Below are 288,358 nucleotides of genomic sequence, written 5' to 3'. Positions count from 1 at the left end.
CTGCACTGTCTTGCTCCTGGGCTTACCCTGACATCAGCTCAGCAGTCTTCGGCTGAAGCTGAAAGTCTTCATTGCCAGTGTGGACTCAAACAACAGCCTGAGAGACACAGTTCTTACACATCGTGTTGGGTCTGTCACCGCTCACAATCTCTTCGCTGCTCTCCTTTGCTTTTGGCTGCAAAAGCAAAGGAGAGCAGCGAATGGCACAGGCAGACTTAAACTGCCCAAGATTTCATCTGGAGCTGTACTTGAAGGCATCATAAGCTTTCATGGTAGCAACGCTTGTACCCATGAATGACTAAGAGGTGCTTAATTGAATTAGCACCAGCACCAGCTAACTCTTATGTGGTGGAAGTTTACAAGCACTCATCCTTCCTGCATCTACTGCAGTGATAGAAGTTTCTGCTGAGTCTGAAGATTTGTGCTGAACTGCACTGTACTGATAGTAGTTGGCAAAATTATTTAATGTACTCTGTTTTTTGATGTTTCTATTTTAGTTAGATAAATAAGTAAATAACGGATAAGATACTATATCAAATTCATATCATTGCTATTATGCATTCATTCTTCTTGTGCATATGCATTAGGATGAAATGATTACTTCTTTTTTTTCTTCTTGGTGAAGTCCTTGCCTTTTTTAACTGAAGACATAGAATTCAGATTGCAAAGTTGATGACTAGCAATTTAAGTTGATTTTAGCTTCATTATTCTGCAGGAGTGTCTATGGTTTGCTGCACATTAATCTAAACTTGATTTGGGACAGACTTACTGTTTAGTCAAGGATTTTTCTGTTGTGCTCATTGGAGCACTTCACAAACAACAAAGATTTTCACATATTCCAGACAGAAGGCAATTATTTTGAAGACATGGTGGTATAAAAAAATTTTAAATTATTTGACGTTAATGATTATTTGCCATTAAATTGCAACTGCTGTACATTACCAATGATATTCTGCTGCTGATAGTGGAGCTGTAGAAATATCCATTAAAATAGAATTTAATTTCTGAAAAGACAACAAAACAGAACAAATTCTTAAAAAAGAGGGAAAAATTCAAAATACTTTGGGGTTCGTGTTAGTAGTCTATGTTAGTACTGATTTTAAAAGGCAAAATGTGAAATACTTGGCGCTGCAGGACTATTTTTCCTTGTTTTAAGGTATGGCATTATACATGCCGGTGGCATGGGAAAGTTCCTCAGTGACTGGATCCTTGAGGGGGAACCTCCATTTGACCTGATAGAAGTAGATCCAAACCGCTATGGAAAGTGGACCACCACAGAATACACAGCAGCCAAAGCAAGAGAATCTTATGGCTTTAATAACATTGGTAAGAAGATATTTTTTAAAATACATTTATGTCCTGAAGATGGATTCCAGCAAAGCCTCCATCTAGATTTCTTGGCTTATAGATGTATTTTCTATCTTGGATCATGATCTTAGTATGCTATAGTTTTTGATGACTTTTGGTTTGTTGGTTTTCTTCCTCCCTCTAGTTGGTTACCCTAAAGAAGAAAGATTTGCTGGGAGACCAACACAGAGAACCAGTGGGCTTTATGATTTGTTAAAGTCAAAATGTTCAATGGGATTCCATGCAGGATGGGAGCAACCTCATTGGTTCTACAAACCTGGAGATGAGACTGGATACAAGTAAATGAAATATTAATTTTTTTTCTTCCCCTAAAATTTGTCATGATAGCAAGAGACAATCAATTTAAATTTAATGAGAAGCATGCATTTATCATTCATTTCAGCAACAGGTATCTATTAGATTGCTTTTGCCATTCTTGCTTTTTCCATAGTTTAGAATACATTTTATTCTGATAATGAAAGTATTTCAAAAAGCACATCAAGGTATCTTGTATCTGTTCTAGGTTTGAGATACCAGAAAGCAACCTAGCTCAAGCAAGAGCTTGGAAAACAACTTGTTCATTATCAATGTGTGTTTTTCTCAATCTCTTAGTATTTGATCAGCAGCACAGTATAATATTTTCATGAAAAATCTCATTCCTCTCTGTGTAAGTGTCTGGAGAGGGGAAGCCCAATCTTCTTTGCTTTTTCCCTCCCCTTCTCTATTCCTGCTTACATAGTTACCTGCCTGCATCAGGTAGTCTCCAGCAAATAAATATTTTATGTGGGATATTGGACTCTATCTAAATGAGACTCATAAAGGAGTAAAGAGAAACACTTTGCTGTTCAGAAGTAAACACCTTTGACACCTCAAACTTAAATAAATGATTCATCAACAAAGTATGCTGTAAATTTACTCATGACAGACTACTACTTATTCTAACATTTGAACAGTTCACAGTTTATTATACAGAGTGGTTGATATAATATCAACCCATATCTTTCTGTGTTGTTAAAGGATTTTAATTATTAAACTGTGTTAGACTAAGGAAAATATTGGGTAAGCTACCTACAACTAGGAAAGCTACCTACAACTATCTTTTTTGGATGATTATTAAACTGAAAAAACTGAAGACTACATTTTGCTGCAAAGAGCACAAAATTTCTAAATTGTGTTTTATTGTTTAACTGCTCTGTTTCAGACCCAGTTTTCGGCGCACAAATTGGTTTGACCCTGTGGGTCGTGAGTACAAACAGGTTATGGAAAAAGTTGGTGTGATTGACCTGTCACCATTTGGCAAGTTTAAAGTAAAAGGCACAGATTCTGTTAAACTGCTTGATCATCTATTTGCAAATGTTGTTCCGAAGGTAAATGGGACAGTGATAACTGTTGTAATGTACAACTTAGTCAAGCTCTGTTTCAGATATGGAAAATGAACTATAATATTATAATAATATTTCTTGGATACCAAATACACAGATCCTTTGGAGAAGTTTCTGTGTCAGATGTATTGCTCTCAGATAAAAGCACACAAATGAAGTTTATACTAGATTAGCCCCACGCAGAAGTACCTTTTGGCAGAGATCATTGAGTCAGAATGGATGAGGTTGGAAGGGACCTCTGGATATCATCGTGTCCATCCTCCTGTTGGACAAGAATCACCTGAAGCTCGTTGCCTAGGAGTATGTTCAGATGGCTTTTGAGTTAACTGGGCAACTAGCTCCTATGCTTAGCTACTTTATAGTAAAAAAATATTTCCTTATGTCCTCAGACAGCCTCCTGTGTTTCAAATCTTTTTCTAAAAAATGCAAGTGAATCCTACCTGGAATTTTTTTACAGTAGAACAGCTTGGCAGCTGCCTGCCTAAATTTGTGCTTTAAGGTGGTAGCTTGAGCAGCAGACCAGAACAGTGGAAGGGGCTCTTGCCTGACCACAGCTGAATGAGTTCCCAAGGGAGAAGCTTTGTCTTTTTTTTCCAAATGAAACCCATTGTGTTCTTCTATTTATACTGACTCTGCTTCACACCTGGCTGCCTGGTGTAGGCAGGGTTGCAAATACTCAGGAGATTCCACTTCACCTCACATGTATCATTTCTTCTCAAATATGGCTGTTCATAGATCCTCAGAGTATGATCCTGTGCTCAAAAATGGCATACTGTGACAAACTACCCCAGATTTCTTATTCTTGGTCTTCAGGTTTTGATCTTGAGTCCTTTTTATTTCCTACTTTGTCAAACACTCTCATGTAGTGTCTAACTTTAGAGATACACCTCCAGCAAGCAGATTGCTGCTTTCTGAATTGACCCTGCAATTGCAGGATGACTTGGGTTGGTCATTTCAGCACAGAATTTCACTAAGTATTTGCAGTAGGTGTCAGTTTTTGTTACTTCAGACACCAAAGGGAGAAAACACAGGGAAACAGCACGTGTGCTGAGACTATAGTTTTGAAGATAGATAAGCTCTTCTGAGAGGGTAAAGTCAACTCAGTGGGAAGGCACAAGGTTTAAATACTAGGAGAAAAAAGAACTTGAATTTCCATCTAGTCATATTTTTTACTGTATTAACTTTGTGATAACAATTTGAATTGAATCTTTGTCTTCGGTCTAGTTTGGGGCAGAGGCAGAGTAACTGAGTTATCACTGGGCATGGGTAATACTTGCTGAATATGTGAATATGTGGTAAAGGGAAATGAAGATTAAACAGGAAATTGTGAGAACAAACCAAGTGCTTTTTACAGAGTTTAATCAGCAATGCTAAGGGAAAGTAGGTGGCAAAGCAGAAGGTACAGTTTATGAGTCCACTTCAAAATCCAGCATTCACAGCTGTTGTTATTTAAGCTGCCTGATTTTTAGCCCCATTCATGCTTGTCTCCATCATAAAATAATTCAGTGGAGTTACCAGAGATATATTTGTATTGCAATCAGGTCCTGAAAATTCAACTGTATGCCTGTAATATGCCAAAAACTATAACTTAACTATAACTATGGCAGAATTAATTGATGTAATAAAGCCTGAAAAATAATCTTAATATCTGAAATATATTTTTCTTTGCTTGGTTTATTGTGTGGAGTCTGGCTGCTGACTGGGTTATTGACAAGTTTCAGTGAAAGCAGAATGATTAAAGCAGAGAGATTAAATTCTGCCTCTGGAACCAGGCCAGACAACAGCTATGGCACATTCACATTTCTGTTTCTAAGGATGATATATGTATAAACATGCATGTGTTTTATGGTCACTGCTAAGTAACTGTTACTTGAAATTCTGTCTCTAGAGATTGAGTTTCTATACAAAATCTGATTCAAAAGTGCAGACATATAGATTCATAGTCAGCAACTACAAAAAATAGAAAAGCATTCATAAATCACGGCCACAAAAGCATAAGCCAGCTCAGTATTTCTGTCTTTATAGTAAGGGGAAAAGCATATGTTAGTCTCTTGGGATCTAAAACCTTATTCACAGGACTGGAAAAGAATATTCATGTTAATTACATGGAGAATTTTTTATTTAGATGAAAAAAAATGTAGCTTAAGAATGCATTGTGTAATGCATAATTAGAAAATATTTATAAAAGTCTTGATTTAACTTATTTTAAAAATTTCCATTTTTGCTACAAAGGAAAAAGTGAAGTTTCTACTCTAAATCTTGAAATTGGCCAGCTGTATATCTCTACATTCCTGTTAAGGCATAGCAGAGCAAACATTAAAAAATTGTTATTTCAAATGAAGACAAATAACCATATGTATAATGATGTTTAAGAATTCAAAGGTTTTATTTTGCATTCTTAATAATCACAAGTTTTACTCTGTAGGTGGGTTCCACAAATATAAGCCATATGTTAACACCAAGAGGAAAAGTTTATGCTGAGCTAACTGTCTCTCAACTGTATCCTGGAGAATTCATGCTTGTAACTGGGTCAGGGTCAGAACTCCATGATCTGAGGTTAGTGCATTTTTTTATGCAGTAAGTACATAGTGCTATACAGTCACATTAGTACAAAAATTTTTTTACTAAGTTCCAAATTCTCAATTATTACTCAACAAATTTTTAACAAAATTCACGAGAATTCTACTTATTGATTGATTTTAGTTTCTTAGAAACTTGGTTGACTTGAATTCTGAAGTATAAGCAGTTGGGTATTGGATTATTGCTGATGTAAAAAGATGGAGAACTTGCTAACAGTTATGTAATATACTTTATTGGAGGTAGTTCTTGTTTTGTTGTTGAACCTGTTTGTCTGTGGCATTGCATGATGTAACGCAGCATGGCTGTTCCTTTCTAGTGTGTTCTCTTACGCAAAAAAGAAAATTGGCTCTTAACAGGGATGACCCCAGAGGCACTGACCTGGCCCAGGCAGATAGGCAGTGCACTCTTCTTGATGCTGTGGCAGTGTCTTCTGCTTTGGGCTCTTTTCACAAAGTGAAAAGAAAGAGGAGAGGGAGAGGGAGAGGGAGAGGAGAGGAGAGCAGTTGCAGGATGACTTTACTAAATTACTTCTCATAGAAAAGCATTGGAATTCACATTTCTAGTGCTCTTCTTACTGGAGGTTGCTGGCAAGTCAGTTAACCAAAATGAATCAACACATTAAAGATTGAAATTCACGACCCTGACAGGCAAAGAATAATGTACTGTTCCATTAAGAGCCCCTAAGGAATGGGTAGGAGCACTGGCTCATTCAAAAACCAAATGGCAGAGCCAGATCTAATGTATTTAAATCTACAGATTTTCTGCAGTCCTGTTTGGTACTTACCCAGGCCTCAGATCTTACCATACTGCTTAAAAATATAGTACTCTATAAGATTTTTAAATGTACCCATTTCATTTATTGTCTGAGCTTCCTGAAAGATAATTTGCAGCTGTTGTTTTTTATTAAATCCTAACTGAATTTCCTGCCAATACTTTGAAGGCTCTATGCAGGAAGCAACAAACCTGCTTGTACATTTCTGTTGCCACAGAAATTTATTTAGAGAATTCTTATGTTCATAGTGTTTATTCCTTACTCTTCCTGTATGTTAACATTTTATTAACACATTCTGGATCCAACCCCAAATCTGTTGTCATTGTAGGAGATCACTTCTTTCTCTTATCTTAAAATACTGTTCTACTCATGTAAAGGCTGTTCTTTCCTGGCTGTATCTCAGATCGCTGTGTTCCTATATCAGTGTCTCACCAGAAAACTGGATTTGTCTATCTAATGTAGCACATAGTTTGGTTGGTTTTGAGACTGGGGACTGGGAGGTGCTGGGGAAATGAAGACTATCAAAAAATAACACCTAGTAAAATCTTATAAAATTCAAGGTTTTTCATAGGGAGTGTAACATCAGTGTTATGTTTTACATGCAGATGGATAGAAGACAAAATAACAAGAGGCGGATACAAGGCAGAAATAGCAAACATGACAGATGAGATGGGAGTACTTAGTGTAGCAGGTCCATATGCACGACAGGTCCTCCAGAAGTTGACAAATGAAGACCTAAGTGATGCTTCATTTAAATTTCTCCAGTGTAAACATCTGAAGCTTTCCAATATTGCTGTTACTGCCATCAGGATATCTTACACAGGTACGCAGTGGAAAAAACACACACTTAAGGAAAGAGGCAATGAATAAAATAATACATGTCACTAAAATGATGTTGAAAACTAAGTCTTCTCATGTATTCATGAGAAGTAGGTTTGCTGCATCTTACACGTAAGTGGGAGGCATCATGGTACATTGATTTTCAAATGTGATATGGTCAGGGTCTGTGCTGAGTTTTCCAAGACCTTTTTCTCTAGAAATACCCTATAGTGTAAATATTTATTTTGCAGAACAAAAGGCCAGTTCTGATAACCTCTTTGGTATTTGCTGCAAAACCAACGTCAAGAATTGGTTTTGGATTACCGTATATTAGTGTTTGTAATGTGCCTTGAAAATGTAATGCTGTAGTGCTTCGTATTTGGTTTTCTGAGTTACTTTTTTTTTTCATTTTTCATCAATTTTGAGTATAATAGACTGAATTGAGAGCATTCTGAAGCAGCTGAAGTCCTAGCAATTCATATTTTCTTTCTGTTGTTCTAAATATGCTAAATACACTCATTCTTATTTACACTCAGTTACATTTGCTGTTCACTTGCCAAGTCATCATCTGCTCATAATATCCTTAATTTATCCTTGTGACTTTGTTACATGACCTTTCCTTATCAGTTATTTTGATTGTTTTTTTACCCACAGTTTTCAGTTAACAGTTCAAATTTGAATAATAGTACCACTGCTTAAGATGTAGGGCACAAATCCTGGTAGTTCTTGCTGGGAGTTAGACTTGCTAGAACTGACCCTAGAGTGTGAATTAACACCAACTGCATTAATCCTTACTTTTGACCAAGTTCAGGAGTGTATTTATTAGGATCATTTAACTGAGCTGATTAAAATATTAATCTTTGTGTAACAGGTGAATTGGGCTGGGAGCTCTACCACAGAAAAGAAGATTCTGTACCTCTTTACAGTGCAATCATGGAAGCTGGCCAAAAAGAGGGGATTGATGACTTTGGAACATATGCTCTAAATGCTTTGAGGCTGGAAAAGGGTTTCCGAGCCTGGGGAGCAGAGGTCAGTAAATATTACTTCTTTATTATTCTTTCTGGAAGTTTGGGTTTGTTTGGTGTTTGGTTTTTTTTCTGTTTTTGGTTTGTTTTTTTGGTTTTGGTTTTTGGTTTTTTGGGGGGGTTTTTGGGTTTTTGTTGTTGGTTTGGTTTTTTGGGGGGTTTTTTGGGTTGTTTTTTTTTGGGGTGAGAGGTGTTGTGTTGGTGGGTTTTTTTAATTTTATTTTTTATTTTGTCATGACTATGCAGTTATTAGTCATTGTTAGCCCAGCTGTTATTTGTACAATTTTCTCCATTTAGCATAAAAAGAAATTTTTCCTCAAGCAGGAAAAGCTGCTTTCTTACTGGTAATTTTCTAAATTAAACTAACTGGTACACTCCATTGCACTGCTGGCAAAGAAACATTTATTTTGATTCACAGATGCTTTTCCTCTTGTGTATGACAAAATTATGAGGGTTTGTCTGAGCTCTAGTGTTTTAAAATCTAAGGTTTGGCTGACGAGTACCCAAAATGTTTTATTTACCTAACTATGTCATGAGAAGCAAATTTTTTTTTGCTTCATAATGTATTTAGAACTTATTTGTCTCCCATTACCTTGTTCCTGCAGAATTTGCTCAATCATAAGAAAGAACTACTCAAAGGGCCTAGAGAATTTGGGGTAAATCAGTATAATTTCATTTCCCCTTACGTTTTTCCTTTGGAAATGAAAGAACTCAAGAGGTTGAAATTGTGGGAATTTAGGGGTCCTTTTGGTTTGCCCTGTGCTAGTTATTTTCATTCTTTCTTCAAGTGCTTCCTAAGAAATTATTTCTGCTATACCTAGTGGGAAGGTGGTGACTGAAATCGGTTCTGTGTTGTATTTCCTTCTATGGCTAAGCCACTCTGCTGTGCTGCAAATGGTGTGCATACCTCAGTTACTCAGATTTCTGAGGTTCCATTCTGTTTTGATGGAAAACCCTGTTTCTTACTGAAAAGTGTTTACTTTGCACCTGGAAACTTAGATGAGTGGTTTACACATCAATATATCATATTGGGTGTGTTAATTGATACCTTACCTGAATCCCATGTTGGAAGCTTGCAGTATATTCAGGCAGAAGCTGTGCATGCACAGTGTGGAAGAGTTTGGCACAGGAGTGAATGGAAGGATGTATAGAATCCAAAAGCTATGATGGTCCGTAACGTATGGATGGTGAATTTATATCTTTTAACAGATGAACTGTGACACTAATCCCTTGGAAGCTGGACTGGAGTATTTTGTAAAGCTAAACAAGGTATGTCTTACTATTTTCAAAATGTTCTATTATGTCCAAGATTATTCCTGAAGTGCTTGAACATGAAAAATGCCATTAGATGGAAAATAAAATAGATTTAGTAAATCAATGACTATCATTATAATTACTTTACAAGTAGCAACTTGTTAAAAAAAATCTTCCCCATGTTCCTTGCTACCAAAATTATACATTAGATCAGAAATTTGCAAATGCTAAATGTTGTCTGCATGAAAAATTACTCCTTGTGATTTATTTTCAGAGAGAAATTTTTGTCATGTACTTTTGTAACTATATGGTGTGTGTATATACACACACACACATATGTGTATATACATACACACACAGAAGTTGAACAAACCTGTTCATATTGTGATAATATTCTATCTTTTCATTTTTGTTGAAGCAGGTATCTCTAGAATTTTTTTCCCTGGCTACCACTCTGCTACAACAATTACTGAAAAAAAGTGTATTTTTTAGAACTGCTAGGGACAACTGACAAAAATAAGTTAAATATAAGTAAAATTAGTACACTGGTTAAAAGAATAATTAGTTGCTCATGGAATTTCTGAAGAGGTCCTCTGCTCATAACTTGTTTTCACCTGATTTGAAGGTTAAAGAATGAAGCTAGTTGAATTTAACTGTGCAGTAAAAAAGAAAATATGTTGTCCAATCTCCTCTGATTAGCAACCTCACTTTTTTTGTATTAATATTTTAGCAATTCAAATTCTGTTTTAGTCTAATAGATACAAAGAAAAAGCTTGTAATTCTCTTTCTTGGTCCAAATGAATCACAAACCAAATGTCTAAACTCTGTCAAATAGAGGACCTTTACACAAAATCTGGTGAAATCATGTCCTGTGCAGATCTAAAGCTGTCTGCTGCTATCAGTTACTCCATCAACTCATGCAGTAGTTGCCTGCACAATGGATCTGAAGTTTCTAACATGAAAAATCTGGTCCTAGAGATTGCAAGTAAAGTGTCCTAAATGACTGGCTATTTCTGACTTAATCTTTTTTTGCTTCAATTATTAATTTGTAAATTAAAGCATATAAATTTACAGTATATAAATATAAATACAGTATATAATATAAAGTATATATATTTTTCTTCTTTCAAGAAGAAAATATGTTTGCAAAACATTTAATCTTGACAATGATGCAATGTGTTATAGCAACAAGCTGTTATTATTTATGCTCCTTTTATACCTGAAATTGTAATAAACAGATAATAAATGGTCCTTGATATTTTTGCCCTGTTATATGGAGGCACTGTAGAACTGAAAGGAAGAATCCCAAACTTTAGGTTACATCTCTAAATAAAAAACAAATCTTAAACTCTGCACGGGAAAGAATTACAGAAGCATGTTAAACATAAAAGGATGCTTTTATATTTATGAGACAATTTCACTGAACGTAACAGAACAAGCCCAGGAAGGCGTTTTTCCGCTCACTTTTGAACCTTCTATAGAAGGAAAAGTTCTTCAACCTATGCAGGATTGAGGCAGGGTGCTCCCAAGGATGTAAATGGCAGTTCCTACATGTAGTGGAGTTACAGCTCTCTACGCTGGGTAATATAATTTTGCCTTAATCTGAGGAATTGACACATGCAAGGGAAATACAGAATTGTATGGATTAGGATTAAGTTGCATTTACAAAAAAATCAAGGCCTTTCCATCTTGAAGAGAGATTAGTAGAATTGCAGGGAAGGCAATAAAAAATGTTACTATTACTTGTTTTTCTTTCCACTTCCTTTTGACACATCTGTTTGTTTTCTTTTCTTTTTTTTTTTTTTTTCCTTTCCTTTAGTTTAAGTAGGAAAGCAGCCATAAGCAGGGAAAACTGTTGGAAGCAGCTTTCCAAGATGCCTATGCAGATCATAGGAAGGCATTAAAACACTTGATCATTTAGTTGCTCTGCACACTCTGCATGGTGGAAATGCAGGGTTGGAGTAGTTCCCCAGAGTAGGTCCTCACATTGTAGACAAATGGGCATGAATGAATGTCCTACAGAAATGCAGTGTGTCAGCCTGAAACATCTGCCAGTTTTGCTGAACTAATGTGAAAGAGGAAATAATCAATGTTTTTTTATTGACTTAAATGAGGGCAGTTGTGACTATATGTTGACACTTCAGAGGTACCTGAGCTAATTCACCTATTGGAAGCACTCTGAACAGTGTAGCATGAAATGCAGTCTGAGATTATTTACTCTGCCTCTTGGCAGTTTGAGTCGCAGTTCCATGCCTCTGGTTTTGTTGCAGCTTTGGCATAGTAGAGCCCTCAACATTCTTTACAGGCAGCTGTGAGTCAACACAAGCCAAACACTATTTTGTTACCTGTTTCTATTGTTGCACAAACATTCCTCTCAAAAAAGGGTAAATGAGATAAAAATTACAAGCTACAGATACTTAAATACTTCTTTTTGACATTTTGGACTGTCCAGCTCCTCACAAAGATTATTTCTTCAAGCATGCGCCCCCAGCTGGGGAAAGTGCTGATTTCTGTGTAAATTAGAACCAAAAGGCACTGTTCAGTTAATTACTAGAGTTCTTACTGGGCAACAAGCAGCTGAAGCACTCACAAAACTGTTGTGAAAAGACTTCAGCATAAGTGAATCTTGAATGGTATGTCATGGAAAATGAAGACAGTTTCTAAACAGATTAAAATGAATGAAGAGCCAGATGCCAGTGAAGGTAATATGATCAAAAAGAATTTTAATTTGTACAAAAGGACATTCATATATCTGGGGAATATATATGAAGAGATGTAAAGTCCTCATAAATTCCTGATGCTTTCTGTGTTTAGAAAGTTTAATATGCATCATCTTCATGTGCAGACAGACTAGTAATTTTTTTTGTCATTAATAATAGGAAAAACTCTCTTTAATACCTCACAGGGTATTAAATTATAACATGGCAATAAGTAAACCCATTTCCACAGGGTTTATGTGGCACTTTCCTTTTGTCAGTAACTCTGAGGCTTTGTTCTAGGTGGTTTCCTCTAGAGTCTGCTTGATAATCCCTGTTTCACTAATGTTAGTGTTAGTTGCTTCCTTGCACAAATGAGCAGGATGGGCTGCAATTTAACTAAAGTGGAGGGACACTAACAGGATCAATTTATAATATAAAGTATAAAATGCTTTCACAATTTTGAAACACAATTCTGTCCAGGTTAGGAATGGCTTGGGTTGTTTTTAATACCTGTTGTCTTTCTTTTGGCTGTTCAATTATATTTAGTAAGTTAGATAGTTGTTAGATAGCCTCATCTCATTAATAAGCACTCTGCTACAAAATATTCAGTAGAGTCATAATGTTAGTCACTGTGCCAGGAAATACACAGAATATCTTTCAGAAAGAAAATCTGCAACTCTTTTTGGTCCACATCCAAGAATACTGTTCCATACATTTGCACTTGCTCAGATTTTTGAGTACTCGAAGATATGGCCTTTGAAGGCTTAAAATAGCCTTATTTTTCTCCTGACTGTAATAGACCAGAAATCCCTATGAAACTTGATGTTAGAGTGAAAAACCTTCATACCAGCTCACGGAAATTAATTCTTTCAGAAGGATTTTTCTGAGTTCCAAGTCCGCAGTTGGCTGTTGGTGGGTTTGTGCTTGTGTTGCTGTATCCAAGACTGCCATCTCCTGGTCGCGCTCGCTGCAGAACAGCACTATGGCTTGGGAAGGGAGTTCAATAGATGAAGGAAATCCTTTGGAACTCTGCTCTGCTCTTATAAGTCAGGATCCGAGTGCATAACTCATATTTTGTCTGTTTCCAATAGGAGAAACTACAATTTTTGGAGGCAGCGTTTCTTGGCCTCGGCCCTCTTTATTTACTGGGGCAGGTTTTTTGTTCTTAATTCCAATCTTCTTTCCAGATCTTTCAATATCCAGAATAGCTTATTTTTTCTTATCAATTCTACCAGGGTTCCCCCTCCCCCCCCCTTTTTTTCCCCTTTGTATTACCAACGTACAACCTTCTCCTTTGATTCTTGCTTTTTTCCTTGTCTGCTTATCACTAATTGCATTTCATTTCCTCCATCCCTGCTCAGTGGCTGCCTGAATGTCATTGTAAAAGCACATCTCTCATGCTACAAATGCTACCTCTTTTTCTCACTTAGACATTTGGTGGTTTTTACTATTACATTTGCTAGACACATGAGTATTTAATTGCTTTGGAATGCATTATGAAAAGAAGTTTTGTCACACCCTTCAGCTTCCTATAGGTAAGTGAATGACAAGATCCAGTCCTGGAGTATTGACCTATCCTCCAACATAACAATATGTAAGATGTTATCTCTCAGGAAGCAAGGATGAGCTGTTCTAAGGATGTGCCTCCACCCTTTTATTCCTTTGATAGCAGGCTTAGATTTACAGTTTTATTCCCTCCTCTTTCTAGTAATTTGTTTCTGACCTGGCCACTTACCAAAACTGCCCCTCAGTTGTTTCTGTCCAACTTGTGTTCCCATGGTCTTGGTGTGGAACAGCCTGAGCTCCAAGAATTCCTGCAGCACCCCCTGATTGCCATTGTCTGCCCTTGCTTCACTTTTCCAGCTTGCATCCCTTTTGTTCTGAAAGGAATGACTACAATAGTGGTCACTGACTTCACTCCATAACCTGGAATAAGATTGCGTTCCATGCCAGCTTTACTCCACACAAGAAAGGGAAGAGGAGGAAGAAAAAAGAGGCTTTACTGAAGAGGGGCTAAGGAGCCTGGGGACAAGAAAAAAGATGGAGTGATGGATAGGAAATTTGAGATGGGGCATGGTACTTCTTCCCCTCCCCCTCCTTTCAATCTCCATTTATTATGCATATAACCTGTTGAGTGTACTTTTCCACCTAAATCCTGTCCCCATTCAAATTGAAGTTCAGGAGTGAGTAGAAGTGTATTCTATCATTACATAATTTGGTGTCCAGAGGGTCACAAAACAGAGGACTTATTTCATAAATTTATACAGGTTAGGAAACATGTTAGAAACAATCTGCAAAGATTTTGTAATCTGTATAAAATGCACATCTAGGTGTCTCCCTGTGTGTTTGTTTGGCCATGTAAAGGAATAAGCACCCACTTAGATAGGGATTTTTATCCAAAATAATTCAGTAATTCATCAGTTGTTTCTATCATATCAACTTTGTAGAGCTGACTGCATACAAGAAGAACTTAGGTGGAGTGAGTGAAAAATGCTTTGGTGCAGGTGCCATGCATACAGGGTGGCCACCTCCCTTAAAAATTTTTTATGTGGTGTAAGTTGTAGCTTTGATTTGCTACAGAAAAAGAAACTTGTCAAATATTTGCTCTCTGAGAAAAAAAATTGTCTTCCTTTATCAGGCTGGTGAGGCAGATATCATTTGGAGTGTTAACCCTGAAATAATTAAAGAGCATCTAGCTATGAAAAATTTCATAATTTCTAGACTGTATAGAGGCTGCCTCCAGAGTGTTGTAACATTATGGTTATAGTAGATGGCAGCAGCTGTTGGTGCTGCCTTACTCTGTTTGGTCACTTTGTGTTCATAATTTGGCTCTATGCCCACAGTCCTAAATGGTATTCTGAATAAATTACAGCCTAAATGGAATTCTGAATAAATTACAGCAGTTCCTTGTTGAGAGAGTTGTATATCTTTGCTGTAAGTAACTGTTGAACAGATACGGTATATTTCTTTTTAGACACTTCAACTTAATTCTGATAAACTGCACAGGCTCAGAAACATGGAAAAAAAAAGTTTTTGAAAGGCTTATAGATCATTTCTATTCCTTTGCTTCCCTTAAACTAGAAGAGGTTCTTACAGAGGATTAGAATTAGGATTGCTGTGCCATTGAAAGCCAGGTACATTTGAAACACAGTAAATTAAACTCCTCAAGGTATCTCACTGAGCATAAAAAAATCACCTTGGTTATTGTCTTGTAAACTCTTTCTAAAAGACAGTGGGTTTATCTTGTGCTATCAAACACATGGCAACTAACACAAAGTAAAAGCCTGATAAGGAGGATAAGTCAGGAACATATATACAGTATGTCAATAGATGAACTAATCAGTGGTATCCCTTATGTGCTATTTTAAAAATTTGTCTGATTTGTCTTTGTGATATGATTTTTCATTTCAATTTTATCTAAACTTATCTAACACACAAGTAAAAAGGAACAGCCCATCTTTTTATCTGGTGAACTGCACTCAAATTAAATGAAGCTAAATAGTAGATATGGTTTTTATCTTTGGTGTCTAAGAAGTGTTTTTATTTTATGTTAAAACCATTATGTCTGCCAAAGCTTAATGCTTTGGGAATTTGTGCCAAAGATTACTTTGAAAGTCTTCTCTATTTTAAGCTCAGCTTTTCAGGACTGTCTTCCCTTCAATTATTACAAAGATTTTGCATTGTTCCTACTTGTCACATAATTTTTTAAAAAAATCTTAACAGCAAAGAGCAGCTTTAAATTTGATATTTGTTCAATGCTGGAATTGTTCAGTGTTTTCATTTGTTTACTTTTCTTCTGTTTTGTTGGTTTTGGGGGATTTTATATTCATTTATTGGATTATACTGGTTTAAATATGATTTTTTTTGCATTATATTTTTTATGACAAGATAAAGCAAATAGAAGCAGTATGAAAACTATTTTTCTTCTAGAAAGAGGAAGCATTTTTTGCCAAAAATAGCCAGACTGAGGTTGAATGCATCAGCTTCCAAATTCTGTTTTGATTGGAATGAACAATCCTATGCACATACACTTAAAAAGCAAAAATGAATAATGGTGGGAATACATTAGTGTGAAATTGCCATGAGTACCCAAGAACTGTAAAAGAAGTAGACTGAACTAGTTGAACTCCTATAGTTGGAATTTAAGGAGGTGCTTTAAGTATTTAAAGGTGCATATAGACTGGCAGTTGTACATTACATATACACATGTATTTTCACATATACATTTTTATGCATGTTCATGTAGTATTCAAGTATGTATGCATGCATGCATGTGTTTATGTATTTATACATGTAGATACACACATTTTTGTAGTGTGTGTATGTATATATATGAGAGGCATGTATTTTGTAGAGTTTGAATTCTAGGTTACATCCTGGTTATTTTTCCAAGGTATCATTCTAAAAAGACTGGAATATTCTTAACCTTCAATGAACAGAAAATAGCAAAGAACAAGACCTTTACATTAAATTCTCCATGTGCATCTTCAGTTAGCATAATAGCTATGTAGTGGTTTATTCCAGGTGGCCAAAATCTTGGCCCAGTTAAAATGAATTGGGAAAGGATTTAATTTTGTATCTGCAAGAAACAGGCATAAAATGATCCATGCTTAGGTAGATTCTAAAGCCTGCTAGCTGCTTGTTCTAGTGGTTTCCATACCTAGGGCATATAACATTGCATTTGAATACTTGCCTTTAGTTCCACAGTTACATTCCATGTGACTAAATACCTGATATTACAATAGCATGAATAGGAAGGAATTGATTCAGTGCTAAGTATCCCTGTAGAATGTTTACTTCTTGGTATTTCTCTTTGTTATGCAAAGCATTTTAGTCTGTGAGCCATGCTATGGTATACAGTCTTATTTGGATTTCTAGCTGTAGGTGTTTCCTACAGTTGCACCCACCTTGTAGCAGAAAAGTGAGAGGGAACCACCAGTAGCTTGTTATTCTCTGGTGTTAGTTCTTTGGTTTATATTTTGCAGTTGCATCTTGACATTATATTCCAAAATGAATCCTCACAGCCTTTTTTTTTCTGGTCTGAGTTGTATTTCTTGTTTTTTTTCCCACAAAGGGTGTCAGCTCTGATCTTTATGTGCAGTATCTGCTTTCTCCCCAGTTGAATCACCTTGATTTTCCGACTAACTGCTCCCTAACTGGTTCATAAGCTTTTTTTTTGCTTGCAGATCCTAACCTTTCATAGTGCAAAAACTCTTCATCACTTAAATAATTTATTTTGAGCCTACACATGGATTTATATGGACCTCAAGAAATACAAGAACACGTGGACTAACTGTATAATATCTGTTCCACATACATGTTGCTTGTAATTCTGACAGTGCAATAATTTTCTAATGAAATTAAATAACGTTACCAGAAATAGTATTTTTGAAGGCTTCAACAATATTTCATTTATTTTCCTTTAAACACTCATCAAATTAATATAATTCCTTCTTCAGACCTAAGATCAACTGCCTTAAAATGGCTTTCACTGCTAGTGAAGCAAAGGCTCGAAAGCTAGAGGACTTTGTAACTGCTGTTATATTTCTGCCCATGGGGAGGCTTCTGTGTATTTGGCAATTTAGTTTGAATACAATTCTTTTGCTCTGTCTGATCTATGCCATAGGAGAAAAAAATGGACATCATTAAGAATTTCTTCATGGAAAGGATTGTTACGCATTGGAAAGGCATGTGGCAGAGTCACCATCCGTGGAGATGGTGAAGAAGAAACCACTGGACATGACACTTCCTGCTATGCTGTAGTTAACAAGGCAGTGATTGGTGAAAGATTGCACTCAGTGAGCTTAGAGGCCCCTTCCTACCTAAATGTTCCTGTGAGAGAATCAGCTCAATGTGATCAAATACAGTAAATAATGTCCTACATATCCTTGAGGGTTCTGAAACTTGCCAGTGACTACACCCATACTAGTCACTCATTTGTGCAGTCTTCTTCTGGAAATGTGAGAATCTGCTTGTACCTTTCTAAGCAGGATGAAAAAGGGAACTCCAGACAATAGCAGTATTCTTTACAAAACATGCTGTGTTATCCATAAAATGGTAGATATGGGAACAAAATGTACCTACCTTAAAACAAGGATATGGAGTAAACTGCCAGCTGTGCAGCCTGGCAGAGACATCAGAGTGGAATACTGACAGGTTACAGTCATAAATTGATGATGGCTTTAAAAGGAAGCATGTTGACAGAGCAAGGCCCAGACTTTGCGATCTGGGTATTGGAATTCACTTCTTCTCATAGACACTGAAATGATGTACAGTCTTCTGGCTTACAGCCTTGCCTGGGCAGGTAGTCTTTACCCCAGTTCATTATGTATGTGTTTCTACTACATTGGAATTATGTATATTAAAGGCTGAGATCTAGGAAAATGAATATACAGAATAAATATATAACATAACATAATGTACTAGTATGTATGTATATAATATAATGTTCCAGTATAAAAATACCAAGATACAAGATTTACTGTCCGCTAAAGATTTGATTTCATCTATATTTCATACAAAATACTTGTGATGGGCAAACACATTAAGATACATTTAAATATTTAGATCTCTAAATATATTGGAGAACCCAAATAAATTTATATCATCATCTTCTATTTTTTCAGGCAGCAGACTTTACAGGCAAACAAGCACTGAAGGAGTTTAAAGAAAAGGGGCTCAAACGACAACTGGTATATCTCACACTGGAAACAGATAATGTTGATCCAGAGGGAAATGAAAGTGTGTGGCACAATGGCAAGGCAAGGATATAGTTCATGTTGCAAAAAATCAGTCTTAATTCCCCATGAACTGAATCTTTGTGTTTCAAGTGTGAATGCATTATTTCTATTTTACTGGCACAGAGCAATTTGAAGCTGTGATAAACACACTAATCTTCAAGCAGGAAGTAAAGATTAAATACCTACAGAGAAGATGTGAAATGCTGTCAAGTCGCTGAAACTAGGGTTGGAAGAGACTAATGTATTGTCATCCATTATCTTCTTCTGCAAGTTCACTGCTGTTCTAAGAAAACACTTTTGCTACTCAAAAGAAATTAAACAGCAAAGTTTGGGGGTCAACACTTCAGCACATATTGTGTTGAAATACTCACTAGCAGTTAAATTGTTATGGATAACAAACACATGCATGTGTATTGTATATGTTCCAGTGAAAAACTTAATTTAACATAATAAGAGCAGGGTATTTTTTTAAGAAGCAAAACCTTCCCAGTCTTACTCTCTGTTGAGAATATTATGAACTGCATGACACACTTGAAACTTGCATGATATCTGAAGTGTATAAACCAAAATGTGAGATGTCTAGTTGTTTGGGTTGTTGGCTGGGATTTGGTGGTTTTTTGTTTGGTTGGTTGTTTTTTTGTTGGGGTTTTTTTTTGGTTGGGGTTTATTTCATTGTTTTTGTTGTTGTTTTGTTTTTGTTTCTTTTTTCCATAAAATCCACTGCATCTTGAAAATAAATACAATTGGTTTTGGTTCTTTTCAGGTTATTGGCAATACCACATCTGGATGTTTCAGCTACGGAGCTCAGCAGAGTCTAGCTTTCGCATATGTTCCCATGGAACTCAGCAAAGTTGGACAGAAATTGGAAGTTGAACTTTTAGGTAAAAATTATCCAGCAACCATTATACAGGAGCCACTGGTGCTGACTGAACCAACAAGAACGCGCCTTCAGAAAAAGGGTGAAAGTCCCAAAACATAAACATAGATGAGGATGCAGCAAATTGTGCAGTAGGAAATAGTGCCATTAATATGCATAAAATTAAGAGAATTAACCTACTGATATTTTCTAATTACTAAACTCAAGATCTTCATTGCCATACATGACTGAGAAATTCAACAGCATTACTTCCTAATTCCCTGTATGCGCTGTTTACATTAGAGAACTGAGCAGAGCCGATGAGCTGCCGTGTGTTCTGCTTCTCAGTAGCAATTGAGAGCAGAAAGTGGCAGGAATGAGCACATCATTGATTCAGCTTGCTCCCACATTGGCTGGCAGATCTGTGTTAATCCATATGAAAAATGTGCTCTTGATTCTGTCCAATAGCAAATTCCTCCCCCTCCCTCACACTCACACTTCCTCCTTTGCCTGCCCTTGAGGTAAAGTAGCTTATCCAGTCTTTACACATGAATAGCAAGCTTCCCATAAAATCATGTCACTAGTTCTACACAGAATGCTTCATAAGGAATTGAAAGACATCCCATTAACCATTAAAATAATAAAGGCATTACTAAAGGTAAACCTAACTCTGGGCATTTTTTCTCTGTGTGCCAGCCTGGCAGAAATTCTCATAGAAGACCAAAATCTACTTCTTCTCAGTGAAATAGTTTTAGGAAGCCCATTCTATATTCTTCCATATAGGAAGCACAATTTTACATAAATAATCTGGCATATTACATGTAATATGCTACAACAAACAGTATATTATTGCTCAATTTCTGGACAAAACTTAAGTTACAGATTTACTGTATTAAATCTGAACCAGTAGACAGGCACCAAAGGTGGTCGGTTTTTTCTGTTAATTATAGATTGAAGCAAATATAGATGAGCCATATATTATTACATAGAAATATTAACAATGAAAAAATATAATTGAATTCACAGCAAAGGAGCTTTATTGAGTGTTAAATATTCAATAAACCAAGTGAGCAGCATTGGGATAGTGTGTATGATGGGAAAACACTAAATTAATAAAACACTCATTCAGAATTCAATAATATTCTCAATAATTCTTTTGAATAACAATGTTAAAATTTCCAACTTAGTAATGCTGTCCTTTAGGCTATAGATAAATGTTTTCAAAGTATGTATGAATCTTGTCCAAAATGCACTTTCTTCAAGAGAGTTGGTGCCTCTAAATCTTCTACAAAGAAGCAAATGTATAAATAATATATACCAGGAGAAACACAATTTGAGTAATGAACAGTCACTCTTGATAAAGTAAGCTGAATTAAATTGTGCTGTTTTGAATATCTTTTATAGAGCAGGTCAAAATTAAATATATGAGCTCTGCCAGGTTGGCATGTCATACTGTCTTGAATGAAAAAATCCATTCAGAAATTATTCTCTGCTATTCTCCTATGAATCACTTTCATAAGCGATTCAGTTCTATTTTGCTGAACCATCAAAATGTTACTTTTTCTAAAGATAACATTATTATTTGTAATGAGGCACTTAACCACTGTGACTCTGTGAGCATTTAAGAAATCTGAAGTACAAGCTGATATTATATGGTTTTATTTATACTGTGGAGAAAAAGAACAATGCTTAGAAACATTGTTTTAAATTTTAGTATTTCCCAAATGCAAATTCACTAGACCTCATATCCTGGACTGTAGTGGAACAGTTACTCTGAGACAGATTCATCTATACTTTCCTAATTAGCTTTACCATGCCAAAGTGTTCCAACAATGCTTCCATATCCCAGCCTGACAGTTAGAATCAGGTTTGTAACTCCTTTTCTGACTCAGAAGAAAGATTAATATATCAACTGGATCAATCTGACTGCAGAAGGCAAAGGCCTTCTGCAGCTTGAGCAAAGAATGATGAATAGCAGATACAATTCCTACAGTCTAGTGAACTCAGAACCGGTACCCTCTGGCAGCTTGTACTGCATTTCCAGCTGTAACCTCCCAACCCCTAATTTCTATGTGTAGCTGACGCAGACTTCTCTCACTTTACAGTGTAGTATTAAACAAGCCCAGACACTGATTTCTTTAGGGATTTCTCACTGACAGCTCTTGTGACCCAAGTCACACCAAGATCAAGCCTCAGCCAATTAGTAGAAGCTGTATGAGGAGTGGCTGAAGTCACAACTTCATTGTGAGGGACAGACACTGATCTCCTCTCTGTGGTGACTGACAGAATGGCCTGAAGACTACTTGGGGGAGGTTTATGTTGGATATTATGAAAAGCCTCTTCACACACAGAGTTTTTAGGCACTGGAGCGTGTTCCGCAGGGAGATGGTCATGGCACTAAATTTGTCAGAGTTCAAGGAGTGTTTGGACAATGCTTTCAGACACAAAGGTGATTCTTGGAGCTGTCCTGTGCAAGGCCAGGAGCTGGACTTAATGAGCCTTGTGGGTCCTTTCCAATTTAACATATTCCATGGTTCTAAGTTTCATTTAACTTCAAGATTTAGGTAAGCTAACAATGTTTCTGGGTCAAGGCAATATAGTTTCTTGCAGCCAATTTACAAGACTAAAACAACTTTCGATTCATCACTGACCACATGTAAGACAAATTAAATATCTTGTTGCTCTCTGTTACTTCTTAAGAATGCCTTACTCTTTAACAATGAATTCAGAAGCAGAAACATCAGAAGTAGCTTAAGCAAGGATTGCTGAGAATTAGAGGGGCTGTAGCTGTGATAGCAATGCTTGAAAGTGTTTCCTAGTAGACCTGGCTTTTTTACTGCTCTGATATCCAAGGCAGCTTATTGAATATTCATCAGAACAGCTCAATATTGCATTCTGCACAGCATGGATAAATGAAAGTATCAGGACAAAGCTTTACAAATCATGCCAACATACAGGTTCACATACATAAATCAATCCTTTAAAGTTATTAAAAAAAAAGTACATAAACATGAAGAAATGTGGTGGGAGAAGCGTTCAGCAGCTATTGTAGTTTCCTGTCACTTCTTTTCGTTACAGATTGAGATATGGTGTTGCCTAAACTTGTGCCAAGACACAGCAACAGGAAGTGAATAGGAGCAAGAATGTTTAAGTATTGAGTTTTAAGAGGGCTTCTAACCAATCAAACAGAAATACCAGTGTAGAAAGATTGGTAGGGACTTCTTTAGAGTCTTTCTCAACCTCATCAGTGAACAGAGGAGACGTGTCTGCAATGAGGTGAAAAAATGGCGGTCATCTAGGAAATTTTCTGAAATACTCAAATCAGGATATGTAAAAAGCAGTTTTCTCAGAAAGATTTGTTCCCCATTTTCCTATTTTTTTCCATCTCCAGTGTTTTTGCACACCAGAGTAGATGTTACTATTACCATTTGAATTTTTGTTCCAAGTTTCCATGTGCTACTGCAAAAAGAGTCCACATCATGCTTTTTATGGCATAATAAATCCACACTGATACTGTAACCTTGTGTGTCAAGCTAATGACTTCTTTAATCACTGATCCCAAAGCAACATCCAAATTATTCAAACCCAAATTCAGAAAAGATAAACTGAAATGTAAGAGACTAAACATAGACCATTTTCTGGATTTATTCTTTTAATTCACGAGAATACTGTCTGAGAGAAATAGTTTTTTCTAACTGGGGTTCCAGTTCCCTCAACTAGTAAAAAAATAAATAAAACCCCCAAAATCCTAAAAAATATGGCAGGCAGCAACATTCAGACTGACTGTGCAGTATCTGCAGTATCTATTTAAGACTGTTCAATGTAATCACGACTAACTGTGGTCAGGCAACAAGCTTACCCAGTTCTAGTGGAATAGGATAACCAGTACATAACTCTTGGTGCTTCTCTGCAAGGAAGTATGAATTCAGCTACATTTAAACACCAAGATAACTTTGAAAATATGAAAGGGGAATAGAAATTATGAATTTTGTTTCAAAATTTCTGGTTTCACCAGAACTGTGCAGATTTTCAAAGTACTTATTTTGAGAGAGCAAAAAGGGTTTCTGTGGAAATGTGCTAACACTTGAATGAAACTTTACCTGTAATACTGACACGGAAGAAGTTAGAAAAAGAAACAGTTCAGTGAGACATTTGAGGCTGGTCATGGGATCTGAACGAGAAAAAAGAGAAAATGGAACCTTGCAGCTTTTGAACAGTATGAATCACATTTCAAGAAAGAAAATACTACTCATAGTCACACACCAGTGTGTCAGTAATCCTGGAATTTACTTTGGAGAAAACTGACTTTAGGACAGTACAGTTGCTTCTCATTCCAGTACTGGCTGTAGATTGTAGGACATTCTCATTGCAGAAAAAAAGCTGACATCACTCATCATAGCTGCTGTTTTCAAACCAGCAGGGAAACCTGTGGGATTTTAAAAAACCCAACTTTGTAGCTTCATAGGCTTATCCACTAGACTTCATTAAAACAAGCAGGAACTTTCTTCCTACAGAGACTCATCAGGAAACAGTCAGGAATCCAGTATACTCGATATTTAGCTTTCCAACCAAGAAAAACAAATTTTAATGTGGACTGTTCTTTTGCCTGTTACCAAATGGCTATATTGGGAATACACATATTAACCATTCCAACTAAATTGAATATGGGAAATATATGGCTGATGTTCCACTGGACACTGAAATTTATATATACTCCATGGATGAACAAAATTGATCAGAGCTGACAGCTATTTCTGTCCTTTCACTCTCTTAAATTTTACATCAAGCTTATAACTAAGGTAGATTGCAATACTGCTTTAGACAATTGCCGCGGTGCCAACGACAACGGGGGCGTGACAGATCCCCCTCACAAGCTCCTATGCAAATCCCAGCTACCAGCAGTGGTTCGGCGCAGGAACAAAAGGCAGCAGCACGGGTCTTGGGGTCAAACAGGGATGGTTCTATTTACCCATGACGAAGACAGAAGATCTTAAGGCCCTAAGACCCAAGACAAGCACTTGGGGGCAAACAAGGGCTTTTATAACCTCACTCAGAAGGAGGGGTTTAGGGTAATGAGCCAATAGGGGTATGGTTGGGGAGGGGTTGAAGGCAGGACATTTTACACATAAACCAATAAGGGAGCAATAGGGAGGAACCTAACTTGACAAGATAGACAGGGAGTTTTGCGGCAGGGAGGGCAGGTTCAAGGGAGGATTGACGCTCTGGGGGAGGAAGGGACAAGAGGGATTGACAACTGGGGAGACTGGGGATTAACACTTGATAGGGAGTGTCTGGGTGGCAAACAAAGAGATTAACATCTAACTGAACTGAATGACAGTAAGGGAGCAGGTCTAATTTTAGAAACACAAGATACAAAATGAGGAGCCTGTGCCTCTCCGAAGGCAGGGGGAGGACAATACAGGGGGATAACAAAACCCACAGATCAAACAGTGAACAAAACCACAAATTAAGAAGCGAACTTGTCAAACAAAGAAAACACACTACAACAGACAATTACATGGTTTGAAGAAACACATTGCTGCTATTTCGGCCTCTGTGTTACTTAATTTCCTTCCTTCTGTAACAGTCACAAGCACCATTTTACAGCCAGACCTCGATCTAGGCTTCCCATCTGAATGGACAAAATGGAGAGAGAAAAGCACGGGTTGCTTATGATTTTGCGGGGGGTTGGGGGTTGAAGGGAGAGGGAAGACGCACGGGTCTCTCTCTTGTGTGAGTGCGTGGGTTTGTGGGTGTGTGTGCGCACTAGCAGCTGATGCTGACAGGAGAGTTTCTCCAACAGGAATAATTGTCGCCTCGCTCACCTCAGCTGCATCTTCAGTGATGGCTGCAGCTTGTCTTTCCCTGTCTTGCACATTGGCCAGCAGTAAGGCCGTGTGTGTGTTCCAGCTGCCTTACTGTGCTTACACACAGAATAAGCTCTGTAGGCAGTGTGAAAGACAGATAAGCTGCTATGAAGGCAAAAGTAACAGTCCAGATAATTTTACGAGAATGCACTCTGTCCTGTCCTCATAATGTTGTACTGACTTCATTAAAACCACAGATGACTTGAGACACAAACCTGCACATAATTCCCTGGTTCCCCTGGGAAAGGCTCCGAGGTTTGAACCGGGTGTTTAATATAGGAGTTCAAGCAAGACAAAATTGGAAGGGACCGCCAGCATCAGCAGGTTGCATACCTTGCCAACAACGGCAAAACCTTTACAATTTCTTTTTTAAGCTAACACCAAAACCCATCGGCGTAACGCCGCACGGCTCCACCCTCGAGGCCCGCAGCCCCACGGCCCGCCCCAGGCCGCAGCGGCGCCCGAGCCCCGCCCGCTCTCCCGGCACCGCCCAGTGGGCCGTGCCGCTCGCCCGGCGGGCGGAGCCCCGGCTCGCCGCGCTCCCCTCGACACAGTTCCGGCTGCCGGGGATGGCGCGGCGGGCGGGCGTGCCGTGCCCGCGCTTCAGCCGGCTGCTGAGCCTGTGCTTCAGCCGGCTGCTGCCCCTGTGCCTGCCCCTGTGCCTGCCGCTGCCGGCGGCGGCGCGCCCGCCCGCCCCGCACCTCGTGCTGGTGCTGGCCGACGACCTGGGCTGGGGCGACGTGGGCTGGCACGGCTCTGCCATCCGCACGCCGCGGCTGGACGCGCTGGGGGCGGGCGGCGTGCGGCTGGAGCGCTACTACACGCAGCCGCTGTGCACGCCGTCCCGCAGCCAGCTCCTGTCGGGCCGCTACCAGGTAGGGCGGGCGCTCCCACCCCTGCCGCGCTGCCCGGGGCGCGCTGCGGCTGCTCCCTGCCCGCTTCTGGCAGCCCCCGTGCCGCAGCTGGGGTTTGCTGGGTCTCTGTGCCGCTGCGCTGCGGAAACCAGCTGCTCTGAAGCTGCAAACTTCGCCTTGCGAGCTCGGGAGTAAACTAGACATGGAATCAGTGCAAATTGCTCTCTTCTAGAAAAGCCGAGGTGTTCTCTGTGCTTCGGTTGGATTAACAGGCACGGCAGGTTGTCCTGGAAAATATCCTTGCCCTAGTCGCCTGACTCTTGGATATTTTCCACTGGACAACCCGGTCGAGACGCAGACAGAAGCAGATGACCATTACTTGTTCCGTGTTTGCTACTTATTTCCAGTGCAGCGCCCAAACGCGCCACAAGCTATACATTCACCTCTACCTGGTGCAGGAGGTGAAGATGTTCGGCGCTCCTCGGTGGAGTGCGCACAGAGTGGGCATTAGTCTGGGTGTCTAAATAGTTCATTGTGATTATCCTGATTTTCCCACTTTTTTTTTTTTTTCCCCCAATTATACAGATACAAGATTTGGGCTTTATAGTACTGGTATCATTCTATCCTTTCCCATCCTTTTTGCAGTTTTGGCAAAAACATGGGGAGTGGGGGGGTGGGAAGGAAAGTACGGACACACAGCATAGACAGAAGGAAGAAGCTCTCAAAGGGTTAAGTGTGTTTCAGGAACTTCCCCTCTGTCTCAAGAAGTCCTGTCCATCCATGTTAACCGCAGTGATTGCCAAATAAACTGCTCTGAGTGAAAGAAAATAAATGTCATCCTGTATTAGTGGATGCTATCTCTTCTTGCAGGAATGTTGTTCTAGGTGATACTCTTTCCAAGCAGCATTTGTCTGGTTCCTGATACGTCGAAGAATGAATAATGATGAATAGGAAAAAGCAATTTACATTATCTTTACCAACCCTTGAGTTTGTTCTATTAAATAACCTAAAATATTTTTTTCATAGTGAATATTTTTAAAATATTGTTCATAATCTGAATGTGCTTTCTAAGAAAGCGGCCACTGCTGCATCACATCTTAAAAGTGGACTTTGAAAATACCTATGGTTCAGTCTGGATTTAAATTCTTCCCACATATCTGGCTTGATAATTTTATAATCTTTGTGTCAACCATGTTGCAATTAAGTAAAATAATCTTAGAAAATTGAAGTAATTTTTTTTCTTTGTTTTTTGGTCTTGTTTTTTTTTTAATAGAGGAAGCATTCAGTGCAGCAGTAATTATGCAGCAAATATGTGGGATCTTTTTAAAAATTGTTTTACCCATGGATATGATTAACTGTTGCATAGAAACTTGAGAAAGTAACCTAAATGTGGAGTTGAAATTTTTCTTGTCACCTTGCAGGCTGTCTGAAAGAAAAGTAATGGTATTGGTCTAAGATAGCTATAGATATTTTTTTATTATTGCCTCCTTTTCCTTTTTCTCATTTTCCAGATACAGTGCAAGAAATTACAATGCTTTGCTAGTTTGTGCGTTTGGTTTACTAATGCTTTCTGTAATAAAGCATTTTAAAATATTTTAATGTTTTTTATGTATAATAGAAAATATATACTATAATTTAATTTTTGGAACCTCCTTGATCAAAGAAGATGAGGAAGTAGTAGGCCCTTTAGAAAAGGGCCTTACCCACTTGCCTAAGATCACGGCTTATTTGTTTTAAAAGTCAGTTCAGAGAGTTGCTAAATTTCAAAGCAATGCTTTGAAAGTTTATCATGCAGCTTGCTACATTGGTGTGCTTAGTGAAGTCATAAAATCTGGTCATCTGCTCCAGGGAATCTTGGAGACTTTGTGCTTTGACACACACAGATTGCTAGAAACATTTAATACAAGACATATATACTTGTGTACATATGTTGGCATGCCTAGGGTTAGGGAAGTGCCTTTTTGATTGTGGAGAAGACAGAGAAGTTGACAAAAGTCAGCTTATAGTATCAGTAACTGAGGAGGTTCCTTATATCAGGCGTGATATACTACTTGAAGTATTGTTATCAGTGATGGTTTTGTAAACTAATACAAAATTCACCACTTAGTAAGACTGGAAACTTTAGTAGGACTATTGAATGAATATCAGATCTAGTCAATGTGAAGCTTGTGTCATCCCCATATCCAAATGCTTTCTAAAGTGCTTGTACTAATTTAAAGCATGCAAATAAATATACAAGTATGTATATATAATGTCCATTTAAAAGAGTAATAGAAAAACAGCTTTCTTTTATAGACCTTTCCTCCAGTGGCTGTTCTATGATACAGGCAAAAGCTTGCTGGATTCACCCACCATGTGCATTTTTGCCCATTTCAATCCCATTTAAAATCTCATTCCATCTTGAGATGTCCCTAGCCTTCAAAAGGACCATAATGATAATTCTTACCTGTTAGATTTCTAGCTAAAAGCATAAAAGGCTTTGTGTGTGTGTGTGTGTGTGTGTTTGTTTGTTTGTTTTGGAGTTTTTTTCATTGTGCTTGATTTATGCCTGGGAAGATGTTAACTCTTGCAGTGCTATTTTCTTGTTTTCTTCCATGCAGCCCCTGCCCTTCACCTGCAGCTTCCTCATCATCTTCAGTGCTACACTGGTAAAATGAAGAGCCCCTAAAAATAATGCTAATCTCTAATGCTGCTGTGCTTCTGTTTTCACCTGCTTATAAATTAACCTGTGGGCTGCATTGTAAGGGATCTCTCACACTTCTTTTCTCTGCTAGATCCACACAGGTTTACAACACCAGATAATTTGGCCATGCCAGCCCAGCTGTCTGCCACTGGATGAGAAACTCCTCCCAGAGCTACTTCAAGAGGCGGGATATGTTACTCACATGGTGGGGAAGTGGCATTTGGGGATGTACAGAAAAGAATGCCTTCCAACCCGCAGAGGATTTGACACTTACTTTGGTAATGGTTTGATTTAATATGGGAAATAGATGCAGCGTTGAAAAGGATCAGAAACTGCCCCATTCTTGTAACAGCAGTAGATTTACTGTTGAATTATAAGTAAAGCCATACCTGGCTATGCATATTTCCAAAGTATCACTCCTTAAAAGATGATAATACCTTAAATGTATGCTCAAGCTTTACAACTTACTGAGGAAAGTATCAGAATTACTGTGTGGCTTCAAGTAAAGTATTTCTCTCTTACCATTTTCCCTCACTCCTCCCGCCTTCTCAGACGTAACTTTTTACTCTGAATTCTCTGTCTCCTACCTACAGCAGCACAGGGGAATAGGGAAGGGGGATTACAGCCAATTTGTGAAGCTTTGGTTTTCCAGAGCTGGTGGTGAGATGGTGTGAAAGCCTCTGTAAAGTAGTATTCAAAAACTCACAAGTTAGGAAGTGAAGCTCTCAGACTAAACAGTAGATTGCCTAAGTGTGAGTGCATTACTTGCAGAGCAGCTTGAGCTATGCCTTGTTTATTGTTCTGAGTGTGGTTTGGGCTCCTGTCCCAGTATCAATTCCACATTAATTAGTTTTGCACAAGTGTCACGTATGTTATGTGATTTGAGCTGTCTGATGTACATCTCATTCTGCACAGCACTGAGCTCAAAGAGGTCCATCTCCACTTGGTTGTTTTTTGAGACACTTTCCTTGAATGATGAATTTCAAAATAGTTCATTTCAATGCAGAAGTGTGCATTGCTCTTGTCTAACCTGCAGCTTAAATGAAGAGTGTGACTGTACTATGTGTGTGCCTTTTATAAATTACGATCATCCAAACATGGGGTGGGAAAAACTGTTCCCTTAGATAGTTTCCTTTTTTTCACTCTTCAGGGAGCTCGGGGCTGTGGTTTCACAACTGAATTAAGCTAATGTATGTGGATTGGAATATAATGGCTCTCATTGCTTAAGCATTTGTGCTTTCTCCTATCCCTTCACAGGAGCTTGGGATCTCTGTGATGGCATGGGTGTAGATAGGCTGCTGTTCCTTGTGAAATCTCACCCTGGGACTGAGCAGGCTTTAAATGCAGGAGTCTGAGCACAGGCTGGCTCTGGGTATGGTTTTTGGGTGCTCAATGTGACATGATTTTTCAGAGGATGTAGTACTTTTTTATCCTGCAATGTTCATGTGATTCCAGTAGGCATCCATTATGATTAGGGGTGTTTGATTCCATGGCACACTTGATGCAGTCTCGCCCAGAGGGCATTCAAAATGGAAAAAATGTGACATGTGCCTCTGAGTACATTGATGTAAGCAATCTGCCTATAAAGTCTGTTCATCTTTTGAAAAATTAACCATTTTATTCTCCTAAAAATATAGTAGACATTTATATTTTATTTAAGACAACTTTATGTTTTCTGTACATTTGTTTTTGCAGAAATAACTGGCTGCAGCTGCTGAAAAAAAAGTTCAAGTAAATTTCTTGCATTTTGGTTTTTTGTCACAAGTTCTTTATTTTGCAGAACACAGGACTGTATTTTTTTCAGATTCATCCATTTTTTCAGGGTACTGGGGGAGAAATCTAAAATCCAATTTCAAATGTAATTTTTGAGATTCAAGTGATTTTGAAAAGTTTTATTTGTGCCTGCTAAAACACAAGGGCTCTCCATGCCTGATGGGCTAGCCCTAGGTAGGAGCAAATCCATACATGCAGGTTTTTTACTTAATTTCTTTTGGATATCTCTAAATGATGGTGTCTCTTCTTCACCAGCTGGTGTCAGCAGTGGATCAGAAACTGCATTACAACAGCTATAAAAGATGATTCATACTTGGGTGTTTTTGAATAAATGGATTTAAAAATTCCAAACTTTCCAATAGAGGTGGAGGCCTTGCATCAAAATACAAACGTAGAAATCATACCACCAAGAATCAGACTAGTTCGTGGCTAGATCACTGCCTTGGCTGTAAGTGCATTAGTATAGTGCTCATGGACATCCAAGTACAAATAAGAGGTCATTAAACTGCTTTCAAAATGTTTAATTTCTTTTGAAATTAATGCTGGCATTAGCAATGAAAAGCCTATGAGGTATTAAATGTGGAGCTACTTAGACGTGTCAGGGGTCTCACAGTAGGTGGTCCAGGGCTGAATTTGTGTTTTAGCTCAAAACCACTAATGTTTTGACATTTGTGTTTGACTTTTTTTCTCCTCCTGATGTATGTGTTTATGTGACACGATGTTGGCCTGCTCATTTGACATCTTTTCCTGTTGTAGGCTATCTCCTGGGCAGTGAGGATTATTATACTCATGATCGCTGTGTCCTCATCAAAGCAAAGAATGTGACGCGCTGTGCTCTGGACTTTCGAGATGGGGAAGAAGTTGCAACTGGATTTAAAAATGTGTACTCAACAAATTTATTCACAGAAAGAGCTATAGATCTTATAGCCAATCACAAAACTGAGAAGGTACAGGCAACAGCTGTTACTCTGATAACTTCAGCATTAAAGAATGCTTCTAAAAACATTGATGAAATATTAATAGAGAGAGCTGTGTTTGAGCTGCAGTTCAGGGCTATTCAATGGGTGCATCGAGCTAAATGTGAGAAGTAGCAGTGGTAAAACTCACCTGCTACCAAAATCTGCTTTGGACCTGGCCTGCTACCCTTCTCCATTTCTTCTATTTTAATGCAATTAATACATTTTTAGAAATAGTTGAGCAAGTAGTTTGCACTTCTAAACAGAGAAAGGAAGCTTAAGGTGAGAAGTTTAATAGAAAGAAATTGTTAACAATTATGTTATGTAGAAAAAATAGACCTGATGTTTTTCCAGAGCTTTTCAAAAGTAATTTTTCAAAGCTTTCTTAGTTTATGTGCAGGGAATAGAAGATGTAGAAGTTGTAGAAGAAATCAAAGGCACTACCTGCACTGTTGATAAAAGAGGTCTGCTTTCGCTGCAGTAACTTTTGCTCTTAGTACTTTACATTTAACTAATTTCCATTCTAACCCTTGCACCCCAGCCCCTCTTTCTCTATCTAGCATTTCAGTCTGTGCATGAACCTCTCGAGGTCCCTGAGGAATACGTGAAACCATACTCTTTCATAGAAGATGTGAAGAGGCGCCATTATGCAGGAATGGTGACTCTTATGGACGAAGCTGTAGGAAATCTTACTGATGCTCTGAAAACATATGGTCTTTGGGACAACACAGTTTTTGTTTTCTCTACTGGTAAGTTCCTTCAAGTATTATTTTAGTAATAACTTTGCTAACAAGCTGACTACAGAGAGATCTGGCCGCTCTGTCTTTCCTCTGGATATCTTCTAATGACATAAGAGTGATGAAAGTTGAGCAGGAGTTTACGTGAAGCAGCAGTTTCTCTCCCTTCTCTAAGGGCTTTCTCAAGCTTGACAAAAACAACTCTGAAGTAGTGTCTGTGCACATGGGGGATGCTCCTGGTAGTGTAAAAATACCTTTATAAAATCTGAGGAGTGCAGTAGAGTTAGAAGCGTCCTACTTGACGCTGCAGTTGCTGAGGATCCGTCAGAATTGAATCCTTACTGAGAGCTGTCTACAAATTTATTTCTTCTGAAGCAGTCTGTCCTGTCTGTGAATTGCCATGTGTTTCAGGAAGGACAAACAGCCAGACAGCAAGCAGTTTGAAGCCAAAACTGTTTCTTTCCCTCACTTTAAGATGTCGTGTAGTTTTTGTTGTTTTTGAAGTATTTCACTGACATCTTAGTCCCATGAAACAAAGGTCTGTTAGTAAAACAGCTGAAAATATGATTAGCAGTCTAGTCAGCCAAATTACAATCTAAGTTTTTATATGTACAGGCACATGATCCGGTTTCTAGGTTATTAGAGTAATGTAAATAATACATTGCAAAGCAGTCTCCTTTGTTTCCAAATTAAGAATGAAATAGAACTTTTTTGAAATACAGCTGCTTGGCTGGGTTTCAGGAACATACTTACTCTTGTTTGGAAATGGGAAGTAGCCTTTCAATGCATACATTTGTTCTTTTATCCACACTTTACATATTAGGGCTGTCAAAATGGCAAATTAATTTTCTGTGAACACTTCAAATACAACAAAAACAACTGAAACAAACAGGCAAGCAAAACAAAAAAAAAATCAGCCAAAGTTTGATGAAAATGCACTTATGTGTTTTGAGTTTAGCAGCTGCTTCCTATAGCACTCAGAATCTTGGAGTTTAATTTTGAATCCAAACCTGTTTGCCTTATGATGTTATATTTGTGTCCAGGTTTTGGCTCTAGCAGGATTTGATAACTTGTCTATGCCTATTTATGTTTGCAATGTTTTTATATTTAGAACTGAAAGTAAGCAAAGACATATGGAAAACTATACCAGTATTTATTCCATATGGAAAAACCCAGTCTTTGCTGAGTCTGGGGCTTGGTAGCGTTATTTGAGTATTGTTTATTTAGAACATTGTGGAATAAAACTAAATACATCTGAGCTAGAATTACAAGGTATGAGTGAATTAAAAAGACAAATTTGTTTTTTTCATTTATGAAGCATTTGTTTTTCCATACCCTGTTTTTTAACAGCGATTATTTTGCAATCAGTATATTTCAACAAGAGTCAAACAATCAGGAGAATAAGTGCCTGCCCTATCTAATGGGACTTATTTTGAGTTAATTGACAGTTTAAACTTCCAAGAGTTAAATTTAAGATGATCAAAATGCATGGAAATTTCACTTAAATCAGGCAGGACAGGGGCCAGTGATTTGGGTCTTTTCAGTGTTCTCTCTTCATGCAGTTATTCTTTACAGGCATAAAACATTGCATACAATAAGGACCCAGTTTCAAAAACTAAGTGTTATAACCATAAAACATTTTTAAAAGACTAGAAAAGGGAAAAATCGTGTCAAATTATTTGGGTTTTCTATATTTTGTTTAGTACTTTTGCAGGTGGTGTGTTTCAGAATGGACATTAGAACATGGTTGAAAAGAAACATGCGAGGGTCTGCAGTTGAGCATCCCTTGCAGAGAGCTGTGCTGTGTCAGATCTCCCTGCACAGCCTCCAGGTCCTTTGGAACTGGGAGTCCTGCTGTGCACTGGTAGCTATAATATGAGCCTATGATTATGGTATGATTTACCTTCAGGTCTTTAGGACATGTCTGCTTGGAGAATTGCCTCTTCCTGCCCCAAGTGCTGTTCTGGTATTGGGAGACCCTTTTTTAACTTACTGGGATACAGCAGGGGACTCACACTTTTCTTTATGATCAAGAGCTCTCTCCAAGAAAGTTGTTCCCATTTTGTGGGATTAAAACTCAATTAAAGGATTTCTATGAAGACTGCAAGGGAGAATCTAGGGAATGATAAAGTTTATCCATAAGTTTAACGAGCAATGTTAAAGACACAGAATCATCATACTTGCTCAGAGGAATTTGAGGGTGCTGTTGGGTGGGTGAGAGGCTGGACATGACCCAGCCATGGGCACTCACAGCCCAGAGAGCCACACGTGTCCTGGGCTGCATCCAGAGCAGTGTGGGCAGCAGGGCAGGGAGGGGATTCTGTCCCTCTGCTGAGACCCCAGCTGGAGTGCTGCATCAGCTCTGGGGTCACAGCACAGGAAGGACATGGGCCTGCTGGAGGGAGTCCAGAGGAGGGTCACAGAAATTATCAGAGAGCTGCTGCACCTTCACTATTAGGACAGAGAGTTGGGGCTGTTCAGCCAGGAGAAGAGAAGGCTCTGAAGACACCTTACTGTGGGCCTTAAGTACTTAAAGTAGGCTTATAAAAAATATGAGGAGCAGAGTTTTTAACAAGATCTGTTGTGACAGGACAAAGGGTGATGGTTTTAAACTGAAGTAGAACAGATTTGGACTAGATATAAGGAAGACATTTTTCATAATGAGGTTGGTGAAACACTGGAGCAGGTTGCAGAGATAGATTTAGGATGTCCCATCCCTGGAACAGCTAGGTTGGACGAGGCACTAAATAAGCTGATCTAGTTGAAGAAGTCTGCTCATTGTAGGGGGCTTGGACTAGATGACTTTTAAAGGTCCTTTCAAACCCAGACCATTCTAAGAGAAAAGTGCTCTCTATTTTGTTAGCAGTGTCATTTGATAAAGGTGGTGTTGAAAGTCTATAGAGGAAAAAGAAGGCCCTACTTTTATGGTACATTTTACCAGATTCATTACTATTTCCTTTTTAGTTGAGGCCAAAATTCACACTTCCGTGTTTGTGTCTCTACATGCTTTAAAGAATAATTTTCAGGTGGTCATTTTGTATTTTGTATTATAGCAAGTAGCATTGCAACAAACATAGTCATCTGATTAGTTCTCTGTGAAGAGTTTTCCTCAAGCTGTAGATTTCTTTTTAGTGGGTACATATTTAAAAAAAACATAGAATATGATGTAATATTTCATTTTGTGGTAGGGCTTTTTTTATTATTATATTCTTTCATGTTTCTTCCTATTTGTTATGGCTCAAGAGGGATTGCCTTGAAAACATGCCAGCTGACAAATGGAAATACTGCACATTTCGAAAGAGTCTTGTGAACTGTGTAGAAGAACTTAAGTTCCTCTTTAAAGTGGCCTGATGGAGATACTAGGATAAAAACGTAACTTCATTATGTTTGGTTATTAGCAAAGTCTGACTTTATGTCCTGTAAATCAACCCTCTTTTTGAGGTGTCTTTTTGAAAAGATAGACAGGCTATTTCTACAAGTAAATAAGAAAAAGGTGAGCAGGTTCAATGGCATGTGGTGGTATATTTGTGTATCAAGTAATAGCTTGATACAAAAATATATGGTTTGGTATGAAGTAGAATTTACTTTATGGAGCATTTTTTACACTGCAGATGCAAGCAACTGTGCTAACGAGATCATTGATGAAAATAAAATAATTGCTTGTTTAAATAAAACAGATGAAAATGAATGCAGCAGTGTTAGGTACCCTTGGCCTTTTGTTCACTTGAAATCAAAGAGAATGAGAGATAGGACTTATTTTTCCTTTCAGCAATCATAGGAGACTGTAAGTACTGTCCCTGAAGAGAGGCTCGATTTAAAATAAAGGTCATAAAAAGTATTAAAATGGTACAAAGTTGGCTCAGAACTATTAACACGAGCTCTGAGTCCAAATTTTGCTTCAAATACAGAACTGTGATGTGAGGTAAGAAGTGGGGATTTGCTGTGAATCCAATGTGATTATAGTTTTTGCAAGATATTACAAGAAATTTTGGGGTGAACTTGCCAACAATAAAGCAAAGGATTATGACCCATAATTTCAGTTCTGGATTAAAGATACTATCCTTTGCTTTATTTGACTTTCAGTTCTTTGTTATACTGAAACACTGTGGAGCAACACTCCTTTCTTCCAGTATTTCTTGCCGGTTTTAAATGTGGATTAGCACTGTAATGCCCGGTAGTTGCCATCAGAGGGCTTTGAAAAGCAAAACACGTGAAACCTTTCAGGCCCTGGTTTACATTGCTAAGAGGAAACCACATAAATCCTTTCCATAATGGAGCATGTGACAGTGATGACTGTTTTCACTCCAAAAGACGGTCTTTTTATCATTGTAGAATTAGGATTAATAAGAGCACAGATTGTTTTGGACATACTTACTGATGTTTATACAGTCTCTATCATAGCCCTCAGGTTTTCCCCCCCCCCAAAATTTCATATTACCCTTTTTTTTTTTCTTTCCTTTTTTTTTTCTCTTTCATTCCAGCCCACATATTGTGGCCTTTGGCTAATGAAATACTGGGATTTTCATTTTCCAGTGCCTTCTTTGAGACTACGAATCTGACTTTCACTGATTCCTTAAGGGAATTTTTTTATCTTCTTGATATCTCTGTTCAAAAATGAACTCCTGCTCCTTCACTTTTGCTTATAAGGGGTTTCAGAGAACCCTCTAATTGCAGATTGGCCAAGCCAACTGACTAGAGCAGTTATTCTCTATCTGTGATGTCTGAGGTCCTAATTTTGAAGCTTGTGCTCCCAGATTTTTGTATTGCAGACCTGAAGGTTTGTTTTAATTGGTCTTTCAGAGGTTTCTGAGAGTTTGGTGTGTTTTCAGTGAGGAAGATGCTTGGGCATCTATTGCCTGAACATCTGCTGCTTCCTAAGTGGAAAAAAGCACAGGCGCCTTAGCTGCAAGCACCTTCAATCACACTAGTTATTTGAGTTAATCTATTCCTTTTTAAAATTTTTTTGTTTTGTTTCTTGTTTATTTAGTCTTATTTTTATACAGGCAAGTGTTCTGACAGTTCCCTGTATTTGCATCAGTTAGAATTGTTACGTGTCAGTGACAGTGAAGGGTGCATGTGGTTGGTGATTTGTACTCCGGTGCTGGCTTCTATTTTTTTGTTTTCAGTCTTTTTCCATGTTAAAGTATGAGTGATAATTTAGAAATTAAAAAACACATTCTCTGTCGTATGATGCAGATTATTATAATGAGACAACATTTTTGAGAATGTGTCATCAAAGGTGGAAATATTATGGTGGGAATGGATTTAAAATCAATACTGAAAGATGTTGATAGACAATATATTGACTCCCTCCTCCCCTTCCCTTTAAAAATCCACTGAAAACCCAGAATGTTTTGTAGGAAATGTTTGTTTATCTTCCGTCCCATCTAGCATTAATCCCTCCCCACCCTCACAGATTTTTCCATGCAAAATGTAACGCTCCAAAGCCAAGTTCCTGAACAGAGAGTAACCTCATACCAGAGATATTAGCTTCTTTTTTGTCTTCATGGTCAAAAATTCCATCATAACTTGAATCTTGAATTTTTCTTCCTGTTTTTGGCAGATGCCAGTGCTTGAAGTGAAGTTCATTTGTAAATTAACTTGGAAGTGAATTTTGCCCAGAATATTGCAAATGGGCCATTTTGTATAAAGCTTTGACTTAAACATGTTAAATATCTGTGCTAGTAATTTTTTCCTCAGAATGAGATGAATGCTGAAACCAGCTTATTTTGTGTATTAACAATAATGTTTAATAATTTCCCACAGCTCCCAAAAGGTGCCCTAAATGATCAGTATTAAACTAAACTGTACTAGTTTTGTTCTCCGCAATAGTGTTTGAGAAGCCTTTATTCTTTGTGTCAGAATTTTCTACACCCAAAAAGTGGTCACTTCTCCTGACAGTGGGACAAATCCACAGTTTTCCTGACAGTGTCTTGTCTGACTTGCTCATCGTAGACATATGAAGTTTGTTAGGTTATTCCTGTTGGTTTTGGGTTAAAATTTCCTTCTCTGTTTCTGTCATGTCTAGTGATGGTGCCTGCTGGTGTAGACCTTGACACAGCAGGGTCTGTAACTACTGAGACCTGTTTAATTACTGAGACTGCTCACAGTGAAAGCATTGGACTGAAGCTGTCTGTGCTAAGATTGCTGCTATCGTGAAAACTGTACTAAGAAGCAAAAAATAAAAAAAAAAATTCAGTGGGATGGAAAAGATTGTCCTTTTGTAGGGCTAAATCTGTGAGTAGTGGAAGCTTGTGTACATCAATTTCTTTTCCCATGGGATCATTTTTTTCTTTTCCCCCAGTTTTGGAAAAGTCAGGAGAATAAGGAGGCAGTTTTGGTGAGTTGCAAAAAACCACAGAGGTTGATTTTTACGAGCACAGCTTGATAAAAGTTACTCTGTAAATGCTCAGTTAAGTTGTTCAGTAAATGGTGCTCTGGAAAATAAAACCCCTATGGTTGTATTTAAAGTACAATAAGAATTACAGTAACAGAATTTTATATTAGAAGGTGTAGTTTTTTATTGTCTCTCTAATTGAATAGCTTTCAGTAGTGCTTCCGTCATGCATACACAAATAAATCTGTATCAAGCATTGCAATAATGTATCAGCACTGAAGAGAAAAAGTGGCATTGCTGCCATTGAAAATTGAATGTTCAAGGTTATTCCTCCCACTGTGAGTAAGCAACATCAGATTGAAGTACACAACAGATGTTTCTTTATCAGCTGGTCTTGCCAAATGATTTTGGTTCATTTTGTTGGAAATATGTGTTTCATATAAGTCATCAGAGGGAGTGTGAATGTTCTTCATTCATAGTTGCAGCATGACTGGAAAATGCAGCTACAGACTGGAAAATGCAGCTACACATGGATCTTTCAGATGCAATGTGGGGAACAAGGGAAGAGCATGAGTTCAAATTAAGGGCAAAGTTATTCTCCAATTCGTGCTGCGAGTCTCCTATCCACAGTGTAGATCTCTGCTGTGTATTCTGTACTCTTTTTTTTTTTAAATGAAGCCTCAATGGGAGTTCTGCACTTGGAACTTGTACAGAGTAAGCATTATTTTGCTGTGAAGATCAGAGGGGAGAAATTTTCCCCAAATGTGATCCTTTACCAGTATTATTGACAGGGCTCTCTGTTTAACTGTGACTCACAACCATGAGCTTAAACCACACAGACAAAGGGCTCTGAAGTCCTGTTCTGTGACCCAGACTTTCAGCAAGAATGTTGGAGGTCAAAAGTGAGATGCATATACAGAGCTGTGCATTGATGCTGTGTTAAATGTTTGCTCATATTGTGTCTGGCACTAGTAAGTGCTGTTTAATTCCATTTCACCTATGCTAAATTCACACAAAAAGCTATAAAAAAAAGCCCAACCAAACCAAGCACTAGCTGCCTGCTTGTTTTGTTGATACTGGCAACTGATTGTGGTTTTCATTCAAAATTGTGTATGACTATTAAGCATTACTTATTAGTAGACAAGTAGACTTGTCTCCTGCTTATATACATTACTTCATTTTTAACTAACATAGTACACATTAAATGATACATAGTGGTATCATGTGTGCTAAATACCTGTGAGTGTTTAAATTGTTGAATCACTCTTACTTGTGGTTGTCATTCTTTCCTCTTAACTAATGTGAACTATTACTGCCTCTGTAATTTCAATAGTGTTTAAAACAAAATCATACAAAGTCCAGATTTACATTATAGAAAAGAGATGTCAACACTTAATGCAAATGAAACTACGAGGGTTTGGCTCTTCTGTAGTCTCCCCATCAGAAATAGGCAACAGGAGGAAAGGTATAGAAATAGGGGTTTTGTCCTGCTTTCTGTCTTTTTCACTTGTCTGAGTTTGTTTGCATGTTACACCTTTTGTTTCTTTTTAGTTGCAAACTTCAGAAATCCGATTTGTAGAAATATTGAAGTACCTGAGTAATTTCATTGACATGCTGTTTTCAAGAATACCAAGACACTAACATTGTTAAAATGGCTTTTTAAACTCTGTAGGTTACATATGAAATAATTTCGTAGTTAGCTTTTAATACTTTCCAGTTCTGCTTCAGTTGGATGGGCCATCACACTGACCTCCATGTGGTTCTGATTAAGTTTAAGACCATAATTGCTCCTAAAGCCCCAGCTCTTCAAAGGAGCATAAGATTCATAAAATGTAGGAAATGATTGCTACTCTGGATGCAGCCCAGGACATGTGTGGCTCTCTGGGCTGTGAGTGCCCATGGCTGGGTCATGTCCAGCCTCTCAGCCACCAGCACCTCCAAGCCCTTCTGGGCAGGGCTGCTGTGATCTGTGCATCCCCAGCCTGTGCTGGTACCAGGGCTTCTCTGAGCCAGGTGCAGCACCTTGCACTTGGTCTTGTTGAACTTTTGAAGATTCCAGTGGGCTCTCTCCCAGGGCTTCTCCAGGTCCTTCTGGATGAGATCCTGTCTCTCAGGCATGTTAGCTGCACCACTCAGCTGGGTGTTGTCTGTAAATTTGCCAAGGGTGCACTTGGTCCCACTGTGTCATTGGTGAAGGTATTAATCAGTGCTGGTCCCCATACAGACCCTGAGGGACACCACTCACCACTGATCTACATCCAGACATTGAGGGATTGACTGGTTCTCTGAATGTGACCATACAGCGAATTCATTAAGCTGTGAGCAGCCTCTCCGTTTTCCAGTTTGGAGAGAAGGATATTTTAGGAGACTGTGTCAAAGACTTTACAGAAGTCCAGATAAAGGACATCTGTATCCTTTCCCTTGTCCGCTGATGCAGTCACTTTGCTTTGGAAGGCCATTGTGCTGCTCAGACGGGACTTGCCCTTCCTGCAGCCGTGCAGGCTTTCCGTGGTCTGCCTGTCCTCCATGTGCCTTAGCACTGACTCTAGGAGGGTCTGTTTCATCATCTTCCCAGGCACAGAGGTGAGGCTGACAGGTCAGTAGTTTCCAGGGTCATCCTTTGTACCCTTCTTAAAGACGGGTATCATGTTTCATTTTTCCAATCACCTGCAACTTGCCCTCACTGCCATGACTTTTGAAATATCATGGAGGGCAGATTGGCAACACCATCGGTTTCAGGACTCTGGGATGCATTTTGTCACGTCCTGTAGATTTATATAAATTCCTCAGGTGGTCATGAACCTAATCTTCTCTTACAGTTGCTCCCTTTCTTGTGGTCCATCCACTCAAGAGGTGTGAGAAAAGAGACTGTCAGAAGAAGACTGAGGCAAAAAGTTGTTGAATACTTCAGTCTTTTCCTCATTCTTTCTTACCAGTTTGTCAGTCACCTCTGCTGTGGGAGAACTCCATTCCCCTGACCATTCTATCTTGGCTGTAAAGCCCTTGTTACTGTCTGTGTCCCTTACCAAGGGAGCTGTTGCTCAGCTCCAGCCATACCTGATACATGCCTTGGACTGCATCCCTATGTTCTTCCCAGAATACCTGTTTGCACTTCCACATTGTGAAATGGACTGCCTGTGCATTTTCTTCTTGCCCCTTAGTTTTACCAGTAGGTTGACTCTGCCATTGCCTTTCTTCCCTGATTTCTTATGCCTGGAGTTCGGGAGCTTTTTTTTGCCCTCAATGTCCTTAAAGAGCTGTCAGCTCTGTTCTGCTCCCCTGTCCTCAAGGGCATTTTCTCAGGGGGGGTTCTGTTGACTAGCTTCTTGAAGAGCTGTAAGTTTGCTTCCCTAAAATTCAGGATCCTGTCTTCACTCTTTACCTGGCCCGTATCTCTCAGGACTGAAAACTCTACCAGTACATTATATTATAGAAGGCCATTAAAAATTATAAAAATGTAATTTCTTAGGTTTTTTTACGATTTTTTATTTCAGTATTTTTTCAATAATTGCTTAATAGTACTAAAGCAAGGTTTGATATTTTATATACATACATTTTTAGGTTTCCTTTGTAACTGATAAATACTGTTTGAAACAACCCAGAACCATCTGACACAAAGCCTTAGTATTTATTTAGAAATATTGCTTCTCCAAGGGATTTACTTTGTCAGTCATTGACAGCCCTATAGAAACACAGGGAAAATCAATCATTTATTCACTTGGGAAAGAAGCATGCAATATTGTCTGGTCTGGGTTAAGAATTTGGAAGAAGTTGCAGGTGTTGTGCGATGGCATTAGTTGAATGAGTAGTATCTGAAAAAGGTTATTTGAATCCCTGCTGAGATGTTTTGGATCTGTTTTCCTTCCCTGCTTTTTCTTTTTTTTTCCATATGTGTCCATATAAACTATGAGTTGGTTAGTACATCTGTTTCGTATATTTATGAATATTCCAGAACTAAAGTATGCTGCTAGGCTAAACTCTACAGAAGAATGTAAGAACTTCCAAATAAAAGCTCTGCACAACTGTTCTTTCTTTCACCTTCCATTATTTCATGTTATTCTTATACATAGAATATAGTGGATCAATATTGGTGGGCAATATTAGTGTAGTGTCCATTAAAAGAGTAAGATTTTCACTCTCTGCCTTAATTAATGGGAGAGTAAAACCAGCAGAATTTATTTAGATGGTCAGAATATAGATGTGCTGAATGCAAAGGAATGCATATGTTTTACAGATTGTTGAGTTAAAAATACCAGAAGGAACACTGAAATCCATGAGCATGCTAGTTATTAGGCAGTGGGTGCTAAGATTTGGCCACAGGTAAGTGTATCAGATTATGTAAATGTCTGATGTGAAAATGTCTTGGAGAGCTCTTACTGCAGTGTTCACTGCAGGTTTTTTCCCTCTCTTCATCCTAACACTGAAATTAATGAGCTGATTTCCTCTACTTTTGGAAGGTTCCTTGTTTTTTTTTTTTTTTTCACTTCCTTACAGCTTGGTCTTAATCATTCCTCTGCTTTCTTTAAAACTCTGTATGCCTTTTTGAAATCTCTGTTTCTAGACATGCCTCTTAAGTCTGGAGTATCTGTCTCTTACAATACAGCATCTATCTTAGCATTTCTCTTTAAGCAGGAAGAGACACCCGCTCTTTTATCCGCACTTTGAGCACTGCTGCTCTGTGGAATGCTGCCTGTGCTTGCTCTTACATTTGACCTCCAATTGTGTTTTCTCAAGTTAAAATACAGCCAGAGCTTTGTGTACATTGAAGTGAGCTGACCCTGAATTCTGTATTAAGATTCCAGAGTAGCTTGAACTGGTTGGGAAGAATCAGAAGTCTGCAGCAGTAATTTCACTTATATTTTAGTGTAAATGGCTTTAACCTACAACACATAAAACCAAATAATGCAGCAAATGTAGTGCAGGTTTTTCATTACTGAATTCTTGTATTGTAGATGATCTCCATGTTTAGGCTGTGCAAAAGATTGTTACTGATCACTGCAGAGGACTGCATGTATTGAAGCATTGTACTGCTTCTGATGACTTGGAAGAATATACTTTATCAAATCAACAATGAGATAGCATATGCTGACATCTGGTTTGCAGAACCTAACGAGAGTTCTAATAGCTGCATCTCTTTAAGTCTGCTTTAGGTCTACTTTCTATTTGTGCAGAAGAATTGTAACACATTTTACAATCAAATAAGCATTTGTAGCAAGTGAATGTAAAGAAAGACATCCCTTGCATGTTTTTTTGTTTAAGTCCAAATTTTTTCAGCATTATTCTTCTGTTACTCATGGGGGTTAAAAAACAAAAGGTGCATTCCCTTACTTTTCTCTGTAACGTTGTACATAACTGCAGTTCTGATTGCAGAGGATATTAATTGGTATCTGCCTACTTGAATGTATCACACTTTCTATTGCCATCAAGCTGTGTTCCAGCGATTTCACAGGATTGAAAAAGCAAAGCCTTTGTTTAAAACAATTTAATAGTTAGATTTTACTGGCCACAAATGCTTTGCATTGACTAGGAGAGAGAAACTATTGCTGCCCATCTATTACAGTTCATTAGAAAATCAAAGGTTCTAGAAAAAACGCAAGGACAAAAAACCCCAACAACAACAACAACAACAACAAAGGAAAAACCAACCAAAAAAAAACCCTAAAAGGAAAAAATGCATGCCTCAGGTGGAAGAATAGCTGTGTAGACAGTGATGCTGATGTATGGGGCTAAGGTTAGGGGCTTTTTCTGCCCACAGGTGCCTCCTTTCACAGGCAATTGCCCCTGAGGTCTCTCAGCTGCTCAGGGCCTGCATGTGGCTTCCTGTGATTATCTCCAAGTGACCTTGGGTAGCTTGAACATTTTAAACAGCTACAGTGATTTCAGTTTATTAATCGAGATAATTTTGACATAACTGTGTGAAGAGTAAGCATACTTACAATTATATCAGCCTTTTTTCGAGATTGTTTACCCTTTGTGTGATCTGAGAGGTTTTAATTACCTCTGTTGTTTAAATTAGTTCAGTCAGAGCCTTCCTGCAGCCTAAGGCAAATGAGGAGATAGGCTTTGGGAAAACATGGACCTGAAGACATTGCCTAATTTAATGGGTCACATATTCTGTAATCCCAAGAGAAATCTGAAGTAGGATTTAGTAAAACTCCCCTGCTAAAGTGGGAGTAGAGAGAATGTATGACTTCTGGACTCACTAATATATGAGTCAGGTAGTGGTTACTCATGAGGGCTGAAGTCCTTTTCAAGAAAGATAAAACTGCAGCTGTAAATATGGAGATTAGGGGAACTCACCACTTGAGATGCCACCATCACCTCTAGCCACCCCTCGTATGCAGTGGCCTACCCTATGACTTAATATTTAAGGCAGGGTTGGACTAAGCAGGCTGAGGAAGGATCATGTGTGTGGTTTGATCAGTGATATAAATGAGATGATAAATTCTGACTGCTGGTGGCATCAGGGATGTCAAGCAATAGTGAAAAAATTAATTTGGCAAGCACAGGTTGAATCACAAAGCATTATGGCTTTAATATCACTGCATTAGATAAGAAATTTGTCGAGAAAAGAAGGCAAGATGTCTTCTGAAAATGATAGGATTCACCTGTTTCTGAAGTATGGGTGTACTGTAGTTTAGGCCATCCAGGCCTAAAGCTTTGTGTATATTGAAATACTGTCTTTGAGCAGAGGAATTTGTTAGTGCATTTTGGATTTTTCTGCTTCTTTCCCAGTTTTGGGAATGGAAAAAGAAAAAAAAATTACCCTGTAAAGGATAGAGTTTCCAGGGTAAATGTTCTGGGGAATGATCATTAGGCACAAAACCCTTAAAACTATAATGCCCACAAAGAGCAAAATATGCAATGTGACTATTCTGTTGAAGTGTACAATCATTTCTGTTGTGCATATGAACAACTCCCCTTAAAAATGTCTGAGAGTTATGGTGTGTATTTGAGGACTGAGTGTGGTCTGTGCAGCTAGATGTTGCCAAGAGGAGAGATTTCACAACTTCAGGATTCAGGAAATATGATCTGAAGTGGCAGAAAGTTCAAGGATGATGATATTAGAGAAAGGTTGGATCTTGCCAAGAGGAAATTGCTGGTGACCTTACTGAACTAGCCTGGTGCAGGCAGATTGCAGAGATTCAAACATGGGAGTAATTAAAGAGGGCATGTTTTGGCATGTAGCTGGGAAAAAAATAACAACGCTGGAATAAAATAATCATTAATAAGTAAAAAAATTTTGAATTTAAGTGTTCCTTCTTGTCACTCACTTAAATGCAGCATTGATGTGACAGAGTGAAGGAGAGGAGAGTATAAGGCACAACTGTAAATGCTAGTTTTTTTCTGGTTTTTGGAGAACATAGGTTCAGTTTTGTTCAGCTTAACATCCCTTTTTTAGATTCAGCAGTATATTATTCAACCATTGTTACTTGTAACCGAGCAAAGATGTTAAAGAAAGGAATAACAGGCAAAGTGTAGTCTAAATCACTTATTCAACAAATAGCTTCCTTGCCATTTCCCTGCCTGGAAAACATAATCCATTGCTGAAGAAGGGATATATGGAAACTGGTTAAAAACCCTGCTATAACCTATAAAATAACCCTTTCCTCCCCTGCAATCTTGATTGCATTTAGCAAAAGCTGAGGTGGCCATTGGAAGAGCCTTAGACAATGCTGGATGTGCCTAAACGAGATAAGAAAAGCTGCATTTCCACCTTGTTCAATAAAATTACCTATTTCTTTTCATCATGATCTCTTAGAGAGTGACACTGCCTACAGCAAGCAAAACAGTTACAGTTACAACTGATCACAAAACAATTAGCCTTTCTCGTCCCCTCTGTAAGACTAGTGTTATAAAAAATGTTATTTTCTTCACTCTTTGGAGTAAAGAGTTTCAGTTTTTGTGGTTTATGTGCTCGGTGTGAGAATTAGTGTGTGGACACATACTTCTTCCTAAGGTGCATGCTGCACTTTTTAGAAATGTCCCCTGTGGTAAGTAATAACTAAAGACTTTTGTTTCATTTTTATATTATTTTGACAGCAGGTATGTGTTTCTTTCTGGTAATGAACTCAGTCAATATATTCTGGGTATAACTAGGGCCCCAAGAGATTAAGAACTCAAAAAAAAGTGATGTAAAAAACAGATGTAAGTCTGTCCAATGGCCGGAATCAAGTCATCCTTTGCACAGTGTAAAATCAATGCATGTGTCTAAACTTAAGAAGAAAAAAAGACATCTGGCTTATAGAGGGTGAAATATTAAAGTGGTAGACACAGAGGAGGGATTGGGTTACTACTGGATGGCCAAGGATCAGCTGTAATACTCCTTACATGAAGGAGTGGCCCTCCCACTCCTGCTTTTAGGAGTGGATTTCTAAATTCCTTGCACCGAGGTTTCTGCTGTTCCTGGGCTGATTGGAGAGTTTCATCATGGGGCTGTTTTCCCTGTCTGCAGGCGGTGGTGTTGGAGGGTGCCCATCTGCACCACCTTCCTGTCTGCAGGCTGGGTTGGACTGTGTGCAGCCCTGTTCTTTCTCCCCAGCTTTTCTCCCAAAACCTTTCCCAGCTGTATCCTGATGTGCTAAACTGCTTAAATTAACTCCAGATTGCTGTGTTTATTGTGTGCCAGAGGAGTGACAGAAGGCAATCAGAGCAGCTTCCTCTCAAATAAACGCCAAGAAAGAGGGGGTACAGGATATTAGGATGGAAAATACGGGTTCTGGGAGGAAGCCTGGGGCTTTAATGCTGTATATTAGATTAGGTCTCTGCTGTTTGCGTTTTAATTCTAAGTTTTGGCAGCTTCGTATCCCTGGAAGTGGGTTTTTGGGTTGTTTTTCTTTTTTGTTTTATTTTTTCTTTTTAAAAGAAAACAAAAATCTTGTATGGTCAAAGTAGTAATTTCTTCTCTCCCCCTCAAATGACCCTCGAGAAAAGTGAAATAATGCTCCCCTAAGGTTATCAGTCTCCTTGTGGGCCACGTGCACCTCGGTGCTTCTGCTTCATGTCAAGTCAGTGACCTCTTTTCTTGTGTATGGCTCTGATCAGCAATAAATGTGAAACTAGTTTTCCGCCAGCTCCTGTCCTCACCTTTGGGATAGCATCCTCTTTTCTTACCTTACAACTTGCAGCCTAAAGTACAAATGTAGCAGGTCTGAGGTCAGATCTTTCCATACCTCTGAAGGTGTGGTTTTGGCTGGTTGCTGCTTATAAAGAGTATCAGTAAGCACAGTAAAAGCATCCCTACTTCCTGCTTTTTTTCTTCCAAAAGCTGCTATAAATATGCCTCCTGATTAGATCCATAATATTATTTTGATAATAGCGCTAGGCTTGTTCTAAGAGAGTCACGCTGCTTCCAGAAGTAGAGGAAGAAACCCAAATGTATGCGGAATAAACTTGTGAATGCTTTTACTGAATAAAACCACCTAGGTGCTGCCAGCTGTTGGACAGTCTCTGCCCTTAGAAAATTTAATGCCTGAAATTCAGTGCTTCCCAGCATACTTTTGGTCATATGTCAGCCTTATCCTGTCCTCCTCTTATTATTGTCTGTTTACCATATGGACATATCTCTTCTGTTTGGTAGGGAGGGATGGGGGATGCACTTGGAAGCTGAACATCCTTCTGAGTTACAGCAGGTTTTTTTTTTAATGCAATGAGGGAGCATATAGGAGAGATTCTGATCCATTTAGCAAAGAGAAACCACCTTAGTTTCACTGTTATCTTCACAAAACCATTAATATATTAATCAGAAGCAAGAAACTGGAACGAGAGACATTATTGATCATGTTTCCCCTTCAAACTTTTTATGCACATATTTCGTGTTAAGTTACATATAGTTTGATGGTTTTAGGATGGTAGCAGCCTTTAGTTTCAGAAGTAGCAGAGGCTTAAAAGGTTTTTTCTCCTGATTTTGAAGATATTTTAATTTGATAACATGTCGAAGTATCCTGCATTATAAAATAAATTGAAGTTGTTTTTTTCTTCTGGTCTGTACTCACTTCAAAAATATTGTGTGGCTTTAGACAAGGCTTTCAAACAGAGCTTGGCACAGTTTGCATATCAGACAGATGTGTGCTAGATCAGCTTACTGCAGGGGGCCCTTGAGGAGAAGTCAAAGAGCATGGGAGTTCTATTGCAGCTTTAGAGAAATTAGTTCAAAAAAAGACTAGGAGCTAAAGTACAGGTGGAAAACAGAAAAAAAATCTGGGGCATGCCAATATTGGATTTGAGAAGTACTATAGGTACATAAGGATTATTTGGCAAGTGTTTTGTAATTGTTTTCAAATGGGTTTTCACCTGGGTGTTGGTAGCCACGAACCAGAAATGTTATACTAGACATTTAAAGACACTAATGGTTGGTTAAAGTTATCATGAGTACATGATATACAAATACTGAATTGATTCACAATACCTAATTGTGTTTATGTAATCGTAGATATTTAAAATTTTTTCTTTTGTTGCCCTTGCAGAGTTATTATTTCAAATTATTTATTTGGGCTGTGTTCTGAATAGGATAGTAAAATCTTTTCCCAGTCAAAGATTTTCTTGGCACACAGCTCTTCATTGCACCTGATTTCACTCACCCTTTTCTTTTTTTAAAAAAAAATGAATATAAGTATCAAAGAAGTATTTAAATTTGCAAACCTCAGTAACATAAAACATTGAATGTGTTTAATTTTGTGTGTATCTGTGTGATATCAAGCACTTTTGGTCTTCTGTAACGTACTGCTAAAATTTATTTATGCAGAATTTATTGTGCAGTGAGGTGTACAGAGAAAAACAGTTCGTAAATACTTACCATATTGGATTGTGCTGGAAGAGAACTTTTTTCCTTAAGATTGTTATTCTTCTGGTAGGAATTAAATAATTACTATTGTATTTTCTAAAATTATTGTCATAAACATTTTCTGTATTACTCCTTGTTCTACAAATGCCAAAAACTGTTGTTAAACTTACCTTGGGAATTAAGATTATTAGGACATATATTTAAAATTACAGTTCTGAAACTGTAATTAAGCTTGGATAATATGTATCACAAACTTAAAAACACTTATGTCATTATATCAGCAGAATGTAAGGTGCAGAGCAAGTTCAAGACAGTTTATGTAAATTATGAGTGTGTTTGTGAAGTATTCCTACTCTCTGATTCAAGTAGTCAGCAAGAGTGGTTTTTTTTTTCCTTTGTAAGGGGACTTATAGGTAGCTCTTTATTATTTGAATTAAGAAAATGCATACTGAAGAGAAGTGCTGGAGTAAAAACTGCTTAATAACAGCACCAAATACAGTCCTGGATGAATCTTTGGAGGAATTCCAGGAAGCCCTCTCAGAAGAGCTTGTCTAGAACGATTTGCCAGGCATGTCAGCGGGACTGTGGGGTGTAGCTCAGTTGTGGTTGAAAGAAGAATGCAGCAACCTGAGTGGTCACAAGGGAGACAAAAAACATATGCTCTGTTAGGAAGAAAAATAAATTCACTTTTCTGTAATTGAAACAAGGCCTGGTCTGTTCGAACAAAATAGGTAGCTGTACAAGATGACACATTGTTTCTTCTGGGGAAAAAAAAGGCAAAAAGTTTTAGTGTACTATTTATCGCTTTTAATCTACACACTTAAGCCCTATCTGAGACTTGACAAAAAAACCAGCAAGGAATATCTCTAAATGAAGACTAATTTCTGGCCTATTTGCAGAGAAAATAGTACCTCTGTTCTAAGCCATTAATGTGAGGCAGGCAGATCAGGCAGATCAAAAGCTGCTGAGATAGCATGTGTGGGCAGTAGCAGTCACAGGAGGAAGTCACTTGGTCCACATGTCCACATGGTGGAGAAGCTAGGGTGTTGCCTATACTGTGTTTAAGTGGTCTTTGGAAACTCTTATTATTGAGTTTTGCCCACTATCGAAAAAATAAAATATAAAGGGCTCATTATAGCTTTTTAAAATAAGTTTTTCATTCCACTGCATAGACAAGAATGGATTTTTTTTTTAATGTGAACAACTTGGGGAAATTAAGCTTGCTTTATTAGAGAGCTGGCCTTACACAGTGTTACAGTACTTGTTTCCATTTAGCTTCTTTTCCTAAAAATAACATTCAAGCCCATTGATCAGTCTAAACTGAATTTCTCAGAGAAGTGATCTCTGGTGCTTAAACAAATCTATTAATGCTATTAATATTGCCCCTGAGTTCAGTAACTACTGTGAATTTGCTTGGCAATGAATGCATGTAGGCAAGAGATAGTTATGATCCTGGGAAGGGCATTTGTCAGAGTTTGTTCTTAAATCAACACTTTTACCTTTTTTTTGGTTTTCTACTGTCTAGTGAAGTACAGATCCCACATAAAGCTTTCCCCATAGTTGTGAGCATCTATTTCCAGTGGTATCTTTAGAGCGCAAAGCAGACTGTTGCTTCAGTTCCAGGGTAATTTTGTAAGAAAGTGAGTCCATCCAAAGACTTGAGTCCATGCTTTTTTAGTTATTGCTCTCAGAATTGATGTTTTTTATTGTCCATCTCTTCTTTAAGGAAATCTTAGTCATTAAACTCTTGCTAGTTACATACATCCCACATCACTGTGTGTATACACTGTGCTAGTCAAAATGTTTGGCAGCTGGCAACTCTTCAGAGAAGTATTTGAGAGAAACAGAAGGGCCTCGCTGTATAGTTTTGTTTATTGATTCCCTTAAAAACTCCTGCGAACCATCTCTTACAGTTTAGAAATTACAGATCTAGCAAATTAAAATCTTTCTCATGTATGTGACAGTGAATATTAATTACAAAAGCAGATGTTTGTGAGAAGAACATTTGCCTCCATTTTTAAAGTTGTATTTGTAAAGCTGTATTGTGCAAGACACACAAGCTTTACTTTGCATCTGTTTTTCTTATGTTGAAAGGTTTTTATTAAGTATGTTTTTTAAAGTAACCCTTCTTCTTCTTTATTTTTAATAAGAGAAACACAGTAGTTTGAAAGGCAATCACCTACATTTTAAGAATAGGTTATATTCTCTGTTTTTCTGTGTCGAAAATACGTCCTGTTTTCACCTAATTTGTTCTGGGATGGAGGTACTTTGTGACATATTTTTGTTGTTTCTACTTGTTCCATTGAAGCTGGTGTTGATTCAGCTTTGATGGAAACTACCTTTTAAAGTAGCCAGGATGCTTCCATTGCTCTCCTTTATTCTCTTGTTTTGTCATTTACCCAGCATATGTGTGCTGAGCATTTTTTCATTGTTAGTAGTGGTGCCTGCTAAAAATTCTGTTTCAGCCCATTTTTGTATTAGTGAGACTGGCTCTTCCCCATATTCTCATTTGTTGCCACAAATTTCAACCTGTAGAAGAAAATTCAGTGAGAATGGACATAAAGCATCTAGGTACCCCCCTCATTAAAATCATACATAAGAGTGATTAATGCTGTGAGAAACAATGGTAGCTAAACATCTCTCAAAGCAAGCCAAGCCAAGCGAGGAATAAAGCTCTTTAAAAATGTGTGATTTTTCTGTTAAAGAAAGAAAACAAAGCTGCATAAATTGACTAGATAATACTTATGCCAAGTGGCCTAGTTTCTAGATACAGCCTATTCACTCCCCTTTCATCCTTTCTTCAGGGACAAGAGCTGGTTAGTTTTACAATTTTTTAATACCCCTAATGTGTTGTGGGTACTACTGTAGTCAAAGTCATGTAGATGTAATTGCAAAAATTGTTCTTACAGATAAGAAACATACACTCACTACATTTTCCACACTATTTCAGAATTTTTATTGAAAATCATATTTGATGTTTGTCTCCAACAAAGAAATAATGAAGTATCATGCCCGGGGGAGACTTGTGTTTTCAGCTGAAGTAGCAAGGCTGAAACTTTAATTCTAAGCAATCTTACAAATTGGGTCCACAAGGTATAGGTAGCTTGATTCCAAAAGCTTTGCTCTGGAGATTGTCTTCTGACATAGGATAAGTCATGGAGAGAAAAAGTTACAAAAATGTGTGATAAATAGTTCAGAAAATATTGTTTTGAAATGGATTTAGAATTTCATATGATGCCAGTGTAGAACATGGAGGAGCAATGATTTCATTTGTCTCACACCTAGGTGGATTTTAAGTGTGTGTTTTAAACTAATGTGAGTTTCCAGTTGGACTTGGAATTAGTTCTATGTTTGAGATACTTGGGTAAAATAGCATAAGGAGTTAGTAAGGAATAACTTACTTGGGAGAAAATGAGAGTGGCTATGCTTCCACAGATGAAGGATCTGTCTAGCCAGGTACCCCCTCACTATGGCAATTCTTTTTGGCACGTGTCTAGGAAACTTTAGTGAAAACTTGCAAATCTTCAGCATTTGTGGCTGAAGAAACTCCTGCAACTGAGGTGATGTATTTTTATATAGGAACTATATACTTTTTTCGACTTTAACTTCTTCACTGGCTTTCTGAACCCGTGCAAGCTTTTAACATCAATACATACATCCACAGCACACACACACATACGCACACACAGCTGGTGCCCATCCTGTCTCTTGCTGTCCAGATGTACTCCTGGAGGTAAAACCAGGACCAGAACAGCACTTACAGTCCTGAGTGGACTTTCTGTCAGGTCTGTACTCAATGCAATCAGTGGCTTCCTGTTTATTCCCTCTCCATTTATTATTTTGTAGTTAGCTTAATATTTTATTAATACTGATCCCATTAGGGTCTTTCATTGTTATGTAACCAACTCCTCTTTAACAAATTGTAGGTATTTGAAGCCCTCGATAACATTTCAGACTGTGTGGAAGGTGTTACTTACATGCAAGCTGCTAGTGACACATCATTTGCATTCTGCCTACCTAGAAAAGAAACAGACCTTAATAGTCAAAACAGAAACCATCCTTTTCCCTCCTTCAACACTTTCTTGATAACTCAGTCAAGAAGTAACACAGGAAGGAGGACTTGAACATAAGTTCCCAAGGAAGGAAAAAGTAATGTTTTAGCAAAGTGAGACTGAGCAGTCAAATGAAGGGGATGAGCCTTGTTTCATAGGTTCATTGTTTTTTCATTTGCGTATCAGATCAACTATCAAAACAAAAAATTTCTCCCTTTTCTTTTAAACTTGATACTATTAATAAAAGACAAGTTTTTTCAGGATGTGTGTTAGATAGACTCCTTTTATCAGGGAAGTTAATCTGTAGAGAAACTGGCAGAATGTGAATGTTTTTACAGAAAGCAGGGAAAAAGAAAGTAACATAAAGATTTGACTGTAACCTGAGAAGTGCAAAAGAGTTAAATGTCCTGTGACCCAACTAGCTTCCAGTTGAGTGGCCATGTTTCTGCATTTTTGATTTAGAAGAAATTAATGAAGACTGCTACCATTATTTCTTGCACAACAATGTTGAGCTCTGAGATCTGAGAACTTAAAGCAGTTGCTGGTTACAACAAAAATGACAAAAAAACCTATGTCAAACCACGACAATCAGTTTCAACAATTCCTTCTTCTCATAATGTAAACAGGAATTCCTGTCAGAGGTACTCATGGGACAGAGTTTTCAGTAGCTTTTAACCTTTGGTGGCCTTAGAATAAAAGGCATCTTATCCACACTGTATCAGAGCACAGTTTGGACATACAGATGAATCAGAACTTAAATATTTCAGATACCTCCTCTGTATCACAGACTGCTCACTGTCTGTGTCTGTTCAATAGCAGTACAGCAGGGTTTTTATTTTATTCTGGTTACAGTAAAATTCTTCTGTAAGGAATTGGGGAACTTCTTGTTTCTTCCCTCAAATTCATGTTTTTTAATTAGAAAATGCAATACAAACCTGTCAAATTGCACTGAATGTCAGTTCAGCAATTACTATTTGAAATAATTTTAACCTCATTAAAATAGAGGAAAATTATACTTAACAGAATTGCCAGCAATGACTCTTCTGGAAACATGACAGTAGGTTTAAAGAAGAACAACTGTGTAACAGCAATGAAGTAAATTCAAAGAATCATTACTGTTAACTTCAAGGATCTGGGTTTTATCCTGAACGTGGAATCTTGGTCAGAGAGAGTTAAAAGCACACCATGAGCCATCTCTAATTCACATAGATTTTTCTGTAGTTGTGGTGATTCTGCTTTTTCTCTAACTATCTTATATGTTATTTTCACCAAACAATAAATTCAATTTCTGAATCACTTCAGTTATGTTAGTTTAAATTCATTTTATTAGGGCTTTATCATTCTGCCTCATGAGAAGGAAACCCTGTTTTGTCTAACCTTATGTGTGGCTGCCTAAAAATATGGAAAAACCCTGCTTTTAAACTAGGGATGTGAGTATTGTCCTGAGACTGGAATAACAGGTTTCCATTTTAAGCATATTGTACTGCTTTGGAAACCAGTGTATTCTGAGTACTAATGATGGCCTTGATAGCAACTCTTCTTGTGGTCGTTAAATTAGTTGAAACTAAATTTTTGGAGTCTTTGTTTCTGAAAGCTTTGGATACCTAACGGTGTTTTGAATCACGGTCAGAAGTCATTCTTAGCACAATCTTTCTAAATTACTGTCTTCTAGTATGGGATAATTTCTGCCCAGTGATAGCTTTTCATTAATGCAATTTGTAGGTGTTTAAATGTAACATGTTTGTTGCTTGGCCCTGAATGTTTGACATTATATGGACACCTAACAGCAGTATGCAAATAATCACATGACACACCTGTATTGTGAAAATATTTTTTTAAATGGAGGAAGAGGTGTTGTGGGGAGGATTGTTCTGTTTCTTTCTTACCAAGAATTCTTTTTGTTTATTTGTTTTTCAGATAATGGAGGACAAACTTTAGCAGGGGGTAATAACTGGCCACTGAGAGGGAGAAAATGGACCCTCTGGGAAGGAGGAGTGAGAGGTGTAGGCTTTGTTGCAAGTCCTTTGCTGAAACAAAAAGGTGTAGAAAGTCATGAACTCATCCATATCTCTGACTGGCTGCCAACGCTGGTGCACCTTGCTGGAGGACAGACCAATGGCACTAAGCCTTTGGATGGCTTTGATGTTTGGAACACTATCAGGTAACTTTCATGTCAAATCACCAAGTCATCATTCTGTCATGAGAAGGATTTAATCAGCCCAGGAAACAGAACTGGAACGGAGAGGGAAATATTACCTGTTCTTTTCCTGTAAAAAAGGGAAGGTATAAATGCAGTCAGTTGTGCTGTCTATGAGAGAACTACCCAGGGTGCAAATTAATTCTGGTTCCAGATGGAAAGCCTTCATACAGCTTTAACTTGGTATTTTGAATATTTCAGTGTGAACACAACAGCTCACAAGCATGGTGTACTTCTTCAAGAACATTCTGTAGTAGGTTAACTGATTTTGCACAGCATAGAGTACAAGTTAGTAAATTTTATGGACCAAGCCCTGCTCTCTACAGAGCTCAGTTAGGTGCCTCTGCAGTATGCATCTGGAATTGGACAAATGGGAAATCTGAGCAGACATTAAACTCACTGAACATGGATCCAACTTTGATGGTTTGTTAGCTCAGTACAGGACTTAAGCTCAGTCAGGCTGGCTCACAGTGTAACCATTTGCACAGACCTGTATCATGCTGTCCAGTGTCTTGAAAAGCCTTGGAGATTGAGTACAAAAGTACACCTGACCTGGTTCCTGAAGGTCATGATGATGTGACTGATTCAAGCAAGCTGAAATACTCAATAGCACAGTGCAGCCATGCTTAAATGACTGGAAAAAGAGGCAACGTAGCTCCAGCTGGGTTATTTCAATGTTCTTTTATTCCACTAAAAAGGATTAAACAGTCCTTAAAACCTAAGTTTCTGCAGAACTTGAAAGTTCTGTGACCAGCGTTCAGTTTTGCAAAAATTGTGTTGGTTTAAATTCCTTTGTTTCCTCATTTTCTGTGCTGCATGTAATGTATTCATAGATGGGGCTAAATCCTGTTGTCTTTGTAGAAGTTATATTTATTTTAGTAGGTCTTTCAATATAGTTTTAACTCACATAAGAATAATCTAGGATGAAAGGTTCAATACTGCTAAAGCAGAATAAAAGGACTAACAATCCCATTTCCTACACGCTATTCAGTTGAGGATTAGTGTTCTGTTTCTTTTGGTAGCCTTTGTTCTGCTTTTATAGCAGGTAGAGTATACCATATTATGTGTATTATCACCTTTTGTTGCCTTTTTTTTGTATGTGTCTTAGTATCCTAGACTGAATTGCAAGGGTTAAAAGTAATTCCTAAACAAGCATGAGCAGGAATGCTGTCTGGGCTAGGGACTGAGATGAGAAATTGAGAGTTAGCATAGACAGGCTTGAACCCATGTACCTATCCATGGATCAATCTGTATGGATTTGGAGTGAAAAATAAAAAGCAAAACCAAACCCCACCCCTTGCACCTCCCCAGAACTAGGCCCAGTATCCTGAGTTCAGAATTGGTTTGTCTATGTAACTTTACCTGTTTGAAGCTGGTAATCTTGATATCATTCTTAGTGTTGCCTGTGTTTCTGAAGAGCTAAGGAGTGGTTTTCTGCAGTAGCTGGAGTTTACAGGAAGCTCATGGCCTTGTGCCCAGGTGTACTGTCTGGCCCTCTTCCAAGTGGAAGAAGATAACGATATGTATAATTGAGGCCAAGGATCGTTAACTGCCAGGAAGGAATGGAGACTCCCATCCAGCCAGAAGAAGTAAAATGTTTTACTTGTCGGTGTTCCTGTGGGGAAATGCACCATCGGCAAGATCCGGGGTACACCTAAACCATAGACTTTTCTTCCAGCTACCATTAGAATTCCTGCCTACTTCAGGTTCAGTTTCAACCATGTATTTTTGCAATGGATTAATCTTCTCAGATCAGGTGACTTCAGCAGGAGAGTTGTTGGGAAGGACAGGTACAACTGTTCCAGCGCACTGCTGACATTTGCATTTCTCTCTCTGTAAAAGGAATGAATGCAATCTTTACTGGCACTGCCAGGGAACAGGTGACTACCAGTGTTTTTGGGTGTGTCAAAGAGAGGGCCTCTGTCTGGACAGGTAATAAGTCAGGTTTTCTAACTGTTGGGCTATTCCTTGGTTGACCTTGCAGCCAAAATGTCAAATTTCACATGATTTTCCCATGTAATCAGGATAAATGAGTATATTAAGTTTCATGACCATAATTCAAAAGGTCACTTGAATATTGGATAGCAAACAATGAAGGCACAGTGCCCTTTTGGTGATGTCTGACGAAAAGTTCAAGTATGTTGTTTTTCTGGGACCAAATGGCTCACAGTGAGTGAAATTATAACTTACTAAGATTCTAACTCATTTGAAAAAGGAAAATTAATCACTGTGTTGCATCTATTTTTTTTTCAGTTCAGTCTGATATAAATAAATGCATAAGCTTCTTGTGATTTTTTTTGAGGGGGAGGGCACTTTAATCCTGAACCTGCTGGTTCATATGCGGATAATCAAAAGAAAAATGATCATAAATTTGGAACCTTGATTTAGATAGTCAAAAGAATATATGGGATGGTGAAGATATTTTCAGAAGTCAAAAAATATTTAATCTATTTCACTGATATCTGTCTATTAATGATCAGTATTTAAAAAATGGGTTCCTAATATGATGTTCATGCAATACTAAAATATAATAATATAATGCCATAATTTATAATAAATCTTACACGACTAAAATAACTGTGTAAATGTAATATACTATGGAAATATGAGTATATATTCAATGCAGAGAAATTCAACATACATTTTTAAAAGCTGAGTATAAATTCTGAAATTCTAGGCCAAGATGAACTTTCTGTCGTGACTTTAAATGACTGGTAGTCCAAGTTAGGAATCACACTAACATGACACAAATTAATGTTAAGTACTTGTAGTGCAAAGAAGTGCTGAGAGTCACATGAGAGCCAAGTGTTCCTTTTATACCTTGTCTGCTTAATTCTGGCCTGAAGAACCAGAAGACAAATAACAGTTAGGAGGAAATAGCAGGAAAAGATGATGTTTAGGAGCACACATCTTGTAGACAAAAATACCTTCTTTTGCATTCTTTTTGGTTACCTATACTATTAAGTTTCTGGCCTACAGTGCATGAAACTGAGGAAGTAGAGTGTTTGGGTTCCCACTGTTTGAACTCTTAGGTAAAAGAGTTGCACAGTACAGAAAAACTCTTTGACAGGGATTTTACCTCAAAAGCTTGTCCTCTCTTTCCAAATCCATCTGCTAACCCTTTACTGTTTCAGCACTATACCAATGAAAGACTTAATAAAAGAGGAATGAGATTTTATTTGAAATATAAACTGAAATAGGGCAGGTTTTGCTCACACTCTCACAGCCAGACAGTCTTACTCACCAAGAGGTGTGTGTGTCTGGGAAGTCTGCCCAGGCAGACACAGGGGCAGAGGATTTCAAGCCATCCACCTGACATCCCCACACCATGATGTTTGTAAACACATGGGCCCAGCATCTGTTGCTGTGGTGCAAAGGTCCAGGGATGCCAGGTGTGAAGTCCTTCAAGATTCTTCGGTGCTCTTTGTAGGCTGGTAACTGTGCATAGGTTCCAGTTATGCCTGTTTGTGTCCTTTTGATGCTGTATCTGTGTCCTGCACTACCTCTGTGAGTCCCTGAGGGCCATCACTGCTCTGCTTCCAGTTCCACTGGTCTTGATGTGCTGGGGCCATGCTGACACGCTAGTCTGGATTGTCATTAACATGGGTCATTACAAAAGCCCTTTCCCTGCCCTTGTGTTCATCGTGTTGTCTCTACATGCAGATTTTACCACTCTTTCTCCATCCATACCTATCTTGGACTATTTTTCTCTGCAAAATTTTGTTGCAGCATATAATTAAACCAGTACTATGTAATTTTTATTTTTCTCCAAGTACCTTTGAAATGCAATGTAACTTCCTCTTTGATGTCTTTCACTTCTTTTTGCAAGTAACTTAGCATGGTATCATTGTGTCAACTCATTTTTAGATAGCTATCAGATCTTTCCAGTCTCAGGTATCAAAATTTTATAAAGGTTCATAAATAAATAATAAATCGTAGTAGATTTCCCTTTTCTCTTGCCTTAGATTATCAAGACTACAATATAGGTCTAAAGCCACGTACGTATTACAAATAATTTCTGAAAATACAGTGATAATATAGCTGATAGATTTTGCAAAAATAGCAGTTGAGAATAGCAAGAACAATACTAAAATGCAACCAGTCAAGGAGTCTAAATTGTACTGCACATTTCCAAGCAAGTATCACAAAAGGCAGTTGCATTTTTAAGAAACATCTGTTCTCCAGATGCTTACTCTATTGAAATAAAGACACTTGGCAAAGTAGTTTCTCTTTGGTTGATAGATTTTTTTCATACATCTTGATTTTCAGCACTGAATGTCTAGTGTGTCCATGCTCTGAAAAAGTATTTTATTTTGCATTAACAGAAAAATGGAATTGTAGACCACATGAAGCCGTGTGATAGGCACTGAGAGGTTCAGGAAAAAATACAGTACAAGTAACTATTATTTTGTCAAAGCTTATTTCTCTTTAAGCAGAGAGTTTCAAGTCTTACTTATATATTTTGTAGGGCAGGTTTCATTTTTATATGTTTATAATGTTGAACTATCATAACTGATTGGGTGGAGTAAATGAAGTAAGATCAGCTTGAATTCTTCTGTACTGAATGGGTATATATATTTTAGAAATCAAGCACCTGTTTTAAAAAGAAATCATTGTTATGATATAAATTAATGCAGTAGAAAGAGCAGTGTAAAGCTGAGAGTATGTTTATTTCCCACGTATGTGAAATATTATCATTTTAGGAAAATGTTAAAAATAAGACCCAAAGAAATATGACAACGTTATAAAGACTCAGATTTTGCTTAGTGACAGTGAGAATGTTTTTGTGCAAGACAAACACACTCTGAAAAACCTTGGATTCCTTGCCAAGGACACCTTCTGGCTGTTTAACAACAACAAAAGTGAAAGATTGCATGTAGATCTTTGTTTGTGCTCACTAAGGAATAATAGGGCTTTTGGTATGTTTTAAGAACTTTGCAAATCAGAAGAATGAACTAGCTGATTCTCATGCCATCACTGAAGTTAGGCCACATGCTTTCATCAGGCTGGTCTTACATAGAGGACTCTTTTGAAAAACAGCAGCCTTTAACAGTTTAATTAAATAATAAGGACATATCTTAATTGTTCTACCATCTGACAGGGTAGAATAACAACCAGACAATATAAAAAGTTCCTTATGTTTAGGGGGAGGGATGACGTATTAGGATATTGAAGTCTTAAAATAAATATTCTAAAATTAGAGCGTTGTAAGATATGGTTACCCAGGCAGTTACTAAAATACAAAGGCAGGATTCCCTAGAGAATATTATTGCTTTGTTATTGTAGCTCTCCTGGCTAGACTATATTCCTGATGCAAAATACCCTTGCAGACCATCTGCCAAGGTGAATCTGCAGTTGCGTCTGTGTCTCTGTGGAGTTTTGTAGATGGAAAAGAGGGCAGAGTTAAGGCACTTCCAGGGAAACGGATCTCTGTTACAGGCATGAATTTCCTATCTGTTGTCCGTAGAAGGATGTTTCTGTTTTCCTGATGTTTTTTGCTGTGAGGCAGGTGGTTTTTTCAACATGCAATGCCAAATTCTTCGGGTATTGTTTTGTGATATATGCTGGTTATGAATATCCATGCTCTGTACAACAAGAATTACTGGAGTAGCACTCAAACTGAAAAGCAGTTCTGTACCATGTAATAGCTCCACGGAGTTTAATGCAGTGATGCCATAAGCTTCAGGGAGTAAATCTCATGATTACATGCAAATCACATCCAAGGTACTAAGAACAGTATTCTATCCCAGCACAAAAATGGATTCAATAATAATGGCAACTGCTGCATGAAAAACTTACATTAATACAAGTATAATCTTTATTTTTTGTATTCTATCAGCTGTAATGTAAATAGCCATGTTTAGTATATAATATCCACTGTCCATGTTAAAATTTATAAAGAAGTTACCTTCAGTCTGTTTGAACACTGTGAATATGCTTGGTATTATCATAGACTCATATGGAGTCACAGAATAGGCTGGTTGAAAGGTCATTTAGGCCAGCCCTCGTGCCTTAGACAGGGATATCTTCAACTAGATATGGGGTAGGGTTGCCCTAAGTCCTGTTCACCTGCCCTTGAATGTTTCCGGGGTGGATCATCTAGTACTTCTCTGGGCAACCTGTACCATTGTTTCACCACCCTCATCATAGAAAATTTCTTTCTTATATCCAATCTAAATGAACTGTCCATGAGTGCAAAACCATCACCATTTGTCCTGTCACAACAGGCCTTACTAAAAAGTCTGTCCCTGTCTTTCTTGTAAGCCCCCATTAAATACTGAAAGGCTGCTGTGAGGGCTGCCCAGAGCCCTTCTCTTCTCCAGGCTTTACAAACCCGACTTTCAGCCTGTCCAAAAAGGAAGGTGCTCCATCCCTCTGATCTTCTTTGTGGCCTCCTCTGGACTCTCTCCAGCAGGTCCATGTCCTTCCTGTGCTGGGACCCCAGAGCTGATGCAGCACTGCAGCTGAGGTCTCAGCAGAGGGGCAGAATCCCCTCCCTGCCCTGCTGGTCACTCAGCACTGTGTGAGTACTGAGCAGCGCCGTATGAATATTGAATCTATAAAGATGAGAAGTAAGTAGGAGTAAGTTACTTAATTGTGCTGTATTTGATTCTGGTGGAAGATACTCAATTACTTAGTGTAACTCTGGTGGTTTTTTTCTTTTGAAATATTCTGGAAAATGTAGATACAGCTCAGAAACTGAAAGAAAACCTTCCCATTTTTTTCAGTTATTGCAGAGTCAATCACAGGCTATAAATTTGAACCTAGTTTAACTTTTGCTAACTGGTTCTTGTTACTGTTACCTATGAACAGATGGTGAAAGGCACACTTGAACGCAGCTGTCAATGGAGCACATAGAGTTTATTAAATCTAAGATAAAATTTGTTTAAATAAGGCCAAGCATTCTTAGATTAAGAGTGTGACTACTATATACGCTGTGGGGGGAGGGACACACAGTTAGCCTTTCACCCACATTTTGGGAGAAAACATTTTTGTGGCAGTTTCTATACATTAAATTACTAACTGTAGCTTAATTAATGTAATTCCTCTCTATTAATTACAATACTATATTACCTGAACACATTTAATATTTTAGTTCTTCTTGATGGTTCTGTACTCACTCAAAATGTATCATCCAGAAATATTTTTAGAAATGTAACAGAAAAATATTATTTTGTTTGCTACTGCAAATTTTAAATTACAGGTAAATATTGTTTAATGGTATATTATATATATTAAAATAACCATAATTTTTTATGTCTCTGATGAGTTTTATATTACCTGAGTTTTTATTCTTAATGTCAAGAAGCTTAGGGGCCCTGGTTGAATTTTTTGTGTCTTAAGTGAGCTCCCTAATGAAAGAAAAAGCAATTTAAATTATCTGGAAATTTCTGAAAGTACGTATTTAGGTTCATTGTCAAATAATAAATTATTATTGTGTCTTTGTGTAAACATGTTTCTTTCTAATTATGTCTTCCTACTCATGTTGCCCTTTATAAGGAGCGAATTTCATTTACTCAGGTTTTTAGGTCTGGTATTTACTTAGCTAAGAAAATTTATGGGTAAGTTTTAGAGGCTTATTTCCCACCATCTCTATGTACTGAATGGCTAGAAAAAGAAGGGTTATTTTCTTCTTTAACACAACAAGATTCTAAATAATCCTTGTGACCTCAATTAGAAATCAAAGGTGGTGTTTTTGTGGGACTGCAATGCTTGTTGTGTTTTTTGAGGCACCCAGCCATAATGCTTCCAGCACTTGTTCAGGTAAGTAGAGAGCATGGCAAGTGCTCTGCCATCTTTTGCTGGCTCTTAAAATTGGTCGTTGTAAAACCCTGCTTAGGTAGGGCCAATTCTCTACTCAGTAAACTTATGAAAAATCTAAATAAACACCACGGAAGTTAGGGAAAGCTTGTAGAGGCAAAGGTTGTTGCTGCTCAGCCGGGAAGGAGTATTCAGATTAAACTTGATAGTAATCAATTTAAAGTTATGAGCTCACTCTCTATTAAGAAGACAAAAAGCCTTAAAATAAAGGATGCAGAATCCTATTGAGCTATAGGAGGTAATTAACATTTCATTTTGAAATCTCTTTTAGTGAAGGAAGACCTTCTCCCAGAGTGGAACTTCTGCATAACATAGACCCCATGTTTGTGGATGATTCCCCATGTGAGTATGCTGAAGATTTATTAAACATACCTTTCTTTTACCTTTAGTTTGCTTTCTGAGCACTTCTTGTCTTCTATAAGTGAAGTATTTTTTTCCAGGTGAAACAAAATACAGTCGGATGCCTTTTGTTTTTAAATAAATAGCATTAAAATACAGAAACATCATCCCCTGGATGGTGTAAGTTCTTCAACGTGATCGACATGGGCTTCCTGTTTCAGAGAGCTCTGAAACACTGCTGAGTAATGAATAAAGAACTCTGTAACATGGAAATGTTGAGGAGCAGCTGTGTGGCTGAGGTGCACAGTGAGGCACACTGCCAACAGCCCTTTCCAAACCCTCTCTGCAGGGCTCCAAATGAACTGCTCGCCCTAATACATCTTGATACAACTCTGTAATACGACCTTGCAAATGGAAAGCTTGAGTTTGGAAGGAGCTGAGAAGTTCCAAGCTGTGTGATTGCTTTTGTTCCATAATCATGTGGGTTGGATCCTTAATGCCACAATCACATGAATTGGAGCTGAACTTTGCTAATTCTATAGCTCTTTTTAAGCACCATCTGTTTTATGATTCAACATTACTAGTTTGCTAAGGACTACAAGCTTTTCAGGCAGACTTTTTTTTCATATAGACCATTGGAACAGGTCCCTTCCAGAGCTTTTATAGCATTTATATACTTCATTATATAGAGAAGTAAATCCAGGCAGAGAAAAAGAAATGCAATGGAGACAGTGATCTGTTGCCTGCAAGACAAATGCACATTGTGCTGCAATGACTGGATGGAAATGGGTAAGATGGCCTTTTGCAATGCACATCTGGTTCTGTGACTGTTTTCTGAGAAGGAACAACATTGTGCCTATCTAATGCTGACTGGGCAGCACTGCCTGCAGATAAGTTCCTACATACTGATTGAATTAAGGTGTAGCTACTCCAATTTCCCTTCAAAATATGCTTAGTGAGTCATAGGATTCCTGTACAATGTTATGCCCCGGTGAAGTATTCTCAGGCCTACTTCAGAGACTGTATTTTACTTGTGGGAATGGCCTGTGATTGAGCTGTTTGAATAGACAGATTCCTGGAGTAAGCAGAAGGGGGACAAGCAAAGGAGGTTTTCAGGAACCTGAGCTCTTAGCAAATGTGACCCCAAACTGCTTCTGTGATACTGTGCTCTGATGATCATTCACTGTTTGCTACCTGTATCGTGTCCTTAGTTGTGTGCATTGCCTGAAATGTGGGCAAGAAGTGGTGCTGGGGGTCAGAAGCTGTACCAGGTGCAACTCTTACGCTGCAGAAGGTGTGGTTTTTAGGAATCACGAACAGAGGAAGTTATATGCATGCCTGTAAATTTACAATGTTTTTATGTGCCTTTCAAAAGTGCAGTAATTAAAAACAAAAGCTGAACTCTTCACCAACACATTCTTATGCACCACATAGAGTTTCTCTGTCTCTTCTCAGCAAAGGCCTATTCTTTCAGCAAATTACTTTGTGCCTCCTAGTGAAATGCTTCGTCATATAAGGATTAAAATTTCTATTTAGCAGCCTGAATTATTAGTAATTGGATATGTATGTAAGTCAGCTGATTTTTACTTACTGTCTGTTTTTCATTTATTGAAACTGAATAATAAGTTTAGAGTTAATATCTAGAAAAATTATGCTAGTGTCTCTATTATGGATAGATAAGCGAGACACAAAACTTGGAATATACAAGCACTTTCAGATTTTCAGCATGTTCTCTTCATGTTTTGTTGGTTTCCTTTTTTTTTTTCTTTTTTTAAAGCATCTTAAATTGTCCATGCACTCTTCTTGTAACCAAGATGATTAATGATTAACTGTGTCACTCTGGAGTCTTGCTCTTTCCTTGACTGTTTATTGTTTCTGTGTCCTAACTGTTTTGACATTGGAGTACTCATTTGCCCATGGTGCTAAAACACACTTGCAGGTTTTACTGGGTTCTTTCTAAACTCCTGTATAACCTTTTGCCCTCTTTATGCATATTTTGCTCTTGTCCTTGCCTGCTTTGAAAAATCACATCACCTGAATCATCTGATGTCAGATGAAGTATTCCTATTATTCTAATACTTTCTTTTTTATAGAAATTTGAATTAGGAAGATTTGGCTACTGGAAGATTAGCCAAATCTTTGGGTTTGCAGAGTACTGTAAAACAGCAAATAGGCAACTAAATATCAAGATTCTGTTAAATGTAACCAAAAAAGGAGTTTTCAGGTTGCTGTGGTTAATCAGGCGAGAAGACAGTACTGCTGTAGTTGGGCACACGTAGAGCATGGAGTTACTATTTTACCTGCACTCAGGGCAAATTCAGTGTTCCTGAACTCTTGAGTGGTTTTGTCTGTAATGTATACATTCTTTCAGCATAATGTATTTTTATTTAATAGATGCATTTATCTTCGTCTCAATCAGAAAAAACTGATTTTATTTATATTTTATATATATGTATATAAACATGAATGATGGGATGCCTTATGTAATTAATAGGGTTTTTTAACTGAAACAGGAAAATTGAGGTTTGTTCTGTTCAGATTTTTTTACACCAAAATAAGCAATCCTTCAGGGAAGAATTTGTGCAAAAGACGTTAATAGTGACAAGTCAACTGTTACAGGCAAGTATTCAACAGAAAGTTAAGTTAAAGTAGTAAGACTTGGTGTCTTGATTGCAGAGCTAGCGGTGTCTCTGCGACTGTGGTCTGTTAGCACTGACCTTGGGCTGTGTGTTTATTTACCACTTATGGGGTAACAGCGTATAACTTTTCAGTTTCTCAGACTTAGCGCTGGTTTCTGATCTCTGAACATCAGCCGGCATTACTCCAGCTGATGAATCTGCTGATCAGCATCTGCTTACCTTTTCTCAGGACCTGATGTCCAGTGGCAGACACTGTAGCCCTGCAGTAGTCTTGTATCAAGTACTGCACATCTTCCTATTGTTAATAGTAAAGAGCACAGGAGGAAAAACACTGTAAAATAGTTTGCCTGCAGTTCCATTTTACAAAAAATGCTTAGGTCGTATTTCACTGACTCCTTCAAGTAGATCATCTTTCTCAGAAGGCAGACTTTCTTCATTCAAGTATAAACCTTTCCTGTGGTCTGACACACACAGGCAGTGTTTTAAACTTCATTTTTTTCATCTTTAGTGCTAAAAAAGGCATTCCTCTCCCTGGCCACAAACCTTGCCTGTAGCCTCCCTCTGACTTGTGGCAGCCCAGTGGAGTGGTTGGAGTTAAAAGCAAGATTTTCTCTTAACAAACTGATCTGGTTTGTGGTGCAGACCTGCAACTATTGTAAGAGCATACAGTGGAATGAAAAACTAGGGTGGGATCTCCAAAACTAGGATGACGAGAGGGGTGGGTTATGGTCTTTGGGGGTTGCAAAGCTAGTCTGGTGGTGAGCTATTGCCAAGATGGCCAGCCTGTCCTCTACCTTTCCTCTGTCCTTCCTCCTTCACTTGTGTTAGATGTAGAAATCACATGGTAACAAGATTTTTTTTCTCCTAGATCAGCTTTCAGATTGCTTTGGGTAGCCAGTCAAAAGAGGAGGAAAGGTTTCTACCACATCAGTGAGCTGAATCAACCTGCCCTGTAGCCGTGTGATGGAGAGCAGGGGATCAGTGTGTGGTTGGTAGCAGATGGAGGGTCTGGCCACAGGACTCACTAGCTAGACTCACTAGCTAGATCAGTTCTGACCACATTGGAACCTCAGGCAGAGGCAGTAGTTTCATGGAGTTAAGCTAGTAGGCTGCTGCTGCTGCCACAGAGGGTATTCTGCCTCCCACAGTGCCTCCCCACTGCTCCCCTTTCTCATGGGTCACCAAAACTAGTCACAGAGCTGGGCTATGAACCAGGTCAGGATACTGGCTCAGATTTTAATAATCGTTTTTTCCCCCCCTCTGGATTTGTGCTGCATAGCCAAATGCTCATTTTGGCACAAAACTGGGACTAGAAGGAGTTTAGAGGGACAGGTGAGACTGATTCCTTTGGCTCTGAAATTAAACCCTGAGGTTTCTGTTTCATGATGCATGATTAAGTGATCCAACAGGTTTCTGCTGGGGATGAGCTTTACCTTCTCCCCTCCCCTTTCCCAGCCGCATGCTCTTGGTGCTTATTTCACATTCGTTTTGGCACTTCTTGGATACCTCTGTGAACTGATCCAACTTGCTAGCTTGGTTTTCCTCTGTCTTGTGGGTTGAATCTGCACATTGGAGGGGCTGATGGATGCCAGTGGCAACCCAAGGCAGGGGCAAGGAGGGTGTGTGGCTGGAAGAGGGGAGGCAGAGGGGGAGGCAACCGTCCTAGCACTGTCTGGCTGCTTCTGGAACAAGAACCCCACAGGGAAGGAGGGGAAACCACATCTTCTGGCTGAGCCTTGCTGTGCTAAACCAGTCTGGTGAGCTCTGCAGATGGAGCTGGACCCACACACCTCAGAGTGATTGCTCCTCTCCCTCCCCACTGAAAGCCATTGCTTTCGTCTTTCTGATTGTTTCTTCATCACACTGTTGATTGTTTTCAGAAGTGGTGAACATACATCTCAATTGCTTGGTCTCAATGTAGACTTGTAGTTTATTAGACAGTTTACAGTTATATAAATTTGCTATGAAAAATCTACTGTCTATCAGATTTGGGTCTGGAACATCCACATTTTCTGTTACCTTTAAGGATTCAGTAGTAAAATAAGAAAATTAAAAACAGAAAGCTGAAATTATGTTGAGAGTATAATTTTCTCTGTAATGTATAGGTTAAAAAAGCACAAATAAAATGTATAAAGTAACTTTAAAATTGCATAAGTAAAAAAAACGGATTTACATACATTTGAAGAGAAAGAAACAAAATTGTTTTGTCCCATTTTTGTGAATTTTTTCTTAAAAATAAAAAGATAGCCAAGTTGTGTATGGTTTGGCAGCTGTGCGGATGACATCAGCTCCTCCATTGTGAAACATCTCCTGTCTTTTAAAGAGCCTTATGGCATTTCATCAAGTTTTGGTGATTCAGCTAAATTAAAACCCAACTGGTTTTCAGTCTCAATTCCCCTAACTGCTAACTTTTTTCTGACCACAGTCATTGCTAGATGGCCTGTCTTGAAGCAGCATTGAAACTTTATATCCCACAGAAGGCAATTTTATTTTGAGAATCAAAACTAAATGACATGCTGAAAGGAAATGTACCCCTTAATTCAGAGTTGTTAATCAGAATCTGTCAGTACACACTGTATTAGCTTTAATCTGACTTGCTAAATTTATTCATAAATTTGGTGACTTTCACAAAATCTTGTAGACTGCATGTGTAGCATCACTTTCTCTTCAAAAAGAACTTGAATTTATTTAAATTAGAAAGATGTATTCAAAATAATTATGTTTTGGGTGGCACTGGATTAGGCTGAAAAAACTTTTACATTAATTTAAAATTCCAGACTTAACCATAAACTAAAACTTCAAAGGCATAATAACAGTGTGGATTACTAATTGTAGTCAATTTATTTAGAAGATATATCTATTCAGAGGGAGACATCCAAGACAGAGAACTTGTAAAAACATTTTGTGATTTTCGTCCAAACCTTTATTTGCCTAGAGCAAAATTAATCAGTTTTTACATTGCTCTCCTTGACATTTGAAAGAAGGCATTACCTCATATGTTGCACTATTAATTGCCAAAATAAATGAGTGCTTATAAAGGGCTAGATCTGCTATATGCAGAATGAACATATAATATATTACAACAGAGAGATCTTTTCTCTTCTGGGACCGATGTGTCATTTGTGGACATTAAAATTGCATTATAATGCCTGTAGCATTATATATTATATCCATACATATACCAAAATGATTCATCTTAATTAAAGAGTAGACACTCCAGGGTCCTCTGTGTCCCATTTATTACTTATTTTGCCTAGGTAAAAGGTGATTCCTGAAAGTTTGTAGGACAGAAATTACTTCTTCTCCAGTTCTATTACTGATGTTCTAGCTTGTTTGGAATTATTTAACACAAAGGGGAAAAAAAGAAAAAGAAAGTGGGGAAAACAATTGTCATAATGGAGTTAATCAGTAGCAGCAGAAAATGCATGAATGAGTGTGCTGGGTGGGTTTTGAATGGGATAAATACACTCCATGTCTGTGACAGGCTTAAGACCCAGAATCTACTTTTGAGTCAAAATTCTGCAGAAAATTGACCTGCATAGTTAGCTGGCTGAGCTTACATAGTGACAGCTGGGAGAATGGTCAAGAATGGACAAAATCACAGATGTGTTCTTTGCTTGTCCAAATTACCATTTTTCTGCAAAATTATACATGTGCATGCTGACCATCTGGACTCTGTCATCTTCCCATTTCAAGAAAATCATAAATTGCAATGACCCCCTGGAAGTTTGTAAGGCAGGAGTTGCCAGCATAGGACCCTGGATCCCTCAGCCACTTCACGCAGTGCCTGTTATAACTGACCTGACAATTTTGGGCAGAACTCAGCTCCTCTCCTTGATGGGGGCTGCTGTTCCAGCTACCTCTGCTGCCATTCACATCAGAGAAGTGGTGTTTTTCTTTTAACTCTCAGCTATGTGAGCTTCTGGGGTGTAGCTCTTGCTGTCAGGAAGTTTGGGCTGTGGTTCTGCATTGCCTTGGCTCTTAGCCCATCTGCATCTCAGCATGAACCTTCCATCCCTGCAGTATTTAATACTAGAGGATTGCATGTTTGGTGAGCCTCACAAATACTAATCCTCATGTTTCCTCTGGGATGTAGATAATTTCTTTTTAGAATTTAGAAATGTTAGGTTACTTGATTAGGTGTGTAATGCAAGCATCAGGACAGAAATCCAGAAATCCCTCTATACTGCTTTTTTATGCTTCATTGTATTCTGTAATTATTTGAACATAATGCTAGCATTTTATGGTTTTATGCAAGTCTTGACATAAATGGTAGATTATATTTTTCAAATTAAATATCTTGGGACAAAAACCTAAAAAATTTTAACAGAGCACAGGTTGTTAGATTTGCTGTTCAGCTCTCTTTACCTTCAACACAGCATCCTTACAGTGATGGAGATGGGGTTTGGGTGTTTCACATATAAGGCCATCACAATAGGACATATCTTCAGTAATTTGTAAGTTCTGTACAATCAGTAAAAATTTGTTTCCTAGAAAAAGTAAGATTTTGATTTTTGTTTCCCTTATTTTCCCATTGGAAATGAAAGTTTAACATTTCATTTTTCTGTTTCTCTTTTTATGATGTTTGGCATTGTAGGCTGTAATATTAAGTTTGTTCTTATTTAGAAGAACTTTAATTTTTTTTTAATTCTGTGGTTGTCTAAGAATGTAGTAACTGAGTAAGTGATTCACCTAGCTGATGTGCACTGGGATTTTTTGCTGCCCTTGATGATTCTGGATTTAACTCAATTGTTTGTGTGGTGTGCTATTTTTGTAAAGAAATAATATATTCTAAAAGAGAAGGTGAATGCTTTGAATGTCTACTCTTGAAATTAAGTAGAATATGTATTTTGAAAAGGAAGAGACTGAATATGGTATTCTAGTATAAATCTTTCCTTTGGAATCAAATGTTGCTATGATAAAACTGACATTAGAAGTAATAATACTAGATTTAGATCTTCATAGCATTTAACTGAGTGAATTAAGATAGGTGAGCTTCACTGTGTAAGTTTGTGTGCAGCACAGATCTACACCTTGTCAACGTGATGCCAGGATGTTACAGTGTCTCAAGGTTCATCCTCTTCTTAAGATTAGTGTTCTTTTTGTTCTCCCAAGGTTAAGGTCAAGGCTATTCCTCAAATGTTTTTATTTTATAAAAATAAGAGAAAGACTCAGAGTTCTGTAGAAAACTCATTATTTCCATAAAGCAGCAAAAGGTCACAAAATGTCTTTCCTCGGTGAAGTGGCAAAGCCCTTTATTTCTTTGCTAATTCATTGTCACAGTGTAGGTTGGAAGAGCCCTTGACATTTCCAGAGTTTCCTTGTTGAGCTGAAATAATTGCTCTACACGTCATGGTTCAAAAAAAGGGGAATCAGTACAAAGTACATATATGCAAAGGTCTTGTAAGCTCACAGAGCCATATGCACTTCAAAGTGGCTGTACCAAGATTTTTGTTCTTCCTTCTGGCACATTTTCATGAACTTTCACATAAATTAAGGCATCAGAGCTACAAATACTTGTGTAGCTTCAGAAATGCACCTTATAAATGGGATAAGCCAATATAAAAGTTCTATTTCTATAACTGAAACAGAAAAATCACTTTCTATGAGCTATCTTTCAGACAACACTGTAGAATAAGTATTTTATTCACTACTAACATGAAGGAAAAATTGTCAGCTTTAGAAGAATGAGCAGAAAAGCAAAAATGAATTGACTTTATCTGGGTGAAGACATAAAAATGTAGATGGAAGAAGGTGCCTCGTGTGACTTCAAGCCTTTTCAAAATATGTGCAAGATATTCTTTCTGGTAAGGAGAATTTTCTGTAGTGTAGACAATCACCTAAACCAGCAATCCACTGACTGCAGCAGATCTAGAAATAGCTGTGAAGAACTTGTTCCACTCTCACATTGATAGTGTTTGTTTTTTATAGTGAAGAGGGAAAATGTTACTTAATTTAACAGTGCTATTCAAAGCTACCTTGTAATTTTGAGCTTTGATTTCCATGAGATTTTTTGTCTTTGTGCTTCATAAGAAGGCAAAAGTCTAAGAAGCACTAATGAATATAAGGATTAAAGGTTTGTTAATGTACAACAAGCAGTGTCTAAACAAAAACAGTCTGTTCCCAAACAGGATACTCTTATATATACTTTCTTTAAAACACTCTAAATGACCTGCTGGGGCTTTGATATTTAACTTTTCCACTATGAAGAGTCTAAATTTATGGAGAGTCTAAATTATATGTATTTTTTAAAAATATGGTAAGTTCTAAATTCAGTAAGTTCTAAAATTTGGCTTTATTGAATGTTAAGATAAATATCCATAATATTTTTTTTCTGCCCGTTTCTCCATCTCTTCCCAAGATTTTACTTGTGTAAGTAAGAGTTAATTCAGAGACAATACAATGAAGTTCAAATCATTTATCCTATGAAAGAATATATCTTAAGAAATAACAGTCTATACATTTGTAACATTACCCATTATAATCACGAAATTAAAAACAATTGCTGCTTTTTTGTGAAAAGTTACTCTAATTTCATTTTTGAGTTCATTGACTGAGATTTGCTGAAGTTCAGCAGTTATCAATAGAGGCCTTATGATAATTTGCAGAGTATCAAACGGATCATAATGAGACTGGCATTTTTAACCAGAGCTGATTATACTTCAGTTGACTGAGCTGTCTGCTGGAGGGGATCCAAATTCACAAGCTCAATCAGTTGCTGCAGGAATATGAATTGTTTTCATGCTAAGATAACAGTAGGCTCTTTGCCAAAGCCATAGGGAGAAATTCTTAAAACTCCTTCTGGAGTTTGCTTTGTCTTGTGCATTTCTTGATGAAAACTAACTGACAGGCTGCTCCACAGAATCAAGTCTAGCAAAAGGTAATTCTTGTCATGAAGTTTCCCTTGCATAAAATGCTAAAACTAAACTTGCAGTATAGCACCAACAAATTTATAGTTCATCCACGTGAAACACAGTGCAAAGTTTTCTGTTATGGTCAAGGAAAAATTTTGCTTGGGAAATTCTTTTCTACTTGTATTGAAGACTTTTTCTGCTTCTGTAGCTATAGGGGAGAGAAAGTTATACATGGAGACTTATACATTTTTGGAGAACAGACGTGTGTTTTCATGCTGTTATCAAACAAATGTGGCATCTCAAAAAACCTTATGTTTATAAATAAAAGATATATGAAGTCCAAGTTTATCTTCTAACTGTAAAAAAAAATATTAAGTGTAACATTTGTCCTTTAGCTTTTTTACTTCTCAATAAAATTTTCTTTGAAAATATAATCTTATCTTGCAGGTGAGAAGTTGATTCATCTGAGTGGTTTAGGATTTTAGGGAATTTTGTAATAAATTTTATTACTACATTAGAGACAGTCCAGATTTTCAGGGTATGTAAGAGACTTGATTTAATATTCATAAGTGGAAATGAAAAATGTAGTACTTGCACTTCTCTTGATATTGTAACCACTGTGGTCTAGGGTATATAATAAAAAACTTCAATCATGTTCACTATATTATTTCCTGAAATTTAGAAGGGAAAAAAAAATATCTTGTGTTCATGTATAACATGTTGGTGCTTAATCGAAAACATAGAGCAAAGAAATTAAAACAGAATGAAAATTTCTGACACAGTCTGTAGATCCAGACTATTTTTATTCTGTGTGCAGTTGAACAATGTAGATAGTACCATTTTTTAATTGCTGAAGTGGCCTTCACTAGAAATGGTGTATTCTGAAAGGTATTTCTCTGTTCTTTGTTCCCTCATTAAAGTTTCCTGGAACCTTTTCTCTTTTCCCCAGATCCAGGTACTTAAAAACTGGGAAATACCAAAGGAAATCTGGTTTTGTTTTTTTTTTTTTTTTTTGGTTTTTTTTTTTTTTTTTTTTTTTTTTTTTTTGTGTGTGTGTGTGTGTGTACCATCCTGGTTTTTATGGTGTAATGTAGAGACCTGGGATTTATTATATTTTTAGACTGTCTGCAAGTGAAACTGTAGGTCAGATCACTTGCAAATGAAAACCACACTGTGCCTACAGAATATTTTGCTTCTCGAATGCTTCAATAACATGTATATCATTGAAGTGAGATTTACAAGATAGTAGAATGTTGAGAATGTATTACAAATGGTGTACCCACTAACTTTCCTTACTTTCTTAGATAAATTGAAAGTTTTATGTACAAATTTGGTGTTAATGGAAATCAAAATAACCCAAGCACATCTGGACATGCCATCACTTATTTTCTGTGTTGTCATTGATACTCTTTGTATTTATTAAATGATGTGAAATGTAAGTACAGACTTCCACAGAGCTGGGGAGAAATCTCTCCTGGAAGATGGGAGGTCACTGTTCAAAACTGTTTGTAACAAAGAGAATAACTCAGTTGGTTAGTGCTTTTGGTGTGGCCTGGGAATTTCCTCAGGGAGGAAACTATTGGACAGTTGGAAAAATGTGGTTGGAGGAAAGTTCAAAAGATGTGGTTGTGGAAAGCAGTGCTAACCACAAAGAAGAGTTACTGGGTGGCTTCCTGAGTTTTACTGCAGTGAAGTTATAGTTCATTTCTTGATTTTTTGTTCCTGTGTGTGGCTCCATGTTCATATAAAGGACCAAGTGTTTGGTTACCTGTTACCTGTAGTCTGCCTTCATTCAGCTGTTTCAGTGCTGCAGGGAATTATGTTTAAGTAAACACTGTTTTGATTTTCTAGAACTTCAGAGCATGGTGACATGGGTTTTGGAGCAGGGAAAATTACTCTGGAATTCATTTTCATCTGCTGATCCATAAGGCTCAGTTTTTGGTATAATTTATGGCATTGTGTGTTCTTATTTTCTTAAACTCTTTCTTTTAAGAATTGGTAAATCATGTATTGGCACTTTTGATTCCAGAATCACTTTTATTTGAGGAGTTGATTAAAGCTTATGCGTTGTTGCCAGAAGTGATTGTTGTAAATGCAAATTTGCAACAACAAAAATTTACAGCAAAAAGCCTTTCAAATGACTGCTTTGTGGAAAACACTTTGTGTCTACTGAACTGTATGGATAAAGGGGAATTTAGCTTCATTTATTTGATTAAGAGGAGTTGGTAGGGTGTAAATTCCTTGTTTGTTACTGCTGATGCTTAACCAGTCTGAACCAGAGCCCAGTGGAATTAATGGAAAGGTTCCCATTTGTTTCGGGTAGATTTTTTGAAGCTCTGACTTCCCACTGTTCCACAGCAGAGCATTTGTAAAGCACGGGAAGCCTGCCAATCATGCAGGATCTGAGTGTATGCATGTGGTGAGATTTCTAGGAGGCTGAAGACTGCTGTCATGAGGGTAATTTTTATGTGGAATTTGATAATATTTAAGAAAGTTCTTGATTATTTTTTTTTAACTTCAGTTCTGCTATTGTAGCACAGAAATGGGGCAAGATGATTATAAGGATTTTGCATTGTCTATTGTTAGGAAAGTAATCATGTGTGATATTTTTTACTGCTTGGGTTTTCTTTTTTCTCTTTACTGGGCAACATGTAAATAAAAATTTTAAATCTTGATAGTAGCATCAGATTAACTTAGCTAAGAACAGAAGCTTTTATTTTAATGGAAGCAGTAGGAGAATGATTCAGTTACCATTTTTCTGGCAATACATACAAGATGGTGGATGCAATAGGAATTTACTGGATTATTAAATAGTGTGTTGATTTTAAAGATGATAATGAAAATACTAGAAAATAGTCTCTTTCTGTTTGGGTTTCATATATGAGTGGGTTTTGGTTTGCCTGTCCCAGACTTCTGTCTGGGGATCTCCTCTGTGGTTTTTATAGCCTACTAATCAGATCACAAGAGGCAGGGAGGCATATACATTACCTTACTGTGGAAATAATACTCGTCAGTGCTTGTTGGTTTTAAGTCCTAGTGGAAGTAGTCTGCATGGTTTGGTTCAACTATTAAGCAGAATTCTATTCTGCAACATATGTAGAGTTGGTCACTTTCTCTAATAAAAACATTTTTACAAAATAAGAAAACTTTTTAAAAATGTCTTAGAATGTAATCTCAGCAGAATTTGAACATCTAATTTCTTGCCTTGAGACTTACCATTGCCAGGTGAAAGCCTTACCTTTTGAAAGCCTGTCTGTTAAGAGTGAGAGTCTTCAGTGAGTTGATAGCCAGTATGCACAAGATTGAATTATTTTAAATTATTTACAATATCTTTTTTTAACATAAGTGCCGCTTCATTCCCGAAAGCTGCCTCTCAGCAAGCACTGGTTTCTGTAGTTCAGTAGTTTCTTGTTGTCTGCTGTGTGGGGCAGTCTTGTAATGGCTGTGTCCCTTGCTCTGGGACCGTGTCTGACAGAAACCCGTGATGGGAGCTTCTTGTCACACCTGTAGCACTGTGTGTGTTCCTTCAGCCTCTGTTAGCAGAGGTTAGTCTGAAAACATGAGCGCTTGCAGTGATCCCCCCAAGAGTTTCTGAATACAAGCAGGACTTGGTTGCATTGCTGTCTGAGTGACAATTGTGCTTACTGATAAAATGCAATCTCTTTTGTCACCTTTATAACCTGGGTAAAGGATGTCAAGGGACTGGCAGCTCAGAGAGTTGTCCTAGCTGTTCTGGTAGCTGAGATGTGATTAAAAGATTTTAAGAAGTGATAGAATAACACGGAGATTATCTGTGAAACATCTCCAGTGTGGTTCAAAAAATAAAACACCAATCCATTTTGTTCAGAAAACGTATGTCGTCCCATTGGAACATGGCCATTTCTAGCCAAAGCAGACAGTGAATTTCCTAAGTAAAGAATTTATGTGTCACTCAGAGTTTCAGCATATTTGAGTTTTCCTCTCTGTGGCTACACGGTGTGCAATAGTGCTGCTCTGCCTTGCAGGTGATATCTAGATAGGCCAGGTAGAGGCTGAAGTTATCCTGAAAAAAACCAAAAAACTACCTAGGTCATGGGATTTCACTCAGGATACTTCATGAGGTAACTTACTACTTACTGTGCAGTAAGTTTAAAGTGCTCAAAGTATTTGGCCTGCATATTTAAATGATATATTCCCTGTCATTTAAAACAATAAAGTTTTGATTATATGATTACATTTGGCCGATGTTACACAGGATGGGAGGGAGCAGAAACAATCTGGTCCTTGGAATTCCATAGAAAATGCAAATTTAATTAAGTAGTATGTACACCTAGCAGAGGTGTTTTATTTACAAGGGATTGCATACCACCTAACCTTGCAACTGGTTTCTGAACTTTCTCAATCTTGTTTTTGAGATGGGAAGACCAAAGCTACAGTTTTCCAGTTGCAGGGGGCTTTTTGCTTTGATAACAAGTCCTTTTCTAATAATTCCTTTCACTCAGTTCTCTTTTTGTACAACGCTGACATAATTCTAAAAAAGCGTCAGCTCAATCTGTTTTGATTCCAGGGTTTCACCCTTGGAGAGTCACAAAGTCCATCATTTTATATGTTTATATGAATTTCAGATTATTTTTTCACATGTGCATAATTTTTCTTGCATCTTTATTAAATATCACTGACTATATTAATGCCTACTACCCAGCCTCATACAGACCTTCTGTCATCCTTCGCAGCCAGTTCAGATAACTTATCATCATTCACAGACTCTCTTGTCTCACTGTGCATTCGCTTTTCCAGGTCATTTGGAATATGTTCAATGGTACACGTCCCAGCACATATTCCTTTAGGAAGCCAGTGGTAGTCTCTCCAGTGTGAAATTGAAATTGCTTTTGTTTCTTTATTTTTTTTGGTGCTTTTCTATCCACGTGAGAATCTTTCTCTCTTTTCCTGTCGTTGCTTAGTTTCTTGACCTACATGGTCATGTGGTATGAGAAGTAAACTTTTGCTCTATGTGTATCCTGTTATTTGTTATTTAAGTACTGGAGTGGAGTAAGCAAAAACGTTCTAAGGGATGTTGCACAGCGAGACAAAATTTATACTGAAATACACGTCTTGAGAACTACAGAGAAAAATTTTAGTAATAAGAAAATATCTAGGGAATCTCTTTTTGCAGTATACCCTACAAACTGCAAGGTTCTAAACTATTGAGACATCCAGTGTAATATGTACATATACTTGTTTCACAGGAAATGATGGTGATATTCCTACTTGAGCTGAATGCACTTTATGTGCTTTACACCTGCAAAGCAGTAGCACCTGTTTAGTATTTGTTCAGATGTGTTTTTTCTTTGGAATGCAAAGAGTGTGAGCCACCTAAAATCTTAATTCACCCTGTGTTTGGTGGCTTTTCTTAATACAGGCTTTTCAGTCTTTTCTGTCAAGCAGGTTGCAATTAAGCTTGGAGCTTTTTGTGGTTATATTTTCCTTGTCATACTGCTCCTACATTATGTTATCAGAAATAGAAGTTTAACTACAGAGAATGCTGATATTTTTCATTTCTGCTTTGGAGAATATACTGAGAAAGGTATATAACTTCTAACATCCTTGTTTTGCAGATAAAGAAATAATGGTATTAACAGTAGAAGCTTCATTTGCTTCTGTTTTCCTTAAAGGGCACTGATTATATGCAGCTACTTATAAAAGAATGTTTTTGTTACTGTGTAGGATATTGAAAAATTGTAGGCATGGCCTCTCTGATATTCACTTAGCTGTTCAGATTACTCTTTGGTCAAGGCTCTGGCTCACAAATAAATAATAAATTAACGTTCCTTTGTCTTTCTCCAGAATTGTTCCTCAGTATCCAACATTGCCTCCCCACATGCTTGTGTTGTAGACCACAGTGTACAGAAATACAGCATGCTTCAAGCATTTTGGGCACTTAAAGTTTTGTGGTCAGGACCTTGCTAAGTGGCACGTTAGAGAGAACTGTGTACTCTTTGATCTCATACCAGCCAAGAAAACTTGTTCTCCACGACAGTCATTTTCATAATCTTAATCATACACTGAAGGGAGTGTATTTTATTTTTAGATGTACTGTCTATTTATGTTGCCATACTTTTAAGTTTCTACCAATTGCTTGAGCTGGTCTCAGTGGATGAAAGAAGGAAAGCTAGAGGAATGAGAAGAGTAATTGATCTATTTTTATTAGATCTGCAAAATACCATGAATATTGATATAGAACATGTATAGTCCTTTTAAATCACAGCTGAAGATTTACACTTTATTTAGTTTATCTTCTTCCTGCTGACAGTAAAAAATTAGATATTAATGTTTAAATGAGTATACTCTTATGAAACTAATTATATTTAATAAAATGTTTCCAAAAATTTTTCTTTTAGATTAACTTAAAGAGCAAGCCTTTAAAGAGCAAGCCTTTCTTTAAAAAGCAGGTCAGATTGTACCTTTCATTTTCTTTAACTTGTGAATTTGCACAATGTGGATGTGGACTCTCATAACCATTTTACAAATAACAGTTACGTGGTACTTGGGCTATTTGCTTTGCAAAGTAAAAAGCAAAGGATTGAAGTGAATCATAGGAAATATTTGCAAAGAAGCTTACAGATCTGAATTTTCCAGCTTTCCTACCAAGTGTGGCATTGGCTTTTTGCTGTTGTCTGTGCTATTTTTGATTTTGGTTGCATTAGGGAAACTTTTTTCTATTATTTGCTTTTGATTGACTATTCAATATTTTAGAGATTATCAGTGAAACTGTTGAAAACATCACAAGACTTAAATAGATAAACAAAGTGGATTTATAGCCTCCACACAGGAAGATGAGAGCTTCTGATAGGCATCTAAAGCTGTAAAATGCAGTATAACTGGATCAACCCTTCTTTTCTTCTCTTACCATGTAGCATTGCAGGCATGAAAGGATCATGAAGTTGTTTTGGTTTGCAGCAGTAGAAGAAGAATTTAAAAGGTTTTGAGCTGTACAGAAAATAAATGGATTTTCAGACATTTTTGTGGTTTTCATGGTAGTCAGATAAACTAGTGTTTTTTAATTTTAGTTAAGTTTCTGGTAGGTAACTAGGATTGTATGAGCCAAGAAACAGATGATTGATTCTCAAGAGTACATTGATCAGAAGGGTAGAAATGTGAAAAATTTTACTTCCTATTTCCCACCTCCAGAAATCATTGCCCAGTTGAATAGATGAACTAATGAATTAAGCAGAAGGCTGCTGTAAGTGTATGCAAAAATATGTAGGAAGACAGTTTTTTTTCTGGAAGACCTACCCTCCTAACATAAATGACGTTTTAAATCAGGAGTACACATGGGATACTGAATGAGGTCAGAGAGCTTTTATGAAAGGTGCAGAGGAATAAAACAGGGCTAAGCACATTGCAGCATTTTTTATGGTCTTCCCTATGCTTGTGAAGTAAAGTGAAAGGACAGATTGCTGGGCCAAGTAAGAAGTTTTGGTTAATCTTTTCTGTTTTATGTTGAATCTTCTGTTAGTAACCACGTCTTGGGACACATTTCGGTATGGCAAAACCTGTCATCTTGTAACATTTCTGTAAATTGTAGGGGCTTTTCTAAAGTTTAAAATGGTATGAATAAAGCAGGAAATAATCTAGATGTCAGATTCTGATTTCAATGAGAATCCATTATTTCAATAATTGCCCTCTTGATTTATGTTCTGGTGTAAGTGAAAAAACAGCCCTAAGGAAATAACTGACCTGTCTGCACACACTGATCTGTGCATTGGAAGTCATGGCTAGTAGAAATTAATATTACCATTGCTTTATTCTACTGTTCCTTTAAGGAATAGCACTCTAAGTAAACTAGAGGATGTGCTAGAAATTAGTTAGTTATGGTGTTCATGGATTTGTGAAATCATAGTTAAACCTGAATCTGAATCATGTATACATAGGGAGGAGGGCAACCAGTGTGGTGGCAGACTTCAAGGGCGAGACTTGGGATGAGTGGCTGAGGTCACTTGGTTTGCTCAGCTGGGAGAAGGCTGAGGGGTGACCTCAGGGCAGCCTACAACTTCCTCAAGGGGGAAAGCAGAGGGGCTGGTGCTGATCCACTCTCTCTGTGGCTGCTGACAGGGCATGAGCAGGTGGAATGAAACTGCATCAGGAGAAGCTCCCACTGGGCATTACGGAAAGGCTCTTCACTGGAACAGGCTCCCCAGGGAGTGTCACAGCTCCGTGCCTGTCAGAGCTCATGGAGCATCTGCACAGCTCTCTTGGTTATATGGTTTAGTTTGGGGTAGTCCTGTGAGGAGAAGAGAGTTGGAGTCTATGATCCCCATGAATTCCTTACTACTGGAGATATGCTATGGTGCTATGATTCTCTACTTAGTTTTTGTTTCTTTCAGTTCAGTGCAGGGATTAATATAATACAGGGATTAATATAATAAAAGTTGTATAAATGTACTTCGATATAGCACTTCCTTTTGTTTATTTTTGATCTGAATCTCCAGAACTGAAAGTAATTTGGTAACACATCTTGTGTAAGACCAGACCAAAAATCTGTCCAGTTTATTGTTCTGAGAGTAGCAGTTGTGTAGCACATGCGGGCAAGCACATAAGTACATCTCTCTTGTGGCCCCCACAGCCTGCTCTTAATCTTTAGGCTGTGATTTTGGATATAATAATTCTTGAGGGATTTTTCTTCCACTTTGTGAATCCTTTTATTACTCAACGTGCATTAACTTTTGGCACCCACAGCATTCCATGTAAAGGAATTCCACACCTGAGTTTGGTTTGTAAATAGGAAATATATACATAATTTATTTTCAATACATGATATCTTAATTTATTCAATGCCCTTATTGGGAAAGACTTGTTGTTCCTTACTCAGATTCCCCTGGCCACACGATTTCTTAGACCTCTGCACTTTCTTGTGTCAGTTGTCCATTTTTGAGGATAAAGAGTCCTATTTATTTAGTCATTCTTCACATGGAAGTTGTTCCATAGCTTTAGTCTTCCTTGTCTCAGGTCTTTGTATCTTGCATGGCTTTTCTGTGTCTGTTTCATAACATAGAACCAAAACTGCACAGTACACCATGTGAGGCACAAGAAGGATCTCAGTGGTGGCATCGTGTCCTGTTTTAGTATTGGGATTGCTTTTCTGGACAGCCTCTGGACCATACTCATTCATTAAAACTTTGCAAACACTTCCCTAAATAGCAGTAGCTAGTTCAAAGCGCCTGCTGTTTTGTGTCTGGAGGGTTGGCTTTTCCCCACCATGTTCACTTCTTTCCCTTTTGTTGTTCTTAAATTTGTGCCTTAGCAAGACTTAGTGCACTGAAAGATTATTCCCTTTTCCTAAAAAGTCCAGGATATTCTCTGGCCAACAGTCAGGATATTACTTATGTACTTATCCAGTAGTAAATTTTCCAACATTCTGCCTGAAGACTATGCTACGGAATATTCAAATTATCAAAATGCCAGTTATTTTTGCAAATGTATCCCACATTTTGATTGATGCTTTCCGAGCATCTTGTGTAGATTTCTCAGAGTTAATGACGTTGGCCTTTGAAAAAATCAAGTTTCTTGAAGTCGCAGATTAACTATTGAAAATTACATAGGATTTTTCATCCTAATTTGAAATATATATGTGTATAGAAAAATGTATGATAACCAAAGTAAAAGAACTAAGCTGAAGTTTCTGTAAGGGGCAAAGGGCCAGTCTTCTAAAGTATTTACTTTTGTGGGTAGTGAGAGTTGGCCCCCTCAACTCCTTTAAAAATCTGATCCTGAAACCATTTTTAAGACTGTCAATACAAAGGATTTCTGGAACTATACTATAAACTCCAAAATCATCTGCCAAGGGCAATGTCTGCTGAGAGACCCAGCTTTTTCCTACAGAGATATAAAAGCAATTTGAATACTAATTGGTACCTAAAACTTCAACCAAAACTCTAAAATACTAGAAAAATCCATTTTAGCATTAAATATTTGAAAATAAATATCTGAATGAAAGGTCACTGCTTTCCTAACTAACGCAAGTTTTATCATTTCCCAAGAGACTACTTAAAAAAGAAATGAAGCTACTGGTGAGCGTCTAAAGTTGAGCTTCAGGAAACAGTGGCTTCTGTTTGACAATAATAAAATTAATGGGAAAGGCTGTGGGACTTTCTTTCAAGGTAATAACAAGGGCTTATTTCATTCGCCACTGATACACTGATCCAATGGTAAAAAAGTAAAATGTTTAGCCTTTACACAAGCAAAAGCATCACATTTTTTAATATATAAATCTATAAGGAGAGTACACAGACCTATGGAGGCTGGCTTGATTAAAGGGCTTAATAAAAGGCATCTTTCCTTTGACTGCTGAATAGTCCACAGGGCTGTTGCTGCTGTCAACTATGATGGAAAAAAATAAATAAAAACTCCCCCACAATATAGAACAAATGCAGAAAAAAACCTGCTTAGATGCTATGGGAATGAACATTTTGGCTTGAAAAGGAAACAAAATCAGTATGACTTTTTCAGTCTGCAAAATCAGAAAATGGATCGCTGTAAAAGAAGAGAAGGAGGAAGATGGGTAAATGCAGCAGGAGGAATACCTGAGTCTAAGCTGCAAGTCATAGCATGGGAAGAAAAGAATTCATATGAAGCAAAATTTTTATTTATAATTCTTCTATATCTGGTGCTTATGTAATGTAATAAACTGACAATCCTGTAAGTATCCTTGTAGAGAGTCTGTGTTCCATGACCAACATGTCTGATGAAAGTTGACTTGTACTGTCTGGAAAGCAATGCACTTCCCTGAATAATAGACAGTATATTTCTTTGACACAAAACAAGTGCTTGCAGTGGGTGAATTAACATGACTGACAGAGTTCTGTTTATAACAGCTCAACATGAGGGACTTTATCCATTTTCTTAAAGAAATTTTGCTGAAAGAAAGTATATTTCACCAAGTAACTTCAACTTCATTCTCTGGTAAAAGCTTTTTTTTTTCATTTAGGAGTATAGTTTTGTTACCTGGACCAAATCAGAGTGTTTGAAAACTGTCTTATCTCTTTGAATCTTATTTTGAGTCCCATATATGGCATTCTAAGGCTATTTTGCAAAGTATATCTAAAAATGCAATCTTTCATACCATTTATTTGAAGTGTTTTAAATAGTTTATCTTGTGTAATGTTGTAGTTCCACATATATTGTGTGTAGCTCAGCAAGCGGAAGCATATTCTTCATGCTAAACTTTAAAATCAGAAATGCATGTTCCCATAATTTTACCTTTAGACCAAGCAATTAATCTTTAAACTGTTTCATATTTTTTATGGTCATCACATGGCTGTGTGAGGATTTATCTTCCAGAAGAGATGCTGCTGGGGTTACTTATGAGGCTTTCGTTGTTTTTTTAGGGGTTTGAGGTTTATTTTCTCTTTTAGATCAGCTTCAGTGCTTCTTGATGTAAGATGAGCTGAGTCCTCCCCAGTCTGTGTATGCAAAAAAGTAGGCCCTTGAATATCCTTATTCCTTTCCTATATCCTTATTCCTTATCCTATATCCTTATAATCTGGGAACATTATACAAGTCTGATGTAGACAGGGAACTTGGGTATGCACAAATCTGTTTATTAAAGAAAATAAAGTGTTAAGTCCAGTAAGAAAATAGAAACTCTGCAAGTCCTTCATAAAAAATGGAGAAATTGTATCTAGCATTTCCTTTCCCAAATTTCTGTTCTTCTTTCCATTAGATGTGTATTTGCCCCACTGTGTTCTGCAGAATTTTCTCTTTTTAGAGATACCTAGTTCCTATTGGCTCTTACATGATCATTGTACATCTCATGGATTCTCATCCAAAAATCTGTCAGCTGTGTCCCTCAGATTCCCTAAACTGATTGAAAACCATCTCTTTTGGAAAGAAGCTACAAAAACAACATTGATTTCTCTCCATGTCCTAATGTGTCTTCTAGTCTGATTAAAGTTGCCTTCTGGTAGTCATTGGTAAACTGTTATCAGCTGACACAGTTAATATAAAACTTCTAGATGTTATGTCTTGAATGCCTATTTTATTTATGAAGGCTGACACAGAAGTTGGTTTGGATGCTCCTGGGCTGTCCATCTGACTTGCTTCCTCCCTGTTGGTTTCAAGAGCAAAGGGGTCTCCTAATCATCCCTTGTCCATGCATTTTAATTATTTTTCCTGAGCTCCCTTCTGTAAGGAGCTTCAGGTTTCCTTTTGAGAGGAAATGTGTGCATCGTTGACATTTCAGTTTTCAATAGTAGATGGGGCCACATCGTACACAGCTCCTCCAAAGACAGTATGAAGATATGCCAAAGAAGAAGCTTGCTGACCAAATGTGGATTTTTGTGAACATAGCCAGCTCAGTCCAAAGGGACAGCTCTCTGTTGTGGTCAGAACCTGGGACTTGTTCCTTGAAGTGACCTAAGAGAATTAACATTGACTTCAGGAGAGCTTTCAATCCTATATTCCTACCTGGAAAACGATACAGGCAATTGTATGACCAAATTTAGCAATTCCAATTATGAGTGTTCTTAATACAAGTATATGAGATACACATAGAATATCTGTATACAAAATAAATCCAGTTATCTGGACTCAGCTGTGACATTTTACTTACCATTCCAATGGTAAGTTTTAAAATGCAGTTCAAGTTCAGAGTTAAATACATCCATTGAGTCATAGCACAGATCTTTGCATATATATACACCAAATTCTTTATCCAATAAGGAAAAATAAATGGGTGATACTGCTTTGTTTTCCATCCGAGTTCTAAAAATTACCCATGAATATGCAATGTACCTAACTTAGTTTATTGTTTGATTAAGGTCTTGGCATTGATGAGAGGACATCTTTACTGAAGAGCAATTCTTCTCCGTGGGATGATACACTTTTCAATACATCCATACATGCAGCAATAAGACATGGAAAATGGAAGTTACTAACTGGATATCCAGGTAACAAAATAACTCCTTTTTGTACAGTGTATCCTATCTCCCCCCACCACAAATATGGTTTAATTTTGTTTTGTATGTTTTAATTTTTTTTAGTAATTTTTTTTAGTAATTCTCCTAACCTCTTATGTTTTTGACCACATGCAAAGATCTAAAATGAGCACTTCTAAAATCCAAACTATGTATTTTTTTCATTTTCCAAATATTTTGTCTGCAACTTACTGAAACTGTAGGGAAAAAACTTTTATAGAATATCTCAAGTTGGAAGGGATCCATAAGGATCATAGAATCTAAGAAGAGGGGCTATTGAATTAATTAGCTGATGTGAAATAAAGTTATATGGAATTTTGAATCTCAGTGGTTTTTTTGCATAAATGAGACTCCTATTTAGGTAGCCACGCACTTGAGAGGCTCTGGTGCAGGGCTAGAGTTAAGGTCTGCCAGCAACTGTTGCTGTGCAGGGGCTTGTCAAGAGACCTAGTGAATTCATCAATTGTGTCTCCACACTGCTGCTCTGTATCTCAGAACTGACCCTTGCTCTGTTCCTGTTCCCGTAGGCTGCAGTCATTGGTTCCCTCCACCATCTTTGTACAATGAGTCACAGATTCAGTCGTCTGATCCATCAACAAAGAGACTTTGGCTGTTTGATATTGTTCATGACCCTGAAGAGAAAAATGATGTGTCTGAAAAACACCCTCATGTAGTGAAAAAACTGCTCTCACGGCTTCAGTATTATCACAAACATTCAGTGCCTGTGTTCTACCCTGATGAGGATCCCACCTGTGATCCAGCAGCAACTGGGGTTTGGGGTCCTTGGGCGTAGTGCACACAGCTTTGCACCCTGCAAAAAACCTCTGTAGCAGAGTCTGGTTTATGGACTCAGAGTCCTAGTGATGTATTTTGTACTCTCTTTAATGAGCTGTTGCTAACTGTGAGCTTATTCTTTGAATAATTCACTATTTCTTATTCTTGATCTGTTGGGAATCCTATTTCAGTCTTTTCCCACTCTCTCATTCCCAGCAATTATACATGAAATGTTAGTAATTTTTTTTTTTTTAATATTCTTTGTCTGGAATATACTTCTAGTGCAGAAGATAAACATTGCCTCTTTCCTTGAAAGAAATTGAAAGGAATTGAATTCCTTCTAAGGAATCATGGCAGCAGGGACATCCAAAATTAATCAGTCTTGTGGAGTATATTGAATTCTCTTTTCATGTTTGTCCAAAATACAAATTTACTGAGAGCTGTTATAAATCTGTATTGGCATAAAATTTTTTACCTTTAACGTGTACTTCCATCCAGAAAAGAGAAGAATAAAAAAAGAAAACCTCATAAATACAACAAAATCTCTATTTCTTGTTCTCTCTTAATGTATCAAACCAGAGTAGAGAGTGATGATCAGCTGGAGTGTCAGGTAGAACAATCTTGACAGGCTGAAAAAATGGGTGACTAAAGATTTCATGGATTTCAACAATTGCAGAGTCCTCCAGTTGGGGTGGAACAGCTGCATTCAGGAGTACATGCTTGGCCATGACCAGATGGAAAGCATTTACATGGGAAAAACATCTAGGCATCCTTCTGGACAATAATTAGGACAAGAGTTGCCATTTTCTCTCTAGGTGAAGAAAACCGACCCATCGTTGTTCCATATATGTGAGAATGTAGCCAGCAGCTAGGGGATGTCTTAATTATCTTCTATCAGTGCTAGAGTATTGCATCACATTTTGGGCTTCCCTATATAGGAAAAGTATTGGTCAGTTGGAGTTACTTCAGTGGAGAGCTCTGAATATGATCATGGGGAGGGATAAAGAAATGGGTTAGTTTATGATGGTGAGAAAAAGGGAAGTTGCTATCTTCAGCTACCTAATGGGAGAGCATAGAGAAGAGGAAGCAGGACTCTACTCAGGGATGCACAAAGGTGAAAAGCACACAGGGAACATGTGGAGTTCCAATGCAATATAAGGAAAGGAAAAAAAATCACACTCTGGGTTTAATTAAATATGGGAAATGTGGCAACCCTAATCCTGGGCATCTTTAGTCTTTGGTTGGAGAAGATTCTGAACAATTCTGTCTCTGAAGTTGGATCAAATTTGAAGTTGAGTAGAGGTGGTGAGGAGCAATTTGAAGTTTGGTAGAGGTGGTGAGGAGCAACCAGTGACCTCCACAGGCCCCTTTCTGCAAGAATTGCTCAACAATCCTGTGATGAACAAAACCTTACTTTTATTGTCTGCCTGGTAAGTACCCTGTCTTTATTACCGCAGTGGAGTCTGTTTTCATCCTGAAGTGGGCTCTGAGCCATGAAGAAACCAAGCCAAGCAACATTTCTCAGTTAGTCATCAAATTGATGCAAGATAACCTGCCAGCTCTCTATTAGTGTCTCAGACCCTGAGTTCTGGTAATGTTTCCCAGTGTCCTTGGCTAAGTTCTCAGGATGCAGAGCTCAATCTGTCATCATCTCCAAAAAGCAGGAATCTAATTGCCTTTTTCCTGGCTCCAGGACCAACTCATATAAATTGCACTAAAATTTTACAAAACTTCCCAGTTTTCTCTTGGGAGACTTATGCTAATTGTTAGCAAACAGATTAATGAAGAGAAAGGCTCGACAAAATCTGTGCATTAAAAAAAAAAAAAGAAAAGATAAAATCTGAAATAAAGATGAAACAAGAAACTGAAAATGCATATGCTTTCTAATACAGCTGATTCACTACTACACAGTCTTAAATCTAATCTTGAATGCTCGTCTTTTCTACCTTTGATGTTTTTTCTATGAGTGGAAGCAAATCTCTCTCCAGAAATCTCTTCAGCTTTTTATCTTTCTCCCAAAGAGCTTTATGTTTCTCTCACTCCTTTGTCACTTCTGCTCCTTTATATCAGTATTTTTTTCTGATTCTGTTTCATTCACTATCTTCAGCCTTGAAGACAAGGAAAAAAGAAACATAGATTCAGAAAAAGTAATTCTCATATAACAGACAATATATTTTCTCTATTGTTTAATTAGATATATTCCTGTGGAATCCTGTTTCAGACCAAGTTTCAATTTCCTTCTCCATTCATCCATCAGTGGCTGAAAGCAAATGGTTACAGCAGGATATGACTAGGCAAACTCTTCAGATTGTTCCTCACCTCCTAAACAGTCGCTCAGTGCCTCAAAGACTAGTTTCTCTTCCATTAGTTTGCACCAACCTTTCCACTGGGGCCCTTGGGCATAGTGCCCAGCCTTACAAATACTTTCTAAGCTGTTGGTATTAACACAGACATGCATTTCCACAGCTTATCTAGACACTGGGAGAATCCTCTGATTGTTACCTATCTCCAGGTAATTAATATTTTCATTGGTAAAACTTACCTAATGTGACAGAAGCTCCTACTATACTACAGCTAGCAACTTTCATATGAACTAATATATTTAAAATAATAAATTAAAAACATTATACGTTCCATAGAAGCAGTCTCCAAACTGGTACCTGGTGATATCTCCTTCCATTTCATTAAACACGTTTAGGCTTTTCTTTCTGTCATGTGGCTGTTCACTCAGTTCCTGCTCAGGTTTTAGCTAACACACAGCTCGTACAAAGACCTGATGTTGTTGGGACCAGTGCTGTGAGATCCAAGAGAGAGCAACACGTAGGAAGCCTACAGGAGGGGCTCAGGTCATTACGAAGACATTACTTGTCTGCTACAGACATAATCCTTCCTACTGATTGTCAGTTCCTTCAGAATCCACTGACTTATGGGAATCATCTAGACCAAACTTCAAAGCTGGAAGTCGTAAACATGACAGCTTGCCCTAAAACACCTCTAAAGCATATCCAGCATCAGCCAATCTGCTGAGGTTTTCATGCTTCCTGATGGGATACATGCGTGGCCTGCACTGTGACACAGGAGAAAGGATGAGCACTCTCATCAGCAGCTCTGGGAATATTTTGCTTATATCTTGTAAGTTATGGCTTAGACAACTTGTGAGTTAAAAACCTCATGAATTAAGGACTTAATTAGTGAATTCTCATGTTAGTCTTGTTTGTCTGAAGGAGATTGAGCCTTTTTTTGATGTGTGTGTTTCTTTCCTTTCCTAATGAGCTCATAAAATAATTTACAGACCATGTTGTCCTGTAAATTAGAGAGATTCAATCGGACCATAACAATCTTGGCTTCAGAGTACAGCAGCATTTCACTTTTGAGCTTTTGAAGATTCTTTATGATAACTGAGGCTTAGGCTCTGTTATTTGCTGACCACATCAAGGGAGGGAAAATGTAAGCAACAAAACCTTTTTATAAGCTATTGCATCATGTTGACAAAGCTTGCATCTTCCTTCAGTAGCTCCAAAAAACCTTTATTACAGTTCCCTTTTCTAACTGTTGCAGTCAGTTTATTTTATACTGATAAAATGATTTATGTTAGTTTATAACTCACCTGTTTAGTGCAACTGTAAGTTCCATATTCTAATTGTAGCATACAGTTAGTAACGTGGTTTCAAGTATGGGATTCTGAAAGAGTGAAGTGTTGAATTACCTTTTGTGACCTTTAGATTTACTATTTTTGTATGTGTCATCATGATACATATTGTCCTTCAAATATCTTTTTGAGATAAATCATCTAAAGAGCAGAAGTTCCATTAGTTCTTATTCATCCAGAATGTTTTGGTACAGTTTATTTGTGCAATCAAATGCAAATGGAGACGTTGACTGCCATTCAAATGTAAGTAAGGCAAGTAGATCCAAAGTATTTATGTTATCCTCACTCTTTTTTTGTAGTACGTATTTATTTAGTGTCCTATGTACAAATGCAGACATGTAAGATTAGAAAGCTAACTGTTCTCAGTCAGTATCACATATAGCATTTCAATTTACAGTAGGCATTACAAAATGTGGTTGTCACAATAACAAGGGACTGGACTTGGTGATGGGGGAAATTTTTGGCCAACATTCCTGTCTGTCCTTCAGGATTCAGCACTTGTATTACATGACGAAAAATGTTGTCTTACCCACAGAAGTGGAAATTTCTGTTAACGATATTTTTAACTGGATTTTTTATGCTGATAGCTAGTTTCATGGAAAAGAAAAAAAAAATCACCTAAATTGTAAAAGCTCAATAATTAATGTCCTTGACTCCCATCAATTTCAGCTTCTTGGCTGAAGTTAGAAAATATTTAAAAAATTCTAATGTTAATTTCAGAGGTAAGGAGAGCTTTTATGTGTTCTTTTTTCTCTATGTCCTGCAATCTGCATTTTAATATCTTGCTGATATTCTAATTTCTATATTTCATGTATTAGGAAGTGACTGTGACATATCATTGTCTCACACAGGTATTCAACTCACCCTCTGTTTCCTCTTGTTATGTTTTAAAATGCAAAGATTCATTGTTTTCTCAGCTACAGTAGACCTAATTTTTATTTTTTTAAATTGTCTAATTATTTTCCATGGGTGGTCCTTCATAAAACATTTGAATTGAACTGTGTTAGGGAAAAAAAACATCTGGCTGACACATTTAGAGTGGCATCTGCGAAGAGTTGTATACTGTTAAGTTGTTTCGAGTTGGAAAATAGAGAATTCTTTATATGTTTTGTGGTTATTTGAGTAACATTCAAAAATGCAATTATTTTGAACTCTAAATAAAACTTCATTTCATCCCTTTCCAATTTAAAATTCTTTTTTAATCTAGCAAACATCTGAGCATTATGAATTCAAAACTCTTAATCTTTATGCTTTAGAAATTATTTAAGCTTCAGAAAAGTAACCAAGTTTAGGAAGAATGTTGACACTGGCTACTCATTTTGCATTGCTTACTTGTAAAAAAGATGTACACAGTCAAGGAGTGGATGATCTTATAAACAAAACAGAAGATCAGGATCTTTCCTTGAGTCAAAGGCCATATATTCAACCTGAAAATAATCTGCCCAACTTTCCTAAGGTTGATAAATGGGTCTCGGATAAAGATCTGAGTTTAATCCTCTTTGGAATGTCTGAACTGAAGAACCCAGAGTTTAAACGCTTGAGGTCGATGTGGATTTGAAACTCCACTACCAGTCCTTGTTGGCTTCTCATAGTACTTTCTGACAAAGTGGTTTAATGGTAGAAAGACTACTGGGAATATACCCAAAACTGTTCCATGCTTTCCTTTACAAGCAGTTAATGAGTATGAAGTTACACAGAGAATCCTGTTTAACTTGTGCCACCCTATTGCAGACAGGTCTGGATGGAAGGGCTGATGGTGATAGAGCCACTGATAGGGCTCCTATCCACGTGTGCTGGAGTTTGGCACACAAGGACATGCAGTCCATATGTGTAGCCATGTTTGTTCCCCTGGGGCCAGAGACACCCAAATGACAAAGAGGCAAAGGAATCACAAAACACTTGAAGTCAAAATGAAAGATTACTTGACAAAGGAAAAACATAAAATGTCAAGCAGTACCAGGGGATCCAGAATCTAACCACAGGTTAGGGCTGTCCTAAATGTAGGAACACCAAACCATTTCCAAGATGCAGCAGTTATTAAGGGAGAATTTCCTGCCTACCTGCTCCTTTGGCAGCCCACCACAGGCCCTGCTCCAGCTAGACCCCAAGGCTGTGTCTCTCTCATAACATTAACCTTAGCATGATGGAGAGGTCAGAGGATCATTTCTCCAACCCTTGGCAGTCTCTTTGAAGCCCCACCCCAAGTAGACCCATAGGTTTCATGTCTCTCAACTATAAATAAGCTGAGGTTTGTAATGGGGAAGTAGTGCTTTTGGTAAAAGAAGGGGAAAAAAAACCTGCCAATTCTAAGTTTGAGGAGGTTAAGCAATATTTTTGCCAGCGGGTTTCCTGCTGAATGTTTTAACTCTTTCAGCTTACTGTCTTTGTCAGCTGCATGCAGGCAGTGGACTCAATTTTGTTTCAAGCTGGGTTATTATGTGGGAAAATCCTGGTTGAACATATGGTATAAAGAACTCCCTGGGGTCCCAAGCTGCTGCTTCTGAATCCAGTGCTCTCCCATCTCCTTCCAGTGCATTGTAATTCTTGTATGAGCTCATCTAGATCGGGCAGAATGGCTGCAAGGAACAGTAAAAACTTTTTTTTGCACAGAGCATTCGGAATCAGTCAGACATCCAACCATGGACGGGATCAGTGGCGGCCCTTGTGATAATTGCATACCATGCTTAGCAGAGGCAAGGAGGATGCTGCAGTACTTCTTGTTGTGCTAGTGTTCCCTCCTGAGAGTGTTGGTTTTGTGGGGTGGGGTGCAGAGATACTGGAAAGGTTGGTGATGTATCTGCTGCCAAGTTTCAAAGAAGTGACTACCGGCTGCCATCACCAAAGCAGTTACTGGATGTCAATCCCCTAATCCTGGCTAAACTCAATAGCAATAAAGGCAGTTATATTTTGTCTGCAGGACTATAGTTAGAAAAAAAAGTATAGTCCAAATAGCTAGATTTGGATCTAAGGAATGCAGTGTTTATTTGGACAAATCTTCAAAAGCCACAACAAGGTACTGCACCAAAGCCACAGTTCTGAGCTGCCAGATTTTGACATTCAGGACAGTGATAAAAATAAAAAATCCCTGTCTTTCTTTTCAGCTATGCATTCTTGCTATTTCTTCAAGCAAACAAGGAGTCAGAACACAGTGAATACACGTACAAACAAAGTAAGCTGTGTTTGGTATTCAGCAATGCTTATTGAGAAATTTTGGGCAGAGAGCCCATGGTAATGAATGGAAAACTTTGATCAGGACATCTGTAGCCTGCCCAAATAATTTCATGGGTCCTGCAAATCTGCCAGAGACATCACTCGATGGCCCTATTAACCAGGGATGTTGAAGTCTTTCTTGATTGTGTACATTGTCCAAGCACACTCATGAACTAGGAGTCATTGATTTTTATTGGATAGAAAACTCAGAAATGGCTTATTCAAGGACATCTGAGCCCTTAAGTTTACCCTTCACATTTATTCTGCTTCGCTGGGAAAAAACTTTAATGAGTCTGTCTGGACGATGAAAAGATGAATGCTGAGAGCATTGAGTCAGAGTGTGGACTTAACTTCTAGCAAACATACTCTCAGTTCCAGCTTAACTGTACTTAACTTACAGTAAAAAATAGTTTGGGGGTTTTTTAGCTATAGATTATAGTCTGGGCAATTCTGTGATTCCAAATTGTTTTCTTCATGTTGCTCATCAGTGTGCAGTTATCCAGGAAAATAGTCAATTCCTGGAGGATCATAATTTTTTCCCCTTTTCCCTTGTGTATGTGGTAAAAGGAGCCTTTTTTAAAAGGCTGTGAACATTGTAACTGCCAACACAAGAGCCATGAAAGCACTGCTGCCCTGTAGGTGGCCTCTATAGATGTACTGAATTTTCACTTTAATTCTTGTCCTTTTTGCTTTGTTTTCAAATATGTTGTTTTACAAGTCATACTTGATGGAAAAAGCACTGTCTGAAATAATCCCAAAGTGGCTATTAGTCTGGTCTAGTCATACCCCACAGCCCCAGCAGTGACATGTTGTAGAAACAAAGTCATTCTCCTGCCTTTTCAGTTCTGTTTTGACTTTACTCTATAATGAAGAGAGCATAGTCATGGTATATTAAACAATTGGATAAGAGCAACATATACATTACCATCACTCTGCTTCTAACTAAAGCTCCAAAACTAATATAGTGGAGAAGCCTAGGCTAGGAATTTACTGACAGTTTTCTTTTGCCATAAATTCAGCATTAGAAAAAGAAAATCCAGAACAGCTGAAATGGCATAGCCTTTGAGTAAAAAATAGACATATTTATAATATCAAAGGAGACTTATGAAAATATCCCAGCTGGATTTTGAAAAATGTAGGAGGGAATAGAGTAGAACAATTGCGTTTCTGTTTATGTTTGCCCTAGAAAGTAGCCCACTGTGAAGAAACATTTAGGAATGTGAATGATTGAGAGATTGTCTCTTAGAGGCAGCAGGTATAAGATGTCTGAAATTCCTTTGAGTTATAATTTCTTGTTAACAACAGGATTTTTTTGTAATTATTTCTGCCCATAGTACACAAGAATCTAATGTACATTGCTTTACGTTAGGAACTTTTTAGAATTTACCTTTTTCTGTATTTACTTTTTGATAAAGAAAAGGCCATGGTGTATGAAAAGAAATTTTAAAAAGAATTTCTAAAAATAATTGTTTACAAATTAAGAGTTTCTATGCAAATGTTTATTCTATTTATAGCATTAAATGCAATTGGAAGAATGCATCTTCCTGGTGATAAAGACTGAGTGTGGTATTAAGAGGCAAGCATAATTATTAACCCACAAATATCATTAAGAATTTTTGTATTATGCAGTGAATCATGCATTTCAGATTTAACTTGTGACAAAATATGCATTAAATTTGTGGACCTAATCCAAACCCCAAATCCGAACAAAGCAAGCTCTTACATTGTCTAAGTTTGTTGTATTTCTGAATTTTATATTTTGAGTCTGTGGTTCTAAATACCAATATTAAATTACTTAGTATCTGTTTTTTTCAGAAGCGGTGGGGATGCTCAGACCTTGCTATCACAACACTTTTTAACAAGAATTCATTTCAGAGCCTATAGCAGTGTAAGCATCACAACGTGCAAGCAAAAGCAGACTTTTTAACAACAGCCACTAGCCATCCTTTTACTTAATATTATTTGATGACATGTTCAAATAAAATAATGGCCTCTTTCTAAATGCAAATGCTGGTTTTATCTATAGTTTATTTTCATTGTCCTTGTCATAAATGTACTGCTGATGCATGACAATACAACAAAGGAATTAGGAACTCCTGGTTTATCCTAAATATTAACCAGGTAATAAGTGACTATAAGACACTGATAATCATCAAAATTTTAGATATAGCAGAGATCTGGCATTGCTTAGGTCCATAACTGTCAGCCCCAAATGTGCACGCAACTGCAGTGCTCCTGTAACACCATTTTCTTCCACTCCTGTCTTAGGAGCTGATTGCTGCACAGATCTCTCTGTATTATCAAAGGGAAAGTCAGAATAATTCCACTCAAGGCCATAGCTTCAAGGGAATGCAGTGCTCATGAAAAGTGTTTGCCCATGAGCTGTTGTCAGAAGATTCGGAATTAATTAGTGATTAAGTTGCATCCATGTGTCTTAGTTGCCCATGTGAAAAGGTGGAGAGGACAGGGTATTGTGAGAAATACAGATAGGGCTCTGCTTGGAAAAGCTTTGCTTGGGGCGTTGGTCACTCAGCCCGAGTGCAGTCATGGTTCCAGTTTGTTTTATAAACTGGCCCAGTCAAGCTGTAGAGCAGAATTAAATAGTCCTGTTTATAATATAAACTGGAATTATTGTTTTAGTTCAGGAAAAACTCTTTGATTATTGTTCACTGATTAAGTTATATTTGTAGTGGAATCACGACCTATTTTGAACATTAATCTGAAAATATGAGAGATGACAACTGTTATTCTATAACACTGCTGGAAGAGGAGAAAGTTACTCTCTCAGCTAATAACTAATTCAGCTGAGTTACTCTCTCAGCTAATAACTAGTTTTTAAATATATGCATATCGTAAACATTCTATTCTTTCTTAATGTTGTTTTGGTTTTTTTCATTGTTTTCATTGTAACATTAAAAAAAATGTTATCTAGATATGACTCCAGAGGAGGTTAGCAAACATACATTTATTTATTGAACTTCAGCCTGTAAACAGACCTGCAGGACAGACCTTAGGAGCTGTCATTAATTAAATTTACTGCATTGAAAAAGTTATGATCTCCATTTTCTCATCCTTCTACTCAAAAACCTGGAATAAAAATTTTTAAAGAAAGAATAAATTACAGCTATAAACCCCATAAAGAAATGTGCTTAGGACAGAATTTGCTTTTGGTAGACCCATAGTAAAGCCCACAGAGACAGAGAGCCCAGTAAATCTGGGAGATTTCTGTATTTTTAAAATGGGCCCATATTTAGGTTTACATTACTGCTTAGGAATTGACTTCCAAAAAGCCATAACAGTGGCTACTGTTCTTTCCCTTAGGGTTCGAACAAGGAAATCCAATGTTTTCTGGTCAGCAGTAGGAATTCCACTTTGTAATCTGACACTCTTCATTCCTCTCCTCTCAAAGGCAGTAAACCAAAAACTTAAAGGCAGAACAGATTTTCAGATCATGTAGCATTTGTAAATCCTCAAGCACATTTAATGATTTGTTGGCATGTACAAACTGAAAACTTCATGACCTGGTCTTTCTCTTGTCAGTTCCTGCTCTCATCACATTGTCTAGTTATGCACGTTTCACTAAGAATTCATGTTTTTGCATTTCTCTGATTTCAGCCCTATTGTTCCAAACTCATGAGGAATAAAAAGTCGTAGAAGAGCCAAAATCTTCATATTGGGAGGCTGATACAGCTTGACTGTACCCAACAGAGATATGCTAGTTCATACCAATAAGAATGCAGTGATTAGAAAGATATTAGTCCCTTTTTTCTATTTTTCAATATCTGGTCTCTAGCAAGCATGTGGTGGTGGCATGCTTCTGCATATGTATGCAGTGGTAACAATTGGATCTTTTCATGCTCAGAGTGAGTAACTCAATTCTAGTCAGTCTGTAATTTCTTTCTGACAGGCTCGTTATTTCTCTGCCGATGGTACAGTTATGGTTAAGGGCAGCTGTACAATTTTAAAACACAATTTTTCTGTAAGCACAGTATGTCTCTTCAAGCACACTTCTGTCCTAGTGGCGCATAAGCCTGCTCATACAGTGACCATAGCTGCATCACTTGTAGAATATGGTTGTAAGACACTTGAGAGAACAAACGTCTTGACACACAGTTTTACTTGCTGCTATCATCTCTGCTTATTTATCTTTCTGTAATGGATATGTATTTTTACAATAGTAATTGCAAAGTCTCTGGACTCTGGACTAGGAAAATTATCTAGTTGCTTTGGCTGCTTGTTCTCATTAAGGATTTGTTCAAGTTCATGCTGGTGTCAGCATGCCCTCTGACTTCATTGGAAGACCTCAGCGCTATTTGGAAAAATCAGATTATTTTCAAGCATGATACAAACTGCAAGCTCAGTTGGAACTGTGTAAACTTCCGCAAGACTTGTTTGTAGCAGGAACAAATGCAGTAAGGACAGCAGCTAGGAAATCTCTGCTTGCTCTTCTCTGTGCTTTCAGTATATGTGCTGCACTTTATCTACAAATATTGAACCTCCTTAGTCACTTCTGTGACTAATCTGTTAAAGATCCTTTTGAAGAGATAAGTATTTTTGGAACATTTCTTAAAACTATGATATTTTCTGGACTTTCAGAAGAAATTCTGAGAAGTCCACTCCTGCAGCTATTACAAACTTCTGGGTAAATAATAGCAAGGTTTTGGTGAATTCTACACTTTGAGTACGTACCTATAGCTGACACCTCTGGTATATGACTTTTAGCTTGGATCTGTACCCAAACAGTGACAGAAACTATAAATGTAAATTAGAAAAATAAAAGCCTGCACATTTCTCTATGTTTACTGTAAGGAGGTTGCAATCGTAAATTCCAGCACAATGATTTTTTGCTCCTAGGATATAATATGGGTATTTTTCATTGTCACCTTTAGTGAATTGTGTATGTCTGAAGATTATGTATTGCCTACAAAGCAGAGAGTGATTTAGAAGAGAATGCCTTTACTACACCCTGTTCTTCATAGATCCAACACCTCAGACTTTCTGCACACCCTTTTGAAATTAGCTGCTGGGAGGAAGGAACACTGGCAACAGTGTTAAGGAAGTGCAGTCTCAGGCTCTGCATTCCCTTAATTAGAAACCTGAGACTCATGGTTAATGGTGATTAATGTTCCGTTCTATTTTGCTCGTTTTTCCTTGCGGGAAACGATCACATAAAGCTGAGGTACTTTCAAATAACTATTGATACTAATATATTTCTTTTAAAAAGAAAATTTATTTCTACACATGTTGCTAACAAACTAAGAATAAAACTCTTATGCAAGAGTGTGTGATTTAACTAAATCTGACAAACACAACTGCACCTAACTGTTGTAGCTTCTCTTTCCCACACTGGTGTTTTATTTTTTTAAACTTCAAAGTCTCCAAATTCCTCCTGATTGATGCACTGATTTTTTAACAATGTCTTTGTTGTGTTCTGCAATCAGACAAGTGCTAATATCCTTGAGGAATCTGGCAGGACTGTGGGAATCTTCCAGCCATAATTGCATCTTATCGTAAATGTGATGATATTGGCAACTTCAGATGAGTTGAGAGAATGTGCTGTTGCTGAGGGTGATACCAACTTTCCCCATTGACTTATGAGGCTAAGGGTCATTCTTTTATGCATTCTTTTCTATCTCTGGTATGGAGTTTTTCAGTGCAGTTCTCGAAGAGACATGCCTGCTGTATTTAAAGAAAGAAATAGCGTAATCAGGGAAAAAAACAACAGAAAATCCTAACTACATGGTTAAAATTACTAGCATGAGGAATTATGATCAGTGACACTGAATTTTAATGTTATAGTTGAAGTTTATTAGTTTGAGAATTATGAGAAAAATAAAGCAATATAAAGATGCTGAATGTAGTTCAACTTACTGTACAACCATGTTAACCCAGGCCTTGGATTTATGTATTCAGTTATTTGCAAGTTATTTTAGCTGAACAATTTATTATGTTTGTTTTTCTTTTACAGGTTCTAAATGCAGAATAATTCCACTGAAAATTAATTTCTGGGGCTAAGGACATTTCAGGTGATTCACTACATGCCTAAATGTGTAACCTCCTTCTATTTATTCAGTTTTTCTGAATCTGGATCTGTGCCTCAAGCTGTGGTTATCACATGTTAAAATTCTGGTACAGACCATTCACTTTTCTGGTAAGAAATATGGTTTCCCCAAGTATGGGGGTAAAACCACCTGATTTTTATTCTTGTGAGTTAGTCCACTTTTCTTCTTCCTTTGTATTTACATAAGAAAAGTAAGATACCTGTCATTTAAATTATCTAATAGACCCATGACTTGCAAAAAATTTATTCACTGGATTTTATTTTTTATGACCAGACTATGAAGAATAAAACAGTGTTTCCTCTTTGGTTATTTTTTAAAGAGAGAGTGATTCACTTACTATGTTTAGAATAGGACTAATAGAGGATCAGGGCCACTATCATTCTTTAATTAATGTGACAGATGAGAAATAAAAAGGTGCTCATTATTTGTTTTCACTGCATGTACTCTGTCTGTGCTTCCTGAAGACCACGTGGCCTGCAATCACTTTAAAAGATACCATGATTTGGCTCTGAGTCACATGTTTTGATTGAAATCAGATAGCCAAAACCACAAGAATCCTAATTTGTTAGAAACAGTGACTGTTCCAAAAGTGTGAATCCAGAAGACTGGCATACACACGGTAAGTAGAGGATACACATAAAAGCTCCTGATATACCCTCAACTTTGGGTTTTGTTAATTTTGCTGCTGTTACATGACTTGGAAACGATGGGCACTGTGCCATACAAGGCTGGGGTTTTTTGTTTGCTGTTTTAAGCCCAGAATATATACTCTGTGTATTAACAGTGACTTCAATCCTAATTTTCAATGTCAGAAGTTGGTCAGAAACTGCTTCATGGAACCACATCTTAATGACCTTGCACCTTGACTTTCTTCCTGCAGCACTAGAAACGACTGTGCACTGTGTCCTGGACACTCTGTGAATTCCCGACACAACCTGATGGATCACTTCATCAAAAGAAAAAGGTGTAATTCTCCTTAGTTTACTAAATTATACTTAACAAATTTCTCTTTTAGAATTTCCTCCAAGTGCTCCAATTGTTGTAACAATTCGTAATGAAATGTGACTCCCAGGAAAGATCATCAGCTGAATTAATATTGATGTTAAAATATGACCTGTGCTTACAGTGACTTTGCAAATGTACCCACCAATTTCTTGAGTAACTGTCCCCCAAATACCACATAAGAAAAGGCTGGGAAAAAAAATCTTAAGAGAAATCTCATAGTTGAAATTTGTAATTTTGTTAAAATGTATTCAACTAGCAAACCCCCATCTTTTAAAGGTTTCTGTGGGAGAGTTAGACAGCCTTATTTTTGCATGGGGGCCGCCATGTATATTTTGTCTATTTGGTGCTATTTTGTGAACTACTGTTGATGTACAGTATAATTATTGAATTTGGCTATGATACCAAGTTCTAAGGTGTAGGCAATAGCTCAGTAAGATCTTATACACTGAAATAGCAATTTCTACTATTTCAGCTTTGGAAATTAGAATTTTCTTTATTCACTACCTCTTTATGGATAATTTGCAACTGCAAGAAAGGTATGCACTAATAACTATGTAATACTCTTGGTCAATATGTGCCTTATTTTTTCTCCAAAATTAATTGCTTCCTTTCGCTTTCCTCTTCTCTTAAGTAGCCCTATAATTATCATAATTAATAATGTTTACTTTTAATCAGTTGAGGTATTTTAATTCTCAGCTCTTACTTATTTTTCCTGCTCATTCTTAATAAATGCAAAGTCCTTGCAATATCAGTATTGTTTGTTTCCAAGCTATTGTTTTGATTCCATCTTATCTGTTTAAATAAGGAAAGCATGAATTCTTGGAGTAATCACTGTAATGTTTTATTAATGTTATCTCCAGCTAATTATTTTCATTTGTGTTTTAATATAGACCATTCATCACTTCTTAAACAGATAATTTAATTATTTCAGAGACAAAACCATAAAAATGCAATTTAAATTTTCCCACTTACACACAACATAGTTAAAGATGAAGTGTAATTTAGTGTGTGAGAGAATCTTTGAGAAATAAAAGATTGTTGTTGTGCTTCTAAGTGTGTGATCCAAGGCATCTGTCTTTAACAAGGATAGATACCGTGGAAACAAGTTATATGCTGCAGTCAGAACTGACCATTAGCAGGGAATAAGATTATTTGATTATTTTGCAGAGACACAAGGCAATTGACTCATCAGCAGACAGGGTTAACAGTGAACATACACAAACCAATGGCATAGAAGAGAAATTTACATACCCTATAATGAGATGTGGATTTGCAGTGTAGATGACTTTAAGAGTGTTTGTTAAGAGTGTTTGCAGCTAGATGACTTCAAGAGCTGTGAAAAATAAGTGTAATTTTCCATGAGGCCCATCAACCTATTTAAAGATAGTGATTCAAATTCTGAGTTTTTATGACGTGACCAGTAGAATCCTGAGTTAGACATCCCAGCAAATCTCTCATGGTAACATGCAGATATGCACCTAAAGGGTAAATGAGCAATAAGATGAAAGGAGTTGTTACGAAAATGATGGTCTTTAATTTAAAGGAAAGTTAAAACTAGTGAGAAATATGTGTTTTAGCAAAGGGCTGGATCCCTAAAGAAATTCAGCAGCCTGTTGTCCCGAATCCTCAACCTCTAGCAAAAGCCCTTTTAGCAAAAGCTCCTAAATAGGTTCCATGTATTTATATTGGGCATGATTTTCACATTCTTTTAAAGTTGATATAGAGATACCATATCAAACAAAGGTGATTGATTCAAGTTTCAGTGAATAATTGGAGAAAGAAAATTTTTCCTACAGGAGAATACCATAAATCCTTCAGCAGGGATTTTGCTGCTGAAGGCAGTTAAAATTAAATTTATTTTTAAGGTTTTCTTTTAGCCAGTGTTCTGGTGAACACAAGTCTTTATTGATGCAACCTTGTGAGCTCAATTACATGGATTTTAAAGCCAAAACACTAGATTAACTTTTTGTGGCCTAATTATTCATATAAGCTGTTATTAAGCTGAAATACATAGTCAGAGTATTACTTTACAGAAATGCCATTTTATAATGAAAAGGCACAATATTTTCAAAGAAGCTTCATGCAGAACTATGATCTTTCTGAAGACAGTTCAGTGGGTTATGTAAAAAGAAAGCATTTATTGCATTTGTTTGGCTAAACAGTCTTATCCAAAAAAAGATGTCATTACTGTGTTGCTAAGAGTTTCAGACACTGGAGCAATTTTTAGTGTGCTGACACAAATTTGGGTTTTCTTAATAGATTCCTTTTTGAGTTCTGAAAAAGTTCTGAGGTTATATGTTTTCTTCTAAGTAGGGTAAAATCAGCAAGTTTGTTTGCTAGTTTTAAGAGAGTAGTTCCTCACTCTTCATCATTTATTCAGTGTATATATTCTTTGAAAGCATTTAATATTAAGGGTCACTTAAATTAAGTGTTATGTGCTGCAATGAACAATGAAATCTGATTTCAAAAGTGTTGGAGTTTTTTAAGAATTCTGGTTAAACCGCTTTGTGCATGTTCCATTTTTTTTTTTCTGCTGAAATTCAGAACACATGGCCTCGTGCTGAGGAAGTTAACATTATAATACTCCGTAGTTTGCCCAGTTACAAGGAAATTGCTACATTGTAGTTGTTAGTACATAATTGTGATTAGTGATTGACGAAGAAAAGCCTACTGGTGTCAGTTAGTATGCAGGCCATATCAAAAATACATGCTTCAACCTTAAAAAGTATTTTTCCAATCCACAAATATTTTCTTTTAGCAAGATCTGGGTTTCCCCAGGTTATGTAGACGGTATGTGATCCTCCACGTTAAATGATCATCCCCAAATTATTGTCAGTATGTATGTGCATATCTTTTGTTCTCTGGAAGAGACATGAAGTTGTGTGCCCCCAGGCTTCTTAGGACATCTGAATCTCTTTAATCTGTCACATGTCAGATTAGTGCTTTTGTGAGGCCATTCACATAAACATGATGTAGTCCCATGGGATGCGTTAATGCTGTCGGAGGTTTTTTTCAAAGAGAGTATGTCTGACTTGTAAGATTATAATTTAAAATTCATATTTGATTGGTATTTCAGGTATTCTATAGCTAAAATTCTCTTAATGATATTATTTTTTTCTTTTTAAATTATATATGGTGTGCTAACTACCTTCTGGAAAAACTAAATACATTATGCTAATGAAAGATATTGCTGTACAATATGCCCTCCAAAGGTTAGGGGCAGTTTTAATTTTGAGTGTGTTGGAATAGCTTGTGGCAAGGTCCAAGCAGAGGTAAAAGAGTTACTTCTCAGGAAGCTTAAATTTAAACATACAACAACTCCTTTTGTATTTTGGTTTTGTTTTTAATTTATTTTCAGAGTTCTGGATAAACCAAAATATATAGTGCTGGCAAAATTCCTATACTGCATGGTTTCCAATTTGGCTTTATAACCAATAAGCCTGAAAACAGAAAGTAAAGATTTCTCAGGGAGAAACAACGATCAAGATTGAAAGTGTGATTCAAGACAGCATGGTTTACCCTGAGAATTCTATCCTTCTTTTACACTGCCTGGAAAGCTCATTTAACCTATTTTGGAGATGGATGTGATCATTTCATAATATCAGTATTAGAAGTAGGAAGAGTTTCAATACATTTGTGATAGGAGCGGGAAAGGAAAACATTGAAACTAAAGCCACATGAGACAAGAGAGGGATTTCAAAAACATCCTAAAAGATTACAGATATTACAGACAGATGACAAGGTGACGAGGATAAACTGCTAATTCACACTCCTGGGCTGGGGGGCATAATTATATCTTCTGTAAGGACAGTTTTATCAGAGTGTAAGGTGTGGAAATATAATAGTCTACAGGATAAACAAAGCAAAGGGGAATCCAAGAAAAACGAAGCCAGACCAAAACAAAGTGGAATCCAACAAAAAAACTAATCTGCATCATTGTTTGTTCCTTCTTTTGGATCTTGGCGATGCCATGATCAGTGTGTAAAATCCTGAGCATCCAGATAAGCATAAAATATTTTAGGAATCCACTTTCTATCCTTGAATGTGGGGAATGTTTAGAAATTAGCTCAAAACCAGCACATACTGCCAGCAGGAGTAGTGGGTGTCTGTAACTGCTCTGATTTGTGCTGCTCTGGTTCTCACTGACATGCTGTGGTGCCTAGGAAACTTAAGTGTAATCATGTCTGAATTATTCTTAAGTCAGAATTCCTAGAAATGCCAATTTTAATTCTGAAAAACATTTCAAGCAGTTATTATAGAACTGGGAATATGGAGTAACAAGACTGTTTCACTGAATTTCTTTGGATAGTTTGGGTGAATCTTCCCAGTTCTTAAGCAATTTTTTCAAGTGTTAAATTGCTTTGAAAAACTTGGCGATGTTACAATCTTTGAGATTTATCTCTAATGATGTTTACACTGATGAATGAATTTTTGAGATATATAATTCCTAGAAATAGCACTAGGCTATTTCCTTTTATAATTTGTAACATATCCAGTAGAACTGTAGGATATTTTGGAAAAAGTCCTAGAAAATGCCTCATTTGTGGATGAATAAGCTAGTAGTTGAAGAAGGCATCAGAGTTGCTTTTTTTCAACTGGATATATGAGTTGATAGAGTAATTTCAAATGTTTTTTGCATAGTATCCTTCTCAGTCATTTGAATGTGTACGATTTCATTTAGCACTCCTGAGGACATTAGAAGAGAAACAGATTAGCATAGCTGGTTATTAAAGTGGGAATTTCAATAATTGAGTATCTTATTTAAAACTCAACCTCTTTAATTATTTATACCTAATGGATGTCTTGGTTTGTTCAGTTGAAAGAATACTGATAATTTAAATTCCCATTAATTACTGCATCAAAGTACACTTTAAAAAATTCTCCATCCTGCAGCTCCAAATTATGGGAAAGGAGATAAAACAGCTGTTACCGCTGTTGAGTCAGGCAGCATTTATTTGCCTAGAAAGCTTTTTTTTACATACTAGTTACAATTATATGTGTTTCAAAAATAGAGATTAGGCAAAGTGATAAATCTGGATCCCTTCAGTGAGTCTGAGTGTCTGCATTCAATTAAAGCCTTCTTAAAATATAGTGGTGGATTCTTCTATTGTACCATATTGGCAGAGTCCCAAATTAGCTTAACAATTAGTGTCCCCAAAACACCAAGCTTGGTTCAGAGATGGAATGTGAGACCCCAGAATACTCAGCCAGGGTCAACAGATATCCCAGACACTCACCAGAGGCCTTTGTCTCTTCTCATGTTGCTTTCTTTTTAAAGGTCTCAGACTCTGAGACACTGTTTTAACTGACCTTATTTTTTCAATTTGTTTTTATTTTGATGAATGCCTGCTGCTGCCTTGCATTGGTCTGTATGTCTGGAAGAGTGCTTTCTTCATCGCTTTCCCACGGAGGCTTAAGCAGCCCTGTCCTTCGTCCCTTTCACTTATTCTTCGTATCTAAATAGGCTATTAGACTAGCTTTCCTGAGTCACCCTCGACTTCTTTCTCCTGTAGAGATGAAAATCTCAAGATATGTCTCTGGATATATTGGAATGAAGTAGAAAGTTCAGATTCAGTATGATTTAAGACAGGTCCCAGTCTTTCCTTCCAAACCTTCTTCCTATTTTCTTTCTCTCTGTAGACATCTCCATGCTTTCTGCTACTCAGCACTGACCTTTCCCTAGGTCATCACATGCCAGTAAGTCTAGATACTGCACATTGATTCTGTACATAACAAATCTGAGGTAGTAATTTTTCTTTATCTATGACTACAATTCTCACATTAACTTTATTTTTGATCTGAGCTGAAAAATTCCTTTCCTCTGAAACCTATACATTCAATATAGTATTGCTGTTATCCATTGTGGATGCTCTTGCATCTTTTTCATTATCTACAACATAAAGTGATAATTTTGAATGACCTTTTTAGCTTAACCGCTGCCTCTTTTTTCTTGTTTGCTCCTGAAGTCTCCAGTATGAACAGATGGGTTTTCCCATTCTTCAAATCTTTTTTTTTTTTTTTTGTCCCCACTGTCACTATACAGCTATACAGTAGAGAGATAAATTCTTTTCTGTAACACCATATAGTGGTTGACACTATAGAAATACTGAAAAATTAAATGTCATAGCTAAGGGCTTACAAAAACTGAAATTTCTGAAGCTGCAAACAAAAACAAGTGTTACTTGAGAAAGACACATTCTCGTGAAGATTTATTTCAGCTGATGTTTTACATCTTACTTTTCTTTTGTGTAGAAGAACAAAAAACCCACAATAAAATAACACCCATGTCCCAACTCAATTTCCTCACTCTTCCAGTGCTGAGTCCTCCCTTTTGTATATTTCCCACCATCTTCTGCCTATTAACTCCTCTTTTCCCATTTTCCTTGGAGTTCTTGGGACAAGTTTCAAATGCAGCATTTTCTTTAACATTATTTTACTCCAAAAAATTCTTTCCTGTGTGTTTCTGTAGTCAGATCATTCATTTGAATAGAATATTAAAATTTATTCCATTCCTCCACAGTGAGAAGATTTTGGAACAATAGCCACTTAAAAAATAAGACCAAAATATCAACAACAAAAAGCAACAGAAGAGTAAGTGCAATGAGGGAACAAATCTAGTATGAATATATCTGAAGCTTAAAAAGTTGAGATTGATTTGCTCTTTAGCCTAACTACTAATTCCAGTATGCACACATGATATTCACTTTGTTCATTCTTAGCTTTTTGTAGGCTCTATATAGAAATTTTTGTATCTTATCCAATACTTTAATAGTTTCCAGTGACTATTCACAGGCTAAGTGAGAACATAACTTTGAGCCAAATAGTGTCTGTTCTTCTTTCCAACCTGTATGTTATTTGCTAGTTATTTGGATGTCGTAGTCTCTTTGGTTGTACTTTCTGCTATCCTGTTTTGTCTGCCCTGTCTATATTCTATTCTTACAACCTTCAGAGAATGTTTTCTGGGACACATCCAAGGCTGTATTTGTTCAGGTGAACTTCAGGAAATTTCAGGGTAAAATAATCCTTCATTCTAACAGTCCATGGAGAATTTAAATTGATCAAGCAAAATGAGATCACTTATTACTATCTGGGGTTATAAGTAAACCAATATTTAGGGAGGAAAACTGACTAAACAAATTAATGCCTATGAAGTTAATACTTGGAAAGATCTGTGAGCAAGAGTAAAAAACATTATATCATCTTTTTCATCTCATATATTACTTAATCCAAAGTGTGCTTGTTTGACGTCTCTGTTTCCTGTTTGGATAACGCATATGTGCTAAGTTCTGGTGATGAGTTATTTGTTTGTGCAGTTGAGCTTAAGATAAGCTAAATAAAAATGTTTAGAGCTGCACATCAAAGACAATATAGTAATTAGTTAGCATTAAAACCCCGCTACTTAGATAGAAGGAAATACCAAGTTCCTCACACCAATACCAAATAAAGAAGTGTTCAAATTAAGAGAATTTTATGCTATGCTTAGATCTGCCAGGGTCACAATCCTTGACCTTCGGATTACATCAGGGGATTTCACTGTGCTGCTTCCTACCTCCTTGTGAAAACAGCCTGCTCGTGGCTGTTTTTCTAAGTCACAGACTTGTTCAGCCCCCCCAACTTGATGCACTGGGCTTGCCACACGTTTTCTTTTTAGCATCCAGGTAGTATACTAAGAAGTAAAAATATGTGCTGTGGACCAGACAGGATCCAATGGGGTCAGAATATTTGTTAGCCCAAATGAAAATATTCTAAGACATGGTTGCTCTTTGTGTTACATGCAGTACTGTAAGTCAGTAACAAGTTTCTTAAACACTTTAACAGTGTTCCATGGGTTATCATTTGCTTATTATCAGGTGTCATCTTTCCCATTAGTAATTACTTTATCCACTGGCTAAGCCTGGACATTACCATTTACTGATAGCAGCACAGTGTAATTGTCCCTATTGTGTATTTTTAAATAGCAAACAGTTTTTAAACAATTAATGGAGGAGGAAGAAAAAGCTGTTGCTGCCACTGGATCCACTACTGCAGCAACCATCACAACATCACTCTTTATATCCAGTCTGTTAATTGCTGTGAGACTTAACTGTGATTTCAACACATGTGGGTGTCGCTTTAAAAGCTGACTTCATATATGAAGATAGTAGGAATGCTTTAATAATTCTTTCCCTTCATTCTAGCTAAGCTTTATTAAATCAATTAGCATTTAACTTTATCTTTTTAAGAGTTAATAGATATATCTTTTAAAAAGTTAGCATTTTTTGATGTTTGCTATGTGCATATTTGCAATGCAGACTTAATATTTTTTTAGTTTCACATTGCTGTTGTAGTATCATGGTTCTGTCTTTTTGAAACAGCAGGGAGCATGTATCTATTTCAGAAAAAACTGATCCAAAAGTAGCAGACCTATGTATTGTGGGTATTAGCTCAAAGTGCACTCCAAAGCTGGAATGCAAAAGGCCTCATAGCTTTCTGAAAACAAATATGATGAATACGTTAACTTTGTGTTAATGAATAATGTTGTCAGTACACTACTTGTGTGAAGTCTCTGGGGTTAAAATATTCTTTAAAGAGATGTTTATTTTTGGACAGACCTATTGAGCTGTCTCCTATTGTATGTTAAAGTAGCTGCTCTCAAAGGTCACAGAAAGTTCAGCTTTACAAAGACACCCTTATTTTGTAGAAAATGAATTTTCAGACTCTCTAATGGGAACATTCAAAAATGTCTCTAATAAAACTTTTTTTAGAATGTTTCATTTGATGACTTGTCCAGAAAGAGGAAAAGTAATCTAAGGACAAAAGTTTGGACAATAATGAGACATGAAAGTATATGCTCTGTTTTCATTAAGTGTAGAGAGTTACATATGTTTTTCTTGTTTTTGCCAAAGTAACATAATTCTTGGAGTTTTGTATTTGTTTTTTCTTCCTCAACCTATGTACCTGGGAGAACATTTTCTGGCTTTTGGTTTTCAGAGTAGCAGACACCAATTAAAAAAGCACAGATCCAGCAACTGGGTCCAATCAGATGGAATGTGCTCCTGCAGAGTTGAAGACTTTGGAGTCCCAAGCAGTCAACAGGATCAGCATGCACTGATTGCTCTGTATCATCAGGATTATTTAGTCAAAAGCCATAGCTTCAAGTAAATGCAGTGTTTGTGAAAGAAACTGTTCTGATAGCAGTGAAAAGAGAACTCCTTACTTTTTCCCAGGAGGACAGCTTTAGCTGCAGCAAATCAAGTTTTGCACTGGTGTAGCACTTAATTTATGTCTCTGAGATACCCAAAGTGATTTATTTTATTGACCATCTTAGCAGCTGGTTTTATCTGTTGCAACAGCCAGTTCCAATCCAGCAAGTGAAGCTGACACTGAGATGAGCTGTATGAAGTTAGACACCTGTCATCCACTTACAACCAGCAGCATATTACACAAGGGTGCAAGAGTGTGGGATAGCAGAGGCATGCAGAGACATGTCCAAGCCTAAACCTTAATTTTCTCTGCAGATGCTTTAAATGAGCGTCACTGCTTGTAGACACGTATGTGCTTGGCATTAGTTATCTCAAGATATTTTAAAAATTACAAAGTTTTGGAAAAGCCTGGGTCATCAGAGTGTTGCTTTGAAACTGGAAGAGTGTTAAGTATGATTTTAAAGGAATATCGGTAGGAAATTATTTGTTCTGAGGGGGGAAAGTTTGAAAATAGAAGCATTGTAGACCTTTTAGACATTCTGTTGCATTATAAATTGTATTTCTGAAGTCTATACCAAGCGGAATTTTTGGATAGGAGGAATTGCTGTTTACCACTCCTGCTTTCCAAACAGTGCATCCACTATGGCTAGGTCCGGTGGGGCAGACTGTGATGCGACGTGCAATAGGCAGTACGGGGCCTGACACTGCCAGTCGTGCTGCCCGGTCCGTTCTCAGCCTGTGTGTCGGACGGGGCAGATGGAGAACCCTTGGTTATTCAAACGCTAGGATGGCGGGCTAGCGGTTATTTGGGCTATTTCCAGAGCCGCGCTCCCCAGCTGTGGAACCTACCAGGGCACGCCAGCCCGCCCATGGCCGCAGTGCCTGCACGCCCCGGCCCGGCTCCCTCCCAGCCCCGCTCTGGGCGCTTCCCCGCGGCCGGAGGTGTGGGAGCGGGGGACGTCAGTCTGAGGGGGCCGGTCCTGGGCAGGGCAGGGCGCCCGCGGCCCGTCCCTCCCCGCCCCTCGTCGCGGCTCCCTCCCTCCGGCTGAGGGCGGCCGGGTCGGCCCTCGCCGGGATCCCATTCCTCCTCCCTCGGTGCATGGTCTCGGCGGGAGCGGAGGAGGGTGAGCCCGGCGGGGCGCGGGCCGGAGGCGGCGGCGGCGGCGAGAGCGGAGCCCCAGCGCGGAGGAGTCGCCTCTGCCCGGCAGAGGTGAGGCAGCAGCACCGCTGAAGTTGTGCGGGGCTGGGAGGACGGGAGGGAGGACCGAGACCGCTGGCTGTGCTTCCATTCATTCCACGAGCAGCGGCCGGGCTGCTGCTTCTCCTGGGCCAGGGCTGTAGCCTTAGGGACGGGCCGGGGCACAGCCGCGGCGGGACGGGGCACAGGGCGGAGGTGGCGGCAGGGACGGGGCTGTGGCGCCGACGAGAGCCGAACGGCGAACGCCGGGGCAACGGCGGAGCGGGACGGCACCCGGGCGCCTTCCCCGGGGAGCGCGGCGGGGACCCAGGGCGCGACCCGGCGAGGCGCCCGCGGCCGGCAGGCTGCCTCCTTCCCTCGCTCCCTCCTTCCTCGCTCCCCTCCCTCCCGCGCGGCGGTCCTGCCGAGCAGCCGCTCCCGGCGGGACGCGGCTTTCTCCGGCCAGCGGGAGGGGCTCCGCGGCGCCTGGCCGCGCTCCGCGCACACGTCCGGGACGGCGGGGCGGCCGCGCTCCCTCCGCGCCGTAAGGAGCGGGGCGGGGCCGGGGGGGCACCGCCCGTCGGGGGGCCCCGGTCGGCTTCGTGCGGGACGGGTTGTAGTGGGAGGCGGGCCGCCCCTGGTCGCCCCAGGTCCGGGCACCTGCAGCCTCTCCCCGGGGGCACGGGAGCTTCTTGACTTTCCGTGAGCTGCCTCTGGGAGGGACGGTTCAAAGCTCACCTGGGTGCCTTCAGATCGCTGACGAGTTCTTCATACCCGTCGTGTTTCTGGGACCAGTTTTTGAGGGACGGATGTGTGTGTCTGTGCGTATTTTAGTTTTTAGCGCCCTTCAGGGAAAGGCAGGAAGTAGGTGACACAGGTTACCGGTGCACTTTTTTTGTTAGTTTGGGTGTCACTCCAAAGGCCCTCGGTAACATACCGGTGAGATTGGATCCCATAATTCAGAAGTTGTGGCTGCGCTGGAGCAACATCAAGTAAAACAGCATGGGCTGGCAGTGCCGTGTCCAGACAAGTGCACACTCTGCCAGTACTTGGTGGCAGAGCAGCAGCGTTGCACCATCATAGTAAGTTTACACCAAGCCAGAACTAAGCAGACGAGTCGCTGCGAATGTGTGCATCCTAATGAGAGATGTATTAGTAGGAATAAATGAGCACAATAACAGAGCTCCAGCTGACCTCATCCAGAAGAAAATATTATAAATGTTAATAACAAGGTTTGGCTTTCCTAGGGAGAATTTTTTAGGCGCCATTACTGATCCCTTAATGAAGATGTCTCCTTGGTCCCAATCCTGCAGTGGGTTCTGACTGCTCAAGCTCATACCTGCATGGGGCCCTGTTGTTTTCAATGGGTTTGCTTTGGTCACAGAAACCTTGTGCTCCGTATAGTAGTTCATGGAGACTGAAAATTTATGCTGTGCACAAAGAGTGGCTAACTGGTAAATGTCAGTGACATTACATTTTATTTTTTCTGAATCAAACATACTACAAAAGTATAAACCAAATTAATCTCTGGGATCTTCTTGAGTATTCTATCCATGTTCATGCATTGTTAGGTCAGGGTATAGGCAGACTGTTAAGATAGTTGTTAATGAGAGGGTTTTATCTCAGACACGGTTTCATGGGACCATTGCTCAGTTTTTCATTCCATATGCTAGTTGCAGCCACTCCAGCTTAAATCACATCACTGCTTTCTTCGCAGGATTTCTCCCTCTGAGTCATGCAGTGCGTTTAATCAGCATGGAGGAAATTGCCCACTTTATCTTTTTTTTAGTTAATCGTCTGTTTTTATTAAGCATTCTGGGAAATGTTTGCATGATGATGTACCCACACGTCAGGCAAGTACTAGTAGTGTGTCATTTTCTTTTACGACTGTAGATTCCTGGGAATGGATGCAGCATTGCTGTGTAAGAATGTTACAGTTATTTTTATTACTTATGTAATCAAAGCATCGTTTCTCCACATCTTCTAAGACAGTCTTGATTGTGCTTGGCTGGTTAGTTAGGATCAGAAGTATGGCTGGCAAAGACTGAAAGGAAGCCAATAATTGCCATGATCCTTTTTCATGTTCTAGCTTGTAGCTGTGAAGATTGCTTGTGGTGTTCTGTAATACAGTAGGACAATGACTTTTTAACTGCTATGTGTTGTTGCATCAGCAGAATCTGACTGCGCTGCAGGTGACTGTTTAGTTGGCAACCAGGCAAGAAACCTGGTGTTTTATTTTGCATATGGTGTAGACATTGCTGTTTCAAGAATAATTACATGAAAAGGAAGATTCATTATTTTCCTGAGTGTGTTGGAGAACAGAATTATTATTCATCTAAATTTGTGTTTCCAGAAGATTCTACTCTGTTAGACATTGAGTACCCATTGGAGGGCTCCCCACTAAAAGAGAAGTGGTGGTTGCAACGCAGGGGATGTGTTGAACACAGGATGGCAGCTGCTAGCTAATGTAAGATTTCTGCAAATCATAAGGAAAAAAAAAATCAGGCAAGAAAACAGTTTCTAGGAATTTTACCCTCTGCATCTTAAACCTAGCTTGTTACAAGATGAAAAGGAAAGAGTCTCTCCACATAGAAATAGCCCCTGGTGAAGCTGCTGTTTGCCTCAGAGCTGTTTGTTAAAGCTTGAAATGGGAGGCTGAGGATGGCTGCCCCGCTGTCCCTAACTGTCCTCACTGCCTGCACACATGTGTGTTGGTGTGTTCGTGCCCCGGCGCAAACTCACAGCTCCTCTAGCTGGCTGACCCTTCACACTATCCAGCCTGTGGGGAGGGGAGCAGTGCTCAGCTTCTAACTGCTGGTAGCAATAAGAGAAACTGTTTTATGTCCCCATTCCTTCCCTGTGAATAAGGGCTTTCTGTGTCTTCCTTTGTCCTGCTTTCCTCTGTGTTTTCAGTGCCTCTCTTCCCTCCCAAGAGTTCCCATTTCTCTGCTTTCTGCCTACATGATAAATAATTTTGGGGTGTCAGCATTTTGAACTCATTTGGGAACAAGGAAAGAGGTGGCAAGTTGCTGGAAGATGTTACTGATTCTCAGAGCCCTTTTTTGATGCAAAGACAATTGCTGATGTGATTGTAGTTGACAAGTCTGTTAAAATAATACCAGAGACTTTTCCCTTCTGGCTTTTCAGCTTTCCCTTCTGGCTTTTTAGCTTTCTTGAAAATTTACAGGATTCTCCTGAGCTGTGGTGCCTAAAATCTGCCCTGGGAAAGTGGACCTAACAGGATGCATTCTTCCAAAATCACTGTCCTACATATGGATGAATTGGAATAAAGCTGAATGTAAGGCATTTGTAAAGCCCAGTTTAAAAAAATAGTGGTGTTATCCCTTGCCTTTTAAAGTTGCTCAGGATATCTGGCTAGATACTGTGAAAGTTATCTAAACAAGTACTGTTTTACTGTCTGTAAGTAAAAGGTGCTTTTGTTGCTGACAGAAGGTGATGCATTTTGGAAAAAAAATGCAGATCTGAGGTCTTAATTTCTTTCTAATTTGCCTTTGTTTCTCTTTACAACTCTAGCAGGTGAGACATTAACCATGAAAAAGTATTTCAACATCACTTAATCAGAGAGTAATCAATTTTCTTAGAAGTATTTTCCTAAAAGACATTTTTGTGGTAGGTAATTCCAAAGAAAACTAAATGCACAGTGGAAAAATAATTAAATTATAAATTTGCTGCACAGCAAACAGCTGACTGCAAATGCACCTGATCTATTGAATGTATTGGGAATGTATTTGAAATTCTGAACTGTGGTAATTTATGTAGCAGCTGGACACTTACAGTATGTATCCATAACTGAGTATAAATAAATCACAGCAAAAGATATTTAGGGACTGTTGTGCTGTTCACATAATCAATAGGTTCCAGTTTCTGATTCACTAATGTAGTTTAAAAAATCAAACAAAAAACCAAAAAAAGCATGGCCTTTTGCTAAAGATTAATTTCTCCAGTTCTCATTGTCTTCTGGTTCTCATAATAAAACTCTCTTTTTCAGCTTGGAGCTCTATAGTTAAGTTAGATGTGGGTTCTTCAAAGGAGAATCCAGAATATTTGAGAGATTGATGCATGAGAGGAATGCTGTAGCAATTTGTTCCTTAAAATATTTCTTATGTATTTTGGTTTACATGTTCTTGGTTGGGGTTTCTTTAAGGGTTTTTCTGAAGCCCATGGTGAAAACACAGGAACTAAATGATGAACCATGAGAATGAAATACTATAAAAAGAGCAAAAAATGTCTTGAAGAAAGCATAATTTTGTGTTGCAGCCACTGAGAGTACTATAACCAGAACCCACACCCAGACACGCAAGGAAGGCTTATTGTAGCTGATTTTTTCACCTTTAACAGCTTCTAGTGCTGAGAAACAATCAGTGAAGCAATATTGCTGAAGCGGCTGTACAGTCTCCTTTGTCATTGGTGCCTCTGCTGTATTTCAGATTTCTTTGTCTCAATACTTAATATCATATTAAAGATGGTGAAGTATTTTTGGACTCGTGTTCTCTGTGGTGTCTTACATCTGACTGATGAATATGTTTTGGATTTTAATTATATACACAGTTGTAGCTTTAGAGTTGACTAAGTGATCTTCATGCTTTCTGATACCTGGCATTGCATACATTATATGCCTTTATAGTACATAATTCCTCAAATTCAGCAATAAGTATCAATGCTGTCATTCTGTTCCAGATCAATAGCAGTGAGTTTTGTAGATAAAATAATATATATTATGCTTTAATAGTACAACTGATACTTTACCTTAAAGTTTGACTGTAGCTTTTCAGCCTTTTCATTCCTTTGGATCCCAAGTAAGTTTTTATGTAAGGGTGCTTTTGGAGAAAATCCTTTTAGTTTACTGGTAATAGAAGTTGTCAATATCGTGATTGATTGTAGCAATTATAACCAGAGCCTGGTTTGAGTTGAATGTTGCATTACTTTATTAAAAGCCATACAGTTTTAAAATCTGTTTTGTTTGACCAGTGTGACTTCTCAGGGTGGTTGAGACTGGTTAGCTGTGACAGAACTTTTTTGGTTCAGCTTTGAGTGATAATCCCTTAAACCTGTTTGGAAAGAATTACCTGTGATGTGGGAAGATAAATACAGTCTCTGTACTTATTTGATCTTCTGTTGAGATTGCAGATAGGGTGCCAGTTGGTGCCATCTGTGTTTATAGATTTTGCAATAGTATTCACTGGGAGATTATCTAAAAGCCAATTCAGTTTACATAGGTCAGTGAATTGCAGCTTGCAAGGCTTTTGTCTGGGATCATTGTAAACAAATTTTTCAGACTTCTCATTGAACTTTCATTTGTCTAAACCTGACCTCATCACTGAAATGTGTGGTAGTGATTATACACCAGTATTATATGTTGGTAGATACGTTTGTCTTTAATGGTTATGTACTCTTGTTTTGTCTCTTAGCATGTGTCTATTACTTTGATACATCATCTGCAAGCAGTAAGTGTGTGGAGGGAAGGCTGTGTCAAAAATACTTTCATATAAAGGGGTGAGGTTTTTTATTTAATGTTTAATAAGTCATATATGTATATACAGTGTTGTAAATATAGTTACTGTTCCTGCTGTTGAAGTACCTGCAGAAGATCAAAGTAGGTATTCTCTCAGATATTAGGAGTTTACTCATGTTCTGGTTTCAGCTGAGTTAGTTATTTTCCTTCATAATAGCTGAGACAGTCCTATGTTTTTGGTTTAGTATGAGGCTGATGTTGATAGCACAGTGATGTTTTTGTTGTTGCTGAGCTTTAGTCACACCAAGTCAAGGACTTTTCAGCTTCTCATGCTCTGATAGCAAATAGACTGGGGTGAACAAGAAGTTGGAAGGAGATGCAGCCGTGATACCTGACCACAACTGGCTCCAGGGATGTTTCACTCCAACTCCTATGGTGTGAAACCAGCATTATGCTTCACTGGCCTGCCCATGTGAAGCATTAGTTCAATTCCCAGTTTTTATTTGCTTAAGTGCATGGCTTTTGCTTTACCTATTAAAGTGTCATGAGTTTTATAATTTTCCCTTTTCTGATTCTCTTTCCTGTCCCCATGAGGGATACTACACTCTGTAAGTGAGTCATGACAACTAAAGCAATATATATACAGTGTACCTCAACAGAGTTCCTTTGTGCAAAGAATGGCAGCATCTTTCTGCACAGCTGTTTTTTACTGATGAATAATACATACTGAAATATGCTTGAAATAAAAATACTGGAGAATATCTTGTGCAGATACTCTAGTTCTTGCAGCCTTCTATGAAACTTTTTTCAGAAAATAAGGCAGTAGGTATTCATGGTCATCATGAAAATTTTGGCAATTGTAACTGTTTCAGAATAGCCACCTAATAAAACCTGAATGTCATTCTGCCCAGGCAGGTCTGAGTAATTTAAAGTTTACAAGAAAATTTTAAATGTAAGTTCTGGTTTTGATATTGTAATGTATTATTTTATTCGTATGTTGGAAATAGTAGCATATATTTTAATTTTATATTCAGTGATATTTGTGGATATGTTTCTGTGCTCTTAGAAAATCATTTTAAGTTCAACATAAGTGGTGAGAAGAATATGGCATAATAGTATAAGTTTCATGCATTCCTACATCTCTCATCTCTCTCTCTCTCTCTCTCTCTCTGTCTCTCTCTCTCTGTGTGTGTGTCTGTGCATTGATTTTTCTCCAGCTAGTTTTTATCTGGTATGGTTTCCCTTTAAGAAATTAACAGTTGTCTCATTTTTCTCTGTTTTGGGGCTTTTAAAGGTACTAATAGACATATTACATGACAGCTGGCATAAGATATTCTGCAGACTGCCCAGCTGATTGGGCTGCAGAGATGGTAGATCATTTAGCAGAGGTATCCAGTTTGCAGGAATGTGGATGAGGTTTGTGTTGCATATACATGTTTATTCAATCATTAGTCATGATCAAGACTGCATAAAATCAGTGCAATTACCTTCAACCAAACTTTACATCTAAGTGGCCCAGACCGCATTCCATGACAACCCTGGCAGCTTGAAGTAAAGCTTGCCTTTTATCGCAGCTGAATTTGGAGTATGGAAATATCCAGCCTTCCTTGAGCTTGGTTACTGCAAGAGTGGTACACGTCAACGTTAAAGAGTGAAAGTCTTGTCTAAAACAGAACTTTAGGAATAGTCTTTAACTAGCCTGTATCAACAGTTTACCTTGTTTTTCTGTTGCTCACTGCATGTATTGCACAGTAAGTGTGCATTGGGGGTACATCATGTACTCATGGGCACTGTACTCTGCATAGTATGCCTCTGCTTCCCAACCAGATTTAAAGAATGTCCATGCAAGGTCAGAGAATAAAAGTCCCCATTTTCAGCAAAATGTCTCCAGCTCTTGGCTGGTGGTCCCTCATTCTTTCTACAGGCTCCTTGGAGTTGGGTGAGGATAGGGTCTCAAAAAATAATTTATTTGTGAGCAGGTTGTAACTTCTTTTCCAGAGCAGCCAACCCTGTAGCTCCCTTTAACCTTCCACCCCCCTGCTTTTTTATTTTGTTGTTGTTAAATCACTGAGAGGAAGAGATTCCACTTGACATCCCAAGAAGATCATACAAAGATAGGACTAGAAGAGACCTTATGGCATCATCTACCCCATTCTTCTGCCTCAGATTAGGATCATCTGTGTATCTGTCATCTGTGACTTGTTCTAAGGAACTCAGTGGTCTCCGTTACATCATCGTGACATGTTAAAATTTTCTTTGTGTGTTATCCAATTAATTCCTTTCCGGTAGTAATTTAATACTACAGTTGCTCATTCTACGTTTGTCTAGGAAAAAGCAAGGAATTATTTTTGTGCTGTGGTGTTTTAACTATAATAACCTGCTTTTTTTCACCTCACAGGCGCTGTGTTTTGTATACCAGTTATTTTTGTTGCTTTTCTTTGTGTTACCTTTCATTACTTCACATCTGTTTTGTTTGTCCAGTTAAAAATATATTTGTCTTGAGGCTCTAATGATGTAGAATAAAACAGAATGGGATCCTCTTCATACTTACTGACATGATGAGGATATTCTTTCAGCACTGTGACTCCCTTCAGCAGTTAAATTGGTGAGAAGAGACTGGGATGTGATGATACTTTTGTAAAAACGTGAATGGCGTGGTGAGTGGCTTAGGGATAAGTTGTTCATTTTCTCTCCCAGTACAAAAACTAACAAGCATGAAAATGAAACTAGCAGGTGTTGGGTTTGGAATAGCAAAAAGAGGAATTTTGTCATGCACATATATTAAGTTGTGTAACTCCACAGGATGTTGTGGATACTGAAAATTTATACCAACTTGAAGTGAAACTGGACAAAACTAATGGAAAAAAAGAGTCTGTAAGGGATTATTAAATACATAAGCATGACCTCTGGCTTTGGAAGTCCCTGAGCTGCAAATTATTGGAGACAAGAGTATTTGGGGAAAGTATGACTAAATGATTACACTGTTCTCATGCTCTTCCCCAGACATCTGCTTTTGGCTGCTCTTGGAGACAGAGGTACTGGGTAGACGATTTGACCTGGCATGATTTTAGATTTGTCCTTTTAAATTGTAAAAACTCAAGACACATTTTTCTATGAGTTAACAGCTCAGGGTAGCATCTGCAACCCTTGTACTTTTTAGACCAAAAGCCTTCAATCCATTTTCCGTGTAATTTAAGACAGAAGAACTTTCTTAATAAAACACAAAGATTACCATGAACATTTGTCTCCTGCCAGTTGGCGTCAACTGCAAATTATGTTTCATTTCAGTCATGCTAAACTGCCAGATGAGATAATACATATTGTCTCATTTAGGCAATCTAAGCAGCTATGTCTGTAATCTTAACTTGGCTTTTCTGAATTATTTTCTCCTACGTGTGTGTGAAATTGTATTTAATATGAAAGTTTTTTGGGTTTTTGCCCATCTCCCTTCTACTGTAGATACATTTTAACTGCTTACACGAACACATGCTATATGAGATTCCCTGCAGAGTTAGAGAAAAGACTGAAAGCCTTTACGTCTCTGATGGGGACAGAGGAGTATCGAGGGAGGAGGATGCTTTGTTGCTCTTTACCCTACAGACACTGATTTACTGGCTTGCTTTAGATTGTTTATTCAATGATACATCTTTAAGGTACTTAATGGCAAGCTAATCAAAACCCATAACCACACGAAGCAAATATCTCATGTAAATATAAATTTTCATCCCCAGTTTTAATGTTAACCTTATACTAGTAGGTTTTTTGCTCTGTCAGATGTTGGTCATCTGTCTGTGACTCTGACAATACCTAAACAGATATTGTTTGTACTTTTTCAGCTGACATGAAGTTGGCTTGAATGCAGCATCCTTCACTCGGGCAAACTTTACAGAAATGTGCTTGTGCCTGTGCTTGCTTGGGCATAAATTTGTATTGCAAGTGCATGTAGTGGTCATACAAAATAGCAATGTACCAAATGGTAATCTGGCATTAATGAAGATGCAGCCATATGTTGCAAGTCTTCTTTACTTTTCTGTCACGTATTAATATGTTTAACACATTTTGGCTGGGTTTTCTAAAGAGAGTGTGGGGGTTAAATTAATAGTGTTTTCCCTCCAGACTCTGTCTGTAGGCTACTTCATGTTTTACCTTATAAATGTTTCCTTTATTCTTGTAATATCAAATCAACAATTTTATGTTTCTCCTCTCAGTGGTTTGGGGCATGAGGAAAAGCAATTTTGCCAGGAGGTGAAAAGCCTGTGCAGTAGTCATAGTGGCAGTGAGGGTGTTTTATGCCAGGTATTAGGCTGTTCTGTGTTACTAGTGGTGATATTCTAGATTTATCCTGTGCTACTGCAATGGAGTCTAAGTTGAAGAGGCAAGGATCATGCAGGTATTAGGAAGCTCCATCCTGAGCCTCTGTAATCTGTAACTACATCTGCTGTTGGAGTAAATTGATCATACTTTTCCTGCATCCACTTTGCTTCACATACCAGAGTGGGCTTTATTTGAAGTGTGTGGCTTTGAATGTGGGAAGGGAAAAGCAACATTTTTGTTTTTGTAGTTGAAGTTTGTTGTAAATAACTGTGAGTGCTCTTCTGTTATTGTTGGGATATTTGTATGTAGTAACTACTTTGATGTCTACACACCGAGTGAACATTAATTGATGTTAGTACAAGAAAGTTGTTTTCTGATTGCTTTAAGAATAGACTAGGAAACCCTAGAAGGATTCTTTTGTTCAAATATCATCATTTGATACTTGCAAATATTTGAACTGATGATGTATTTGCATATAGCAAATAGAATTCTCTTCTCTGAAGGATTATTAAAGCTATGCCAGATTCAGTTAGTCACAGTCAACAGCATCACAGCTGGGTATTTTGGAACTGATAAAATAAACTATTCTTTTTAGGCAGTAAAGTTTTCCAGTTCTTCTGTTGGACTAAAACACCTCTCCTGTATGGACAGAGAAAGATTCAGCTTTAACTGATTATACTTACGTCTTTAACTGATTATACTTACAAGTGTGCCAGGTAACATGAAGCTACTGTTTAGATATCTAACTGTCTTTTAGCTGAAGAATAGTGCAAGATTCTTTGCCAGAGATTCAGGGAATGTGTCAGAGAGGCTTACACTGTGAATGTGATCTGTGAAAACAGTAAGCAACAAAAAAATCTTTGTAATGGTTTTTCTCCATTTAGCCTTTTGCTATTGAGTTCTGCTGAAAAAAAAAAAAAAAGAAAAAAAGTGCCATTGTATCTAGGTAGCTATCATGATTAATTGTTCATTGACCTCAGATATTGACTGAGTAATCTTTTTTTACTTCCAGTGAGGATGAAAAGTTCTTATTTGAGTCAAACAAACCAATAATATCAAAACAAAACCAAATCTCTCTCTTTTCAATGCACCTTCCTTTATTAGAAGGACTGAACAAAGACTGATCATCGCTCTGTTGTCTTCTCCTATATCTGATAATGTGAAATGCTATTTAGAAGCACTGGTTAATTCAAATCTAGTAGTAATAGTACATCAGACTTGTATCTGTCTGTCTTGAGGCATTATTTTTCAGCTGAAGAGATCAGTTTATGTGTAGCCATGCAAAAGTGAAATATACTCCACATTTTCTCCAAAGCCTTCAGCAGTTACAACTCATAGGAGGAAGTTGGTCTGATAGCTGAGGAAGGAGCACTTACAGCCCTAGTGTATGGTGAAGTGGTTTGCAGTTTGGGGGAAACTCAATTGTCTACTACTTACTTTGGGCTGACTTAGACCATTATGTGTCCTTCCTCAGTCAAATTCTCAGAAATACAAAGTTTCTTTTTTAGAAAGCCGAGGCTTGTTTTTAAGTTTGTTTCCTGTGGTTTTCTGCATAGCCTCAGAAGCTCAGAACATCATTATGTATCTTCTTATTTAAAGAGGAAGCAGGTATGGTCAAACATTTGTTTTTCCTAAAGGGACTGTAATTGGTAAGAATAACAAAAACCACATTCCATTAAATAGGAACAAATAAGCATTTAATAGGGCTTAATGTACAGAGATGGCTTGAAGAGTCCTGTACCTGGGCACAGTAGTCATAAAGAGAGGAGAAGGCAGAAGGTCCAAGTGACAGTGCAAGGGACCCCTCTTTGTGAGCTTCCTTGCTCAGGACAGGGAGCATTCTGTCTTTGGATAGCCACAGGCATCTTTATTTTGCTTGAGAGAAGCAAACAGTCTATCTCTTAATTTGCATTTATCTCATTACCTGATGATAGAAATAGTCTTTGTGCTGGTCTTGTGGTGAAGCTGGTGTCCTGCTTAAGGAACAGTAAGTAGGTCCACCAACCTCTTCTGTTTGCTGCTTACAAATAGCAACTTGATAAAGTCTGTACGCCACTGTTCTTGTTTTGCATACAAGTAAATTAATTAGTTGATCCTGGGTGAGTTACATGTCCTCATAGCTCTCAATTTAACTAGTTCAAATTGTGTTTTTCTGTTGTTTTAACATGTGCATGCCATTAATGGTTTAATAAATTAGTACAGTCTTTGTCTGTGAACCAAGAGAGGAATGAACATTGCTGCTCAGCATTGTCCTTAGTGGGTTGAGGCTGATTTTAAGCTTTGAATCCTAATTTCTACATGCATTATTTATTTTGGTTGTTTTTATTTGTGTGTGTGTGTTTTCATTTGACTGAGATAAAGATTTAAAGCAGAAAACCATATATGGCTATAGTTAGCATGAAACTGTCTAGGCTGCAGAAGCTTGATTTCCCCCCCCCCCCTCCTTTTTTCTTTGAAGTTCACATGCCTTCACAGTGGAATCAATGATTCAGTAGTTGGTCCATCCGCCTGGATTATGGATCTGTTGAGAGCCAATTTTTTGAATGGCTCCTATGTGACCTATCTTATTTTAAAGATAGGGTGCATTTGTTTTTAGGAAAGGGCTGACATACCTAACCTGTCAGCCAGTTGGAGGAGAAGCAGCTGTTGAATGAAAAATTTCATATTTCTTCTGCTGTAATTTAAATGATAAGGAAGTAGTTGGTTTTCCCTTTCCTTTGCAGATAGGTTTCCTTTGCATTGTAGGCTGGCACAATATCATCCATCCTCACTTTAGTGGTTGCTGACTGTGGCTCAGAGACCTTTGTAGCTCTGAGGGCTTTTGCATCTTGAAGTTTTAAAAAGTAAATGAAGTAGTCAACAGAAGACTTCGTTTTTCCTGTTTGCATTGGATTATTGGGGAGTTCAAGCCTGTGAAGAGCCTGTAGCTATTCCTGCATCCTCAAATGCCAATGGGGTAGCTGGCATTGAGTTTGGCAATGATGGTAGTTCTTGGTGCTGGTAACCATTTGGTGAATGTCTCTCTCTCCTTTTCCAGCCATATGTAAGTGATCTGAGCATTGCCCTGGGTGGGTGAGTTCCTTCATGACTAATATGTGTGATTTTCTGGAGGGAGTGTGTGGTCCAAGAGACCTCACAGATTTCCTGAACATGGCCCACACTGTAGTTTTGTCTGTTATTTATTATATCCTTTCAGAAACAGAAGATAAATTAGTTTCCCTAATGACTGTTTTTTCATATGCTTAAATGAGCTTCTGCTTGTGGAGGGGAGATGTTTTGGCTCCCTTTCACTTATTTTTCTGTGTACTAATGTTTTTGTGCAGCTCAGCTGGAAGATTCACCACCTACACATTGGTTTATTCCAGCACAAGACAGATAGCTGTTTAAATATGTGAATAGATAAATTTTTAAATATGTGTACTGTCTGGAAAATATTATAAAAGCAAATGGCATGTGTTGCAGTTTTTATGATGTTTAATATTTATAATAATGTGATTGTTTGTTGCATTGGTAACTTTTGAGATCTATTTTGAGTCTCACAAAATCCCATGGTCTTTATTTTGATTGATTGGGAAAAAAGCCATAATTGTACTTGGAAAAAGTACAATTACTTGGAAGTAGTTGTAAAAAGTACTTGGAAAAAGTAGTGTTTGACCATAATTGGCATGCAGAACAACTAATATATGATTTTCCTGGACAGATATCTGTGAAAAAAATATCATCAGATATAGACATCATAGTATCATCCCTCATTCAGCATCAAGTATCCCAAATTAAGTAAGAGGAAGAAACTGATTGAGTTTTATTTTGAAATATGTTATCTAATACTATGCAGCTATGCAGTTTAAACAAAAAAGAAAATGGGTCTGAGAAACCTAAAAACTATTAAAGAACCAGGAAAACCTGCAAGATCTGAGTTTGAGGTAGTAATGAAAAAATATGAGTTCCATTTGTATGCAAAAATATTCTAGGGACCAACAAAGGAGAGGAGAGAAAAAGTGCTTCTTTCCTGTTTTAGAAATACTTCTTTGTCCATTTACATTTACGTTTGTTTGAATTGCAGGCATTTTAAGGCACCTGTTATGAAAAGTTGTTGATGGACTCACAGGAATTAAGAAGAAAGTGTCATAAGGATCAGAGGGTTTGTGGGAAGATTTATGAGAAAAACGAAACTACTCTTAATAGCCTTTTTGAACAGTGGTGAAATTAGATCAAAGAAGCCAGGTGGTAATGAAGAAAATGTGAACTGTGTGTCAGTGTTACGTTTTGTATTGAAATTATTTTCTCTGGAACAATTTCCCATCAAATACCAAAAATTGCATTAGTCAGATACAATAAAATTAAATGGGTTGCTTTATTCAGAAAGCAGCGCTGTAATGAGCAGTCTTGCATTGACCTACACTGAGCTGACTGTCTATTCCCTACCTCCAATTTCTGAGAACCATTTGGGTTTGTGTTGTTTTTAGATGAACTTTAGCTTCATTAGTGCTAAAGTGTATTAGTTTTTGAACTTGTGTTAGAAGTTGTTATGAAAATATTTGCCAAATATCGATTTTAATATGCAGGATCTGCATGGTGATACTTAGATGTGTAGGTTTACAGTTAATCCCTTTCATTCTCCATGTCTGAGAAACTTTAATGTGTGATGATGTCAGATGGTTCATGTAATCAGTCACTGGAAATTTTAAATGTAACCAATAGGCAATGAACTAGATCAAACAAAACAAAGGAATATGACCTCTTTTTTAAAAAGAATGGAAGCAGAATTTTTTGAACAAAAGGAATAGCTGGGGTATTTCCATTCCTCTTCCAAAACTTCATAACTATATTTCTTATGAATTAAAGAGCACTGCTCACAGTTTACTTCTCAGATAAATCAGTGGCCAACTGCATTTGTAGTCATACGGTCTTCTGGTGTTTCCTTAAGAGGTGGGTTGGCACATTGCCAGGAAGTGTGGTTCATTAAATTAATTATCCCTGGTAAATACAAATTTCAAAGTCATGAGGCACTTGCTCACTTTATAATTTGAGGAAGCTTTCTGTGATTCTGTCTGCTGTCAGTTATAGTTTGTGCATATAGTTGATGCCTTAGAAAGATAAATGTTGCCCAAAAAATTAATGCAGTCAAAAGTTTGTAAAAGCAAAGTTAGCTCATCCCTTTTTACAGTTACTTTATTCATTGCATTGCTGAACTGTTAGGCTTTTTAGTTGCATGAATAGTTTGAATGGATTGACTTTTAAAGGAACAACCAATTACTCAACTTGACCATATTCTGGCATGGCTGCTGTTGAGAAAAAGTGCTTCTAAGAAACCTCAGTATTCTGGAACATAATTGAGGAACACTGTTTTGCAGTTAGGAAAACATGTATATTATCAGTTGGTCTTTCATTATAGCTAGGGATTTTTTAAACATGAAAATTTAAAGCACCATCTGTGGACCAAAGGTTTTATTCTGAAACGGACTGCAATAATATCTTTGCTTTCCTCTCATAACAGATGATGCAAAATTAGATGTTAAATTGGACTTCATTTTGATAGGACCAGAATAGCAGAAAATTCAGTGGTGTCAGTTTCTCAATAAAATTTAGAGTATTGATTTTTGTATGGAAATTGTTAGATGGTGCGTCTGTCTTGTTTCAGCTGAAATGAAGATAATTGCTTCAAAAAAGTGCATGTTCACTTTAGTATCTTGCATTTTTTTATTTCCTGTTCCTGTCAGTTCCTCAGAGTCTGAATTTATTACTCTTTCAGTCAAGTAATGAAATTGTGCTAAGCATTTGGGAAAGAATTTGACATAGATAAAAGTGAAAGGAGGGAGACAGAGATCTATTGCTCTTTGGGTTCTTTTTTTTGTTTTGTTGTGTTTGGGGTTTTTTTTAATGTTTTGCTTTGGGGGCTTTTGGGTTGTATTTTTTGGTACATTTGGGTTTTTTTTGTTTCAGCTTTTTGGGGGGTTTGGTTCGGAGTTTTTTGATTGGTTTGGTTTTGGGGGTTTTGTTTGTTTGTTTTGGGGTTGTTTGTTTGTTTGGGTTTTTATGGTTGGCCTGACTTTGGTAGAAGAAGAATGCTCTGAGTCTGCATGTCAGCAGCTTTGGAGAGAGTGTCCAGTACTGGGAGGTTGACTTGAGGTACCAAGTGAAAGGGCATATTTTTCAGTCACTTACAAAAGCCTAATTCTATTCATTTAACTAACTAACTAACTAATTTATTTGTCTATCTATTTATTTATTTATTTTATTTAATATAGCATTGAAGACACAAATTCCAATTCTTAAAACATGGTAAAACTGTATAACAATACACCATGAACTATCTGAGAACTGTAGGTGGTATGGTGACAGGATACACTTTTCATTTAGGGTTTTAAAAAACAAAAAGGAACTGGAGTAAGTTTAAATAACACTATGAGCATTCTATCTACTTCTCTTTCTCTTCAGGAGGAATTAATGTTTAATGTTGTTTGGAGCTGTATGGAGTTGTATGGAGGCCCATACAGTGCTGTGTTGAGCTCCTGCTGATGAGAGTTTTGGGTAGTTTTAAAGTTATCTCAGAAGCTGACTGACACTTATGAGATGTAATCTTCCTTTCCTTTATAAAACTCTGCTTACTGACAGTTCAGGAAAATACCAGCATCAATCATAACATGAACTGGTGCTGAAAATTTTAATAGCTAGGAATAACTGTAGACAGCCTTTAGCTCTGTATTTGGGTTTCAAGTTTAGGTGGATCTGTTGATCTAAAATTGAAAAAAATTACTTTTCTGAAAAGTGATGAAAGGCAGATGACCCATTTGGCTGTGATGATGTTGCAGTACCACAGAGATCTGACTGAAATTTAGAGGTACTATGAAGGGGAAAAGGAGGTGAATTGAAATGTATGGCTTCCCCCCATCAAAATTATACTGGGTATATATGCTTAGGATCACATAGACAAGAAGAAATTAGTTCTGCATATGCAGAAATGGAAATTGTGGGCTGTAAATTTAATTAAAAACCCAAATCCAGCATAGCTAATGTAGTCACAGTTAAAGCTCTTTTCCAATAGTAAGTGATCCCTGCCCATTTTCAATTGTCTTAAGATTCTGAAAGAACATCAATTGTTTTGTTAATTATTTGAGAGCATACAGTTGTTGAAGGGCTTGTGGGTCCCGAAGTCTGGTCTTTAGCTGTTGTATGCAGCTATACAATAGATTCCTTATTTTAAGAGCTTTGCAGAGTATGTCTTCTCATCATGACACAACTCAGAATGCTTCTTAGTGCCACATATTAAACTGCAGATGTCTCTTCATTTCTAAGATACACAGTATATCTGTATTAAATCTGAAATTACAAAAATAGTAGTTTTTTATATTAATCATTTGTGATTTGAATTATTAGGGGAGGATGATAATCAGTGTTATCAGAACTTAGTCTCCCACCTATTTCACCTCACAGGTGACTTCAGTTTTTGGATACTGAGGAGTCACCTACAAATCTTCTTTAGGAGAAGTCAAAACTCTGCCCCTTGAGTTTGACTGTCCTGATCACTGTGCTCAGGACTGTTGAGCTTTTTCTATAAGAAGCAAATTGAGCTGCACATTACAGTTTGGGCATTAGTATGAATGGCATAACTGTAAATTAGGGAGCAAAACCATAAGACGTTTATAATTAGTGTTGTTCAATATTTTCAGTATTTTGAACAGATACTGTGGCGCATATCACAAATCTGTAACAAAACAGGCTCCAGTCCAGTAACTACAGCCATAAACAGAATCCATTAAAATCACCAAGGCAAAAGAAAGTGCATTCAGAAAATCTGGGAGAGCTGAGCAGTTAAGTTCTCTGTTCTGTTAATGCTATTTACATCTCCATCCTCTTCACCTTTCCCACCAATTTATTTTTTTCTTCTTTTGGAGAAGTTTCAGAGGCTAGAATATGACATAAGTGTTCTGTCTCTAGTTTATTAGATTACATATGATGACTTAATGTTGTACAATGGACTTAAGGGCTGGATCTGTGTTTTGTTATGGACTGCTGGGGAGGAGAGCTGAATGTACAGATGTGTGAGTGACTGTGCTGTGAGCCCTGAACAGTCAGAGTGCCCTTGGTGCCTGAGAAGGTAAGAGCAGATTGGTGGTAGCAGGCAGTGATACACTAGGAATGGTCACTGGGCCCCATCGTTGGTAGTTTCAGTCCTGACCTTCTGCATCAGGTTGTGGTAGGCAGCAATATTTTGCTCCTTGAGCAGTGAGTACTGCCTTGAAAACCACGGTCTCCCTCCTCCAGGGAAACGGTGCTGGGTGGACTGGAGAGAAATGCTGGAAAAGGCAGGCTGTGTATATGACATGGGGCTGTCTTTCGTGAGATTGAGTTAATAGACAATAGAATGAGTGTATAAAACTAATGCTGACTGTTACAGCCTTGTGGAAAATTCATCTGGTGAAAATTTCAACGTTGTTTCTTATGTGAAGTGACAAGTTCAGTTGATGGATAAAGATGTGCAATAGACTTAGGTGAAGTACTTAAATTTCAATAACCGTTTTTGTTCACAAAGTTAACTGAAGCAAAATCAAATATCGTCTTTGACCTGGCTAACTGACAGGTACCTAATATAACTGTAAATATGGCGTTGTTCTTGTTTAGCTGGATTTGCAGATAAGCTGCTGTCTCTTCATGGGTTATTTTATTGCTGACAAAAATCACATTACCCATGTGAGCCTCTGTAGAGTCACAAAACCAGAGCTTGCAAGGCCCTAAAGGACCCCTGTGGTCAGGTAGCCTGACTTTCAGGGCAGTGGAGGCATTATATATTTCTGGATTAATTCTTGTTCAACCTGCAACATGAAAAGAGTCTTTAAAAATCACCAGTGATAGAAAAAGTCAATGCTTTCTTTGCCAATAACATACAGCAGATAGTGGAATGACAAATAACAGAAAGAGATGGTAATGTGGACAGGTTGGAAATTCTGAAGTCAAAGTTATCCTGATGAGAAATATGAATAACTCCATTGGCATGTCATCTGGAAATGTGGCAGCTCTGAAAAGAGGGTCACAGCAGATAATCAGCTCAACATAAGTTGTCAACATAGAGGGAAGATCCAAGGATAAGAGGAAAGACCTGTCACAATTCCAGAGAATAAAAATGAGGTGCTCTGCCTAGGAGTGGAGTTTATATCATACATTTGGCACTTGTACAATCGCTACTGGGATAACCTGCTAATGTCTATATATCATGAGATACAGCATAAGATGATGTTGACTGTTACCAGAGAAGAGCCATAAAAATCTATAGTGGACTAAGATAGGCTTTCTTAACTTAAGAAAGTAAAGGTCAATCAAGATTACAGTTTCCTTCCCCTCACAGCTTTCTCCACCCTAGAAAATAAACTGTCGATCAATGCTGAATTATTTCTGGGAAGTCATATAGCTTGAGTTATGTAGCAGTTCTGCCTTTCCAGTTTGATGAGGTATGAATCTGTTTAATAGAATCATAGAGTACTTTGAATTGGAAGTTTCTTTTAAAAGTCATCTAGTCCAACCTCCCTGCAATTGGCAGGGACATCTTCAACTAGGTCAGGTTGCTCAGGGATTCATCCAACCTGATATTAAATGCTTCCTGGAGTGGGGAATCCATCACATCTCTGAGCAGCCTGCTCCAGTGTTCCACCATCCTCACTTTAAAAGCCTTCTTCCTTACATCTAACCCGAATTTGCCCTATTTATTGTTTAAAGCCATTGTCCCTTGTCCTGTCACTCCATGCCCTGTAGAAGTCCCTCTCTAGTTTTCTAGTTGGCCCCCTTTAAATACTGGAAGGTGCTATAAAGTGGAGCACCCTGGAGCCTTTTCATCTCTCACCTGTTCTCACAGGAGAGGTGCTCCAGCCCTCTCATAATTTTTGTGAGAGGCCTCCTCTGGAATTGCTCCAACAGTTCCATGTCATTTCTGTGGCAAGGGGAAGGGGAAGGGAAGTTGTTGAAACACAGCACTGCTGCCATGTCAGTCATAGTCACCTGTGCTTTCTACCTGGCTTTACTTTCTGCCCTTGTTAGCTTGTGGGTTAGTCCTTCCTGCAGTGCAGTCACCTCCACATCAATGCAGTTATTGCCACATTTAGCTGGCCAGATCGACCGTACCAGTACTTACTTACCAGTGGCCTAGGATTTCTGCCCACTCACAAGTTTGAATGCTTTCTTGGAGGCATCTCCTGTATGAAATAATATGTCCTTGAAATAATGCAATCTTGAAGATTGTCAGCATAAGTGAGAATGTTCGTAAATCCAGATAATTTCTCTAGATATATTACTCCTCAATAATAAATCATGGCAGCTGGGGGACTGCATTATTTATACCTGCCGTGTCTTATTTCCAGGCTGAAATATCAACATATATATGTGATTTCTTTTGGAAAAAAAGGATACCTTCCCACCCACAATATACAACTTCTTCATACAGAATGAAAGATAACTTTTTTTTGAGATTTCATCATTGCCATTCCATTGTATGTTAATTATAGGTGCTAGTTTTGGAATGATTTCATTAGCTGAGCACTTGCCATGTCACCAGGGCTCAATTTGAGTTTTGTCTTCTCTTTCTAGCATGACTTCTTTTGTTCCACAAAAAAAACCCTGAGGGATATCACACAACCCTGAAAAGCAGTTAAAATTTCTGTCCTTTTTTTCTCTTCTCTGAAAAATTAGTTTAATTTGAGATCCCTTACAGTACAGTAAAATAAAAACAAACTTGATCTGATAAATGCTTTGAAGAAAATCCTGTATACTGAGTTATGCTGTGAAATAGCGTTCCTAATTCACTGATCTAAATATAAACTTCTAGAGACACATCTGGATACTTAGTTTAAAAAATAGATACTATTACGCTTTATTAGCTGATGTAACTAAATTCAGATATTAAAAAAAATAAAAACATGCCTTAGCAGTGTAGACTCACCGTTATTTTCCAAAAAATATAGTTTGAAAATAGGGTAAAAATACAAAAGGAAGTAAAAATTCTAGAAATGTAAAGCAAGGCCTGGTTTTAGTTCATGTTATGATTTTTCAGTCTGAGTGTGCAATGGCTCTTACCTAATGAGAAAAGGAGTAAATAATCAGTTCTTTCTAGCAATTAACTGATCTGCCTGCAGGATGATAATTAAAATGAGTCATGCATGTAAAAGGAAACTGAATCTTTCCCTTGACTCATTTTTCTTCCATTAATTTACTTTCAGAATGGCATGCTTTAAAATTCTGCCAGAAATTGATATACAAGTGTATTCAGTCATAAAAGTGCTGGGTGCAGCTTCAAAGCAACTCCACATTTGATGCCACGGAGCGCTGAAAAATTTGCCACCTGACTCGTGTTACCTGATCTTAGAGCCTGCAATGTTTGTAGAGTCAGTAGAAAGAACAGAGATCTCTAAGGGAATGTGAGTCTTGCTGGATTATCTCATGGACAGTGTTGCTGCTCATCTTCTGCTTAGTTTTGACATGGTGCTGCCACCTGGCTGGTGGGTGCTGGGCATCTCTACCAACATGGGATTCTCTCCTGAGGCTGTGTAGGTAAAAGAACTGTGCCTGTCCTGTATTCCCACAGCGTATTGGTTTAAGAGGTAGTCCTGTAGCCATTCTTCGCCTGTCAGTTGGGGTGCTCCCACTGCAGGTGGATGACATCTCTCTGCATGCTGGGGAACCCACCTGTAGTCACCACCTCCAAGTGTCCTCACCACCAGGTCACAGAATTGTCAGAAGGTGAGGAGTGGAGGATTTTCCCATCTTACTGAAGCTGACCTACTTGAGAGTAAGAGAGCCAAGAGGACAGAGAAAAGGACTTTGAAAGGACCTGATTTCGTGAGACTTAGCTGGTGCCTGCAGTTAGCAGTTGGGAATTACCATTTCTGAGCCCTCTACTTCGGAGCATGGCTGGTTTTAGGTAACTTCTTAAATATATGAAAAATGTATGAAACTTCAGAGAGTTGGGAGAATGTGAGGCATGACAGCCATCTCATGTTTAATCGGAACAGTGTTTTTACCAGCAACTGGTGATGGAGGCTGGTGCTAGGTTTCTGACACAGAAAAAAATGCATGTTATAAGTGCCCATGTTTTGGCACCAGTGAAAGGAACTCTCCAGGCCAACAAAGAGCTGGCTGTTGAGCTGTCAGGATCGTGGGGCAGGCAGGCAGGCTGGCTGCTGCACCATTGTCTCATTAGATACGTATTTCAGAAACCAGCTTCCTCCTGGTTTTAAAGCATGTGTGATTTGATGTTAACTTTGCACACTGAATTATCAGCTGCGTTAGAAATTTCACTCACAGTATCATCAGAAGAAAGGAATTAAGTGTTATTTTCTAGAATATGTTGGAAGTATGTCATGTGATGCATCCCTTGATTGTTACTGTGATGCATTCTTCATGCTCAAGGCTTGAATATCTCCAAGGAACTGAAACCCAATGGCTCTAGTAAAAAGCAATGGAAGATGTACTGCTTGCTGTTCCTGATTGCTTTTTATTATTGATGGAAGGGAAAAAACTTTTTTTAACATGCTGGGATTAAAGGTAAAATTCAGCTATTCTCTAGCATATATTTTGCTTTTGATGCTTGCTTAAAAATCCTTACTTGGAGCTATGTTAATATATGTTAGTTTTTCCAAAGAGATTTTCAGAAACAATTTTTTTTTTAAGTTTACCTTCTAGAATTGGTATTCCTCTTTTGAAGAAATATAAGAAAAGCCTCTGCTTTTTGCTTGTTTATAAAATGAGATTTGTCCAGCAGTAGAGTTCACATGTTTGAGCAGGTCATTTTTTTCGGGGATTTTTTTCTATTAGGTATGATTGTAAAGATTTTAATTGAGAAAATTAGTTTAAATTAACTCCTTCAATCATAAAGAATAAGATATAGAATTCAGACCACCAGGTTCCTTGTTGTAATAAATGTAAATCTTAAAAAAAGTTATTTCTGTGTAGAGTTGTTGTTGGCTAGTAGCTATTGTATGTATTTTCAGATCAAAGGAAATGAACTGCAAATAGGGCTTTTTTTAAGTAACTGGCTTATACTTTCTGAGCACTGTAAATGTTAATCTTTAAACACATGGAGTCAAGGAGTTAACTACTCTGAAGTGATTAGTCAGACTGGTGAAATATTTTGCCAAATAAGAAGCAGCAGATTTTATCTGACCTACTAGAGTGGGGTGTGAGTGTTAAAGCTTAATCATTTATAAACTACATTTGATGTAAGGGGCTAATGTTTATTGACTGAACTCTTGGGTTTAACAGACTTTTTTTCTGAAGTGCAGTGGGATCTAATTTTATTTCATGTTGTTGTCAGAGAAGTGTTGTGGTGTGCTTGGTTTTTTGTGTGTTTTTTTTTCTTTTCAAACCATTGAAAATACTCCAAGTTACTAATGCAGGTAAATTAACATCTGTGGAGTTTTGCTTACTAGAGATATAGATGACAGATGCATAGACACACAAATACATAAGTCTTGGAAGGGCATTCATTAGAAATAAAGCCAGCTCATCAGTGGAGGGGTTTAAAATTTGCAATAACTTTAAACCTGCATCAGATTTTTCCTGTTGTTACTTAAAACTGAACACTTTATGTAGTAGGGAAATAGTATGCTGCCCACATGAGGACTAAGTAAAAGTATAGGCCTGTCAGGTTTTATCTGCAAGACCTATAATAAGAGTTTATTATGAAGAGAAAAAGCTAGGAAGAAGAATCAAGTTAATCCCCTCCCCTCCCCTCCCCTCCCCTCCCCTCCCCTCCCCTCCCCTCCCCTCCCCTCCCCTCCCCTCCCCTCCCCTCCCCTCCCCTCCCCGAAACCTTCCCTTCCCTTCCCTTCCCTTCCCTTCCCTTCCCTTCCCTTCCCTTCCCTTCCCTTCCCTTCCCTTCCCTTCCCTTCCCTTCCCTTCCCTTCCCTTCCCTTCCCTTCCCTTCCCTTCCCTTCCCTTCCCTTCCCTTCCCTTCCCTTCCCTTCCCTTCCCTTCCCTTCCCTTCCCTTCCCTTCCCTTCCCTTCCCTTCCCTTCCCTTCCCTTCCCTTCCCTTCCCTTCCCTTCCCTTCCCTTCCCTTCCCTTCCCTTCCCTTCCCTTCCCTTCCCTTCCCTTCCCTTCCCTTCCCTTCCCTTCCCTTCCCTTCCCTTCCCTTCCCTTCCCTTCCCTTCCCTTCCCTTCCCTTCCCTTCCCTTCCCTTCCCTTCCCTTCCCTTCCCTTCCCTTCCCTTCCCTTCCCTTCCCTTCCCTTCCCGAAACCTTCCCGAAACCTTCCCGAAACCTTCCCGAAACCTTCCCTTCCCGAAACCTTCCCTTCCCTTCCCGAAACCTTCCCTTCCCGAAACCTTCCCTTCCCGAAACCTTCCCGAAACCTTCCCTTCCCTTCCCGAAACCTTCCCGAAACCTTCCCTTCCCTTCCCGAAACCTTCCCTTCCCTTCCCTTCCCGAAACCTTCCCTTCCCTTCCCTTCCCGAAACCTTCCCTTCCCTTCCCGAAACCTTCCCTTCCCTTCCCTTCCCGAAACCTTCCCTTCCCTTCCCTTCCCGAAACCTTCCCTTCCCTTCCCTTCCCGAAACCTTCCCTTCCCTTCCCGAAACCTTCCCTTCCCTTCCCTTCCCGAAACCTTCCCGAAACCTTCCCTTCCCTTCCCTTCCCGAAACCTTCCCTTCCCTTCCCGAAACCTTACCTTCCCTTCCCGAAACCTTCCCGAAACCTTCCCGAAACCTTCCCGAAACCTTCCCTTCCCTCTTTCATAAGCCTATTTTTGTGTGCATACATTTTTGTCACTCCTAGAATTTTAGGAATTGTGTCTTTAGCTCATCTATTAGAAGGAGTATTCCATCTCTATTACCAGCAATTTGTGATAACTGGGTGCTGTGCTTGAAAGCTTGGAAATTCCCTATTAAAGAGTAGGAGGTTTTGTTGATTTGGGTTGTTTGGGTGTTTTTTCCCCAACATCTCCACCATCTTAAGAAATGCACTTGTCAATTAATTTGCTGCTAAACACAGATGCAAATGAAATCTTATCTGAAAGAAGACTTCTTTATCTAGGTTGGAGCAGGCGTTTCCTCCTGTGTTACAATTTACTCTGCTACCACTTAAAGAGATAAAAGTTGTTTCTCAGCAATGTTCAGCTCTTGATGTTTTTTTTTAGGAGACAATTTATCTTCAGCAGGTATTCACTCTTGCAAGTAGTGAAGCTTGAGTATGAAGTTTATTCTGACATTATTTTAACACTCTCATTTAAGTAGATTATTCAAATTATATTTTTTTTTTTTCAGATGACAGATAATGTTTTTTGGTCAGCTGATCATTGAAAACCTCTGTGGATTTTCAAAACAGTGCCGCTTGGACAAATTTTTCTAAGTTCACTGTCCCTCTAGGTTTAAAAATCACAGGAAGGAAGTTTTGTATCTCTTGGCACACTTCAAGTCATCAGATGTGTGTGTTCAGATATGGCCACGTAAATTTGTTTCTTAACTGATGGATAAGTTTAGGCCATTTAAATTCCTGTTCTTTAATTAAGTTTTTAATTCTAAACCTCTGTTTAAAATACATGTAGGATCTAGGAGATCTCAAATACTTTCCTGGTGGAAGTGAAAGATGAAGGTTTGTGTTTTGTCATGATATTAAGTATCCTTAAAAAGGGAGATCAGTATATTATTAGCAGTTATGCTTTAAACTTAGTGTTCTCAAATAAGTGAAGATAGATGTCAGGCACTGGATATATTATTCTGTGGAAGAGCTGTATTTTCTAACTGAACTGTGAAATGTGCATTTGTCCCTGCAGTTGGATAGTTATGCATACATTTGTAAAGTACATGCATTTGTACATTACTATGAGAATATGTGTGTTAAAATACTTAGGACTCACAATGCTAGCAGTAACATCTGTTACTTAATTAACAGATATTTCATTTTAATGAAATGTGTGCTGCAAACTTAACCGTGTTTGTGTTGCTCAATAAGAAAATGGTTTTAAGGCACAACAATTGTGCCCTTCAGTAATTTAAAATAAACCAGCAAGCTAATAACGTTTTTAGGTAGGTCTGTCCTAAATCTGAGTTTCTGTTTCTCTTCTGCTGTGATTGCAGAAAACTTTAACATGAGCATTGCCAAGGCTGAGTGCTTGTGCAGTACTGCAGTCATAATAGAAAGCAGAGATGTCTGGAGTAATCAGAAAAAAATCAATGTGTGAGCCTAACTCCAGTCAAATGATATAAAAAAGAAATTGCGGGTGAAGCAAATTAGTGTTCCAAAGTCCCACAGATGGGCAACCTTTCCAATGGTATTCAAGGAGGGCAATACTGGGGGCGATCCAGTGTCTTGATTCCCCAGAATTGAGGGAGGGTATAGCCTTGCTCTGCCCTGGTCAGCCCTTCTCTCCGCCTCTCCCAGATTAACTCACGACAAAAAGAACCCAGGCTTAGGATGGTCTGTCATGCTGGTGTAGTGGAGGGAAGGAGATGGTACTGTCTGATCAGGTATAGGGGCAGAGTGAAGGGAGGGGAGGAGGGGAAGCCCGCCCTGATGTTCCTTTTTCGTTGGCAAAAAACTTTAAACTGATTCAGCTGCTCCCAAAGCTGCAGTGATGGGGTTACAGGCAGGTCTCATCTTCTTCTACGAGGTGGTATCATTTTGTGTATGTTACTCATCATTTGGATCAAAGGAGGTCAGGATAAGATGTATGAGAATTTTAGGAACAGATCTCAGGCTTGGCTGCCTTTAAGGGTATGACATGACTGATACCATGAACTGGCGTTGTTCTGCTTCAGATCAAAGGTTTGCAATCTTCTCCCCATCTTATTTCTAATTCCAGCTAATTGGGGACAAGCACAGCAGGACACTGTCTGTCTGACACATCTAAATAAACTCTTATTGCAGAGATTCCTGTTCAAAGCATTCCGCCTTTTCCCTCCCCAGTGGTTGTGTTTCACAGATGGAAGGAAGCCATTTTGTTTTCACAACTTCTGTTATTGCTGTTTGATTCTCCCCTGGGTGTCTCTTTTTCCAGGATTTCAGTAGCAGTAATGTTAGTTTTGGAAAGAAGAAAATAAACTGGTCTGTTCCTGGAAATCGGAGTAGTGCTTTATGGAAAGAGGAGACGTGGTGCTGTGGCCCTTGTACGTAGTAGTACTCTGGATTGAGAAGTGACTGGCAGACGTGGCAGCAGCCATGCTAAGATGAATGTTTCCAGGTACAAGCCAGTGCCCTAGAAAAACATAAATGGAAGACAGTTGTCAGCAGTGAGAAGTGATATCACAGACACAAAACCTACTTATTCTTAGATCTATCACAATACTTGCTGTCTTGCAGAGACAGACTGGTTGAGGTTGAGTTACGTGCCGTACTCAAGATGTCTTCTGTCTGGGTCCTCGTCTCCTGTTGGGATCATGCACTTCTGCATCTGTAGGCAGTAAAGACAATTTCTGTTTAAAGGGATCTTCTGAAGAAAAGGGCATTTGAGGGTCTGCTTTACTTATACACTGCTCACGGAGTGTCACACTACTTCTGTCTTCAGGAATAGCAGGAATATGCTGGTATGTTCATCTGTGCTTGCTGTGAAAGCTGCAGTTTTGCCTGACCTGCAGGGCAATCCTCCTGTTTCGGGGCAATCAGTTTCTCATTGCTTTGTGAACTGTCCATGCGCTTCTTCTGTTTACATGAAGGAAGATGGACCAGTTCTTGTGTGACAGTGCTGGGGGGCAGAGCAGCTCTCGCAGCTGGGATAAAGTACATATCAGAGTCCTGCCAATGAGTTTGTGATCGGTCTCTCTGCATCTGGAAACTACTAGTAATAATCCCATTCTGCCAGCTAGTATGTGAGGACGCAGTGGAAACTGTTTGCGTTGTTTTGCTTTTATTTTTTTTTGTTTTAAGACTGCATTTTTTAAAAATATCAGTGATCGTCTGTAATGGAACAAAAGATAGGAGCAGGAGAGTGGCCCTGACTCTGTTTTTATACTTTTCTGTCTGGAGAACTGCTTGCTCCTGGGTTTGTTTAACAAAACTCAGAGGCTCTGTAAATGCACCTTGGCAGAGGGAGTTTCCTGGTGAATAGCAGGCTTCCATCTGCATTTGTGTGGACTTAAAAAGAGTATTGTGATGATGTGGTACACTGCTGAGCTAGGCTCCAGAAAGATGTCAACAAGTGTTGTACTGGTGTATGTAAAGTCCAGCAGTTAAATACTGTGTTAAACATGTGGAGCATAACCTTAATGGCTTTTTGTGAGAGTTTAGGGCAAAAGTATGATGGTATTATATCAATGATATTAACACATGCAGGAGAAGTATTCTCTGCAAGGATCCCAGCGTGAAATAGTTCCTTAAGGTACAAATTTTATTCCTGCCCTGCAATTTATAGATTGTGACTTTATTTCTCCCAACACTATACTAAAATGTCTTGCTGTATCATGAGGTTTACTGAATCTCCAGTGTGAGATTTTGTTTGAATTTAAGAACTTTCCTAGGAAAAAGAATTGTTTCTTTTTCATGAAACTGTTTCCTATAACTCTCATGGCCATTCATTCTCTTGTGTAATTTGAAAACTCTTGCTCCTTCATTGTATTTCCTTAGTAATTTTCAACCCTGAACAGCTGTAGAACTCAAGTAAGGATCTAGTTGTCTGTTGAGTGATAGTTAAGTATTGTGTGCTTTTACTTTTCAGCCTTGGTCCTTATTTACTGCGGATGTTACTGGTATATCTAAAATACCTGAAGGAATACAGTAAAGTGAGAAAAGCAGAGGGGAGATGGACACATTTACAATGTGCTGTATGTCCAGGATGGAATAGTCTGCACTGCTCCACTTCCTGGAGAAGCAGACTCTTCCTGACTCTGGTCTGCTTCCTGGAGGCACATGTCCCATTCTAATGGATCTGTGGACCTAATGTAAGGAAGAAAAGGGAAGCTCTAATGTTTACCAGAAACTTAATTTTCTTTACAGACTGACTTTGCATCAACTAATTCAGTTGCTAAGAAATGTAAACTGACGTTTTAGAGTTTGAATATTTAGAACAGCCCGTTTTTCAGAATAAGAAATTAATTGATGCATGTTTTAAGTAATCTGTTATTTGGGAAACCACCTCTTAATGGAAAATAGAAGGCCTATGTGCTATAACATAGCTTCACAAAAAGGGGTGATGTAAAAGGAAAAATACCAACCACGTTAACAGATTTGGATACAAGTGAAAAGCAGGTATTTTAGATTTCATTTTCCTTTGTGACAGGTTTAACTGTTGTTCCTGTTGCTTAATGGTGAGGAATTCAATTTGATCTTACCTTTTGACTTTTCCAGCTGTGTTCTTACTCTTGCTTAATTTGTGCTATTCATTGCCTCAGGCTATTCCAAGCTCCAGTACAGATAAGAGGGCAAACAATCTGCCATCCAAAAACTAAACTAAAAGCCAGTCTAGAAGAGTTTTCTGTGCAGTTTTTTCCCTTGCCATGGCATACATAATCTGTCTTGATATTTGAGAGATCTGTATTTATTTAAATACTGTTTCTACCCAACAAACTTTAAAGGACTTTCGGTTGAAGCAGGCTTAATTGCCTTTGCCAGTTGGGTGGGCCTGAAGTGCATCTTTGTGGAAAGTTACAAGAAAATGAGTTTGTGTTATAGTTTCAAAGAGCATGTTGATTTTGCTAAGGAGAACTTTACATCCAGTGCCTGTGAAATTTCCAGAAATATTTGAGAGACACAGATAAATTTTTGATGTGAAACCTTGGAATTTGGATGTGGTAAAAAGCATACATTTTTTCAGTCATACGCATATACGTCCCTTCTAGCTTCATCTTTTGAGTATTTTATTCTTGCTCCTTCTTAAGCATCTTTATTTTTCTTTCCTTTTCTGGACTGTTACCTTTTCTGTCTGTGAGGGCCATAAAGAAGAAATTCAGGTGGTATTGTTCTCGAACGAAAACTGGTGAGCTAATATGATGTACCATGTCAGCCTTCATCTTGTCAAGTTTTGAGACTCTTTTGCTTAATTTTGGGTTTGCTTAATTTTAAATCCCAGCATGGACTTCTGAAGGTGTGCCAAAATGTCTGTTTTCAGTGTGCCCTCAGTTACTGGAAGTCCAACATTTTAGAAGCTCATTCTCAATGAAGCAAATTTCACAGTAGGTTACAGGCACTATCCTGTTTAAAAGGACTAATTTATTTACTTCTGGAAAATATGAGAACTGTGAAGTAGCCGGTGCTGCAGATCTGCTGTTATCAAAACCCAGTGAGACTCATCTGGAAAAACCTCCACCGTATACTACTGAAACAAAAGTTTAACAGATGGGTCTACTGAGATTATTTTTAGACATATAAGTTGGTTGAATGTTAGGAGTAACACTTTTTGTTACTTGAACTGCAACCAATGCTTTGTCAATTTTTTCTGCATAGCCACTCTAAGATTAAATTAGAGTGCTTTATAAAGATTTCTCTTTTTTTGTCTATAAATTTTGTTTTCAAGATACACAGATATGAAATAAATAATTTTTAAAAATCTAAGTGTTTTTTTTTTTTTTCAACGGTCAAGAAGCAATGCAGTATGCTCTTAAACAGATTCATGGAGAAGATAATTGAAGGCTTTTAAGCAAAGCTCTAGAAAATCATTATACAATACAAGCACAGTTTCTGTCAAGCTTTATGGATAACATACTTTTAAAATAGGCCCAAAGAGCAGAAAAATTGCAGATTAAAGAATATGCTTCTATGTCTTGGATTCTGTTTCTTCTGAAGTGTGATTTTCCCCAAAGGTCTGTAGAGGTTACAAGTAGTAAACTTACTGTTTCTTGGTTGCTATGGAAAAAATGAGGAATGTGAAAATACAGAAACAAGAAAGCAGCAATTGATCCTGGTGTTACACAGGAACATCTGTCTGGAGTTTCAAAGGCAGCTAGCTATCAGCTATGGCAGATTTTCTGTCTGGCTGTGTAAGGATTGTGTGAGCTTGTTGTGTCTATATTGAAGCTGCTATTGTTCTCCTGCTGTGAAATGACAGATGGACATGTCTATCCTGAGAGATCTGCGACTTTTGGCTGACTCGTAGTTTCTGAATCCATGCATAATAGAGCTTGCTATAGTCCTTCCAGAGGGAAGAAAAACAAAAATAGAAGAAAAATCCAAATGAAACATATGGTGCCAGGCTGTATTGTGAAATCATGAAAGGCAAATTCCTTTCTTCTTTTTAAAGGCAGATAAGTTGTTTTTCTGAATGGGACCTATCAATTTTTACTTTTTTTTTTGGTAGGGATGTAATGTATCTGATGCATATGTATGTATATGTTTTCTTTGGCTCAGATAAAACAAGTTACAGTGCTTTTCTAGTGTAGTCACATAAACAACCAGTACAAACACATGGAATCTGAAAAAAACAGTGATGAAGGAGACTAAATTGTTTGAGATGTGTAGAGGGCATGGTGTCCAATTCAGAAATACATGTTTTGTTTTCTAATGACATGAATTAACATGTCATTAGAAGCATGTTAATTAGTTTTCCAATTACATGAGTTTGTCTTAATATGTAGCATAAATGTATGTTAATTGGGCAATAAATATATTTTGTGGTTCTGAAAATGGTCTGTCTGACAAAATCTTATTAAAAACATTCATCTCTGTTCAGCTCAGGTAAATATGTTTTTGTCTTGAAATAAATGATCCTAGAATTAAAAAAAGGAGATGGAATTACTGCTGGTTTTGAGACATCTGTGGAGAAAATACAACTGAATTAATTTGGGTCACTGTTACAATGTAAAACTAGATGCTGATGCTTACTCCTCAGTTTGTCATTGTTTAATGGAAACCACTGGCAATTTTGCTTTTGTGATGTTTTGTCTGCAAGTTTCTGAATTGTTAAGGTCTGCTAAGACAATCTGATAACCAAGTACGCATCATGGTAATTGTTTAAACTGGGAACTATAAGCCACTCTTCTAGACTAAAGGATCTGTATAAACGGGGGGCTTATTTAAGTCCTGTGCAAAGAAATATGTAATGAAAAACTATGTATTGTAGAAGAGGAAAACATGGAATGGGCTGGGCATTGACATAGTTTTTCTTTTCCAGAATATTTTGTTATCATGTTAATAGAAAGTGCATGTTTTTAAAGCAGTAGAAAGACAACAAATTAGTTAAATGCTTGGCTTGGCTTTCCTTATGCTGTACTTCAGGCAGGTATGTTACAGCTCATCTGTTACCTTTAGTTCCTTACAGAATAGTTGAAGGAACTGGATGGGCCAGGATGAGGCGGCTTGACATGTGGCTTGACATGTATCTCTCCCACGGACACACTGTGGTGTGCTGGTGCAAGTGTGTTGCTCCTGAACAAAGGGTCACTCAGAGTCAGCCAGTCAGTACCTCTTTCTTTTTCTTAAACTAGTAGGAGGCTGTGCAATCCAATTTCTTCAACTGCCATGTTCTGTGAAAAGTGATATTTCTTCTGCTAATACATAACTTTAAAAAGTCAAAAACAACTAATTCAATTCAGTGCAGTGTAATCAAAGTACAGTATAGATACTATAACCTTGATCCTATTCAGTAGAATTTTGATCCACATCCCAACAGAAGGATTTCTGCTTACCTAACTTTATTTTTGCCAGTGTGAATTGAGAATCCTTTTCAGCTGTGTTTCTGGATGACTAATGTTAAGGCATAGTTGATTTTTCAAGTCCTTGTTGAATGATAAGGTGTAAGTAGCTACTGCTGATCAAAAAAAAAAAAAATCAAATTGTGAATTTAATTAATGAAATATGGACACTATGGATGTCTGTGAGAAATAAGGGTTAAGAAATTAGTTAATCTGTCCTCCTTCATCCATGTATGTTATTGTGTTTTTCTCTAGCATGTTAGTATTCCTTTCAGTTCTTCTAAATGTGTTCTTCTAAATTCTAAACATTAACTGTTCCACTGGTATGCTGTCTGACGAGGTACAGCACTGTATTGGCAACACACAGAAGATGTGAGGCCATGTATTTTCGTAAGTCCCATGTATGCATTGAATACAGCAAACTGAAATTGTGCAGAAACTCTGAACAAGTAGTATCATAAGCCCAAAGCTTATCAAGCAAAAAGAATAAATATAGATATTTTACTGGTGAATGGGGTACTGGTAAAAGGAGGGACTTTATTATTATACTTTCTAGGCTACAAGAAAGTTTGAAGCTACAATATGTGAGTTAACTCAGCATCTGTAGTGTCAGTAAACAGTGGTGGAGAACAGAGCCAGAGGGCATAAATTCTAGAAATTGTATGTGTTGACTTAACTGGGGACCTACTTTCTTATTGGTGTCTCTTGCTCTTGGTTTTATTTTTCTTTAAAAAAACTTCCTTCTCTTTAATTTTTCTTCTATTAAAAAACAAAAGAGGGGAAGAGACATGAGAACACCTTTTTGATATGCCTAGGTTAGTGCAACCTTTTATAATTAAATTATTTAAATAAGTACACAAAGGATGAGGTGGTTTCTGGCAGTACCAGTAGATCACTTTAACTAATTGGTGTGTAACAATACCTGTTAGTGGAGCCGTGTTTTTATGTGCTGAATACAGTGTGTAGCCCACCTGCTAGCTAACTTGACATTTCCATTTACTTCAAGGCAGGTGCAGAAAGACAGAGTGCCTTCTTGCACCTCCTGCTGCATTCCCTGTGTCTTGGCAGGTTGCGTTGATATTTTGGGAAAACTTGACAGGGAAGTGACAGTGCTGACTGCAATTGAAAGCCAGCAGAGGACTTCCTTTAGCACAATATTCTCCAATTATAGCAGTAAGGAGTACCTTGACCAGAACAGTGGAGACAGCAGCTTCCTGCACTTCCCCAGCAGTGTAGATGAAGGCAATACCTGAGTAGATTTCCACTTGCCAAACCTGCCCAAAGGGGCTTAGTAAGTTTTTCACAGGAGATTTTTTTGAAACTTCTATTGAACAACCCTGTTTTATTGCCTCTCAACTGGCTTTTGAAGCTAAGCAATAAGGTTAGTGGCTGAGACCACTTTTTTACTATCTTAGTTCAAAGAAAAAAGCCCAAACAACCAACGTCAAACATTTACTGCCTTAGGGGCTATAAGTGCTTAAAACTACTGGTTTGTTGTTGGAGCTTGTTTGTGTGGAGTTTTTTTGTTGTTGTTGTTTTTGTTTGGTTTTTTTTTTATTCTAGATAGCCAGGAGTCACTCTTAATGAAGTCCAGTTCTCATAATTTTCCCCTCTCTTCTATTTAAGGTCTAGTGTGATCAACTTATGTTTTTCTTTTGCTGATTTTAATAGCTCAGATAATAACTGGAAGATTACTAGACTAAAAACTCAACATATAATTTACCTCTTTGTCAGGTACTAGTCCAAATATTCAGAGAGTCTGAAACAACAGGAGAGTCTTCAGAAGACTGGATAGGGGCAAATGTGAACCTACACTCCCTACTTCTTTATTTATTTTAAATATAAATATAAATATATGTATATGTATATATGTATGTTGTAAAGGTGCTGGGGAATGTGAAAGGAATTGTAAGCCAGTCAATAAAACCTGAAAGAAGAAAGGAATTACAAGTTGGTCAATGAAACCTTAATCCCTGCACATTTTTTTAAACAAGTTATTAAACAATTGTTTTAATAGCAAAAGTGCCTCTTGAATAATAAAATTGATAAGCAACCATTCTAGATTTATAAAAAGCCAACTGTGTCAGGCAATTTTAAATTCCTTCCTTGGTATATAACTAACCTAGCAGATAGAAGATGAGAGGTAGATAGATGAGGTATCTTGACTTTTTTTTTTTTTCATGCAGTGACTATGTGTGATATTCTTGACTACCTCACATGTCACTCTTAGAAAAAGGTAGGGAATTCCACATGAAATCATTGTAAAATGAACACTCAAGTGGTTGAGAAAAGGTTTCCAAGTTGAGAAAAGGTCTCCGGGTGTCATTAATGGTTTACTGACTACTGAGGAGGCATTTCAGATGGGTCGAGTATGTGTTTTGGTTTTGTTCTGTATTTTTATTGGGTACTTGGCTAGTAGAACACAGAGAATATGGTAAATGGCTATTGAGTAGACCCTATGAATCCATTTGTTGCATATAAGGAGTCATGGCATATAAGTAGCAAAAGCAATCCTATTATCAGATGGCCCAGATTCCCTCTACAAGGTCCTGTGCCTCAGCTGGAAAATTTAGATGGATCTTACATGGCCAAAAGGATGGCTAAAAAGCAAAATTTGGAGAGACAGTGCAAACAAAATGAGTTGAAATTCCAAAAGATGAGCACAACTTGATATGTTTTGCATGCTTCCTGGAAGAGGAATAAAAACTTAAATCAGTCTAGAGACTGACAATCTGGAGTATATAGTTAAAGGACAAATACACCTGTTTATGCGTTTGAGATACATAAATAAGGAATGCTGCATGTAAGGGGACATAGCTGTTATTTTCTGTTTAGCACTGATGAGGTCTTAGGTAGAGTACTGCACATAGCAGTTGTAATAAAGTACTTTAATACTATGGCCTGCAAGAAGATTCTGAAGGGAGCGACTGTTTAGTCTCATAGGAAAAAAAAATGAGAGCTGTGGAAGACTTCTCACAAAAAGTTAATATCTTTATAGGACATATTGTCTTCATTTATGAGTCGGGCAGAAAAATGTAGTGTAATTTGAATGGGTAATAGAAAAGTAAGCACTGTCTTAGATATGCCATTTTCTGTGGCAGCCGCCTAATAGCTGGTGTCTACTGTGTGATTTATCCATTTGCATATTCTCAGTAACTCATTTCTTTTTGTTTATTAGAAGGGACAGGTTCTCACATGTCACAAAACTGGAGATAGGGAGTCTCAGTGACAGCAGGCATCTGAGTCATGCTAGTTTTCCAGGCTGAAGTGTTATTGTCATTTCTGATGGCTCTTGAGCATAGCAGTGAATGGAATCTGGGCAGTAAACTCTTTCCAAAAAAACAAAATCCTATTTCATTATTAACAGGTGATGACAAAATGAAATCTAGATTGGTGTGTTGTCTTCCCCATAGAAAAGATAACAGATTTAGCCGCATCTTTAGAAAAAGTTTTGAAAAATTCCTATGTACTTAATTTTTCTTGTTTTACAAGAACACAATAAATAGCCCTACCACTAAATATATCCCTAAAACACCTGCAAATCCACCCCGTTGCCACGTAACTAGACTTGATTGGCAAATTTACCAATGTTCAGATAAATCTGAAGGGATTATTGATCCTCATGGAAGTTTAGTAGTTAACCATATTAAAAAGCGACATTTAATACACAGAGGGAACAGAAGTTGGCTTAAATTACTACTTTCTCCTTATACTGGGAGCTGTGTACTGTGCTGTTCCTCAGGTATGAGGTCCACCTGTCCAGGCTTAATTTCCACTGAATTAAAAAATCTTTCTAAAACTGGACCAAAATTTAACCTCTTTGTAGAATACAGCCTTGGCTTTTAAAAGTGGTTGTACCTAATTTGTTTTCCTGTTTCAGAGTTGGCTATGCATCATGGCTTGTTTCCCAGTAGTGAATAAAATCATACATATGAGACAAGCAAAATAATTTTTCTTATTTGCAGTTTTTGTTTCTCACGATAATTATACCTAACTCTGTCTAAATCTGTTGTATCTTACATTATATCATGCTATTCACAGAAATAGTGATTAATGCTGTTTGTAAACCAGTAGACAATTAAAGAGTCTAATGTCTGCATGCATTCTGTGCTTGTTGGTTTGTCTGCCTTCATCTGGTATTTGGCATGTTTTCCTGTATTTCATGAGAACAGACAGCTAGGCATGTTCCAGTCAGGCCAAGTGTCCATTTAGTTTCATACTCTTTCGAAAAGCAGCTAGTAAACATGCTTAGGGAGAAAAATGTAAGAAATGCATGAAGTATATGTAGTAATTCTTTCCCATGGTTAGGTCCCTTAGTTAGTGGTTTAGGAGTGTCCTTGGTTGAACACAGGCATTTGTGTTTTCAATAACCAGCAGTGGGTCTGTCATTCAAGTATTTAGGGGTTTTTTTTGCGTCTGTTTGTGCATTATGTGTGTCCAGTGTCTTGCTGCAATGATTCCATAATTCAGGTGTACATTGCAAAGAAAAAGCATTTCCTAGTTTATTACAGATCCATCATTATAGTAACCTGCTCACTTGATTTTGTTGTGAGAAATGGATCCTCGTTGATTTTTCCATGCATCAGTCATTCTGTCAACCTCTTGTACCCTTCTCCTTGGTAGTTTTTCTTTGCTGAAGACTTCTAACCACTTCTGGCTTGGAAGGTCTGACAGTCTTCTGATGAAGAGTCAATCTCACAAGACTGGGAAAGCATGACCATTCACTTGGTGGCCAAAGCACTGACATTTTTTACTTTGTTATCAGTAAAACTGAGTGAAGATTTCTTTAATTAACTAAGATCCTATGAATTACGGGTTAGATGACATATATAAATTAAGGAGGAATGAGATTGTGAAAATTATGATAATTTCTAAAAGTAGTATAATACTGAAGTTCCTCCCTTTGTGTGCTGTACATAGTCATTAACAGTGGCTGCTGTTGTTTCATGAAAGTTATTTCCACAGGCATTTTTTGGTGCCAAAAGCACTTGTAACAATTGTGTCTTTATGGTTTCTGCCTTTATTTTTATGTAAAAATTTGAGAATAATGAAGGCAATCTTTTTATAGCATTTTTATTTGTTTGAAAAGCATGTTGACAAACAGCTGGCGAGGCTGAGATACTAATTCAGTTAGATAAATTTCATTTAAATAGGGGAAAAATTACTCTAAAATTAAAAAAAAATCCACACACTTGCTTATCATTCCAAGGAAAATCATCCATTTACCTGGTCATGAACTGGATCTGAACTGTGACCAGTCTGTTGAACCTGTAAAAGGACTCTCTCCAGGTGTCCTGGCTGTACAGTTGTGCCTCTTGTTTTCCCTACTGGCCTGCATAGGAGCCTGTCTGTGGTTTATCAAATGCCCTATTAGTCCCCATTCAGCAATGCTGCACCTTTGTGGCCTTGCATGAAGGAGTGAGTGTATTTGGCATACAGTGGTGGAAGGGGCACTGTGGGTATCTGTTGTGGCAGCTTTGGTTTGTGCATTAGCTCTGTGCAGTGCAGAGGGTTACGGAACAGGGAGCGGTGGGAAGGGCTGGACATAGCAGCACTGCTGAATTGTGAGCATGTTGAGCATGAGGCAGTGGATGCTGGGAGAAGATGCAACAGAGGGGCTTTTGGGAATGATGGAGAAGCGTCTGAGTCCTCTTTAGTGTTTCACTTCTGCCTGGAAACATAATTCTGTGGTGATAGGGGATAAGGGGTGTGCATAGCACAGAGACCTTCCCACCAGTGTAGTTTGTGCATTCCTGATGCAAGGCATTGTCCAGGGTTTCTGTGCTGGGATCTGTAGGTGCTTCTTTCTCTGTGTAATTTCTTTGTTCAGTTGATTAGTTTCAGCCACCAGCAGAAAGGCAGACTTCTCAAAGCTTGATCAGCTGTGAAGCACGAATCTGACAACAGTAAGCTTCATTAGTAGTAGAGCTCATGGATCTGCTTGCTTTAATTAGTTTTCCATAGCTGAGGAAATCTTTGCCATATAAGGGTTTATTTCAGATGCAAGTTTTCCATTAGCAGACAACCACTATAAATTTTAACTAAAAAAATTCAGACTTCACTCCTCCAAAATTTGATGAAATAGCTCTCTTTGTTTTGTGTGATTTCTTCATATATTGTATTAGAAGCCTTAGCGTGAGAAGGATTGGAGAGATGACTCATCTGTCCTTGCTAGGTTGCATGAAAGATACTGTATATTGTGCAGTTTTCAACTCCAGGCTAGAAGTTCCAAGTCTGTGCTGACCCTGTGATGGTCTATAATGTGTAAACCTGGAGCTGCATACCTTGAAGAATTTCCAGGAAAGGCTGCCAGAATGCAGAATAGGCCAGGCTGGCAGGCAAAAGGTGGGACAAATATGTGGCCTGCTGTGAAAAACTAAACTTAAAATCAAGGGAAAATGTTTTATGGGTTTTTCCTCTGCACATTTATCAATGTTGTTTTGAGATACAGAAGTCAAAAGCAATTGATGAGTTTTGGCAGATATACTATTGCGTTCTAGCCCTGTGATCATAAATTATGTGCTAAAATGTGGGTGTTTTTTTAGTAAATAGTTTGTACTATTGTCTAATAATTTACACAGTGTTCAAGTTAAGAGTATTACAGTCCATCGACTCTTCTCTGTTTGCAATTGTAAGGTGTTCCTTTTCTTTGGAAACAGAGAATTCTGACTGACAAGGCTTATAAGCCTTGAATTTAGTATAGTATTTAAATTTTCTTTGTCTTTTAAAATTAAGTAATTTTCCAGTATCCAGTAATAGCCTAAAGTTATTCACACATAAGCAGGAGCAGTTGAATTAAAGCAGTATTTAGTGCTTTCAAAATTTTATTTATCATATATAACATTTTTGTTGTTACTTTAGAGGTTTTTTTTGTGTAGCCAAGTGATTTCATATTATAATTTTATACTTCCTTTTCTATTGATAAATACCAGTCAAAGAGCAGTGGTTTGGGTGGGAGGGGGGTCTTTGTAGCCTTGTTTCTAGGCATTGTTCCAAAGTACACAGCTAAAATACTTCATAGGTTTTGTTTAGAGCAGGGCCTTTAATGGAATGATCACTGTTGAGTCTTTTTGATACAATTTTGCAAATACTTGATACTTTTTCTTTCCTTCAAACTCAACATGACATTTCAGCGGTGGAGTTGGCTGTTAAAAACACATAGCTTGTCCTGCATACTGTGCTTTAAAGAGGGTCAGTGAGCCTGTCAATTTTTTTCTGACCATGTGATGCTTTTGGTGACATCTGGTAATGAGAGAAAGAGGAGAGTACATGAGAACTAATTGTGTAGAAGGCTTAGGGTATCCTCTTGCTGCAATGAATGTGGAGAGCTTCCTTTGGACTGCTTTGGTAAGGTTGTACCCTGATCTGCTCCTCAGTGCCCATGACTGAAATTTATGATGCGTGGTAGATGCCTTTAGGCAGAGAATGAGCAGTCAGCTTTTCATTAATTTGTAACAGAGAGACTGGTGGGAACATTGTTCCATGCTGTGGAGAGCTTGTAGTGAATTCCTTCAATGTTAAACAAGCTAAAAATAATTCTCTAGAAAGCGTAAGCTTTAGCTAAGCCCTTTGTTTTCTGAACATACATTAGAACAGAGATTAAAACTATATAATGAAAGTAAAAATAACGTCACATATGCTCCCTCTTTTTATTGTTATCTTGAAATTATTAAGTCGTTGAATACATTTAAGTAAGGATTATAAATTGATCAGTAGTCTTTGTGTAGCACTGGGGAATTTCTCTACATGCAATCTAAAGATTATATTAGAAAACTGTTATGGTTTTATAAACTCTTTGTATCATTGCAACTGTTTTTACATCCCTTTTCTGTATATTGATCTGTGAGGGAACTTGGGTGGAGAAGCTGGTCCATATGTCTGCAAGTAGGTGACTTGCTGAATTCAGTGGCTCCTGATGGGCAGACCGAAGGAAGAATCACACACTCGACAAAATCAGTTTCTTTTGGTGCTGTTTGGAGGCATAACGTTTCCAGAACTTTTAGTTTCCACTGGAAATGGAACAAAGATAAAAGCCATTGATACAGCCCTTTAAAAATGGTGGTGGAATGGGTCGTGGCGGGTGGGTTGCCAGAGTGGAGAGAGAAAGAGAGAACAGCTATTGAAATGGGTAGAGATATTGTTGCTGGGGGGGCCAAACACAGCTGAAGGAAGCTGATTGCAAGCAGAACGAAAGCTTCTAAAAAGCAAGCAGTGCATGCATGTGAGGCATCTTGGCTGTACACTAATTTCTTGATCTGGTCACCAGATGCATTCAGGTATGGGAGAACTGCAAGCAACGTGTGTATAGTCTATAATATTGCTGTGAAAATAGAATGTGTTTGTATTCTTTTTAAAGTAAATTTTAAAAATTTAGATATCTTTCTTACCTCACAGAACAAAGATGTTGAAATGCTGGAGGAAAACGCATTGGTATATTTCAGACTCTGCATCTCCTTGAGGAGTAAATGGTCCATGACAAGGATGTTGAGGGGAAGAAACCTTTTCCCCATGATCTCACACTTTACTGGCTTGGAAGTGAAGCCAGAACTGTAACCCTTTCCTGAAAAAAAAATTACTGCATTATTGTTTTGCAAAGGAAAAGGAAAAAAAAAAAGCATTACTTGAGTATTAAGATGTTGTTCTGCTCCCCACGTGTGTGGTCAACAAATCATTAGGGATCTTGGCTGTGAAGGTATGTTTCTGTCCTTGCTTCGGGGTGGTTCAGATTGTCCCACCTCTCCTGGCCAGAGGGGCTGGAACTGGCTTGTTAGCATGTGGCCACTCTGTCTGGTCCTACCAAAGCCATGCCAGTGTGCAGCTGGGGGCTGAGCCCTTTTGGTGTGCTGGGGAAAGAGATGTTGGCCCTGATTGTGTTACTAGCACTGGAGGAGAACAGAGTGGAGATCTCTTCTCTCTTGCAGACACAGTTCTTGCGGCCTTAAACACTGAACAGTGGCAGACCCCTACATGGATCTCATTTTGATCTAAACATTTGCTTTTTGTATTTGTATTGGGGGGGATGTGAGGCAGGAAATTGCTGCAAGCTGACCTACTATCACAAATTTAACCTGGTATGTGTGTCCATGAAAGGATATCCATGAGCTTACTGTTATTAAACCAGTCTTACTTTGCCAGCCTAGTTTCTCAGGGCAAAGTATACTTTTGAAATCACTGTGGCAGCTGGTTGTGATTGGTTTTGGTGGCTGCAGCATAGTGTGCGTCTGAATTTAGGAAGAAAGAAAAGGAAAATAATTGGGTGTGAAGTTAAACTGCATAACATATAAAATGAACTATATCCACATCAGAACATCTCGGCTAGGTGGATTTTCATGGTGTTAGGTATGTGAAGAGAGTTGCTGTCACTCATCTGACTGAGAGTCTCATCTTGCCTGTCTGGCAGACAGAAATCCTTAACTTTTTTGTGTGTGTGTAATACAAATAAATAGCAAAGATGCATTTATCAGAAAAACTCTCACTTAAAATTCAAGCAGGAAACAAGTGGAAATCCCGTTGGCATTGTGTTGAACCAGGAAAGTACTCTTAATTTACAGATATTGTTTTGACTGAATAGAGGAATTTATTTGTTTTGTAAAAGGCAGTAGAAATACTGAATTTAAAAACTGTTTGGGACAATGTAAGCATATTATTTACCGAAAACACTTCAATGAAGGAAGTGTGTCCTTCCTGCTTTCCTAGGAATTAATGTTTTACTTTAAGTAGTAGCAATTTACACAACCTATGTATACAATAAGCAATATAAACTGTAAAGGACTAAAGGGATTTATTTGACCTTCCTCATGATGAGTGTCTTTCAACTCTTTACTGCACACAGCCTCATTACTAAAGAGCTGTGTTCTTCTATATGAAAAAAACACTAGTAGCAATTTCATGTTTTCTCATTCTCAGGCAATAGCTTTAAGTATCAGTTCTTACTATTTATTACTTATATTAATTGTGGCTTAAAAGTCATACTTGACTGCTGCATAAATATGGCATAACAAGATGTCATGAAAGATTTTTTGTTTGTTTTGTAGGAGTATAATAATTTCTCTTGGCCCCATGGTTGGCCTCAGAACTTTCCTGCACAAGTCTCAAAGTTGTTCTGTTTTTCTGCTGGAAGTGTTACATAATTATCATCTTATGCTGAATTGTATAGCAAAGACTTTTGTTTTATAATCTAGACAAAAGCATTCAATTTGTTTTATACAAATATTATGAAATGGTTAAAGAGAAGGATTTTTGCTTCTCTTTGCCTTTATAAGTAAGAAAGCTCATTCTGCCACTATGGTTTTCCTTCTCATTCTGTTTTTTAATAATTTTCTAAATGCTAAATAACCTTATGAAATTTTCACTTTAGATAATCTGTGCCACAAATTAAAAAAATTTACTCCAAAGTTTAGGTTCAAAAGAATTTTTGAACAAGGTTGTCTTTTCATAGAGATAGAAAGATGGGAGTAGCTTAGTCTAGGATGAGATTCCCAAAGAAATGGGTGTTTTCCATAGAGCTGAAAGGAAAAATAAACAGAATTTTTGTCTGTGACCAGGCTGTTGGTATAGAGATGAGTTGTTGGGCCACAGGCTCTTTAGTACTGCAGGTTAAATTTTACCTGTCTGAAAGGCAATTTTGCATTTGTATCTAACCAGTTCATTGCTATTAAGAACTTTAAGTCTTTTCCACACACTGCTGGATCACAGAATCACAGGTGTGAAGATCCAGCATATCTTGCAGAGTCATCGTCAGACAGCACCTCTTGGGCTGTCCATTGTGTTCACTCTTCAGCAATTTATTGTCTTGGCAATTTAGTCCTTTGAATGTGAATGGACATTAAACAAAACTGTGAAAAATTTTCAGTAAGCAGGGCTTTGCCTTTCAGGCAGACTGTGGTTCTGCAATATAGTCTTTGACAAAAAAGGCACACCAGAGTAGTAGTATCCTTGAATGTTAGTAATTTAATTGTTCAGTGGTAGGTAGTTAATACTATTAGTTAAATTAAAGCTTTAAATGAACTAGAATTTATTCAATAAAAAGAATTTTGGCTGCAATGCTAAGATAAACCAGAAAATTATGAATACCTACTTTAATGAAGAATCTGCTTTTTGTAGCCTAACATTATTATTTTAAATAAATATAATTTTACAAAAGCTCCACAGAGCTTGTGATTTTGAAGATGCAGAAGGAGGAGGTTTCTATTTTCCTTTTGCAGTAGTAGCAGCTGCTTCTTAATTTCATTCTTGCTAGCTGATATTGTAGGCAATAAATTTTAACAAGCCAACTGTGGTATGCATCTTAGTATTATTCAAAGTATGAAGAAAAACCCCAGGTATGACTAAAGGATTAGGTGAAACTACACCCATGGCCTCTCAGGTTCTTTACTTCTGGTCCACTTTAATGGACTTTTAATATTGTGAGAAAAAATGATTGAGGAATCCAAAGTGATCAGGAAGAATGTTCCCTGATAAGCCTTTTAAAATCACATACAAATATTTTTGGAGTTTGATTGTAATGTGATCACAGAAATACTGAGTGTTATTTAGAAAGACAATAATGTTAATGATTAGAGAAATGAAGTAGCATTTAGTTAATTAATCTTTGATTCTATTCATTAAAAAAATACTTGTTTCAGGAGCAGGATGCTCCTGATTGAGTCTGTGGGAAGCCATTGTATTAGGCACATAGATTTGTGAGCCAAGCATAATAGCAATGTGTGCTGTCATTTAGTCCAAAACTACTTGTCTTTCATTAAAAGCAAACAGTTTAGGCTGTAAGAGTTAAAAAAAAGAGATTAAACCCTCCTTTTAGACTTATGGTCTTTCAGAAGAACATGTGTTGCTGATAACTATATATGTACTATATATAATCTGTTGTAAGAAATACTAATTCACATGAATATCTGAGAGAACTGTTACAAATGCCTGAAATATACACCTAGAAATTAACATTATTTAATTTCTGTGGCTCTTTTTAAAGTTCAAGTGAATTTTGGGTTAAATATAATCTTTCATCAATGTGCTTATGACTAGTCTCTCTCTAAAACCTTTAGTATCTAAAGTATTTTTAACAAAAATATCATAGAATGGTTTGAGTTGGAAGGGTCCTTTAAAAATCATGTATTTCCAACCCCGCTGCCATGGTCAGGGACTCTTTCCGCTAGACCAGGTTGCTGAAAGCACCATCCCTGAACACTTCCAGGAATGGGACATTCACAACGTCTCTGGGCAATCTGTTCAGTGCCTCACCACCTTCACAGGAAAGAATTTCTTTCTAACATCTAATCCAAACTTCTCTTTTAGTTTAAAACCATTCCCCTTGTCCTATCACTAATTGCTTGTGTAAAAAGTCGCTCTCCCTCTTTTTTATATGCCCCTTGTAAGTGCTGAAATATTGCAGATATACTGTATTCAGGAGACAAAGAAAAGACAGATACTGTTTAATGACTGAATTTTTTTAAGTTGTATTTCCCATAAATGACTTGCAATTTTGCAAGCTTGAACATTGCACCTGGGTGGAAAATCTTAAATAGCCTTATCTAGATGAACTTTGTTTCCAGAAAATGGGAAGAAGTTGCAGAAACTTGGCAGTGTTTATTCTAGTGTGTTGGTGTCCTTACTGGGCATTCAGTGGTTGTGAAGGCTATCCTGCCTATGACATGTAAAGACACATAATTCTTGTTAGTGAAAACCGTCTTCCTCTTACATTCAGCTTGTGTTTCCAATGTCCATCCTCAATCCTTATGCTTCAGTAGAGTCCACAAAAATGTTGAGCGGCCTGGAACATCTCACCTACAAGGAGCTGGGCCTGTTTAGTCTAGAAAAGAAGAGACTGAGAGGGATCTCCTCAATACATATAAATATCTCAAAGGCAGGTGCCAGGAGGATGGTGACTGACATTTCAGTGGTGCCCAGATGCTGCACAAGGACCAGTGGCAAAAAACACAAAAAGTTCCACCTCAATATGAGGAAGAACTTCTTTATATTGAGTGTGGCTGAGCACTGAACTGGTTGCCCAGGAAGACCATGGAGTTTCTCTCTCTGGAGACTTTCAAAACACACGTGTTCCTGTATCCCATACTCTAGATGGCCCTACTTTGGCATGGGGTGTTGGACCAAGGTGATCTCCAGTGCTGCCTTTCATCTGTGACTATTTTGTGATTCTGTGATTTTTGTGACTGCATCATTATATGTTAACCAAGAGTTTTGTCCTGTGATGAATTTAGTATTCTGCCGTGCTTCTAGATTAGTCTCTATAACAACCTGCTTCTTCTTAAAAATGAAAAAAATGACATTTCTGAATCCCAGCACTCTGAGATATCTTAGTGACTTTGATTCATAATTTGGAAGATGAAAACAACTTTTAGGATCTCAGTGATGGGTACCCTATCAATTAAAAAGATGTTTAATATTCTTTGAGACTTCATATTATTTAAGACTCTGTATAGATGACTAGTGGTTCTCTCCAATTTGTGGTGGCCAAAAAGAACCCTATCTTTGAGAGCTATCATCTTCTATTTATTTAAATAACTGGAAGAAAGCCTGCTATAAATTTTTTATCTATTTCAGAAAGCCTGGGATAAAGCTTTTTCAATATAAGCAGATTCCATGTTTTATGCATTTGGACATTTGGCTGATGTGTTAATGGAAGACTTTTAGAGGTTCAAAGAAACTGAAGATGCTATTTTGCACAAGCAAGCAATTTTTCAGTCAAAGTAGTACTCCATTCTCAAAAAAACCCTAAAGCTAGGATAACTAGCCTTGTTGTTGCTCAGTTTACTTATTGTTATAAGAGAAGAGAAGGTGATATTGAGCATTTGACAGCATTTGAGTTCCTCAGTATATGTGATAGAATAGTATGTCCTTCTGTGTTGAGTACCTGTCATCTTGCATAGATATGAAAAGGGCAATTGGTTCAGCTTTGCACATCAATGCTCCTTTGATGCAAATTCTCTATTGATTTTTCTTCATAGTTATCCATACCACTGTATGTATCCATACCATACCATTGTATTGGTATGGAGTAAAATTAAGTTCCAAACCACTGTTTTCCCTCCTGCAAAGTAAAAACAAACTCTTTTCTTGGTTCCCATTTTATTTTATTTCCTCAATTTGCTCTTTATTGCTTTGTGTTCATCCCGTCTTACTTCACAGGAGTTATTAAATATCTGCTGTGATTTTTTTAAGAAGGTGTGAAGGGACTTGAATAGGAATTTCTTTTCGGTCTCAGAATGTTAAAATCAATTTGGTGGTTGCATGTTATGGTGCTCTTCCTCCCTCCCCCACTGATGGAAACATGAGTGGTTTAATCTAGCCCCAAATTGCTCTATGGAAGCCCTTTGCTCTTAAGTCAGAAAACTTAGTGTAAGTCTGTGAATCGTTTTATGAAAATAGTGGATCGAGTTTCAGGCTTCGAGTCCCTGCTGATACATTAAATTCTTCATGGTATTGGCAGGGAAGAAGCAGGGGACCTTTCTTTTGCTAGATAAATAGGAGAAGTGTCAACTCCAGATGCCTGAGGGAGAGACTCCAGACAAGCTTTTAGTACAATTACAGAAGGACAAAGTGGAAGAGACCCATGGGACTAGTAAGAGTATTGAATTTCGTTTAGCTTTTTGGTCACAATTAGAGAGAAGTCCTATAGCAGTATTTAAAGTAGATATGCTTGTAGCCTTTTGGGTATAAATATAGGGATGTGGTGCTTTTTGATTTTTGGGGTTTTTTTATATATGCATGTGTATGTTATATTTATGCAGTAGTATTTTAGGAAATGGTGTTAGCAGAGGGTACTCAAGCTAAAAAAATAGGAGTACCTCTCTTTCAGTGCCCACAGCACATGGAAGAATGAAGAGCCTTCCTTGGGACATTTCCCAACACCTGAAGTGGACTTGCTCAGGGCTGGTGCATCGCTCAGCTCAGCAGCATGGATGCTTAGCTTTGGTGCTGTCCTGACATCAGCAGGATTGTATCTATAGCAGGGAATTTCATTTGTTCACTTGATACTCACTGCAGACTGTTAATAACTTGTCTGATCTTCACTTGCCTCAGAAAGCCGTCAGTGATTCTTTACATAAATACATTTGTAATCATAGAGTAAAACTTGAAGTCATTATTGTTTGCAGTTTATTGATGGAATGGCATTCATATCTGCACAACCTGCCTACTTTTTCTGTATAACTAAGGATATTTGTTGTATTTTAATCTTTAGCTAAGCCATATTGGCTATCCTTTTAGTGTTGTAGTGACTTTAGTTCAGATTTGTTAGGAACATTTCTTTGAAAGCACAATGCTGTCTGATCACATGCTCTGCGTTATAAATCTTGCCTTTCTGATACTCTCTAAGTTACATAATGAAAATGAGAATTTATAATTATAATATGTAGTGCATCACCTTCATGCCTTCTAATTTGTGTAGTTGGTTATCATATGCATTTTAAATGGCTGTCCTAATTAAGTAGTGTCAGCAATTGTGTTGAGGAGAATACTTTTAGAACCCATCTCTGTCCTTTTCTGTAGAAGACAGACCGTTTTTTTTCCTTATCTGAATAGCTTATTTTTGCATAAATTATATTAATTCTGTTATTTGAACTCGATTTATTCTGCACCTTTTCTGTGTTTTGATTTTAGGAAGTTTCTCTGTTTCTCATTCTTGTTCTTCATCTGCTGTGACACACTGGCCACATGGAACTACCCACGTTTAACCTGGTTTCCACTCTCACCAGTACTGGGGACTGTGTGTGTATGCATACATGTGTGTGTAACAGAACTAAAAATAATGACTTTTCTTATTTTACAAATAAAATGTTATGATTTTGTTTGGTTGTTTGGGTTGGGGGTTTTGGGCTTTTTTTTTGAGCTTCTGTTTTCGTCCATATTTTTAATCATAATGATTGTGTAGAAAAGTTTGAAAACACCTTTTCCAGTATGAGGTAATTCCATATCTCAGACATGTGCCTTTTTAAGAAAACACCAAGTATTTGGGAAATCAGAGTACCAGGGTAGCCCTTGGCAGCAGTATCTGGTTTCTTTGTGTGTGACCTGAAATTTTGGCCCTTCTCAGAGGCTTTCTTATATATAGCTAACTAATAGTTCACAGAATCACAGAATATTCTGAGTTGCAAGGGAACCCGCAAGAATCATCAAGTCCAACTCTTCAGTGAATGGCCCATTAGGGGGTCAAACACACTTAACACCATGCTCTTAACAAAATAAGCTAGTCTCAGCAGTTTACTTTAATCCCAGAATTAATTAGAAAAAAATTTTTTGCCCTCCCTGTGAATTTTTCTCAATCAGTGTAGATAATGTAACTCTTGTGCTTGTTGTTTGTGGAGGTCAGATGAAGGTCCAAGGTGATATCATAAGACCATAAATAAAGTAGTTAAAACTATCTGGTCAGTAGAAGTATTAGCTAGTTGCCTAAAATACAGAGGTAATCTGGACTGATGTTTTCATAGTTTCTACTGCTCTACATCTTGAGGACTTACTGGAGGAAGCACTCGTTACATTTAATGGCTATCAGTGGGTCGTTCCTTTTGTAATTTGTTCCATCATTACTTTAGCAATATGGAATTAAGCATCCATAGCAAACTGTGTCAGATTTCTTCAGTATAACTGTGTCTTGCATAGAAGAAGTGCTTTCTTGAGCCTAGGATTTCCCAATATGCTTTGATGCTGTCTGCATTTGTTTTGGCAAATACAGGGAAGAGTTGCTATCTAGTCTTCCTTTCTGTGCTTATCCACATTTTCTAGGGATCAAAAGAAAATTCACCCTTATCTCTTAAGTCTGTGATCTGTTCAAAAGATGCCAACTGTCATACTGTCATAGTCCGGAAAATTCTCTCACTACTACAATGCTCCATGACAAAACAATGTATTTTGTGTGTTTTAGTTCTGCAGGAATTTGCCTCTTCTGCATAACTTTTAAAAGTTACCTGATAGGCCATAAAATGAATTTTTGCTGACTGGGTAGAATACTGGGATGTGAAATGATGATCTTTAGGAAGAAAGTCTCTATTTTGCTTTGCCTTCTTAGGTATAGATGATGACTTCTTAAGAATGTATTAATAATTTCCATCCGAGAGCATCTTATTTTTTTATCTTACTTAGAAAAGCAACAAAAAAATTCAGCAAAGAAAGCTTCTTAGACTCATGGTGTTTTGCACTTTGGGATAGTATTACACATGCTTGCAATTATCTGCTCTGCAAACAATTGTCAGAAAACTTCATCTGTTTTCCAAGTCCCACAGAAGAACAGATGTGGAATTGAGTTTCAAACAATGTACTGTTAATCACTTACATCTGGACACAAAATGAACTGGAACTCAGTGGGAACTGATTGGATGCTTTGTTAGTTGAGCATGGAGTGGAGAATTTGCATTGTTCTCAGTCTTCATCCTCTGAACAGCCCTTTGAAAACAGTACTAATATATGAACATGACAAGGGTCTGTTTCAGATATTTAACTTCTTCTAGAGAGCCAAAACCTTAGGGGACCATCTGACTGGAGCTGGACTATACTATGTGGATGAATATGGAAGAGAGATTGTGTATGTATGTTAAATTTTCATTTATTTGAGAGCTTTTTTGATGCTGTAAAGAATACTGAAGAGTAGTTGCATATCATTTGTGTGCTTTCAAAAACAATTACTTAAACCATTCAGCTGTGTTTGTAAGAGGATTTAAAGTCCATGTTCAATTGCTGGAAAGCCATAAGAAAGTAATTATGTCAGAAAACCTACTTGTGTTCTAAACCTTAGTATTAATTGGAAAAATCCCTTAAAAAGGCAGTTCATACAACTACTTCAGAATGCTAGTTTTGAGGGAGAAAGTATCACTATTTGGGTACTCTGAAACTTAGAGCTTTAACTTTACAGAGTTCTTATTATGGATCAGTGCATTAGAAGGTCACTGAGACCTAAGGATTGTTGAAGTACTTTTTTCCCTACTTGATAAGAAAACTCATGGAAAAAGAGCTGTTGATATTTGATCCTTGTGTGATTGCCCTCTTTGAAGTATGCATAGGTCTAGAAAAATAGTACCTCCTCATAGGAATCTGCATTTTCTGCTGCTGTCAAATTGAATCTGTTGTTAAAATGTGTAGCTTACATACATGTGATTATTTTCAGTTACTTGATCCCGTGTAGCCTGGAAATAATTTGCCTTCCTGACCCTTCAAAATAGAAAAGGGAGTGGAGGTGTGAAGAGAGAATCTAATAAATTTATTGCTTCTTAAATCTGATGAACTTGATTGAACAGACAAGATTATGTCATATTTTAGGGTTTATGGTAGTTCCTTGAAAGTTTTTAAGCTCCCTTAGATGTTTAACCTTATATTGAAAGGTTAAAAAGGCTATGAACTCAGCTGTGTATGGCTTTGGGCTTGAAAATAAAAGAATTGCCCCCAAAACTTGAAATGGGGCTTGAGGAGATTAGTAATGATGCATTTTCCTGCCTCCCACAGAGCTCTCTGCCTAACTGCCTCATTGGTTGTTCCTTAACTTCTCACCTTCAGGTTCATCATTATGTTTATTCTGGTAGTAAGCAAATGGCCAAAGCCAATTAAAATGTTAATTCCTACTAAGATAGCAAAATACAGTGTTTTGAGAGGTGGAGAGAACAGAAGGAACTTTCAGAAATGTTTGTTATGTTCCAGAGACATGTTGTGTCTTAGCTTGACTTTTGGAGAGATCTGTGAAGCTTAGACCAGAGTTTATATATTCTTTAAACAAATCTTTCATATGGATTTCCTACGGCTGTTTTGCTTGTGCTTTGTGAAGTGGCCAATTTCTTGCTTTTCTTTGTTTCTGGGGAGGTCTGCTTGACCTTAAATTTTCATGTTTTCTTTCAAAATAACTTTCTATCGTGGATATTATTTTGTTTATATGCTTTGAATAAGGAAAAAAAATGTAATAGCATTCAAAATAAACATCTTTATAACTCTATATCTTGTTTTAGCCTTTGTCTAGAAGGAAATAAGTGGCTAAGTATTTCGTGTTCTTTAAACATGATCAATGTAGATATTGTGTACATTTTCAAGACTTAATAAATGTAGTTGTCTTCTGCCTTTAATAATCAAAAGCCTGGAGTACACATAAAAGGTTTGTATGGTGCTGGTAGAACTCAAATGAGAAACAGCATTTTTGATGAGTAATACTTTGAGAATATTTTAAATGGGTTTAGATTACACATCTTGGATTTAGCAGGGGTCTTTGAGACAGCTTCAAACTGTTTAATACATTTCTGCTGAGAGGTGAAGGGGAGGTACGCTAATACGCCTCAAAAAAAGATTTTGGGATGAGAGGACCTTTAACAAGGGAGTTTGTTCCCTTGTTATGCTTGTGTTGTTCCCCATATTATGTTTCACTAATTTGTTAATTTTGTTAATTTTGTGAATTTGTTTCATCATGTCATCAGCCTCTGACATAGAACTAGAGAGTTTTCTTATCTCTGCCCTTTTTCTTGTTGTCAAAATCTTACTCTTTCAGATGGTCAAGAACTTATATCTCAGTTTTACTCACAAATGGATATTAAGTAATAATTTTTAAAATATTTAGAGGAGTTTAAAGGATATTTATAACTTCTTACAAAATGCATACTGTGACAGTCTTTGAAGAGGATGTTACTGACTACAGGAAAAATTAAACCTAGATTTTCTGTTTGTGTTGCAGAACATTTCTGAAAAGATTGTTTCTCTAGCAGGGTTTTAAGTAAATTTGCTTCAGAAAAAGGTTAAAATTAATAAAAAATTAAAAGTCATAAAAAAGCATCACTGTGGTATACACAAACACAATTATTGTGGTTTTTATTTGCTCTTCAATTCCCACCATCCCCTGGGCTAGTTAATTCTTCCATCTGCAAATTAAATATGCCCTTTAACACTTATCAGGCAGTGGCTTGCTCATTTCCTCTTCCTTGGGTTAGCATCAGAGGAGTGGCTTTGTAAGGTCCAGCTGGAAAAGCATGCTGGATGGAAATGGCTCAGGACTTTTGGAGCTCTGCAGAAAATGCAGGGTGTCCTCCAGAGCAGGAAAACTTGGCAGATATCCTTGGTAAGGGTTTTCATTTCTAGAACATGATTTTACTGAAATGTTCAAGAAAGGCATGTGTAATGTTGCTCAGAGTCTCATCTTCATTTAGTTTTTCTTACACTGGGTTTGGGATTTTGGGTTTTCTTTTTTTACAAGACTGAAGAAGTGTTCTGGGACATGAGCTGGAGAAGAGCTGAATACTATTTAATGTGTAATTAATATGTAATATTTTTAGCCTGGAATTAAGGTCTTGAGTGCATGATAGGTGTGTTAGGTGGATAATGTCTATATAAACTATTGATGGAAGGAAGTTTGCTTTGACATCAAATTGAATGGCCTAAGCTCAAGATTTTGTGACTTAGCAAAATCATTGCATGAATCACTGAAGTCTTTCAGGATTAAAAAGCAGTTTTTCAATGGAAGAAGGTCACAGGTTATACCTCTGGGTGCTTTAATTTGATTCAAACTACTGTTTGTGTATATGTTTTTATTGCTTCAATGTAGGTGAAAGCTGTGAAGAAGACATGGAAGTTAGTTTGATGTAGAATATATGCATAGAGTAAACAAGTTTGTTTTCCTGACATCATAGAGAAGTTTGAATTTGTATTTTGAGAACTCCTAACAGCTTGTGACTCAGTAAGTTGGGCCCTAGTTCTGTGTTTGGTTGCTTTGTTAGATATCTTGTCCCAAATGTAAGGAAAGTTCAAGTGTTAAAGCAGATCTGTTTTTAATTGGAGGGAGAGAAGGATTGTGCTTATGCCTTTTTTTTTTTTTTTTTTTTTTTTTTTTTTTTTTTTTTTTAGGATAAAACCACAAAACAAATAGGTTCCTAATTCAGTCATAATGCATCATTACTGGAAAATGCAGGAATGTTATCAGGCAATTTGGGCAGTCTAATAATTGTTTCATTGATTCATAATAGTCACATCACCCTGATGATACTCTGACTATAATTTTGGCTGGAGTAGGGGGTGTGACATTGAAAGCCAAAGAAATCGTGCAGCTGTTGCTTTAAAGAGCATGTGTGGTACAGATTAAATAAAAGAATTTGTTAATTGCTTATGACGTGACGAAACTCCACAGTTGCCATCTCTAGACCTTCAGGAAAAGATAACTGACTTGTCTCACTTGGCGACATTCTCTTCCACTTTTGCCAGAAGACAGCTTTGTTTGTAAATTTAGGATTTTGCAGGCCAGTGTGTGGTAATCTGGGAGCAATAATTCAAATGCTAATAAATACTCATCAAAAGTTGTTACTTATTAAGCCAGCTGACATTCAGGAAGAATAGCTTGAGCTTGCCAAGTGATTCTAACTCATGGCTAAGGAGCATGCCACTGGTTAGAGCATTTGGTTAGCAACCGCATGTCAGGGCTCCAGGGCACTCCAGTGACTCAGCCTCCCCTGGGTCTTGCCCGTGCTCTTGCCTGGGGACCCAGAAGTGTGTTTCAGCCCAGCCTGGTGCCATCAGTCCGTGTTAGAGCTGTGTTGCCAATGTGCCTGTTCTGGCCTGCCTGCTGTGGTGTTGGCCTGGAGCCTGCCTGTGTCTGATGGTCACTGGGCTGCCCATGGGACCTGTTCCTCTCTTCATCTGCGCGCTGGCAACAGGCGGTGCTGGCCCCACGGTGAAGCTGCTTTCTGAATCACTTCTTGTCTGGTTCTTCTCTGTTGTGGCCACCTAGAGCAGCTCTATGACCAAAATGGAGCCAAGGAACAATTTTAGTGGCTGTAGATGTACTTAATAGAGATAGTTCTGCAAAGCTTAGGTTGCCTTGAGTTGGTAGAGGGTTGTACCGAGGAAGATCAAAGTGCTGGCTGTGATGTAACTCATGGTGCAGCTGTGGAAGGGGGACTTGCCATTTTGCTTGGTAGTCCCTGTGAGTCAGAGATGTGACTCAAGAAGCATGTTGTAAAGTGAACTTGTTAAGTCCTTTTACACTGCCTTTAAAATAAACCGTTTATGTCCTTTTATCCTCGTGGATGGTGCTAAAGATAAGAACTCCCAATGACTTCAGTGAATGTGGGATCAGGCTCATGGCTGATGTTCTATATTATGAACTTCAAATAAGGATTTATGCTTAGCTGAAACAAACCTTAGAAGCCAAAACAAATTTTACATAATAACTTAACTAAAGCCAAATTTGCATATTTTTGCTTTGGTTGGTAATGACTGGCCTGTTTAAGAAATGTAATTTGATTCATTTACCACCTAATACCTATTGTAAAAGGTAAAGGGCTAGGAGGGATCTTTCATCTGCAGTGTGGGTCTCTTAATGCTTTTGCATTTATTCTGCTTGTTTTTGTGAGAATTATTAGGATTATAAAAATGTATTATTTGGTTTAAACATTTTAATCATGTGTAAAACTATGCTGTGCTGCTTTCTTGGTTAAGGTGGTGCACTGGAAAAACTGGCATTAAGAGCAGGGATCAGTGTATTAGAAGTACATCTGGCTTTTATTAAGTGTAAACTTCAGGACAGGTGCATTAGGGGAAAATATTTTTGTAGTATGAAATAGGATTTTTTTCTTCTGTTCTCTTTGAAACAGCTTATAATTTAAGCTGCTCTATATGACTCTTTTAAATTTGCTTTAAATTACATACCGATAGATATGTAGCATGATCTAGATTGAACAAATTAGGTAGATTATAGAAAAAGGAAGACTGGATTTTTTTTCTTTTGTAGGTTGTGTGAAAGAGAAAATAATGAGCCTGAGAAGAAATGTTAAAAAAATCTGTTGTATGTCTTGATGTGTTAGCTTCCTATGTTGTTTAGCATTCTTATTAATTTAGAGGACAGTTTTACTTGTGAGGGTTTTTTTTAACCTACTATCAGTGTATCCCTAAAGAGCATACTTTTTCCTTTTTGTTTTGCTGTTATTTCTGAAGGCAGCCTTAATGACGCCTATGAAATACTACTTGTTTTTTTTCGTTTCATTTTGTGTTGTTCTGCATTGATAGCAAAAGACAAAGAACCCATTGAATGCATTATTTCTATTCATAGTGACATAATTGGTCATACAAACCTGCTTGAAGTAAGCAAATATTTCTTTGATTTCAGTACTTGCCATTATATAATACATGGAAGTATCACACAGTAGTATATCTGAAGTAAAAGCTACTTGAAAAGGATGTTTTAAGATACAGCAGATATATCTGTATTCTTTTCTTATTTTATTTGTGCTGGGTAGCCTAAGTATACCCACTTCCTACTGTGTACAAAGACAGGGTATGTGACACGGGAATGTTATCAAACCCATTGTGTTCTCTTAGCAGTATCCCGTCTATTTGATTCTCCTGTTGACTGTAAATAAGAGAACTTTAAATCAATGGCTCTGCTTGTTACAGAGACTCTTTCTCCCTCAGTTATGCTAAGACATTTATCCCTTGCAGATGAGAAAGGAGCTAAACATGAAGAATGTAGTGTTTCCACCTTTTTTGGAGGGGTGGAGCTAATGCAACCAAACTTACAGCTAGCTGAGTAGAAAGGAAGGAGCAGATTTTACGTGTTTTTGCCAGCTGTTCTAGGAATCTGTCTGAGCTATTGCAAAATCAGTAAGACCTCCTGAGAGAAAGAATGAAAGCATACATGTGTTTTTCCCATTTTGATTTGTTTGGGAGGATTTGGCCTTTTGCAGCATAAGGGAAGTGCCTCTGTGGTGGTGGGGTAATGGAAGGTGTGTGGACTTTCTTCTTGTTAGCTTTGTTGCAAATGTGGTGACAAAAAGAAGACTTTTAAGGTATACTTACTTTCCTCTTTTTTCAAAGTTTTAGTATTTTTTTAGTTTTCGTGTGCATGTGAGGAAGAACGCTACTGTGCCTCTGGCAGGTGGATAGCTCTGTGAAAGAGAGGCTTTTCTACAGCTTTCGCTGTGGGTTGATCCTGTCTTACCCTGCCTGTACTATTTTTTAGGGAGCTCAGACTCCAAGCAAGGAAATTTTCCTTAAAAGCAGCACCTAATGGATTATTCAGACAATTAGGTTTGTTTACGTATACTTAAAATTGATCCTGCATTTTTTGGTACTTGAGTTTAAGGAAAAAAATTTGGCCCTTTTTGTTCTTGAATATAGTCTCTGCCTCTGCTAACACTGCTATATTTTCATTGCCATGCTAACTAGTTTTGAGACAGAAAAGTTGAAGAAATCACAGCTGCTTGGTCCAGTCAGTTGGTGGGTTTTTGTTTTTGTTTTTTTTTCCCCTGAAGGAATAGTCTATGTGCCAGGAATTCAGAGCTGTGTTTGACTTTGCAGAGCTCCTAGTACACTTTCCTTTGTCCTCAGAAGCACACTTTGTTGGAAGTTCTGCACAAGCTTTTCTGTTGTTAAACTATCTTCACCAAGGCCAAATTATCTCTCTTTGTAAAGAGTGAACTGACTTTCTGACTCACTTTATTTATGTAAGAGGAGATTCTTCATATATCTTGTCCTGATGAATGTATAAAAATGCAGGATTTGCTTTTACTGTGGGAAATTCTGTATTTCAGTATTGCTGAATCAACCTAACCTTACTTTTGTCACCCTAATTTATTGCTTTTTGGTAATGGGGACACAAAACTGTTCAAGATGAAAGCATTGGCTGGAGGTGAAAAATAGCTTATTAGTGGGATCTTAGCCTGCAGACATATCCCAGGATATTTTTGGCCTTCCTTGTTGCCAAGGCTCACTGTTGGCTCATGTTCAGGCCACTTTCTGCCCAGACCCTCAGCTCTGTTTCAGGAAGTGTACCCTGGGTAGCCAGTGCCCAATGTCTCCAAGGCATTAGTCCATCTCAGGTGCAAGATTTTGTGTTTGTCCTTGCTTAATTCCATGAAATAGGGTGGCAGAAGTTTATAGGTACCTTTTTGGAATGACCAGGCTATGTAGGTCAGGTTTTTATTGCAGTGGTTTAAGAACTTTTGGAGTTCTTCCTAAGTCATACTTGATTTTAAGGTGTTATTATAAATTGCCACAGAATATACAAATAATACTAAATGTATTTTCATATCTTGGTATACTTCATTAGTAAAACAGAGGAACAGAAAAATATATGATTTTGTGTGTGCTTAGTTTATGTGTTACTGCTTCATAGAATGAGAAGTTCACGAGATGATAGTTTGGGTTGGAGGGGATCTCAGATGTTTACTGCTTCCAGACGCCTGTTGTGGGCAGGGACATCCTCTTCTAGGCCAGGTTTCTCAAAGCCCCATCCAACCTTGCCTTGGAAGTTTCAGGAATGGGGCATCTACAACTTCTCCAGGCAACCTGTTTCAATCCCTTACCACCCTCACAGTGAATTTCTTTCTTACATCTAATCTAAGCCTGTTCTCTTTCAGTGTAAAGCTTCTACCCCCTGTTCTATCACTACATGCTCTTGTAAAAATACACTCTCTCTCTTTCTTTTAGGCCCTCTTCAGGTACTGGAAGTCTGCTAGAAGGTCACAGTATCACAAAATGGATTTTATTGGAAGGGACCAACCACAGCGGATCTTGTGTTCCAAGCTCCCTGCTCAAGCAGGAAAATCCTGGAGCACATGGCACAGGATTGTGTCCAGGCAGTTCTTAAATTATCTCCAGTGAGGGGGACTCTGCAACCTCTCTGGGCAATCTGTTCCAGTGCTCAGTCAGCCACAGAGTAAAGAAGTTCTTCCCCATGTTCAGGTGGAATTTCCTGTGCATCACTTTCTGCCCATTGCTTCTTGTCCTATTGTTTGGCACCTCTGGGAAGAGCCTGGTCCATTGTCTTGATACCTCCTTTCAGATACTGATAGACATTGGTGATGTCCCCTCTCACTTGCCTCTTCTCGAGGCTGAACAGGCCTAGCTGCCTCAGCCTGTCCAGCACTCGGAGGTATTGGCCACTCTTTCCGGCTTTGTATCATCAGTGACTTTGCTGAGCAGGCATCTGCCCCCTCATCCAAGTAATGGATGAAGAAGTTAAACAGTTCAGCATTGAACCTCTGGGGACACCACTCGGGACAGGCCTCCAGCTAGACACTGTGCCACTGATTGTAACCTTCTGGGATCTGTTGTTCAGCCAGTTCTTGATCCATCTCACTGTCCACTCATCCAGCCCACATCCCTGAGTTTGTCTAAGGAAATCTACTGAAGTCAAAGTAGGCAATATCCGTTGCTCTCCCTTCATCGCTCCAGGTGGTAGTTTCATTAAAGATGGCAATCAGGTTGGTCAAGGAGGATTTAACTGAGTGCATCCATGCTGACTGTTCCTGATCACCCATGTGGATAGCCTTCTGAATGAGGTGCTCCTATCACCTTTCCAGGGATCCAGGTGAGGCTGACTGGCTGGTAGTTCCCAGGGTCCTCATTCTTTCCCTTGTTGAACACTAGGTAGGCATTTGCTTTCTGCCATTGTGAGCAGCCTCACAATTGATGAATCCCATCAGGACATATGGACTTGTGGATGTCAAGTTTACCTGTATGGTCTCTACCCCTATCTTCCTTGACCAAGGGAAAGTATTCACTCCAGAATTGCTTTACCCTGATCTCCTCGGTCAGAGAACCTTGAAGGCTGATCTTGTCTGTGAAGACTGAAGCAAATAAGACATTCAATGAAATGTCTTCTTCTGGCTTCTCTTCATTCTCTGTTACCAGGGTCCCTCCCTCCATTTAGTAACAGGACCACATAATTCTTATTTTATTTTGTTATTGATATATTTGAAGAAGTCCCTCTTGTTGTCTTTGACATCCTTGGCCAGATTTAATTCTAGGTGGGCTTTGGCTTGCTTTGTGTCATTTCTACTTAGTTTAACAAACTCCCTGTATTCATTACAAATGGCCAGATCCTGCTTCCATCTCCTGTGTATTTCCTGCTTACTCTTGATTAATGACAGGAGTTCCTTGTTTATCTGTGAAAGTCCCTAGCCCCATTTGCCCAATTTCTTGCTCATCAGGATGCATCGTTCTTAAGCCTGGAGAAAGACCAGCTGTCTTTGACCCCCTATTTCCTTTAAAGCCTTTTCCCACAGGATTTTTCCAATAAGATTCTGAAAGTCCATGGTTACAATCTTACTTGCTACCCTGCCTCATCCTCACCTGACACTGAACTTCACAATCTCATCCTCACTGCAATCAAGCCTGCCCCCAGCCTTCACATCTGCCATAAGGCCTTCTCTACTTGTTAGTATGAGATTGAGTGGCACAGCATTCCTTGTGGGATCTCTCACTACCTGTGACAGGTGCTTGTCATCAGTGCTTTCTAGGAATCTCCTGGACTGTTTTGTGCTTTGCTGTGATGCTTCTCCAGCAGTTGTCAGGGTAGTTCAAGTGCCCCATGAGAACCAGTGCCTGTGCCTTTGAGGCTACTTCCAGCTGTGCTTAGAAGATCTCATTTGTTTCCTCTTCCTGATCAGGTGGCCAGTAGGAAACACCCCAGAGTCTTCTCTTCTCCAGGCTGAAGAACTCCAGCTCACTCAGCCTGTCCTCACAGTGAGTGTGCTCCAGCCCTCCTCTGGACTCAGTTCAGCAGGGCCTCATACTTGTGGTGCTGGGGACGCCAGAGCTGAATACAGCCCTGCAGGTGGGGTTTCACAGGAACAGAGCAGATAGATATCTTTCCCCTCTTCTCCTGGCCACACTGCTTTGGATGCAGTCCAGGATACAATTGGCTTTCTGGGCTTCAAGTGTCAGGTCCGATATCATTGACAGCCCCAGTTCATTCTTATCAGGACTTCTCTCAATGCACTTTCCAGCCAGACTATACTTGTGTTTGAGATTGCCCTGACCCATGTACAAGACTTTTTACACTTAGCCTTGTTGAGCTTGATGAGGTTTGCACAGGCCTCCCTCTCAAGCCCATCATATTTCCTCAAGATGTCATCCCTTCCCTCCAGTGTCTTGACTGCATACAGCCCGATAACATCACCAAGCTTGCTGAGGGTGTGCTCAGTCCCACTGTCCATGTCCCTGACAAAGATGTGAGACATCAGTGGTCCCAAACCCAACATCTGATGAATACCACCAGCACTGGTCTCCACTTGGACATGAGTTTTGATTGCAATTCTTTGACTGCAACCATCCAGACAATTCCTAATCCACTGAGTGGTCCATCTGTCAAATCCATGTCTCCAGTCTAGAGACAAGGACCATGTCAGATGTTCACAAGTCCAAGTACACGAAATCAGTTGTTCTTTCCTCATCTACAACAATCCCATCATAGAAGTATAATCCCATCATAGAAGGCCACATTCATCCGGCATAATTTGCCCTTTGTGAAGCCATGTTGGCTGTCACCAGTCACCTCCCTTTTTTCCGTGCACCTTAGCATAGTTTCCAGGACGATCTTCTCCCTTGTCTTGGTGGGCATAGAGGTGAGAATGATTCGCCTGTAGTCTTACTCCTCTTCCCCTCTTTTTTTTAAATGGAGGTTACAATTCCCTTTTTCCAGTAAATGGGAACTTCACCAGACTGCCACAACTTCCCAGTTCTGTGGTGATTAGTGTCCCGTTTACTCAGAATGTTATCTCATCAAGTCCCATGGACTTCTGCATCATTAGGTTCCACGGACATGTGCACCTTCAGTTCCTGAGGATGGTTGAAAACCTGATCTTGTCCTACAGTGTGTGGTTTCTCTCTCAGCCTTTCCTCAGAAGAAAATACTCTAGTCCCCTAACCATAACCCTGCAGTCTACAACTTCCTCACAAGTTTAAATGGGTAACTCTTTGCTGAGCAGCGATATGACATGGGAAACCGGCATGAAGCCGTATTTCCTGGATATCAGGAAAAAGTTCTTCACTCTGAGGGTGACTGGACACTGGAACAAGGTCCCCAGAGAAGTGGTCATAGCACCAAGCCTGATAGAGTTCAGGAAGTGTTTGAACAATTCTCTCAAGTCATATGGAGTGATTTTGGGGATTATCCTGCACAGAGCCAGGAGCTGGACTCTGCTTGTGGGTTCCATCCAACTCAGGATATTCTATGATCCTATGATGATCATTGTAGTCTTTCACTGGACCCTTTCCAGCAGTTCCATCTCTTTCTTAGCCTTCTGCAATTCAAGCAGTGTAGCTGGAGCACTTGCCAGTGAAAACCGAGTCAAAAAAGTTATAGAGTGTCTCACCTTTCTTTGTGTCCTGGGTAACCACATCTCTTGTTTCCTTGCAGAAAGGGACCACATTTTCCCATCTTGCTTTTATCACGAACATACCTGTTGAAGAAGCGTTTCTTGTTCTTAATGTCTCTGGAGAGGTTTAATTCCATTAGGGCTTTAGCTTTCCTGGCCTTATCCCTGGCTTCTCAGATATTCTCTCTGTATTCTTCCCAGGCTACGTGTCCTTGCTTCTTCGCTTTGGATTATGTCTGTCTGCAAGCTCCTTGTTCATCCATGCAGGACTGGCATTTCTGCCTGACTTCCTTGTTGTTGGGATGTGTAGTCCCTGAGCTTGGAAGAGGTGATCTTTGAATATTAGTGAGTTTTCTTGGGCCTTTCTCCCAGCCAGGGCTTTATCCCATGTCTGCTTCACCTAACAGATCCCTGAAGAGTCTGAAGTCTACCCTCCTGAAGTCCAGAGTTTGTGCTTTTTCTTAGTGCCTTTGTGGTTGGAATGATGTCTAAAATGCTATATTTCTAGCCAAGCAAAATGGTTTGGTCATGAAATGTTACCCATATGCATATAATCTCTTACAAGCAACATTTTTACCATTCCAGCCACCAATACTAATAATGAATATTGTTTTGATGTTTTTGTCTCTGTAGCTTTCTTACATTTTACATCAATTTTTTCTGTAGGTATTGCCAGGTGTCTGAAGTGGTTGACTAAGACCTAAGGATTTGTAACAGTGGTGAGTCAATGAAATTCTTATCATATTTTCTGTGTTTTCACATGCTGAAGTTTTACTACTGCAAAGGAAGGATGAAAGATGTTCAGAAGTTTATACCTTTTGAATATTTTCTTCTGAGCACCAAGGTCCTGTTCAGAGCATTCAGAGAACTCTTTTAGGCAGAAATTTTAAGAAGGAGAGGAGGAGGTAGTCTCATTGGCTGCTCTTGGTATGTGAAACCTCTCCTCATTTCACCCTGACTTTGAAAAAACTTTAAAGTAACAGTTCAACCTGTACTTTTTGAAGTGGTAACTTGACCCATTGTATTAAAATAATTATGCCCAAATTGGCTTTTCAGAATAATGAAATTTTATACATTTAGCAATTACAAAATGAGATATCATTCTAGATTACATAATTCTAGAATATCACTCTAGAAACCTGAAGTAAGTTAATAAATTACTTAACGAATTTGACTTACAAGCCAAATTTTTTTTTCTTTAAATTGCAGTCTTTGTTTGTAGTTTTTAACTCTGCCTCTGTAAACTGTGGTATGGTTTGTAAAGTTAAATTATATTCCTGATCCCCTATGCTTATTGCTGATTCCCTGCATTGTGTATGCCAAAAAATCCTTCCTAATGTCCAACCTGAACCTTCCCTTGGTGCAGTTTGAAGCCATTTCCTCTTGTCCTGTGGGCTGCCTGGGAAAAGAGGCCAATGGAAGAAGAGTAAAATAATACTTCTAAAAAGCAACTGCATTTTCTTACCAAGAGATGGTTATTTGGAGAAATGTTATGTTTCTAGTTCTCTGGTTTCCATGGCAGAGCCAATTTACATGAAATATTTAATATTTAAGGGATTTTGTTTGATTTCAGTGCTACTGGCAGCAAATGTTTAGAACCCATGTATTTTGTTCCATGTGCTGTTCACTTTGGTGACCAATGTGGTGAGAAGCCTTTGCCTTGGTTTTTCGATGATTTTTTTTTTGGTGTTTTTTTTTTTTGTTATTGTTGTTGTTGGGATTTTTTTCTTGGTTTTTTTTTTCTGTAATGTCCCCTGAAAGGTATGTTTGCTCTTCATTTCAAAAATTATCATTTAGTTACAACTTTGAAGGGATCTATCAGCTTAGAATATTTGCATTCATGTAGGTCTTTATTTACTATGTCTTCTCTGTTGCTGCTAGTATTTAACTAGAAAAACTAGTTAAATACTAGTTATTCACTAGATAAGTGAATTTAAAGTTTTGCAGTTAGTCCTGGATAATTTTTTTTTGCCTACATTTTAATCTGCGTCTTGCTCCCATCCTCCACTGCCTGACAATTACCAGGACTAAACTGCTGTATCCATGTTATCATCAGTGCGCCGTTGGAATGAAGGCATTATAGACAGCTCATATATCTATATTCAACCAAAAATACAGATATTCTTTCTTCAAGCTGATGCTGTTTAAGAACATGGTACTTAAGAATTGAAGAGACTCATTAAATTGGGATTGCTTTTTGGGTACTGTTACCCAAAAAGATAATATAACTTACTTTATAATAATTTGCCTCAGACCAGCTAAGGGGGGAAACAACAGAACAGAAACACTAACATGTGCATTAAAACTTTAAAACCAAACTTTAAAAACAACTTGAGTGACTGTTACCAGTAGCAGGTGAGAAACCAGTATACAGGGCTAAGTGTAGTGGTGATGATGAAATTGCACAACTGGTAAGATTAACTCTGTAGGATCTAATATGTTTAAAAGAAAATTTAAATTATAACTTTTCCTTCATAACAAAATATGTAAATAATGTAGTCTCTGTCTAGAACACAGCAAAGTCAAGTTGTCTGCATTTTATTCAAAGGCGTTGCATAATTTGTCTTGGGGAAATGTTTGAAAATAGTTAAGCGCTTATTTGCATAAAAATCTTCAGTTGTAGCAAAATAATTAATAAGATTCTATCTGGAAGCAATAAATAAACAACTGAGATAAAACTCTAAAGGAGCAAATTACCTTCTGCTAATCTCTTATTAAAATCTTTGGTATTTTCCTTACTCTTTTGAGCATTTACATAGTTCCTCACTTGTGTATGCTCCTTTTGTTGCAATAAAAGTGGGATAGAAGCTTATAATGCCTTTTCTAATAAACATGATGGTTAGACTCTGAAATTGTATTAGGCAAGAAAGCACCAGTTATTTTTGTTTTCCATATATTATCCAAGAAGTGATTGCTTAGTGCAGGGCTGCTAAGATCCTTCCAGGACCTCACATCACAGCTGATGGTAATCCACACTCCAGTGGGATGAATCAGCAAAAGTAGATTTTTCCTGCTCACTGAGTCTAGTTTAGGCAGCATACAAAGCTTTAGATAAGATAACAATAAACAAAAAGCTAAAGACCAAAAAAGTCTTGTGAATCTCCTTTTCCTAACTCAAAACTATCACAAAAAAGTTTCCCCCATCTGGTTAGCCCCCTGTAGAGCCCAACAACAAAAACAAACACCCATAATCTTAAGTACTAATTACAAATTGCACCTCAGTTCCATTTAATAGAAACAAAAATAAAAGTGGATTTTTTTTCACTTTTCTTTCCTTTTGTCTGTCATTAGAGGGAAGAAAGGACATGTTACTGAGTTAGAAAAACATTATGGTTTTCAAGTTCTTCAGAAGGCACTGGGAACTTTCAGGTGGTGTGAACCACATTGAACTAATAATTTGCTTACGGATTAGCAAATGCAATGGTTCATTTTCGTGTTATTACTAATGGAACCTAGTGCAGTTCTTGACATGGAGACACCATACCACAGGCAATTAGTAAATAGCAATTGCTGCTACAGGAAGAGGTGTGATGTAGTGCATAGAGCTGCCTGTCCCAACTCCTGCATTTGACTTCTGCCTCTGTTATTGTGATATTAGTAAAGGTAATGAATTTCTTACTCCTCTTGTCAACTTGGATTGCAAGGCCTTTTGTCCACACACTGAGCCTCAGTCTTTATCACTGTGCTTTGTTGTCCTGTGGAGTCCTTCATTTGCTAGAGTATTACAATTTTTCCTCGCAGAGTTTCCCATTTGCTCTCAGAAACTCACTGTATTATGTGGAATCCTGAAGACACTTGAATATTTATTCTGCAAGAAGAAAGCTAGTAATGTTTTCCAGAGCATGGTTTAATATTGCATCTGGTCTTGTGCAACTCAGGCTGATTCCAAAAGGGATACTTCAGCCTGTTCTCTCCCTCTCTTGCATCAGCCTCCAGTCCCAAGGTGAGTTCAAGGTAAGCAGCTGATTCAGAAAAAAAAACCCCTAACTGCCAGTGAAGGAAAACTGAATCAGGAAACTATGCTGGCCTGGCTTGTCCTGTGGTTGAGAAATTACTAGATGCAACAAAAGGGACAAAGACACAATGAGCAGGGGGAAGTAGGTGGGGAGAGTGATACTGTTTCTTTCAGCAACAGGTAATAAATATACCAGATGAGACATAGCATGGAAACCTAGGCTTATTAAGAGCTGCACGACAGCCCAGCTACAGTTCTGATGATGTTAATTGCTGATGCTAGGTGTTTTTCACTAGGTGTGGTTTTTTCTAATACAGTTGTTTTTTTTTTTTTGCCTAAAGTAACAGTCATCTTTGTTTTCTGCATTACAATTTCAAGGCATATTTTTGATGCCTAAATATAACCTTTCATTTTATTTTAATTTAAACTGAAGTCAGCTTAACCCTGCCATTTGGATGTCAGGAGCTGCTCTTGAGGTGATAATTTCTACAGACCTTATATTCATAATTTCCCCTTTAAACTCTATCAAGAAACTTGATTTGTCCTTGAAAATTACTTGTGTAATAGGAGCTGACTCTTTGAGGGGCATTTTTCACTCACTGCCCTTTCTCTTAAAAATGTATACAAACAGATTAGATTGGTTTCTTTGATCTTGCTTTCTTTGTGAGCCTCATGTAATAAGATCTTGTCTTTAAGGACCTATCTTCCCCACCCACCATAAGTTTCCATGAAACAGAAAAAGGGATAAACACAACTGAGGAGGAGAGCCATGAAATATTAATATGATTTTGGAAAATGTAGTGACTAACTTTAAGCAAGGAGCCTTTACACATGCTTGTGAGGACATTGATGTTTCCCATCAGTTGCGTTCATGGGCGAGGTTGCTGAGTGAATTCAGCTAAGCAGGAGGAACAACAGTTCAGCAGCAGAAAAAGCAAGTGTGCCTCTGAGAATGCTGCAGCCCAACAGGGACCCTGGCTCTCAAGCATCTGTGAAACTGACCTAGCCAATGATGTTGCTGAAATTTCACATCTGTTATTTCTTACTGCCCACTTCTTTGGCAATGGCCAGTCCTCATTTTTTCCATTATAGGCAGCTGCTGGAACTAGAAAGAGCTTGAGCTTATTTTCAGATGTGCTAAATAGACTACATTTTACCTTTCTTCCTTCTCTCCCCACCCTCTTTCTTCTGCCACATACTGCAGTATACTGACTTGTTTCCAAAGTGCAGGATCTGTGGGTTGCGTGCTCAACATGTGTCTGAAGATAAGCCGATATGTTATCCTTGTGCATGCAAATAAGTCTTTTAAAAACAGGGCCATCATGATGTCTAGGAAAAGAGATATTCTTAAAGAGAAACTGTCAGTGAAATCTATATAAATTGTGATAGAACTCACCAACATTTTCATTGAAACTGCTTTCAACCCTTCATGACTAGACTTACTTTATGAAGAAAGTAAGTGCACAGAGCTCAGTGGTGGAGCCAAGTACTTTATTACTAACTAGAACTGAGCTGCTTGAAATAACAAATTCCTTTTGCGTTTGTTGAGGCTGTCTTACCATTTTTCTTTGATGTCCCATAGAGAAATTCTCTTACCTCCTTTTGACCCTTTATAGCTTAAACTATTGGAGCTGTTAGGTTACTTCCCAAAGCTATTAAATGGAGGAAGGTATTACAGCCTCTAAGCAAGCTGGAAAATAACTTGTTGATGGCTGTTCGAATTCTTGCATCTAAAATTGCAGAATTGGAGCATAAGAACACGATGTATTTTTCCCCAATTATTTATGGAGGCAGACCATGGAAAAAGCATTCAATGACAGTTACAAACTGAGAACTGACCAGCCTGATGAGCAAAGGTTGCTGGCTGAACTTGTTATGAATACCAGGGAACCCCCATAATTCCTTCAGTGATTTTTAAGTCAGCATGAGATAATAGATGTGACTTAATTGAGGGCATGTATGTAGTAAGGTATCCCTGACAGTTGAGTGCTGTGATCTGATCATGCTGCTGCAGTTCTGTGTAGGGGTAGTGCTTCCCTCAGAGTAGTAGTCACAAATCCCTGCTAGGTAGTGCAGAAGGACTTGAGACAAGGGCTGTACCACAGTGAGAGAACATTAACAGCTTTCAGTGCCATGAAATGGATGGGAGGAATGAGTGGGAGGAGGTGAGGTAACATACCTGACCCGAAGTCAGGTATGTTATATGAGTCAATCTTATGCTATATATGCCTCCTAAAATACACCAATATGCCCATGAAAAATGCCTTTAAAATAAGTATTTTACTGTTTCTAAATATTAAATGTTACTCTGATGAAATATAGTTTAAGAGCCTGATAAAATTCTGTATTGCTCTAATTAAAAAAAAAAAAAAATCTGTACAAAATATAGGCTGATTATTTTCTTTGGTTTTGTGCTTTTTATATCTCTTTAAATCTGTTTTATTCCCGCAAGCAAAATTGTTTTGTCTACTGTAGAAGGTTGCCATTGTCCTTTACCAGATGGTTTTCTAATCCACTTCTTACAGAAATCATGCAGGAAGATAAATGTTTTCATAAAGATTCTTTTGGGGGTAAAATTTAATGCAGTAGACAGTGAAAAAATTATAATCTCTAAAGATTTATGAATTTTATTAAATGAGGGAAAAATCTTCCCCTGCAGATAATTTTTTTTTTTTAATGTATTGGAAAAGTTGAATCTGAGAAGAACAAAATATTAGGGAGGATGAAAACATCCCTTGAAGTCCAACTAGTTTTCCAGATTGTGCTGAGCATATTTCTCTCATGAAATTGGCTACTATCACTCATATTTCTTCCTGAAACTGTCAAATCCGTTAGACGTATGATAATAAAATACTCTTGCATGGGCATATGTAAAGACAGCATTATATTTAATGCAATTAAAGCATTTTCTAGGTCTGCCTCCCCAGCATTCTCATGGATAGTTTTCAAGTTCTTTTTATTTGTTACTGTATGTTTTTAAATTGTTGTTTTCCTGGCAGCTGGAGCAACTCTACCTCAGAGTTACTACTAGCATACTAAGGCTGTGTAATAAAGAGGGGATGCTGCTTTTTCTGCATGTGAAATAATCTAAGTGAATCAAAAGAAAGTAGACCAGATGTCATGACTCTCATTTGGGAAGCCTTTATCCCATTTATTTTTACTTCTTTTAATGACTAATCTGTGTGTATAGTTCCTTCTTATTAAAGGAAATGCATGAACAGTAATAGCGCACTAATTTGTGCTGCTTTTCAGCAAATTATTTTAAAAATTCATCACTTCCGTTTTAGGATGGTGCTCAACTGACAGCACTAAGATAGGAATTAGGATTAGCTGTGCAAAATCGTATTTTTTAGCATGTTTTGTGACAGTCTGAAAGACTGCTATGTTCTTTTTTCCAAATGTGTCTAGAGGCACAGCTCAAAACATTAAAACTATGGAAAGCCTGTCAGAAGGTTTGTGTGTTTCCAGGTATTTGAGTATCCTTAGAATTAATCTGGTTACGTTGGCATACTTTTAATAATTTTACCTGTTAAAGCATCAAATATCTCTACATACCATGAGCAACCTTCTAATGTTGCCTGAGTTCAATTCAAAATGACCAAATTATTATATGTTTGAAGTGTATTGCAATCATCAGAGAAAAGAAATTTTTTTCTTGGCCTAAGTTGTGGAATGTAGTAGTTGTTTGTAGTTGTGATGGTCTAAGGAGACATCCATAAAGTGGGGGGGTGGGAAAGGTTTTCAGATACATAGTTCTTCAATAATACTCAGGAAAATGTATGCATAGAAAAGCAAGAAGTTTCTGCATTCACTTCTGAGTACCAAGTCGCTACTCCTCTGTTAAAAGCATTTCTGTTTTTAAAAGTTGACTTTGTGGAGTTTCACAAAGGTTGAATATTAGAGGAGCAGATTAAGAAAGGGATGAATAGCAAGCAAAAGATTTTAAAAAATGAAAGCCAGTGGCTAGGGAGCAAGCAAGCAAAGGTTGAAAGCTTAATTCCCTGTCTTGCCCAAAGTAAATAACAGTGGTTTTTCCTACACCATAAGACAGGAGCTAGTGAACTTCCAGGTGTCCAAGTGTGAGGCACTTGGACACCTGAAAGTGTGTGATGCTAGACTGTTGCAGGAGCTTCTGAGGAACTTCTCAGGGTTGTGATGGTGTCACCTCAATTCAGTGCTGTGCCTAGCTGCTTTGGGGCTTAATCCTAGGGTACAAAGTATAGCAAAGAACACAGAGCAAAAACACTTCTGAGAAGTGTTTTGTTAAATAATTTAAAAACTATACTGTAGAAAGGACAAGAAATAAGCTTTATTACTCCAGTACACTGCAAGAAAACCACAGAGCTCACTTGCTTTCTCACAGAGTATGATGTTTGTGCTTAGACATCTGCAAAACTTAGTACAGTTTTCATTCCTTTTCTTCTGTACGCTAATGGTACTGAGTATATTACAGCTCCTGCTCTGCAAGCCTTTATCACATTGCTTAGATGTATGAAAATTCCTTTTGAGGGTGACAATCTGCTGTGAGTACACAGAGGTGTACTCACCCTGGAAAGGGGACCAGGGCTGATACTGAGCTGGGTATTACTTAGTTCCATTTTCACTTCTTCTTACGGGAAAAAAAAAAAGTTATTTCTACTTGAAATGCACTGAAGTGTTTTGCATAAGTAAAGAGCTCAGTTTCTTCAGCTGTTGCATTACTTCCCTTTTGAAAAAATATTTTGAATCTAAACAAGGACTTTGGTTCCATTCTTTTCCTTCTTATTACAGGCTGACCAAAAAGTATCACCTTCATAATAGATCATGCAAAATTTCTGTTTACTCTTTGACTGAGTTCTTCAATCCATCTTTGCCATGACTGGACATCCCTTTCACTAACTTTGTTGCATTTGGTGACTAGAGAAATGGGGCAGCCTTTGTCCCCCTTTGTGACTGCTGTTGTGACAGAGCACCTAATCAGTAGGTTGAACTCAGCCTACTTGCTGAGGCCATCAACTTCATCTGATCTGATGCTTGTTCTTGTTCTCACAGTTTAGTGACTGAATTTTGGTGAGAGCCCTTGAGTAAGATGCAGTCCATTTGTTCTGCTAACAGCCCAGCTGTGGGTATATAAAATCCCCTTTCCCTGTTGCTCCTTGCAACAACAGGTTTAATTGTTACAGGCTCGTAGGAACCAATTAGATTAACAGATGCTAAAGGGAGCCAGTTTCAGGTCTTGGTGGGAAGCAGTAATTTGAGAAGCCTTGTGTAAGGCCTGCTAACACCTAGGTGATGAGTGTCTGGGTTTGAGGCTTTGGGTGCCATGAAAATTGCATCACTTTTCTTCTGTTTGCTGAGACCAGATGGGAATGTTTTTAAGAATAGCAGCCAGAGCACATTCTTACTTATTTTAGCAAATGACAGCATGTTCTAGAAGCTCATCGTTGGTTTTGTTGCAAATTTCCCATACTGCATTAAGCTCTGTTGAACCCTTACGTTCATGCTTGCTTGAATATGTCTTGTGGAGAGATTTTATTTTGGTGTCTCTTTGGTTTTCCATATTAAATGGCAAGTGAGCTAAAATACGAAATATCATAACAATTTTAAGTGACAGAGATCTGTTAGTTCATCTACTTAATCCACTGCGGAATCAGAATTGCTTCCTGATGGGTGCAACCTGAGAGAAAGTTTTACGTGTTGGAAATGACGGCAGGAGAAGTTTTTTTCCTTGTTCCTCTACTGCCTTAAGTTGTTTTGGTCAGTGCTGCAATAGCAGAATCTGCTCTCAGCAATGGTTCAGATTTACAGATGTTTATGTGGATATTGAAAGGCAATTTGATTATGGCTTTTCAAAAAGTTAGTAAGAGTTTCAAGGCTTTTCAGAGGAGATGAATTTTAAAATATAAAACTATGCCATCACTTGTTTTCTCACTCACCTTCTGATTTATAAAGTGTTGATTCTTTCATGCCCACTTGCACCTTGAATAGCATTTGAATGATTTTGAAATCATAGAACAGAATAAGAGCTTTTAGCAACCAAGGCCCAGTCAGTGTTGTTTACTTACTGATACTGCTCATTAATTTTATTTGGTTGGTAGAGGAAAAAATAACACAACCGTAAGATTTAACTTCATCTATGTCCCTGTAGTTTTGGGCTTGTTCCATCTTATACATGGGTGGAATGTCATATCATTCCTATCAAAAGCTGTCCAATAAATAAATAAATACTTGTTATCCTCTGTGAGGAAAAAAAATGAAAGTTCTTTCAATTTCTGAAATTTTTACACAGCAAAGAAGACACATTGGAATTCATGTATGTAGATCTTGTTGCACATTCACTCAGAAATTACCATTAGCAGATGAAAAGCACTTTTGGAACTATGTCTTGGTTTTGTTTCACCAAAATTTGATACAAAATATTCTGGCATGTGACCAAGGGTGCCGCCTGCATGCTTAGTACTTTGATGCGTATATGTACACTGACAGATTCCTCTCTTTCTCACCACAGTAATGAAATTGTAAAATGTAATTATGGGCACCATGGTTGAGGCTCCTAAATGTGTGACTCAAGGAAAACACTAGATATAACTCATGATAAAGTCACAAGAGCTGGAAATCATTTGAGCTTGCTTGGTTTCGATAGGTATTGGCTATAGTTGCACATTTCTTTACAGGATCATGCTTGCAGGTTCAGCTAGCAGCATATTTTTGTGGTATTATCCGTGCTAATAAAAAAGAAATTAGTAACACTGGGAACTGTGCAGTGGTATTTTGAGGATGGAACTTTGTTTTCTGTGCCAGCTGATGAAATAATAGGTATTGATTTAAGTAATTTTACCCAGTGCTTCACAAAGGGACTATATAAGTTTGACTTCGTGTTTGCAAAACATAATATATTAAATAATGTGACACAGAACTTTACAGTGTGATTCATTGGAAGCTAATGTATTATAAAATATAATGTATTTAATAACAGGATCTTGTTCCAAAATAGGTCCATAAAGCTGGACTTTTGATATTCCTATGAATATTTATAATCTTATACAACAGAAACAGGAGTCGGAATAGCAGACTCTTGGGTGAAAAGAAAGTGAGACCATTTTCCACTTGAGTTTAATCTATAGATCAGTTCTATATTCTCGTCTGTTTGTGTATGTTAGTCCCATTTCCTAACTGGCAAAAAGTGCAATGATGCAGTGTCTATTGTATAGGTCCAGCAATTTGCAGCATACCTAAATCAGTGAGAATTACATGAAGTTATGTATTTTGTCAGATTTTCCAACCAGGGTGGCCTAATCCACCCAATTTTTTTACACATTTTTAAAATGTTGGCGATGTTAAAACTTGGAATAATCAACACAACTGTAAGAGTTGTTATATGATCCACCTGGATTTAATCCTTGAAGTGAGAAACAGCTGTGGCTTTTTCAAGGGCTATTCATGTGCTGTTTGTGTGCCTGCAATTACGTTTGAACAAGGAGGGGTATGTCTGTATTTGTAGTGACACAGGTACACATCTGTCCAGTGTTCTCTGAAGGTATATGTAGATCTCCAGTTGGCTTCAGTGAGAGCTACTACACCTTTAACAATGAAGTGTATGTTGAAACACGCCTCTTGCTAAAACAGTCCTCTAGAACTTCACAGAATTTGGCATGTTATTTGAAAAATCCTGCAAAAGGTTGTTCCTAGAACACTAATAAGTTGCTTTATTTCTTTTACCTCAATGTATTTGAGACTTTTTTTTTCACTTTGGGAGTCCATAAATCACAGGGTTAAAAGAGGCTCAGAGAGAAATGTTGCAGATAATAGTCATGGATATTTCAAAAGTCTTTGAGAAGAGGAGAGCAAGAGATAGAGAACAGTAGATAAAACACTGGACCTTTTGTCATTACACTAATTATTTTTTGGAACAAAAGCAGTGTTCATCTTTGGGACATGAGTGTATTACGATGGAAAACTCAGTTGAATCTTTTGTGAATGGCTCATATTCTCCTACTTTTTAATTTATAAATTGCAAGTCACAGCTTAATTTGTTTAAATTCTTCGATGTGAGGATCAAGAAAAAGATCTAGTCAGACTGAACTCTGTCTCTGAAGGCATTAACAGTCTGTTATTTCTATGATACAGTCTAGAACAAAGTCTGTTGAGTAAAACATGTATCATTTGATATACATTTATTATAACAAAATAGATGGTTTTGCCATGGAGAAGTTATTTAAACAGTGAAGGAATGGAGTTGGTTTGCTGAAGTGTGATGAAGTATGTGCTGCAGTAAGGAACATATTATTTTAATTAAATGGATGCACAAGTCTTTGTGATCTTATTATTCTGATCAGTTGTTGATAAAGATCTAGACAGAGTTTTCCAGTTGCTAAAGCATTTTGCTGACTTGTGCACGATGGCTAGCACAATAAGGGTTGACAGCAGCTATACTGATTAGCATACTGGCTTTATAATTTTCATAAAATAAGACGCATTGTCCCAGATCATTATTACTATCTTTAGCTCTTAAATGTTAACATTAGTGTTACTTACTACTCAATAGTAATTATATCTGTTAGTTTTAGCTGAACAGAGCTACAAATTCTTGGTAGGTGAATTGTCCTTTCTAAAGTAGAAAAGGCTAAGGGGATCTAAGTTTTGCAGAAGGAAAAAAGAAAATCTCGAGATTTTTCTAAGCTGTATGCCTTATATTGACTATTAGTGAATCAAGAGCAGATTCCAGTCCTTTCTTTGCTGACTAGAAAGCTTTCCTTCAGCTATATTCAGAGAAAAGCATTCCATACTGCTTAACTTTCTGCTTCTTTTCGCTTCAGAGTTTGCAGTGTTGTAGAAGCTATAAATTATGTAGCTTCTGTCACTGCAGAATTCTAGCACAGTATTTTGTTCACCCATAGCTGCCACCTTTGAAATGCAGAGTTGTTTCATACAGTTCTTTGTTGTTTTAAACTGACATTTACATGTTATAAAAATAATTGGTATTCAAACAATGATTTTAGGTCTGAGAGACCTATCTAAAGATAGCGTGCTACTGTACCTTTAGTGAGTGCAACCATTTTGGTCATAGTGATGTACGACTGAAATGGGGACAGTGAAGTTTGATCTGTAAGTTTGAAGTTGTTCCTCCTGAAAGTGAATGATGGTTTTGGTTTTTTTTATTATCCCAGGGTTAATAAGAAAACACTAGTTCTTTGCAGAGTCTGATGTTCTCAGATTCAAAAGTCTTACTGCTATCCTCCTCGCATTTTCAAAATGACTTTTAACTCACAAAGGGAAAGAAAATAGAGATGCAGAGCAGATGGGAGGCTGATGGATAAGCTCCTATAGCAACAGTTTGAATGTTGGTCAATAATAAGTATACACTATGCTTGTTTGGAAAAGGATATTGGGCCAAGACTGTTTTGAAATGTGCTTTTATCAAATCTCTTTCTAACTTAGTGTTCTCCAGAATAGTTTGCAATTGTTTCAACTTGCCATTTGCCAGCTGATGCTGCCTGATAATGAGCTGATGAAGAATTTTCTGTGAACTTTCTTAGAACCTGAAACTTCATTAAGTCAGTATTTATCACAGGTCTGTATTACAGACTTTGACAAGAATGGAATTGTTAGCACAAACTAGAGAGATTAGTTTGCTCTGAAACTGGAAACAAAGCTAGATACTTTTCATCCAGAAATCTTGAGTTGTGTCCTTGTTCACTCATACTGAGTAAAGATTTTGAAAGTCTTGTCTGTGTTTGATGTAATTATCTCTTGTGATGGAGAAAAGTTCGAATGAATATATAGACTATGTCTTTTAGCTGTAGTGCATAAGTGTTTCCTTGGTTGTTTTGCTTTGTTTTACATACTTTTTGGTAGGTTTTTGGTTTGGGGGCATTTTTTTTCTCCTGGTGCAGAATAAAAAAAATTTCCAGGAAAGGACAATAACTGCCTGACAGACAAAAATGGCATATTAATGCTAAAAATCACTAAAACACTTTGAAAAAAATCTTCTTGCTATGTTGGTTAGAAAATTGGGTCATCTGTATGTTTCATTACTGTGGTTTGATTTATATTGTCTAATTGCAGCTAGGTTTTTTGGGGCTTTAGAAATGTTGATTCTATTAGGAAAAGCGGTCGTTCTTTGTTTAAAGAAAAATTTCTGGCAGGAGGTAAAGTCTGTAAATACACACACCTGCTTTGTGTGTGTACATCTTTGCAAAATTTTCACTGAAATATAAGTGCCTATTGTATCATAATCAGGCTGTTGTGGGTTGCTGGCTAAAGACAGTTTGAGTTATTTAATAAGATGCAGCATACGAAGCTGGATTCCTCAGTACAGTCTCTTTTGTTTGGTTTTATTTTAATTTTTTTTTAAAGAATGAGTGGCTGCACATTAATTCTTCAATAGGAGTGGGAAAATATTTGATAAATTTGATAAAGGGACTTGGCAGGGATTCATTTTATAATAAAACATGGCTCAAAAGTTTGGGGTGGTGAATCATATCTTGGTTTCTCTTTTTTGTTTAAATAACTTATTTGGAAAATAAGCTAGATTAGTTTGCTTGAGAGCAGTGTAGGATAGGATGGACAGAAAAAATTTGTCCAAGTTTATGCAGGTATGAATTTTCATTAGATTTTAGTATGTTGAGTTTGTATCTCATTTATACTGTCAGATTTTATGGATAATGTCTCCTCAGAGGTGATAGGCATCCATGTCAGGCCAAGCACTTAGCTTCTATTTTGGTGTGCTGATAACATGTGAACAGCACGTGGAAGAGGCAATGCAGTGGCTTGACCACTGCTGCTGAGCATCAAGGACTGTGGTACATAAAAGTGGTGATGTGTCATCTGGGATCTTCTGCAGCACTTTTATTTGTTATGCTGTTGTTGTGCATATTTATGTTTGGCCAGCAAATCTGTTTTGTGGTGTACAGTTCCTCTGCAGAAATCAGAAATAAAATTGTGAGAAGAGAGAAGTTTTTAAATCATCTTATTTCTGTAAACTTCCTGGTTGATTGTATTAATTTTGGAGGAGACATCTGGAAATCCTGGCTCCAAATATGTTAAAACTCAGCAGGCAGCTATTAGTAAACATACAGAGGAACATCTGCAGCAGCTGCAGCACAACTTTCTGTGCCTCTCCTCAAGACCTAGCTTCAATGACAACTTCTCTTACAATCTGTCTATTAAGACTTTGATGTAGAAGTGAAGAGAAGCAGATGTAAGATGTGATCCCTCTGAGTTACTAGTGGGTATTATAAAACAACAGAGATGCAAGGGGCTTAGCAGCTGTTTCCAGTTAGCCATGACTTCTTGTGTAACTTGGTGGTGATGCCTTAAGCCAGGAATGGAAGAGTATGGATTTCTCTTCCACTAATACAATGTAAATATTTGCACAGGAGAAAAACAATTACACAGAACATTATTCAGTAAGATTATGAGTCCCAAACATAGAATCACAGTGATTATCTTTGTTAAAAAAAAAATTGAAAATTTTGTAAGGCTAGATCATTACATATGCTATCTTCATGATCATTTTCAGGCCATTAATATCTTTATATTCCAGTATTTCATTCACTTGAATGCTTTCTGTTTTCCCTGCTTTCTGGTTTTTTCTGTTTTCAGATACGTTCTCCCATCTTCAGATAAGGCGTAACATGTTTCCTCAATTTGTCTTGTTTACCTCTTTAGTTTGTCATAATTTTCCATTGTTCTTCCAATGGCAGCCAAAATGGAGACATTTGCTTCTTTTATTTGTAGTTAAATGTATGAATTTCAACAGTGGCAGGGAAGAACAGCCAGCAGGACAGGCAGGCTGAGTGACAGGGTGAGCTTCTGCAGCTGCTCCAGTCTGACAGCATTCATGCAGCGAGTTTTGCAAAAGGTCAGGTCTGCCAGTAGCAGCAGAGCTTTTGTTTGGAGGATAAGGTAGATGATTAGAAAGAGCTGACACCTTTGGATAGGGATCGAGGAAGTTTATTGCTGATTTTCTAGAAGTTAATGCAGGATCTCTTTGAAAGAGGAGATAGTGTAGTGCAAGTTTGTTTCTTCCTAGAGATGTGTTGACAATGAGACAGATGGGTATCTGTGACACAAAGCGTTAAGAGCATGGACTGGCAACACATGAAATTCTTGCTTTGTCTTGCTACTATTGTGGTTCAGTGGTCCATTTTATGATTATACTGGTAGACCAAGGTCAAGTACACCCCTATAGAAGAGTATGATAACTTGTCTGGTCTTGTTTTTTTAAGGACCTCTGAACTGGACCTGCATTATTCTCCTTTAATTATTTGTTAAAATGTTCTCATGCTAGCTATTGAAGGAGGCAGTTTAAACCTTTGATGAGCATGGCAAATCTCTTCCTTTTGTCAGGACTGACTTCTGGGCTTTAAATGCCATTTTCATCAACCCGTGAAACAGCGTAAGGAAAATTTAAATTAGGCTTTCATTCTTCCTATTTAAATAGAAGCTTCCTACTTAAAACAGGAATCTGACTTCAGGCATCAACTTTTTGTGGAAGGACTTATCTTTGACTTGCCAAAAGATTGTATTAAAAGATATAAAAGTTTTCTCTTGCTCTTAGGATAATAGCAACAACAGTGACAAATGGAGAGCCTATAGATTGCACTTCATGGGGCAGAGTTGAGTGACGTGGGAGGGAGAGGTAAATACAAGTATCCTTCCTTTTTTCTTTGCCAAATGTTGTATTAACTCTATAGAAAGAAGATAGACAGAAACTGAGAAGTCTGAATTAAAATGACAATGAAACAGAACAGGAAAATCAATTCAACCCACACCTGAGAAGCTTAATATTTTTTTTTTTTTTTTGGAAGAACAGTTACCAACAGAGTGAATTAATGTTGAGCTAAGGGTCATTACAAGGTTATTTTCAATTAGTAAGGTGTCTCATAGCTGAATACAATTTACTACACTAGAGAAGAAATTTTTTTCCAACTTCTGTACATATTTTTCATCCGTGCTTTTCTTTTAAATCTGTGAGATTGGAGAGCATATTTTGTCTGTATGTTCTAATGTAAGTAGTGCAGTACTCTTAGAATTGGATACATTTTGAATATTATTTTCAGACTTGTTTCAAACATTTGTCAGCTCTAGCTGATGGCTGCAGTTGAAGAATAATGGATTGTTTTCAGCTTTGTGAATGGTGTTTTTCAGCAAGCGGGTGTTAGAAGCATTGAAATTCAACTTGCAGACCTCCTCATAGCAAAAAGCCCTTTTTCTCTCAAAAGGGTTGTTTGTGTTTTGGGTTTTTTTAAGTAGCCCACCCCAATATCTTTAATCCTGCAAGACGGGGATTAATTGCTATGGACACAAAGCCCAGGCACATTTGTATATTTATTATGTAAGTAAAGAGAATTTAAAAAGAAGCATATTCTTATAGTCTACTATGTGAATAATGTTTGCATTACAAAAATGAAAGAATGATGTTTTACTTTCTTTACTGTCAGAGGCTTCTTTTAAGAAGAATGAGGTGGCTGGCTGAGAAAACAGCCCAAATAAACTGTGAAATCTTTGAGTTTCACTTATGATCTTACTCCATTTGGGCATGCTAATGGAATAACCTAGGACTTCGGACATCAAATGGCAGCTTAGCCCACCTCAGAGCATTTCCCCTATTGGCATTTACTATGCACACTTCTTGCCAGTTAGCTCTACCCTACTCAAGCCCCTTTATTGCTTTCAAGGTTTCTTTGTTAATTCAATTCTTCAGCCTCTGTTACACCGTGAAAAGCCCTGAAGGGCTGAGTTTTGTCATTTGCCTAGGTGACTAAAACAGGATTTGTGTAGAGAGCCACAACATGTGGCTTAGGTAAGAGAATATTCCATCAATAACTGTTTTTTTGCCATTTTGGTATTCTATTTTCAATCTCCATGGCTAAGTCAGTGCTAAAACCTTTTACAAAATCTGCCTGGCAGTATAATTTATGATTAGACCTGAGGGGTGAAGGCTAACTCAGCAGTGTATTTCACATAAACAAGTGCAATTTCTCTGGCACACAGGCAATGTAGGACATTTTCAAAGCCTAGACAAACTGAGACAATGCAAAAAAAAAAAAAAAACCAAAGAAGGGAATATTTCATGCTCTGACTTGCAATTTTAATTGTTTTGGGGTTTTTGTTGTTCTCACATGCCAAGTTAGCAGCAAAAGCTTGCTATTCTTTTACCTTCATTTTGAAGATTGTGTGTAATGCATCTAAATCCAAGTTCCTGAAAAGAAATGCTTGCTTTTGGACTGTCTGAACTCTTTTAGGAACATAATCTACTTTCTTCTCTCAGGAGCATGGTGTAATAAGTGAGTTAAACCCAAATACATGTCAGATACTTCTCTGACAGGTTTGAGATCTAAAATACGGCTGAATGTGCTCCTCCTTATAAAGTATTCTGGGAAGTGGGTTGAACAGATTAAATACAACTTCTTCAAGATTGGCTGTAAACTCTTACACAAGTTTCAAATCTATATTCAGTATTATTAGATTTGGTTTGTAACCTCTTTTGTCAATAATGAGTACCTAATTTTCCCTATTAAGAATAAGAATACTTGTTTGTCTGATTGACCTGGACATTTCTCAAGAAAAGCATAGACCAAAAGGAACCTTCTGCTAAACTTATGTGTCCTTCCCTCTCTGACCTCCAGTTTCTTTGTTGAAATATGTTGCTGGGGAGTTTTTTCCTTAGAATTTCAATTTTTGAATTAGCCTTCAGGACATATGGTTTAGAATATGGTAGGACATCCAGACTACCCAGGAAATATTTTCACAATAGCAAAATCTTATCTTGACAAAATGCAACTGCTAATGAGTGATTACTGCTGAAAATAAATGGCAGTTGAACTGAATAGATCATTACTGTGTGGAAGTGGAACCATGTGACAATCACATCTGAAGTCTCTGTGTTGTCCAAATAGGCAGTGAAATATCTACATTGAAATCTTGAACTGAAGTAGTTTTTTCTCTTCCCCTTATTTCTCCATCTAACGCTTTCAAGGGACTTCATTTATTTCTTAGCTCACATTAACACAATGGAATTTTAGTTTGAAAATAACTGGGAAACTTAATTCAGATGTTTCACAAATAAATTGAGTTTTGTCTCAAATAGATTTTTATTGTGTGTTTCACAACTGAGTTTATAAATAAACTTGCACAGTCTGCAGTTTAATCAAGCCTAATCTTTCCCCAGCACCCGCAGGAACTGCCAGTGATACAGACATTTGGGAATTCTAATTGTATATACAGTGTTACCTAAATCCTTTCATCTCTCTCAGAGAAATTCTTTCTTTTGTGTTATCTAAAAACCAAATTACTGAAGTTAGTATCCACTCTTCCTGAAGGGAAAAAGGAAAATGTGATTATTATTTTTTAATACAAATTTATTAACGTACTTATTATTTGGTGGAATCTGAGTCTTGTTGCTTTCTTTACTGTGTGTCCTTATAGACATCTTACAGATGTACTTTGTTTTTCTATGTGATACACACTTTCAACAGTTTTTAAACTAAATATTTATTGCAGTTGGGATGTTTAAATATAAATGTTAACACTGATTATTTAAAACTCTGAGAGGACATATTTTGTGTTCAGGATTGATATACCCAACTCACATGAGTGAGTGTAAAGGTGTTTTCAATTAAGCATGTAATATTAAAAGTACTGAGCACTTGGCAGTCTAGAAAGAGATGGATTTTCTCAAAAAATATATTCCACCTTCCAGGAGCCCAGAAACCCTCCACCAGAGAGAGGCCTCCTGTCACTAATCCTATGTTGGGAAGTCATATCTGATGTTCTGATTTCAAAAGCATCCTGAAATAAAATCAGTATATTGAAGATAAGAACAACAGGCTGGAAAAAAGTAGATTGCTTGTACTAGATAAGCAAATGGACTGGAAGTTCGTTCTTTGAGAGCTTACTTGGACAGTGTGTGCATATTTAGTTTTTTTAATGTGCATATGTAGTTGTAGTTCTGTTAAGCTCCCATGAGGAAATGAGCTCTGAAACAGAACTTGGAGGATAGTCATGGTAGATGATGTCAGGAAGAGAGCTCAGGCCAAAAAAGCCCTGAATGCAGCACAAGAATGTGATGCAATAATCTTTGATTCTTGCTGCAGACTGCTCAGTGTGCAGTGGGGTTTTTGTTGCTTTTCCTTTTTTTCCCAAGCACACAAGTCTAACCTGTCAGCTGGTGTGATGAATGATGCTGGTCTGTAGCTGGAGAGTCTTGTGGCAAGCCCTTCCCTGCTTCAGGACACTTCATGCTGCAAATCTTTGATGCAGACCCAGCTCTGTCCAGAGGACTGTGTGGCAGGGAGAGGCTGCAGCCAGATTTGTCTGTCTGTGCAATAAGGATTGATCTGCAGGGAATCATTTGGAAAGCTAAGTCATGCACGTCTTTCTGCGCGCTCAGGATAATCAGCAGCTTCACGATTACAATTAGCATCCTTGCTCCTAGCTCATGGCATGAAGAGAGCTGTTCTTTCCAGGTCTCTCCGAAACTCTGGAGGGGGTCTTGCCTAGCACTCTGTGACAGGTATCTGGGGGACCACAGGCTTCTTGAGTGACTCAAGCTGGTCACAGCAGTCCACCTGCTCAGTGTTGGAGCCAAAGGCTGAGCTGGTTAGTGCAGGGGCAGAAGTGCTCCTCCTCAGGCCACTCGCCGCTGTAATTTTCTAACACAAGTGCTGCAGCTGGGAGCTGGATCACCCCATCCCTTTTTTGAGGTGGGTTTAAGGGCTTATTTATTTATTTTAACTGCAAGAATTGCCGGGATTTGGTGTTGTAATGGGATCAACGGGCTGTTGTGTATGAAGACTAGAAAGAGAACTCTTCAGAACTTGTCTGGAGTGTATTGTTTGAGTATGGGTACAGTTGTTGTGTGGGTAAAGGAGGAAGAACTTTTAATGAAAACAGAAGAATTATTTTTCTGGTTTTAATCTGGAAGTGGGTGGGCAACCCCTGGATGCAATTGGACCAGTGTGACTGAACTACAGAAAAATAAGAGTGACTGCATAAGACTATATTGTTTTCTAACCACATAGATATGAGCTAAACAATAAAGATGAGTTCTCCAAGGGTAATATACTGCACACCAGCCAGTGAATCATTGAAGCATTGCAAAAGTGAAATAATTCCAGCATGTGACTTGGCTTGTGACTCTTAATGAAGAAATATCAGTCGTTTTGACATGTTTTCTGGAAGGAGCTTCTTTTTCTAGGGGCCCCATTCAATGGGGAGATTTAAACAATTGTTATGTCACACTGTAACTTTTGTAATAATGTCCTTCAACTTGTCATGGTGAAGGCCTTTATCTGACAAGAAGGGAAAGGTCTTTCTTTTTCTCCCCCGTGCTTCCTGGGGTGTGGGTCTGCTGCCTTCCTACTGCCCAGTGGGGTGCTTTTCGTCTTCACTGGGAGACAGTTCAACTTGCACACTGAGAAAATGCCTGTGTGCTTCCTTCCTGGTTTTCTTTCCTACCCTTCTCTTCTGGATTAACTTTTTTCTGGCTTGTCAGATTCAGTCACCTCATGGAGGAATACAGTGGTTACCAGAATGGTAAAAGGAATGAGAAAAGTTTGTCCAGGAATAGGAGGAAAAGGATTGTGTTTGGTCTCCCAGGAGTCCCTGCTTGGCTGGCTCTGCTGTAGCATCTAATTCCACTCTTCAAAAAGTGTGTGTGGACATTGTAGAGTAGTGATGCAGAACAAGGGACCTTTGAGAATGCTGTCATGCAGAGTTTTAAAATTTAAAGAAATGACAGATTTGAGGGTACTTGAGCAAAATAAATTCTGTACACTTCTAGGTGCTTTTCATCTGTTACTGTTAACACCCATTTGCTATCCCTGAGTAAGTGGGTTAACATGATTGGGTTGCCTCCTGGAGGGACCTCAACTGTTTCTTCGTTAGTGAGCTCTCTCACTGATCCAGATTCTCTATCTTCTTCCAGCTCACTTCATTACTTCAGCCCACCCAGCTTCCAGATATGGTGTGGTTGTTGTTGTGGGTTTTTTTTTTTTGTTGTTGTTGGAGTTTTGTTTTTTGTTTTTTGTTTTTTTTTTTGTGTGTGTTTGTGTGTGCTTGGTTGGTTGTTTTTTTGGGTTTAGTTTTTGAAGCTCTTTCACTGTTTCTTTCTTAAGCAGCCCCCCAGCAAGGCCCTTTGCATGGCTCAGTCACTGGCAGGAGGAAAAGTGTGCTCTGAATTGAGCTTTGATTTCAGCTCTGATCTGACATGGTCCACAGCTGATTGAAATCACGTGTTGTCCCCCAGGGAGGGTTACTGCTCTGCTGGTCTCATCAGGACTCCAGCTTGACTGAAAGGTGTACAAAGTGCGGATGCAGACTATGGAGGTTTGAGTCACTGGGCAAGCTTACAAAAGGCTTCCAGCTGCCAAATCAGGGTAGATGTGCACCCCTCAGTGTAATGAACCATCTTATGGAGTAAAAGAGTTTATCTACTCTTACAAAGCTTTCTTTCTTGAAGAAAAGATCACCAAATGCATTTAATACTGGAAAACACATCTTCATTTTCTAGAACATCTAAATTGTTTGGCTGAAACTTGTGCAAAAAAATTCAGCCTCAGGCAGGCATCTGGTGTGGAAAGTTTTAGCCCAAATTGCTGTTTTGGCAAAGTTGTAAGCAATGAAAATACATTTTAAGAGTGGAAAGTGTTGAACAATCTCTGTACTAAGGCAGAATTTATATTTTGGTGAATAAAGGGAACCCGTGATGGAGTCTGAGCCCGAACTGCAACAACTTTCATTCCACTTTCCTGTAAGGGGATGCCCTTACCCAACTTGAAATTCTCCACCAAACAACTGTGTTAATTGAACATTTTTCTAGCACTTACAAAGTTACTTTATACAACCTTAGCTGTTACGAAAGGGAGTATGGAGAGGCCCTGGGCTAACATAACTAAAACTTGAGGAAAAAATAACCTTAGATTGTGATGGCATTCTTGCAGGTTCCTGCAGCACACTGCAAAAGTCGACAGGAAGACAAGCAGAAGATTCTATTATGGGATCTAGTTTTATAATTATTTCTGGACCATTTTGAGCATATGCATCACCTGCTGGAAGTTACTGCAAACCCCCTTGGGTGTCTTGCATCTGCATCCCAGAGGAGGTGTTTGAGAAACACAGCAACTGCCCTGCACATCCTGTTTTGATTTGGTTGATTTATTGTCCTGTAATTTATAGAGTGGCCATGTGAAGGGCATGAATCTCAGGTTTGACTGATTGCGCTGTAAAAGAAAGCTCTTTTCAGTTCACCCTGACATTCTTACCACATTTCTGTCCAGCCGTTCAAACTTATCCCAGCCACAGCTGCTTTCATAGCTCTTGCTGAAACTTGAAACTGGAAGAAAGGTAGAGAAAATCTTTATACAGATTTTTTTAATGGTAACCCTACACAGATTTTTTTCTGTTCCATTATGTTTTCTTATAGCTCTATTCAGTGCTGCAGTTGTTTTTACAACTACCCATATAGGCTTCTGTTTTGTGTTTAAGATTAAAATTGTTGGACAAAACATTAATCCATGGTAGGTTAATGGGCTGATTGTGAACCAGAACTCTATTTCTAGGGTCCTAGCAATATCACTTCAGTTACTATCATGTCTTCTCTTCCATATAACTCAAGGCTTCTTCTATCTTCCCTCCTGTCACATTTTTAAGACCTCTGGCCATTGATCTCTGTTGCCATCTCTGTGTATTTTGCTGAAATGTTAAGCAAGAAGCCAGATGCTTTGAAAGTGCATGTAATCACTGCTTTCTTGTGTTTTGATGGGAGTACTAACACATCTCTGAATTAGAACATTTTAGTTTTGCTTTTGTCCTCTTGTCATCCTTTTGAATCCTACTCAGTTGTGACCCATTTTACATTCACTTGCTTTTCTAGCTAGTATTGCTAGCTTTTCTTCAGTCTGTATTTATATACTTCTCTTTCTTGCTACTTGCCCGGATTGAATGTTGTCTTTTTTGATTTCTTGCTAGTTTATGTTGTACATTTAGGAAATACTTGAATTCTGCTATGTACAGATTCCTGGGTGCTTAAATTGTTTTTAAAAAATAAAAATAAAACTTAATTCACCATCCCCTTTCAGATAGGGAGAAAATGGAATGGTTTTGATGTAGGGTTCATTCTGATCCTATCCCCCTTTAAGACCCCCCCTTCCCACCCCATCCCCACCTCCTCTTTTTTTTCCCCATTGCCAGAAACATTCCAGATCTCTCTGTCTGCAGTTCTCTGGACATCTGAGCACATACATACATTCTTGAGATATAGCAAAAGATTATCTGCTTCTTATATACTATTTGTAGCTGAGAAAGCAGCATAGCTGTTTCAAAGGGCATCAATGTCTTATTAGCCCTTTTCCTTTTCCTCAGTTAATCTCAGTGGTGTTAGTTAATTCATAGCCCTTGATATACACCAAGGCTTCAAGTTCATTGTGTTTATGATATGCAATTACTCTAGGCAGATCCAATTACTGACTTCTATTTCAATAAATTGAATTCCTCTACATGAATGCCTCTTGAATTTCACTACTAAAGATCTTGTCTGCAAACAGTGAAAGGTTGTAAGGGTTACCTTTGATTTATTTAGTTTTAGCATACTCTGGGTTTTTTTACTGTCTTTTCCAAATTCAGTTTTGGAAAACCCCTAATTGTATTTTCTGATGGTTGTTTGGTGGACTTAGTGTAAACTACTGTCTGAGCTCACAATATGGCAACACAGCATAAGAATTTTTGTGACATGAGTAGTCTTCTAGTGTTATCAGCATATATGGGGAATGTGAATAAAATCTAACTGTGGGTTTTGATTAAGAGGAAGAACAAGCAGCCCTGCTTTCTGTAGAGGGCTGGTGCTCAGCCTTGTTGGGTTCAAAACATTGAAGTCAGGATGTGTCAGATATGCATTCATTCTCCACTAAGTTTCTCCATTACCTGTTTTCTTTAAGAAGCTGTTTCCCAGTGATTTCATGTTGCATGTTTATTCTTCAGAACTTTTAAAAGGTCACTCATCATTTCAAGGGCTCTCTCAGATGATTAGTAATCGGAGTCTCACTTCCTGAATACCAGCCGATCTAAGTGAAAACATAGTAACTGAGTCACTTTGTTATTTAGTTTCTAAGATTACAGTTGTAGATGTGCATTTTGTGTCCAAAGAAGCTTTTACTCCTGTGATCAAATAGCAAGGCAAACCTCATGGAAATTATGAGTTCATAAACTGTTGGCAATTAAATGACAATTTTTATGTTATACTGAACATCTACAATATCCTGTGAAATCTTTTTCTGCAGGAGGAAAAAAAAAAATCTATGCAAACTTATTTACTGTTTCAAAAGCTTCACTGTAGTTGAGAAGTCTGATATGTCAATAGCCTTGGTGTTCTGTATTACTGTCTTCTGGGAACTGAATTCAGACAATGTCACTAACCAGAGGGATTTGTATCTTAATATTCTGGTGGGTACATGAAAGCATTTTACCAACTCAGAGATCAGTATCATAGTCTGTATTTGTTTTGTGCTTTAAGCCACAATTTTAACTAGGAGCTAAATAATATGCATGAATATATCTTTACATCTGCAGAATATATCTAACAACTTTTTTCAAAGTAAAACAAAATACACATCCCCATCACTCCACCTCAGAAAGCATTGCCTGAATTTTGTTGTTGAAAAAAAATGGGCCTCAATTTCTTGTTTTCCTGGCAGGGAGAAAAGGTGGGTGGGATGTATTCTCCTCTTTCTCTCTGTCTGGTTTTTATAGAGCATCAGTTTGATGGCATCCATAACAGTTTATGCATATTGGAATAACAGTTTTTCTCTGCAAAACTGTGATGGAAAATGACTTTGAAATCATTTAGATGTATTTTAGTATTGTCAGACTTAAAAATCTGCTCTATGCTAATGCTAGTTTTATCAAATTAAATAAGAATTTTTAAAAATAATGTTCTTTGTATGCTACCTCACTTAATCAGCCAAGGTGTAGTCTATTCTTATAATCACGTGCTTTTGAAAAATGTGTGGTATCCCCAGTTTTTAACTATTAATGCAAATGCATCTTATGTCTGCCAAGACAAGGAGGGAAAAAAGGCAAATTGAGGTTTTCTCTGTTAATTGTTTGCATCCTTCATTTGTCTTATAAAGGAATTGCTTATTTTTGAGTGATAAATGTACATAAGTACGCTGCCAACAAACCTAAATGAATGCTTTTTTTCCCTCTGCTGTCTTAGAAAGCAAATGAGGGAATGGACAGGTCAACATTATTTTTCTCAGTGTTGCTAGACACTTGTTTTTTGATGGTTTCAAACAAGCTTAGGTTAATTCCAGTTTTCTGAGCAATGTTAGTATTCGCTCATCATGATCTTCAGGACATGACTCTGCAGAGTGAAGGGAAACTTCTGTTAATCTTAGCAGCAGTATAGAGCTCTTGAAGGCTGTGATCCCTCATTTAGAATGGTAGCCTACCCTTAGGCAACTGGATTATTTGGACTTTGAAAATGGAATGATGTGTCCATATTTAGTGTAAGTCAAGTTGTCTTCAGCAGCATTCTTCTGTGCATTTTTTCGTAGTATTTTCAGGAGACAAAATATAATTTAAATTGCACAGAGGGATCACTGCCTGTTTGAAGACCCTTGTTGGTCTTCTGCTCCCAAAGGTATAGTAATTTAAGCTTTGAGGTTTAGCATGTCATTCTAAAGAAACAGTCCATTTAAAGGTTAGACTTACTTCCATAATCTCAGGTTCTTTATGGATTTAAGGGAGTTGCTTATAAGAGTTTAGAGGTTTTCTGTTTCTTGGTCTTAGTTGAGTGTACGTTGATTTTTTTACCCTCCAGCATTACATTCTTCAGTATAGAAATGTTACTGCTGCTTGATAAATTTCAGTCTTTTCTATTAAACTTCTTTTTACAAATTCCCCAAGTTTCCAAAGGTTAAACAGTGACTGACCATTCTTTTGCACATATTTAAATTATTTGCCATTCTTTTACAGCTTCTTGTAGAATTCAGTATCACTTTTCCCACGTAATCATTTAACATTTGTATTATAAGACTTCTGGTAATGTCACTTTTTGTACTGGTGAGTGTTGAAAAGAATCTGTAAGGTGCAAGGACACCTTCTTGTGTCAGACCATCCCCAGGTTAGTCCAACTGTTTTTGCTCCAGTGCTGTCAAGAAGTGGTGGTGCTGCTGAGGTGACCGGCTGGGTTTTCTTGGGGAATGGCACAGGCTTTCTGAGTTGGCTGTCAGCAGTCAGGCTCTTGGAGTATGAACGAGCTGTCAGTCTCCACACAGGTACCGTGGAATGTCCAACATTCCTATTGTTCCTCTTAAAATTTTAGCACACTGTTATTGTCTCAGATTACAGTAATACTGCATTGGCCTTCTCTTATCATGCTGCTTTCCTGTACAGGTTATTATAACAGCCTGTGTTTTCATTCCCATAGTGTGCTTTGTTCCACCATGCTCTTCCTCTCACCAGCTGGTTCCTATTTATTTATTTTCTTTTTAACTGCATTTGCATAAAGACATGGATGTTTCACTGTTACTTTGCTTCCTCACCAGCTTGCAACTGCTCCAGATTTATTTTTAGTATTTCACCTTATCTCTTCCTTGCATTTGTTTGTGGTTTAAGTACTTTCTGCTTATTGTTTCTTTTTATAGCTTCCTGTGAAAAAAAACAAAAACAACCCTTAAACAAAACTATGACTTTGAAAACAAGGGAGAGGATTGTTTTACTGTGTATGACTGTGACCAGCATGCTAATTTTATGTTTCTGACATACATGTCTAATCTAACCTAACCTGTCATGTTTGTTTGTTTGTTTACAAACAAAGCAACTAGACCATTTGTATATGATCTTGATGTAATAGATCATAAAAAGCCAAAATGTAGTTCACAGAAGTTTTTTGACATCTGGGGAAAGGAGCTATGTGCATTCTTGTTCTTTCAGCACATTTCGTTGCAGTTTCAACTGTTTTTAAGCCTTCCTGAATACAAGACAGTGTCTGTGGAATATAGAGAGTTGGGGTGTGCACATGCTGCAAGCAGTATTTCGTTTCAGTGCAATGCTACTCTACAGTTTCTGCAGTTTTTTATTTCAGCCTGCATTTGGGAGACAAGCTACTGGGCGTATCCTAGGTAAAAGGACTAGGACTCTGCTAAATGCTTTAGAATTTGTCTGATAATTTGTTATAACACTTTTCAGTGAATAGTGGTGTTCTTCTTTTGATATTCTAGTATTTTGAAAAAGCATTGGAGAGTTTACTAGAGTTGCAAGGACTCAGAAGCCTTAAATCACACTGCCAAGGTCATGATCATGATGAGCAAATACAAATATTGCTTATAGGGCAGGAATTACCCTAAGTTTGGTTTTGAAACTGTAAAAAATAAGTGTTTAGCGGTGCCATACTAAAAAAGAAAAATAAAAAAAGATAACTTTGCCATCTAATATCTTCTGCTTTCTATGTTCCCTTTTCCTAAACAGGATAGCAGATTTTGATTATAGTAAAAAATGAACAAAGTAGTTCATTGTTCTCTTGGAAAAAACATGCGCAGTAAACAAATGTGAATGTTCTTGAAGCCAAAGACAGACATCTTGAACACAGAAGAACACTGGCATCTCCTGCACCAATCTCTGTATGCCTCTTCCAATCCATAGGAAATGGAATTTTCGGTGAATTTTTGTGAAAGATAAGCAATTTTTCTTGTGATGAATCCAGAAGTACTCAGGCAGCAAAACAGGGATCACCTTCAGTGTAGATGACTCCAGGAATGAAGCCAGTGGTGACGGCTTCACCGTCAAAGCCTGGTGCATGCTGAGTTTTTCCAAACACTAAAGCGAGCATTTGATGTGGAGCTCAACCCTACAAGGGCAGAACCTTCTAGGGCACAGATCACAAATTGCAGCTGTGAGAACACAGCCTGCTGCAAGGAGGCTGCTGCAGCACTTCTGGCAGCTCTGACCTCACTGTGCGCATGTACCAACTGGACCATCTGCTTGAAGAGCCTCTCGCTTCTGTCTTACAACAAAGCCTTCTTTCTAGGAGAGCTACTACTAGAGGAATCTAGATTTTGCAACAGCAGTTATGTCATCTCAAGCAGCTTGGTCTTTTCACAGCTCAATTCAGATGAGATCATTATCCAAACAGTGAGTCAGTCCAGTGAAATCTTTTGTTCTGTCTGTACTGCAAATAGACCAGGCTGCCCCAAAAATCTTTGAGAGCTTCTTCTCTGTTACTTCTGCCATCATGAAAGGTCAGGGGAAAAGTGATTACAGAAGCAAGGACTCAAATGCTCCATTTGGGTTTTGGTTTTTACCTTGGTAAGTTCTAGTTTACCCTGAAGTAAATGCCGTGTACCAACCAGTGTATTCTTGGAATTTATCCTATGCAGAACACCAGATGGATCTGTCAGCTCTTACTCTACATAATGAATTAAATTGTAAAAGATAAGCAATATTCCAAAAGAAACAATCCCTTATTTTTTCTAAAAGTGGCATTCACTGAACAGAGACTGAGTTTTATTTCCAGTTTCCTGTAGAATTGTATTCTCTGACATAAAGATAAAAAGGGGAGCCCTTTATGCCATTTTGGCACAAGAGATGCCAAACTGATGACCTGCAAGTGTTGTAGACACCATTCATCCAACATTGTTGGGAGACTGTTAGGGTACTGGGTGTGCATTGAAGCTGTTTTGCTTCCTGTTTTATTTATTCAGTGTATTGTGGAATTTGTTACAGTTTATGCTTTTTCTTAAAGCCTTGAGATAATAATTTTTGAAAATTAACTTTTCTAGAAATATATATTCTGGTTTAATAAAGTAAGAATTTTGGTGTCCTTGATATTATATCTGTCAAAATAGATAAATCTCCTGATTCAACTTTTATTCAGGAAGAATGTAAAATTATTTTTTAAGGGTAGAATGTTTCCAAGCTTTTTGTAATGTGTGTGTGTGTATATATATATATATATATATATATATATATATATATATATATACACACACATATACACAAGACAAAATTTCAGCTCTGTCAGATAGCAAGATTTTACACATTGTTAGAGATCTGGAGCTTAGTAATAAGTAGCAGTCATTGGAAAACATTTCAGTACATTAGGCAGTGCTTCACTAGGAAAAAAACTCAATCCCCCTGTCCCCAAGCCTGTTTTATTGATTAAAATGTTAGTCTTTCTTCCTGCATGTTTTTGTCCTCTCTATATTTAAGTAGTCCATTTTGATTTATTTTCTTTATTTTCTTTCCCTTGATGCTTTGGGCATCTCTGTTGCTCAAAAGTGAGAGATCGTTGGACTAAGCATCTTTAAAAAAAACAAACAAACCAAAACCTATAGAAAATATGTGTTTTTTCAGTATATTCTGTTTTAGGCTGAAATGGTTTTGCTTATTTGATTGCATCATCTGAACTTTTATTTCTGCAATCTTAACATAACCAAAGAGAAAAAGACTGGCGAAAGAGCATGTCTAATTTGCCTGAGATAAAGGCAAATATTCAACATAAACTGGGACATTTGTCCTAGATTGGGGAGTCATGGTAAAAAATTCTCAGTAAAATTCTGATCAGTTTAAGTACATGTATAGTCTGAATGGCCATATTTTTTCAGCTTTATACATGATATTAAAGATTTAATAATATCTAGTTGTTTTTTAGGAGAGCATTTATTAGGAAACAAAAGATAAAATTTTTAATTTGCAACCATGTATTTTAAAGAACCAATTAATGCTAGTAATAATCAGTATCACCTACAGAATGCAATGTGTGCCCTGTTTAGAATTGGTTTTAAACAGCAACTTCCATGATGGACAGTTAAAAAAACTGTTTCTTGTACTGTGCTTCTAATTTTGCCATGAAATTCTGTGCTTGCATAAAACTTGAAATGCAGTGAGGAGATCTAATGGATAATCTTACATTTAAAGATAATTTTCAGAATTCAGTTAAGTGTTTGAAACTCACAGAGCAGACAGATTTTCATAAAGCTTATGGAAGCTTTAAAAAGTGTAAGCAGGGACTTTTTTCTTTGTAATAATTATCTGTTTGTTCCTTGGGAGAACTTCAGATATGCGTTTTGATTCATTTGCATTTCCAATGGGAAAGACATAATCAAGGACTTTCTACCTTCTGGCAACAGTACAATCAGATGTTACCCTCCCACCAGTCTGTAGGCTGCATTTCCTTTCAAAAGTTCACTGAGAACTGAAAGAAACTAACCAATCCAATCAATCCGTAAAAAGGTGACCTGTCATGAATTAAGTCCACGCCCTACAATCTAGTGGGACCCATGAGTACCTGTAGCTTCATCCTCTTCAATGAGGTACATGTTTGGGAAATCATCTGCTACAGATACTAGGAGTAAGTTTATGTTCCTCTCTGAAGCACAAGTGGAGAAAGCTAGTCATAGAGCTAAGTTTGCTTCTTTACAGGTGAATTTCTTTGAAGCTGTTTTGACATGTTGCTGTGATAATTGCCAAATTCATCAGTGGTTACTGTTGGAAAAAAAACCCTGCAGTTTACTACCTAAACCATTTCTCAGTGAGCAGAAAATCAAAGTCACTATTGGGGATGTGACCATGTCCACAGTCCTCCTTTGTGGAGAAGGAAAGGTACGTCTGCATGTGGTGTGTCAGGGATAGATTCAAAGTGACACAGCTGAGGTCTGTGTTAATAACAAGAAGAGTGTTTGGCACAGTGCAAGACACTGCAGGGTATATTAAATCTCCAGAGTTTTCGGGTTTCTAGTGGCAGCATTGAGGTTCAGTCCACAGTATTGCTACAGATTTCATTACATGAATGAGGGAAAATCTCCTCTGGAGGACTGGGATGGTTTATGGTTATTGCTTTTTTTTGCCCATGTATTTATATGGCAGTAAGGTGAACCATTACCTGATCTATACACATATCCCCACACAGGTCTCGTTTTAGTTTGCACATTAAGTGTTTCTGTGACACAAGCCACATGATGTCAGAGACAGAGGCATGACAGCATTTTAGGAGAAAGTGAAGCAGAGAAAGATGTGGGGTTTTTCCCCCTCTAGCCCTTTTCAGTTTCTACAAACATTCCTTAGTTATTAATTTTTGTGGTTGTGTACATTTTAAGGACAGAAAAGGACTGTTAGCATTATCTAGTCTAGCAAGTCAAGCTGCATTAAAACAAGCCAGAATTTTGCACATGGCTCAACTGTAGAATTATCTTTAGTCTTGGCTTTAAAATTAAATCCAGTTGCTAAAATAAATAATCTGTTTATTTTTGCTTGTTGCTCTAAAGTGGGATTTCCAGAATTTCAGCTATTAGTCTAGGTTTTTCCAGGCTCTTTGCAGTGAGCTTCCATTTTAGAGATCCCAACTAAACACTGCATTTCTGTAATTATTGATGAATGAAATATGCAATATTGAAAAGATATAATTTCAGTTCTTCTTTTTGGCCACAGTCAAGAGGTTAACCATTAATAATAACTATAGCTCACATTTAGCTGATGTGCACAGAGATATGCGAGTGTCTGAGTACTTTGCCTTTTCCTGGATAAAAGGTTTTTCTTGCATTCTTTTCAAGTTTACTATTATATGTGGTGCCCAGATACTTCAGACATCCTTGCCAGTATAGAAGCAGCAGCTCTGAGCAGTAGCTCTGGCAGCTCTGATCCATCACAGCCCTTTTCACTCACCTGAGACACTGCTGGTTCTCCTCGGCTCAAGTACAATGAAAAGTCACAGTCAAGGTGTTCCTGTAATGTACAAACATTTTATGCATTACTGTGCCGGGGGGCTTGTCTGTATTGATTGTTTTTGAGCGACATTTCACTTTCAGTTTAAATTAAGAGGAACAGGAATGATTACAATATATTTTGTGACAAGATAGGTTCTCCATCTCATCAGTCACTGCTGTAGTTTACTTGAGCTGTGTATCTTGGATCCAAAGTGCAAAGATCCTGTTGTGCCAAAAGTGTGTCCTTTCCTTACTGAGGGAGTGTTACACGTCATGAACCTGGGGAGCAGTCGATACCTGTCAGGTGTCTTTCTAGCTGGCGGCAGTCTGGAAGGACTGATGTAGAAGATTGTTTGCAGTGAGTAACAGTGCAAACAGCTCTGGGTCCTTCCTGCTCGGAAAGATTAGTTCTTGGGTCTACAGCCTTAGGTCTCGTCTCAGCAGAAGAATGACCCACCCCTGGATGTTCAGACAGGCTGGAGAGCCATAACCTTTGTGATTGCTCTGCTAACAGAGCCACAAATGCAAAAGGACATACTGCAGTGGTTTCCTTTCGGGAATTAACTGAAGTGGTGTTTCCCTCTTTCAAGGAACCAAGGCTGTTTGCAGGGCTGTCCACTTTGTCTAAGGGCAAATGAGGAGCGCAATATGGTATTCCATGTTGGCCTCACTTCAATAGGCACATCCCATAGGTGCCTTTCTCTTAAGCTTGTTTGTCTAACACAGCTTCTCTTCCCTCCAGTTTGAAAGACTGTTCCTTCCTAAACAATTCTCAGGTCTTTGATCTGTTGTGTTTGTGAGGCTTTTCCTGAGCTGGTTTTGTCTTTTTAGTGAGCAATTCCCTAGAGTTTGCTGAGAAGTGTCACAACTGAGTCATTCTTTCCTTTCCTGCCTGTTTTTCTCACTAGTCTCATATTAAACAATAACCAATGTATTAGTATAATAAATATCTTAGTACAATATTAATAAATTATTAAGACTAGTTCCAAATCTGTCACAATGAACTCATGGAGGTGAACTGTTTTTTACAATAAGTACAGATTACGTGTGGTTTTGGTCTGATGCTCTAGCTTATGCACACATCGTTAACTATTTAAATAGCCATAGTCTGGGTTCCTATAAAGTGAAAATCCTTAGCATGAAAATAGCAAGTATTTCTTATATATATTAGTATAAATATTGTAAATATTAGTAGTTACTTCCTTCTGACTTCCCATTTTTCTCCTAACCTCCCTTTTTTTCTGATCAGACTCCTTTAGGAGCTCAAGTTAGGAGTTTTATGAAGTAATCACAACACAATGAATATTTGAGTCTGCTTGCATATATGTAGGTAACCAAGAAAAGGGGCTTCAGATGAGATTTCTGAAGACTGAGACTTCAGTGAGCTACCGAGGAATCAAACTAGGACAGAAAAGTAATGATTCTGCTCCCAGCTGGTAAATTCCTGAGCAGTTAGACTATCACTAATTGTAGCCAAGATTGCTCCCTTAGTGATGATTTTTGATGTGATGTGTAATTTTCTCCTGAGAAGCAACAACAGAAATACCACACATTAGCTTTTCTTAACGTTGTAGGCTTTAATAAATTTTGGAATTACAAAAGATTCCAAGTAAATTTTCAAAACACGACGTAATGGCTGCAGATTTAAGGAATTTTGTAAGTCAATAAATACAGAGCAATGGAACAAATCTCCAGCTTGAGAATTTGCGCTTCAGAGGCAATGCTGGAAATCTGAGTTAGCTTGATATCCTCTTAGTGGGGGGGCAATAAGCAAAGTTTTGTCTGGATGAGGGAAGAGGGAAATGAATTCTGTGTTTAAACCACCCCTGTAGTTGGTCTGAAGATTTGGAAACTTTCATTTTTGTAGTGATTTTTCAGTGATGTATTGGCCCCATTAAAGTCAGTGGGAGTTTTGCCATGATTTTTAATGGGGTCAGAAAAAGAATAGTACATTTCAACTGCTTTTTTTTTTTTTTTTTAAGTTGGAAAGAAGTTTTGTATTTGTTTCTTTTACAGTGTTGTATTCTAGAAACAAATCCACCTGTAATTAGACGTCATATTCCATAGCATTTGCAAGATGAAATGGAATAAATATCATGTCCAGGTTCAGGAGACCAACAGTCACTGGCAAAATTATGTTCTTTTGTTTTATACATTTATTTTTCCCTTGGTGTACACAGTATTTGGGCACATAAGGGATTGTTTAATGAAAATTTTACATCTACATTCCTTTGGTAGGGAGAGGCTGAAGTAAACAGGATAATTTAAAGGAAAAACAAGGAAATAGTGTTTTGATTAGGATACTTCAGTGAGTTTTGACTATTTTGAAAAATCTTTTCATTTCCATTTCATATCTCACATTGTGCCAGCAGGAATAAGACGTGATGCATCATAAGTCTACATTCTTTCCATTACCAATAAAATTCATCTGTTTAGTCTGATGTGTTTTCAACCACCTGTCACAATAATGCACTCATTAATATGCCTGTGCAGGTTTATAATGGTTCAATATTCGTTAGATATGCAAATATTCACTCTCTTTAATTCACAAATGAAGAGCAATCAAAACTTTGCTCTTTGTTCTTCAAGTAAAAAGCTCTGTTCTGGAATGTTGTTTAGGTTGGCAATAATTTGATGAAAATTCGTAGGTGTATGGAGGATCCTTTGTTTGTTCTCAGCTGTTCGTCTGAAGCTGTGCAGCCACTTCAGCTCTAAAGCACCTTCTCCATTTTGTTATCTGACACTGAATCTTTTTGATCACTTTGAAATGTGTTGCATTTAGAAAATGAAACAAAGGCACAATGAAGTGTCCTTCCCTTTTCTTGGTCCAGGTGCTTCCTGTGGTGAGTATGCAGTGCTTATCAGAAACCAGTGCCACCAGAGCTCCTTGTGGTCTGCAAAGAGAGCCTACACCAAACCATTTGGGACAACTGGTCTTTCCTGAAGTACTAATCCTTGTCACTGTTCTCTTTTGACAGGGGAGTGTGATTAATGTACTTCTTTTCACATTTGCAAGTCACCTCTAAGAGTGTGGGGTAGAAATGCAGAGGTGCACCTTTCTGTCTCCTCACAAATGCTGCTTGTTGTCTGCTCTGCTGCTTTGAAGACTTCTGGGAAGTTGGCAGAAGCCTGCCATCTCCTTCTGAACAGCAGTTTTTGTAAGAATGCTGAGGAGGACTAAGTGGGAGTAGAAGTTTATTTACCAACATTTATCACTTATCCAGAAAAAGAACAATCTCTAGTGCTCATATCACATTGTCTGAAGTGCAGTCCCTCTTACCTCGGTGGTTTGATGGCTGCCTCGCTACACTGGGTAGGGTGAGCTCACAATTGAACACTTTGCTTGTCCAATAATACCTAGGGATAGAAGCTTTTTCAAGTGGGAGCTCATGTCAACCTGGGTGGGGGTCAGCTTGAGGTAATTAGTCTTAGGGTGTGAGCCTCTCTCTGTTTGTTTTAAATAGTAAACATCAACACAAATAGGAGCCACTTCCACTCTCATAGTTCAAAGCATATTCAGAGAGTTTATTGCTGCTAATGAAAAACTTTTCAGAGAAAGCAGGACCCAGGCTTCCAAGATTTGCTCATTTTTCATTATGAGATGCTCTAGCTTGTGTATGGTAAACAAGATTCAAACATTCCTCTATGTGGTTGTTCTTTGGACCCCAACAGACTTTAGGAGAAAATGTCTAACTGTGCTTGGATTTATTTTATAAACTGGGATGGCTTCAGCAGTCTGTGTGGCCTTCCATTCAGCTGTTTGCTTCAGCCAAGCCAAAAGCTACTTAACTAAAAATTATTTATTCTCACTCTTGAGCTGACAGAACCAGACTGGAAAGGGCAAAAGCTGAATTGTAGTCCAAGCCTTGGACTTCAGCTAAATCATGAGGGGAGCATGAAGAACTGGCCACAACATTGTTCTGCAAGGTACTTGTGGTTCTCTTGTACACTACACCTTTTTAAAATAAACAGCCTCAGATTTGTATTTTGCAGCTGTTCCTTTCTGTCTGCATGGTATGTCAAAGCAAAACCCTGCAGCTCAACATCTTCAAAATCAAAACTTTAATTCAAATATTATCATTTGGATAAGCTTCTCACTTTCTGGTTTTGGCCGTGTAAGTAAAATGGAGGCAATTTTGTTTCTTTATCTCATTCAGAAAAAATATATGTTGTTTATATACTTTGAACATTGACATATTGTATAGTATAAGGCAACAGTTGAATAGTCCTAGCTAGAGATGTGAAAGTACGACTGGAGGCAGTGTATCTGGTGGTCAAAATAGAATCTGAAGAGAAAGGAAGTTTTAGCAATGTTTTAAGTTGGCTTGATTTGTTAGATTAAAATAACCAAAAGAATTTTGCATTTGAGAACTCTTATTCTCTTTGAATGCTTTGAGGATCTGATGTTCTCGTTGACATCTTTCACTGTGTTAGACTTCACGTAGTGCAGAGCGTGACTATGAGCATGGTTCTGGTAGCCAAGGTAAATGAGGCTGAAGATTTAGTTTGAGCCATCCAAGAGCTGTGCTGTCCAGACAAGGAATGTGGGTTAAGTGGTAGGCCAGAATGGCACTGCCAAGACCCTCGTGCTGCTGTAGTGTGTGGCTCATGTGGGCACTTGCTCTGCAGGGCTGTTTCCCAGCATGAATGGCCTCCTTCCACACCAGTGTGACTGAATGCAGTAGTAAAAATAGGGAGAGTCCCAAATGACTATGAGGTGAGGCTACTTCTTGTAATCTGCTTCTTCAGCAGGAATTACTTTGAATGAGTTAATACCAAAAGGGTTAAAGAACCATTGTGTATTTTGAATTTGGGTTGTCAAAGCAAATATTTTGACAGTCGGTCAGAAGTGGATGCTGAGTGGCGTGCTGTGAAGAACATACGGCTCTGTCATGGAAAAAACTTGTTGAGGGATGGGAAACTGAGAGGAAGAATAAACAGCTAGTTTTTAGCCTTGCCAGGGGCTGGTTTGAGTTTCTGCTGAGTGAAAATGGAGGGAAAAAAAAATCAGGAGGTGAGCAGAGTGAAGCTTTATGAAGCACAGTTATTTAGCACAGCCTGTAGCTGGAAAGGCTTCCATGTATAGCACAAACATATTGTTGGAGCCACATGAGAGATGGTTAGGTTCATTGGGAAAGCCATAGGGGGGAGGAGGTTGTTTTTGAGGAAAAGGTTAACTACCTAAATGTGACTGAGCTGGAACTTGTCTTCAGTTCTTCAGTACTTCATCTGCAATCTTTCCTTACTAAGTCTCAGAAAAAAATGCCTCTGCCCTCCTCTGAGCTCGCCATCCTACTTTAAATGTTTTTGTCTGTCTGACAAAAAAGGCCTTGCAGGTGAGTGGTACTCTTCTTTGAGCACGTCACTAGTGCATGGAAAAGCTTATGCAAAAGTTCTCCCAGGGATGAGGATACATTGGTACGTGCATTGACTCTTGGTGTTTCGCACTAGAATAAAGTACTCATTGCCTAGGAAAAGCCAAACCAAAGTATTTTCAATTGAATTGTAGTTCTCAATGACATCTACTACCTCACTTTTAGATGCTGTAAAATTTCCTTTAGTTGCACAACAGCGAAGTGAACTTCTGAGATTTGACGTGACTTCCATGACGGCTTTAGACAGGCAGTTTTGTTCATGCAGTGACTTTTCCGGAGATACTGTCATAAAATTTTGCTGCGATTTATTGCGCTTATATTTCAGTTGGGAAAGAACCCCATGATTCGGTCTTTTCTTCTAGTATAGCACCCCATGTTTGTTATCAGTGATATATTTTTATGGCTGCAAGTGTTCTTCTGGAATATCCACCTACCTAAGTAAATATGACCTTTGTTTTCATCTGTGTTCAATAAATGGTGTTTTATATCCAGCGGAACAGAGTCAACAGTAACAGCCATTATGGGTGTTCAGCTCTGACGTCCCTTCCACCTCACTGAAAATCCTGGAATTACAAAGATGAAGAGTTCATATGGGTGCAGTTCTTGCAGAGAAATACAGATTTTAGAAGTTCCTGGAGCATATTTTAAAAAAATAAAGGCATTTTCAATTAAATTCTCTTTAATCATGCAGATGGCATCGGAAGAATATTGGGTTGTAGTGGACATTTTCTACATTTCAGTCATTTTTTTAAGTGGAAATACTGAGCAAATTAACTTCCTTTGGCTGGCTGACACTTCAGCTCTCTGTTATTACAAAGGGTGTATTCGAATGTTGGGTTGCTTGAAAACTTAATGCTCTCCCCCCCAAAATGGAAAATTAGCAGAACTGCTCACTATGTCTAAAGGCTCTTTTTTAAGGCAGAGCCATAACACTGAACTACAGGAGGCAAATTCTGTTGTTGGCACATCAGCTTTAAGCCTTTTTACCAAAGGAATCTGCAGATCTAGACAATTCACTACAACTAGTAGGGGGGGAGTAGAAATTTCTGGATTGAATCTTACAGATTATTCACTATGTCTAATATAGGAGACAGTAGAAATTTCTAGATGAAATTCTGAATGTGTGAAGCCGCATGTGTTTGTTTCATTTTGCATTCCGTGGGACTAATATTCAACCACCTGACTCAGAATTCCTAAGAAATTAAATACCAGCCCCATGACAAACCTAAAAAAAATATTGGGGATGCGTGTTTTCCTGGCATCTGGTGACTGAAGCAGCGCAGCAGTAAGGTCCGATCTGGTTCTTTACTCTTGCCTCCAGTTCAATGTCAGTATTTGGGGTTTGGCGAAGAAAACTTCAAAGTGCTCCGTTCTCATGGTGGAGGGGGTAACATGAGGGCATTTCCTGCTCCCACCCTTGCTTTCAGGCAACACTGTTTCAGTTCAAGAGCAGAGGCGTGTGGGATGACCTGTTTGTTATTTTGAGGCCGATATTTGGGTAGGAGTTGGAAGTATAGTGATCTCTGCCTCTTGTACTAAGATAAGTGTAACTCTGGGAATGTCATCAGCCGCTGTTGAAAGGCAGTATAAAGGCTTGGGGAAAGCCCTGGGGAACATTTTGCTGCAGTCGCAGCATACACAGGGCTCCGGAGGAGGGGAATTGAGGGGAGTTGGGAAGCTCAAGGTTGACTGGCAGACCCTCTGACTGGGGCTTTGGGCCCCTTGGCAGTGACGGGGGTGCTTCTCCATAGATTCCTGTTAACAGCGGCATAAGTCGCCAGAGGCTGCCAGTGCTGGCAGCAGTTCAAGATGAGGTGTGTGACATACCTGCAGGCAGTGTTTTCCTGAAATGCTGGTTCAAACCTTGATCCCAGACCCAGGGAGGCACCACTCCTTGCAAAATCCAGGCTTCAAAGGGGTCACCACATCACAGGGTGAGCTGTCTGCAACTGTAATCTTGCTCTCCTCTTCTTGAGGCGGGGCTGGCTCAGCTGCAGTCAGCAGAAACCCAGAAGGCTGGAACAGCGTTTCTTCATTGCCCCTTGCACCTAGGTGCCCATGGCATGTGGAGCTGTGCTCAGCCTCTGTCCTGAAGTCAGGCTGTGCTGCCTCCCCAAAGTGAAGGCAGGAGCTGCACATCTGTGAAACTGCTTAAACGTGTCCAAACATTTTGCTGGGTGACTGCCAGCACCTTTAGTAATTTGGACCAGAAGAAGATGATGGGGGTGTGGTGGTAGGAGTGGGTGGGACCACTGTGTGTTACTGAGACCTTTGCTTGCAAAGTGTTTGACAAACACCCACCATGGGATAGGGCACAGCAGATATTGTAAGTAGTGGCAGCAGTGGGAGGGAGATTAATTACTCCCCTGCAACAAATCAGAGAGGTTTCCAGCAGGCTCTGTTTGACCAGCCCTTGTTAGAGCTTTGTATGGATGTGAATCCGTGCCAGATCTTAGTTTGTTGTGGGGGTGGAAATGACTTATTTCTCACTGCTGATGTGTTTTCTTTTTTCTTGTAGGTGTATGATGTCAAACAGTGGGCAGTCCTTGTAGCCTCCCCCACCAGCCTGCAGTGTCATGTGCCAGTATGAATGTTAAGAAAGAAACACATACTTCAGAGCTCAGCATCCCAGAAAGAAAAAAGGAGGAACTAAACAGAGAGAGCAAATGATTGCACTGCTTGCAAGACTTGAGGCTGTTCACTTCTCCTGAGAAGCTTCATCTTGGCCTTTGTGAGAGAGTTGAGAAAGTAGTCAGAGAAGCCGCAGTGATTTTCTTAGAGTCCTTTTCCTTTTTTAATTTAATTTTTTGTCCCTTGTGTCTGGATTTTAAGTGTGCTGCACTGATCACAAGCACTGGACATCAATATGTGTCATGTCATTGTAACGTGTCGGTCGATGCTATGGACTCTCCTGAGTATCGTGGTGGCTTTTGCAGAGCTCATTGCCTTCATGAGTGCGGACTGGCTGATTGGCAAAGCAAAGCCCTCAAGCTCCGAGGAGGTGGACAACAGAACGGGGGGACAGCAGGAGCCCTACCGTCCAACGCTGGGCATCTACGGGCGCTGCACCAGGATCTCCCACATGCAGTTCTCCAGACGAGACACGCTTTGTGGTCCTTACGCTGAAAACTTCAGTGAGATTGCCAGTGGGTTCTGGCAGGCAACCGCTATTTTCCTAGCCATGGGAATCATGATTCTCTGCACTGTGGCATTTGTGTCTGTCTTTACTATGTGCGTGCAGAGCATTATGAAGAAAAGCATTTTTAATGTGTGTGGGCTGCTACAAGGGATTGCAGGTACGTGCACTTTGAGAGCAACTAAACTTTTAATTTTGGGGTGATTCAGATGAAGAAGCATAGCAGTTCTGGCCTGCCTGCAGACAGACTGCATTAGGCAGACTCAGAGTGATTCTATATGCTGGTGTTTGTTCAACCATAACTGAAATTTATAGCCACACAGCATGTAATACATTGACATTGGCAGCAGAATTGCAGCCGAATGTGTGCCAGAATGAACTGACCAGTATTGCTTTTGTTTGCTGTTTGGTTTTTTTTCTCTGTTTGAGTTTCTTTCAGTTACAAAAACTTCTGTCCTTTTCTACCAGCAGAGAACAAAGTTAATACTCATATTAAGGGAGTCTATCTCCCTCTTGCTACTTTAGTAATTTTTCCATGGACGGAAGGCAGTTTCCTTAGTGTCTCAAAGGCTTCATGACTGTGGTGAGAGTAAAAACCACCCTGGGGCTAAGAACTGGTTATAGTCGCACACCCAGTTCCTCCAGCATTTCATGTGAAGCAACCTCCTTCAAAGCTGTGAGCTTGACAAGTGATATCTTGAGATAAACCTTTCCTTTAGCCAGCTTATTGTTTAGCTGCAGTTACACAGCCCAGTGAGCTTGTCTTTTTAGTGTTCAAGGATCAGCTGTGCTTTGCCTGAAAAGACGAATTTGTTCTAGGGATTTGGTGTTTCTGCTTAAACCCATAGATTTTACAGAGATTAAAGGACTGTTAGTAAACTAACCCTGGTTAGAACCTTAGTTAGAGAAGAATTCATTTTTCTGTAGTTGCCACTGAGCCATGGGGAAAACCTGTCTCATACACAGGTGTTCAAATTTTGTGCTCTCTGTGTGTGTGGTCACCTGGAGGAGGAGAGTGGTCTTCAGCCCTGCCTCTGGCAGCCCTCAGAGACCCGTGAGGAGGGAGGGAATGAGCAAGGCCCCCTCCTCTTCTTATCTCAGTGGTGCTCTTTAGCAGATGTTTTCAATTCACAAAATTATTTAATCACAACAAAAAAATTAGCTTTTAACTTGTTTTGCTTGAAATGTGAATCCAGCTTTCCCCCTTCTCACCTCCACTGAGGTGGCCAAACATGTCTGTGATGGCTATACCTAAACAGGAGATGTAATGATAGATATTCAGACTTTTATCTGAAGCTGAATGGTTTCATTTGCTTAGTTGAGACCTAACATAATCTTATTCTAAATACACATGGGGAGGTAGGTGAAGACTGACTTTACTGCCTGCTGCAATCCTCCAAAGCCAGCGTTACATGCCAGGGACTGGCTGATGCTGCCTCCTGAAGCACTACCACAGTGGCTCTCACCACTGGCCTCTTCATTCATCTTCAGTATAGAAGCAAAACACTTGTTTCATGTCACCCACAATGTAAGGTTTGTACTTCTGGAGCAGAATTATATCCCTAGATTGGCCAAAGATGCTTCTGTTCATATGATGGCATACAATTAGCATATCAGGTCCTTTAGATGAATATGACAGGTTTTGCTGTAGTCTTGGTGTACAGAATTTGCCACAAGCAGTGTGACAAGGAAGCAGCTTGGCAGTGCAGATTAAAGCAGGGGAAGATGTTAGTTTCTTGCTTTCCTACTCTATGCTTCAGAAATAATCCATGACTGTTTTTCCAGGAGATGCAATTATTACTTGTTTTCTTTTGGAGGGGCATTTTTACAGGAGAGATTGCTTAGCAGCATAAATATGTCTATGGCACGTCAGATTTGGGTCTTTTGAAAAGATAACTTTACTTATAGCTCTGATACCATCTCAAAATACCTAGTCTGTCACCTAGGATTAGCAGGTAGAAGGTACTTATATTTTAGAATAGTGTTCTGGAGACCGTGCATTTGTGAGAAAATGCATGCTAAGACAGTTTTATGTTTTATTATCAAACCAGCTGTACCCATAATGGGATTTGCAGCCTAAAGCATTGAACAGTACAGTTGACAAAGCATTTTGTATGTGTTAGGGCATAGATCAGTTCTTCACAAGCTGTACTGAGCATAGAAGCACTTCCTTCTTACAATTCAGATAAATGACGCAGCATGAAACTGGGTAAGAGAAAGGTCACCTTACTGAAATGTCGCTGCCAGTATTTACAGCCACGCATCTTGTGGCTCACAGCTCGTTTTCTCAAGATTAATTTTATTGGGTCCACTGCTACTTTTGTTCCAGTAGAATTATAGCATCTGCTTACTTAGTTGCAATTATTTTCCTTTTCACTAATGGTGGATGCTAATTTAAACTTTGTCGGTTCCTGAGTTTTGAAAAATGCTTTTTTTTAAAGCAAGTTGCTCAAGAGGGACAGTTGACAGCATGGCTAATTCAGACAGGGATTATGATAGATAAACTAATGCCGTGACCAGAGGGCATTAGTTATAACCCCACCTTAATAATTTTAAGCATAGCATCGTTCTTTCTAGTATGAAAATTATGTTTTTAGTAAGTGTACAAGTAGAATTCACAAAATAATTTTGTTAGTCAGTCTATATTAGTACAATATTTGCAAGTATGTCAAACATCTCCTTTTTAAACATGAGATGCATACATGGTAGAGTCATCTACAGGAACTCAGGATCTTGCAGACTTAATCTCATTTAAAATCTCTATATCTTTGCAGTAGAGATTTAATATAATTAAAAACATACAACAACCTAATTTATTCCTGGAATTCATCATGAAAAAACAATAACAGACACCGGATATATCTTTCCAGTCTAGCAAGATCAGTTGTGGATGATGCCTACGGTGAAATTACAGAACAGAAAGCAACATCTCTTCTGTTATGGCCCTTGGACAAATGTGCAAACTGTCATTTAGATCAACAGGAGGAAGCCGTACAAGTATCTGGACCATAGGGATTCTTTTATTATTTTTGTGGCAGAAAATGAGAAATATAAGGAAGAAAATATGGCTGTTGTTTAAACTCCTGTAATTCCTTTGTAAAAGAGCAAGAATTTCTACCCCTTTACTTTCAGACTGCAGTGCCTTTTATTCTGCAGCAGTGGAAACAGTAATCAATAGCCCTGGTTTTGGAGATGTTTGAAGATTGCTTCATCTGGATAAGCATGTTTTCTCTGCATTAGAGAGTGCAGAGAATGGAGACATGTAATTGAATAGATAATTACTATCCAGCAGCAGAAGACCAGGCAGACTTTCATTTGTATGTCTTTTTAGGGAAAGTATTCTACTTTTAGTCTGTGAATCACTTGAAATGCAGAGGCTGGAGGAGAAAGGATATTATTACATGCTAACTGACAAGAATCAATTCAAAGTAAATTTTCACAGTAATCATGTAGCTATAGGAAGTGAATAATTGGTGATCTGGTACTGACATATCTTGGTATGTCTATAGTGTAATTGCATATGTATTTACAAGTCTTATTTGGGCTTGTGTACTTCACTTCGTTGCTAAGTAATATAATATAAACATAACCTAGCCTCAAAGGAGGGTGGGGAGAGCTTAGGACAGAGCTTAAACTAAGTTTGGCTTTCATCTCTGATAGTTTCCTTTATGAAGTTCATAATCAGCAACTTGGCTTCCTTTTTTGGTCTCTGCCATGGCTGGGCAGACACAACCCCTTCCCCACAGCCAGTGTCTGCCTGGCTTGCAGCTGAGCCACAATGCACCAGCAGCACCTTGACTGCACACCAGGGGGAGGAAGCTAAAGTAGCTGCACCAATGTTATATCAACCACAGAAGTTGAGCAAGCCCCTGTGGGTTTTTGTGGGGAGCTTGACATCATGTGCCTGCAAAGGCTTTGGGGAGAGCAGTGGGGAAACGGAGCTGACACATCAGGAAGGCTAATGGGTTTGGGAGTTCAGTTTCTTTTACTTCTGTTTTACTGTGCTGGAGCAGGGCTGCCTTGCCAGGAACGTTTACCAAAAGAAGATAAAATAGTTCCTCTTCTCTGAAATCTTTCCAGGATGCTGATGGCTTTGTCAGGAAGGCCTCTCATGGGTCACCCCCTTTTCATCTCTTCTTCTGTTCACAGTCCACTGTCTCCTAACTGTAATGGGGCTTGACAGAAACATGTAAAAATTGGGTTGCATCTGTCAGAAGACCTGCTGTGTGCCAGGTGCACACCAAGGAGTGTCTCTGGTTATTCAGGTGAATATATGGCTGCATTTTGCTGTCATGTGGTGTAGCTGGCTGTGCCACTGGCATCTTTAACAGGTAGATGTCCAGTCAGCCAAAGCAGAGGTTGGTGTTTTCAGAGGCTCCTGCAGGCAGGCCAGAGAGCATTAAGTTCCCTTGGATGCTTAGTTGAGTCTGTCTGTTTGGGCCCAGATGCTGCAGCTCTGGTCCTCTCTCTGTCACCCCAAAAGTTTCTTCTTTTCCAAGGTCTGAGAAGTTTGTTTTTCCCCCTGACTGTTGCCCTGCTCAGTCCCAAGCAATGATAGCTCTTCCACAGTACTTTCTCTTATTAGGTGTCTCAAGAGCTCTTTTGCATTCTTTCTTCTGACCTTTTCATGATTTCTCTCTATCACTATCCATGTCTTCTCCTTTTCCCTTCTTGGTATCTTGGAGGGTTCCTCCATCAGGAGCTGCTGAAGGACCTTGGCAATAGTTCAGTTCCAGGAGTACAATTTTACCCTCAAATGCAAAGAAACTTCTCTGCAGCTTTCTAAAATGAAGAGGTGAAATTCAGTTTCAAACCAGCTGTGTGTATAACAGTCTGTCTTCACTGCTGAAAGAGTTTGTTTTACATCTCTTGAGCTGAGAAATTGTTTGGCCTGTTATACTTACTTGGCACCATTTTCATTTTGGAAGGCTGGGTGATTAGGAAGATGACCTGAGCAGAATGTGATAGGAACCATCTGAAGGGGATGAGGATCTGGAGCTGATTGTGGGGGTGGGTGAGGTGGGATCCAGCCACACAGGTTGGGCTCATGGTGTGTGCAGCCATGCAGCTGCAGACTCCTGGCTGCTGGAAGTTAAGGAGGCCAGTGGGAATTGCAGAGGAGGAAGCTGGGGAGGGAGTGGGAGGTCAGCCAGACCTTTCATCATGGAGAGAAAAAGCAGGAGACACAAGCTGTGGTAGAAGGGGCACAAGGCTTCTTCAGCTCTTTCATATTCAGACCATAACAGAAAAGGATACGTAGCTGCGGTGTAGTTTAGGATATTTGTTCATAGGTGGCATCATGCTGTAAAAGGCATTATTTTGTCTGAGAAAGAGACAAACTGGTGAACAAGGAAGAAAGCAAGCACCTTGTGAGCTGATGTTGCCTGCAGGCAGCGGAAGCTGTTGAGCAGCCAGGGAGCCCAAGCAGTAGGAGAGCAAAGCAAGAGTGATTTTGCCCTTGAAGACAAGGAAGCTTCTTGTTTGTCTTTCTAAAATGCAGAGCATGCATTTTTCAAAAAGCATATTTCCTCTTTGGATTCAGCTCAGAGTTTTTCTTTTCTGATGCCAGAATTCTGAATTCTTGGGGTGGGAAGAAATAAAAAGGGAGGGGAGAGGGATTTCTGATGGAAATCCTGACAGTCTGAACTGCTTTTGCTGTCTGCGGTATAGTGCTTCCTGTGACCTATATGGCCCAATCCCACCATGATATCTAATGCACACTTGGCTGCTGAAAGTTCATGCAAAGGGGACTGCTGTCTTGGAATATGCCAGGGAAGGAAAACTGAGTTCAAGTGCTAAATTACTATTAAGCCTGAGGGAGACCATTAGTAACTTCAAAGAAATAAAATGCAGATTTCAGTGTTTTGTTAGATTCAGAGGTCAGCTCATCTCCTGCATTATCAAGGTGGACACTTGAAAACTGGCAGACACACAGCAGATTAAAATGAATAGAAAAATAAACAAAAATTTCAGGCTTTCAGTGATCAAGTTTGGCTGTTGATTATCTTGGCAAGCAGAAGTCTCTTCCAACAAATAGTGCTTAGTGTGAGAGGGACTCCCATGTTACCCACTGAAAAAGATTTTACCTGTGGCACGTGCACACTGAGGTCTCTTACTTCTACCAACAGAGGTGGAGTGCTGAGCACTTCTTTTCACCCCTGCCCTGGTGGTGTGGGAAAGAGTGCTGGTGACCCCAAGAGGCCACGGGGATATCAGGAGGGCACAAGGGCTCTGTTTCTGTCTGATTTTTGGTTCTAGGCCTCAGAGCCAAGACAGATGCTGCTATTTGTATATAGAATGCAAAGACGAAGAAAACATTCAAGCTTAGCAAATGCTGTGTTCTCACTCAAATACAAGAAAAAAAGATGAAATGAGCTCTTGAAAAGGGGCTGTCTTTTGCTGAGCTTCTATCTTTGGTGTTCCTGATGTGGTGGTGAGGAAGTAAGTGGATTTGAGTTGTGCTTTCTTACCTAGTACAGATGTCCTGCACTGTGCTGCTGAATAGCTCATGAAGCCACAGGAAATTCTCCCTTTCCTGCATCTCCATTTGCCTTTTCCTTCAGGCTGAGTCCTAGTTCCTCTGCAGCTCCTCTCCCCCACCCCCAAACTGAAGTTTTGTTTGTACTATGGGATCAGTATTGAGGAAATGTAAGGCCATGAAAAAGGTGACCTGCAGCCCTTTTACCTCTGTTTAAGCTAAGGGAGGTGGTTGTTTTGGCCTCCCTTACTGGGCTATAGTAATATTTCATTCCCTTTCTGCTAATCCAGCATGAGTGATTGGTGGTTTGGAGGCAATGGCACTCACTGGTTGAACAGCAGTGGAAAAGGCTATGGTGAATAGATGGGATCTTGGCCCCTGCTTCTTTCAAGAACAGAATTTAATATGGCCTTTCTTTCCTGATTCAGAAGCCTCCTTGAATTTACCACCTTAAACTGAATTTCTCAATTAGGAACATGGACTGAGTCTTTTATAGGGTCATCCTAGATTAAAAACACTCAGTGCTTTTTTGGGTTTTAAGGTAAAATGTGAGAGGTGGCTGTGCCTGAGCAATGGCCTGATGAGTGGAGAGTCTTTGTTTACTTCTGTACTGCTGAAAAAATTTAAACATTTGTCTTTTTCCTTATAACATGCTTTATCTTGACTCAATTGCTTGGGTTGACAGCCACCACATGGGAGCCCCCAGAGTGTGGTGACTTTACATGGCTGACAACCAGCAAAGAGGCAGCAGTGTCACTTCAAGGCTTGGGACTGATTTTACTTTGAGTCTGCACATTTTCTTCCCTCCCAACTAATGGGCACTCTCACCACATATATAAAAACTATGAAAAGCTAATGGTGAATTTACCATGTCCTCTCTTAAAAACAGCAGTCTGCAGGCTCACATTTCACTTCAGAGAAGTCTAAGCAGTAAGATCATACCAATATAATAAACACACACCCCCCCAGATCCCTAACATTGATCTAATAGACTGAGTTATTTTGTACTTTTTTTGGGGGGTAGTAAAACTGAATGGTTGAGTGTCCCACCAGTAGTCCCCTGTGTTGTGTTTCTGTCTCTGTTTGCAGATTGCAACAGAACTAATGTCATCAGAGGTTTGCATAGGTTTGGTTATGAGTAAGCATCTACGATTTGTCTAATACATGGGAAAAGAAACATGACAGTAGGGGCCTTACCCTCTTCCTCAGCTTGGGAAAGACAGTGATTAGGAAATATTTTTTTCTTCTGCTATGTGCATGCCCCTGAGACAATTCTAGAGGGAAAAAAAATCCATGCAGATTTTGAGCCATCACCTGGTTATAGTATTAAACTACTAATTCATCTGCCTCAGCTTAGGGTACACCGAAATCTATATATGTGAGCAGTGATTGAAGGCATGAAGGTGTGCACTTGCCTCAGTGCACTGCCTGCTGGCAACCCTCCCCCTCTCAACAGCCATGCTTCCAACATGCCCCAAAACACATCTGCTTGTGTTAGCCTGCACCAACTCTGGTGTCCAGGTAGGATTTTTAAAGCATTGATCTTCATAATGCTGTGAACTTTTCTTTTGTTCCTCATGCAGCATTTATGAGTGGGCCAGAAGCCATTTCCAAGACACTAGGACATGCAAAGTCTCCCCTTTCTTTCTGGACAAAGACTTACCTGCCTCTGGTCAGCTGCTTGTATTTGGTGGGCCTGGCAGCCATCCAGGGGGCTGAAGAGCAGTTGCAGAGGAGGTCTGGGGCCCTGTGCTGTGGGTACTGTAAAGCAGTGCTCCATTCAGCATCTCATGCTTTTCCTATAGCCGGTGTGGAGTACTAGAAACACCATGTCAGCAGGCCTGAGCCCATCTCTTGAGCTCTCATCTGATTAAAATGGTATTACTGAATCACTTCACAGGCTGAAGGTGTCTGTGGTGCAGCTGCTGAGTCAGAGGCTGTCTCTTCACCTGTCTGTCAGGGGGCAAAGTGATCAAAAGTGAATGAGTGGTAACCTGGTAGCATTCCTGCTGGGTTTGTCAGGAAAAAAATTGCATATGGGAAAGCCTTCTTGGCTTAAGCTACACTGGTATATTTGTACAGATATTTAACACATGAAATGTTCAGGTAGCGTATTGACACGTGGAAATGTGAGCAATAAAGGCAGGGTGCCAGGTTGATGCAGTGTCCCTGGACTGATTCTTAATCCTCTGTGGTTTTGCAGAAGGTTAAAACAATCAGGATCAGTGCCACTGGGGATGCAGCCCACCTGCACTGCACAGCAAAGCTAGTCCCTCCCTGCTTTTACCCTTTTTCTTTTCCTCTCTCTTAATGTTGCTGCTCAGTCGTGCAGCTCCATAGGAGCCTGTTGCAGTGCCACCTCATTGATCACAGCTGCTTAATTTCCTGTTTCTTCAGCAGGCTTTTTTTACTATTTTGCTAGGAAATGAGTAGATAGTTTCAGGCTTTGCAATGGAAAATGGCTTTGTTAGTTTATGCTCTTGTTTAATATGGCACAACAGCAGCTGCACAGGAGACTGTCAAAACTAGATAGCATGCCTTCATTTGGCTAAACAAGCCTCTGCCCTACCTCCTGTCTCAAGGGCTGCTTCCAAGGAAGAAGAAAGGTTTTCCTCAGATCTGAACCCCAGCTCATAATATGACATAAAAATGCCCACAATGAATGGCTGGTCTTTTGGTTTTCCACTATGTTGACCTGGCAGCATTGCTGTGTATAAAAACCAGGAGGAGCAATACCTTGCTGCAGCTGCAGGCCTTTAAAAGGGGAAAAGTTCTTGGTGCACAAATACAAAAAGTCTTCTCCTATAGGAAAAGCATTAATCAACTGTCTTCTGAAGTATTTTTGCCTAGTGATGTAGTCTGCTATATTGATATTGATGTTCTCAGTGTGCTGTAAGGTTTTGCTTTGGTGTTTTAGGAGAAAGGAGTTGCTTTTACACCATTTAAGTAAAGAATGCCTGATGTTTAATAGGCTGTTGTGATCAGGAGATATATAGTAATCTAATAGTAACGTTAAAATCTAAATCTCACAAAGACATCTTTTCAAAAGCAAGTAATTAAGGCCTGACAATAAAAGGTTATGTGGTCAAATTGCCTTCAGTGAAAGATGTAAAAATGTTCTTTGCTGACAGAACTTACACCAGAGAGTCATAGGTGAGGCCTCTGGGTAAAAAATTTGAATAGTTTTCTGTTGTCATTCCTAGGCATCTGGCAACATTGTGTGACATTCTTTCATACCTCTGCTTTGAGGATTCCTCAGAGAAGAGGTAATTGCGAACTGGCAACAACTAACAAAAAGGAAATTTTGAAAAATAATCATACTGATTTCAAGAAGTGGGATTGTGCTGCTTAAAAAGTAGGAACAGCAGGATGTGTACAGCAGAACCTGCAGTTTCAGCAGTGCAGCTGTGCCCAGAGAGGGAGTTAAATCTAGAACAGTGCAAGCATGAACTCTGTGGATGTGCCTGTAGATGAGCACAGTGGAAAACAGCTTGTCATGTTTTCAGAGTGAATTGTTCCTCCCTGGGAACAAACAGCAGGGTGAATAAACAGCAGTAATTCCACAGGTAGGTTGGCTGTGAATTAAAAATCATTTATTGTACAGCAGCCCAAAGAACTGAAAAGATTAATTGTAGAAAACTTGTTCAGACAGAGCACTCAATTTTTATTCTCTGTTCTTTTTCTTGAGTATTGGCTTCTCTTCAAAGGCACAGGGACAAACAAAAACTGATTTATTAAAAAACCTCTATAATTAATAATTACTCTCCTCCTGCTAGACATGTCTCAAGGCAAACTGTTAACAGAAGATTAGTTTTTTTCTCCTTGTCCCTTTCTATCCATGTTTCCAGGAGTAGAGGGTGGTTCTTTTTGAGGGGTGTCTGGCTGCAAGTGTTTGAACAGTTAAGGGCTTTTGTTTGCTGTCTGTTGTTTTAGGCAATTTAGGCAATGGTTTGCACTATTAGTGCATGGTGGAGCATCATCTGCCTGTTTTGTTCAAGCTGTAGGAGTCATTGAGAAGAGCTCTGGGACTGACTCTTCTCAGATACTGGGTAGCAGGAGGCAAAGCTCCTCTGTAATTAAACCCTCCTTTGTGGGCGGACTGGGACCCTGCACAGCTCAGCCATTGCTCTGGATATGGGAACTTTGAGCTGAATATGTGATGAGGGGCCTGTGCCTCTCCACTTGCTGTTAGCATGAACCAAAGGAGTGCCTTTCTCCTGTGGGTATTTTGAATTGACTTAATGGAGTCATCTTTATTTTACTTTTCCTGTCAAGCAGGAGCCAGTTATTAATGAAATAAGAAATTGTGATAAATATTAGAGATAGTGCTAAGAGGTTCATGAAACACTTCGTGAACGCACTGAAATGGAGAAGTAGAAAGGAACTTTGCTAGTGAAAATACGACTTTTTTTTTTTTTTTTTCATTATGCTGGTCCAGTATATGAGTTACAAAGTTAGCTGTCTGAAATCAGGTCCGTACTCTGACTGTATTCAAATCCATAGTTAAGGCTTTCTTCCAGATCTTGTTTGCATCTGTGAGAAAATAGATGAAGTTTATCAAATTGTGGCTTTTTTATAGTATTTCTTATATTAATATATCCAGAAATTTTCTGTTCTTTTGAAAAAAATGTCTAAGAAAAGTCCTGATGACTACATTTGGCAGCAGTGCTGTGCCTTTTGAGAGCCTGAGTTTTGGGTAATACTTGCGGCATACATTCCATGAACCAGTAGCTTTCGGGAGTTGCTCAGTGCTCTAGTTTTGGAAAAAAAGTGATGGATGTGTCTTCTTGGTGCTGTTTGTGACACTCAGCCATAAGCAGGGTTTGCTGTTAAACACCGGCTGTCTAGGTTTTTGAGTGATGGAGTGGTAAACTTAAAAAACTTCCGTGTTGGCAGCAGCTATGCTGGCATTTCAGATCCAGCTTCTTAATTCAGTGATGGTGATTTTTACTTACCAAAGGGCTTGTGATTGTTAGAGAGAGCAGCTACTGGCCCATACCAATGTGCAGTCAGAAAGATACATAATGTGGTCACACTGGTTGCGCAGAACAGGAAACTAGTGATGAATAGAGGAGAAGGAACTGCTGGTGTTTAGTCTGAAATGGCTGCAGGGCTCAGCAGGATGAATGCACAGCTTATCCAGGTCTGTCCAAGATAAAGCAATACTTTATACTTAATGTATTTGGCCAACCAGCCAGGAAACACTGCATAAAATTTGTCACTGGTTCTTAAATGTAAGCAGTGATGAAATCCCTCCACAGAGAACGGATATCACTCACTAATGGATTTTGCCGCCCCAAAGAGTAATGACATTTAGGTCATTCATGCCCATGGTGTTGTGTCATCATTAGAAAAACGCTGGAGGAAGGACTTTCTTTTGTGAAATGTCTGGCATTCACAGACATTAATTTTAGACAGTTGGATGATGATTTTTGCATTTTGTGTAAATTAACTGCTTACTAGCTAGGACCCACATTTTCATTGTTGTTGAGGAAGATTTCATGCATCTGGCCAAATTTCTTTGAACAAACAATTAAGGAACCCTAGCATACTGCAGAGAACTCTAACTGCTAGTCTAAGTGAATGGAAGAAGATGAAAACAAGTCTTTATACCTGTTATTTTTAGTCTCTTGATTACAGGAAAGAAAAAATAAAGACTGGTTTTAGTGCACAACTTTTAACCTACTTCTAGAAGGTAACAGCACTTTTAGCAGCTGTTTTCATCAGCAAACCAGGTTAAATAAAGGGCTCTGATGTGCAGGAAAAGTAAATCAGGAATATTTATGGAATCTGGAAAGCTATATTAATTTTCTGGATAAACTGACTGCATTTAAACAAAACTGTTTTTCATAATTTTCCTTTTCAGTAAATTTTTAAGGTAAACAGAAAGCAAATTTTGATACTGTGAGCTGTTCTTATGTTTAGCTCCTTCTTACATTCCTTGTAGGAGGGAGGTATGTGCTTAATTCATTGTGATTTTTTTTAGTGCCCATAAGAAAGCACTGTAGCCACTAGCATATCAGACATTTTTATTAAATCTCCTTTCTTTGTACAAAGACGTGTGCAGGGACACTAATGTGACTTTCAATTGCCTTAATGAAGCCCTTCACTGCTTAGATGGTCTTCATAGAGAAACCTATGAATACAAGAGACAATCACATGGGCAGAACAACTAGTCTGAGCTTTTCACTTCCAGCCTGAGGCACACCAGACTGTTGGGGGTGTTTAGTGAGATGAGGAGTTGAGGCTTTTGCCCCTGCCATCACTGGGAAAGCGCTTTTCTTCTGAAGGAGTGACTGTTTGGAGGATCCCAGGGTTAGGTATGCGCTGGCTATGGGTACTTGGATCTGTTTGTTTGAGGCTGACTCCAGAATCCCTCTGTTCTGAGAGCAGCTCAGTGAACTGGCAGTATTATCTTTCTACTATGTCCTAGTGTGGCCAAAAAAGTAGAAGTGTAACTGGTTTTTTTTTGTGGTTTTGGTTTTATATGGGTTTCTTTTGGTTTGGTTTGGGATGGGGTTTTTTGTTGTTTTTTTGTTTGTTTTTTCCAGGCAGGAAAATCAATGTAGGTAAAATCCAGAGGAAAACAGGCAAACACGTTATGGTGAATGGCTAAACAAAGCTAAATGAGGGCTAGCTAAATACAAAATCAAAAGTGGATGCAAGTATTCCTACATTTTTGAGAAGTGCAAGCATAAGCAGTAGGTGGAGATGCTTGAGTATTTTGCATGCTCTGTATTTGTAGCAATAATGTGTGAGAGGAAAGGATGTAGGAGGAATACAGATATTAAAATAAGGAATTAAGCCATTCTCATAAAAAGTAAGCCTTTCACAACATAAATAACAGGGTAGCTTCAAATTTAGTTGAAAGACTGCATGACATATACTCGGGAAGGGAACAATCAGTAAATGAAGATTGGATGGATGAGATGACAGTTTTCTCCCAATCCTGATAAATTATGAGCGTTAGTGACCATAATAACAATTACTAGATATGCTGCATTTGGTGTTAGACTGATTGATTGTAAAACTTCTTTCTGTTTTTATTTCTAGGGCTCTTCCTTATCTTAGGTTTGATACTTTACCCTGCAGGTTGGGGATGCCAGAAGGCGATAAGCTATTGTGGATTTTATGCTTCTGCTTACAAACTGGGAGACTGCTCCTTGGGCTGGGCTTTCTACACAGCTATCGGCGGCACTGTTCTGACGTTCATCTGTGCAGTCTTCTCAGCACAAGCTGAAATAGCCACGTCCAGTGACAAAGTGCAAGAAGAAATAGAAGAAGGAAAAAACCTCATCTGCCTCCTTTAACTCCAGTGGGAAAAAATACAAGCACCTGGATCTTCATCTGCTTTCCATTGACTGGGCAAGCAGATCCATTTACATGTTTTTACCATTTGTGTGATTAAGCCCCACGCATTCCGACCCTGAATTACTGAAAGGGTCATTCTTCTTTGCTGGGCAGTGAGGATCAGAGAAAGGATCCCAAGAAAGCAGAATGTAAATACTTGGGGATATTTTTAGTTTCATTCTGTGATCAAGAAACAGTGGAATATATTAATCTGACTGGGGATGTGAGTAATCACATGTATATAGCAGGAATGTTGTTAAAACTGAAAAATTCTGATTGATCGGATTGCCTAACCCACCTTGGTCCATTTGAAGAATTTGGGTTTAAAATAATAAAAGCCAGCACATTTTTTTTTTTTTTTCTTAAGGAAAAGAGAAGCCTATTTTAATGAGGCTTTGTTTCCAAGGGCTCCCCTCACTGGTGTATATTTCTTCACCATCACCTGGTTTGGTACCATTTTCATGGAGGTGCTTTTTGGTACTGAACTTTTTAGAAGTACAGTGCCTGCTTGGATATTAACTCTATGTTGGAGAGAGCAAAGCTGACGTTTACACCAATCTTAAGGCATTTAGAAAGTCAAGTCCTTGCCAGATTTCTCTCTCTTGAAACTTAAGAGCACAAGGTGTGTGCAACTTATTACTTAGCAGGTAAATATTGTTTCCACTGACTAGACAGAGAAGCTGTTGTTAGACTGGCTCTCATTTGATTCAGATAAAACTGAAGTATTTCTATGGCCTTTATTAAAACTTCTGAAATCCCAAGCAGACAACAGCTCCCCACAGCACCAGCCTTATGTGGGCTGCAGCCTCTCCTCCAACTGCGGATTCCACATTGTAATTCAACATTGTACCTTTTCTCTCGTCAGTGAAATGTCATTCCCAGTCTACAGATAAGTCTGTCTCATGACTCAGATGCACGTGAGTCTTTAGGAAATTTAAACTTTTCAAGAAGCCTTTACAAATTCTATGTGGCTGGGAAGAATTTTTTTTCCTTTTTTTTTTTGTTGTTTGTATAGTAGTAGACCTTTTTCCAACTAAATCAGCAGAAATTAAACAGAAGTTGCCACAAATGCCATTTTTTTTCTCAGAGCCAGCTCGTTGTGTTATTTGTGGTGTTGCCTCACTTACTAGAACTACTTCTGATACCAAGTTTGTAAGGTATTTTAACAAACAAAGGAATGATGCAACTGTGCCATAGGAGCATTGGGGATAATTGATCTGAGTAGTTCTAATTAAATACTAGGTGAATTTTAGATTCCTTTTCTTATTTCTTGGTAGTTTAACATCATCTAGTGACAGTGTTGCTTCACTGTTACACAGAGCAGAGATTCTTGGTTTTGCCTGGTCAGTCCCTTAAAATATGCCATTAATTATTAAAAAATCGTTGTTACTGTCCAGGTAGGCAGCTGCTTTCAAGGCACTGCTGATGTGCTCCACAAGACAAGAGCTGTTCAGCAGTCCTGACAGCGGGCACAGGGCAGCCTGGAGGGTTGGTGAACAGTCACAGAGCTGGGGTCCCCTTGCAGCACCTGCTGCCCACCACAGTGACAGAGCAGCTCCAGCCTGTGCCTCCGTGCCCATGGCACCTGCCACCTGTGTGCTGGACAGATACACAGTGACCTCTGAGATGCAGTGCAACAACTTCTGCCTCTATTCAAAAAGGGATTGTTTTAACCTAGCCTTTTCTTGCATTCACCTGCTCTTGCAACCCACATCCGCCATCTTCTACTTTAAATCAGGGAACTCACTGTTCTTTTAAATATTGAATTTAAATCCCTTCCAAAAGTTATGGTCTGGGACCAAGTGCCTGCACAAATCAAGATTTTAATAAAGCAAAATTACCAGCACAAAGTGGTGCTTGAGGGTGAAAATCAGAGCCCACACATCCTGTCCACACCTGTGTGTCTCGCTGGCTTTGCCCCAGACACATCCCCCACCCCTGAAGGACATGCACTGGGCTTGTACCCGGGGTCCAGCAAGGCTTCCTCCAGGCATCCCTCCTGAGCCCCTTCTGGAGTGTGCACTGAACCTGGACCACCAGCTCAGCTCTGCCCTGCCCTTGGGGGCCCTGCAGTTGGAAAAGAGGGGGTAAGCAGTTGTATGAGTACCATATAAACCTAAAAGCTAAAAATTAATTACTAAGCAGATGTACGGTTTTAGCTTCCTTAGGTGGGTAGCAATCCAAAGCCCAGGTCACCACTGCCAACAAGTCTTGACACAGTATTAGGGTGAAAAATGCTGCACTGGCTTAAGCACTTGATTAGCCAGAATCAGGTCAGGTTAGTCCTTACAAAGGTTGAGAGAGCATACTCTGCTCTGGTTGAGAAGTAAACAACGAACAACCTTCCTTCATGTTACTAGCTGACCTCTGCTGTGATCCACATGATGCTTAAAAAAATTTCAATAGTACATTTTGTTTGGGTTTGGTTTTTTAAGTATTAAAGAGATTTTCAGTGGCACATTTTGCTTTTGTTTGCGTTCTTAACCAAGAAGAACCAGCTTTTCTGCTTGTTGCTGGTATATTATCAGCTTGCTCTGCAACAGCATAATTAACTAACTTGCAAGAATATCCATGTTCATGTAGTACAGATAGAAGACAGGCTGGGAAGAAATACAGAGGAGAAATAATCAGAATTTCTTTTCTCAGGGTTCTGTTTTTCTAGCAAGTGGTAAGGTGGTATATATAGTGATTTTTTTTTTTTTCCTGGATGAGGTTTTCAGGTGCAGGGTGCACTCATTAAATTTCACAGCTGTTAAAATTGCTCCTGAAGTTCACCTCAGCAGTAGCTTTCAAAGGCATTCTGGGAAAGAAAAAAAGCAAAATCAGCTTTAAGCTGATTTAACTGATTTCATGAGGGGGCTGTAGTGTGTAACTGCTTCTTAATGTACGTGCACTGCATAGGATCTAGAGAAATTTGCTGTGGATTCTTTAAAACCTGTGTGCCAATTAGTTCAGTTTAACTTTGTTTTGTGGTATTGAAGATTTCTTCAAACATCTGTGGTTTCATCAACTTCTTAAACTTATATTCAATAAAGTGCCATAGACCTTTTTTAATTGTAGCATATTTAAATATATATATATATACACAGACTTGTGTGAGATGTGCAATACAAGGAATGGGTTTTGTGGAATTTTTTGGTTATTTTGCTGGGGTTTTTTTGTTTTGGTTTTTTTGGGTTTGTTTTTTTTTTTTTTTTTTTTTTTTTAGTTTTTGCATTTTAACAAGTGATTGGAAAAGGGACTTCCCAGGGAAGAAGTGGCTGGGGCTTGTTGGTGTGCATATAGTGTAATGCAATAAAATCACTGATTTGGAAGATCAATACAACAGTAGTAACAGCAGCTTTAAGATTTAACAAAAATATCTTCTAGATTGATTTGAATTACTCAGGATACAGACACTTCCAGTGTGAAGCTGTGTCCACCCCTTGCCATTAACACTCAAAAAGCTGAAAAAGCTCAGCAAGGTTTCTTAGTGTGCTTTATTTGTAATGTGGCACTGCAAAAAACATTGCTACTGAGCTATTTCTGGGTTGTCTATATCACCTTTGTATCTATTTTACTCAATAAAGTTCTCTGGATTCTGAGATTTTTTTTCAGCCAAATAATTTCCATTTTGCATTGTTACCTGCCCCGCCCCCCCCCCCCCCATCCTAGTGGTAAATGGAGAGGAGTTCAGGCCTTCCTTGAAAGCCATGGGCACTGGTGCCTACACATCAAGGAAAGGGCACAGTGCAACAAAAGCAGAGCATGGCAGCAACGCATACACAGCTCCTTGGTATAGGAAGAGCAGCTGCAGTGATCCAGCTAGAGGTGGTTTTGAGCCATGGTTTATTTGTGGTACTGTTTTTCTGTTCTTGACTCACCACTATGTACATTTGTTAGCATGAATGATGTACCTAATGTCTTCTTTTTAATCTAAATTTCAATTAAATGTGAGTTTTTGAACTTTTAACAGGAGTCTGACTACCTTAATACAAGCATATTGGACAAGTTGAGCCAAGCTGAGCTTTGATTGTAGCTTTAATAGCCTTTAAGATCCCAGTCCAATGATGTATTTCAGATTCCCATCTGACTTAAACACTTATTACTGCTTACTGATCAGAAGTATGTGATATGAAATTGTAACTATGTGTTATACAATACAGTTGCATTAAAGAGACTAATTGAATATAGCTCTGACAAAATGTGTTTCATTTTGCAACTAAAGCACTGCATTTCCTTTTTCATGAAAAATGGTAGTAACAGTTAAAAATGGTGTTTGCCACAGTGTGTTTTAGCTTTCAGCTGTGACATGACAAACACTAGAGAAAGGTTACAAAGCCAGTCTATAGCAGAACCAGGAGGAAGGCTTTCAGTAGTTTAAAGAAAAGTCAGCATGTCACTTATTTGTCAGTTGCAATGGTCCACTTCTATTAAATTTATATACAATTATTCATGTATAGTTTAATTACACTTCCAACAGTTCCTAAACTTCAGAGAAGTAGCTCTTAGTTACAACTTGGAACATCTAGAAACATACAGTCCAGAAGTTGGGGGATAGATGCCACTGAATGCACAACTATCACTGTCAATTTATGAATTGGAAAACACGTATAGATAGAGCACTTACTCTCCAAAGATAAAACACTGCTTAAAGAAATGATGAAGTACTGATTTGAACAGCTAAAAATATTACCTTCCTTTTCCAGTAAAGTTAATGGAGTTGGCAGTAGCCCAGAGTTCGAGACTCCAGTTGTGTGTATTGTTACACATTTCCATGTTCTTGTAACTTGTCCTCCAAGCTCCAGCTGGGTTTAGAATACTGGAGCAATCACAAAGTGGATGTCTATTATCAGTGTTAGAGTGACAGGAATATAAAGATGATGTCTTGTTCTGCAATTCACTGAAAGCTTGTTCTCAAACAAATGCCTTTCATTTAGAATATTTTCATATCAGTGAAATTCTGAGAGAGTAGGAATCAGTATCAATAACTGGTTTAAGGTGTCACTCAGATGTGGTGGGATCAGTAACTTGGTCTGACCAAGGTAAAAGAGAAAGAATGCTATATTTAATTACATAAGTCTTAAGCTGCAGTCAATGATCTCAGGAGTGTTTAGGTCTTTTCCATCCTAATTAATTGCGTGATTCTGTATTCTGACTACTTCCTGTTGTTCTCTTACCTTGGACAAAAAGTGTCACCCCACTGCCCAACCCAGGCTAATGCATTTTTTCTTTCAAAACATCATGCACTCCTCTAAAAATAACATCTTGCATTCTTCTAAAAAATACAGGCACAGCAAAGACAACACTTCTGCACTGAAAAACAGCAACCATGCTTTGGCATGCGTGCAATGACTACAGCTCAGACGTACACAATTGTTTAATTAGGCTAGAAACATGATAAAATCTACTAGCAGCAGTGCCAGCTGGAGCAGTGGCAGAGCAGCTGATGCCACAGAGGCAGCTGTTCTGTTCAGTGGTCTGGGCTCCAGCCAGTGTTGCCTACCCAACTCCAGCTGTACAAGGTCACAGAGCAGAAAAGCTGAGTGCAGGGCCACAAGTAACTGAAGCCAGCCTGTCTTCCAGGCCTGCACCAGCCCTGTTTTTACTAATACAGCCTCAAACTTTATTAATAAAAATCAGTCCCAAAGACTTCCCATCTCTCCAGCTGGAGCTTTTCCTTCTTAAATCATGGATATAAAGAAGTAAAACCTGGTATTCTCAATGCTGTAAAGAGCAGCTCCTCTGTATTGAAGTATTTTCCTTCACATCTGAGTGTAATGTAACAGGAACATGAAGGAGCACTCACCAAAAGCAGGACAGTAAACTTACTTTTATATATATACACATACACTCATTACTTAGTCAACAGGAATCTCCAAGTGTATTGAGAGACTGTATTGAAACTGCAACTGTGTAATGTAATCACTTTCATCCAACAAAAAGCATAATTTTAGTTGAGCAGTTTATACTTCCATTAAACTGCTGGAAAATTTTGGGGTTTTTTCCCAGAACAAAATGTATGGTAGCACGAGCCACAAGTTACACATCCTTACCAATGCTTTTTTCTTTTCCCCTCAGTATCATGTGACATCGTATCCAGTTTAATCCTTGTATTCACTGTACAGTTTTGCTGCTGAGCTAGATCTACACTAGTGCCTTTGTCAATCTTCCTGATTTTTCTAATTATGAAAATAAAAGCTACTTGCAGACACAAAATAAATTTGTAGGAAAAAAGTACAAACTAATTCACATATGTTTTAATATAACTGAGTCAAACCTAATTAATTATTTGACCCACTGTGCCAGACTGCAGATTAATAACCAGAATGTTCTAGGTGTGTGCCTTTTCCTTGGCAGAAATAATCTTCCCAGAAGTATCACTGAGTATTTTCAATTACAGTACTCTTAACCCACGCTTTTCTCTCAATGTGTGCATGCTTTTCCATGCTTACAACTTCTTGAGAAAAGTAACTTAAGCAAACCAGAGGAATTATGTCCCATGAAGAGTACTAAAATTGTGTAATAATTCTAAACATAAAACATGACTGGATCATATGACACAACCATGCTTACATTTACAAGAAAGTACAAAACCTTCCTTCAGACTGCTGACACTGCCATTCTAGATCTGTAAACTACAAAAATCAAGTGGATGAAGAATTTCAATACTGATTGATGCATGCATGTGAGTGTCTTTAAAAACACATCTGCCATCTCCCAAAATAATCCTGACTGTACCTCAGAGCACTGTTCACTGTATCACTGCACGAATATGCATCATGCATTTGCAAACTTACCTACATCACAGTCATCTAGATGAAGTATCCAGCCCTTCAGAGGAAACCCTGTAGTAAGATGAGCACTAGAGAGCAGGTGCTAAAACTGACATTACATGAAAAAAAATCAACAGATTGTGCTAGTGACTAAAAAAAAGAAAGAGCAGGATAGCAGTAACACAGAAATGTTGATTCACTGGCAGAAATTAGGAAAATAAATACTACCAAAGCAAAAGTTTTTTCAGCAACTTCATTTTACTTTCAATAATGTTTTAAGAGTCACTTAATACCTGTAGAATTCCATTCAGTCATGACAGAGCATGTTTAATTTTAACCCTTGTGAGTTTACAGCACAAGAAGGTAAACTGCAAGTATTTTAAGAGTTTTCTTCGTAACAGTTGAGTAGACTAATGCTCTTTAACCAGATTTATTGATAGTGGACATTTTGCTTCACCATTTCAGCAGAAATACAGCATCTATATACAGAATTATAAAAAGCAAGTCAGACTTTTACATAGATCATCCTCCCTGCACATCACCCTGACTGTTAGAAGAAAAATCCCCATTATTGGTCAAAACTATACAGAGCGAACACCTAGGAAAAAAGTCTTTTTTTATTCTATGACACTGTGTTAATACAATAAATATACAAAACTTCTGAACTACCCAGACATGCAACAGAGGGACAGAAGAAGTGCATTTGTACAGAACCATGACATTCACCAGGATGGCAGAACATTGTTAGTAATTTACAAAATATACAAACATCCTCAGATAAATAAAAACAACTCCTAAGTTACAAATCAAAGACTACTGACATTCCAGTGTTTAAACTTCATACCGTACTCTGTTTGTCACAATACTACAAAAAGACAACTCAAGTGGGCGCCATACTCTGATTAATAAGAGATCGTAAAATCTAATTTTTGTTAGGTACAAAATATTTTTAACAAATTTCAGCCTTCTGCTGTCAAAGCTAAACAAACTTTTCCCTCCCTTTTGGGCTGAAAAGTGTCACAGATTTCTGGTTTAAAGAATTCACATGTGAAACAACCCTAAATTTCACTCAGAAGGCTTAAATCTGTACATTCAACCCATGATATTACAAATCAATTCTTATACACAGAACATTACATATGTTTTCTCAAAGAACCTTCAAACATTTGAGAAAAAAATCTACCTGTCAAATTCAGGTTTTATTTCTAATGTGTTTGGTGTTTTTTCTGATAATTATGCTATTATGCAATCTTCAACTTCAGTTAAATTGTAAGGACAAAGTCCCTAGGATTCCAATCCAAGAGATACCAAAAGAATTCCCTAAATTTAGATTTAAAAGTAATCCATAGCAGAGTTCCTAGATACAACCCTCAAGTTAAGTTTAAAATATGAAAAAAACAATCTTGATGTATAGCTTCTAGAATGATGGTCCCCTGATCTCAGCAGAGAACAGTGACTTTAATCTGGAAAGCTTTAAAAACATTCCATACAAATTTAAGTTCAATGTTAGCATGTCCACTATTATGACATTTTAACAGCCTTGTTAGATAGAATACTTAAGCACGTATATTCATTAATGTGAACTTCAGCATAGGTGAAACTATGTTTTTCAAATTCAAGTGTGGTTTAAAAAAATTAGTAAGTGAAAGGAGACTAACAGGAGAATTCATGCTAACAGTATATTACTGATTCAAGGATTAGGCTAGGGGAGTATTTTTTAAAATGAGCTTCTGTTATTATGAATACAGTGTATTGAAAGAGAATACAGTGTATTGAAATTCAGTCCACTTTCAGAATGTGGAGGGGCCTCAGGACTTTATGCTGTGCTATGATTCACCTTAAGAGCTGAATTAATTTCAGCCATGGTGTGTGTGTACTTACACAGGTTGTGGGATGTAATCTTTCCATTTTCTGGAAGAGTTTGAAAAACTGTGTAAGTATTACATGTAAGTCTCATGAGGCAATCCAAAAATGTAAGGTCTTCAAAGCAGAGAAACTCAAACTACACCCAATTCCTGACTATATTTTATTCTAGAATATTGTGATGGTATGTACCATTATGGATTGTTAGTTTCACAGCATCAATCTAACTTAGGCCTCCAATTCAATGAGATAAAATCTAACTTTATTAAAGATAAACATCTCTTCCTTTGCCAAATCAAAATAGTTTTAAAAGTTTTTTCCTATAGCTTAAATCACATCACAGAGATGGCTGAGTTAATATGAAAATTCATTCAAGTATCCGTTAAATGCCATTGCTTCAAGAGCCTGGTTTTAGACAACATTCCTGTTAGAAAATTAAATACTGTGTATATAGTGTTTTGGACAGGCAGTAAACAGAGTGACTGTCCAGGACAGAGATTTAGTACCACTGTTAAACATAAATCTACTTGAAAAAAAACTGCAAACAAAAACTAACAAAAAAAAATCCCAAATAAAACAAAAATACCACTGCACATAGAAAAGGGACAGGGGATATGTGAATACCGAAGTTAAAAATAGCAAATATATAACTTAGCTCCGTGATTGAAGTCACCAGTTAACTTCCTTAAACTGAACTATTCTATTACAGAGAATGTTTATGCCCCATAGTAATTTCTCACAGGTAGAGAAGACTCCATGGAAATACATACAAACAAATGCTATAAAGTGGCGCAGGTAAATTCTGGACCAAAACACTACCTAAACAAGATCAGGTAACTCAACAGTATTCATGCAAACTTACAGGTTTATATCAAAAGACTTACCTAATAAAAAGAAAACAAAACCAAACAAGAAAAGAATTTATGTTCTTTGCCTTACTTGTATTTGACCCCCAGCAGCTGCTGGAAGTGCAAAAACAGTAGTCAACCTAACTTTATCTCTCAGTCACTTCTTACTGACTGCTTATGACCTCACTTCTTAAGGTAGAAATAGGGAAATCAGTTCTTGCAAAGAAAAATAATTAATCCAAACTGCTTTCCTGAACTCAAAGAAACCGGGAGTGAATTGCTAAAAAACCTTCCAGATTCTTACTACATTGATTTGATCATTATATACCAGAGTTCATTCTCAGGCCAATTGTTGAAATTATTTATCCTCCATAAAATATGTAAAGCTCTACACTGCAGAATTCAACATGTTAAAGAAGGGGGGAAAATGGTTTTCTTCTTAAAATAAATAAATTTATAATAAAATAAACCAACCATTTCCCATTTAACCCATGTGCAGCTGCAGAAGAAACAAACAAGCTGTGTGAATTTTGATCTAGGCATTTAGGGAATACAGTAAGTGACTGGAAAATAAAGAACAGTTGAGGAGAACGGGGGTGACTGTGTTTCTCTACATCCGGTTACCCTTGAAGGCGTTCTGAGCCGCGCTGGTGGCCGCTGTGGAGGCGGCGTTGGCTGCAGCAGTTTGTACAGTTTTGTTGGACATCACTCCCGTGGCAAACTCCTGCTGCGCCTTCTCAAAGCTCGCGCCAGTCGTGCGGTACAGCCCGTGCACCTACGGAGGGGAAAAGCACTGAGAAAATGGTGCCACGCTTCCCATTTCTTAGCAGACCAACAGCAAAGTCTCAATGCAAATGGAGCTGTGAGGTGGGGAAATGTGGTTTGTTCATGTGTTTGAGTGAATACAGAGATGAGAACATGGAAATTTTTCCCAAAAACTTCTTGATATTTCATTGTCTTATTGCACGCACTATTTGACTGTGGGGGAAACTTGTAATTATCTGCAAGTTCAGAGGGGTCTCATTGTGTTCACTAAAATGTGTGATGTGTATTTGGTGAATTTTTCTCTACAATATTTAGAAACATTTTAGTTACTTTGACTGGTTACATGAGTAAGCAACACTCTGAATATTAAAAATTTCAAAATATTCTTATTACACAGTTACACATTTGCAGAACTAGTGTGATGACCAATAGCTCTGCATAATAACCAGAGGAATAAACAATATGACTTACAAACACTCTTAACAATATGGTATATAGCAAAATAAAAACCAACAAAACCAGACAAAAAAATCCTGATTAACTTCCAGTTATCAAGTATTGAAATTCAAATGCTATTTTTGACTCAGTTAAGTCACAAAAAGGTTGTGACTTAGCTAAATAATAACTAAAATAATACTACTAAGACATTTTCATTCCAGTGTAGCAGGAAAATTAATGTAATTTTCTTCTCTGTTATAAATGTGACTACTTCTCATCCATAAAGATAAACCAAGTCATATATGAATTATGCAGATTTTTGGAAAGAATCTTTGGTAAGAAAAGTGTAAAAAGATATTCCACCATACTTTTTTCTTGCTTGTTTCTTCTCATCTATAGAGTATTTCTACAGAAGACAAGAAAGGACATCTCCAGGCACACACTTATAATTTCTAGTTTACTGTGAACAGGTCAAAAGAATTTATGCATCTGTAAAATCTTTAAACCTAACTGTAACTGAGGTTGAATTACTGGAATCCAGCCAGCACATCATCATCCGAATACTCAATTACATTTATCTCAATGACTTACTAGTGCATCAGTATATCTATACTTAGATATTCTGGGTGGAAATTCACCGGAAGTAACCATAGAGAAAGAGTTTATTCCCTTGAGTTTTCATGCTCCTGCATCATTAGCTGGCAATAAAATATTTAAAAAGAGAGAAATAAAAATCTTTTTCTGAGGTGCTGAGCATCTCTCTCTTCTATTGATTTTAATGGGTATGATTTTGGTAAGAGCTGTAACTTAGCAATCATTTCAGTCACACTTCTCTGTGCCTGATGGACAATCTGGCATGTACAGCTACAATCAGAGTGTCCAGTGCTTTCACCTCCTCTTTCATGCTGGGGTTACCTCTCAGGTTCTCTAATTCAGAGCTATCATTCCCCATCTGCAGAATATACCTGCATTGTATAAACAGTATTTTGTAACTCCACAACAGTATAAGCAAGACTGTACAAACATAAATAGGCAAGGCTCACCTTAAATAATGTAATTTAATCCCCACTGCTTTATGAAAGAGTACCTCTCTCAAGACAGTAAGCAAAATCCAAATCAAACATAGGAAACAAAAGAGGGGAATAAAATGTAACTTACCTTCTTAAACATAACTAGTGAGATAACAGCAGATGCTGTGAAAAGTGCAGCTATGATTATCATCATAATGCCAACAGGAATACTCTTATTAAGTCCAGTAAGAGATGAAATCCACCCACTGAAGGAAGGAGAAATAACAAATTTTACTAGTACAGCACATGAACCATTTAATCAAAGATACCCTCACCAAAGAAAATTTCATAATTTCCTGGGTATGAACCATTTTGATTATTTTTGAAGAAAATCATGGGAATTTTACATAAGCATATTCTGGTTCTATGATATGCTTTTAACGTTTAATTTCCATTTTTTTCACTGAAAATACAGTGAAACTGTATGAAAAATTGTTGTAAATATTATTCTCCTTGAGCAAAATTGTGGAGAAATTAGAGAGCTGCTTCTCAGCTTCTTGAGGTTTTTTTGTTATACCATCATTTCTGATTGATTCAAGACTACATGAATTCATAGATGAGAAAATATCCCTAAAAAGATAGTTTCTAACATCTATAAATACAGAACAGAATACCACACATACACTGCTTCCATGTGAAGACTCATTTACTTGTATCCACACAGTGATGCTTTCTCAACTGAGGTTAATATAATTTTTTTAAGTAGAGAGCATCAGATGAACTAGTAGAAAAGAACTGCTATGTTAGTATCTACTTCAAGCACTTCCCCATTGTGCAAAATTGAAACACCAAGAGACACCAACAGTTTCAGACCTGAAAACTAAAAAAGCAGGTTGCCTTATGAACAAAACCTATGCATTAAGATGAATAAGATTTTTCCACATTATTAAAAAAAAAACCAGCAAAAAATTATGTAAATCCAAATCTTAAAACTTTCCCTTGCCTGCTTCACACTGCTTTGATATCCACTGTATCCCACTGCTATCTATCACAAAACCCCAAAATCTGAACTGTAATTAGGATTTTCTGATTATTTGGCTACTTTCACTACTCCTTCCCCAAGCAGGCTTAAAAACACACTTCCCAGACTTGGATGAATTAGCAATAGAGGATTCCAAAGGAAAAAAATCAGGCTCTTTTCTTACAAAACAATTCTAAAGCAATACTGTTTTCTCTGCCTTCCATATGTTTTGAGGTTTGCAGCAAAAAGTACTCATAGAGGGAAGTGTCATTACCCAACTACAGCACTGCCACTTATGACTCTTCATGTTACCAGCTGGCTACTACAACCTTGCTTTTAGTTAATTTCTTTATTTCAAGGACAGCGACTGATTCCCCATAGTTTCTCGCTGTAAAATCTAAATATTAGACCTCAAAGACTCAAAATAAAAGATAATATACATACAAGCTTCATGTAAAAGCTTATATATTTGCAAACATTTAAAAGAAAGATTAACTTATTGCAGAATATGGATGTGACTCAAACAAATGTACTTTTCAAATAATATCCAAGATATATTCACCCAAATGCCTTGTTAAGTTGTTCTACAAATTTTAGCCATAGATTTCTCAATAAGTAGCAAGTTTATAAATATAACTAGAAATACCTAATAATACGAAAAATATGCAAACAATATGTTGCGTCGTCTAAATTTTTGCTTTCCATTACCTTAAATGCAGAACGAGTAATAACACCTTACACCAACAAAACAGAGGAGGTACTGTATGAAAGAGTAAGTTCAAAGTGGTTTAAATTGAAGGATAATATTTTGACCAGTCTAGTAACAGAAGTACCTCACATTCTTTGGATACATTTCACCCACTTCTCCTAGTCAAGAGCACGCCAAAAATGCTCTATTTTGAGAGTTAAATGGAACATTCTAGTGAACACAAGATTACTCCTTTGAAAACACAGCCTGTATTGCAACTGGTACTTCAAGTAAGAGTGTTTGTCTTACAGACAGTACAACACCATGGCAAATGGAGTACTCACCAGTTTCCCCATCTTTGAAATCCTGCAGCTTGAAGTACATGTACAGCAAACTGACAGATATATACAAAGAAGAACACAAAGAACCTGAATGAACTGTCACTCCTGAAAGAGGTGGGGGAAAAAAGATTAAAGCAGCCAGAAAAGAAATTATTTTTATTCATATTCTGTAGTACCAATCTAACTTTTTACTGCATTAACTAGACAAAAAATACTTTCATTTATCAAGTGACATGAAGTATCAGCAATTCCTTGGTTTTTCAGAGCGTTTATTTACAAGAGCTGCTCTTTCTTCTTTAATATAGTGATTTTGCCACCTGCATCTCTAATAAAGGTGAGAATAGTTCTGTTCAGCCCAGAGCAGGGGCCCTTCAACTAACAATTTTAAGTTTATATTCTGCTCCACTTTCAGAGTGAAGTTCACAGTGATAGCAAGATGGGAAGAGACTATTTAACTTGTGAAAGGAAATAAGATCTCATATGGAACTACTGAAACACATAACCTACCAGAATACTGAAGCAGTTGCTATTTTAAAGTAAAATGTACAAAATACATTTCCTGGTTAAATTACTAAAATGCCAGCCTTACAAAGACTGAAAATAAATTAAAAAAAAAAAAAAGAAAAAACAACCCAGCCAAATAGAAATGTACAGGCAAAATTTCAATAAGACTCAAACTAATACTGTCAAAACTATTGACCATATGATGTGCTTCCTGCTAGAGTTCTTAAGAAAGTAGAAATCATTTAGTTAAGTCACAGAAAGAGAGTTTGTCTTTAAGAGCTCTTCCTGCTCTTCCTGCAGAAGGGAGTTTGTAATTCCTATACAACCAGTTCAGTTCAATAACTATTTCATTTTCAGCTGAGCAACTGACTGAAAGTTGAATATGCAAGTAGAGTTTTTCTTCCTCAACTAACCAATTTTCTCTAAGAAAAGCTGTGGATTTACTAGACAAGAAATGCAAGTAAAACTATTTGATTCCTTGAAGATTTGTGGGTATAGCAATACCTCCTTGGTTAGCAAAAAGAAACACTTCCTGTAGTCTAAGTGTTACAGCTAATTGCAACTTCTGGCCATCAATCTTTTAAAGCAAGAATAAGGGTATTTTAACTGAGAACATCCTGAATCATTTCAGCGTAAAAAAAAAAAAAACCTAACCCAAAACTTCAGGAGTACAGGACTTGAAATCTCTACATGCTCATCTTCACAAAGAAAAAGTTTATTTTTGCATGCAAACACACCATTCTATTCTTAATCACACACTTTATGCTTCTAAAGTTTGCAAAGATTGCTAAGACTAGGAAAAATACTAGTTTGTTTAATATATACCTGCTCTACTAATTTGTAAGAATCTCAGGCTATTTAAATTACAGATACTGTAGGTGTCTATCACTTAAAAATACAAGATTTTAAGAGTAGCTATTTATGAAGTTCATTCAGGAAGCAAAAAAATTAAGACACTATTGACTACCAATCTACTCAAATTCTTGAGGTGTAGAAACAGAGATTTAATAAGAATGTTCTTTGCAACTGTTACCAGCCCCTTATTAACTTCAACAAAGTTAAGAATTTCTGACAAATATTTTGTCTGTAGTAAAAACAGTAAATATTTTTAAAGGATATTCCATGATATTACTAACTACTGGCATCTGTATTTCAAATTCAACATCTGAATTAATGGCAAACATACTCTTTGTTTCTAATGAAAGCACTTTAAAGGATTATCATCATGATAATAAAGCAAATTCTGGAATGTTAATGCATTTTGACAAGTCCTTAAATATCCCAAGTCAAGCTGAAATTGTTACCTGAAAGCTCCATAAAGTGGTCTGTACCAGCAGACAAAAGAACAAGGAGTAAAAAGCAAGAACCAGAGAATACTCAATCCAAAATCAACCCCTCGTGTAGCATCAACGTAAAACCAGGCCAAACATCCAAAGATATTAAGAAACAGTGTCACTGTATGGACTGTAGAAGCAAAAGTAAAATAATCTTAATTAAGTTATATTTAAACAATAAATCATACAACTGCTTAAGTTATACCCAAACTTTTAAACATTTTAAATATTTAAAGAAAACAGCATTTTAAACAAAACATCAGCGTGCAGACAATACCAATACCATCTCAAGGCCTTCCGTAATAAATTGATTTTTTATAGTTTTCTAAATTTTAGGTAAACCCTGTATTCACAAGTGAGAGCACTCAACATGAAAATTCAAGTACCACCAGCTACCTGTCAATGGAAAATATCTTGTCATAAAAATAAAACACTTTCAAACATTAAATTGAGAAAAAAGAGGTTTCTACAGCTGCAATAACTGATCTTTTTCCTACGGTAATAACTGAATACAAATATTTGTAAGACCACTGAATACTTTTTGAGAGAAAGCTTAAAAATTACAAAGTCCATCACAGAATAGGCACTGTACACATTCAAATTTGAAAACAAAAATTTCCCAAATAGTCTTTCAACAGAAAGCTCTTTGTCCTCCATATAATAAAACAAATACTCCACTTTCTTCAGTAAAACATCGTCTGAAAGAAGCTGTTCTAGATGTTTTAATGTATTTTGTATATTCAAATATTTCTTAGAACACTGGTGCTCCTTAGAACATCTGCCTTTTTGGGGGTATGTTGTTAGCTCAATACTATAATTTTCTCATTGGCAGACCTTGTTACACAGTAACTATTCAATTTTTACTAAAAAAATGCATTTGCATTATTAAGTTTACTTCTTAGAACAGAATAAGGCAATATTAAGAAATATTACAACTACTACCTTCATGCTATCTGGCACAGAAGTTAGTTCTGCTAGACTTCAAAGATGAACATGAATTTTTCTCTTTGTTCAGCAATAACCAGTGATTCAGGAAGGATTTTGCTGTCTCAGAGAACAATTTCTTTCCTTGTGGATCAGGATAAAGTAAGGTATTTATAACTCCACAAACTGCTCCTGACAGCAATGACTTTCATTTTATTTAAGTTCAGAGCAACATTTTAGTCATTCTCCTGGACAGCAAGGTTAACAGAACAGGCAAGATACTAAAGATTCTGAAAAAGAGAATCCTGAAATTCTTTGTTGATGTCTTAATTATGACTTGAGCTCTAAATCAACACAATGGGGAAAAAAACTCTTAAAAGCAAGATGCAGAGATCACTGCATGGAAGACTGATGAAACTGAAAACATTTCCTCAGATAGATCATATTTTCTGGTAAGAGTTGCCAGAATCAAAACACTTTGTTCTTTAAAATAAAAGGCAATTACTGCACCTACATATCTTAGCACTGCCCCATAGGGATAGGCAAAACAACTCCTTTCCGAATTCATGTGTTTATCCCTCATAAAGCAATTGAAACTATACAAATCCCAGTTCCTGCCTTCCTTTGATAAGTACAAGAAAGGGGTATTCTCTCTTTTTCTACTCAGTAGTGGAACACATGGAGACCCCTATGTTACTAGAAACATTCAAATTCTGGTGGAGACTGATCTTTACAAAATGACTTTCTTTCAATAACTGCAATTATGGTTAACAGGACAAGTTTTAAGAGAGTACCATCAGTGCAGAAAAGGGTGAAGCATCACACCCACTACTGATACTAAAACCAGCAACACAGGGGTCTGCTTCACTACAGTAACAGAGAGACACGGCTGTAAAAAACAAGTATGAGCATGCTATAGAGGAAGACAGAAGACTTGACTGACAATTCTCACTTCACTGTGCTTGCCCTTCACTTGCTTGCTGCAAGATACAGAGAATCATTTATCCTTTGAGCCAACAAGTTCACTAAGGGATGTAGGAAAACCTAAGCTCTTGTATAAACAGACGTGTTTGTAGGTTCAGGCTAACATTTGTAAAGTACCTTCCACCTACCTGCCTCAGCAAATTAAACCATAATACAAGCTATTAGAAAATAATGACCACCTGGGAGCTGAAATCACCTAGGGCTTCATCAGAAGCCTGCAACATGCAATTTCTGTATGACAACCTCACAGCTATAACAATACAGTACTCTGTGTGATTGAAGAAAGCCTTCTAGTTTGTCTGTGGAAGCAGCTGAAGTTGAAAAGGAAGGTGTTCGTGCCAGAATAAGAGTCAACAATGGGAAAATACATTAGTTTAATAAATATTAATACTTTACCCTTTTTTTTTTTTTTTGGTATAAACTTCCCTGAACAGAAGAATTCTCATTTAGATATATTCCTTTTCTTAATTAAATACACTTTTATGATCCATAAATGTCTGAAAGTGAGTTGTAGATAAAGATCACAAGTTGCACTCAAGATATTTGGCATGTACATTATTGAAATGATCTTGCTATTCCATTTGGGACCATATGAAAAGAAATTTTTGGACTAAGCTTAATTTCAGTAATGTTTCATTGATTATATTTTCAGGAAACCTAAGTCCACCTCAGGACACATGACTGTCACCCTGGATTGGAACAGCCTAAAGGCAAACAGGATGCCTATAGAATGGAGAGTTTTGAAGCCACAAGGCAACTCACAAGTGAGGACTGGGCTAGTGAAGTTTGATCACCTTGGAGCACCAAGTAGCTTCAGATGTTGTTTAGGCTTTTGTTTCTAGTTCTGTCTGCTTACTTGGTAGAGATGTGCTAACATGCCTTACAAAAAAGACGAAGATCTTCCATAGGGAAAAAATAGATTATAAAACAGGTAACATAAGCATTAAACAGTCTTGTATCAGCACATTATCATGTGCAATCTAAAATGTGAAGGTACAATTTAAAAATTTCCTGATGCTACTAAAAAACATGATAATATGAAGTGGACTAACAGTGAATTTTTATGACAGCAAGCAGTCAAACCTTGAGAAAACATCACCCACCGGGAAAGGCTGAGTGAAATAAGCTAAGTAAGGCAAAAGGAGATGACTAATGGGGATAAATGTATTTTCCATAGCAACAGTGGATAGAACATGAAAGATCAAATACAGGAGGAGAGAATTAAATTAATATACCAAGAAGCATCTTCTAATTCTAAAAGACAGCAATACATTAGAAAACAGGCTTGGAGGGAGTTTGTAAAGCATCTGCCATTGGAGGTTCTCAGGGACAGGCAGAACAAACATCTACACAGACTGATACACACACACACCCCCCCACCCCCTCCCAGACACACACCCACACACACACCCCGTCTATCATATACTCAGACAGAGGATGAGATGAAACTCTCCTGAACAGAAAAAGAAAAAAGATGGCACTTCGATGTACTATTTTCTACCAGAATCTGTTCCATTCGTAACTTCAAATAAGAAATATTCTTTGAAAATCAAAGTGGTGTTTATTTTGCACATGCTTTCAGCCTGTGGGGAAAGTAGCTTGAAAACATGCTTTTGAGTCTGTTTTTGACTGTTAGCATAAGTCAAGGACATTGTACTTGACACTGGACACAGTAATAGCACAAAAAGATCTAAACATCAGTGCTCAGTGTTCATGAGCTAGGAAAACTGTCACTTTCATGTGTAAGCTCTTAAAGCACCAATGGCCACAATGCCAAGATAGACTAGAAAAGCTCCAATAGCAACTGCGAAAAGTCATAGCTAATTGATTATTATAGCTCACAAAAACATGTGAGCACTCAGTCTGTAAAAAAATAAAAAGTTTCTCCCCTGGAGAAAAAATGTGCAAAGATAAAACACATTAAAGAATTAGAAAACTCTGACTTCTGATACAAAAGGAGAAAAGAGGGATGAGTTAATGAAATAGGGATACAAACAGGGTTGTTTTCTCATGAAAGGAAGAGCATATGGATCTTAAACAGGTAAAGAAGTTTCCTCAGAGACATAAAAACCAAGAATGATGATATCAAATTAATACTAACTGTGGAAAGACAGAAAGCTAAACTAATACGTTTGTTCCTAGGGCTACTACAAAGGAAAAGGACCTGCTTTATAAAGTGCTGAGAATGCAGTACTAGATTTATCCAAATGTGATTATGTTCACAGAAGCCCTAGACCTTACAAGACACAGGAAGTTCTGGAAGAGGAAAAATAAAAAGAGGCAAGCAGAAGCAGGTCTACTGTGGGAATAAGTACCTCCTCAGAAGATAAGCAATCAATGAGAAATTAGACAAAGCACATAGATGCAATCCTAGGAATAAAAAGACCCCCAATTCAACAGCCGACCCTAAGGGATAGGGTTCTATATCAAATCTTTTTTATCTTTCTTTTTTTAACCATGAAATAGATTTTGTCTTTCTTTCCCTTTATTATGCCCTATTCCTGCCTTCCCAAGTAATACATGTAAGTCAGAGAGCACTACAGCTAAAGAACAAAGAGTGCAAGAAGACTTGGTTAAAACCACAGTCTACCTAGAAGATAGTCATGTCAGTATAAAAGCACAGTTCCTATGTATTTTGAAATAATATAATATTTCTTCTTACTTGTTGCCATAAAAAGGAAAATTAAGAAGAGTATTAATATTCCAATTGTAACTGCCCAACTTCACCTCACATTTGAAAGATATGCCCTTTCAGAACTTAGTCCTGCAAATGGCCAGAGTTGGTAACCATCCTAAAATTTTGAGTATTTCACCTTAGATTTCATGTACATCTCAATTATCTGTCAATTTTATGAGAGTGACCAGTCATACGCTCTATAGTTGCTTACCTGAAGATTAACGATCTAGCAACGAATATAGAAAGCTGCATATTACGATGAAGTGGAATTGATTTGATTCAGTGCTGTCTGCTCATTTCATGTGTTTCAATTACGTGGTTCAATCACAGCAATAAGATTACCAGAGTAACGTGTACAATTATGGAGATTTCCTAACTACATCTTAAGCTATGAAAAAAAGTTCAGAAAACATCTGAAATCCCCATTTTCTTAGGAAGGCTGAAAATATATTAAAGGCATTAAAGTATCTAAATCTTGCACTTTTGTCAGAGTATTTACTAGGCTTGTATCAATCACAGTGGACAAGGTAGAAGAAACAAGTATGGCATCTGCACACTTCTTTAATCCAGCATTTCTCCAGTAAAAACACAGACCCCCAGTGAGGGCAAAATTAATCATAAAAAGATGGTATAGAGCATTTTTTGCCTACAAAGGATAGTTTTAGTATGGATTGATTCTTCAGATAATTGACACTATTTCTTAAAATCGGGTAAAACAATATTAAGCCTTTGCTATAGATTAAAGCCATATTAAAATATATAAAATTATGTATATTAAAGTAAATGGATATTATACATCTTGAACTCAAAAGTCTATTAATACTAAGTCTGAGATTTATTCCTTAACATATAAGCTGATTTTAAAACCAGTAAAATTATTTCTATGTTAATAAATGGTCAAAGTTGATTTTATAACTGGAGAAACTTAAACCAGACAACTGCAATAAATTAGAACCAAATTGCCCTAGGATAATCCTTCTTTTTCTTCTGTGGAAGCTTTTATGATGTAATTCAATACTTTTAAAACTGAAGTTAACATAAAATTTTGCTTCAATATTTGGCTTCTGGATTTAAAATAATTATTCATTACAGATGCTCCAAAAGCCAAAGTAGCAGGTATATATTACCAAGTTTGACCAGGCACTTTGTTATTCCTAAAAAGGAAATACTTACACATCCACAAATAGTACATAATCTTTACTGTCTTCTGGAATTCTACAGGAATGTCTACTGAAAAATCCTGGTAAAAACAAGGACCTACAGGAAAATTCTCAGGGAGAGGTGGCCAGTTATTTTTTCTACCTGCAAAACAGAAAATAAAGGAAAAAAAGTGTTTATAATGTAGTTTCAGTCTCTGTACACTTGAAATAGATACATATTTGAACTTATTGAAGTGTTTAATGCATGAGTTTCTCAAGTGGATGGATAACTTGGGCTACCAAAACCCAAGAGTTTTAAGAGCAATTCTCAACATAAACTTCAGAAAATAAATACAATTAAGCATAGCCAGCTCAAGGAAAGTACAAGGAAAGTACAAGACTGAGCAGGAATCTAACATTTCCTAAAAAGTAAGAGAATTTTTCACAAAACAGATATGGACAGAGAAACAATTTCTGATAATTCCTTGACTTTTAAATGAGTATTTCCACACTCACAAAGTATGTTGAACACAAAGATAAGGGACTGAAAAGCATTCTTCATTTTCAGAATCCTGGTATTTTTAGTGTCAAAGTTATCTCTAGTTTCCAGTATGGTTTCCTGTCAAAACTTACCTAAAAGGCAGCAAGTGTCAAGAAAGACAGTTACTGAAATGGTCTGTAAGTACCTTTTTCTAAAAAGAATATGCCCTACAGCATCGCTGTATTTTGATACAGTTGTGTGACAGTGAGGATACTGCAAAGGACACAGGATCAGACACTTGGATTTCCTGAATGCTTATCTGATTGCAGGCTAGAGTTTACACTCTCTTGAACACAAGTCATACCAAGCACAGACTCAGAGATTAAGATGAGACAACCACTGCAACAAACCTTTGCCATAGCATTTCAAACTCTGAATGCAAGAGATTTATTAATCACCAAGTGACCAAACGAATCAGTTGAAATAGGAAGCAGCACACTTTTACTACGTCAAATGCAATGCCACACAGAACCTGAGCCAAGAAGGTCAAAGACATCAAGCTGAGGTGACGTACCAGCTCAAAGACCTTTCACTGTAGCAAATTTAGACAACATATGACAACAGTGTCCTAGATGTGCAGCTGGCATCTTAAGGCAAATGAATGCAGATAGCTAGAGAATTCCAAAAGACCCTGTTCTCCAATCAAGACCACTCTATGGTGTTTTCAAAAGAGTCCATATTAGTGTGCATGTCCCTGGGATCCAGAAATGCAATTCACGGAAAAATTCAAAGTTGTGCCAGAGTAGGTTCACAAAAGACATCAGGAAGCATTTCCTTACCAATAAAATGTTCAAACACTAGAATGGGTTTCCTAGAGGAGTGGTCAACATCCTCAGGTTGTCACTGTTTCAGGGCATATGAGCAATGCCCTTAATAACATGCTTTAACTTATTGGTACTGAAGTGGACAGGCAGTGGGACTATATGGCCATTGTCAGTCAGGAGAGCAGCAGCAGCAACCAAAGAAGGTTTTCGGGGTAAGTTTTGGGGGTGAAATCAAGCTGTCCAGAGGTTTCTTGAGCTCAGAGACACCTGAACAGCAGTCCAAAGCCCTGTGAGGACCCAGAAGCTCTCACTAAACAGTCAGGAGTGGAGTGAGCACTGCGAGGAGCAGTGTGGGAGATTTAATCAGCTTTAGGGAGCATGAGTGACCAGAACATGGTGCATCAAAAAGATGTGATGCTGCAGGGTGAGCAGGGAGGGTGCTGCAATGTGCAGATAGGACCATGCCTCAGGTAAGTGCTAAGTGCTCTAGGTCTCTGCCATAATGGTGGGCACTTGTCTCAGGATCAAAACAAGTGTGTCTACTGAGACAGCCCCAGAGAAGTCCGACTGATACATCCACTGGGGGAACTGATAAGGAAAGAGACATGAGTACAGATGGTAGTTTGCAATGGATATACAGATACTTCTACTGGAGAAAAGGCTTGCACCTGCATGAAATGTGCATAGTTTGATGAACTGCTGCAGAAGGTGGACAAATTGCAACAGGCTGTGCAGTATTAGAGGGACTAGAGAGAGAGAAACTGCTTCAAAACCATACACCTACAATGGACATCACTGAGTGTGAGACACCTTAAATCCTGGTAACCCACAAATACAGAGCTCAAGTCCAACCTCTACCCTCCGACATCCACACCAGAACAGATATGATGTTTTAAAGGCTTTAGATGTCCATTAGCAAGTCCAACAAGGAACATCTGGACCAGCAGCACATAGTTGCTACTGTAAGATGAAACACTGACTAATTGTGGCAGGCATCTATCTTAGGGTCCCCAAGACACAATCTACCAGTCCAGTCGAGAGTTACAAGAGGTAACGCTGCCTACCAGGGACTAAGATCCAGGATGCTGTCAAGAGGGTAGCCCAACTTGTCAAGAGCATGGATCACAGCTGGCCTGCTATTCCTCTCTCACATGGGTACAAATAATACCACAAGCCAAAAAATATGCAGGATCACAGAAGACTATAAAGCGGTGGCAAGACAAGTGACAAACACTGGTGCCCAAGTCATCTTCTCATATATCTTCCTGGTCACAGAAACAGGGACAGCCACAAGCAGCCACACTGTGCAGCTCAACATCTGCCTTCCTGGCCACCATCAAGGTTTTGGCTTTTATAACAATGGGTTTTGCTTGAATGATTGTGGCTTGTTAGGGAGGAATGAGATCCACCTGCTTAAAAAACGGCAAGAGAATCTTTGGCAGCATGCTGGCCAATTTGGTGAGATGGACTTTAGGCTACAGTACTCAGGGGGTAGGGTCCAAAGTGGCTATGATCATTCTATTGCTTCCTTCTAGGGATGAAGTCATGTCAACCAGCGCATCAACAGATGTTCCTTGACTGCTTCTCAAGATGAGAATCACAGGGCTAATGACATCAAGGGTGTTCATGATTACAATGAATCCTGTTACACCCTATCTAGGGAATCTGGATGCTGGATTACCTATCTAGGGAATCTGGATGTCTGAAGTTGCCTGTACACACACAGCAGCATGGAGAATAAATAAGAACTGGAAATCTGCGGTAGTTGCAAGGCCACCACCTCATTGCAATTACAGAGATATGGTAAGATAGCTCACATGACTGGAGTAATTGCATGCATGGCAGTGAATGTTTTAGAAAGGACAGGTCAGAGAGACAAGGTGGCGGAGTTGTTCTTCATATAAGAAAGAAATGGAATTGTATCAAGCTCCATTCAGGGGTAGACAAATGAGTTGACAGTTTATGGGTGAGAATTAAGGCACAGGCTAATATGGGTGATACTGTTGTGGGTGCTTACTTGTAGGCCACCTGATGAGCAGGAGGAAGTTGATGAGGCTTTCTATGGACAGCTGGCAATAGCCTCACCATCATAGGCCCCAGTTTTCCTGGGGATTTAACGATCCTGGTATTTGCAGGACAGCACGGCCCAGCATACTTAGACCAGGAAATTCCTGAAGATCACTGAAGACAATTTTTGATGCAAGCGGTATAAGAGTCAATGAACAAAGATGTGTTGTTGGACAATTGTCATGGGGTGATTTTTCAATGATATTCTATTCCTTAATCATCTGCCTTATTCCCAGAAACAGCTGCTGTAGCTTTAAGATAAATCATGGGGAGGGGCTGGGAGCCTTGGGCTCCTGCATGGGTTTAATTCAAAGCTTCTCTCTGGAGTGTGCGGCTGTGGTATGGGCCAGGACATCACATTCTTGCTTTCACTAGATTAGTTTTTGCTAGCTTAAGCATGGTTTTTCTTTTTTTTTTTTTTTCCTTCCTTTGCCCTGGCCTGGAGGCTGCAGCAAGAATCCTTTCAGCTGCATTTTGGCTTTTTTCTTGAATTGCTTCTGCTGCATTTTTGGTTGGAGATCCAAACTGCTGAGATGGTGGAGCAGCAGGGGGCTACTCTGAGCCCAAGACCTCAGGTAAAAAGGCTGAGCCAACAAAAGAAAGGACACCAAAATCCACTAGCTTCATCTGCTGCGAGGACAACAACAATGCCAGAATTTCCACAGGTTCCCATTTGTTTTGCCTGAGTTGTGGTGTGAACTCCTTTTTCCCCTGCCCTGAGATAAAGGGGCCAGCTGCCATTTTTCTCCTTCCAAGCTACACCTCCAGGCCCTGATGAGATGCACCCATACCAGGTGCTGGGGGAGCTGGCAGATGCTGTGCAGCTAAGCCACTCTCCACCATCTTTGAAAAATCATAGGAAACAGGAACAGGGCCCGATGACTGAAGGAAAGCCAGTGTTACTCCCAATCTTCAAAACTGGCAGGAAGGGGGATCCAGGAAAATACTGTCCAATCAGCCTCACCTCTATCTCTGGAAAGGCGATGGAACAGAACATTCTGGAGGTCAGCACCAAGCACACAGAAGAAAAGAAGGTCATCAGGAGCTGTCAGCAGGGATTCCCCAAGGGGAAATCATGCTTGACCAATCTGACAGCCTCTTGTGATGGCAGGGCAGGATGGGTAAGTGAGGGGAGAGCAGTGGTTGTTGTCTGCCTCCACTTCAGCAAGGCTTTGGACACCATCTCCCATAACATCCTCATAGGCAAGCACAGGAAATGTGGTTTCTATGAATGGACAGTGGGGTAGACCAAGGACTGGCTGAATGGCAGAGCTCAGAGAGTCAGGATCAGGGCAGCAGAATCCAGATGGAGACCTGTAGTCATTGGTGCTCCCCAGGGATCAATACTGGGTGCAGTCTCACTCAACTTCTTTATCACTGGCCTGGATGAAGAGATCCAAGGTACCCTCAGCAGGTTTGCTGAGGATCCAAACTGGCTGTGGCTGACACACCTGAAGGCTCTGCTGCCTTTGGGCTGGGCCTTGATGGGCTGGAGAGTTGGACAGAGAGAACCCTAATGAGGTTCACAAGGGCAAGTGCAGGGTCCTGCACCTGGGGAGGAATAACCCCAAGTACCAGCACAGGCTGGGGCTGCCCCACTAAAGAGCAGCTCTGCAGAGAAGCACCTGGGAGCCTTGGTGGATCCCAAGGTGACAAAGAGCCAGCAGTGTGCCCTTGTGGCCAGGAGGCCCAGTGGGATCCTGGGCTGCACTGGGAAGAGTGTGGCCAGCAGGTCAAGGGAGCTGATCCTGCCCCTCTACTGGGCCCTGGTGAGGCCACATCTGGAGTGCTGTGTCCAATTCTGGGTTCCTCAAGACAAGAAAGAAATGGAGCTTCTGGAGAGGGTCCAAAAGATGATGAGGGGTCTGGAGCATCTCTCTTATAAGGAGAGACTGAGAGAGCTGGGCCTTTTTAGTCTAGAGAAGAAAAGACTGAGAGGGGATCTCATAAATACACATAAATATCTGAAAGGTGGGTGCCAAGAGGATGGTGCCGGACTTTTCAGAGGTGCCCAGATACTGGACAAGAAGCAATGGCAATGACTAAAACACAAGAAGTTTCATTTACCATGAGGAAGAACTTCTTTACATTGAGAGTGCTGAAACTGGCTTTGTGGAGCGTCCCTCTCTGGAGACTGTCAAAACCCACCTGGATGCATTTCTGTTCCTGTATCACCTGCTCCAGGTGACCCTGCCTTGGAAGAGATTACCTCCAGAGTCCCCTTCCAACTCTATTCCAACCACTATTCTGTGATTCATTGTATGTCCCTTCCAACTGAAAATATTTTGTTCTAGTCTACAAAATCTCCTGACCACTTGAATTACTAAGGAATTAAGCAATTTGAAATTGTAACATTGCATATTCAAAAAAAGACCAGCACGTGTGAAAATAAAACAGAACTGTACATAAAAGTGAAATGACCAGATAAAGTCAACCTTACACACAATGGTTTGCTTTGTTGAGTTTTGGGTTCTTTTGAACTTCAGTCTGAAGTTCTTCCTTTTGAAAAGGAATATTCCCACAGATGTACTTGTAGCAAAGCATCTTCAGTTAAGAGGATGTAAACCTTACAGGTGTGAAATGCGGTAAAAAACGATTGATTTTCCACCGCACAGTGTTTGTGGCATATAAAAAGATCTAATAAAAATTTAATAATAGAATAGATCTTTCTGCTATTTGTGTAGAAAATTATGTTTGTAACACAGCAAAAGAAAACCAGAAGAGTTCTCATACAGCTGAAAACAGACAAATGAGAAATCCGAGATGTTATTTTGAGAAGTTGGTTATACTTCATCTCAAAATGCTCCATTTTTATTCAGTAGGGTTACTCAGATACTAATCTAGAATAAAAACAGTACAGAATAATAGAGAAAGAGAATTACATGCTACAGATGCCACATTTAAAATTTAAAATTTTTCCACTGAAAATCTGAAAGGAGAGTGCAGTTTATTCACTGTATTCATCTTCTCAAGGGAGATAAACTTCCTTTTCCTGAAGACATTAAAAAAATCCCTCTTCAATCTGCTTCACAATGTCACTGTAAAATTAAAAGTTTCTAAGGAAAAGTGAAATTTCAGAAATATAAAGTATATTTTTCATGCATACCCCCTTGCTGATTGAGACTCTGCATTTCCCTTTCTCTGCGATCTAGTTCAGCTGCTTTTCTTTCCAGTTCTTCCTGACGCTTTAGCAGTTCTGCCTGGGCCAAGGCATGCTCCTGAACAAAACAAATATCACCAGATATTGACAAAAAGTATGAACATGGTATAAATATTCCAAGTCTTTTCACTATTATTAAGCATCTCCACTTATGAAGACTGACCCAATATAGCACAAATTCACTTATTTCCAATTAATTAAAGGCAGTATTAATTTTAATTTGGAAAGCAATACTTATTTACAAAATATATTATTCCAGAAGCATATTTAAATAATAATTATTAAAAGGAACCTAGTGCCTAAAAGTTGTAGACAAACCTTTGCTATTTGTGTGTAGGAAGATGGTTCTTCTGTTGGTTTCATTATTGCTGGCTGGGTACTGGGTACATTCGGCATTTTCACATTTCCTGGAGGAGGCTAAGAAAACAAGAGACAATTATAGAGAAACATTTCCCTATTGTAATAAACTTCACTATATCTGTAAGAACCAATTTAGACGTTTTAAAGGAAGTGCTACTGAAATAAAATGAAAACTTAATATGCTGCTTTCAATATTTACAATCTTTATAAAAAAGACATCAGGTAAGTTCAGTAATGCAGGTTATCTTCCATTACTTTTAATTAACACACAAAGAATTTTAGGAATTCAGTAAAAGTAAATGGAATTTTGATTTCATTCAGACATGAATATTAATACAACCAGTAACTGTTTCAGAGGAAGAAGCATTTAAGAGTCATCTATTCATACTCTGAAACACAATGTAATTTATTAACTCTGAATGTCTTCCAGAGCCTTCTACTTAACAAAGGCTTGTATCATTCAGCTAACTAGAGAAGTAATGTAACATATGAAACTTTCAAATTCAAGATCCATAATCTATTGCTTTACTATTTCACCAATTTTTGCTAGCTATCACTCCAGAATTTCTGCTAGGTTAATACATGTGTTAAGAATATAATCCCAGCAAAATAAGCATTTTAGCAAGTGTTGCATTTCAGACATTGTATTTAGAGGATACAGACTGTTGCTGAAATACAGTAGTATTTCTTTCATTAAGCACAAAAAAGTACACATTTTTGATACTACAGTGTTTTCATACTTACTTAGCTCCCTAATGCGTGCACAGGGAAACAAAGTTGTAGTGATCAAAACAATCTTAAATGCTTGAAGTTCAATATGGCTTTAATGTGTTTTCCCAAGTTACTACTCAAAGATCACAGCTATGCACAATAGGCACAGATATTATAAGTTATCTACAATAGATGAAAAACCTAGTGAAGAAAGCATCATGATCATAGAGCATTTCTAGTTGAAAGGAATCTATAAAGATCATGGAGTCCAACTCCCAGCTTAAGCTGGTTAAGCAGGACTTTTCCCCTCAGGGACCAACTGTGGCTCTGACTAATGACTGTATTGTCTCTCAAGGGTTTGTCCCTTGCTCACACAATAACCTTCTCTGTAATTTTACCAGGCACTGGAGTAAAACTTATTGGCCTGTAATTACCAAAGTCTTTCCTCTTAGTCTTACTGAAAACTGGGACAACATTTGCCAGCTTTCAGTCAACTGGTACCTTTCCAGACTCCCATGACCACTGAAAAATAACACGGAGAGGACCCACAATAATGATCAGCTAGCTCTTTCAGTACACTGGGATGAATTGCATCAGGCCCCACTGACTTACGTGCATTCAGTTGGAGCAGTAAATCCTGAACAACTTCAAAGTTTACAAAGCCTTCGAGTCACATGACTACAAGGGTCCCTGGGCCCATCAATGATGTTACAGATAGAGGTAAAAAAGGCATTGAACATCTCTTCTCTGTCCACACCCTAACTGTGAGGTGACTGACCTTATCAAGTAATAGACCAATATTGTCTCTGAACATCCTTTTGCTGTTGATCTTTTTAAAAGGCCATTTTGTCATCCACCACAGTGCTGTCCAGTTTGGATGCTCATCAAGCTTTAACCACACAAATCTCCTTTCCTGCAGTGGCAAACAGCATCTCTGCAAACCCTCCAGTGTTATTTGTCCTTGTTTTCAATGTTCAAACACCTCCCACTTTTATTTAAATTCTATAAAAAGATCCCTGCTCAGCCAAGTTGGCCTTCCGATTCACTTCCTTGAATTACAATACTTTGAAATTGCTTGCTCTTGAACTCTTAAAAGATGATTCTTTAAAAAATTACCATCATGCTTTTTAAACTCAGTTTGCTCTAAGCCTTCCTGCCAAACTAAAGTACTTATTTTTATAACCCTAATCAAAGTTGAGAAGCAAAAAGAATACCATAGCTACTTACAATGAAACAAACAGAAGTATTCAAATGCCTTGGAAAATCATTTCACTCACAAAATAATGATCAACAAAAAATGCTGCAAAACATAGCTGCTCAGTCTGGGCTTTTCCTAGAAGTGAGGAGTACTGAAGTTGTATCAGTACACTCAAGGTCTAGCATTGTGCTCACAACCTGGGCTGCATCCAAAGAAGCTTAACCAGAAGTGGCCCATGTCAGTGGAAGCAATTCTGTCCCTCCTCTCACCTCTTGTGATGCCCCAACTAGATTACGGCATCCAGCTCTGGGACCCTCAGTCTAAGAAGACCATGGACATGGTGAGTTCAGAGGAAGGATACCAAGATGGTCAGAGGAATGGGGCACCTCTCCTCTCCTATGAGGACAGGCTGAGAGTTGGGTTTGCTCAGCCTGGAGAGAAAAAGGCTCTGGGAAGGCCTTATAGAACTTTCCAGTACCTGAAAGACAGCTTAAGCTGGCTGCGTCGTAAGAGAAACCTAGAACAAAGAAGTCCCTGGGCTTCTATACCTTCACTACTCATGACTCATTCTCCACATATTCTTTCTGTGCCCTGCACACACCTTTTAGTCCCATATGATTTTTGATGTGGGGCCTATTAGTTCTTTGTGGAATTCTTTATGTGCACCTGTTTTTATCTGGACAGAGTGCAGCCTCAGTTGACAGCTGCAGCTTCTTCATCATTTAGCCTGCACTTTTATCAGAGGTTCCCTTCACAAAATTAGGTAACAGTTAAAGAATAGTTCAACTTCCCAAAGTGAAAGTTTGTAGTTTGCAGCCTAAGGTTTCAGCAATAGTCGGTTTAAAAACAATCCGAACACAGTTTAAAAAATTCATCTAACTAAACTTGTTTTCAACAGCTGACTGGAAATACGTTTTCAAAAGACGTTCTCTCTTGAATTGATTTCCTCATACAAGTGAAGTTTATTTATTTGGAACAGGTTAAAAGACTTCTTCTTCCAGAAGAAGTCAGGAGTGGATGATCAGTTTGATTTCTTACAGACTTCTGTGGTTTTTTCTGCTGTGCTTAGATCCAAGGTGGAAGGATAGGGAGCTACCCAGGAATTTGCTGGACAAAAAAAAGTCCATTGAAATACAACTCTTGAAACAACAACAGAAAATCCAACTCTGCTAATGATTTTATCCCAATTTCCTAATGCAGCAATTTGAAATTGGTTGCTATATGCATTATTATGTGTAGGTACTGTCTTAGGTTGGAAGATGTAGCTGAGGGTGTATATTCTATCAGCATCTGTTAGAGGTGGGGCAGTTATCTTCTGTTAATTGGGCAGTTACCTTTATCTTTTCCACAATCAAGCCTCCCTCCAGAGAGGTATCTTTTGTTAATGGGCCATTGAGTCTCACTGCATGACTGATAAAATTACATCATCCCGTTATGAGATGCTCTGCCTGGGGAGGAGTTAAGCATTCCAACCTGGATATAATCTGATATTTGGAACATCATAGGCAGCCTTTTCCCACTGGATTCCCAGAGGAGCAGTTTTCTTCTCCACTGGATTCCAAGAGAAAGACCAGGCCCATCTACACCACCACGGGACCTTCAGAGCAAAACTTCACCCTTCTACAGGATCACTGCTCCAACAGAACCACATCTGCCATCCAGAACTGCAGTCACCACTTAATGGGACAATACCCTGACCAACAGGGTGTCAGGTCATATTCTGAATCTGTCAGTATTGTTTTGTATTACTGCAATTTTTAATTTTGTTTTTTTCCTCACCAATAAAGAACTGTCATTCTTACACCCATATCTTTGCCTGAGAGCTCCTTAATTTCAAAATTAGAATAACTCGGAGGGAGGGGTTTTAAATTTCCCATTTTGGGGGAGGCTCCTGCCTTGCTTAGCAGACATCTGTCTTTTCACACCAAGATAGGTATATATGGGTATATAGGCATATATGGGTGTATAGGTTTATCTATATACAAAGAGTGCTCCGAAAAGGTCAGAACATGGATAGAAAAAGATTAAAAGCTTTCATTAACATAATTTCATTAAATGATGAAGCAAAAATAGTAATTGTATAATCTAATCTTCATTGCTGATCTTCAAAAACATGACAAAAGATACAATGCCATCTCCATGGTGACTATTGGAGCTGGAGACAAAACCACTGAAGATCAGCCAAGGATATTTAATATGACATTTACACCATTCCCTTTTTCTTTTCTTTTCTTTTTTTTCTTTTTTTTTTTTTTTTTTGTTTAGCAATCAAAAATAAGACAGATTTTGAAATCTGATAAACATAAAGGGGGAAAAAAACCCTAGCAAAAATTATTTCTCATGTTAGATACTAAGGCGGTGACATATGCAACCAAAAATCTCCCATGCCTACTTGCTCTTCTCCATATGTCTTACATGTTACCTTCCTACCACTGAAGGTGAAGGATGAAAAAAAGTCAAGGCACAAAAATACCAGAAGCCAGTAAACAAAATAAGTAATACTGAGAAAAAGTAGAATTCAGGTTTTCTTCCTGTGTCCCATCCTGTATCCAAGAAAGACTGGTAGGAGGCACCTCACTTGACAAAGCGAGCACACCTGAGATAATGCAACAAATATTAGTATTCCATTTGAAATCACTTTCTCACAGAATAATCATCCATTGAAATCCATCTGGATTTGAAATGGAGAAATATTTTTACACTCTAGCATATTTCATTAACCTCCATTTGGAGAGAATGGGGAAAGAATCACAAACACCAGGCTGCAAGGAGACCTCAAGGACCATCTAGACCAACCTTTCTTAGTAAAAGCACAGTCTAAACAATATGGCTTAGCACTCTGTCCAGCTCAATGTGAATGCTGCAGAATCCAACACTTCCCTGGGGAGATTAGTCGAGGTAAATTGTTGATCAGGTTGCTCTCATTGTGAAACATTTTGCTCTTGTGTGCAACTGAATGTCTCCAGAGTAACCTTTACTCATCACCTCTCATTTTTCGCAAGTGACTTGTAAATGTGGAGTCTGGATCTTCTCTGTAGCCACCTTTTAGATGCTGGAATATGGACTTAAGGTCTTCCCTAAGACTTTCTTTCTCAAAACTGAAAAAACACAGTTTCCTCAGTCATTCCTCATATGTTAGGCTTCCCAGGCCTTTGATGGCCTTTGCGGCCCTTCTCTGGAAACTCTCCAGCCTCTCCACATCTTTAATGTACAGCCAGGATCAAATCTGAATGCTTTGTTAATTTTAGAGTCAGCAATATATCATCTTGGTACAACCACTATAAATTTGGAAACTGACTCCCACCAAAACTACTTGGATGCTTTTGCTCTGAGCAGCACACAAAACAGAGTGATTCTATACCTATCTGATTGACATCAGACAGGGATACTGACAGACCCTTGGGTATTTCTCCAAGTCCAAAATTCACAGATCCTGATTCTACCTGTTTATCCAGTCTATGAAGGCATCACTTCCAGGGTCTCTTCAATTATTCCTGTTGCACATATTTCTTGGTATACACACATAGTATGCTCTTCTCTTGCATACAAAGCTGTCAGGAAAACAGAGCTGAGTGCTTGGAATTGTGAGTATACCCTCAGGTACCTAGGTACACTCCTTAAAATGCATATAATTACAGAATAAATACTTGTATGTTCAGCATTCACAAGATAGAGAGGAAGGGGAGTAACACATACAGGTTGATTATCACCGCACTCTTAATTTTTTCAGTCTTGCTCTTGTCAAGAAAACGTGTGCAAGTTCTTTACCTCTGCAGAGAAGTGTTCATTCAGTGGATAATTTTCATTAATCTGTAAACATGCCACAGATTATTAACTGAATCACAGTGCATTGTAGATCTGACCATTGACTTAGATTTCTTTCATCATCCCAGCTTTTTTGAGTAACATCTTTAATGAACAATTAGATTTTTTTATCCAAGCAGATCTGACTGTTCAAAGCCAGATAAACATAGCCTTATGCTTCAGTTCTCATTTTCCCACAAAGCTGCATGTTAAAATAAGTACAGAAATAAGAAGTCAAAGTAGCTCAAGATTATATTTTTGTAAAACAAGATCTACTTTCTTCATGACTTATTATTGCAATAATTACCAATATATGCAGATGGAACTTGGCTAGGCTTGATTAGCCTCTGCTGCTTGACCAAAAGGCAGCAACTGTGGTGGTTTCACCTCAGAGACACCTCTGGCTATGCTGGATGCTGCAGCTGGCACTAAAGACAAGTCCAGACATGCAGAGCTCCAGTTTACCTCTGTGCAGATGCTTTAAGGCGAGGTGAAGGAAAGGAGACAGTTCTGCTACAGGGTTTCGATCCAGAGTTTCATTCCAATCTGCAAGCTTCTGATCCCATAACAGCTCTAACAGAACCCTGAACCGCGTGGTTGCTGGCTCTTTTAACCCCAGGAAGAGGGAAGGGGTAGGGATCCCACCAAACAGGTGCCAGGCAGGCAGGTCTCAGGCCAATGGCCCCCCAGGGATGCCGAGCATCTTTTGAACTCTGCCAATCACTCAATGCCCTTCTGGAATGCCAAGTCTGACAGACAGCACTCTGCAGGGGTCAGGGTTGGGGGAAAGGAGAGGTGACTGGCACCTGGGAAAGATCGGGATACCTGAGACAAACTATGACATCACACTGCAACATCTCCCCCTTGTTTTGTTTAAAATGAAGAGGGCTGGGTTTGGGGCGCAGAATGCTTGCCAAACCACAGTTGGTAAATTGGTTCCTCTTCTTCAGGAGGGTCACTGCTTTCTACGGAGGCTTCTATGTCATCCATTGGAGCACTAAGTGCTTCCAAATGGTAGATTTCAGGAGGGGGAGATGAGCTTGAAATTAACTTGTACACTATGCACTTGATCAGGCCAAAAACAATGCTAACAACTACAAGAACAATAACTAGAATTAACAGTACTAAAACCACAGTTTTCAGAATAGATCCCAACCAGCCCGACAGTCCACAGCTTTTGAACAGTGCTCTCAGCCAGTCATCTGTTTCTTTCTTGATGTCGTAATTTCAAGGTGGTCCATGGGCTTGCTTTGGGCTGATGGACTATCCGGGAGATTGCTGGTGAAATGATTGTGAGTAGGACGAGGAACAGACTCAGTGCCATGGTGTCTCAAGACTGCACACAAACAGCGGGATCTAAACTGGTACAAGGAACTTAAGACAAACGTATATTACAAACTAGTCCAGATTGGAGGCTTAAATGGAATTTCTTCCAGGGAACACGTGTGGTGTTTCCTTCTCCAGGCAGCAATAGCAACCTGGGGCGCTTCTGTAGACTTCCCTGAGACCTTGGGGACATAGGGCCTTACCCATTTGGAAGGAATCCACTTTAAACCCAAGGGGGTGGACACACAGGCATATCCACATCCCCGTGTAACCAATTTGTAAGGTCCCGCTGTTTTCCAGATCTCAGGGTCCTTTACTAAGACTGGAGGCTTTTCTTTCATTGATATCTGCTCCCCCAATGTGACGTAGGTTGGGCGGATTCAGGCTGTCAAAAGAGCAGTTTAGAAAATTGATCGTGAACAGTGCCCTGGACAACCGGATGTGGGGAGGTTCCACTTTCTAGACCTGATGCTGCTGGTCCAGGACTCTTTTAAAATCACCGTGAGTCCTTTCTACTCAGCTTGACCTGTAGGGGAGTAGGGGATGTCAGTCTTGTGCTCTACTCCCCACTGCTGCAGGAAGCTCTTGAATTTTTTGGATTTGTGAGTGGGCCCGTTATCAGTTTTCAACTCCTTGGGGATACCACGAAAGAAAAAGCCTACAGGAGGTGCTTTACGGCATCAGAAGATGATTCTCCCGTGTGGGCACAGGCATAGACCGCTCCAGAAAAGGTATCTACACTAACAGGAACATATTTTTGCTGGCCAAATGACTGTATGTGTGTTACATCTGTTTGCCACAGTTCACAATTGTTGAGCCCCCTTGGGTTTGCTCCCGCACTCATTGTAGGGAGTGCATGTTGTTGGCAACTGGGGCATGTGGCCACAATCGCTTTGGCCTGTTCTCGAGTCATGTGAACTGATGAACTAGGCCAGCTGTATTTTGGTGGAAAAGCTGGTGGCTGATTTTTGCCTGTTCAAAAACATTTGGGAGAGTGGCCATCTCTGCAGGCACAGCAAGGGCATCTGCCCTTCTGTTGCCCTCAGCGATAAACCCTGGCAAGTCAGTGTGTGACCTGATGTGCATCACATAAAATGGTTGCTCTCAGTGGGAAACTTAAGTTTACATGTTTTGAGAGCAATTCAAAAAGTGCGATGTTAGTCGCTTCTTGCAGTATTTTTTGATCTGCTCTGGATACTACTCCTTCCACGTATGCAGAGTCTGTAATCAGACTGAATGGTTCTGAGAATCTTTCAAAGGCTCTAACAACTGCAGCCAACTCAGCAACCTGAGGTGAACCTTCCACCTCAGCAATGTCCATCTCCCACCGCTGGGTTTGAGGATGCTTCCAAGTCATAACCGATTTGTGGGATCTCCCAGATGCATCTGTAAAGACGGTCAGAGCCTTTTTTAAAGGTCTCTTACTTTGAACACTTCTCAATTTCAGAGAAAATCGAACTTCTTGTTCGAAAATTTTGTGGGCGAGCCGATGGATGGAAATTTGTCCTGAGTAGGAATCTAGAGCAAACTGCAATGCTTCATTTTCCTGAAGCAATTGTTCCAATATTTTCTTAGTACTTTGGCCCGATTTTAACTCTATTGGAATGTGAATGCACTCAAAGTCACATCCTGCCAGCTCCCTGATTAAGGTCCTAGCTTTCCGGATCAGTTCTGCTACCAGCTCTTGGGGCATTGTCATTCTCTTGGACCTTTGGTGACTAAGGAAAACCCATTCTATGATCAAGAAAGGGTCCCTCTGTTCCTGGCCCTTTTTAGGCGATTCCTCTGCCTTAGCTGTTTGTTTTTTCTCCCACTGGAAAATGATTCCGTGGAGGTGTGGCAACTTACCTGAGATGATAAATTTGAATGGCAGGTCAGGCCAACATCGGGTGGCCTCTCTTGTGGACATTGCTGCCTGAACTTTTTCTAGAGCTTTCTGTGCCTCTGGGGTAACAGCCCTAGGAGCACTTGGGTCCTCTCCACCTTTCAATAAATTAAAAAGAGGGGCAAGGTCTTCATTAGTCAGACCCAGCCAGGGCTTTACCCAATTTAAAGACCCACACAACTTGTGGACATCCGCAAGGGTCTTGATCTTTGTATTGATTTCTAATTTTTGAGGAACAACGGCCTTATTTCCAATTTCTAAGCCCAAATACTTCCAAGGTGGCATCTTTCGAATTTTCTTTTCCTGGAGCTCGAACCCTGCAACAATCAATGCATTGATTGTTAGGTCAAGCGCATGTGTGAGTAAATCATCACTGGGGGCACACACAAGGATAGCATCTATATAATGATAGATGATGGCCTTTTCTGCAGCTGCACACACTGGGGAAAGCAGGGAAGAGACATACCACTGGCAGACCGGTGGCGAAACCTTTAGTGCCTGAGGAAGAACTTTCCAATGGTACCTTTTCATCGGGGCTTCCATGCTGATGGTGGGGACAGAGAATGTGAAACGCGGTGCATTGTCAGGGTGTAGGAAAATTTGAGAAAAACAGTATTTTATATTAATAACAGCCAATTTCCAATCTTGGGGAAGCATTGCTGGCGATGGCATATCAGGTTGGAGAGAGCCCATATCTTCAATAACATCATTAATTTGTCGGAGGTCATGGAGGAGCCGCCATCTCTGTTTGTCAGCCTTCTGGGTGACAAACACTGGAGAATTCCACGGGGACATGGTCTCCACAATGTGACCCTTTTTCAGTTGCTCTTCCACTAGCTCCTCGAGCACCTTCAGTTTTTGTTTATTGAGCGGCCACTGTGCTACCCAAACTGGTGTGTCTGTCTTCCAATTCAGTTTTTGCCTGAATTGGGTGCTGTTCAGTGACTGCTGCCCAAAAACCCTGTGGAGAGTCTAGAATATCAATTGTGACTCCCCACTGAGACATGAAATCTCTCCCTAAAAATGGTTCCGGATAATCTAACACAAACGGACGTGTATTTGCTAACTGTCCATTTGGCCTCTCAACTTGGACGATGCTCTTGGATTGCCTTGCCAATTGCATGCCCCCTACACCTTAAACGTTTTGCAAAGGCCAATGTCCTGGCCAGTCCTGTGCTGGGATCACTGTGCAGTCTGCACCCGTGTCTATGAGCATCTCAATGCATTTTGACTCCCCACCCCCACTGACATTACACCAGATTTTGGGTTTGTCATTCCCAATAGCTTAGACCCAGGTGACTGTGGGCCCTTGTTTTTCAAGGCAACTTGAGTTGCCTTCAGGTAAACTCGGCCCTGTGATGGCTTGTGCAACAATTTGTCCTTTGGGAAGAAAAAGGGGTGGGTGGAAACAGTGCAGCTCGAGAACAAATTGCTCAGGATCTGACGTTGTCATTCTCGGAGCAATTTCTATCTCTTGTGGTGTGTGTTTGGTGTCCCCAGTGAGGATGTACTCACAGCGATTTTGGTGCCAAGTACCCTGCTGTTGTGGGGTGACAGAGACAAAATGCCAGTCAGTGTCTTTCAGGTGGAGTGAATCCGTCAGCTGCAACCTGAAAGGCTCATTGACAGAAACACGGGTTAGAACAGGTTCGCTGAAGTCAGAGCAAAGGTTATTTGGTGTCACATCTGGTACTGGACCAGCAATAGTGGTCCTTAAAGCATCTGCTTCACTTAGACAAAAAGGGATGTTACCACGCACTTGGTCTTTTTCGCTTCCCTCATTCCCTTGGCCTGCTCTTTTTGTCTCTGTGCGCCTGGCAGGCCGGCGCTCTCCATTCAGTTTTTCTGTTGTTGTTGACCCCCTGGGAGCACTTGTAGTTCTCCTGCAAATTCATGAAATTGCTTTTTCAGGGGGCACTGGGTACTCCAGTGCCCAAGGTTATTGCAAAGCAGGCATGGCTTTGTGGGGTCAGCCATTGCTGGTCTTCAATGCAGCCCAAAGAGCCGCTGTGCTGAGGGAACGGGTGCAGGGGCGGCAATGGCAAACCGCTGTGGTGGTCTTGGCAGCAGCTTTGGTCTGGTGTCTTCAGCTATATTCATCAGAGGCACTTTCCTGATACAAACTAGAAGCATATCTTTTAGTGGAGAGGGGGGTTCTACAGGTAAGCTTAAAATTGCCGCTCAACACTGTTCATTTGCATTTGTAAATGCCATTTCCTCTAAAACCTCTTCCCTTGCATTCACTTTTTAAACCTGGATTTCAATAGCTCTAGTTAACCTTTCGACAAATTTCAAAAAAGGCTCTGATGGTAGCTGCTTGATCTCACTACATGGCTCAAATGGGCCTTCAGGTTGGAGGGCAAAGAAGGCTTTTTCAGCTGCATCTTTGACTCTATCAAGTGCTTTTACAGGAATTACTGCAGCTTGGACTGGGGCTAAAGACCATTGGCCCTCACCGGAAAGATGCTCAACAGTAATTGGCAGGCCATTGGCATCTTTTGCTGTGTTTGGATCAGCATGCAAGTCTGGGAGAGCCTCTTTTAGCAGCTGTTTCCATGCCAATTCCCACAATTTGAACTCTGTAGAGGTCATTAGGCACAAAAAAAGCTTTTTTAAATCATGTGGGACTACTACACTCCTACCCAGTTCAGCATTTAAAAGGCCACCGAAGCATGGGGTATATAGGCCATACTCTTTGTGTACTTTGCAGATTTCTCTCATCATTTCTTGTCCAAAAGCTTTCCAATCAGCAGCTGGGGCTCCTCCCCCTTGCCCTGCATGCTGATATGTACCAGGGGCAAATGAGAAAGTGGGATCCTGTATTGGGTCTGCAGTTCCCTGCCCCATATCCTTTGAATCGAAGCACTGGGATCACAGGCACAGCTACAGGGACAAGCAGTGGGCATGCCCCCAATCGTGGGAACCCAGGCAGGGGGTGGGGATATTGTGGGAACAGGGGGCAGGGACAGAGGGCTGGCAGGGGCAGGGACACATGGTGACGCCCCCAGGGAGGTGTAGAGGGGCAGAGCTGAAGGAGTGGCAGGTAAGGTGGGGGGAGGGAAGGAGCCATGAGAATCAAGAGGGGTGGGGGGATGGGGAAGGATTTTTGGGATGCTTAGGGGAATCATGGGAAGGAGGAGACCAGGTATGGCATGGTGCCACGTGGCATCCTCCATTTTCTTGGCCCCCTGGGGTCTGGGAGCCATTTTGGGGGTCACTGCTTTCCAAACAGCTAACACATGCTCTGGCTTTCAGAGCAAGGGACACAGGGGTTTGGGGACAATTCCACGTGGTCTGGCCAGGACTCCGTGGACAGTGGAACTCAAGCCTTTTAAGGAGCTCAGGGAGCTGGCTTCCCTGGGCATGAGCAGAGTCTGCTCTCTTTAAAATACCAAGTTTTGGGGGTAAAGGGTTTAGAGTTAGGGGGGGAGAAACAGGAAGAGCAGAGGTACATTTTTTATTATGTGGCTTTTCCTCCACTTCCCTTTGTTTGAATAAGGCTGATCGAACTTGTAAACTCCAAAATACAAATTTAGCTGAGGACGTGTTCCTGGACTTTCCCAATGTTATCAATTCATGCCCTACTTCGTCCCAGAATTGGATACTATGGACCTGTTCAGGGGAAATTTGTGGGAAGTGTAGAAAAAGCCACTTTATAAACCATTTCAATTTTCCCTTAGAAAACGTTACATTTCCACTAACTAAAATTCCAACAATCTGATAATACACTTCTTTTTGTGCTGTGCTTAGCAGGGAGAGCCCCCCCGCTCCTCTGAGCCGACGCCACAGTGCAAAACCGCTGCCACGCGAGTTCTAAAATCAACAGTGCCGTGCCACTGTGGGCTATACCTAACACGCTCTCACTCTCGCCCCGCAGGGCTGCGCAGCCTTTTCGGTCTCAATAACAGACAAAAAGAACAGATCTCTCAGCAGAGCCTGTATTTGAGCTTCTACCCCTCTATGGAGCAGATATACTCACCCCAAAACGGTGCTGTCGGTACTGTGGTCTGGCAGGGGTTTTTTTCTTCAACCTGAATAGGACCCCTCAGGCAGGAGGAGCTACGCTACTCCCCTCTCGAAAACTGCTCACCAAAAAGGAGCTGCACTTTCCAGAGGCGCAGAACGTCCTCAAGGCTTCTGTGGGATAAGTCCCAAAGTCTCTGCTGGAGAGCTATGCCGTCAAAACTCTTCCAGTGGATGCTAAGCTGCCTTAAAGTCTCTGTGTGGTCTCCTTGACGTTCTGGGAGCTCCGGAGTGTCTTTTTGGGGCTGCAGGATCGGAGCAGCTGAACACTGGGCGCCAATATATTGGAATAATTACCAATATATGCAGATGGAACTTGGCTAGGCTTGATTAGCCTCTGCTGCTTGACCAAAAGGCGGCAACCGTGGTGGTTTCACCTCAGAGACACCTCTGGCTATGCTGGATGCTGCAGCTGGCACTAAAGACAAGTCCAGACATGCAGAGCTCCAGTTTACCTCTGAGCAGATGCTTTAAGGCGAGGTGAAGGAAAAAAAATGGTTCTGCTACAGGGTTTCGATCCAGAGTTTTATTCCAATCCGCAAGCTTCTGATCCCATAACAGCTCTAACAGAACCCCTGAACCGCGTGGTTGCTGGCTCTTTAAACCCCAGGGAGAGGGGGAGGGAAGGGGTAGGGATCCCACCAAACAGGTGCCTGGCAAGGCAGGTCTCAGGTGCGAGGGACACCTGGATGGGCCAATGGCCCCCCAGGGATGCCAAGCATCTTTTGAACTCTGCCAATCACTCAATGCCCTTCTGGAATGCCAAGTCTGACAGACAGCATTCAGCAGGGGTCAGGGTGGGGAGAAAGGAGAGGTGACTGGCACCTGGGAAAGATCAGGATACCTGAGACAAACTATGACATCACACCGCAACAACTTATGATCAATACAAAGCAATTTTGAAAGTCTTCAAGCTTCATAAATGAAATTTAACATAATTCCTGATATTGTGACCAAGGAGAAAATAATTTTGGAGACTTACTTAACATTGGGGCTAGCTGTAAATATTCTGCCTCAAACAGCTGATCCAAGGCATACCAAAAACCAAGCTTCCTCCACACAGAATTTTAAAACTGTATGAAACCTTACTGTTTCATTGCTATGAGAATCTGCCTTCTCTGCTCCCATTATTTCCCACAATCTTGGTCAAGTTATAACCAGTGACAGTTGAAATGGATCCATCTGGTTGTGAAAACTACATCCAGCTCTTAAGTAGGTCTTGCGGGAAACAGAAAACAGTACCCAAGGGCTGATCTGAGTACTGTTACTGGGAGCAAGGCACTCACCTAACCATAGTGCTAATAAAGATTTGACTCAGGCCAAGTTTGGAAGAAGCTAACTTCTGTAATTGGTATGCAAATATTACCATAAATAATTATCTTACTTCATAAACAGTGCACAGCACAGAGCCCCTGGAACTCTCCCACACAGCAATGGGCTGCACACCAGGACCTCCCCTTGAGTAGGGATACAACTCAGCACTACTCCTCAAGCAAGAAAAATTCTTGCCACAACAGATTTTCAGTAATTGACACTAAACTCTGAAATCTCAGCTAAGTGATAGAAAGGACTGATTGTGCACATGTAGTCCTTTAGTCGTGTAACATTGACAAAATCTGGGACTAAGTCTGGATCCACACATACCAAACCCCCTGCCTTCAGGAAGGAGTCCAGAATGCAGTGGGGTCCTTTCTGAGCCTCATGATTAAACAGGAAGGCCTTCTTGACAACTTTTTCTGATCATGCCCTCTGGGCAGTAATCAAATGTACCTCACTATCGAATCTTGCTAAACCACTTTACCACCACATTTGCATGTGCTATGCAACTTTGTTAAAATGCTGGTTTATATCAACATAAGCTCCTTCTCTCTCTCAAGTGAATTCCATTGTTCCATCCATGGCATTGCAAATACTCAAATATGAACACTCCCTAACAGCACTACCAGATTTGTCATAAAAAATATAACTGCATTTTAAAAATACGGTATTTAAATGTTTATAAATTATATTGACAGACAACAACCAGCCAGGCATTTAATAATCTTGCACAAGATCTTCACTATCAAAAGCAGCCATTGAAAAATGTGGTTACAGTATGAATTTACTATCGTATTTCTTGTATTCCTCCCCACAATGGAAAAAAAAGCACAAGGTATATTGAAACTATATAAATTAGAGATGTAAAACAACTGTTTCTCTGGCATAAATTTTCCCTTTCACTACTGCACACAAAGCCTGTGGACAGTTATTTAAACACAATATTTTCCTTATTCTGAACAGCGTTTTCATAAAGTGAAACAGAAATCAAAAGCAAAATGCTGGGTAAGCATGTCACACTTAAAAGCTCCAAAGCTAATGAAATGCAGAAAACCACAAGGATAGACTATCGGAAGTCTGTAAAACCAGGAAAAATAATTTAGTAAAAACTATCAGAAGTTAGTAAAAACAAAAAAAAACACTCAGTTCTGTTTTGGTCCCCTTTCAGAGGGCCAGTCTTCCTAAAAAAGCTCTCTGAGATCAACCTTTCCAGTGCATCCTCCAAATACTTAATGGATCTTACACATTTTCCACTACTTGTAGCCAGCCCATTCTACAACATCAGTCCAAATTCTGAAAATAAAACCTTACAAATGAAATATTAACAGCATGATTAAGAAATAAACGTGCTTACTGTTCTTGAATCAGAGAACGGATTGTACTCATCAAGCCCTGGAGGAACGTTTCTTGTCACTTGTGTAACAGAAGGATCCTAGAAGAGGAAACAGTTGTGTAAATCTGTGCACATGCATATAATCAAAAAGGTGATATTCATATCATTATATCATATAAAAGTCAGATTTTCTTTCAAAGTAAAAGAGGTCTGTTTTCACTAAAAAGTCTGTTTTCACTAAAACATCTACCTCTTTTATCTCCAAACTAACATTATTTATGTTTATTATGAGCTTTTTATAAACCTAGATTAACACAGTGTAACAGAAACCCCATCTGTCATATATATGATTTATAAGGAAAAAAAACTCCCATGAGAGAAGGGAAAAACCTCTATCCTATGTTGACCAGACGTGGACTCCATGCCTATACACTTGAAGAGTACAAGAGAAGAAAACAGCTTTCTGCAACCCTTGGACCTCCCTACCCAGAAGAACATCCAACCCCGTCAAGAACAGAGAAAGCATTTCATAAAAATGAAGCTGAAGAAACGGGGTCCCATAATGCCAAAAGCGCTTCTGATTCAGCTTCTACTTGAACTAGTAAAATGAAGGAAAAAGTTTAATTTTTTTCTACTTTTGATTAATTATACAGCAAAAAAGACTGCTCAAGATTTAGCTTGAGAAAACAGTTTCAGAAATTAAACGTTTCTCTGTGCTACTGACAGGGAGGCTTTGTTCTGCAGAAGAGCTCACCACAATGGACCACACCAACTCAGTTTGAAAAAACTGTACTTATTCCATGTGATGCCTGGTTCTAGCACATTGTTTCTATGCCTTAAAATTTTTGCATTTTCAGAATATAACAATGGATAAAAGGCAGGCTTTCCTGAAAATTAGTACATCCATTTTTTTCAATACTGTTGGCTACATATTTACCTAAATGTACAAATGTACCATATTCTATATGTACACCAAACATAAAAAAGAGCTATATATATACTTATATATGTAAGTATTTACTTATTTTATAACTGATGTTTAGATATATAGATATATACAGATATTTTCTCATTTCCAACAGTCTAGTTCAACATTAGAAAAAAAACTGGAGTTGATAAAGACTGAGAAGAAAATAAATATATAGTTATATATATTTACAATCATATTCCCTTTGAAGGGTGATACATTTAAAACCTTTACATGTGATGCAAAGGATAACAATAAGGGCTTCTACAGGTATGTTAAGCAGAAAAGGAAGGTTAAAGAAGTTTACCCCCAATAATGCAGCTGGTAACAATGGAAAACTGGTAACAATGAAGGAAGAGAAGGTTGAGGTACTCAACATTTTTGCCTCAGTCTTCACAGGCAGCCTCTCCTCCTACACCTGTGAAGTGGAGGGATGACAGGAAGAGAACTGGGAGAACAAAGTACTACCCACTGAAGGAGAAGATCAGGTTCATGATCACCTGAGGGACCAAAATTTACCTAAGTCTGTTGGACCTAACAGGATGCATCCCTGAGTCCTGAGGCAATTGCCTGATGTAGGTGCCAAGCCACTCTCCATGACATTTGAAAAGTCAAGGCACTCGGGGCAAGTTCCCAGGTGACTGGATAAGGGTAGCCATTTTTAAGAAGGGCAGAAAGGAGAACCTTGGGAACTACTGACTTGTCAGCCTTGCATCTGTGCCTGGGAAGATGATGGAACAGATACTCCCAGCAGCTGTGCTAAGGCACATGGAGGAAAGGCAGGTGATTGAGGACATCAGCAACAAGTGTCCCTCAAAGACCTCTATTGGGACCAGTGTTATTTAGTATCTTCATTAATGATGTAGACAGATTGAGTGAACTCTCAGCAAATCTGCAAATGACCCCAAGATGAGTAGTGCAGTTGACACAGCTGAAGGATGGCATGCCATCCAGAGAGACCTGGACAAACTCTTGAGAGCACCCATGGGACTCTCATGAGGTTTATTTAGCAAGACCAAGTGCAAGGTGCTGCACCTGGCTCAGAGCAGCCCTGGTACCAGCACAGGCTGGGGATGCACAGATCACAGCAGCCCTGCCCAGAAGGGCTTGGGGGTGCTGCTGGCTGAGAGGCTGGACATGACCCAGCCATGGGCACTCACAGCCCAGAGAGCCACACGTGTCCTGGGCTGCATCCAGAGCAGTGTGGGCAGCAGGGCAGGGAGGGGATTCTGTCCCTCTGCTGAGACCCCAGCTGCAGTGCTGCATCAGCTCTGGGGTCCCAGCACAGGAAGGACATGGACCTGCTGGAGGGAGTCCAGAGGAGGCTCAGAGAGATGGAACACCTCTCTTAGAAGACAGGCTGAGAGAATTGGGGTTTTTCAGCCTGGGAAAGAGAAGGTTTCAGGGTGACCTAATTGTGGCCTTCCAGTACCTGAAGGGAACCTACAAGAAAGATGGATAAAGACTTTTTACAAGAGCATGTAGTGACAGGAACAGGGGCATGGATTCAAACTGAAAGAGAGTGGGTTTAGATTAGATGTTGTGAAGGAATTCTTTACTGTGAGGGTGGTGAGACACCAAAACAGGTTGCCCAAGGAAGTTGTGGATGTCCCATCCCCAGAAGTGCTCAAGGCCAGGCTGGATGGAGCTCTGGGCAACCTGGTCTAGGGGAAGATGTCCCTGCCTATGGCTGGAGAGATGAACTAGATGATCTTTAAGATCCCTTATCACCTAAGCTGTTCTATGATTCTATTACATAACTTTTTTTTTTAAAGTAAGTGACTTAAGTGACTTACTTTTTAAAAAAGTGACTTAATCTACAGTTAAGTAATTACAGAAATTATTCAGCTAAATAAAATAAAAATCAAGTTTAAATGCAGACTGCTTTCTTAGAATCAGCATCTATTATGGCCTTAGCTTAGTCTTGTTAGCAGGAAATTTATCTGCAGATGCAGGCAAAGGACTTTCTTAATGGCTGCAGTCAACTTATTTACAGCTAGGGGAAAAAAAAAAAAAGGCAGAACACCAATCACTTCTAAAATTTGAAGGAACAGAGCAAATGAGAACAAGTGCGTTTATTCCAACAGCTATACTCACAAAATTGTTCATATAAGACAATTTTAAAAGTTTGCTTCCAAAAAAGCTTAAGAAAAATGATTGCCTCAAAAATTTAAAAATTGTATGTTGTCTATTTTAAACAAATTCATGTATATAAGCATAATTAAAACACCTTCTGGTCACAAACCACTTTTCATTAAAGCGTACATTTAGCTTCAAAACAGTATTCCAATGGTCACTGAACAAGAATCATCCTTTCTAAAGATGCATACAAAACAATGCAAAAAGGAATTCAGTATCATCTTTCTTATATTTGACTCATCTTTAATTAGTTGTTTCAAAATAGCCATACTGGTGAGTCTCCCTCAAAAGACTCCGATAGTTACCATACTAGAATCAAATAAATTGTTACAACTAAAATATCATCAGGTCTTACATAAACTGGCAAACTAATTAATTGTTATTACGTTATTTTCTAAAATGCAATTACAAGATACTGAACAGATGAACCACAAAAAAGAGGGAAAACATGGTGACGTATGTTTCTTGTCAAAATTGACCCAGAAATTACTTGAAATGTTGAACAGAAAAGTACACAAAAATATGTAAATAATTAAATATAATATTTGAATTATACATTGGTTTACTAGACTAACCGGTACAGGATCAAAAAAGATGAAGTTAAAACAAAGTTAATATAAATAAGACAATTTCAAAATTCAATATATAGAGCAGTAGAAACTTGCATACAGCTGAAAACTTTTATCTTATTGTGGTATGTCTACTGTACCCAGCAGCAAAGCCCTGAAACTAGTTATTCACTCACAGCTCTCTGCAGTGGCATATGGGAGAGAACCAAAAAGAAAAAAGCAAATACAACTTGTGGTTGTTAAGAAAACAGACAGTTTAAAGGTGAGAGGGGAGAGGGGAAGGTAGAGGCAAAGAAAAAAAGGCAACAAAACCCCAGAAGTCGAGCAAAGGCAACTGCTCACCAACTCCCAACAACAAGTCCATTCAGCTTCTCAGCAATGGTTGCTTGGAACAGCTCCCCCATTTACTACCACCACCACCAGCCTTGCTGACAAGCACAATGTTATGCAGCATGCAAGATCCCTCTGGTCAGCTGGGGTCAACAGTCCTGCCTGGGCCCCCTCCCAGCCTCCTGCCCAAGCCTGTTCCCTGAGAGGCAGCGAGAGTGTGAAACAAAGTTGGTCTTGGTGCTGTGCAAGCACTGCACAGCAATGTGCAAACACATCAGTGCCTTCCCAACACTGTTTTGGTCACAAATCTGAAGCATGGTACAACAGGGACTGCTATGAAAAAAGTTAACTTCATCCTAGTCAGGCCTAGTACACTTAGTCCAGTCTTTCCAAATTAACGTCAATTAGCAGAGTATACAACACTTTGTTCATGCTTTCAATGTGATACTCCTTTCAAGAATGCTCTCATATAATTCCCTCCTCCACAGAAAAATGTTCCAAGTATGGACACATGTGCAACTTGTGATTGCTAACCACCAGCCACACAGTGAAACGGCAGGTCTAATTACTATGACTTGAATAGCACTTAGGATTTTAGGTTGAATTGGCTGCTTAAAAAGCATATTTCAACACTCAACTTGTGTTTGAAGAATGCACAGAGTACTAACCAAATAACTGAATCAAACTGAGCCTGCAGACCATAAATTCAATTATTTGAATAACTACAATATCAGACTCATGAGACACCAACTGAACAGCAGCCATTTCCAAAAAAGCATGAAACAACAGTCAAGTCAAATTCAGAAGAGCAACCTATATTCAGAAATACAGCATACAAACAAAAATCAATATCTGATGAAAGAAAGCCTTTTTTTCTTCAAGTGTTTTCAAGAAGACCAGGGTCAAAAACTCCTCAGATCTCCCTGTACATCTACTGTGACATTCCGACACTAACAATGAAAGAGAACATATGCCAAGACAACAGGGTGTACTAGAGCAACAGTCTTAGCACTCAAAAATAAGTTCAACACTTAAATAAAAGCAGTGATTAGAGCAAGAAGCCCTTTATCAAAAGTCCACTGCCTCCTGAATCAACAACTGCTACACCTCTGCCAAATATTGCTATTGTTTGCTAAAGTAGCAGCAGCTCTAAAAAAAAAAACTGAATGACCCAGAGGACATTTAATAATAGCTCTATTCAAGTAAAGCTTCATTACCCAGCAAAGGAAGAAAATTACAGTTGTATTGAAATACACAAATTGAATTCCACCACTGCAAGTAGCATTGAAATTCTGCATTCACAAAACTTGAATTACACAGTCTAGACTTCAATACAAGTTTGTGACACAGAAAGACTCAAGTAAACCAGCCATCACAGGAAAAGAGGAATGCCAGAGCTGAAGGAGGCAAGTACCAGTATGGAAATTCATACCTCTCCTATAACTCATTCACTGCTAGAACTATCCTCGGCTCTTCACAGTCAGGGTGCCCAGGTGTAGGTGCTGTTCTAATTGTTCTGAACACCTACAATGCATCAAATGACTGATACCAACAGGAGCTACACTTCGTATTTCAAAACACTACTTACAATATTTTTGAAGAGATTAGACATTACATCCTACAAAACACAAAGAATTGTTTTGAATAATTTATCTTACACTCATTGCATCTCATTTTAAAAATGGAGCAAATGCCAACTCATCTAAACACAGTGATGAAAATTGTGAAGTACTCATACTCACTGCTGCAGAATTAAAAAAAAAAAAACCATTGAATTTAGAAATTGTTCAGGGTTTGAATAACAAATACAACCAATAAATGCTGTGAAGGATGACATACTCAGAAGAAGCGGCCTTTAAATGAATGCCATCAAATTTCTATTTTGCATAACATGCATATTCTACTGGTTAAAGCCAGTAAAAACTAATATTCCACAGGAATAAGTGAATCTATGTTGTAATAATTTATTTTCCATATCTCATGTTCCACCCAGCCTTATCTCACCCAAATTCCTGCCAGTTCAAACCCAGAGCTTCTGATATTTTTATTTAACTATTAGTCATACAGTCATAGAACAGAATTAAAAACAGAGTATTTTTCATATCCAGCTATTGTAGCTACTGATGCATTTAAGTCACACAGTCATTTCAGATGATATTTTCAAGATCTGAATTAGTTTAGGAGACTGAAGTTTTAGGAAAGTAGCACAGCTTATTTAGCCATTTTCCAGCTAAATTTTTTCTTTTACCCGCTTCTTGCAATCTCTCTCCTGTACCATCAATCTTGAAACAAAATATTAACACATTTCTTTAAACCCTGACAAGACAGGTACAAGCAGCAACCTATTTTTTACGCCAAGAATGGAAAAGTCATAAAAAATACCACAACAAACAGTAACACAAACTGAGAAAACACAGAAAAAACAACACATTTACATTTCATACTGGCAAGAGCACCTATAGAACTATTAAAAGCATCTTCTGTGCCAAGGTAACAAATTATGCTCACAACACTCAGATACAGATAAAATTAACTGAATACCCAGTTATCACAGAGGGTGTACAAACACAATTAACTACAAACAAGAATTATTCTCTGAAAACAGAGCAGAATGATCCATTCTATGTGAGCTTTTACAGCTTTTTAAAAAACAGAATTGAAGGGAATAGACCTCTGTTGTCTAGGAGACCAAAACTAGTCATCAGCTACCAGTTTCACTAACACGGAAGACACTACCAAATTAAAGACTGAAGAAGTAAATACATCTCTAACAATGGGTAGAATTACTCTTCACTGGATACGGGTCCAGAATAGTTCGACCACCAGTAAACGACTTCTATAAAATACATAATATAATCATAATCTGAAAAACAGCATCAGCTAAGATTATACTCTAAGCTGTGATTTTAAGTGAAGGGAATATAGTGAACTAGCAATCAGCCCATCCAAACTGTCATTCATATTGCTGAAAAAACTTTTCACTTTGAGGGATACCTACTCTTCTACCAAAAGACAAAAGCATTTTCTGCATAGAACATTTTGTCACTTTAGTCCCAAGGACTAGCAAGGAAATAAAAGCAGTATTTTATTGCAGAGGTCAGGAAATTGAATTTATTAAAACGAAACACTGATTTGGATAGAGATTATAATGCTTTTACAACACATCAGCAATTGAAAACAATTTCAAATAAAAATCACTGAAGCTACACAGAACCAAAAAAAACAGTTGGAAAGTAAGATTTTAGTAAGAATTCATCCTGAAGTTTTGTGGAAGCCTCTGAAATTGCAATTCATACATGCTGAATAAACATTTGGTAAAAAATTCTGGACTATAATAATAAAAATACCCGAGTATCCACATAACGGTTATTTCATAATTCCAAGTTTTTCAAGTTCATCATATCAAATGCTGACTGTTATATATGACATTCATCACATGAAAGCAGAGCTGTGAAGGGCTCTGAGCAACTGAGCAAGGCAAGATCCCCACCTCTGAAACCCAGAAGAACTTCAGAGGTTGACAAGGCCAAGTTTGTCCTAAAGTTTGAACCAGCCTCATCTTCCAATGGAGTACTGAATGCCTAACAAAGTATCACCCCCATCTCACAGCTGCTCTCAAACCACTCTCCTTTCCCGCCTCTGATACCTGTATGTTCCTCTTTGTAATGCTGAATCTCAGTATATAGTGCAATAATAACCCTAGGCAATATGTGCTAACACTTCAGTGAAAATCTAGAGGGAAAATGCAGCTATAAGATACTTAATAACTATTAAAATGCTTCACAGTTTTAACAGATTACAGTGCACTTACAGCACTGATGAAGTGTACTCTTGGAAACCAACTTCCATGTAGAACAGCTAAAGGACAATCTACTACCATGATGTTCAGCATGAATTTGTGCAAGATTTAGGGGTATTCATAATTTTTGAAGACATGAAGGGAAAGCAGATAGTAAAAGTCAGAAAAATACCTATACTTTATGCCCTATACTAACTTTAAGACAGACAACTTAAGTCAGTATATTTTATAGGCAGATACAGGAATTAAAACTCAGTTATGCATATAGGCATGTGACAAAACTGCTTCATTCTAAAGCTGCACAAACATTTTATGTAATAAGGGTACCAATTCTTCAAAAAAATCAGGACTTCTCTTTCTTCTTCTAAGTTTCTATCACTTTAGTTTCACCTCAGCAACCACAATATAAACTCTACAGATTCTGCTGCCACAGAAGGTAACAGTCATTTGCACAACTGCTCTCAGCATCAAACCTCTGGGTTGTATTTCCCACCAAATCAGGAGATTAATTTGTACTCGTGAGCCAAGATTAGGCATAACATCCAATTTATAACTGGAATTACTTCTGTACTTAGCTCTAGTGACTCAAGTAATCCTGTGACCTCAGTGGGAGCAATTCAGTGCCTTTTCTGGGTATGGCAGAGTACCTCAGCCATCCAAACAAGAATGTCAGTCATGACAGAACTACGTAAGATCTGTCTTTTTGGAGCAACAACTCAAAGCTATCAACTCACAGTCTGGATGCCTAATCCCACTTAAAGAAACTACTCAAATACTTAACAATACATACATTTGAGGTCTGCTCTGACTGTGCCCCTCCACACTAAATTTGATGAAGAAAAAAGAAAAATCTTCCTATCACACAGTGATTTGGTATTTCCCTGAAGGTCACCATTCACATTTGAACAGAAATGTATCTTAGTTTTCAGGCCTATCATAATTTCTATGGTGTCAAATACATGCATCTGCTCAGAGCTAAACACATCAGCTGAACTGACCTTACAGAATTTATCACACAACTCAGTCTTTATACTTCTCATTCTACAGCCACCAAAAAATAAGTGTTTCATATGTTAGGATAGTTAACAGTCAGTTTTCAAACCTTTTGCTGTCTGTCAGCCAAGATCCAAGGCCTATAAAATTCATACCTCTACTTAAAAAGACTTCTCTGACTAGGAGGACTGTTCACTTAAAAAAAAAAAAAAAAATCAAACCAAGAACACAGAACCAACAATTTTTACTGTAGATGAACTGCTGATTGTTCCAGAGTAAATGATACTAACATCGAATTTTGAGACTGCTGTTTCAGAACCTTTGTAACTGAATCACCTCCCAAGACAGAAGGCTACAACTATCACCTATCCTATGACATTAAAAAAAAAAAAAAAAAGAAAAAAGAACACAAGGAGACAGCTACATTAGAAATGTGCTTTTGTCATACAAAATTTATTTCATGCTGCTTTGCCCTATTTAAGACAGACTGTCAGGACCCTGAGGATTCCCAAACTCCTCTTAAGTGGTCAGACCCCCACTTACTAAGACCTTACCTGATCATCAGAGGACTGTTGGCTGATAGTGTTTACTTTCACTGGACATGATTCTGACCCTGGCTTGACTTTCTAACCTGGGCTCAGATCTGTCGCCTCTCTATAGATCTGCCTAGCACTGAATGCAGGTACCATCACCACATCTGCTTTGCTCACCCTGTCTGGGTGCTGTGGGACTGCAGCATTTATAAGTGAGAACTTTACAAAGTGTGAATTCACACTCATAAGCTATGACTAGTGCTTCTTAATAAACAAAATTAATAGATTTCATTACTAACTCGCTTCCAATCATGATACCTGAGGTTATACCAACTGTGTACATCTTCATGTTCCTGATACATCATATTATAAAAGGATTCTCACATCTTCATTTGTATGGTACATAGATGTATTTTCTTCTCCACAACTTTAATGCTACCAAAAGTCTGTAAATGTTAGCCTGCCACTTATCTGTTTATTTCAGTACCCTATGACTTTCAAAAAAACTCATCTTTTGGATTTGTTGGTATAGCATTCAGAATGCTATTCCCATTTATTTAGAGAGGGAAACTATGACTTCAAAAGCATATATGACTCTGGATTGAGCTCCAGTTTGTTGCTTTTTCTAAAGCAACAAAGAATAAAAGAATGCAAAAAGTTAGGTAGTCACTTGTTTCAAAATCCACAGCACTTCATGATCAAGCCAGGTAAGCTTATTTCAGTTTTTCCAGCAGATAATTTACTTTTAGACTTCCAAAAGGATTACCTGCAAAAAATACTGAGCGCTAGGTGTTTATGCTTTACCTTTATCTTTCCAGAGAACACTTTTATTGGATTCAACATCAAGCAAGAAGCACTGCTCTAATATTTTTATTAAAAGGCATAGGAACAGTTACAGGAAACCTCCCATGAAGATCACAGACAGCTAGTAAAACCAAAATGTTTAAGAAAAAAAAGGCTCTATCTTTAGATCTTGGCAACAGCTGTTCCACCTGATGCCTTCCCACCACCCCTTCTCAGCCATACTACTTTGTGATATTACATTAGCACAGGAAGCAGATTCAAAAACAAGGAAAACAACTAATCACATCATACCTAAAATTGTCAAGTGAAGACAAAAATATGAGTATATTAGGATAGTGTTTAGACAATATGACTTAGGCTGTAGGGGTCCATCTGGAAATACAGGTTCTATGCATAAAGTATTTTAAAACACATAAACTTAAATACATACATGCATTAATACCCACTAATTTCAAAGCTGTTCTGCCAACAAGACGGCCATCAAGCTTTGGCTTATATATGAGGCCTTTTGCCCCTTCAACTTAAATGCACAGGTAAGTAAAGGCATGCAAGATAACTTTTATGGGCAGTAGAATGTGATGGAGGTTAGCAAAACTGAAGGAAGGGAAAAAAGCCTCTGAAAAAGCACACAGCTTTCCTGAACCATCTTCTGCAAATGAAGAAGTCCAAACAGAGAGCTTCAAGTTACAGAGAAGCTGTCCTTTTATCACTATGCACTGCAGATGAGAAGCAGAGCATAGATTCTGCCCAACAGTTACAACAGAAGTCTTTCCCTACAGAGAAACTGGAATAACCTTTTGCACTCAAGGAGTATTTTCAAAGAGGAAGCATAATTCAGGTGTGTGCCTAGTTTAGGTCTCACAGCACTGAGCAGGACCAGTTACACGGCCTGATGAGCACTGCAGAGACAGCAAGTTTGCATCTAATACTCTTACTGCCCTGGATTTTGCTAGATGCCATTTGATTAACTATTACAAGAAGGATGAAACTAGGAGGAAAAGCACCATGTATTTCTGTTGCCAAAGATGCATTCTAGAACGGCATCTTTTCAGTGTTTGGTGCCAAAAAGAGCAGTGCTCACCATCTCTGGTACCAGCCCAAACTACTGTCAGCAGCAGACTCAACACCAGGACTTGTGCTCACCTAGAAGATCACTGCATTGCATACAACAAGTGAAAACAAATCTTAGCCTAAGGAATTCTAACCTAATGAATGCTATTGCCTGTGTTTTATGACCATAAAAATGAAACTAATGATTAAGACCAATTCTAATGAACAAATGTTAGGAACATTATGCTTCCAGCATCTATGTGGAAAGAAGTATGTTTGGCTTGAAATGTGACAGCTCAATTTTTAAAAACCTTAATTATTCCAGCTAACATTCTAAACTCTCTGCCATATACTATCTGTATTCTTTAAAGTGCCTGCAAAAAGTCCAGTAATATTATCAACGTAGCTACCTTCAAAAGTTAGATGAACTGGATTCAAACAACAAAGAAAAAAACAGGAGAAGCATCCAGAGGGGTCAGTTCGTTTTGACAACTGAAGCCCGTGAGTGAAGAAAGAATTCACAGCTGAATGACAAGACAACAGAGCAAAACCTAAAAGCTTTATAGCACATTACAACAAAGCAGTATGAGATGCAGCATAGAATTCATGCCAGTCATTGGTACCCTGATTACTTCAAAGGTAAGGGAACAAGTAAGCTTAAAGGCAGCGGGAGAAGGGCACAGAAGACGGTAAATTCTCTAATTCATTACCTATTTAACTCAACCAGATGAAATAAAATAAAAAAAAAAGACAGTAGTAGCATTACCCCTAGCACAAAGCTAGGATCAAAATAAAAAACCTCAAACTTTTCTCTTATCTTCCACCGAAATAACGCATCCGAAATACGACTTGTATTATTGTAGCTACAGAAGGAAACACGGAGCTCTGAAGTTGTGAAATGCTGCCTATCCTCCGCGCCCTGCCCCCACCCCCACTCCGAGTCTCCGTAGCCCACTCAGGGCAGAGACCCCGGCCCGCAGCTGCCACGGGGCCCTTCCCTCCTTCTTCCCTTCCTCCCTTCCTTCCCTCCTTCCTTGCTTCCTCTAGCGGAAACCCCGAGGAAACCTCACGGCCCCCTCACCTTGAAGGGGTTGTTGAGGTCCGGGTCGGCGAAGGGGTTGCTGTCGAAGTCCGACATGGCGGGGGCAGGCGGGCGCTGCGGTCCCCGGCCGGCGGCTCTGCCCCTGCGGCGGCGCCGCGACAGTGCCCAGCGCAGGTGTCCCCCCCCCCGCGGCTGTCACAGCCCCTGTCACAGCCCCGGTCACAGCCCCGCGGCCCGGGCCGAGCCCGCCCCGCCGCACCAACCAGCCACGGGCCGCCCAAAATGGCAGCCACGGAAGTGAAGTTACGGGTGGGATGGCCCTGGGAGGGAGAAAGGGATGAGGGCGGAGCGGCTGCTCCCGAGGCGGGGGGGAGCAGAGCTCATGCCTGCGCTGGGCGGGGGCGAGGCGGGGCGGAGTGCGGGAAGAGCCGGTTCCAGGGCTGGCTGAGGGTTGGGTGTGAGCTGTTGGTTGGAGGGCCTGCGGTTATGGGCTGGTCTCGTGTTCGCAGCTGCTCCTCTGTCGCAATGGCTACTGCTTCGGTAGTTAGCGCTGGCTGGGAGCCAGGGGGAAGGAGGCCCGGGGCTCTCCGGAGGGTAGCCGGACCTGGGTCGGGCAGGGGCGGCCTGGCCCAGTGTGTGCGCGGGTGTCCCGGCCCCCGCCCAGCCCATGCGGCCTCCCCGACCCTCCGCTCCCACAGCCGGCAGGGCGGGTCGGGACAGCCGCTCTGGTTTGGGCGGTGAAGTGGACGTGGGAAGGTAGAAAGCCCTACTTGGAAAAACATGCGTTTACTCTCTGGTTCCCGCCTCCTGTTGGCATGGTAAATAGTTGGCCCAGCTTGTGGCCGCAGGTGACTCGTACAAAGGTTCTGCAAGGACAGTAGGGAGGGTTCGGCTTTGAACCACGGTCACAAAATCCCGCTTCCATGAGAGGAAGTATTAAAAAGGCCTCTTGGAAATATTCAAGCATTTCCAACAGTTCAAAAGACTTTTTAAATACTTCCTCAGAAATGCTGATAGTGCAGTTTGAAAAGCCTTGTCCAAAAGATACAAATAAATGCAAAGGAGCACCTTTGGTTCAGAGCTATGGTTGAAATGTGAAATTCAGTGCTACCAAAACAGTCTACATTGATGCAAGCACTTTCAAAACCAGCAAATCCTGAATTTCCTTATATGCTTTCAGAGAAATTATTTGAAGTTTCATTTAAATCCAAAAAAATAAAAAAGAGGTTTGAGGCAGGTCAGGGGAAATGATTATGGCAGCAAACCTGTTATTTTTTGCTATTCAAATGTGTATTTTTTTCCCCCACATAATAATGTAGACAGTGAAGCACACTAGTGTTAGCGCTTCTATGATTTTTAATAGCTCTACATGTATCATTACTCTGATCTTTGCACTGACAGTCATTACATTCAGGCCATTCAGTCAACAGGTCAGGAAGGGTACTATATGTAAATGAGAATTGATTTTTGCATGGATCTGTAGAGAAAGCAATACTTACTTCAGGGCCTGCTCTGATTTATGCAGACATTTCTCAGTTTTTGCAAAGTACTGTGAGTATACTGTCAGACATAAAATGGTATGGAAATGGGACAAATCATAAAAGCATAGCTTCTAAGCAAAACATTTTCAACTTCTTAGTTGCTATGAAGAGTAAAATACTTTTTAAAAATTTACAAGGCAAGTGTTGCACAATCAACAGAAGTACATTACAGTATTATTTCCAATCATACATGTATTTCAGTTATGGTGACAGCACATGAAGTCATATTGTTTTCCAATATTCAGCCATGGCCATATATATCATGGCTCAATATATGTTGATAGTCCAAATGCTGTGTGCACTGACAACTGTGTATTTGCTTCTCTTTGAGCTAAATATGAATGCATGCAAGTTTGGATGAAAAGAATGTATTTTCCTGTATGGTTGCTGGTGCTTCAAATCACACATTTGACATTGTGACATTTCTCTGATAATAATCTGTGCACAGTTACAGAGAGGAATAATCTCTTGTATGCCTTTCAAGGCAATTATGAAACTGCAATGGGATGTTTTCTTGGGAAAGAATAGCACATATTTTACAAAAACATCAGGCTGGCATCCAGTCAGCTAGTGGGGTTCTGCAGGGCTCTATCCTCTTCAACATACTCATTCACCTGAACACAGGATTTGAAGGAATACTGTTTGCTGGGAACATTAAACTAGGAGGAGCTGTTGACTCCTTTGAGAGCAGAGAGAACCTGCAGAGAGATCAAAACAAATTAGAGAGATGGACAATCACCAATCATGTAAAATTTTACAAGGCCAAGTAACGTATTCTGCCCTGGGATGGGGCAGCCCTGGATGTACGGACAGACTGCGGAATGAGAGGCTGGAGAGCAGCACTGTGGAAAGAGAGCTGGAGGTCCTGGCTGATGGCAAGTTGAACATGGTCAGCAGTGCCCTGGTAGCCAGGAGGGCCAGCCGTGTCCTGGGGGACATCAGGGACAGCATGGCCAGCTGGGCAAGAGAGGAAACTGTTCTGCTCTGCTCTCCAGTGCTGGGGGCAGTTCTGGGTGCCACAGTGTAAGAGAGACATGAACCTATTGGAGAGCATCCAAAGGAGGGCAGTGAAAATGGTTAAGGATCTGGAGGGAAAGCTGTATGAGCAGAGGCTGAGGTCACTTGGTCTGTTTAGCCTGGAGAAGAAGAGACTGAGGGGAGACCTCATTAGAGTCTGCAACTTCCTCATGAGAGGAAGAGGAGGGGCAGACACTGATCTCTTCTTTATTGTGACTAGTGACAGGACTCAGGGTAACATAATGAAGCTGAGTCAGGGGCTGTTTAGGTTGGACATCAGGAAAAAGTTCTTCACAGCAGGAGTGGTTGGGCACTGGAACAGGATCCCCAGGGAAGTGGTCACAGCCTGATAGAGTTCTGGTTTTTTCAGTCTAAAATGTGCAAGAGCTGAATAGACCATCAAGTGGTCTGTCTTGAGTAGTCTGCTCCAATCAAATAGATCACAGTTTTACAGAGAATGGACCTTCAAATCATAAAACCAAGCTGTTACAAAGACCTTTTTAACTCTTTAACCTTAACTCTTATAGAGAGTGTTTCCTCTCATAAAGCAGAGCAATCCTCCCAGCATCAAATGCTAGCATGATAGTTAGAAGAAAGCAGGGATGATGAGTGTCCATGAGCCACATAAGCACATAGCTAAGACTGCAGACATTGAGCAGAATTACTGGCATGGAAGACTGGATGACTCCTAGAAGCTTACATAGCGGGAACGAGGAATAGAACTCTGTGGTAGTACAAGTACATGTTACAACTTCAGATTAGATCATGTGCAGATACCACTTGTAAAGGCTTGCAAAAGTTTAGGCAGAAAACACCTAGTCTGTTAGGTAAAACTTAAAGTGAAGAGTTATTCAATAGTAGCTCCTACTAATGAAAGAAGAGTGATTCAATAGTAGCTCCTCCAAATTGAATAATTTGAAGTAGCAAGATATTTTTTCTAGGCTTTGCAGCAAAGACATTTACTTTCAAAATTTTGGAAAGATTTTAACTTTAGGGGAAGGAACAGAAGTGTGTTAAACAGGCATTTCCTTGTATTACTTGAAGATCATGAGCTGCATTATTTCCCAAAATCTTATACATCAATTTAAAAGAAAAATGCATGGAAAAAATAGGAGAAAGGTCAGAAATTATGGTAGCATGCAGAACTATATGTGCAGACTTCCATTTCACCTCTTGTTCTTATTATCAAGGAAGCCCTGATTCCACAAGATAATAATTTTAGTTTCACTGTGCCAATGACTAAATCAAAATCTCTTTGTTTCCAGCATAAAGAGTGTTGAACTAATATAAGCCTGTTTTAATAGTCTGAAGTTGTAGCATTAGTTGAAGCACTCCTTTTTCTGGGAGTGGGGCAGCTTTGCCAGTTCTACTGTCCAAAGTTACAGTAGCACTCTTTTCTGAGTAGAACCAGCTTAGCCAACTTACAGGAGGCATACAGTGCATAACCAAGTCAAGCCCCTGGAGTCACCTAACAGGGACAACAGTGAATGCTCACAAGCTGATGAGCACCTTGCCCTTCTTACGAGAACCCTGACTCCTTTCTGAAGCTCTACACTTAGATTTTCCCACTATGTTCCAGAGTTGTAGCAAGATATTTGGAATTCTTCTGTAAAGAGCTCACCTCTTTGGGAGGATAAGAAGGATTTCCAAGGCAATAGCTGATTTGCAGAAGGGAACAGGTAAGTGGTGCACAGCCAGACTGCAGTCATTTTGCCAAAAGCCAGCCTAGCACTGCCAAGTGATCTCGTGCCAAGCATGCTCATTGCTCTGCACCAGTCTTGCTGTGGCTCTTGCTGCCCTGTACACACCCCAGACCCACACTGAGGTAAGAATATATGAACGCAGACAGTGTTTCTCGTGCCCCTCAGTAGGATCAGAACTGAACTTTAGTTTACAGCAGAGAACTAACTTGTATTTTTTCCTCGAAGTAACTGATTTCACTGACGTCCAGGTGCTGTAATGGCATGCTATGTATTACAAACTCATGCTAGTCTTGGCTTCTGTAAAGAATCAGTTTTGCTGGCTTAGAATGACATTGCTCAATGTCATGTTTT

General features: G+C 38.6%; 4 protein-coding genes and 1 pseudogene across 8 annotated transcripts in view; 4 read left to right on the top strand and 1 right to left on the bottom strand.

The window, feature by feature from the left end:
- DMGDH (dimethylglycine dehydrogenase) overlaps positions 1 to 20,137 on the top strand; it is a 39,910-nt gene extending 19,773 nt beyond the window's left edge. Inside the window, exons 8-16 of the mRNA XM_059874050.1 lie at positions 1,157 to 1,326; positions 1,493 to 1,646; positions 2,549 to 2,714; positions 5,155 to 5,285; positions 6,687 to 6,904; positions 7,772 to 7,929; positions 9,135 to 9,194; positions 18,505 to 18,639; positions 19,382 to 20,137. Of these exons, the coding sequence (XP_059730033.1) occupies positions 1,157 to 1,326; positions 1,493 to 1,646; positions 2,549 to 2,714; positions 5,155 to 5,285; positions 6,687 to 6,904; positions 7,772 to 7,929; positions 9,135 to 9,194; positions 18,505 to 18,639; positions 19,382 to 19,597 (1,408 nt within the window). The 3' untranslated portion in view covers positions 19,598 to 20,137. The remainder of the gene's footprint in view (positions 1 to 1,156; positions 1,327 to 1,492; positions 1,647 to 2,548; positions 2,715 to 5,154; positions 5,286 to 6,686; positions 6,905 to 7,771; positions 7,930 to 9,134; positions 9,195 to 18,504; positions 18,640 to 19,381) is intronic.
- Positions 20,138 to 25,895: 5,758 nt separating this feature from the next.
- ARSB (arylsulfatase B) lies at positions 25,896 to 87,632 on the top strand. The gene is made up of 8 exons (XM_059873754.1): positions 25,896 to 26,216; positions 28,970 to 29,156; positions 31,408 to 31,598; positions 32,149 to 32,356; positions 55,434 to 55,677; positions 63,806 to 63,876; positions 86,161 to 86,289; positions 86,844 to 87,632. The coding sequence occupies exons 1-8, from the start codon at positions 25,911 to 25,913 to the stop codon at positions 87,107 to 87,109; spliced, it is 1,602 nt and encodes a 533-aa protein (XP_059729737.1). The 5' UTR covers positions 25,896 to 25,910; the 3' UTR covers positions 87,110 to 87,632.
- A 23,576-nt stretch (positions 87,633 to 111,208) lies between these two features.
- On the top strand, positions 111,209 to 231,324 carry LHFPL2 (LHFPL tetraspan subfamily member 2). Of its 4 annotated transcripts, XM_059836568.1 has the most exons (5): positions 111,214 to 111,408; positions 173,431 to 173,483; positions 176,506 to 176,707; positions 213,295 to 214,072; positions 227,444 to 231,324. In XM_059836568.1, the coding sequence occupies exons 4-5, from the start codon at positions 213,643 to 213,645 to the stop codon at positions 227,698 to 227,700; spliced, it is 687 nt and encodes a 228-aa protein (XP_059692551.1). In that variant the 5' UTR covers positions 111,214 to 111,408; positions 173,431 to 173,483; positions 176,506 to 176,707; positions 213,295 to 213,642; the 3' UTR covers positions 227,701 to 231,324. The 4 variants fall into 4 exon arrangements, with proteins under 4 accessions (XP_059692553.1, XP_059692551.1, XP_059692549.1 ...); XM_059836570.1 differs by lacking the exon at positions 176,506 to 176,707 and having other exon boundaries at positions 111,209 to 111,408; positions 227,483 to 231,324; XM_059836566.1 differs by lacking the exon at positions 176,506 to 176,707.
- Positions 227,770 to 231,912, top strand: LOC132322512 (uncharacterized; annotated as a pseudogene).
- A 2,822-nt stretch (positions 231,913 to 234,734) lies between these two features.
- On the bottom strand, positions 234,735 to 284,010 carry SCAMP1 (secretory carrier membrane protein 1). Of its 2 annotated transcripts, none has more exons than XM_059836564.1 (9): positions 283,786 to 284,010; positions 271,542 to 271,619; positions 255,882 to 255,980; positions 255,510 to 255,621; positions 249,066 to 249,194; positions 243,278 to 243,437; positions 241,473 to 241,574; positions 239,568 to 239,685; positions 234,735 to 237,981 (listed from the first exon to the last, which is right to left on the bottom strand). In XM_059836564.1, exons 1-9 carry the CDS (start codon positions 283,840 to 283,842, stop codon positions 237,817 to 237,819), a joined length of 1,020 nt encoding a protein of 339 aa, XP_059692547.1. In that variant the 5' UTR covers positions 283,843 to 284,010; the 3' UTR covers positions 234,735 to 237,816. The 2 variants fall into 2 exon arrangements, with proteins under 2 accessions (XP_059692547.1, XP_059692548.1); XM_059836565.1 differs by lacking the exon at positions 283,786 to 284,010 and adding an exon at positions 268,827 to 269,139 and having other exon boundaries at positions 271,542 to 271,602.
- Positions 284,011 to 288,358: the final 4,348 nt, after the last annotated feature.

This window comes from Haemorhous mexicanus, chromosome Z, assembly GCF_027477595.1.
Source record: "Haemorhous mexicanus isolate bHaeMex1 chromosome Z, bHaeMex1.pri, whole genome shotgun sequence".
NCBI lineage: Eukaryota > Metazoa > Chordata > Aves > Passeriformes > Fringillidae > Haemorhous > Haemorhous mexicanus.
This window is presented reverse-complemented; position numbering and strand designations above follow the sequence as displayed.

Excerpts from the sequence above, each read along its gene's own strand:
- ARSB (XM_059873754.1), top strand. The coding sequence starts at position 25,911 with ATGGCGCGGCGGGCGGGCGTGCCGTGCCCGCGCTTCAGCCGGCTGCTG. Across the intron at positions 26,217-28,969 it reads TCCTGTCGGGCCGCTACCAG|ATCCACACAGGTTTACAACA; the intron begins GTAGGGCGGGCG and ends TTTCTCTGCTAG. Across the intron at positions 29,157-31,407 it reads AGGATTTGACACTTACTTTG|GCTATCTCCTGGGCAGTGAG; the intron begins GTAATGGTTTGA and ends TTCCTGTTGTAG.
- LHFPL2 (XM_059836569.1), top strand. The coding sequence starts at position 213,643 with ATGTGTCATGTCATTGTAACGTGTCGGTCGATGCTATGGACTCTCCTG. Across the intron at positions 214,073-227,443 it reads GCTGCTACAAGGGATTGCAG|GGCTCTTCCTTATCTTAGGT; the intron begins GTACGTGCACTT and ends TTTTATTTCTAG.
- SCAMP1 (XM_059836564.1), bottom strand. The coding sequence starts at position 283,842 with ATGTCGGACTTCGACAGCAACCCCTTCGCCGACCCGGACCTCAACAAC. Across the intron at positions 271,620-283,785 it reads ACCTCAACAACCCCTTCAAG|GATCCTTCTGTTACACAAGT; the intron begins GTGAGGGGGCCG and ends TTCCTCTTCTAG. Across the intron at positions 243,438-249,065 it reads TATGTACTATTTGTGGATGT|TCCATACAGTGACACTGTTT; the intron begins GTAAGTATTTCC and ends TTGCTTCTACAG.